Below are 275,000 nucleotides of genomic sequence, written 5' to 3' on the forward strand. Positions count from 1 at the left end.
CTCTGCCATGAGTCATAGGAGTTTCGAAGATGGATAAGGGTCATGAGGTGATGGCCAAGTCATAATGTTATAGACAAAAAAAATTGGCAATGAGAACTTTTCGATTTTTTTAGAATAGATAATCTATGGGGATCTACAGTTTGGCTGGTGTAGTATTTTACAACTATTTTTGGTCTCATTCGGAAGGTTTTTGAGTGGGTATAAGATTGTAAATAAAAAACATATAGAATTGAGTTTTTAATACATCCAAAATTTAAGCACAAATATAAACATGAATGTAATGAAAAACTAGCAGCAATTTTAACAATTTTGATTGATAAAGAATGAAACATATCTTGTAGAGTCTGTAATTCAAATTAGGTTAAATAAAATAAACTTGTACATATTTTTTTGGCTAGGACCAAGGATGCCAAGAGTCTTGTTCATAGAATCTGAAGAGGTGATGCAAAAAGTATTCATAAGATTGTTAATGGCTATTATCAGGAATGCTGCTAAGTAATTGGGGATGTGGATGCATATTTCGGATACCATATTAAAGAAGAATAAAATGTGTAATTTGGATAAGGCATATGGGAAAGTGTTATGGGTCATAGCTGTGATGTCAAAATCCATGACTTTTATAGCCGAATCCTAAGCGATTCCATGCGTCCATAAGATAAGAGGTTCCCATCCAGCAAGGAAAGTCAAACGAGGAGGTTCATGGTGGTTGATAAACTTCTTCACCAAAAGGTAAATGTGAGGTCCTCATGTGTATCTAAGGGCCAAAAGAAGTGTCCGGATCAAACACATATTAGACATTGTCGATATAAATTCCAAGCTCAAGTAAGAGAAGTTTCGTCTCAAGCTCATGGCATTTTGTGGAAAAGTCAACGTAATATGTTTAAAAAAAGTTTCAATGACATAAACTCGATACCTTTTAAAAGATTGCATATGAAGCTTTGAGTAAGTAAGAAACATAAATTTAACTTTTGAGCTGAGAGTTCGACATTGATGATACAAGGTCAAACTAGAATAAAACTTTCTTTAATTTGCATTATTGTCTAAAGTTTTAACAAGGTTTTCATTCACGGGCTCAATATAAACTTATAAAGCTTTTAGCTTTAAAAAAGAAGAAGAAGCTTAAAGACAAGGTTAATCAAAGCTTTGCCTAAGCTTTTATAAAAGCTTCCCAAGAAAAGAAGTGCATAAGGCTCACTATATATATACAATCCAAGGGTTAAAGCTTTTAAAAACTTGAAATTAACTCTCCATGGTTGAAATTCCACCCACAACAAGCAAGGCTCTCTCTCTCTCTCTCTCTCTCTCTCTCTCTCTCTCTCTCGTTTTGTTTTTGCTTTGGAAAAAGTTTTCTTTCTCTTCTTTAACTAAAGCTTTAAATTTAAGGCTTTTACTAAAGCTTTAAATCTAAAGGTTTCTCTTTATTGTTTCTTCTTTTTTATTTTTATTTTTATTTTTTTAAAAAAGCTCTAGAAAGCTTATAACAACCTTATTAAAAACAAGCTATCATTGCAAGAATTCCACCAGCAACCAGCGCTGCATACGAGAATTTTCTCTCTTTAATTTTTTTTTTCTAAAGTTTAAAGCTTATAACCAAGGTCTTTATTAAAAAAAACTACTCTATCCATGGCGTGCAAACTCTCTCTTTACGACAACGATTGGAGAAATCCACTTGAAAGCAACCACCAGCGCTTAAAAAGAAACATGAGACTTCTTTATGTGTGTGTGTGTGTGTGTGTGTGTATATATATATATATATATATATATATATATATATATATATATATATATATATATATAAGCATTAAGCTTAACATAAGCTTTCCAACAAGTCTATCCACGAATTCAACAACGTGCAGTGCGTAAGAGAGAAGAGAAGGAATTCACCATCGCTGTCGCCTTGACTTGAGGGAGAAGAGCTTGAATTGGAGAAAAACGAAGAGCAAATTTAAACCTTCACTTTCTCAAATCAATCAAAATATTAATAGATTAATGGTTCGTAGAAAAAGGGTGATTTTTTCAAGCTCTGATAGCACTGTCTCATGGGATCTTAAAATACTTGATGAAGAATAATAACCCAATAACACAAAAATATAACCATATAATTGAATACAAATCAACTAGATTGTGTATAAAATAAAATAGCAATAAGATAGAGAGTAGGAAGTGCCACACAAGAGACCAATACTGGGTGCAATCTCCCCCCTCAAGCATATAGCTCTCACTTCCATGACTTAAGTATTTAGAGAATTGTATTCAATAAAAATAGCCCAAGGAGCTAATAATAGTGGTGCGTACAATTTTAGGCTTGCTTTCCCACTTTTTGGGCTTTGCTTTACATATTAATAACCATATCAAGGTTTCTAAGGTTTGTACATATCAAAACCTTTGCCTAAATATAAATACTAATAGGTCTTTACACATAAAAGAACCTTGTGCACACTTGCACATAAAATAACCTAGCCACATAAAAGGCTATAAATGACATAAAATAACCTAGTCACATGAATAGCTATAAATGACATAAAATAATATAGTCACATGAAAGACTATAAATGACATAAGAAATTCTAATACATGATTAGCAAATGGAGATGGTACCCTTGTATAGTACGATACCTAAATCAATACCCTTACATATCTTAGTACCTTACTCATACACAATCCATGTTAGTTAAATAATTAATTGAACACATCAATTAATCCCAACGTTGTCATGAGAATATAGGCAACCATAATATCAAATTACACATACCAACAGGCATGGCACGCACGGGCGTCGCCGATATAAAATAAGAAATATAATTTCCAATAAACAAGAGTAATTCTCATAACATCTAGATCAAATGCAAATCTCTCAAGATCTATGCCATATGATCTACTATGAATATGATCAATATGCATAATCCTACTCGATGTCTCACCTCAATGAAATTTTCACTACTCTCATGCACTATCCCTGACTGTTCAAATACATGAACTCTATCATCCACACCACAAACGTTGCCATGAATGCTATGAATACTAGTAGTGGTCGTATCATCGATATCTCCATATATAGAAATCCTAGAAGAATAGCTTGACGCATCTAACACTAGGAACTTAGGTCTATGCTCACAGATGTCTCTGTCACTCGTATGCAAAGTACCACTAACATTAAGTGTGCTAATGGATACATTAATCCCAAGGGTGCTAATGTATATGAGTGATAGATATCTCTGTCACTCGTATGCGGAGTACCACTAACATCAAGTGTGCTAATGGATACACTAATCCCAAAGGTGCTAATCAGGATGCATCACTAATCAAATACACACTATCCTCTAGAATGTCACTACGATCAACTAGAGTGTCCACATGATCCATAGGAAAGATAATGTGCATAGAATTGTCGATGCTCAATGTGGTTGTTGCTATCTCTACCCTTGAGATCATGCCCACACGATTTGACTCACACGTCACTATCACATACATCATCATCATGTTTATATGTGACAGTAGCATCATGCGCACGTATATCACTATGATCATGTGCATGTGTGTGTTATCATACATCAATATCATCATGTTTGTGTACAATACATCATCATCATCATAAGTATCTGTGTTAGTGTAGTCTGCACTCTTCGGAACATAATCATGGTGGCTCAAGAGTGTGGGACACTCATGTAAGTAGCTGAAAGAAGACTCGTCCCATGCAAACAATGCCGAACTCTCCGTACAAGGTAGTCAAACAATGAAGCAACAAATTCACCGTTTGTGGACCATCTGGACCATGTGAATCTTGACCATCTGGCACAAACCTCCCTCTCATCAAACAAATGTTATTGGTGACTAGGTATCAAACCTGCAAGCTTGAACATCCAACCATGGCACGTGTAAGCCACCTCGTTATAGCGACCGTGTGAGGATGTAGAGGTCTAAGCCTTGATGTGCTGAAGGTATGTGTGAACATGACAAATGATATTTAATTCTCAACACCAAGTGGCAACTCATGATAACGAGCGTAGAGCCATGATAATAGTGCATGGGTGGAAGCCATATAATTAGAATCCGATAGGGAAATGAAGTGGCATCGATGACGAAGATGATGTGTAGTGTGTCAATCACATAAGATGTGTAGTAATAGTAAGAAATACCCATGGTCACACGTGAGCACCACCTGACACATTCAATCAACACCCAAAAAGCTCAAAATGTGAAGCACGTGTGAACAAACTCAACAAATCCCCAAATGTGCCCATGATACACTACGCATGTAACTAGCAATGCACAAAACTCACACCGTGTGTGAACAAACACAAATATTGGACCTATGGCACACCTCGCACGCGTGAAGAATTACCAAGGAAGCTCAAGGTGTGTGAATAAAACCCAAGACACGTACATTGAATATGAGCACCCCATACATAACGTGTGAACTGCCAAAATAATGTGAATCCACCCACAAGACAAAGCGTGTGAACAAGTTGACAACTCACAAATGCGCGTGAATAATTCCCTAAGCTACATGTGAACAACCCCCAATAGGTTAATAGGCTTGTGCGTGTGAAATGGCCAAAGATAGTGGCTGGGTATAGGTCATGTGAAATAGCCAAAGATAGTGACTCGGTATAGGCCATGTGAAAGGCCTAAGGGTTTCAAAAACCATTACAAACGGGAGAGTATTTCCTTTCTTCTCTTCACGCTAATGCAATCGAGCTAAGACTCCAAGCAACTCTCAAGCTGGCGACCGACCCCTAAGCTTGAGCCGTCAGAGAAAGCTGGGAAGCTACTTTGTTTTTTAATGTATGTTTTTCGTGAACGTCTGTCTGCCCTGTGTTTGCTGAGGTACTCCAGTTGCGCTTGCTAAAGTTTGCTGAGACGTTTTCTGAGGTTTGCTCTTGGTTACTCTCGAACGACATCAAGCCTGCAGCGTCAAGCCAGCTGTGCTATAGCTAGCCAACGATGTGTTACTTGCCGTGTTGCCTACGCAACGATGCGTTGCCTGCCATATGCCTGTTGCAACGATGCGTTGCCGGTCATGTTGCCTGCCGTATACGTTTCATCACCACTTCTCTCCTCATACGAGAGCAACCACCTAACTCTCGAATGGGCATCAAGCCACCTGTACTGCAGCATTGTAGGCTGTTCAAGTTTGTTGTATTTGTTTTTTTTGAATAAAGCCAAGCCAGACTCAGACCATAGAAGATGAGTTGCTGCAGTAGTGATCAGCTGGCCTGAGATGATGATGAGTTGCTGCAGCAGTCCTCGTTGATGCTCTGAGAAACCTTGTCGATTAACAGCTCTGTAGAGTCGCCTTTAAGTGCTGCTCTAAAGGCCCTGTGGAGTCGCCTTTAAGCGCTGCTCCTGAGCATGGTGCCAGCTAGTGGATCCGACCAGAGATTTATCCACTCGTAACTGCTCAGGACCTCCATAGATGAAAAATCAACGATCAAAGTGTTTAGGGTTTTTGGTTCTATAGGGTTAATGGTATGATTATGATCTATTTGCACCTTTATTCGATGGCTCCATAGAACCGGTTCCTAACTATTGCAGATACTTACACTTGAAGTTGGGCTGAGTATTGAGATGACGATTTCTGAGTCTTCATTGAAGTTGATGATACCTAGGGTATGTCTCTAGGGTTCAACCAAAAGAACCTTTTAACCAAGTATTCTCAGTGTACAGGGTTATAAGCCAAAGGAGTTTACTACTTAGATCAATCTGAACACTTTGAACATGTGGGGCATAGCAAAGTCCAATCTTTAATCAAAGCATCAAGATCTAAGCCAAAAGCTTTGATACCAATGAAATGAAAGGAGAAACGAGGAGGCTCATAGTAATTCAGATAGTCAAATTGTGTGAAGAGATAATCTATTTTACCTTCTAGAATGCCATTGTAAATTAAATGCTTTCTACACTTGCTTTATACTTATGTAAGCCCGAGTGTAACACAATTAGAACAACGATCTAATGGTTTATGTAACTAGGTACTTCATAAGTAATGTGTGTTGTAGCACCCTTAAAAAAAAGCATCTATTTATATACATCGGCTAAACATTCCACATGATTTGAGGAAACCAAAACAATGTATCCAAGTACAAGATAAGAAAACTTATACAACCAATAGAGCTTTAAAGCTAGAAGACTCCAAGAGTGTGAATGTCTTGAACCATTGATGGACTAGCCAAACATTTGATGTAGTCAAACTCCAAAAGTTAAAGGGATGCTATACTTGTTAGTGGTTCACCCTCCACAAGTGAAAACAAGTACAAACTAACATTGGTTTTGTGGGAACATGGGTGTCACCACCACTCCCCCACTTGTCATCGAGGTCATAACTTTTATAAATTCAAGATAAACACGGTCCTACTAGTTAATCATGGTTCCCCATCCTAGAGTAACATTAATTATGTTAAATTTTAGTACAAATAAGAAAAAAGTAAGATAGCACCAAGGGTAGCATATAGAAGATTGTTAAGGGGGCTTTCTTGCAGCAACAATGATGAGTGATCAAAGAAGAGTTTAGGACACTTCGCAATAGAGTTAAGCATGCCTAGAACTAGATGGTGGGCAAGCCAAAACCTACTTGGAGGTTGCCTTGGAAAAAGACGATTGGGATTAGGGTGCAAGTAGCTGATTACTCATGTTACCATAGCAAACACGTGTAGATGAGGAGTGGACATAGATTGTACAATGTAATGGCAATGTGTATTAACCAAGGTTCTTGCAAAGATAAAATGTATTATAGGCTAACAAATTTGCTAGCTTATTAGCTATCATTAGAAAATTCAAGGAGGCAACGAGGAAAATGTTTTCACATGCCTTGATGATGAGGATGGAGCTCTGGGTTGGTAGATCATTTATATGTGGCATAGGTCACAACAAAGGTCATGCACTAAGTTCTTAGCCTGATTGGTTGGAGCCATTTGCATGAGATTGGCAAGTGTAAAAAATATCTATGTGCTTGGAATATAATATATTTGGCACAATTATTTCTTAAATAATAAAACAAAAAAATTGACATTCTTCATAAAGTTGGACAAACTAGATATCAATAAAAGTAAAAAAGGGAACCATATTTGATAATATGGCACCAAAATGTTTTTTGTATTTCCATTAAAAATAATCAATGAGATTTTCAAGAATAAGAGTATTTTCCAAGGTTTCATATTAGTATGTAATGATTAATGCTTGAAAAAGTGAATGAAATGATGACCCTCACATCCTCTCTATTTAACGCAATAAAATGATGATCCCCATATCGCTTCTATTTGCATACATTCACCCATATGCCTAAATTTGCATGCATTCACCCATATCTTTTCTATTTCACATCCACAATTCTTTATAAAAAGCCTCAAAGGACTCATTCAACGAGTAGAGGGACAGAGAGAGGAGGAGGAGAGGGAGAGGGTAGGAGAAAACACTCAAGTTCTAAGGTTGTATTAATTAAATACCACGTCACTAACATTTAAATAATACACCTGAGTGAATATATAAATATATACACCTATGAAAAAATAATAATGGCTTTAAGAAAAAGAAAAATAGCATTCAACTCAAGAAACTACATGATTTCTTATTACATAACAAGTTCCAAAAAGAAAGTGACATTTTAAATTGGTTTTTTTTCTTTCAAGTGACATGTCAACCACCATCACTCTATTAGGAAAACTATGTGTGAAAAACTCAATATGCTACAAATTTTGAAGTTCATGATAGACATGCATATTTTTCATGGATAATCAAAACATATGGAATTTTCAAAGAGACCCGACACATCATTTCTTTATCCTTTCTCCAATAAGTGGAATCAAAATAGAAGTAAATTAGGTGGGTAGTACATGCACTCAATTGCATTCTAAAATAAAGTTGATTGCGAATGGAAAAAGCTTTACTACAATATGTGACACAGAATTTGTTTCTACATGAGAAAGAAAACAAAAACAATAAAGCCATAAAACACAATCCGCAAAAAAAAGGGCTTGATATATGGAATACTTACACTAGGAAAGGCATTCAACTATCAAAAAAGTCAAAATGATATTCCACAATATTTCAATTCATAGATGTAAAGAAATGTTTGGAGTAAAATTGTTTGGAGTAAATTCACAAAACTAATGATTTAGATAATCCTAGTGAATCATAATCTTTTTTTTCATGCCATTTGTAAAGAAAGATTTCTTGGAGGCTTTTGTCCACACATGGGGGGAGAGGAATTTATCAAATTTCAACCCAAAAAATCGACAAAAATTCTCTCCCTCCTTTGTGTAAACACAATCTGTTAAAGACGTGTCCTAACAACTCAACTATTTAGCTTTATATTTTATAAGCTCACAAAATATTGGTGCCTTCAAAGATATGTGCACAATGAATCAAAAAATCATTTAGATGTACACGAAGTAGGGGTGTAAAGGAGGTCAAAGCAATGCTTTGGAGAAATACGTCTTTGTGTTTTTAGGATAACGAATGGTCACATTATACACATGTAACATATCACATTTGAACACGACAGGATATTTTTTTCATTGAAGAAATTGCATGTCATATAAATGCAAGAGGGGATTAAACAAATAGTTGTTTAATGTAATTAGTTCATTTGAATTTACAAAGAGGAGGGGTTTAAATTCAAGATCTAAACACGTATACTTACAAAAGGGGAAGGACAAACAATCTAAACATGTTTACTTAAAAAAGGGAGGGATAAGCAATGTGTTAAAAAATAAAGGTTTTTCTTTTTTTTAAAAATATAAGTGTATTTTAAGTGCATGCATGCTCACACATTGTATATGGGTTTTTACAGAGTGACCTCTAAGGTAAGGTCCGAAGAAGTAGAGAGCGACTCTTTACCTAACCTACTCTTGTCGTATTTTACCAAAAATGAATATATACAATGCGTGTTCAGATGTGAAGTAGATATGGACACCTGAGTGATGTGCATTAATGCTACGACATCAGGTGAACTCTTGCCTTTGTTTACGAGCATTGTGGTTGTCACTTTGTCACCTTGTTCTTGGATCTCTCTCCACCAATCTGCTAGACCCTCGCTGAACATGAGCTTCATGTCATTGATAGCCTTTTGCTTGATTTGGGGGGGTCCTCAGGACTAAGTGCCACGGGGTCTTAAAGACCCTTGTCAGGTGACATCAATGGATGGCATTGATAAAAAATCGACGGCCTTAAAGACCCTTGTCAGGTGACATCAATGGATGGCATTGATCAATGCCATCCATTGATGTCACTTGACAAGGGTCTTTAAGACCCCCGTGGCACTTGGTCCTGAGGCTTTGCGCTCCCCCTCTTTGTATGGGTTTCACGTCTTTCTTGTTCCTGTTTGTACCAAGCTACAAGCTCTTATCTTTACGACCGTACCGCTCTAGTAACTCCTCTAGCTCTCACAAATGCCTCTCACCAATGCTTCCATTGTTGTGCAATTCATGCTGGGAAAGGAAATATTGCCTACCTAAGATCTAACTGCACGCAAGCTCTACTACATGCAAACCCTAACGCTAGCCCTATATAACCCAATGCTAGACTTGAGCTATCTTGGCCACTATGCAAGATTTGGCTGCAGAAAAACCCAAACACAAAGCTCTTACTGTACATGCTAAAACGCAAACCTAATTTGGTTGCAAATGCAGCTACAAACCCTAATTTGTTCCATGCACCTCCAGCAAAGTGCATCCCTGGATGACCTGATGCAAAAGGCACCTGGGTTGACCTCATGCTATGATACCAATGTAACATGCCTGCGGAAGTGTAATCTAATTAACTCTAAGCAAAATTGAGATTAAATTGTGCGAAAACACAACAGGGAAGACCATGTACACCTAAACTATGGCATATTGCCAAAAACATAAATATTTACAATGAGTTCCCCAATCTACACTAAAGATATGTCATGCATATCCATGTATATCTACCATGCAATGCAAGTCATGATGTCCTCCGGTTGTGCATTCATGACAAACGCTGCAAATCTGATGATCCTTGATGTCGGTTGCGTTACCCTTGATCACTACTTCTAGGATGCCCTACAATGACCCTCTGCTTGAGCTAAAGGGCTGGTCAACTGCTATGGTTGGTTGACTGGCCATCTGTGTCAATTTTCAGAACTGCGCATGACTAAATACAAAGTATCCCAAAGCTGTCCACATTGTGCCTAGCCATGGATGCATGGCTGCCCAAAATTCATATCCATAAGTCCAAATGCAGCCCTGAACCCGCCCATAGGCAGCTACAATGGAAGACTGTGTCCATATGCATCCAGCATAAAATATGCAAGTGACATCTAATGAGATTAGAACCACTGCTGCTTTATCTAAGCAAGGTTACAAGGTTAGAGATCGCGATTGATGATCTCTTTTTCTTGGGTCAAAAAATGAGTGTTGAAAAAAACAAAACTTTTCATGTTTGTTTGATTATTTGCGAGGATGTTATGAACACTTTATTGCATTTGTTTATTGTGTTACGTAAGGCAATATAAGTACAGAATGCAGTCCCATAATTTATGTCCTACCATTGAGCTGAAAATTTGACACCCTCATCATCTTCAGATGTGCCTTTGAACATGGCAGCCTTGCCACGCTGTTCCAGAAGCTTCAAAGCCCGAATCAGCACTGTCCTATCAATCCCAGCCAAGTCTACGAAGGTACCAAGCAATGAGCATCCTCTCTCTCTCTCTCTCTCTCTCTCTCTCTCTCTCTCTCTTTCCATGGCAGTATTGTATAAAGTTTTGGTCTCATAGACCCTTCAGGTCTTTCATAGACGTTAATATTGCTCTCTCTCTCTCTCTCTCTCTCTCTCTATATATATATATATATATATATATATGTGGCAGTATTGTATAACGTTTTTGTCTCATAGACCCTTTGGGTCTTTCATAGACGTTAATATTGCTCTCCCCCCCTCTAGCACTGTGGACTACCTGATGGTGTCTCGTATTCTTATGCAACACATCAAGCACTTCACCATCCCACCACCACCTATTGGGGCTGATCACACACACCTCACTTTCACCATCTCTTGCACATCCTTGCCACCCATCCCCGAACCCCCCATCTCCACTTTCACCTGCATTCATTTCCACCATGACCTCGACCTTGTCTGAGGACCACCTATCCTGCCGCCTCTTCAATCTTGATCTCACATTGCCCATCTCCACCCTACATCAAAGTTCTCTTCCATCATCCATGAATCAGCCTAGACCAGTTTCCCCCACACCACTTGCTCCACCACCCCGCCCCTCGTGGGCTCACAGTAGCCTCAAAATGGATTGTATGATTATGAGTGCAAGAACACGTGGTTTCACCTCCTCCAAAAGAAGGCATGTGGGTAGATCTCTGCACGAGAAATGCAAAGAGACTCCTGTAACTCGCTGGGAAGCGCGGGAGTGGGTGTGCATCGCTTTGACCATGAGCACAATTAAACATTTCGGCATTTAATCATATCCATTAAACAATCCACAAAGCTGAAAATAAAAGTTGCACAACTGACACCACATAAGAGGTCAGAATGGGCCAACAACACCCCCCCCCCCCCCCCCAATGGAGTATTTCATTATCCAAGGATAAATATAACATGTACAAGCTTTGAGGGCCTTACTCTCTCCATGGGAGATGCCGGATTATCCATATACAATATGGCTATCATCCAACATGTCCTTCATCCAATATGGCTATCCAACATGTCCTTCCATAGGCACACAAACATGTATAACAGCCCACATGGCTCTTCCATACACGCATAAACTTGTGTGACAGCCCATTTGGCTCTTCCACGAGCACATAAACCTATAAACTAGTCCATGTGGCTCATCCATGATCTCATAAGCCTATAAACCAACCCATGTGGCTCATTCATGAGCTCATAAACCTATATAACAGCCTGTATGTCGCATCCATGAGCGCCAAAACCTGTAAACCAACCCATGTGGCTAATCCATGAGTGCATAAACTAGTATAACAGCATGTATATCACATAAAACCAGAAATTTCAGCAAGCTTTAGGACTGTTTTGCTGAAAAACAGTCACCTGGGTCTGCCAGATGGTGTAGAGTAGTGAAAATCATCTTCCCCAAGCTAGATACGGCTATGGTGGACTTAGAAATGAAGAGAAATGCTGAAAAATCAGAGTTTTCAGCCTCCAAAAACCTGCTTGAAGCTCAAACTCGCCCAAGAGATAACTCTTTCATGTTCAAATAAGCAAGAAAATGCTACAATGCCATGTGTAGAGTTGAATTGACAAGTGTCAAGAAACTTATCTCACTTTTATCCTCTTATTTGCCACATGTCCCAAATCTTAAGGCCAAAAATTCCACAATCTTTAGCTCTAAAAATATCCCAGATGATAGCTAATTTCACATCGGCGCTTTGGCAATACTCGATCTCTGGAGGTAATGACACGAGCAGAAATTCCATCGGAGATTGCCAAAAATAGCAACTTTCCCAAAAATTTAGGAGATGATCTCTTTGTGTTCCACCACATGAGAAATACATGTAAGCACCATGTAGAAACCTGTTTCATTGCTCGATCTCCCTCAAATCCTTAAGAGTTCGCCATACATACTTTTCACTTGACACTTGAACTCCAAAACCCATTTCTGTGTCCAAGAAACCGTCTCGAGTGATGCTCTGAACACTTGGTTCTCTGTACTGGATAATCCCCCATTCCCAAAGCTTGTACATTCTTGATCTTTTGGGCTTCCAAAGCTCTTCCACACACATGAATTCTGGAGATGCCCAATATGGTGACAACTCCCATCGCCTTGCCCGTCAGAAAAAGCATGCATTCTTAGCCAAATGTGAAGTGGAGTTCTATGAACTTTTTTTAGAGAACAACTCAGAGACATGGAGCATTCTCAATGAAAGAAAAGTATCCACACCCATCAGAGACCCACTTATTGGGAGAATTATGTACAATATCTCTACGATGTGCCAAACCAGCCCACACGAGAGAGAAAGAGAGAGGGAAAAGTTAAGTAGCCTTGCTGCCTTGCCTTGGAAAGTAGGAGTCGAATTCTAAAGAGACTCGAGAGAGGAGCCCACTCGTGACTCAGAGCTGTCAAGTACGCACGCTGCACGGGCCTAGGAAGTATGCGGGCAGGCGACAATAGGGTACGTCTTTCAAGGATATCCACAGGCAGCTCGCAACAATAGGTACACTTTTTCTCTTTTTTTTTCTCTTGGCCAAACATAAAAAACGTTCCCCAAAGGGGGAACGGCAGCCAAACGTTCCATGAAACCGTTCCCCCACGTTCCCCTGGCCGTTCCCATGCCAAATCGTTCCCTCATGCACGTTCCACCCGGTTTAGGCATCTCAGCCTTGGGGGAACGCGTTCCATCGTTCCCAAGGGGTGGAAACGGCGTTCCCCTGCTACTATGCCATGAGGATCTTTGAACCGAACACTTCGCACATGGGCAAAGCGCCCTAGCCCCCATTCTTGTAGATCTCTTTAATAGGGCCTAGTGTGAAGGCTTCCTGCCCTCCCAGATCACTAACACCATTGTCACCATCCATAACGCAAGAGACCCCTACAATGGCCAAGATATATGGGGCAGTTTTGGACGTTGAGATCAGTTTCTGAGCAAAGAGACAAGGCTAGAGAGCCATTGAGAAGGAACAACTCTACTCTGGAATATATATTAACGATCCAAGCCATTATTGAGGAAGCGAGGGCATGGAAGTAAAAGGTATACTGCTGTTTCATGGATTTTGGAGACCTTCAATTTGGTCCCCCGCTCCCGACTCCTAGATCGCCTATAGGCACTTCAATTTGCTATCAGATATGATATGGGGAGTGATGGCTCTATACAAGGTCATGATTGGCAGGGTTTGGACACCAAGGTGGCTCTCAGGGACCATCAATAGCACGGTCGTGGCCAAACAGGGCTGCCCTCTCTCTCCACACTATTCGGGCTATACATCAATGAGATCTCATCATCCGATGACAGATCTTTTGGGCAAGCTCACACTGGCCCAGACAGTTGTGCCCATTCTGCTTTTTGCGGATGACATAATCCTGATCTTTGACACTATGGAGGGACTATAGAGACACTTGGATGCATTGCAGAAGTTTTGTGACGAGAGAGACCTCATGGTTAATCTTGGTAAAACCAAGATCATAGTCTAGATTAACCTACATTAAGGTTCCACAGGCTAGCTCACCACCCAGCCATAGATCCCGTAGACACAAGATCTCCTTAGTGCATAGGAGGTAAGACTCCATCATATAGATGCACGCCAATCAACCCTAATGTCCTATACCACCAAGACCTGCCCTAAGGGGCCATAGTACACCATCTACCTCAAGAACGGACAATCAGAAGTGGATTGTGACAAGATGCTAGGAGGTAAGGCTCCATCATATAGATGCACGCCAATCAACCCTAGTGTCCTATACCACCAAGACCTGCCCTAAGGGGCCATCAGTGGACCGTCTACCTCAAGAACAAACAATCAGGAGTGGATTGTGACAAGATGGTATGTCTCTAGACCAGGATTGCATCCATGGTCTAGAGACATACCATCTTGTCACATGACAATACAATATATCCACTAAGTAGGCTCACCTTACTCATAGAGTCACTTATAAGTTATAAACACCTATCAACCTATGGGATTATTAGCTTATGAGCCCTAGCCACAATAATCAACTTGCTTTACTTATCTTTTGGCCTCCCTGACCCGCAGATTAGCCAATCTAACTCTCAAGTTAGCCTCAAGTACATAACATATTACATCCTTGTAAATGAATCCGATAGCAATCCGACTTCCACGTTGGGTTGATATATGTCTTTTCTTTCCACAACCCAACAATTATATAGAAGCTTAAATCAAAGCTTCTATTTCTTGAAAATCCTATGTGAGATCGTTGCAACTCGTGTGGAGCTCAACCACAAGAAGTTTTTGAAGTAAAACCCTCAATATCCAATCTTTGCTTGAGCCAACACCCTTAGAAAATTGGATGAACTTGAACTCTCTAAGTCAGTCCTAGTTAAACTACCTATCCACATCAGGATTTGGTAAAATCTCAATATAGTATAACATGCTTCCCTATTCACAAAATCTCAGAACTAAAAAGTATTTCAATATGTAAGTATATATATATATATATATATACCTAGATGAATCCAGGAACATGCCCAAATTCACCTTTTAGGAACGTACATGTTATATACTCATAGTAGTCAACCCACAAGACTATTTAACTATCAACTCCATTATGCATAGTTTGGACTAGATACTACGACATCCCCCCTAACGTCATCACTGCCCAATAGTGGGTGTAGAACTCTGTATCAAGATATGCTCACACACACACACACACACATAAGAGCATATATTCACACAAAGCCCTTCGTGCTAAGTTTCTGTCAAACCTCCAGAGATGCAGGGCAGACTCAGCCATAATGAAGCCCAGCACTAAGGGAAGTAGCAAATAGAAAGAATTAGTACAGCAAATAAGTAGTTGATAGGGCAAATGCATCGCTAAAGATAGAAAGAATATGCACAATATCAATACGTAAGTATATACAAGATATGCCCAATAGTGGGTGTAGAACTCTGTATCAAGATATGCTCACACACACACACACATAAGAGCATATATTCACACAAAGCCCTTCGTGCTAAGTTTCTGTCAAACCTCCAGAGATGCAGGGCAGACTCAGCCATAATGAAGCCCAGCACTAAGGGAAGTAGCAAATAGAAAGAATTAGTACAGCAAATAAGTAGTTGATAGGGCAAATGCATCGCTAAAGATAGAAAGAATATGCACAATATCAATACGTAAGAATTAGTACAGCAAATAAGTAGTTGATAGGGCAAATGCATCGCTAAAGATAGAAAGAATATGCACAATATCAATACGTAAGTATATACAAACATCCTCATCCCGGGTAGAACTCCTCGAAGAACGCTCTTATCCGACTAAAATTGTGTCTAATGCAGAACACCTCAGATAGCATAACTAGCATGAGGTACAATCTCTTGTATTCCAACAAGAAAATCTAAGCTAAGCCAAGATATGTAACTTTCAATTCTTAATTCATATGGGTAGTTAGGGTTAGCACACCAGCAACTATTTAGGGTTTAAAAAAAACATGATGTTTTTTGCAATAGAGAGAGTGAGGGATGTATCAAAGTGAAAGAGTGAGATAGTGTGATTACATGACTCAAAGATCCTTTTTGATTAATCATGTTTTAAAGCTTCAAAGAGTACAATGCTTTTATGGGCTTTTAGAGCCTTATCTACCACATTGGGGCAATGACACATGGCAAATGCCCATGACATCATTGCTTATCACATACACGTTTCGGCTACAAGAGGTTGTTCACACGCACTTACTACCTTACTCACATAAGTGAGTATTTACACACACATACAAGGGCTTTCCACACACAAACACAAGCAGGTACACAAACAGGGGTACATGTATACGACGGATACACACACAAAGACTCCGAATACCCAACCATCCCCCCTTCAGAGCAATGGTGGTGAAACCCTTACGCAAGAAAAGATGCTACCACCTACCCCATCCATGCTGCCTCAAAAAAAGACTCACCATGAGTCACCTCCTATGCCATGGTCACAAAGTCTCTCTCATCAAGGTTTTTGAACCAAAATAGAGAGATTAGCACTAAAAAGAAGTAGCTTCCTCGAATACCCAACAATTCCAGGGAATATACCCATACAAAAACATAACCTAACGATTACTAGTAGCAACCTAGACCATAGGGATTTACCTCTCCCAATCAGATAGTCCATTGGAGACATATGCATACAACATCTCTACCAAAGTCTAATTCATCCTCATATTTGCCTGAGAGGCCGAGGATAACTAGTAGGAATTCTTACTCAGTCAACCATTGACTGCTTGAAGTATCTAGTAACTTCAAGTTCCTGTCAATCATGATGCCAAAAAGAAAGTAAAATCGTCCTCAAATAGCATTGTGGGCTCTATTGGACCTAGGTAAACCTAACATAACCCCACCAATCAACACTTTACAACATAGTCCATAGTCCTGGACATGCGCTTCATCAAAGGCTATACTTGGGAGTCACCTTTTCTTGACCCTACTTCACTATGCAGCCAATGGCCAATGCTTAGTTTGACGAGAGGGTAGGTGTCACACGCACAAATATGGACATACTTTACCCTCTATTTTGACTATGAATTAGGAGCCTTTTTTAGGCATTAACCAGCAATTTTATGGAAATTTGGGTATTTTGTTGTCCAAAGACCTCGTCGACAACAATCCGGTACAGGTAGGGGCAGATCCATGAGCCTCTAAATAGGCTAGAGTAGTTTATTGTGTATTCATCTGATGGGCCAGGTCATAAGCATAGGAGTTACCTTTTGGAGGCCATGTTGGCTAGAATCTATGTACATCTTGATATATATATGTATGTATGTATGTATGTGTGTGTGTACACACACACACACACACACACACACCCACACACACATACATATATATATCCTTTCAACATCTCTCTCTTCTCTCCATTCATCTTTGTGTTTTGCAAAGTTCTTAATGGATGCAATTCTTCCACATGTCACATTGGTATTATTAGAGCTTAGGTCATATCCTAGGGCAGTGCATTTTTTTGCAGGCTGAATTCGGGTTTTTGAAATTCGAGTTTGTGTTCTAGGGTTTGCAAGCCGAAATTAGGATTTCTGAATTTTGCATAAGTGTGCTTCAACCCTAGATTATGAGGAAAGTGAAAAAACCGAATCAGGGTTTTCGTTTTTAGGGTTTCAACCTATTTCTACATGCACAAGTCTTAGTCTAGGTCTAACCTAGATAGGAAAAGACTTCTGTCTCATACTCCCTCCACCAAAATCTCACCTCGATGGAGAGCAATGATGCTTAGAAAGAAGAGTTACGGTGTGTAGTATGAGACTATGCAAAGGCGTTGGAGACGGGAAGATGAAGAACGATACAAAAGAGAACAAGAATGCAAAAGGGCACTAGAACAAATCACGGCCCAATATAGGCGACAACTCATACGAGGACCATCGGCAACACGAGAAAGAAGCACGTCAAGTAAAGCTTCATGAAGAGGCATGTCAAGCCCAATTTTTGTACAAGCAAAGTTGGGCACAAATCAAGGAAATATGGGCACAGTTCATGGCAGAATTAACAAAAGCCAAGGACGAATCACCTAGGGTTGTAAAGCAACCCAAGACTGACAGCGTTGACCCAATAAAGGGAGAGCTTCCAAGACGGGAATTCTCGGGTGACAATCACAGACGAAGGTGTTTTAAGAAGTTCTTTTACCCGGGATGCACATGCTAGGGCCAGAACCAGAACCACAGATCAAGCGGGTGGATCTCCCCAAATCCCATTTGGAGGAGAATAAGGTCAACCCGATAGTCGAGAGGGGCATCCCTCCAAATCCTATTTGGAGGAGGATAAGGTCGGCCTGACAATTTTTGAGGAGGGCTTCCAAAAAAACTCTCTGAATCCCGTGAGAAGAGGATGAGACTACTGTCACCATTTGGTCCATCTCCATTTCTGGAGCCACTTCTATGGGACTCACTCCATAGAGCGGCCAGATTTGTGCCATGTTCACATGGGGCCAGGCCAGTGTCCCATGTGAAAGGGCCAGTTCTATGGTGTCACATGGACGGGAGCCAGATCAGTGCCACCCGTGTGCGACCAGTGCTGCGTCACATGGACGGGAACCAGTTGCGTGTCACCCGTGTGTGATTTGCTTCATGCTGTATGGACGGGAGTCTGTTGGTGCCACCCGTGTATGGCCAGGATGGTGTCTTACATATGGGACTGTCACTCCATAGAAAGACCAGGACATATTTATTTATATTTGTTGCACCAGTTTTGTGCCTGATAGAAATCTCTTGTACAAGTTTCATGAAAGGGAGATTTCGTCCACTATTTGTGCACATGCATTTATGCCTACATGCATAAATTTGTTTTTGCATGACTTGTTTGCGTGTGTCTGCCTGTTATGCCGTGCGAGTACACTGCACGAGGACGCCCCTAGTGTATCGTGGAATGCTGTTTGCTGACTTGGTGGTGTGGTGTGTGAACAGGAGGTAAGTATTTTCATTTTTCCCTTTTTAAGGGATAAGAATCCATAAACTAGAGTAAACCTTAATTTTTTATAAGCTAATGTGTTCACACACATTTAAAGTTGGGCTGGACATTTACTTTCTAGTGTGGGTGCCCATAAGTGTTAATTATGTATTAAGGTATTATAACCTTTGATAAGCCTTTTTGCATGGAACATTATTGGAAACTGCCCACGTGTGAAGTTGGTGGGTTCTCTCTCCATCGCCTGTGGTATGTGCTGCTGCTGTACCCAACTGCTACCCACGCTTGTACCAGCTGTTGTACCCGACTGTACCATGCCTGTACCTGGCTGTTGTACCCGCCTGAAGCTGCCCACGTGTACCTGCTGGCTGCCCTGGTGTACTTGCTGGCTGCCCTTGTGTACCTGCTGCAAGTACAGGTACCTGCATAGTACCTGGCTGGTTGTACCTGCACACGTGTGAAGTATCTAATGTGCTTGATTGTACCTGCTACAAATTGTACCGATTGTATCTGGATTGTACTCACCGTACCAGGTGCTCTCAGATTCTTTTTCTCATTTGAATAAATCTGAAATTTGCTAATTTAAATTCAAAAAATGCTTTAAGTTGTGTAGTGCAGGAGCATGGCATGTATATGCTGACCATGTTCAAGAAATTCTTCCTGGTGTGGCTAGTATATTTCCCTGTGTGGTGTTGTTAACCGCGCTCTCAGAGCTTCTAAGAGCTAGTGAAGGTTAGACTCACCAGGGAATTTGGGAGCAAAGCTCATTGGGGAGAACCAAGCCATGTTCCCTCCGCGGTGTACCCTTGGCCTGCGTTGGTACGGGCATGCCTGTTGGTGCACAGTCCCAGAAGACAAGTGAAAGGCAGGTGTCCACCCAGTGAAGGCGGAATGAGACTGTGATTTGGGGCTACTCCGACCAACACCACTTCATCGACTTGAACCAGTTCTATTTGGTTGTTTTCACTCCCTTGTGGAGAAATATGGCCTGTCAGGCCCGTGACACTTGTACAAATATAAATACTCCAAGAAATACAAAAAGTATTGGGGGGGGGGGGGGGAGGCGGGGCCGGCCCCAGTGCTGGTGTCATTTGTATTTTCAGTCTTTCCAGTATTTGTGTTGCTGATGTTGTTTCCATTGCTTAATAATGGTTAAATTAAGTGTTCTAAATATGTGTATATTGTCTTCCGATCTGTAGGCCTCCTGTAGGGAGCGGTCACACTACATTGGATTACGAAGATCCACATACCGAGCCAAAGAACTTGAAGACGTTATACCTTTACGAGGGAGACTGACCGTGTACCGATATACAGACCCTTATGTGCCGAGGAGCCGGGACGGCCATTAGATGAGCTCACTCAGATATTGATAGAGACGCTTCATGCTGCAGCATCATAGGCATATCCCCATAGTCAGCCTACACGGAGACGATCTGGGAACATGCCCCAGTACAGCTGGTATGATGAGGAGTGCAGAGAGCTGAGGATCAGATTACAAAGAGAGGTGCTCATGGGTGTTACCACTCACAGACAGTCACGGATTACCTTCCGGCGCCTAGTGCGACGGAAGAAGAGGGCTTATCTTGCTCATTTAGAGAGGGATTTGTATCAGTTATTTATGAGTCAGGACTCAGGCGAGGCATGGAGACTATTCCATGAGCATTCACCATCACCAGCCATTACCTCCACAGAGATTTGGGGTGAGTATGCAGCATCCATGTACACAGCACCACGACAGCCGCCCCTGCCAGACCCATCGGAGCCATGCCCAAGGACATGTGCTTTCTTTACTGCTGAGATGGTAAGGAAAGCTATTGACAGGATGAGGACTAGGAGAGCATATGATCATGATGGTTTGGTAGCAGAGCACTTTATTCATGCCAGAGATATGCTTGCAGAGCTTATTGCTATGATGTTTAATCGAGCCATGTGTGAGGGTTTTCCTGAGACTTGGAATATGTCCACGATTGTGCCTATCTTCAAGTCACGGGATCCCATGCTTCCTGGGAATTATCGTACCATCATGATTGGTCACACATTGGCTAGATTATATGCATCTATTCTTGAGCAGCTAGCCCCAGAGTATAGCCGCACCAGAGGTACACTGATTGATCGGGCTATAGAGCTGGGGCGGTCTAGGCGCCCCAAGATGAGAGGCCCATCTCGACAGCCGCGGAGACTACAACAGAGAATCAGGACCATACTAGCACGGCATGGGAGACGTCTAGTTAGAGTACTCACCATGGAGGACATTGAGGATATCCGCCATCGACCGATGAGAGACATCTTTGGATAGTGATGTATATGATGCTTACCTTTGTTGCTGGAGTTTTCCTTCCCAGATATTATCCATTAGGAGCTCCTAGTACCTTACTTTTTCTCATAGTTGTTGTTTCAGTTTCAGTTAGTTGTTTAGTTGTTTTAGCTTTTCTTACACAGACATTGTATCAGATGCACCAATTGTTGGAACCTTTTTGGTATCATAGGTCATTTTGGTCTTTTGAAAACGTTAATATATCACTTCATAATTTCATTTCATTTCTCTCTCTCTCTCTCTCTCTCTCTCTCTCTCTCTCTCTCTATTACTTACCTTCAGTCCTTTCTTTTCTTTTCCAGACAGTGTATCAGATGTCACATGGTTGTAACTTTGGTCTCATAGGTCTCTTTGGCCTTTTGAAGACGTTAATATAACATTTCATTTCATTTCTCTCTCTCTCTCTCTCTCTCTCTCTCTCTCTCTCTCTCTCTCTCTCTCTCTCCTATTTTGGATGATGACATTTGGGAGTTCTCCAGGGATGGTGACATCATTCTCTTGGGGGACTTCAATGCCAGGACCGCCCATAACCAGACAGTATTTTATGATACCTCAGAGGAGATCTTGAGGGAGCTTGTGTTAGGGATATGGGCCTATCTAGACTCTCACAGGATGAGGAACATACAGTGTATGGGCAGTATTTGCTAGACATGGGCACTGCACATGGATTGGCCATCCTGAATGGCCTACAGAGATTCCCGACATCGGGCGGTTTCACTAGCTTTCCACATTGGCATGGTGCTAGTACAGTGGACTATGTTATGGCTCAGCCCAGTCTCATTCCCTCTTTTCAGGATTTTACGGTAGGCACTAGGCCGGTTGGAATAGCAGTGGATCATGCTATCTTGTCCTTCACTCTCACATTTCAGTTCAGCACCGCTCCATTGGGACACGTCTCCACACACACTCGTTATACCTTTACGAGGGAGACTGACACCGTGTACACGGATGAGATATACAGACGCTTATGTGCCGAGGAGCCGGGACGGCCATTAGATGAGCTCACTCAGATATTGATAGAGACGCTTCATGCTGCAGCATGAGAGGCATATCACCATAGTTAGCCTACACGGAGACGATCTGGGAACATGCCCCAGAACAGTTGGTATGATTAGGAGTGCAGAGAGATGAGGATCAGATTACAGAGAGAGGTGCTCATGGGTGTTACCACTCACAGACAGTCACGGATTACCTTCCGGCACCTAGTGCGACGGAAGAAGAGGGCTTATCTTGCTCAGTTAGAGAGGAATTTGTACCAGTTATGAGGGCTTATCTTGCTCAGTTAGAGAGGGATTTGTACCAGTTATTTATGAGTCAGGACTCAGGCAAGGCATGGAGACTATTCCATGAGCATTCACCATCACCAGCCATTACCTCCACAGAGATTTGGGGTGAGTATGCAGCATCCCTGTACACAGCACCAAGACAGCCGCCCCTGCCAGACCCATCGGAGCCATGCCCAGAGACATGTGCTTTCTTTACTGCTGAGATGGTAAGGAAAGCTATTGACAGGATGAGGACTGGGAGAGCATATGATCATGATGGTTTGGTAGCAGAGCACTTTATTCATGCCAGAGATATGCTTGCAGAGCTTATTGCTATGATGTTTAACCGAGCCATGTGTGAGGGTTTTCCTAAGACTTGGAATATGTCCACGATTGTGCCTATCTTCAAGTCACGGGATCCCATGCTTCCTGGGAATTATCGTACCATCATGATTGGTCACACATTGGCTAGATTATATGCATCTATTCTTGAGCAAAAGTTGAGTAGATGGGCAGAGAGAGAGGGCATACGTGCATTAGCGCAGGCAGGGTTCAAGAGAGGTTTCTCCAATCTTGACCATATCTTGACACTCAGAGCTAGTATTGAGGAGGGCAGATTATATGGCAAGAGGATTTATTGTTGCTTTGTGGATTTTCGCAAAGCTTTTGACACAGTACCGAGAGCCAGATTGATGCGCAGACTACAGGAGATGGGAGTGCCCACAGAGCTGATTTGGGGAATCATGGCTTTATACAGGACAGTTGTGGGGCAGGTACATACTACTCAGGGTATATCTGAGATGGTTCACTCCACTATTGGGGTGAAACAGGGCTGCCCCCTTTCTCCCACCTTATTTGGGATGTATGTGGATGAGGTTTCGGACTATGTAGAGCGGGAGGGTGATAGAGGAGCACAGCTAGCAGGGACATGGATTCCGCTGTTATTATATTGTGCTGATCTCAGATTCTCCAGAGGGGATGCAGCGTCATTTGGATGCATTGCACACGTTTGCACAAGACAGTGGATTGTCTGTTAACCTTGGTAAAACCAAGGTGATGGTGTTTAACACCACAGCACAGTGGGTTAGAAGGTCAATACCCACCTTTACATATGGTCAGGAGACAATGGAGTATACAGATGCATATACTTACCTTGGTGTGGTTTTTAGTGGCCCACTATTTTCCTTGAGGAGAGCAGTGAGGAGACCAGATTGACCAGAGCTTATGCAGCATTGGGGAGACTAGAGAGGATGTGTTCGCAGGTTCAGTTTCTGGAACCTCGAACAAAGCTCTGGCTCTTTGACACTTTGGTCACTTCAGCCATGCTGTATGGAGTGGAGATATGGGGACCCTCAGTGGATCACCACAGCCGAGCTGGTAGCACTGATGGATGGAGATGTATGGAGAGGTCCTTGGTTTCTATGATTTCCCGGATGATTAGGGCCAAGGCCTCCGTACCACATGATATTATCCGTGCAGAGATGGCTCCCCCCCATTGGTAGTAGAGGCACTCACTCGATCAGTCTCCTTTATACATAGCACTTGGGCTCTCCCTAGAGACAGATATGCTCGCTTAGCCCTGGAGTCTTCACGATAGTTGGCATCACAGGGAGACGGATCATGTTGGTATGCACAGATGACAGCTTGGTTCCAGCTGCATGGCTTTAGTATGGACAGGCTACCTCCATTTCAGTACTCCCTGGATGCACCCTCCCTCTCTCTCACACGGGCAGAGATTACCAGACTTATCAGGCAGGACTTGACTCAGCTGGACACTAGGAGGACATGGATACAGCCGACACACGAGCTTGGTACGAAGATGGCTTTCTATAGAGATCATCTTCTCCAGCTCACGGAGGATGGGTTTGTGATTAGACCCAGCTACATGGATACTCATCTTTCTCATGGGGTACGGTGTGCTATTGGTCAGATGCGCACATCCTCACACCAGCTAGAGATTGAGACTGGTAGATTTAGAGGAGTACCAACTGAGGCCAGGATTTGTCAGCTGTGCCAGATGGAGCCAGAGACAAAGTTACATTACATACGTCACTGTCCAGTATATTATGAGATACGAGGCCGTTTTCACTGCCTGTTCAAAGAGGGCTTCGGACCACTTTCTAGAGTCATGAGATACTAGGATCAGAGATGCCTCGGATTGTACTTGCTGGAGCTGCGTAGACATAGAGAGGGTATCCTGAGAGGGAGGGGATCAGAGAGGGAGAGACACCTACAGAGGCAGATTACAGACTTCTTTCGACCAGAGATTGAGCAGTCAGGCCAGCTGGCATTGCAGCTAGCCGCAGAGTACAACTGCACCAGAGGTACACTGATTGATCGGGCTATAGAGCTGGGGCGGTCCAGGCGCCCCAAGATGAGAGGCCCATCTCAACACCGGTGGAGACTACAACAGAGGATCAGGACCATACTAGCACGGCATGGGAGACGTCCAGTCAGAGTACTCACCATGGAAGACATTGAGGATATCCGCCAATGACCGATGAGAGACATCTTTGGATAGTGATGTGTATGATGCTTACCTTTGTTGCTGGAGTTTTCCTCCCAGATGTTATCCATTAGGAGCTCCTAGTACCGTACTTTTCCTCATAGTTGTTTCAGTTTCAGTTAGTTGTTTAGTTGTTTTTAGCTTTCCTTACACAGACATTGTATCAGATCCACCAATTGTTGTAACCTTTTTGGTCTCGTAGGTCATTTTGGCCTTCTGAAGACGTTAATATATCATTTCATTTCATTCTCTCTCTCTCTCTCTCTCTCTCTCTCTCTCTCTCTCTCTCTCTCTCTCTATCTATCTATCTATCTATCTATCTATCTATATATATATATATATATATATATATATATATATATATATATATATATATATATATGTACTATGGATATCTTCCATCCACCATAGCTTACCTCAAATGGTATCAGAGCCACCTCCGTCATCCTTCTCACGCTCTACTTCTTAAACCTGTGTGTGCTACTCACCACTTTCCTCACAACTCTTGGTATCATCCTACATGTGCTCTGTTGTATAACTTACGCGCATGTTGCTGCTTCCATCGCTTACCCATATCTACGAGTCGCCAGCAGAGTTTTACTTGAGGCTTTTTTTTTTCTTCAAGAAAAAGATCATTCTATTAGTTACCAAGAAAAACAGTCATAATGGCTAAGTATGAACTCATCCCCAAATGGGAAGCGAGAGTCTAGAAGCATGAAAGGGGAGGATGCTCTTCTCCTCCGCCTAGCTCCAAGAGGAGAAGGCTATCTCATTCAGTGGGAGGGAGGGGGAAACAACCACACACGTGGTCTATAGTGCAAAGTGGGCTCGCCACTACTTATAGTAAGAAAGGGACTATGACGCCAGATCCTCAGGTTGGCCTCCCGGCGGTTCCACATGCAATCTAAGCAACCCTAAAGCTTCCCCCACTGAGCACAAAGGGTATAAATGATATCAAGCCAAATCCTCTGGATGGAGTTCAGTGGCGGGGTAACGGTGCCTTTGATGGCTTCGCTACATCGAGCTCTCCATATGTGCCACACAACAATACTACTACAAATCTGCCATCTCTGGCTAGAACCTGGAGTCCAGTGACCTGTAGGTGGAGTTGGAGCTGGAACTGGCACTACATAAGGTGAGAGACCCGAAGGGCTAGGCCCCAAACCTCCTCCTCATATGGCATGACGACCGCGGCCTCGATGGCCCATGCAACTGTGCCCCACGTAACAATGCGGGCGGGGGCCCGATCCATAGTGAAAGAGCATAGGATCCGTTGTGAAACGTACTAAGACTTCAAGCAATCCCAAAGACAATGACGCTAAGACTCGTCTACCCCTAATGGCCAACCAAGTGCCAACTACCAAGCTCCTATGTGCCAACTTCCACATGAAGAGAGTGATCTTCCGCGGCCAAAAGCTATCCCACAACCTCTTCCATAAATCTAAGAGTGTGGCGGGAGACCCTCAGACTGCCAGTGTCTTGCTGCTACTAAAGTGCCCTCAACTCCAGCATCCGAATCCTACGGCCTAGTCATGCAGTCACCAGTGTATGCAAAAAAGGGGGGTGCAAAGCGTCTCCCCACTGTCCTCTGGATCATGCCATGTCCCCTCTCCCGACTCCCACTAGAGACGCATGAGAGTCCGGCCCTCCCAAATCCATAAACGCCAGTCACTCTTTTGCCACCTTAACCGATGGAGGGTCTGTTAAGAATATGGATCTAAGGAGACTCAAACCAAGTGATCAAACACATGATTAAGGAGACTCAAACCAAGTGATCAAACACATGATTAAGGAGAATAATAAGGTGATTAAGAAAGTAAACAAGATGTTAACAAAATGGTATGCTCACAAAATGTCACATAATCTCATTGCAATAATCAAGTTCCATACATCCATATTTATAGTCTTGGGAAAGACTCCAATCCATGCATTCATTAATGCTCACACTACATGTGCAACCTTGTGCTTTCCATGTGTCACCTTTTGACCATTGACTTCACCTTTTACAAGTGGCCATACAAATCAACCTTAGATATTAGACCCTTAGTCTATTCCTTTTTCTAAGGTGCATGCTACTTCTCTTGTTCATGTGACTCACTCCCTACCTCTTTCTTGTAATCTGTGGCACCACACTTCTCAACACCCCCCCTTGGTGCCAAATCTTTGGACTACTTAAGGTGGTCGAATGCGAGGTTTACAACATGTCATCACCCCCCCCTCATTTCTAACTTGCCTAGGTAAATCAGAGGCTCTTTGGCTTAGTTACTCTCTAGCTCAGAGGTTTCTTTTAGAGATCGTCGGTTGTGAATTACAACAATCATAACCCCTCTTGGGTACTCAACTAACTACTCGCAGGTGGTCGGGTAGATTTTCACTCTCCCAGGGTGCTACGTTGGCTACTCTCTCGTAGTCGAGTGTTACAACATTTCAAAATGATTTTTGGCCTACTCATTTGGTGGCCTTTATAATGTTGGCTTAGGTAGTGAGGAATTTTTTGTGTGCTCATTTGGCCGCATTTCATCAAGGGTTACACTATTTTTCAATTCTTGGTCATGCTCATATTGGCGGCATTTACAAAGGTCACATATTTTTATGAAAACATTTTGTCGATAACGATAACTTTGTTGATGGTGACTCTTTGATGAAGTGCATGTCAATGATGTCCGTGCTAAAGAAGCCCATAATACTTTGCACACATTGATGGTCTTTTTATGCATATGAACACTCTCTAGTGCAAAGCTTTTTACACCATGCATTTTTTTTATTTTTTTATTTTTAAAAATTGTAAACTTATCTCTGAGAGAGATACATTCATCACCACACAGTTTGCACATTGCAAATCATGTCGCCCGTGCTGCTTCCTTTTCTCAATGCTTGCTCTCACCTGCTCACCAAGTTGCTTCTCCTTTGTCAACTGAGGTGCTTTGAGCTATTGAATGCGCTTACCTTTATGCCAACATCCACAGATTTCTCTTTGCAGATTTTGACCTTATGCTGATGACAGGGACAGCTCTCCTTTGCATGCTGCTGTGCATCGTGTGATTCTGTTTTTTTTCTTCTGCAAGTTCTCAGCTCCCCTATTGGTCACCTTACTGCGTTTTCTTTGGATAGTGTTTGGCAATTCGTAGCTTCTAAATACGTCTTCTTTCAACGCCCACCACGACCTCTTCTCTTTTGCAACTACGACCTGCTTTTTTTGGGCTTTGATGCCCTGTGCACTTCTCTAACAATTTGTCATGCTGCTTTGTGCCTTCTCTCCACCGCTGCTTATGTATTTTTGTTGTTGTGCTCACTCTGGAGCTGTTATTGCCGTGCTGCACTACTGAAAGCTCTTTTGGCTCTCTCTTTCTCTACTATGTGCTGTTGTACAATTGCACTGTTGTGAAGCTGAGAAGAGAAGATGTGCCCTGTTTCACGACTATGGGGATGTGAGCTTGTTGAGAGTTTCTACTCTCTCTAATACCCTACTATAGATCCTTCTACACACCAAGAGAAGCTTCATGAAGATGAGAGAATAAGGATTTTTCTAAAACCTAATTAACTAATCAAAGATAGAAGATGATATCTCCCTATCAATGAAAACCTAATTTCTTGCTAAGAGCCAAGGCTCTGATACTATGTTAAGAATATGGATCTAAGGAGGCTCAAAGCAAGTGATCAAAGACATGATTAAGGAGAATAATAAGGTGATTAAGAAAGTAAACAAGATATCAACAAAATGGTATGCTCACAAAATGTCACATAATCTCATTGCGATAATCAAGTTCCATACACCCATATTTATAGTCTTGGGAAGGAGTCCAATCCATGATTTTTGTGCACCCTAGTGCCAACCATGTGTTCACTAATCCTCACACTACATGTGCAACCTTGTGCTTGCCACGTGTCACCTTTTGACCATTCACTTCACCTTTTACAAGTGAGCATACAAATCAACCTTTGATATTAGACCCTTAGTCTATTCCTTTTTCTAATGTGCATGCTTCTTCTCTTGTTCATGTGACTCACTCCCTACCTCTTCCTTGTGCTCTATGGCACCACACTTCTCAACAGGGTCACTATGCCACTCGTGCATGAAAACCAATCACCCTCACCCTCTGCAAGGTGCATCCCCTGAAATCCTCCAAGGGGGTCTCTACTCTCTCCAATCTGGTATGAGGTTCAATAGAGAAGGTGAGTAAGGCGGAGCTCTCATCCTCACTATGAACTGCCAAGGGTATATCATATGCCTGGTGAACACTCCCAGCCACTGCAGGGGAGGAGGGTCCAGTATCCGGGCCAACCACTCTGGAGGGATGGAGGAGTCGATGTCTGCTTAAGGCTTTCATTATAAAGTTTTTAAAATACGAAGTTTCTTGTAACCTTAGTCCACGCAAGCATCGCCTGCGCAGAAACATGTGTCTCTCTCTTACTACTTTAGTGCCAGTCAACATTCCTAAGTTGGGGCTCTACATTGCATCTTCATCATTGCAACAGTTCTTCAAGACATCTAGCGCCTTCACTCCCATCTAGGTATGCTCATGACAGCAGGTCTCCCATGGCTGCCTAACCTTAAGCGAGCGCCACTTCAGCTCAATAATTCGCACAACCTTCACCTGCAAGCGGACTGAGGGACATTCCCCAATTTGTTGATTTTCTGAACTATTCGTTTTCTTTTTTTCCTTTTTGTAAAAGCTTCACTTTCTCATATTAAGGCTATGTTAGTCTCAGCCAGAAAAAAAGCTACAACTGTGTGCAAAACATCAACATGAGCATCGATCTGGAGTCCACTAGTAGCATTGTGAGGCCACTCATAGCAGAAGCTATTTGCTTACGCCCACTCTGTAATCTTCATGCAGCTATGAGCAGAATCATCACCACAAGCATCAACATCTTTGGAGAGGAAGAACGAGGCAGAGCATGGAAGAAGAGTGTGGGAGCATCACACGTGTCCACCTGTCATGTGCATGCATGAGTGATTTCTACACTTGATGGAAACACCATCATAAGAAAGCGGCATCTTCATCGACATTTCATTCAAGGGGAGTTTAAAACTCTCCATCTTCGTTTAACTTCGTATATGTGTTACTGTCAAGGGTTCTCTGCCCTTGGAGTCCCCCAAAATCTGAGTTTAATAAATCCCTATGTGTGGCTTTTTCTTTGTAACGCCTTACGTCATAAAAGGCTCCACTCCCATGCTAATCCCTGTTTAGATCCAGGGGGGATTTTTTTCTTTTTGTGTAGGCAATTCGTCAAACTCCTATAACCGCATTCGTGAGCTAACAATTTATCCGGATAAGCTGAACCTTTTGAAGCGAATGCGAAAGAAGCACCAATTAGGATCAGTGGGTGCATCGGTCTTCCTTTTTGAGGTATCCATGGTCTTTGAGTTGTTTATGAAGACCATGTTGGTTGTTCTCTCAACCTCTGAGCCAGGCTCACCATCAACTCACCCTAGGGGTGGCCGAGTGAGCCTCTAAGCCATGTTCCACCAGCCTCTAGGTATGTTGCAATGAACACACCATGTTCTTGCCTTTTGTGAAACCTATTGCACGGTTTGGAGTCTAAACCACTATAACAATGCTACATCCTTAGCAATTCTCCACCTTCGCTCCAAAGAGGGGTTTGTTGGGATTTGGAGCCTCATGTGTGTATGTACCCCTGTTTGTGTGTTTGTATGTAAGTGTGTGTGAACACACCTTTATGTCTGTGAACAACCTTTAGTAAGTGTCTGCGTGAACGCTCTCTATGAGTCATAGGGGTGAGTATATAAGTTGCCGCATGTCATCAATTTAGTATGGGTATGGTCAAAAGATAAGGATACTAGCCTACAAAAGCATGTACTTGTGAAGGGTATTATCAATCAATCAAGCTATCATTGAGTCCTACAATATCCCCATAGTCAGCCTACACGGAGACGATCTGGGAACATGGCCCAGAACAGCTGGTATGATGAGGAGTGCAGAGAGATGAGGATCAAATTACAGAGAGAGGTGCTCATGGGTGTTACCACTCAATGACAGTCACGGATTACCTTCCCGCGCCTAGTGCGACGGAAGAAGAGGGCTTATCTTGCTCAGTTGGAGAGGGATTTGTATCAGTTATTTATGAGTCATGACTCAGGCGAGGCATGGAGACTATTCCATGAGCATTCACCATCACCAGTCATTACCTCCACAGAGATTTGGGGTGAGTATGCAGCATCCTTGTACACAGCACCAGGACAGCCGCCCCTGCCAGACCCATCGGAGCCATGCCCAGAGACATGTGCTTTCTTTACTGCTGAGATGGTAAAGAAAGCTATTGACAGGATGAGGACTGGGAGAGCATATGATCATGATGGTTTGGTAGCAGAGCACTTTATTCATGCCAGAGATATGCTTGCAAAGCTTATTGCTATGATGTTTAACCGAGCCATGTGTGAGGGTTTTCCTGAGACTTGGAATATGTCCATGATTGTGCCTATCTTCAAGTCATGGGATCCCATGCTTCCTGGGAATTATCATACCATCATGATTGGTCACACATTGGCTAGATTATATGCATCTATTCTTGAGCAGGAGTTGAGTAGATGGGCAGAGACAGAGGGCATACGTGCATCATGGCAGGCAGGGTTCAGGAGAGGTTTCTGTCAGAATACGCAGCGGAGATGATGACCAAATCTAGGAACACGAGCAAAAGCAAAAACGCAGGCAGAAAAACAGCACAAGAGAGAGAGAGAGAGATGTAGGCGTGTAACTCTGCTCTATATACACAAGAAGATCCCGAGGAATGATACAAATGAGGTATGGGGGCTGAGGACCTATATATACCCCCCTAGAGGGCAGTCGGCCAGCATAAGGAAAAGCCCACGACTGATAAAAAGGTCCACAACTGCATAAATGCAGTCGGCCAGCAATCTGGTGCCCAAAACTGATCAAAACCAGTCGACCAGCAGCAAGAGTGCCCACGACTGATAAACACCCAGTCGGCCAGCACTGTACTACTCTTGGCACCCTCTGGCAGCCCTCCCAAGCCTCAGAAAAAATGGGAAAAATAGGAAAAAAATACGGAGAGTGGGAAAAAATGGGAAAACACCTCATAAAGGCGGGCACACCCACAACAAAGGCCCTGGTGTATAAATCTAGACAGGAGATGACTTCTAACACCCCCTCTCAGCTCCTGGCTGTGTGACCAACCACTGGGAGCTGGGGTGCCGCCTGAGCAAATCCTGAGAGAGCGACTTCGTGAAGAGGTCCACCGTACTGTCCTCCGTCGAACAGAACTCCAACAAGATGTCATCAGCAACAATCTGTTCACGAACAAAGTGCCTTTGGATGACCATGGGTTCCTCCAATGGAAGCCCAAACCTGCAATGTAACCTCCTCCTGCTCCGTAAAACTGCTCCTGGGCCATAAGTAGATCTCCTCGTGTCCGGATCTCCTCCCCAAACCGAGTCACTCCAACCATGGAGTCGGACTCCATCCAACAATCCCCCTCCTGTGTACAAGAGTCCATGATCCTTCGCATGCCGCAGAAACCACAGGAAACGCAATCCTGCCTCACAAAGAGACATCTGCAACCAAGAGCTCAACTGCCTCATCAGGAAGCTCCCGTCCAATCTGGTGTCCATCAACCAGATCAATGAACCATACAGCTTCTGAGTCATAGAGACATCACACTGCTCACAAGGATCAACACCTGTTACGGTGCACAAGCAAGTCCTGGAAACCTGATGAAACCTGTCAACCACCCCCTCTGAATCCGGAACCACAAAGCCTGGAGAAACCACCTCCTTCTGCAAGTAATCACCTGTCACCTGCCTGGCTTTCCGAAAGGTCCCCGTGGAAAGAACATCCTCAACTACTGGAAGTTCTATGTCCCGAACACTACGAGACATCAGAGCATAAGTGACTTGTTCAGCTTCCTCTGACTCATGAACACAAGAACTACCAACATCAGTACTGGAAAGTTCCTGCCAACTGCTGCCATCTACTGGTAAGCTATCCACCATCTGGTCTCGGAAAGCCTGTACCTGCAGCGTATCCACACTTAAGTAGCCATTACCAGACTGCCACTCATCACAATCCTGAGGACCTGGGAGAGAGAGTGCTGAAAGCCTGTAAACTCCATTCTCCACTCCACCTTCCCAAACCACTTGGCCTGTTGCTTTGTCTCGGAGACAACAAAATGCTCATCAAACTCCACCCGTACGCCAGTCTTGCAAACCTGATGCACTGACAACAGATGAAAACCAAGTGCCGGAACATACAACACCTGGGAGGAATGCTTCCCCCCTCTGCCATCGGGAACTATCTCCATCCTGCCCTCACTGTGAACTGGGATAGTGGACGTATCCCCAATAAGAATATGACCAGAAAGCCTGCAGAGATCCTGTAAACCGGAACGGGAAGGAGTCATGTGCCTGGAAGCACCACTATCGAGAATCCACTCCCGAGTATCCGTTGCGGAGAGTCCTCCAATCTCCTCCCTGCCTGAAGAAAATGAAACATCGGTGTCCATCACCTCCAGGTGCACAAAAGCCGGAGTCTTCATGATTGTTGAGGAGTCTTCACCCTTCTCGGTCTTCCGCTTGGGACACTGCCTCCAATAGTGGCCTTTCTCGCCACAACCATTACAGGTTCTCTCTGCCTTCAGTTTCTCGCGGTCAGCGTCGGACTTCTTCTCAGAAGACTTCTCCGATGAAGCCTTCCCTTTGCCCGAGTTACGGCCTTTCGACCGTTGGCCAGTTAAGGCCTCCGAACCTCCACCCTGAGGAGGGTTCGTGAATCGTTCCTCCTGGTCCAGGACCATGGGCACAAGCTCCTCCCACATGATGGTGCTGAGCCTGCCACTGGTAATCAACGACGAGTAGAATGCTGAGTACGAAGAGGGCAAATGTGACAGCAACGTGATGGCCATGTCCTCTGACGATATCTCCTTCCCAGCCTGAAGAACTTCCTGCTGAAGAGCCTGCAGCTTGTTAATATGCTCCCGCATCGTCGACGACTTTGCAGGGCTCATAACCCGCATCTGTACTTCCAAGGAAATCCTCTTCATGGGCGATACCCTGTTGTAAAGTGAGGCTAAATGCTGCCATATACCTCTGGCCAGCGTCATGTGATTACCTGTGGTGTGCAGTTGAGGAAAATAAACGAACGGACCCTAGCGTTGACACGATCCCACATCTGTGTCTGGTCCTCTCGGTCCTTTCGGATCGACGGTAACTCCCCTTCCTCTACTTCCGGCCGTGGAACACCAACAACAACGAAATCGGCGAGGTCGTAAGACTCCAGAACGGATTCCATCATCACCTTCCATATGCCGTAGTTGCTCCCGTCCAACTGACGGTCCACCGGGAACGTGGGGAGTGTCGGGATCTTCACATGTCTCTCGGCCATCTCAAACAGATCTGCCATAGCGGGGCTGTACTCTGAAAAGGGTGGCTGGGTGGGAACAAAGAAGAACTGATACCTTCAAGTGGCTGTCCAGCAAATCAGCCCGCCTTCCTCTTGCTTCTCCTCTTCCCGAACAGTCCAAAACAGTCCACCAATCAGCCACAAAACAGCCCCCTCTTGCTCACACAAATCCCAAGACCTATCTAGAGCCCAGGGCTCTGATACCATGTCAAAATACGCAACGGAGATGATGACCAAATCTAGGAACACAAGAGCAAAAGCAAAAACGCATGCAGAAAGCACGAGAGAGAGAGAGAGAGATGTAGGCGTGTAACTCTGCTCTATATACACAAGAAGATCCCGAGGAATGATACAAATGAGGTATGGGGGCTGAGGACCTATATATACCCCCCTAGAGGGCAGTCGGCCAGCATAAGGAAAAGCCCACGACTGATAAAAAGGTCCACGACTGCATAAATGCAGTCGGCCAACAATCTGGTGCCCAAAACTGATCAAAACCAGTCGACCAGCAGCAAGAGTGCCCACGACTGGTAAACACCCAGTCGGCCAGCACTGTACTGCTCTTGGCACCCTCTGGCAGCCCTCCCAAACCTCAGAAAAAATGGGAAAAATAGGGGAAAAATACGGAGAGTGGGGAAAAATGGGAAAACACCTCATAAGGGCGGGCACACCCACAACAAAGGCCCTGGTGTATAAATCTAGACAGGAGATGACTTCTAACAGTTTCTCCACTCTTGACCATATCTCGACGCTCAGAGCTATTATTGAGGAGGGCAGATCATATGGCAGGAGGATTTATTGTTGCTTTGTGGATTTCCGCAAAGCTTTTGACACAGTACCGAGAGCCAGACTGATGCGCAGACTACAGGAGATGGGAGTGCCCACAGACCTAATTTGGGGAATCATGGCTTTATATACAGGACAATTGTGGGGCAGGTACGTACTACTCAGGGTATATCTGAGATGGTTCACTCCACTATTGGGGTGAAACAGGGCTGTCCCCTTTCTCCCACCTTATTTGGGATGTATGTGGATGAGGTTTCAGACTATGTAGAGCGGGAGGGTGACAGAGGAGCACAGCTAGCAGTCAGGGACATGGATTCCGCTGTTATTGTATGCTGATGATATTGTGTTGATCTCAGATTCTCGAGAGGGGATGCAGCGTCATTTGGATGCATTGCACACGTTTGCACCACAGTGGATTGGCTGTTAACCTTTATAAAACCAAGGTGATGGTGTTTAACACCAGAGCACATTGGGTTAGGAGGTCAGCACCCACCTTTACATATGGTCAGGAGACAGTGGAGTATACAGATGCATATACTTACCTTGGTGTGGTTTTTAGTGGCCCACTATTTTCCATGAGGAGAGCAGCGGAGACCAGATTGACCAGAGCTTATGCAGCATTGGGGAGACTAGAGAGGATGTGTTCGCAGGTTCAGTTTTAGGAACCTCGAACAAAGCTCTGGCTCTTTGACACTTTGGTCACTTTAGCCATGCTGTATGGAGTGGAGATATGGGGACCCTCAGTGGATCACCATAGCCGAGCTAGTAGCACTGATGAATGGAGATGTATGGAGAGGCCAAGGCCTCCGTACCACATGATATTATCCGTGCAGAGATGGCTGCCTCCCCATTGGTAGTAGAGGTGCTCACTAGATCAGTCTCCTTTATACATAGCACTTGGGCTCTCCCTAGAGACAGATATACTCGTTTAGCCCTGGAGTCTTCACGACAGTTGGCATCACAGGGAGACGGATCATGTTGGTATGCACAGATGACAGCTTGGTTCCAACTGCATGGCTTTAGTATGGACAGGCTACCTCCATTTCAGTACTCCCTGGATGCACCCTCCCTCTCTCTCACACGGGCAGAGATTACCAGACTTATCAGGCAGGACTTGACTCAGCTGGACACTAGGAGAACATGGATACAGCCGACACACGAGCTTGGTACGAAGATGGCTTTCTATAGAGGTCATCTTCTCCAGCTCACAAAGGATGGGTTTCTGATTAGACCCAGCTACATGGATACTCATCTTTCTCATGGAGTATGGTGTGCTATTGGTCAGATGCGCACATCCTCACACCAGCTAGAGATTGAGACTGGCAGATTCAGAGGAGTACCAGCTGAGGCCAGGATTTGTCAGTTGTGCCAGATGGAGCCAGAGACAGAGTTACATTACATATGTCACTGTCCAGTATATTATGAGATACGAGGCCGTTTTCACTGCCTGTTCAAAGAGGGTTTCGGACCACTTTTCAGAGTCATGAGATACCAGGATCAGAGATGCCTCGGATTATACTTGCTGGAGCTGCGTAGACATAGAGAGGGTCTCTTGAGAGGGAGGGGATCAGAGAGGGAGAGACACCTACAGAGGCAGATTACAGACTTCTTTCGACCAGAGATTGAGCAGTCAGGCCAACAGGCATTGCAGCTAGCCCTAGAGTTTAGCCGCACCAGAGGTACACTGATTGATCAGACTATAGAGCTGGGGCGGTCTAGGCGTAACTATATATATACCTAGATGAATCCAGGGAACATACCCAAATTCACCTTTTAGGAACGTGCATGTTATATACTCATGGTAGTCAACCCACAAGACTATATAACTATCAACTCCATTATGCATAGTATAGACTAGATACTACGACATCCCCACCAACGTCATCAGTGCCCAATAGTGGGTGTAGAACTCTGTATCAAGATATGCTGTCACACACGCACTCCACACACACACACACAGACACAAGAGCATATATTCACACAAAGCCCTTCATACTGAGTTTCTATCAAACCTCCAAAGATGCAGGGTAGACTCAACCATAATGAAGCCTAGCACTAAGGGCAGTAGCAAATAGAAAGAATTAGTACAGCAAATAAGTAGTTGATAGGGTAAATACACCGCTAAAGATAGAAAGAATTAGCACAATATCAAGTGGTCGCAACTCGGACGAAAACTTCACAATGTGAAATCTGCATGTCCGCTAATACGACTGAATTATAAACTTAGATGAATTCAGGAACATGCCCAGATTCACCTTTTCAGAACGTGCATGTTATATACTCATGGTAGTCAACCCACAAGACTATATAACTATCAACTCCATTATGCATAGTATGGACTAGATACTACAACATCCCCACTAACGTCATCAGTGTCCAATAGTGGGTTTAGAACTCTGTATCAAGATATGCTCTCACATATGCACTCCACACACACATAAGAGCATATATTCACACAAAGTCCTTCGTACTAAGTTTCTGTCAAACGTCCCGAGATGCAGGGCAGACTTGGCCATAATGAAGCGTAGCACGCACTAAGGGAAGTAGCAAATAGAAAGAATTACTACAACAAATAAGTCCTCGTCATTCTATGCTCGTTGTAACTTGGTTGAACACAATGCTAATCAATACACTTAAATATACTAAGATTTAATGGACACATGCTCAATACAAGAAGTAATTTGCTGAATTCACAAGAGACACACAATGAGTCGAAACGACCGGCCCCTCCGTCAAATAAAGTATATTGATCTTTAGGAGAATCAAGTACATAGTGTCATGGGCATTTCTGACCAGATTTCCATACCGATGCATATGAATACAGTATTGCAAACAAGTAGTTGTCGGTGTAGACTTGCAACTCACACTACCCTCTCAAGTACCCATGTTCCCTACCATCTGCTCTCTATTGTTCCACCAACATATGGTAGCAACAATGTGTAAGAGAGCAAGTAGGACAAGAGAACACTACACAAGGTATGTGATCTTGTAATCCGGTTCCTCCCTCCTACTACTTGCATCCATATTTAAGCATAAAAGCTTACCAATTGCAAGTAGAGTCGATGACAGTGGAAGTCTTTGCGATGGAAGCGCTGGGAGTGTTGAAATCTTCGATTTGTCGCAATTCTTCGCGACAAAAGACTTCAAGAGGATGAAGGGAACCCTAGGAAAGTTTCCCCTATGGTTCAACTTGAGAAAGGAGGACTGAAATTAGGGTTTTCAGTAAAAAGACCAAAAATTACAGCAAGAAAGAGAGTTGTTTTGCTGAATTTCAGTCATTAGGAGTGTGTAGGAGAGTAATTAGCACTCGCAAACACTCTTGGAAGCTTGGGAAACACCTCAACAAGCTTGGATATGGAGTTGGGAAGGAGAAAGTGCAAAAAATACAGCCCAAATGCCCTCATGAAGGAGGCGCCTTCTTCTAGAGAGAGAGGGAAGAGTGAGGTGGTGAGTTGTCCACTCTAGGTGGCAGGTAGATGCTTTGTGAAGCAAGCCAGAAAGGACACATGGCTGGTTACTCCCTTTGTACAAAGGGGATAAGGCCTAGGTAGTGGACATTGGGTTTTGTTCACCTCGGGACATCAGTGTGCGTGAACACCGGGTTGGTCATAATTTATAAGTGAGTTTTGGTCGCCCAAAACTTCATAAAGTGTGTACACACTCACTTACAAATTAGTGCTAACTCCTAAGACTAGGTTTATGACCAATACTTACCACTTGTCACATGCCACATAACCATGTCAACAGACAGTTTCATACGCACGGTTCACAAGCGGGCATCCCCTTACCCAGAACTACACATTGGTCAAGCAAGCATGAAAATAGCATGTAATTTCAATTGCAAGCAAGCACATAAAGATGCTATGCAATGCAGCATTGGTATGGACAATCCCTGTTCATAAGACTATACCAAAATAGACGTGCTCCACGCAAGTACACGAGGTACCAAACCCAATGGAACACCAATCCACCAGGCATTTCTGGGCATGTACACAGAGACACAAGTCCCAACGGAAAGCCAATCCATAGTATCACAGGAGTGGCATCAATTGGGTTGCCAAATGGTGACACTGGTAGTCCTATCAAAATAGAACTAAAGAACCCCCCACTCAACCCCTCTTGTACAAACCGTTTCATTGTAATATGAAACTTGTTTGAACCTTTTTGAAATGTTTCATACCAGCTGTTTCTGAAACGCCTGGCAACTATGCTCTCTCTCTCTCTCTCTCTCTCTCTCACTGTGGATCAGCAAGATACCTCTAAGAACCCCATTAGAATTTTTTGGGCCCCACCAGGCGACCACAATGACCACCACCCCAGCTTGCCAGAACTAGAGAGAGAAAAGATGTCATAGCCGAACCCACAACTCTCTGCCACCACACACCGAGAGAGTCACTAGAGAGAAGGTGCAGTCTTTCAAGCCAGCCAGCCATACGCCATAGAGATGTACCATAGAAAGTGGACATTGTTGCACTATACACCATTCAGGAGGAGGATAAGTTCTGATGAGCTTTGATCCTCTTCATTATGTACACTAACTACGTGGGCTTCTTTGGTATATATTTCTTTTTTAGGTCTAACATCCAGTTATTCATGGATCATATGTACTCATTTTTATCTCATAGATCCTTTGGGTCTATCATAGATGTTTAATACTCTCTCTCTCTCTCTCTCTCTCTCTCTCTCTCTCTCTCTCGACACCGACGGAGACTACAACAGAGGATCAGGACCATACTAGCACGGCATGGGAGACGTCCAGTCAGAGTACTCACCATGGAGGACATTGAGGATATCCGCCATCGACCGATGAGAGACTTCTTTGGATAGTGATATGTATGATGCTTACCTTTGTTGCTGGAGTTTTCCTCCCAGATGTTATCCATTAGGAGCTCCTAGTACCGTACTTTTCCTCATAGTTATTTCAGTTTCAGTTAGTTGTTTTTAGCTTTTCTTACACAGACATTGTATCAGATCCACCAATTGTTGTAACCTTTTTGGTCTCATAGGTCATTTTGGCCTTTTGAAGACGTTAATATATCATTTCATTTCATTTCATTTCTCCAGGAGCGGCTAGCTCACTAACACTCACACCCGGAGATCATGCTCCAAGGTATTTTTGCCGCGCCATCGCCTATTTATCACATATTACACCCCCATTATGGTACTGGTTGGAGCTAGACAGATCTGCATTGCATTCTTGTATACCCTACGCATATAGGTTGCATACTGAGCCTCTAGTAGCAGTAGTGCTCCATCCATCACACCCCCCCACTAGCTCAGTACTTTCATAGTTTATTTCATGTTCATTTTGTCCTTTTTCTGGACATCCAGAAGACATTGACAGTTGTACATTGATTTGTCTCATAGGTGGAGTTCGGCCTCTAGGAGACGTTAATACAGTGGTGACACTGTATACAAACACATATGGGACTCTTGGAATGGTGTTTGAACTTTGTAAACCAAAGCTAAGCAGGCACCAGCAGCCATTGTAAGTTAATGTAGTGCTTTCAAGCTCATTTTCAGCAGGCTCAGCTTAGGGCTTTCAATAGTTGAGCTACCTCCTATCTAGTACACACTATCTGAGGCAACCAAACTGTAAATTACCTGTTGCACAAGTCTCGTCACCTGATCGAATTTCTTCAATTGTCATCACACCATCTTCCATCCCATGGTCACGAACCTGCAAATTTGTAATCAGAAAAGCAAGTGATGCTGATTGATTATGATAATCTACTGTTACCTTAGTTATTTTTATATTTATGAAACAAAGAAACACACGTAGCATTTATTTGATGCAACCCACAAAGAACACACTATGTGGCCTTTATGAAACCACCCCCCACCATCATGAATGGTTGTCTCCAACATATCCTGTAAGAACATGGAACAATGGCTTATTGAACTTTTATCCACAATATCTACCATTCATGCCATCAAAAGTACCTGCTTGTAGGAAAGGAATGGAGAACAACATTCCCTTTCTGTGAAACGCAACAAATACTCTATTACACCACCAAACAGCTGAAATATTTGTGGTTTCTTTGATACTATGCTGTGCATGTCTTTGAGATCTTTACAGACAAGTCCCCTATGGGTGGAAGCCCCATCCTTCTCCCGCACTCTACCTTGGTCATTTCCCTGGAAAGAAAGAAGTGGATGGTGCCTTTCCAGCTGCAAATGCGCTTTTGCAAGAAGAAAGCCAGACATATCTGGCCCTCACAGTTGAGGACTTTGTGTAGAGAACCAGTTACCAAACCCCTTTGAGAACATACAGAAATAGCACCCCAGTTAAACATTTCAAGATTTGAACACCAATGGCCAGAGCCAACTACTCCTTGAATGCTGCTTTCACTGTTATTTCTCACTTTGATCAACTGTGTGCATGCGTGCATGGCACATGCTAACGTTATCATGAAGAAGGCAGGAGTTTGAATCAACAAAAAAGAGCTACAATGATGCCTTCTTCATGATAACGCATGGCACATGCGTTCTTATGAAGAAGGCAGGAGTTTAAAGTCGACAAAAAAGAGCTACAATGATGTAATAAAATTTAGAATTTGAACACAAGTAATAAAAAAGAAGGAGAAAGGTTCCAAATACCCATTTTAGATATAAGGTTACATGGAGAAATAAAACAAGAAACTTTGGAGTTTTGGAATCAGAATCCAGAGAACCTCCTGCAGTGGATGGGACCTCCATCACCCAACATGATGAATTCTCAAGTCTACCACAACAATGCTTCACTTTCCACTAGATGGGACTTTTAACGAAGCAAAGACACAATTACTCCTAGAGCGGCTACCCCCCCTTCGGTTTTTCTCTCTAGCCAGAGATCATCCAAAAGCACCTCTCCAAGAGACAACCAGGAGCAGCAGCCACCTCAGGAGTCCAGTTGACCATCCACCATGGCACTAGAGGCCGAGACAGTGGCGGACCCTGCCAAGCCCATAGAGAAAGTCGACCAGCCTCAAGAGGGCTGTACCAACGGTTGACCAGCCCTCAGTTGTCCCAGAAGGAGTAAGCCTGCAAAATTTTGCATATCTAGAGTAGCTGGCCAGCAGATAGAGAACTCTCCTCAGGTTGACCAGCCCTTAGGCACACACAGGAAGAAACGACCAGTTTTCTGGCACACTTAGGATGAGTCGACCAATGGATTTGTGCATGCAAAACAAGTCAACCAGCTCTCTGGCATGATTAGGCAGAGTCGTCTAGTAGGTCCCCACGCCTAGAAGCAGTCGACCAGCACATAAGGGCTCCAGAACAGGTCGGCCAACTCAGCTCGTGTGCTTTTTTTAGGTCCAGAAGGGGGGCGCCTACAAGCAAACAGCCCATATAATGTCCAATGCCCGATACTTTGGCCACCGCGTGTCTTAAAATATTCTTGCCCAGTGTGTACAGCTTATAAACTTGTTCGATCACTTATAAGTGAGTGTGGACTTGCATCAATAATTATTAGCATGCGAAAACATAAAGCTCTAGAGTTTTCAAGAGCACTTACCACCTATAAAACACATGTAGACCATCTCTCAGACCAAAACAAGTGTGCTCAGATACATAACATTTGAGCAAATCAATGGCTGAATTTGTGATCTATCATCTCACTCTGACCATCTGTTGAGGATGACAAGGTGATGAAAAATTCAGCTTCGTACCCACGTTATCAAACAATGCCTGCCAAAACAAACTGGTTGATTGCGGGTCTCTATCCCCCACAGTAGAATTGGGCATGCCATGATGTTTGAAAATCTGAGCCAAGAATAATTTAGCCATGCGTTCTGGCTTAATTGTTTTCCTCACAGAAGTAAAGTGTGCCTGTTTACTAAAGCGATCAATGATACTGCAAATAGCATCATTACGATGTGCATATTTCGGTAAATCCATAATAAAATCCATGGCAATTCTTTCCCAGAGTTCATGTGGAATGGGTAATGGCTGAAGCAAACCAGGTGTTTTGTGCATGTCGAATTTGACTTTCTAACACACCAGACACTCGCGTACATAGATTTCAATATCTTTGCGTAAAGCTGGCCAAAAGAAATATCGTTCCAAAGCCTGTGTAGTAGCCAGAATACCACAATGACTTGCATACGGAGAAGCATGACACTCTTCCATAACTTTTTGAGACAAATCTTTGACCACACAAATGCCGATTTGCATCATTAGAAATCCATCTCTTACTCAATAGGATGGGACGGCGATACCCCCAATCAAATCAGCCCAAATAACTTGGAAATTTGTGTCCAAGTGATAAATATTTTGCATCCTGGACAAATCTTGATGATAGGCGGTAGTCACTGCATGCACTTGAGGCCTTCGTCACAAAGCTTCCGCTTCCAAATTCTTCCTGCCTCGTGTATGCAAAATCTGAAAATGAAACATGAACAAGAAGTTTACCCACCTTAAATGCTTCTCTGAGAGTTTGGACTGTGTGAGAAAGTGCCTTAGACTTTGATGATTTGTTTTAACCATAAATTCAACCCCCAAAAGATAATGTTTCCATGTCTGTAGGACATGAAGAACAGCTAGTAATTCTCTCATAATCCTGCAAATACAATTCTACATGTTGTGGGCGGCAGCTTTCAAAAGCCAATGCATGACCTTCCTGATTCAAAATAGCCACAAAACAATCTCCACATGCATCACATTCGCCCACAAAGGGTCTCTGCAAATCTGGAATGATAAGAACAGGCCATGAGACAATGGCTTCCTTCAACTTGTGGAAAGTTGTTCTCTTTGAATCAGTCCAACGGAACATAGCTTTCTTCTTTGTTAAGTCAAGTAACAAAGAAGCCAAGAAAGCAAAGTGTCAAATAAATTGATGATAGTAAGAACATAGGACAATGAAACTCCTGACTTGATGTACATTTTGAAGCTTTGGCCAGTCCTTAATAGCCTAGATCCTGGCAAGATATGTCCCAAATAATAAATCTCTAACAAGAAGAATTCACTCTTCTTTCCATCGATGAAAAGCTTGTGTTTCCTAAGCTCTTCAAACACAATGGCGAGGAGCTCCTTATGCTCTGTCTCATTCTTTGAAAAGAAAATAATATCATCAAAGAAAGTTCCCGTGAACTTGTCGTGAGGTCTAAAAATCCTATCCATCATTCTATTGAAAGTGGCGGGTGCATTTGTAAGACCGAATGGCACCACCAAATATTCATAGAGCCCGAAAGATGTTCTGTGAAAGCAGTTTTATGAACATCTTGAGACATCACTCTAACCTGATAATAACCACTCTTAAGGTCAATACGACTGAAACACGCAGCTCCCTCAAGGTTGTTAAGAATGTCATCGATTCTAAGAATCACAAACTTGTTTTTGATAGTTATCTTGTTGAGAGCTCTGTAATCTACACATCTTGTACGAACCATTCTTTTTCTGAACAAGTAATACTGGAGAATAGTAAGGTGAAGAACTCGGTGGAATCAACCCTTTCTTAAGAAGATCATTCACTTGAGTCATAATTTCTTCCTTAGGGCGGCACTTACTCTGTAAGAAGGCCGATTAGGAGGGAAGCTACCAAGGATTATGTCAATATGGTTATCCTCTCGCCTCTCTGGAGGTAACTGTCCAGGTGGGATGTCAGTGAAGCAATCAACATACTCATTGCCATAGTTACCAGGAGTTTCAAAAACGCCTAATTTAAAACGGGTTTCAGAAATGTTTTAGAAGTTTCATATTTTTTTGAAACGACAAAAAAAAGTTTCAAACAAAAATGCAAAAATGTATACATTTTTTTAAATATATATATACCTGGATGAATCCAAGAACATGCCCAAGTTTACCTTTTAGGAACGTGCATGTTATATACTCATGGTAGTCAACCACAAGACTATATAACTATCAACTCCATTATGCATAGTATGGACTAGATACTATGACATCCCCACTAACGTCATCAGTGCCCAATATAATGTACAACAGTACAAGAAATAAGTGTTTAGGCCTTAGCCTATTTCTGCAAGCAGAATACTTGGAAAACATGACTCATGAGAAAACACATTGGATTCATTATTCAATGTAAAAAGTGATTCAATGCTAGAAAACAAACCCATATTCATGTCTAGAATCCACATTCCATACATCATGCTGGGCAGCCAAGAGTCTGGTACTTCACTTAACACAAAGATTAAAAACATCTTAATAAAGATAAATCATGATGACTCCCAAAAGTCATGACAATCACACAATGTCCCACCAAATCCAAAAAAGAACATACATAAAAGACTCAAGCCTCGTGAGAGTTTAAGATCCACGATCTCCTCAACAAGAAGGCCTAGTTCCTTAGCCTTCTAAGCCTTAAGGATTTCATAAATGTGCCTTGGTTCAACCTTAAAAGGTCCCACCCCATGGCCCTTTGTATGTGTCAAGTGTGCCTTCGACCGTGTAATGTTGCCAAGATGCACCTTTGCACAAAAATTGCACCTCCATTTTCTTGAGCCTGAGCCTGAGTCTGAGCCTACATACTTGCTCTCCCATGTGACATTGCTCCCCAAGGGATCCTATGTGCGAGGCATCTTGCAAAGTTGCAAGAGAAATAGCATGTTGCCTACAGCCTGAGACCCTTCATAGGTTATAGGAAAAAATCCCTATTTTAGTTGTAGGAAAAAAAGCCTAATTTTACACCCTAATAACTATTGCCAACACGATACACCCATAGTATTTATGGGGCCATAGGTTATATATAGCTCCACAGTGCAACCTATAGAAGCATATGGCAAAAAAAAAGGACAAAAAGCTACAAGCAGCAAGCTACAACAACCTATATGGTGCACTATCCTTCGCTTGTAAAAGAAAAGTTGCCTTTGGCTTTAATAGTGGGGAGAAGGTGGAAAGTCCTTGAATTGAAATATGAAAGAACGATAAGGGACATGAATGAATGTGTTAGCATGTGAATCAGGATGTGAAGGAATGGTGCAGTGCTGGAGCAAGAGCTTAGCTTATATGCTGAGCGAGCAGATTTACGCTCATCAGGGCAGGCAGGCTTCAAGAGAGCTTTCTCTACCACTGACCATGTATTCACTTTGAGATGTATGATTGATCAGGCCAGAGTGAGGAAGAGAAAGCTCTATTGCTGCTTTGTGGATTTCCGCAAGGCATTTGACACAGTACCACGAGAGAGGCTATTTCAGCGCCTGCAGTCTCTTGACATACCAGCAGATATGACATGGGGCATCTATGCATTATATGAGCAGGTTTTTGGGCGAGTCAGATGTCCAGGAGGTATGTCCGAGATTATTGCTAGCACCATTGGTGTGAAGCAAGGATGCCCACTTTCCCCCACACTATTTGGGTTATACATTGATGAGGTGGCTGACTTCATTACACGGGGAGGTGGAGATGGAGTTGATTTAGCAGGTACCTCAGTACATATTATGCTCTATGCTGATGATATTGTATTAGTGTCTGAGTCTCCAAGTGGTCTACAGCAGCATCTACATGCACTCGATGATTTCTGCACACAGAGGGGTCTTACTGTGAACCTTGGGAAAACCAAGGTTATGGTCTTTCATACATCGAGACAGGGCAGGAGTCAGCTTACATTCACTCTCGCAGGACGCCAGGTGGAGGTGGTGACATCATATGTACTTGGATGGTTGTCAGCGATAAGTCTTACTACACTTGTGTTAGTGACACCTATTCCTACTAGATGTGTCTATTAAACGCAGATCCCGTGTATATATTGCATGTGTTGTGCATGGGCATGAGGTTAAAGGTGTGCCCCCGTAGAGGCTCCTACTAGTAAAAACTCCAATCCTTTCTTCGACTTTTTTGTTTTTGCTTTCTTCAACTCTCTTTTCATGTAGCTTGTGTATGTGTATTGACTTTGGGTTCATAAAGAATTAGAAAAGTAGTAGAATGTAAAAATACCTTGACTCAAGGTAGGCTTACCTTGGCACTTTCACTCATGACCCTGCAGTTTCACAATCGGCCAATACAGGGTACACTATACACAACAGCGAGAGTTGGAATAGATGCGCACAAATGCAAAAGAAGCGCCTCAAAACGTGTGCCACAAAATGGAAAATTGACGCAACGATAAGACAGTTTTTTTAAGGCTATATTTTTTTGATAAAAAAACGTGTTTCAATAAATGAAACGTTTCAATCCGTTTCGTACGGTCTGAAACACGTTTCAAAGCTACTATGATACTCACTTAGGAAGTTAATCTTGTCCTTGATCTATGGGAGTCACAGAATCATGTTCAACATTATCGCGTACAAAAACCAAGTAAGAACGAGCTAATTTCTGTATTGCTTTAGAAATGGAAATATGGCTTACAACGCGTATGGTACTCCTACTGGTATCTACATCTATGCAAATTTCCGTACCCCTATGAGTAAAATTCACTTTCTTCTCTTTATGCAAAATCTTGGGATCCAAACGGTAATGCCAAGGCATCCCAAGTATCACATCGCATCCAGTAAGTGGTGCTACCAAGAAGTCTTCATGATCCAAATAGCCCTGATGTCATGTGCACGGTGTGGTGCATAGTGTGTATCTACCATGTGCTACACGCACACAAGACTAGCTTTGAGGCTTGGGGAAGCTTGGAGCTAGGCAGGCTGATTGGCGAGCTGGGCTAGGGATAGACTAACGGGCGGGCACCCAAGTATGGATCGGCGGGCGCCGAAGTGTGGACACCCAGTGATCGGCCAAGAGGCTATAAAAGGGTGGCCAAGGTCAGTCAATAGTTCACAGAGTCTCGCGTGTCTTTGTGAGAGCTCTATGGTTAAGAGCCTGGATCTAGAGCACACATGCACCTGCTTTATACAGCCAAGGCCGGCAACAGTCTCGAGGCCCACGAGGGTAGCTTCGTGGCGGTATGGGACGTCACGAGGTAGAGATTGGTCGGCACGTCTAACTAGTTAGCTCAACTCGTGGCTTGGTGGAGACAGCCAAGACTTGTGGGCTTGCCCACGGCTGTCAAGGTTGGGAGGTGAGTCAATCCTGCACCCCCTACACATTGCTTGGTTTGTTTTGCAGGTTTCGAGTCTTGTACCAAGAGTGTTCTACAAGGTGATCCTTTGGGGTTTTGACAGTGGTATCAGAGCAAGCCTCGAGAACGAGTAAGTCGGTAGGTAGAGAAAAAGGGGTCAAAGAGAAGGTATGAGTTCGAGAAGATTGCTGTTTTTCTGTGCATACTACTGTTTTTTCAAATTCAGCATGTTTTTATTTTGCATCGTAAGAACCCGTGATGGGAATTATGGTCTTGTAAGGGTTGTTTTGCTTAGCTAGAAGAAGGGCTGTGTTTTTTGAACAAGAGAAAGAAAGAGAAAAGAAGTTTGTCGGCTGTAAATCTGTGAGAGAGAGAGAGAGAAATATCGCCGGCTGTTAGCTCTGGAGGCTAGTCGGCGCCTGTGTGGCTGTAGCGTTTTATGGCTGTGTGGTGATTGAGAGCTGTGTGGCGCCTGAGTGGCTGCGCAGCCCACATGAGTGAAGAAGCCAGCCGCAAGAGCCTTGCACCAATCACGCAGGCAGACAGACTAGTACACGTAGGCAGGCAGCCTGGCATACGCACGCAAATGGGCAAGTATGCGCACATAGGTGGCACTCCACTTGGTGCACGCAAGCGGGTGGTACACGCATGCATGCAGGCTGGTACACGCAGGCAAGTAGACAGGCGGCACTAAGGTTGCCGCAAGAAATCGCGAAAAGCACAGTCACCGGGTAGAGGGTTTTTTTAATATAAATTTAGATTTCGTTTTTTTTAAAACCTTAGAAAAAGAGTTTAAAAAACCCATGCCTTGCTTTATGGGTGTTTTTTTTAAAAGAATGTATATATATATATATAAAACAAAAAACAAAAGCAAAAGCTACATATGCTTTTGGGGAAGCCTATAAATTCCCCTCAAGAAGCCTTCTTGCCACACATCTCTCAAGCTCTCTAGCACTCTTCTTTGTCCAAGACCAACCTTTTCTCTCATCTTGCCCTCTTCAAGATGTCGACCCAAGAATAGGAGATGGAACCCATTCTCGAACGTGAAGACCTACCGGCTAACGGAAGCCACCGATGGCGATCTTTTCGACGATTTTGTTTCAAAATCTGATTTCCAAGAGTTTAAAGTTGCTTTCGAAGCTTCTTTCTCGGAACGTCGAGCACAAGTCGCCACACAGATGCAGGCTTTACAAAACTCCATCTCTATATTGACCACTACTCTATCTACTCTTTCAGGTATGGATACTTAGGCATCTGCTTTAGGCTCCAACATTACTCTGGAACAGTTTGGGGACGAGCAAAAGCAGCGTACCAAGGAGATTTTACTTGCCTACATAAGTGGCAAGTCCATTTCCAATTTCATCCATATGACAATGGCAAAAAGATTCAATTAGCAGCAAGTTTCCTCTCAGGCAAAGCTTTGCTTTGGTAGAAAGAACTCAAACCTAAACCTACAACTTGGACATAGTTTGAAGAAGTCTTCAAGAAAGAATTCCTCAAAAAGGAGGATAACTATGAAATCATTGCTCAGTTTGCCAGTTTGACCATGACCTCGCAGAACCTCACTTATGAGGTCTACCTCCAGAAATTTAGAGAATAGCAAATGAAAGCTATGAAGATGGAGTCTACAACTCTTTTGGATTTCTTCGTAGCCGCTTTACCCAACTCATATCGTTTACAGGTTAAAAACAACAAATGCAAAACTTTGGATGAGGCCGTTCATTCCGCTCGTATTTATGACGATACAATGGTCTCTTCCAAATCTAAACCCGTGACTGAGTAGGGGAACAAGCACAAAAGGAAGTTCTTTGCACCGATGGCTAGCATGACAGAAGGAAAGTCTTCGGACCAACCTTCAAAGAATTCTCCTTCGACACCACCAAAGAAAAACAATCTCCTCAATGCTTTGAAGCTCAAGAAGGAGGGACGTTCTTTCATCTGCGAAGAAAAACGACATATGCGTAACGAGTGCCCGAAGAAGAAGGGTGCAAAGACCAGCACAGGACCCAAGCCGAAGGCAGCCAACTAGTTGTCTTTAACAAGTACTTCAGTCACTATACTTTCTCGCCCTAGTTCATGTTCTGATTGTCTGTTCGTTCAACTCTAAAGTTTTTGGCTTGCATGATCTTCTCCGAGTTTATGGAGAGGTGAATGGCCATAGAATCCACATTCTTTTGGACCCTGGTAGCTCACACAACTTTGTTAATTACAAACTTGTGCAGAAATTGGGTCTTGACACAACACCTAGCGATCATACCTATGAGGTACGCCTACCTACGTGTCGACAAGTATGGGATCGAAAGGTGGAGATGCTACCGATCCGGATTCAGGACTACGAAGATACTCTGGAGTGCTATATTATGCATCTAAAGCATGTAGACTTGTTATTAGGGACTGAGTGGTTTAAGACTCTTTAAGTCCAGATAGATTAGTCTAGTCATGTTTTTTCTTTTGAACATAGGAACACCCAGTATTTAATCTTAGGTGATTGTATACATCCCTCTCAACCTCTTGTAAATACAGTTGATTTTGAAAATATAATGGATTCTTCTTTGTATAATGCTTTCCATTGTGTCTTGATTCCACTTTCTTCATTTCTCATACCTACTATGGATGTTAATGAATTAAGTGTGTTTGAAAGCAACGAATTAAAGAAGATACTTGATTTGTTTCAAGATGTATTTTCTAAGGAACTACCATGAGGCTTACCACCTGAAAGGACAATAGATCATTGTATTACCTGATCCCTGGTGCTCAACCTGTTAGTATTCCACCTTACAGGATGAGCCAAGCTGAGGAAGATGAGTTGGCCAACTCGAAGATTATTTGAGGATTGGCCAGATCCGTCCAAGTAAATCACCTTGGGGTGCACCTATGTTACTCAGGAGAAAGAAGGACAACACCTGGAGAATGTGTACAAATTACAAGAGATTGAACAAGCTAACAATCAAGAACCGTTATCCTCTCCCTAGATCAGATGACCTGATTGGCCGGTTAGCCGGAGCGAAGTATTTCACAAAGATAGACTTACGTACTGGCTATCACTAGATATGTATTCATGAAAGGCATGTCGAAAGAACCGCCTTTCGGACTAGGTATGGCCATTACGAGTTTCTCGTATTATCTTTTGGGTTAACCAATGCTCCAGCCACTTTCCAGCAAATGATGAACAATCTTTTTCGTGAACATTTGGAAAAAATTGTGATTGTGTTCCTGGATGATATTTTAATATATAGTCGTACTCTTGAGGATCCCTTTAGACACCTCACGATTGTCTTAACTGTCTTAAGATAGAATCGACAGTATGGTAAATTAAGTAAATGTGAGTTTTTTATGACAGAAATCATTTACTTGGGACACAAGATCACTAGAGACGGGTTAAGCATTGACTATGACCGAGTTTAGAAGGTTTTGGCCTAACCTATACCGCAGACAGTAAAACAACTTCGTTCTTTTCTCGGTTTTGTTGTTTTTCTTCGAAAATCTGTGCGAGAGTACTCTCAGCTCACACTACCGATGACCGACTTGTTGAAAGGTCGTGGACGTAAGTCGAATCAACCTATCACTTGGAATAACGACATGGATATAGCCTTCAAACTTTTGAAAGATAAAGTCAAGGCAGCACCTATCTTAGCATTACCTGATCCTAGTCGCCCTTATGTTCTTGACACTGATGCCAGTGACTATGTACTTAGGACTGCTCTATTCTAAGATGGTAGACCTGTTGCTTTCGAGAGTAAAAAGCTAGACGACACTCAATCTCGTTGGCCAACCCTTGAGAAGGAGCTTTATGTTGTCATTCACGCTCTCAAGGTTTGGAGACATTATTTATATGGCTCCAAGTTTGTGGTATTGACTGATCATCGGTCAATCAAGTATGTGTGTGATGCAGATGATTTGAGAAGAAGGAAAGGTCGATGGACTGAGTTAATGCAAGATTTTGATTTTGAGATTCGTTATCGAAAAGGGTCCATGAATAGTGTCGCAGATGCACTTAGTCGAATTAGCGAGGTGAATACTTTCTCGTTCACCAAGATTTCTACTAACTTATTTCAGTCATTGAGAGGCCTTTGCAAGATTGATAGTTATTTTGGTCCATATTGGCAAAAGATCCAAGACGAGAGCTCATTGATTGACCAAGACTCAATGACTGAGCAGCCTACCATTTAGGATGCAGGAGGTCAGTGGATGATTGGGAATGGTTTACTATTCTGTAATGACAAAATTTGTGTACCACAGATCCCGAACATTAGGTCCAAGATTCGTAAGGAGTGTCACGACACCCCTTCTGCTGGACACCCTGGGATACACAGGACATTAGCTTTAGTGAAACACACTTTTTACTGGCCAAAGATGAAAGGGTATGTAGAAGATTATGTTCTCAAGTGTCAAGTTTGTCAAGCAAATAAAGTTGAACGCTTTAGACATGTTGGGTTTTATGCTGTGTATGCACCCAGAGGAGTGCTAGTGATCATCAGTAGATTACTGGGGCACTTTTTACTTCAGTTAGTGGAGGTTTCTTCCCCAGTTTAGTTCAGTTTCACTTATATGCAGTTTATAAGTGTTTTGGTCCACCCGGCACATTTATGGCCGGACATGTGAACACTTATCTTTAGGGTCACTATCATGTGGCTATTGTACTTCAACTTTTTATCATTGAAGCATACTAAAGTCGTGTTCTCTCTTCTCTTGGTTTCCACGCCTGATTGTACCTTCTGTAAACCCTAACCCTAACACCCATTCCCTTCAATTGGTATCAGAGCGTTGAAGCTCAGCATTGCCCTGCCCGTACACTGCCAAGCTTTTGCTGCTGCTGCCCGTACAGCATCCGTACATCCAACCTGCGCCGCCTTCAGCTACACGTGCGCACTAGCTGCCCGTACATCCAGTCAAGCGCCGCCTTCAATTACTGTCAGGTAACCTCTGCGCCTGCTGCCCGTACCTGGTCGCCTTCAGTCGGGTACTACAACTACTCGTCGCCTACAACTACTGTACTGCGCCGCCTTCTACCCGTACACCTGTGCGCCTTCAGCTACACATTCACCTGTGCGCCTGCTGCCCGTACACTTGCTTCCGTACCTGGCGACTGTACCTGGCGACTGTACACACCTGGCGACTGTACAAACCTGCGCATTCTGTACCTGACGTGTACCTGCTCACCCAACACAAAACTGTACCTGCCCGTACAGTAAGCGCTACCTGCACAGTACTTCCACCTACATCAGTCCTGTGAAGTACAGTCATCTGTACTTGCACTTTGGTGATCAGTACCTGCAGAAATACCACAAGCTACACAGTCATTCAGTGGTAAGCATTAAAATTCAGTTTTTGGGCAATTTTATTTTCTCTGTGAAAAATATACAGGCACAACAGGCAGATTTTCTAGCAAAGAACAATACAGGTTTTTTGCACAGTTTGGATGCAGCAAATTTGGACATTTTTGGGGCATTTTGGCATTGTGTACGCCATTTGCTGCTCTACTCAGTCATTGGTGCATTGAGTTGCACATTCAGAGGATTGAGAGTGCAGGCAGATTTGGGTGAACTGTATTCAGTGGAGTACAGTTGTTATCAGGGTTTCTGCTATTGGGTTTTTTTGGTAAACAGGTACAACATTGTGCGTAAAGCATAATGGCAAATCAACAGCAAAGTGATGTATTCACATATTTGTCTAAGGAAGACAAATTGGATGGCACGAACTACTCCTTGTGGAGTTTTATGCTGAAAAATGTGCTTGTGGCAAAAGGTCTTTGGGATTTTGTTAGTGGTGATGAACCACGTCCAGGTCCATTGGCTCCAGAGACTCCTCCCCAGGGGGGTGCTCGTGGACGAGGACAACAGGTACAGGCTCCAGGACAGCCATTGCCTGTTCAGAGAACAAATGCTCAAAAGACATGGGATGCCAGGGATGCACAAGCTTTGTCACTCATTGCATTGTCAGTACAGAGGTCCATTATACTCATATTCGTTCAGCTGGCTCTTCACAGAATGCATGGGTGACTTTGGAGCAGATGTATGCTGCTCGTAATGAGGCTAGGATCTCATTTTTGAAAAGAGAGCTGGAAAATCAGAAAATGAATGAAGGAGATGATATGTCTAGCCACTTAAACAAGCTGCAGGATTTGAGAGAGCAACTCATCAATGTGGATGAGATTATTCCTGAGACACAGCTTGTGTCCACCATCTTGCACTCTTTGCCAAGATCTTACTTGGCTTTTCATACCTCTTTGAACCTCAGCATGAGGAATGCTGTTGAACCCCTCAAGTATCAGGAACTTGTTGCTCTCTTACTACAAGAGGAGCAAATGAGGAAGAATATGAATATGAACACAAATGCTGAACAAGCATTTACTACAGGTCAAAAGGGGAAAGGAAAATCTCAGCCAAAGAGTGCAAATCAAAATTCAGGTGATGGTGGTTCTTCACAGGATACCAAGAAAAGTGATGGACAGCCCAAGAAGAAGGGCAAATGTCATTACTGTAAGAAGCCAGGTCACTACATCACGGAATGTAGGAAGAGGATTGCCAAAGAGAAGGCAAAGGAAGCTGGGATGTCTGTTAATGATGCTTCTAAAGCTCCTCCAGAGACTGCTTCTTTTGTTGAGGACAGGGATTATTGTTTTTATACATGCAGCTATGATGCCTCTTGGTCTTCACAGGCACTCAGTTTGACAGAGCATGCATGTACTTGGTATTTTGATAGTGGTGCCTCAAAGCATATCACATCTCGCAGGGATTTGTTTAGTCATGTTGGCCCTGCCCCTGTTGGCAAAACTGTTCAGTGTGCCAACAATGCTTCATATCCAGTTCGTGGCATTGGGGAGATTCAGCTCACAGCCATTGATGGCTCCATTCTCCGCCTTACAGATGCCTTATATGTACCAGGGATGAAGAAGAATTTGTTGTCCATTTCTTCTTTAGCACATTGTGGAATGCAAGTCCACTTTGATGATGATAAATGCATGGTCAGAGACAAAGCTAATGCCTTGACCTTGATGCTTACTGGTACACTATGTCATGGACTTTATCAGTTGGATGCATTTCAGCCAGTGGATCAGTCTGCTTATAATGCATTCACTCTTACTCCAGCTATGGTTGATGCGGAGTTATGGCATGCTCGCATGGGGCATGTAAATTTTGGTAGTCTTATGCTTATGCAGCGACATAATATGTTTACAGATCTACCTCTCATGGAGAAGCCTCCAGATCACATTTGTGAAGGATGTATTTTGGAAAAAATGCACAGGTTTTCCTTCCCACGTGATCAGGCTCTAAGAGCAACTGCAAAGTTGCAACTTATACATAGTGATCTTTGTGGTCCCATGCAGACGAAGTCATTAGGTGGTTGCTTTTATTTTGCAACATTTATTGATGACTTCTCTCGTATATGCTGGGTGTATCCTTTGACACAGAAATCACAGGTATATGATGCATTTTTGGCCTTTGTAGCACTTGCTGAGACAGAGTCAGGATGCAAGGTGAAGACTCTCCGTTCTGACTGAGGGGGGAATATATGTCACATATGCTGAATTCCTTTCTTGGGAGTAGAGGTATAAAACATCAGTATACTACTCCTTACACTCCACAGCAGAATGGGGTTGCAGAAAGGAAGAATCGGTCACTCATGGAGATGGCCAGATGTATGCTAAAGGCAAAAAGGCTACCACATATCTTTTGGGTGGAAGCAGTAATGTGTGCTTGTCATATTTTGAATCGATGTCCCACAAAGGCATTGGTTTCTATTACTCCTTTTGAGGCTTGGCATGGCCACAAGCCTTCTGTATCGCATTTTCGTATCTTTGGGTGTCTTGCATATGCACACATACCCAAAGAGTTGAGGAGGAAGCTGGATGATAAAGCCACAAAATGCATTTTTGTTGGGTATAGCCGTGAGAGCAAGGGCTACAGGTTATATGACCCACTATCCAGGAAGATATTCATCAGTCGGGATGTGATTTTTGATGAAAAATCAGAAATATCCATGGCTGGTTATGAGGCAAATCAGGCTGAAAATGATGTGTTTGAAGGTCTACTACCCATGGAGTTTCATTCAACAGTTGGTGATCCAACTCATGAGGGTACAGGACAGCCAGCAAATGATGTAGGTGGTGCAGAAATTCAGCAGCCAAATGAGCCAGAAGCTGAACCAAATATGGGGCAGCAGGCACCACAGGTCAGACACATACCTAGATGGTATTTGAGGACATTACAGGACAGCCATTTAGAGGGTCCTCTTGCTGGTCGTACTCGTAGGGAAACAAGGACCAATGAGCATGCACACATCATGGAATTGAATCTGGTTATGGCAGCCAGTTTACAGGATGATGATGAGCCTGATTCATTTGTGGATGCACGAGATAATGTGCATTGGAACAAAGCCATGCAGGATGAGATTGATTCTATTAAAAAGAATCAAACATGGGATTTGGTTGATCTTCCCAAAGGCAAGAAAGCAATTGGTACTAAATGGGTCTATAAGTTGAAAAGACATGCAGATGGATCCATTGACAGGTACAAAGCCCGTCTAGTTGCAAAGGGCTATGCACAGAAGAAGGGCATTGATTATGAGGAGACATTTGCTCCTACATCCCGTATGTCGACACTTAGGTGTGTCATTGCATTGGCTGCACATCGTGGTTGGGTTGTTCACCAGTTGGACATAAAGACTGCATTTCTACATGGGGACCTCGAGGAGGAAGTTTATGTATTTCAGCCCATGGGTTTTGCAGAACATGGTCATGAGGGGAAAGTTTGCAGGCTGAAAAAGGCCTTGTATGGTTTGAAACAAGCTCCACGAGCTTGGTATGCAAAAATAGATGCTTTTCTACTCACTCAGGGATTTGTGAACAGTCCATCAGAGGCCACTCTGTATGTAAAGAAAGAAGAGACAGATCTGCTGGTCATCAGTCTTTATGTGGATGATCTCTTGCTCATGGGATCAAATGATGACAAAATTGCAGCTTTTAAGGAGATACTGCAACAGACATTTGACATGTCTGACTTGGGCCTTGTACATTACTATTTGGGCATAAAGTTTGTGCAGGATAACAGAGGCATTGGGTTGTTGCAATCACGCTATGTTGCTAAACTTCTGGAGAAGTTTAAATTTCAGGATTGCAAGCCTATTAGTACTCCTATGGAGCCTGGGATGAAACTGTCACTACAAGATGACAGTGTTTCCTTTGATGCCACTACATATGCTCAGGCTGTTGGGTGCCTCATTTACTTGTGTAATACAAGGCCAGACATTCAGTATGCAGTCTCTCAGTTGAGCAGATTCATGCACAGCCCACGGTTGTCACATTGGCAAGCTGTGAAGCGTGTATTCCGTTATTTGCAGGGTACCTTGTCTCTTGGATTGCTTTATCCTGAGGGGGGTGACATGCAGTTACACGCTTACAGTGATTCAGATTGGGCTGGTGATTTTGATACCAGACATTCGACTAGTGGAAATTGTTTCTTTCTTGGCTCTTCATGCATTTCTTGGCAGCAAGAAACAGACCACAGTGGCCACTTCGTCTTGTGAGGCAGAGTACACAGCAGCCTACACTACTACTGTTGAGTGTGTTTGGCTGCGTCGTCTTGTGACTGATATGGATATTTCAGTGGAGGAGCCTACACCTATCTATACTGATAGTCAGAGTGCCATTGCTGTGGCCAGGAATCCTGTGTTTCATGCTCGCACGAAACACATTGAGATTCACTATCATTTTGTTCGGGAGAGACTCCAGGCAAGAGATATCAGTCTGATCTACTGTCCTACAGATCAGAATGTGGCAGACATCTTCACCAAGGCATTACCACGTCCGAAATTTGAAGCATTCCGCAATGCTTTGAATTTGTTTCCTTTTGGTGGATGATGTACAGTGATCACATATCACTCCAGGGGGGTTTGTTGAATTTTATGCTGTGTATGCACCCAGAGGAGTGCTAGTGATCATCAGTAGATTACTGGGGCACTTTTTACTTCAGTTAGTGGAGGTTTTTTCCCCCAGTTTAGTTCAGTTTCACTTATATGCAGTTTATAAGTGTTTTGGTCCACCCGGCACATTTATGGCCGGACATGTGAACACTTATCTTTAGGGTCACTATCATGTGGCTATTGTACTTCAACTTTTTATCATTGAAGCATACTAAAGTCGTGTTCTCTCTTCTCTTGGTTTCCACGCCTGATTGTACCTTCTGTAAACCCTAACCCTAACACCCATTCCCTTCAAGACAGACTAGACTGTTGCATCCTTTGCAAATCCCAGGTAATAAATGGGAAAGTATTTTCATGGATTTTATTATTGGATTGCCAAGAACACGTCAAGGCCACGATCCTATTTGAGTTGTGGTGGATGGCTTGACAAAAATGGCTAGGTTTTTACCGACACGAAAGACCATTACAGCTATGCAATTAGCAAGGCAGTTTATCGAGCAATTGTTTAGACTGTACGGGTTACCACAGGACATAGTTAGTGATAGGGACTCTAAGTTTACAAGTGACTTTTGGAGACTTGTTTTTGAGAAGTTGGAAACAACTTTGAATTTGAGTTCCACAAATCATCCTCAATCTGATGGCCAAACTGAAAGAGTGAATCAAATTTTGGAAGATATGCTCCGAACATATGTCTCAAAAAGATAAGAGTTCATGGGAGGATTATCTTTCTATGTTAGAATTTGCATATAATAGTACTAAGCATATGAGTACAGGTTTTAGTCCTTTCGTGCTTATGTATGGTTTTCAACCTAGATCACCTGTTACAATGGGATTTTCAGGACTTCAGTATGATTCAACGAGTAATTTTTTGCAAGATATGCAAGAAATGTTACAAGTTGCAAAAGAATCTATTAGAAGTGCTCAAGACAGAGACAGATTTTACCCGGAGAGTTCTCTGAACGAACGATGGTGTATTTGCAAGTTCCGAAAGTTTTCGAGACTTTACAGACAAGTCAATCTACGAAATTATCCCTTAGATACTGTGGACCATTTCGTATTACACGACGGATTGGTTCAATCGCATATGAATTGGATTTGCCTTCTCATGTGAAAGTTCATCCCGTATTTCATGTCAGTAGACTTAAGTAAGTACTGGGTGTAACAGACTAATTAGTTACTCCTCAAGAAATCATAGATATCGAGGATATGACATTTATTCCACATGAACCGGAAAAGATCGTTGGATTTCGTGAAAGACAATTGCGTAATACACTTTTCACGGAATACAAGATCAAGTGGAAGGATTGTGTTGAGGAGGACACTACATGGGAGACATTGACTACCCTTCAGAGGGATTACCCTAGGTTTTTAGTGAGCTCAGGAGTGAGCTCTTAGAGGAAGGAGAGTATGTCATGTGCACAGTGTGGTGCACAGTGCGTATCTACCGTGTGCTACACGCACACAAGACTAGCTTCGAGGCTTGGGGAAGCTTGGAGCTAGGCAGGCTAGTTGGCAAGCTGGGCTAGGGATAGACTAACCGGCGGGCACCCAAGTATGGACGGACGAGCGTCCAAGTGTGGACGCCCGGTGATCGGCCAAGAGCCTATAAAAGGGTGGCCAAGGTTAGTCAATAGTTCATAGAGTCTCGCGTGTCTTTGTGAGAGCTCTATGGTCAGGAGCCTGAATCTAGAGTAGACGTGCACCTGCTTTATGCAGCCAAGGCCGGAAACAGTCTTGAGGCCCGCGAGGGTAGCTTCGTGGCGGTATGGGACGTCACGAGGTAGAGATTGGTCGGCACGTCCAACTAGTTAGCTCAGCTCGTAGCTCGGTGGGGACAGCCAAGACATGTGGGCTTGCCCACGGCTGTCAAGGTTGGGAGGTGAGTCAGGCCTGCACTCCCTTCGCGTTGCTTGTTTTGTTTTGCAGGTTTCAAGTCTTGAACCAGGAGCGTTCTACGAGGTGATCCCTTGGGGTTTTGACACCTGAATCTATACACAAAGCTTCCCTATGGTAGCTTCATGGCGGTATGGGACGTCACGAGGTAGAGATTGGTCGGCACGTCCAACTAGTTAGCTCAGCTCGTAGCTCGGTGGGGACAGCCAAGACATGTGGGCTTGCCCACGGCTGTCAAGGTTGGGAGGTGAGTCAGGCCTGCACTCCCTTCGCGTTGCTTGGTTTGTTTTGCACGTTTCAAGTCTTGTACCAGGAGCGTTCTACGAGGTGATCCCTTGGGGTTTTGACACATGAATCTGTACACAAAGCTTCCCTATGATGGGAGTGACTTTAACCTCTTTACCCTCCAAAACAGCATCTTCATGAAAATCCATACCTAACTCCTCGGGCTCTAACCCAAGAGTAGTAGCCATTTGAATAGATATGAAATTATCAGTAGAGACATTATCAAAACGAAACAAAGTAATTTTACACATAAAATCCTACTCTAAGGTTGATGTGCAGTATTCCCCTATACATCGAGTATGACATTTACACTTGGTTTTGCATCCTACACATTGGACTTTTTGACATTCTGAGGGCACTGAGACTTCATATCCTTACTGCCACATAAGAAACATTTCCCTCTTTCATACATTCATAAATATACTCTCTGGACAGCTTGTCATCATCCTTCTTGCCCCTGACTTCTTTTCAGAGCTTCCTTTTGCATCCTTGGACTCATTAGGCACAAATTTAGGTGGTTGTCCACCCTTTTTTGCTAGTTTCCAGCTCTAAATTTTCCTTTGTAAGAGCTGAATTATTGTCTTCTGATGCACCCTTGCCATGTAGTTCCTCTGAAATAGTGGTTGAATATATCAGCTCCTGTAAAGTACTGTGAGGATAGATTGCCAAGGCTCTTCTAGATGATTCGTTGCAACCCCGACTCGAATTTCCTTTTCTTCTCATCCTCACTAATAGTCATGAAGGGTGTGCACTGTGACCTTGAGAAGAATTCGCCAAAATTAAGGAACATAGAAAGAAGCGGATTCCCCTTCATCTTGTGTCAACCAATCCCAATCCTTCCGTACATCTTTTTCAAAGTGGGGAGGAAGAAACTCTTCATTAAAGGTACTCCAAGTACGAGCAACTATTCTGTCTAAGAGCTTTACCATCCACCAATCACATTGGATGCATTCCCACATTCTTTTTAAGATGCATTCCCACATGCCTGAGCATGGACTTCTTTGTGAAATCCTCTGTGCAGAAGGCTATTTCAAATTGCCTTATGAATGCAAGTGCCTCAATAGTGTCCAACTTTCCATTATAGCTCTCAAACGACTTGAATTCTTTGGCCTTCTTGCTATGCCGAGCATCCCGTTGCACTTGTTCATCATCTCCTTCGATAAATCTACAATGACGGCGATGCCCAAACCTGGGGCTGTTTTCCCGAGCATAACCCTCCACTTGAGATGGAACTCTTGGAGCTGGAACATATCTAGAGGGCAAAGATGTCACTGACAATGCATTTAGGTCTTCCTCATCTTCCATGTGGGCTGAAAACACTTCTTCATCTGATCGGGCTGTATGCCCTCTCATATCAACTGCCAGGGATGCATGCCCACTCACATCACTTGAAGTTGCATGCCCTCACATCACTCGTTCGGGCTGTTAGGGAAAGTCGATGTTAAAGGAGATTTGTATAAAGTGTGTGTTGTGTGGGGAAAACCCCTTGTAAAGATATCTATTGTGTAGGTTCCTTTGTGTGTGGGAACAACCCCTTGAGATATTATGTGAGCATGTGACATCTATTGAGGACACTTGGCATCATATTTGGCGTAGGGCATATGTGGCAGCAAATGCAATAGAATATGTAAAGGGGTTGTCTCCTATAAAACGAGTATCGTTTCATGTTTAATACAACACATTAAACAAGATGTAGCCTTTCGTGTATTCTCGCTCTATTAGATTAGGATTATTATTATCAAGTCATTTATGCTTCTTTTTATGGTCTATGCCCAAACCCTAACGTTAATAATTGGTATCAGAGCCTTCCTCTCTAATTCTAGTAACCCTCTTTTCTCCTTTCAGCACTACCCAGTTCGTGTCCTCGTCATCAGCAGCCCATCAGCTCAACCACGTTGCATCCGCTCAAATTCAACCATTGGAGGTCCAGATTTGCGCCGCCCGCTATTGGAGGTGGCCACATTGATGCGGACGGCACTTTGGCGAGTCTGCCTAACCTTGGAGCCCAACTTTGTGTACAAGTCTGACCTGTTAGCATATTCATCCCCATATGCTGCTCATGCATGGTGTCCCCTTTTGATCCCTTTTATGGCCCTTGGTTGTGGGCTGGCCACCTCTATTTTCCTGGTATTTTTCCCTATTTTCCTAGTATTTTTCCCAGGTTAGGTTCCTTTTCTCCAGTCGGCCAGCTCTCATTTGTCCAGTCGGCCAGAAGCTTTGCCCCAATCGGCCACCCTCATGACCTATATATAGGTGGGCTAGCCTCTTCACTTCATATAGTTTGGTCATCTTTTGTATCCCTCACTCATGAGACCTTTTATGTCTCTTGCTCGAGATTGCTTCATTGCAGTATATTCAGCATAGTTGCTTCATCTCTCTCTCTCTCTCTCTCTCTCTCTCTCTCTCTCTCTCAGATCAGCACACTCTAGCGCTTATCTTGCTTCCGCTCTGTGCACTCTTTCACGACCAACCCCGGCGTTGTCACCCAAGGCGAGAGTCCAACTTTTTGTTTAAGGCTGTACAAAATTTGTTCATGTCAAACGGCGCAGCCCATCGTCATCGGGAGAGGCAAAGGGTCCCGCATTCACACTGTCGCCCCGCTCGGCCCTCTTCACGGCCCAGTTCCATCCCCGCGTCAGCCCTGTTGCCTCCCGTTCGTCATTGCTTTTTTGTGCCGCCCTACAATGTTGTGTCCTCGCGGATCTAGCCTTGCTCCCGCCCGTTCGTTGGTGCTCTTGTGTCGGTCGATCCTGTGGCTTTGCCCACCTGCACCTTCCGTTTGTTGGTACTCTCCACATGCGCATGGTCATGCCCACAGTCCCCATCCTGTATTGTACCTGCCCGGCACACAGAGGGCCTGCAACATGTTCCCGCTCCCTACCTAAAAGCAGCAGTCTTGCCTCTCGTGTTTTGGATGTCTCTTGTCGATACACATTGCTTTGCTCCAGAGATCTTCCCGTAGTTGCTATGTGCACACTGTCAATCTTGCTGCTACTAGGGTTTCGCTCTCTCTTCTCTTCGCCCCACCTAAAGGCTCATGCTTGTGACCCCTCATCTCAATTCACCAAATTTCTTGTTCTCAGCTTACCAATCCATCTTCAGGCAATCCAGGTAGTCTTTGTGCTTTTCGGTGTATTTCTATAGTAGCCCTACGTGTCTAATCTCTTTGCTTGCAACCTTGAGGTTCCAATCAAGTCAATTTGGTTCTACAACAGTTCAGTTTGGCTTGGTGCATCTTGCTTGGCTCCATGGATGGTGAAGCTTACAAAGAAGCAATCTGTTGGTTTCTGTCTCTTGCCAACTTAGCATAGCAGTCTTGTCCACCTACTAGTTCTGTTGTAGTCTCATCAATCTCCCAACATTTTGAGATAATGGGAAGCAACCAGTCTTGATTTGATGGTCCAGTTCTTGTTTTGATCTAGATCTCGTACCTCTACCAGTTTGTTGGCTCTGGAATCTCGCCACTCTTGTACACTAGTCCCGAATACTCATCTGGAGAACTTGTCCTTTATCACTCCTAGCTATGTAAATGCTTTTGAGATTTGAGGTTGAGCTTCACAGGTTAAGATTTTGTTGGGTTTTAGGCTTATCTAGTATGCTTTTATACTTTGCAAGGGTCAAGTTTGTACACACATTTGCGATTATCACTCCATGTAATTTCCCTTTCTTTTGATGGAGTAAGTAAAGTCATCCACTTCCTTCTCTCCACCCTCATCACTCTTCTATGAAGATCTAGTTTTAGGAGGGCTCTGTTCATGGCCTCATTTTCATCGATGGCACATTCAAAGATCGATGCAAAAGGAAGATTCTGTTCGAGGCTGCTCTTGGAGATTGTTCATGCGACTTGACATCTAGTAGCTGCCATCACTTTGTTAGCCTATCTTTGTCTCATGCCTCCTTTTCATTGAGGGAGGGATTGTTAGGGAAAGTCAATGTTAAAGGAGATTTGTATAAGGTGTGTGTTGCGTGGGGACAACCCCTTGTAAAGATATCTATTGTGTAGGTTCCTTTGTGTGTGGGAGCAGCCCCTTGAGATATTATGTGACCATGTGACATCTATTGAGGACACTTGGCATCATGTTTGGCATAAGGCATATGTGGTAGCATATGCTTTAGAATATGTAAAGGGGTTGTCTCCTATAAAAGGACTATCATTTCATGTTTAATACAACACATTAAACAAGATGTAGCCTTTCATGTATTCTCACTCTATTAGATTAGGATTATTATTATCAAGTCATTTATGCTTCTTTTTATGGTTTATGCCCAAACCTTAATGTTAATACGGGTTGCATGCCCTCTCACATCACTTGTTTGGGCTGCATGCCCTCTCACCACATCGTTAGAAATCCCTTCACGGGGTTGCCGTGTGAAAACCCACTTGCCCGCATCATCGGAGACGACAACACCACGGCTTTTCAAATATGCAACAACCAACTCTCAAGGTTTCTCAACCCCCCATCTGTTGAACAATGGCATCAAAAGTGACTACATCTGCAAATAACCCTTTGTACATCCGAGTCCCTTTGTAAAGCACGGACGTCTTCAAGCTCCTTCATCAAAGCATCTATCTCTTGCTGATCTTCAGCCCTAGCAGCTAACTGTGAATTATTAGCTGCCAAAGCCCCAACACGATCTCTACCTCTATCCTTTTTTTTTTCCGAGAAAAGATCCTTTCATTAGTTATAAAAAAAACTTCCGCTGGGCTACTGCAAAAAAGTACAAAACCCCTCTCTTGCTCATAAGAAGGCAGAGCAGAGATCCAATCAAGGCAGCTAGGGAGACTCTCCCTAGATGCAAAAAAGTACAAATAACTAAGAGGCTATATCATACAATAGGAGGGGGGAAAATCCACACCAGGGGCCTGTAGTGCCAACCGGGGGTACCCGCGTGTAGAGTATAGAAAGGGCCGCTGCGCCAAGTGGTGTGGAAGGCCTGGCGCCGCAAGATCGCTCGATCCGAGTCGCCCCGGATGCGGTCATACTGTCCTCGCAGGGTGTGAATCAACTCCTGCCAGATAGCCCGAACAGTCTCTGCTGGTGGCTCTAGTCTCCCCTCAAAGGCCCTGAAACAACGGGCTCTCCAAGTGAACCAGATGGTGAGGCTGCTGAGGAGCTCCCATCGTAAATCCCTCTCCTGTGTCCAGCCGGCGGACGAGAAATCCGGTGAGGGAACAAGGCGAGGCTGGCCCCTAATGAATCTGATGGCCTGGCTGTCCTGCTCCGTCTCGTATCCCAGAGCAGGCCCTGACAAAGTCGACCAGGTAGCGGCTCCCCACGTATACATGCCCTCTAGAGAGAGGGGGCCAAAACGCGCAGCATCCTCAGCCAAATCTACTGCGCCTGTGGACAGTCCCAAAGTGTCTCTGTGTCTCCAATGGGTGGCCGCATCGACGCATGCCGATGGAAGGCCACTGTAGACAACCAACCACTGGAAAGTCGAGATCCTGCGTGCCTATCGACTAGCCCAGAGCCTAGTCCAAAAATCCTCCAGGAACTCCTGTGAGAGTCCCTGTAGCCGCCAATGCTCCGATGCAGCTGGAGAGACCCTCCTCCTCGTAGTCAAAATATGCCTCCCCAACCGAACAGTGTACTGGAAGAAGGTGATCTTTGTGGCCTCAAGGGACGCATAAGGATCGTGCCACTCGTACTCGCCAGGGTCCCACTGGAGCCAGGCCAAGGGGCGCGCAGCATATGCCCATATGCGCCAATCAGGGTCCACATCTGCAGGGTCTGGATCAATATGCCACTTCCGAGAAGCGGCGGCCACTACACGAATCCTCTGAAAGATGCACTCTGCAACCAAAGGCGACTCCGCCTCCACTCTCTGAAGTCTGCCCTCCTCCTGTATCTCATAGTAGAGGCATCTGCCATCCTCAGTGCAAGCTCTGACAGCAATCAGGATCTCCAACTGTGTAAAGGCACCCATCCACCGTGGGGCTGCTGGCTTGAAAGGCATGAACCACTCCTCAGTGAGTGCCTCCTGAATGTCATCCCTCATAATCAGCCCCCCTCTGAAGTGACTCAGCCTCTCCGCCTGGATCTCCTCCGGGAGACTGCAAAAGGCCTGCCAATCTCCAAAACTGCGTGCTGGGCCTGCCGCCAATGGTCCCCAGGCTAGACGAGGCCGAGAGCCCAGCATATGACCCTGCTCTGTGCGTACCGCGGGGCTCCAGATGAGCGGCTATCTCACCCGCTCCTCATCACAAGTAGGAGGTCTCTGAGAAAGCCCCGGTCTCAGAAGCTCCCAAGCTCGCAGGATGCTCAAGGCAAATCTGTCCTCCCATCCTCTACTGAGGCTTGTCCTCCTCATCTCTATGAAGATCCACCGTATCTCTGGTGCCCAAGTGCCCCCTGCTGCGGGAGCTCTAGCCTGCAGCCGCTGAAATAGAAGCTCCTTCCAAGGCTCAGCGCCTGGAAGCAGCCCCTGAACAATAAGCTTCCCCAGCAAGGCTCTACTCTGATCAACAAGATCTATAATGCCCAAGCCCCCCTGGGCCCGCGAAAGAGTAATAACTGCCCAAGCAACCTTAGCCCGGGCCGGCTGACCATCCCGCCCAGACCAAAGAAAGTTCCTGATCAGCCTCTGTACTTGGCTGATGCAAGAGCTCAAGAAGATCCAGCAAGACGTGATGTAGCACATAGTCACTAAAAGCACTGATTTGTCACCACCACCCTCCCAACCAAGGATAGCCGAGCTGTACTCCAATATAAAAGCTTCTTCCGAATGCTCAGCAGAAGAAGCGGAGCGATATGCTCCTCAGGTGACAAATCAAGTCCAATCTGGCAACCCAGATACCGCACTGCTGTGCCAGGAGGAATCCATCTAAAACCCGGGTCTGGGCTCCATGCCGGAGTGGGAGCGCAACTGATCCAAAAGGCCACTGTCTTGCGCCAATTGATCAATGCTCCCGAAGCCACACCAAAAACCTGTAGCGACTGCTCTGCCCTCTGTAGGTTGGCCTCCTGGCCATGCAAAAACAATCCCGTGTCATCAGCAAACTCAGAATCGAGCAAGTCCTCACCCCGGACTGGAAGCTGGAGTCCTCTCAAACCAACCTCCTCTGCTGTCAGATACATGCTCATAGCCTCTGCAAAGAAGAGAAAAAGGAACAGGGCGAGCGGGCATCCCTGGCGGACTGATCTGGTCAGCTCAAAACTCAGCCCCCGCCCTCCTGCCATCAACACCTGGCTACGAGCTGTGGAATATAGAGCCGCCACTCCTCGAATCCAGTCTGGCTCAAAACCCAAGTGAAGCATAGTGCCCTCTAGGAAACCCCAATCGACTCTATCATATGCCTTCTCAAAATCGAGAAGCATCACGACCAAGTCCTCACCAAGAAATCTAGCTCAGGCCGTCGCCTCCCAGAAGGTGAAAATGTTGTCAAGGATACTGTGCTCCTTGATGAATCCTATCTGGGTAGCATGAATCATCTCCCCAAGGAAGGGCTGGATCCTCAAACTCATCAAGGCCTTTGCTAAGACCTTGTAGACAGTATTGAGGATCGTAATAGGCCTCCAATGCCGAATATCATCTGACACTCCCTCCCCCTTGGGGATAAGAAAGATCAAGCCCTCTGAAAAGCTCTGCGGCATCACCCTAGTGTCCAAAACATACTGAAAGCCCCTGCGAAGGCCTGGCCCCAAAAGGTCCCAATAGCGCATAAAAGAGGCAGGCGTCAACCCGTCCTCCCCAGGGCAACTATGGCGCGGAAGGACCCTCAAAGCCTCAACAAGCTCATCCTCTGAAAGGGGCTCACCCAAAACTGTGCGCATACGGTCTGTGACCCTTCTCTCCACATGGGCCCACACAGTCTGTCTGCAAGCATAACGTGCCTTCGTGGCTGGCTCCGCTGAAAGCAGGTCTCTATAGAACTCAGTGGCAATGGCTCTAATCTCCCCGAGCTCAGTGGCTAAAGATCCGTCCTGCCTCCTGAGCTGGCGTACTCCTGCTCGAGCATGGCGGGGTCCGGTAATCTCAAAAAACTCCCCAGTCACTCTATCACCAAGCAGCGTCCACTAAGAGGCCTGGCGATGATAGTAGAACTCATGTCTCTGCTCCTCTGTCTCTCTAACCTCCTGACGTGCCTGGCTCAGCTGGGGCGCCACCCACTCACATGTAGGCAGCTGCTCCTGAAGACGCTGGAGCGAAGCAAGGCTACGTCTCAAGCGACGCTCCCGCTCTCGTGTCTGTCCCAGCCGTGTCAAGGCTGTAGCGTGCAAAAAAGAGCTGACCTCGATGAGTCCCTGGGCGCACTGGCCTGCTGCATCCAAGTCAGAGCTCTGGCTATCATGCCATATCCTCTCAATGTCCTCAGAAAGACTGGGATCTGTAAGTATCCTCTCTGGGATCCTCAACTGCAAGCTGGTCTCCCGTGTCCTCTCCTCAAGTGTCAAAATAACTAGCGCATGGTCTGAAAAAGAGGTGCCAGTGAGAATGCCAACGGAGCCACCACGCTCCCCGAACCTGTCGCCCACATAGAAGCAATCAATCCGTGATAGATTAGTCCCTCCCTGCCAGCGATCCGACCGAGAAAAACTAAGACTGTCCTGAGACCGGGAGAAAGCCTCATGCTGCCATGCATCAGTGATCTGCAGTGTCATACAAAATCGCTCCCAAGCTGCAAGCTCCGTGCCGTGCACTGTAACATGACTGCCTCCCACCCTATCGGACGGATCCTCAAGCATGCTGAAGTCTCCCCCGACACACCAATGTGCGGCCTCGGGCAATGCATCTGTAACAAGGGTCCAGAAATATGCTCTGGCACTAGCATGGTTGGGCGCATAGACATTGAGCACACCAAAGTGCTCATCGTGCATCCTCAGAATAACATACTGTGCTCTACCAGGCACAATGACTCCGTGATCCACAATGCCTGCCACCATACATCTGCAATGACCATACATACTCCTCCCTGCCCACCCAAAGGGCCAAAACCTGCAAAACCAAAATGTGTCCCATCTACCAGGCATCACCGAACCATATCTCCGAATCCTGCTCTCACTCAAATGGTGCTCCTGCATCATCAAAATATCAATACTGCCCCCAACCAGGCATCTCTGAAGCTCCTGCCTCAAGCAACCACGATAACGTACATAGTGTGCGCCGCCAAGGCCCTGTACATTCCATGAGATGATCCTCATGGATGACCTGCTGAGGTGGAGGCTGTCTCAGCCATACGGCGGCTATCACTTTCCATACGCATCTTATCAATTCTTATCACATCTCATACACCTCTTATCACATCCTATCACTTTCCATACGCACTTATCAATTCTTATCACATCTCATACACCTCTTATCACATCTTATCACATTTCATATCTTTTTTTTAAAAGAGAATTCTTATATTTGATATAAAATTTCTCTACACATTTATTTATACATAAATTCCATTTAAGGAGACTAACACTTTCGAAATTAAAATCAATCTTTTATGCATCTTCTTATGCATAATTTCAATTTGGTAGGGAATTACACTTTTAGAATAAAAGAATTTCTCTTATGCATCTAAGTTAAGCATAAAATCCATTTATGAGGAAAATCACACTTTTAGTATAAAAAGAATATCTTTTATGCATACCTATATGCATGAAATCCAATATGATAAAAGTAACACTTTTGATATAAAAATTTTTCCTTTACTTCTATGCATGAAAATTAAAAATGATAAAAGTAACACTTTTGATATAAAAAATTTTTCTTTATGCATACTTCTATGCATGAAAATTAAAAATGATAAAAGTAACACTTTTGATATAAAATTTTTCTTTTATGCATACTTTTATGCATGAAAATTAAAAATGATAAAAGTAACACTTTTGATATAAAAAAATTTTCTTTTATGCATACTTCTATGCATGAAAATTAAAAAATGATAAAAGTAACACTTTTGATATAAAAAATTTTCTTTTATGCATACTTCTATGCATGAAAATTAAAAATGATAAAAGTAACACTTTTGATATAAAAATTTTCTTTTATGCATACTTCTATGTATGAAAATTAAAAATGATAAAAGTAACACTTTTGATATAAAAATTTATCCTTTATGCATACTTCTATGCATGAAAATTAAAAATGATAAAAGTAACACTTTTGATATAAAAATTTTTCTTTATGCATACTTCTATGCATAAAAATTAAAAATGATAAAAGTAACACTTTTGATATAAAAAATTTTCCTTTATGCATACTTCTATGCATGAAAATTAAAAATGATAAAAGTAACACTTTTTATATAAAAATTTATCCATTATGCATACTTCTATGCATGAAAATAAAAATGGTAAAAATAACACTTTTTATATAAAAATTTATCCATTATGCATACTTCTATGCATGAAAATAAAAATGATAAAAATAACACTTTTGATATAAAAATTTATCCATTATGCATACTTCTATGCATGAAAATAAAAATGATAAAAATAACACTTTTTATATAAAAATTTATCCATTATGCATACTTCTATGCATGAAAATAAAATTTGGTAAAAATAACACTTTTGATATAAAAACTTATCCTTTATGCATGATATTAAAATTCAATTTCTCCATGATTATAATGAAATTCTTTCAATTAATCTAGGATGATAATTCCTAGAATATGGTAGGAAGTCCTCTTTTTATGCTTTGAATGAAATTATTTTATGCATAATTTTTATAAAAATTTTGCCATAGCTCCGCTGCTATGACTGATAAATCTCAATTTTTTCTAAGGGATAATACTTATCATTAAGGAAATAATTAAAATGATCTCTAATTGGATTATTAATCCATAATGGATTGAATCATCAATATACATAAACTAAAAGCATAGAAAATAGCCATTAATTTGGCCTCAAGTATAGCTTAATCTTGGGTTAAGGAAAAGCTTTATGAAAAACTTGATTTGGATTGAGAATGGGTCATGAGTATGACCATTTCTTGAGTGAGAGAGAGAAATTACATAAAAATCATTAGAATTTAAACATAAATGGAAATTAACTTCAATAGCATTTATTAAATTATGTAACTCTTCACTACTATTCACCAATTAACTTCAATAGCATTTAAAAAAACCATACCAATTAAGCTTCTCAAGCTTGAGAGGGGTTGAGAAGAGAGAAACATTGAGAAATTATAGAAAAGATCAATATTCACTAATTACCTTACAAATAGCTTGATTCTTTCTTCACGGTAGAGGCCCCCGACCAATCAATTGGTTAAGTATGTTGATGGAGCCACTAATGGGGATTGAAGAAAGAGGGAAGCTCCAAAAACTAGTGAATTATTAAATGAATTCACAGTTCTTGGCTTAGGTGGAGTAGAGTAACGATGCATAAACACTATCTATTTTTCAACAAGGGGGAGGCTTCTATTTATAGGAAAAATTGAGCTCCTAACCAAACAAACTGATTCTAGAATTTTCTAAATCAGTTTGGTCAATATTTGACCATTTTTAGGTCAGTTAAGCTAACTTTTTGGAACTAGACTTGAATGAGGAGAGAGGAGAGATGAAATATCTCAATTTTTATGAGTTTAAAACTCATTCAAGCATGTGAAATATGCACCTCCTTTAAAGAACTCCCCTTCTTTACATATGTGTCATAATGGAATCATTTTAATATTGCTCATAGTTTTTTTACTAATAAACCTTGTACATTTTCAACTCTTCATCTTATGTGAAATATGCACCTCCTTTAAAGAATTCCCCTTCCTTACATATGTGTCATAATGGAATCATTTTAATATTGCTCATAGTTTTTTACTAATAAACCTTGTACATTTTCAACTCTTCATCTTATGTGAAATATGCACCTCCTTTAAAGAATTCCCCTTCCTTACATATGTGTCATAATGGAATCATTTTAATATTGCTCATAGTTTTTTACTAATAAACCTTGTACATTTTCAACTCTTCATCTTATGTGAAATATGCACCTCCTTTAAAGAATTCCCCTTCCTTACATATGTGTCATAATGGAATCATTTTAATATTGCTCATAGTTTTTTACTAATAAACCTTGTACATTTTCAACTCTTCATCTTATGTGAGCATTTACTCATTTTTGGATACCCAAAATATCTCATATTTTTAATATTGCTCATAGTTTTTTTTACTAATAAACCTTGTACATTTTCAACTCTTCACCTTATGTGAGCATTTACTCATTTTTGGGTATCTTCTTTTTACAAATTTAGATTTATCTCTTCCCTACACATGGATTGATGCTATTGGCCCATAGGAACCTTAATTGGACCATAGTCTAAAGATTTCTGAAAATCTAGACCCTTAGACTAAGGTTCTTTATACCTATTTCCAATTAATTCCAATTGCACATTGGAAAATTCTTTTTGAATTTCTGTTTCACGGAAACTCATCTGAATTATAAGAGATATTTTTCTATCCAAAAATATTCAAAATCTGAATATTCTCTCTCTAGAATAATTTTCCTCTCTCTAGGCTAAAATAGTTAGCAACAGGGTCTTTATATTTCTGAAGAGGGTTGATTACAGGGGAAGATACTAGACATCAAAGAGGGGTTGGGGGAGGAATCTTACACAAAGCAATTGATCCAGCCACGTTGGATGATGCGCATGTTATGGCAGTGGAGGTGGTTTGTTTGGTAGAGGAGACTTTTCCACGAACCATTCTCACAAGTCAACTACATCTCATTGTGCATTTAGTGGACGAAATTGCTTTATGTGGCACTGTGCATGCACGTTGGATGTTCTTCCTAGAGCGCTTCATGAAGACCTTAAAAGACTTTGTGAGGCAAAGTGCAAGGCCCGAAGGAAGCATGGTCGAGGGTTGGTTGATAAAAGAGTCTCTTGTATATATTTCAGAATTTCTTGGTCAGGTGGACAGCTCTTTGCCACGACTATGGAGCAGTGAAGAGGACTTGAGGATGACCTCTATTGTGCCTCAAGAAAAAGGACAGAGTAAAGTAATTGACAGAACATTGATTGATGATCTCAATTTCACTTGCATCCTTAATAGTGATGTGATGAGCAGATGGGTTACAAGATATGAGGATGCAAAGACAAAAAGGCAAGCAGAAAGAGCTCTCTTTCGGAGGCAATATGGCTCTCGTAAGGCGGCGTACCCTAAGCATCTAGTAACACTTCCGAATGATATCCATGTTGATTGGTTGCATGAGGAAATGGAGAGAGCAGAGAGCGACGAGGGGCTACATATCACTGCAGAAGAATGGGAGTATGCACGAGGATGCATGTTAAAGGTACATAGAACTAATGTTTTGCATTAGTTGTAAGTGATTTGCTTTTAATATTTATTCACATTGCTTACACAAATATTGCTTCTATTTTGGTCCAGTGCACTATGTTCAATGCTATATGGTGTGAAGGCAAGCATTTTCGAGCACAAAGAATTGATGAAAAGAGGAATACACAAGATTGCGGTGTCATTAGTAGCTTTGAGGGAGCTAATGGAAAAATGGATGATTATTGTGGCACAATCCAAGACATGTTTAGGCTTGACTTTCGTCGCTTCTTTGTGTATGTTTTGGATGTCAAATGGCAAATGAACGTGGTGGAAAAAGGGCCTAATGCAATGATAAAACGCCATGCAAGTAGCTATGTAACTATTGACTCTACAAAGTTTTCGCAAACAAAGAAAGATAGGCTTGTATTACCACAACACTGTGAGCAGGTATGCATTTTTTTACTAATGTGTTTCATGTACATATATATCTAAGCTCACGTACCCGTTTAAATGGTGGTACGTCATCCCTATTGCACCACGTTCCAAAGTGATGTATAATACATTCACTGATATGGAGCATATGGAGGATGTAACAAGCCGCAATGAAGATGATGTCGAACATACCAATGAAGATGTGATCGATGATCAAGAAATAAGAGATGATCATGATAATGAGGATGAGCATGCCATTTCTCATGATCATGAGAATGACCCTACCATTGAGGATGATGGTGATGTTGATGAGGATGATCAGGACATCGATACCATTATCAATGGACAGAATATCGATCGTGGAATAAATTTAATCGTAGCCTTACAAATTGATCAAATGGATATTGATGTTGATCGTTTGGCAAAGATGGATCTTATTGAAGATGAGATCGAACCCTAACCAATCCATCACTGTATCGTTCTAAATTGATGACATTTCTATTGTATATGTTGTCTTTTAATTATCTCATGATTTATTTTTGAATATATTTCATTGTTGTAAATGCATGTAGTGGGATTGTGTAATGATATATACTATAATGTACTATGAGATGGTTTAAAGAAAATAGTTTTCAATTTTGTAAAGGAATTTACTTTTTTTAAATAAAGCGTGTATTGATGCGTGTATAATTGCGTGTATATACACGCGTTTATACACGCGCTGGTAGACGCGTTACTTAAAGTTCAATACACGCGAATTTAGATGCTAATATACACGCGCCCGATACTATTCAAATACATGCGCGACCATACACGCGCCGGTAACTTATCGCGTGTATGGAACGCATGTATGGCAGCAGTGTCTTGTAGTGAAGAGACCCTCTTTGGGTCCAAAAAATTCCTAATGTGCTCTTAATATTGAGGTTGTTAATGCTCAATGTTGAGGTTGGCGTGGACTACCCTCAAGCACTAAGCAGAGACAATCGCGTCAAGCCAGATCAAGCAAGGCCTTTTAAGCCAACAAGCAAGGCCTTTTTAAGTTGTCCATAGGCGCGAACGGTTTGCATGTTGATGGGATTTTACCCCCTATTCACGCTGTTTGTGGATTATCGCAAATGGAGCTTGTGGGCAACGGCTTAGCTAGTGGTGTTTTTAGCCGTCTCTACGGTGCAAATTGCCTGCATCTTCATGGGACTTTACCACCTACTTGCACCATTACGGATTGTTGTGCATGTCCTTTATTGCAAGTACCTTATGAAACCTCCTTAATTATCTTTGGTTTTGAGATGTTGTGTGTGCTTAGCACTTTAGCAATCCTTTATCGTCATACCTTATGCACCCACTTTTTGGTTTCAAGAGATGGTGTGTGCTTAGCACTTTGGCAAATCCTTTATTATGTCATACCTTATGTAACCACTTTTGAGACCTCCATATGCTCTGTGTGCTTCGTATATAAGTATATGGAATAATTTTTTTCTTGCTTTTTTTTGGGACATCCTTTTGTGTGCCTTTTTGAAACCACTGGCCATGTACATCCTTTCTTTATTTCTTCTTGTTTGAGGGTCTTCTGTTAATCTAGAAAGGATTTTGACTACTGTTGTTGCAGGGTTTCTCAAATATTTCACAGTTTTCAATCTATGGCAAAGACAAAGAAAACTGTAAGGAAAGTATATACTAAAGATCCAAAGATAGCACAGGTTGCTACTGCACCCAGTCCTAAGAATATCAAGAGCACCCAGTCTGGGAGCCTAAATAAACAAAGTGAAGATCAAGAGCATTAGAATATTTTGTAGCTTCACACATACGCAGTGACATTTTGTAACTCGCAAAATATATTGTACCATTTATTGTATATAAATCACAATTCGTTTATGAAAGATGTAGTTATCTACTAAATGTTTGTTCACAAATGGCAATGGTCAAGAAAAATGTCAATTGTCTATTCATTCATGGTTCAAATATTACAACAGTGATTGGAGGTAAACAACTCATACAAGATATAGAGCATTCAACTTTTCTTCCAATTGTAGTACCATTGACCTTAAATTTATAACTAGGGGTGTTGTTGTCAAGAAACTCCAAGATTTCCCTAACGTCTTTTAATGTCCACCGAGAGGTAACATTAACCTCCTTTCTTTCAGCATGTCGAATAACCTACAACTCAAACCTAAATGACATGCAATCTTGGAGCTATTAGATTGAGCACTAAACAATGACATGCTTTTTCCATCTATGTGATGGATAAACTAATCATTTAACCCCGTTCCTATAATGACATAAGTTTTTTCATCCTTGCTAACACACAATGCTTCTCCCTCCTTGGTGGTAGGCTTCTTCTCCTTCCCATGATTAGCAATGCTCCACAACCCCTTTCTCATTAATGTAAATCTGGTACTTGTTTGCCGTGTTTGAAATCTTGTCCCTTCAAATTTATCTATCTTGGTGGCCATTAGGGAAGGTCTTACCTCAGAGAGGTAGTGTCTAGTCACCCATAGTAAGAGATTGTCGAGAGATATTGTAAGACAAAGCCAAGGATTGAGGGCATGCATTGCACCTTATGTAGTCACCCTTATGGTCATACTCTCTAGATTTCCAAAACAGTCCTATAATGTTGTCCAAATGCTCTGCTGGGAAGTTTTTACTTAGCCATGATGCCTTTGTCCTCTGTAACTCTACATCTTTGAAGCAAGCTACAAAGACATGTAGAGGCACGAACCATGATAACCGTATCCTCCTTGAGATCCTTCCCGGAGTCCTGGTTTTTTGAATATCCTGGGATATTTTATGTTTGAAGCTCTGCACCGTTGCTTCATCTGGAATGTCCTTAATTAAGAGAATAAAGGCTTGGCACTGATAAATCCTCAATTTTCCCATACACACGTGGTTTTGGGGGAACAACGTACTGTGCGTAGTATACAAAAAGATTACCCTTACTAAAAAAAAGTTGCATTTTGGTTATCTGAAGTTAAAGCTTGTATTAAAAGAAAAAATATATTTGCAAAATTAAACTACAACTTACAATGTGCTTGCATAGGAATATGTTGAGTTGGAGGTAAGTACATATTCCTTGCCATTGGACCTGAGCAAACCAGCCTTCAGATGTAACCTTGAAAGCAGCAATGCGTCCCTTCCAATGGTATTTTGTAACCTTTCTTTTCGTTTTCTTCACCTTGTGAGATCCCTTGCATGAGGGCAACATAGTAACCCTGTTGTTTACAGTGAAACTCTTGGGTTCCCAAGTTCCATCATCCCTTTTGTTGCATACAACACAAAAGTTTATCGAACGAGAAGGACGTCTTGTAGATTCCATATAGAATAGAAGCAAGAGAATGAGACAATGGAACTTTAGTGGTTGAAAAAGAGATGAGAGAGAGCTAGAAGATGCAATGAAGCTCAGTGAGGTTGAAAAAAAAGTGATGAGAGAGACCTAGAAGACGAGAGCTTCTAGATATTGAGAAGAAGAATGAAAATGGTATGGGCACCAAAAGGAATATTGGAGGTAGTTTGTCCAAACTTCAAAAATTTCGGCATTAACTACATGCCATCTTTTTTCAAATCTTTTGACAGCTTTTGTCAGTATAACGGATCCTAATAGGGACCACCACAATCCGTCACAATTTGGTGATTTTGGCTAAATTAGAGGAAAAAAGCTCGAAATGGACTCTACTACCTTCAAAGTAGAGGAGACAAGAATACCATATTCTTGTGCACGTGGCACACTCTCTTTGGCTCTTTTCTTAATCACGAGACTAGGAAATGGCCCTTTTTTTGCCGTTTGTGATCCTAATGTGAACATCAACTTTGTTACTTCAAACCATATGTTTTATGTGTTATGCTCGAGCTATGTCATAGTACATTCAGACCAGGAATAGTTCGAATGGCTCATGGAATAAAAGATCAGGACCTACACGGCCTCTTCATGCACATGCACTTTACGTAGTTTAGTAATGTGCACTTAATGTCTTCTTATCACATTAGTCATAATCATACGGTGAAGCTCATTGGAGCTGGTTAGGCGGTCTTGAATCACTGAAGGTGACGAACGGAGCAACGGCACTTTGGTGATCCTATAGGGGAAGTAGCACTAGTTAGAGAGGTAAAACAATGGAGTCTAGTGGAGAATGGGGAGAATGAGTGGAAGAACATAAATGAGAAAGCATTAGGGCTTATTGCACTTACCTTAAATGATGAAATCATTCACCACATTGCAGGGATACAACAAGCTAAAGATGCATGGGATGAACTTAACAAATTATTTGGCACTCAAGAAAAAAATTCAAAGATAAATCTCCTAATGGAATTCTACAAACTTGACATGAGGGCTCCATGAGGGAAAGTGAACCTCTAACCACACACTTGAAAAAATACAAAAGCATCAAACAACAACTTGTAGCCATTGGGAATAAAGAAGAAGATGACGAGGCACTAGCAGTGCTTCTAAAGAGTGTGGACAAGAGAGAGTATGAGAACATTGTGGCAACCTTAAAGAATGTACCAGATTTGAAGCTGCATGAGATAGAAGGAGCTCTGCTAGAGCAAGAGAACAAGGTCAAAGAGAAGAAAGGATTAGAACCAACAACTGGAGAGGAGAAAGCATTCTACACCCGAGAGGCCTCACATGAGGACGAGGACGAAGAAGAGGCAGGGGAGGAGGAAGGACCTTCACTTGCCACAATTGTGGAAGGACCTTCACTTGCCACAATTGTGGGAAGCTAAGACACCTGGCTAGAGACTGCTACAACAAACCAAATGAAGAAGGATCGGCATCGACAAACTTCATGGAGACTCCTAAGGTAGAGGAGTTAGGACATCTTTTCAGAGAGAAAGAGAGAGAAACCGCACAACCCAATGTAATCTACCCCAATAGAGTAAAACCACTTTTGAGCCACCGATGATGTAGGCCATGTGGTAGATGTATGTGTGAACACTTTAGTCAAGGTCATGGGCACTTGTAGTAGCCTTAGACACATATAGAGACAATGTCCAAGGACTATGAGTTAGGGACTTGAGAAGCTGGTCGCTCGCAGGCTACCAAGTAATGTGATGAGCTATGGTGGATCAAACACTAGATGAGCATTGTGATGAGCTATGGTGGATCAAACACTAGAATCAACATCATTAACAAAGTGATTAGTAAATAATTAAGACGTAATTAGTGGGTAATTAACAAATAGATTAATGTAGGCATGGATAATCAAAAACCAGCAAATTCTCATTAGGGTAATGCCTCAATTTATACAGCTTACATCCAAGCATCAAATCCCACTGATTTCTCCATGATTCACTCCACCTCTTTTCCCTGATTCTCTCCACCTCTTCACTTTTCCTAGAATATCTCCACACTTTCTAGAATATCTCCACACTTCCTAAATCTTCTCATGCTACCCTTTATTCTCTCCCAGTAGATTGTTCTCACCTTTTCACAGATTCTTTCACATTTACTCATCCTCTTTTACAGCCTCTAACCAAGGGCTTGTTCCCGCACACACCCTATTCACTTGTATATTTCCACACCTCCCCTCAAGTGAATACTCTCTAGCACACCTGGACCCTATACCAAGTTTCCCTCTTACTTGATAGCCCGCGACCAGTGCCTCAAGTCCCTAAACTCCATAGTCCTTGACACTCTCTCTCTCTCTATGTGTCCAAGGCTACTATAAGTGCCCGCGACCTTGACTAAAGTGCTCACACATACATCTATCTACCACGTGGCCTACATCATCAGTGCCTCAGAGGTGGTTTTACTTTGTTGGGGCAGGTTACATTGGGTTGTGGGGTCTCTCTCTCTCTCTCAGAAAAGATGATCCAACTCCACTTCCTTTGGAGCCTCCATGAAGTTTGCCGATGTCGTTCCTTCTCCACTGGGTTTGCTATAGCAGTCTCTTGCCATGTGTCCTGGCTTTCCACATTTGTGGCAAGTGAAGGTCCTTCCTCCTACTCTGCCTCTTCATCGTCCTCGTCCTCGAGAGAATCCTCTCGGGTGAAGAATGCCTTTTCTTCTCCTGCTGTTGAGTCGAGCCATTTCTTCTCTTTGCCTCTGCTCTCTTGCTCTAGTAGAGCTGCTTCTATCTCGTGTAGCTTCAATTCAGGTACATTCTTTAGTGTTGCTACAATATTTTCATATTCTCCTTTGTCCACACTCTTCAGAAGTATAGCTAGTGCCTCATCATCTTCTACCTTTTTGCCAATAGCTGCTGCTAGCTGTTGCTTAATGCTTTTATATTTGTTCAAGTGTGTGATTAAAGGTTCACTTTCCTTCATGTCCAATTTGTAGAATTGCATTAACAGATTTATCTTCGAATTTTTAGCTTGTGTGTGCCAAATAATTTATTGAGTTCATCCCATGCATCTTTTGCCCATTGTATCCCTGTGATGTGATGAATGATTTCATCATTTAAACTGAGTGCAATAAGTCCCAATGCTTTTTCATTCCTGCTCTTCCACTCATTTTCCCCTGTCGTCTCTGGGCATTCAGTAAAAAGGTGAGAAGAATCCACTGAATGATGAGAGAATCAAGGAGGGTTGCATGAGTGAATATAGGGGTGTGGAAAGATTCTAGGAAAAGGTGTCCCCAGCAGATGTAGGGGAGGTGGCACAAATCGAGGAGAAATCAGTGGGGATAGATGCTTGGCATCTTGTGGATGTAAAATCTATAAATTGAGGCATTGGCCTAATGAGAAATTGCTGGTTTTTGAGTATCCATGCCTACATTAAGCTATTAGATTAATTGTGCTCTAATATCACCTTAATCACCTTCTAAGGAAAAGGTGTCCCCAGATGTAGGGGAGGTGGCACAAATCGAGGAGAAATCAGTGGGATTAGATGCTTGGCATCTTGTGGATGTAAAATCTATAAATTGAGGCATTGGCCTAATGAGAAATTGCTGGTTTTTGAGTATCCATGCCTACATTAAGCTATTAGATTAATTGTGCTCTAATATCACCTTAATCACCTTCTAATTACTTGTTAATCATGTTGATCCTTGCCTTTGATCCACCATAGCTCATCACATTGCTTCAAATTTATCTTAGCCAAAGTTTTGTAAAAAAGCCAAAACATGAAAGTCTAAAAGATAACCACAATGTGATTATCTACTTGATATGTGATGAGCTTTGAAAAAAACAACTAATCCTATGTTGACACGTGTTGTCTACTCATTTAATGAGGAGATCACCCCTTCCCACTAATCCTATGTTGACACATATTGCTTACTCTTTTCATAAGTCAATCTCCCCTTCCCACCACTACATAATTGTATATATGCTATTTTCATTGCCTTCCTTTAATCAATTTCTCATTTGCCTTCTTGACTCACCTACATAAAGAGCCTTCACCATTGCCACAGGCATCATCATCAACATCCATGCTTACACCTTTTTGTATGATTGTTGTCATGTGTATCAACAACATCCATGTCATCAAGTAGGGCATCTCGGTTGCGTCTTCTCTCATGGGTCTATGTTGCTTGCATAACGTCTTTCCATCTTGATATACTATGAAAACCTTTTAAGGATTCCTGGGTGGTAATCCATCTCAATATTCTCTCTATGACAAGGTCCATTATAATCATCAACAAGCAACATCTGGTCACAAACCCTAAAATCATGATTACAATTTTGCATTTTCATGCTAAGAGTTGGAAAATTTTTGTATTTCTACCTTCACCCTAAAATCATAAACACGGTTTTGCATTTTCACGCGCTAAGAGTTTGTTGGAAAAAAATTGGTATTTCTACCTTAACCTAAGTCACACTACCCCCACACCTTCAAAAAACTAAAAATTCACTTAATTTTTCTTTGTAAAAATCAAAAGCAATTCATGCCATTAAAAACCTTCTCTATTTGAAAATAAAAGCAATTTACCTTAAGAAAAATATCCTCTTGACACTATTTATGTGTTGGAATTAGGGTTGCAGGAAAGCACACTAAGCTTGGAGAAGAAGAAGCAAGAATGCACACAACACACTATGTATTAGATTGTGTCAATGTACAAAAGATAAGTTAGCCCTAGAATGATGGGCGTATATACAAGCCGGGGGAAAAAACCTCCTAAAGAGGAAAAAAGTGCCCCGACAGTCCTAAGTGTGTTCACACACATCACTGCCTATATATATGGCAACAAATCCCCCCTGAGAGTGATGGTGTGAACGAGAGCTGGCACTCATGTATAGGGGAGTGCCATGCCCGAAGTAGATCAATCCACAAAGGGGAGTAAGCCCAAAGCCTTGCGAAAAGCTTCGAACTTCTCACGAGGAAGCGCCTTTGTGAAAAGATCGGCGAGGTTGTCCTGTGTTGGCACATAGGCCAAGCTGATCTCTCCTGCTGAGAGTCTCTCCCTGACATAGTGATAATGCACCTCAATTTACTTTGTGCGAGCATGAAAAATTGGGTTTCTCGCAACTGTCAATGCGCTCTGATTGTCAGTGAAGATAGAGGTGGCAGACTCCTGTCCAACACCCAAGTCAGCCATAAGCCGTCTGAGCCACACACACTCAACCGTAGCTGTGAAAGTTGCCCTGTACTCAGCTTCACAACTAGAAGTGGCCACAGTAGGTTGCTTCTTGCTCAACCAAAGATATGCATGAGCTACCGAGCATGAAACTAAAACCACTTGTGGACACTCTTGTGTCATAGCAACTAGCCCAATCTGAGTCCGAAAAAGCATGTAAATCTGCCGGCGATCCCCCCTTGGGATAAAACAACCCAAGATATATGGTGCCACTCAAGTAGCGAAAGATGCGTTTAACTGCCTTCCAATGCTGAGACCCTGGGCTATGCATAAACTTGCTCACCTGTGAGACTGTAAACTGAATGTCCGGCCTCGTAATGCATACATAAATGAGGCAACCAACAGCTGTCTGATAGAGTGTGACATCAAAGTGATCTCCAGCATCATGAAGACTCAACTTCAAACCTGTCTCCATTGGAGTAGCAATAGGCTTGCAGTCTTCAAGGCCAAATCTCTGCAACAATGTCTCAATATACTTTGTCTGACACAAAGCAATACCTCCATCACACTGCTTAAATTGTATCCCCAAATAATGATGCAAATGCCCCAAATCTGACATCTCAAAAGAGGCATTCAAATCAGCCTTAAAATCAGCAATATGACTCTCATTTGGTCCTGTGAGCAGCATGTCATCGACATAGAGAGCAATGATTAGATGTACATCATCCACACGTTTAACATACAAAGTGCTTTTTGTTGGACTATTCTGAAAACCATGTGCAGTTAAATATGCATGTATCTTTTCATACCAAGCTCGTGGAACTTGCTTTAAACCATATAAAGCCTTTTTCAACGTGCACACTTTGTTTTCCTGCCCTCTTTGAACAAATCCACGAGGCTGCGTTACATACGCCTCCTCATGCAAATCTCCATTTAAGAACGCAGTCTTTATGTCCAAAATTGATGTACATTCCAACCATTATGAGCTGCCAATGCACAAATGCTACAAATGGTAGTCATACGACAAGTGGGAGCAAAGGTCTCATCAAAATCAATGCCCTTTTCTTGAGCATAACCCTTTGCAACAAGTCTAGCCTTATAGCGATCAACACTGCCATCTGGCTTTCGTTTCAACTTAAAAACCCACTTACATCCAATGGCCTTTTTACCAATAGGCAAATCACACAAAGACCATGTACCATTCTTCATTATAGCATCATATTCACTTTGCATTACAGCCAACCAATTTTTTGATTTTTGTGCCTCATCAAATGAAAGAGGTTCTTCCTCTTCACACATACTAGACACAACCAAAGCATAACAATCTGATGCATAAGAGGCATTTTGAAAACCTAAATGAGTACGACTAGAAATAGGTGCATCAATTTTACTATCATGCAAGGTTTGCACCAGCCATTTAGGCATACCTCTAGCCTGCTCATTTTCAGCCCTATCCTCATGAATTACATCCTGTAAATCTGCATCAGAAATAGGCTGATCTATGATGTCGTTTGAAATCTACATAGGCAGAATGTTTGCCTCATTTGAATTCCCACCTGTAAAGAGAGGCAACAACGTATCAAATACATCTCGTGAGCTCACACCTGTCTCTTTGGTACATGATAACAAAGGCTGCACCTTCCACAAAAACAACATCTCGACTAATCAGGATACGCTTTGACTGCGGATGATACAATCTGTAACCCTTGCTCTCAGCACTGTAACCAACAAAAATGCATTTGACAGCCTTATCATCCAACTTTCTGCGTTGTTGCATAGGCACTAAAGCATAGGCCAAGCAACCAAAGACACGTAAGTGACCAATAGAAGGCTTCCTGCCATGCCAAGCTTCGTATGGAGTAATAGACTATAAGGCCTTAGTGGGACACCTGTTGAGTACATATGCAGCACACATGACAGCCTCAAGCCAAAATGCATGTGGCAAAGCTTGGCTCTTGACCATACATCGTGCCATCTTCATAAGTGACCTGTTTTTTCTCTTAGCAACACCATTTTGCTGAGGGGTATACGGCACTGTACATTGGTGTTTTATCCCACGACTAGCCAGAAATGCGCCAAACTCTTTAGACATGTACTCCCCCCCCCCCCTCGATCAGAACGGAGGGTGCCATTACAATTGGATACATTTTCAACCATAAGCAAAAACTGTTTGAAGCAAAAAATACTTCGGACTTTGCCTTCAGTGGATATACCCATGCATGCCTTGAGTAATCATCAATGAAAGTCACGAAGTACAAGTGTTTACCAAATGACGGAGTTTGCATAGGCCCACATACATCACTATGTACAAGTTGCAATTTGCAATTGGCCCGCACAGAACCATCCTTTGGAAATGCAGAATGCTGCATTTTGCCCAAAATACAGCCTTCACAAACATGTTTCAATGGTGCCTCAAGAGGGAGCAATGAAGCAACCATATCAAATTTCTGTAAACACAGTAAAGAAGCTTTATTGGCGCATGTGACAGTATTCCCATTAGGGATAGCCTCAAGACAAGTAAACATTTCACGATGCGAGGTAATGTGCTTTGTAGCACCACTGTCAAAATACCATACATGAGAGTCAATAGAAACTGCCAAACATGCATCATACAGATGGATCATACTGGCAATACACGCTAAACGCCCATTCTGTATCCTACACAACATTTGCAGAATCTGCATTGGTAGAAGCTACGCAGGTAAGAGATTTTTGCCTCGTTACGACCTGCATACAAACCAGCTAGAATATCCCAAGCCTGTTTTGCTGTTTTAGTTGAACGAATATGTGGGGTGATGTTACGTTTGACAGAAAGTGCAATCAAGGCATGAGCCTGCGCATCTTTACCATCCCAACGAGCTTGTTCAGCAGTGGGTAAAACGGCAGCAATAGTAGAGCTGCTAGAACCTGCAACATCCTCAAGAGATCCTACATCCACAGAACCTGGACATACATCCATACCCTGCACAATGTTTCACACTCCTTTTGCAACCAAAACATGCTGCATCATGTATGCCCAAAGTGGATAGTTGTCGTCTCCATCCAATTTATCATAGCAGATAACATGCGAAATACATCATTGCTGTTATCAGCATGGCCACTGACTGAAATTGATGCAAAAGCTACCTGTAATGAAGCAAAGACTGAACAGAAAACAACTTGTGCTATGTAGCACGGTCCATAATAGAATACGTATGCCTGTTTTGCAGAAAACTGCACTGTCAAAATTTTTGCACAAAATGACGAAAACACCTTGAAATGCAGAAACGGAGCCCGAAACAACCTCAGATGCAATTTTTGAGAACACAAAGGCCTACGGGCTTATCTGCAGAGTATAGGGACGTGTAAGCGCTCGTGACAGCTCACCTCAATCGGAGAACGTGAGTCAGAGGGTGCTGGCGGTGTAGTCCTAGGAGTCGATGCCTGCTCTGATACCAATTGTTGGAATTAGGGTTGCAAGAAAGCACACAAAGCTTGGAGAAGAAGAAGCAAGAATGCACACAACACACTATGTATTAGATTGTGTCAATGTACAAAAGATAAGTTAGCCCTAGAATGATGGGCGTATATACAAGCCGGGGGAAAAAACCTCCTAAAGAGGGAAAAAGTGCCCCGGCGGTCCTAAGTGTGTTCACACACATCACTGCCTATATATATGGCAACATTATGTGCTCCAAATCAACTTTTATGTATAAAATTCAGGTGTGAATGTCTCAAGATATTCACACTGTGTGAAAAACCAATCTAGTTTTTCACGTCATTCATGAACGTTCAGAAAATACATGATTCACAATTTTAAGCCTCTTATTTTAAATTAGTAATCAAATTGAACATCATTCTGTCTCAAAATGCTAATCTCCATTGAGAAATTCATGCGTGAATATGTGACCTGAGTTATTCACGTCATTTTAAATATATGCATTGCATGTTCTAGTAACCTCCACCCATGATATTGGTTATCTATAGTACATGCATGGATAAAGACAAGGCCATCAAATATTTCACATGTTAATATCCTTGGGGTATTCATGCTGTGAAAAATGTATGGTCTTTCATGCCACTGCCCTCCAAAATAACTCCAAATTCCTACAAACCACTTCATTGCACACACTAACAATTACACATATGACTAACCAATAACTATTAACTACACAATTCACATTAAAACTATCCAGGAAGATGAAAGTTTGGGGTTTGGGGGACTACCTCTACAAGCCTTCCCCTACTAGTCGTGTCACAATTTGATGGCTAATTTTATAGGATGACTCCTAAAAGAGTGAAGAAGTAGTCTGATTTCGAGTATGCCATTAGTGAACCAGAATCCTTGGCATGGAAGACCAAGGTTCTCCCAAGCAAGAAGAAGTACCAAGGAAAGAAAGAAAAAGAGATCCAAGGTGCATAAGCTCACACATTTTCTGAGATGGCACTAGTCAAATTGTCCAAACAAAGGTACCGACATCCAAAGGGCAAAGTTGATTCCCCAATACCACTTGCTTGAATGCTTGTTATTCCTAGAGATCCCAGTAGTGAAGGCGAATCTACTATCAATTCAAATATGTGTGTGAATTTCATAAAGTCTTGTAGCAAGGACACATTCATAACAAGAGATATCCGACTAAACATTAATTATGAGAGAGAGCAAGCGAGAGAGAGAGAGAGAGAGAGAGAGAGAGAGAGAGAGAGAGAGAGACTTTTCACACCATTTTGAATGTAAAGTGTTATTCTCCCCAAAATTTAATGAATGCTTTTGAGAAATTTTGCTCCTAAAAAGCTACTATTTTTGCTACAACAAGGTCGCTGTGTGCAGTGAAAGTACTGTGTAATAAAAAAAGCTGGGGTAGACTTGAGAGTCTGCACAGGACTCCCTAGCCTACCCCAACTATTTTTTAAAACTAAAACACAATCACAATTTTGTGATACAATTATAAACATGAAAAACAAATAGATTGAGAAGAATTCAAGTGAGCTTAAAATGTATTATATTTCATGAATTGTCAGGACTTTGACCATATATACAAAAAATATATCAAAGAAGAGGTGACTAATTGGAATCCTGGGGGGTGCTGACATCTCCTGATCCGCAGTCTGCGCTGGGGTCTCCTCCTGGAGGGGAGCAAAGCTGTTCCTCACGGGAACCCAGTGATGCTGAGGCTGTGACTGCTGCTGCGTCGGTCTCTGGGCATGCTGCTGTGGTTGTCTCCCTCTACGGCGCCCCTGTCCAGGCTGCCAATCCAAGGTCTCTATGGGCTGAGTAGGTGTCCTGGAGGCTGCCTGCCGAGCCGTATCTGTGGGCGGGCCATCGGTGGTCTGCTATTGCGGTGAGGGTCGGGGTCTCCTTCGAGGGCAGGCCTTGGCCAGGTGGCCGACCTGCCTGCATATGAAACACTTGTTCGGGAGCCCCAAAAACTCCACTCTCTGATCGGTCCATCCCCCCCCTATCCTAGGTAACTGAATGACCTTCGGAAGGGAGGAGATGTCAGGAACTAAAACTCTGACCGAAGGCAGGCCAGCTGCTCTAGCCACCACTGAAGCTGCTGTGGGGCCAGTCTCAAGCACCGAGCCCACCAATGATCCTATCCTAAAATGGAGCGGAAGAAACTCGCAGCGGAGTCCAGGGAAGCAAACTGTGACATGGAATAGGCGCTCTCCCTGCTCGGCCGCTGCTGGGTCGAAACCATGCTGCAAAGGTCTGAAGAAGGCCCGAGCGCCCCTGATGTCAAGGGGACTCATGGCTAGGACATGGGCCACGCTCTGGGCTGTCTGAACTTGATCTGGTAGTGTCCGCGGCCCAATAACTGAACGTCCAGGATCTTGCCCACATCTGAAGAAGGCGGGCCTGGAGAAGATCCCGGATCTCCTCTCTGCTGGGGCGAGTGCCAACTATACGGCAGATGGTGGAGTGTGCCTGGAGGCGTTCCACCTCTGCGGCGAGGCTCGCTTCCTCTTCTGATGAAAGAGAAAGCGTGATGGGGGTATCCTCAGGGGCGGGCGAGGAGGCTGCGAAGAGTCCCTCTAAGGTGGGGCGGGAGGAGCCTCCATCAGAGTCTGAAGCTGAGTCGAGGGCGAAGCGAAAAAAACGTAGGGTCCTGCAAGAACCGAGCTGCACAGATAAGGCGGAGCGGGGAGGGAAAAAAAGAGGGGGGGGGGAGGAGGGCGGAAAACAGAGGGGGATGGGAGAAAAACAGCGGGGAAGGGGCGGAAGACAGATGGGGGCGAAAAAATGAACAGAGGGGGAGGGGCGGAAGGCAGAGGCGGAGAAGAGAGAGGGGCAGCGGAGAATGCAAGGGGGGGGGGGGGGGGGCAAGCGCGAAAAAGGGGGGTGGAGGGCGAGGGCAGGCAGGGCGCGCAGGAAGGGGCAGGAGCGGGGGGCGCGAAGGTGACGGGGCATGCGGGCAGGGGGCGACGGGCACGGGGGACGCGAGCAGCGAGGGGGGGGGGTGCGAGCAGGCGGGGAAGGCAGTCACGAGGGCGGGGAGGGGGGGTGCGAGCAGGCGACTCGAGCAAGGGTGGAGGCGATAGCTTCCGGCGAGCAGCGAGCGATCTTCTAGTTCCATCTCTACCTCTATCCTCTTCCCGCATGAGGCGAACACGAGTGAGAGAATCCTCTAGAGATTGATCTAAATGGCTGGCCATGATGTATTTACCAAGTTCTTCAAATAGAAAAAGAATTTCCATGCCCCAGAACCGCTCCTTACCAGCTTTCCAAAAATGATACCGAATAGACTGCAAGGGTGCGACAATGCCCCTACACAGACAGGAGGGCCACGAAGTCTTCCCACATGCTCAACTACTGCTTAAACCAAAGGTAACTAACTCCTTTTGGAGTGCGACAATAAAACGACGGCTACCTCAGAATGCCAACCTTCTTTTACGGATAATGACTCCTTACAGCCATATCCAGCATCATGTAAGGCATTAGCTATGTAGAAAACTTGGCTCTGATACCAATGTAACAGAAGGGCAATTGTAACACGGAAATCTTAGCTATCATGAACCCTGATTAAAAACACACAAACATGTCTAGAAAGAGAAATGAAAAATAGCTCTGCACAGTATAGTTAGATTACCAAAAAAGGAGTCTGCTTCAGATACAACCTTGCCGGTGCCCAACAGATTCTCCACTCGCATGCACCTGATTCTTCCAACTTTAAGCACATGTAAGACAGCCATGGACAGCCCACAACATTCCCAGGTCAGCCCGGGACAGCCCTGTATGGTTGTCTCCAACCGTACCAAGCCCACAGAGAAAGTCGACCAGCCTCAAGAGGACTGTACCAACAGTCGACCAGCCCTCAATTGTCCAAGAAGTTGGCCTGCAAAATTTTGCATATCTGGAGTAGTCGGCCAGCAGACAAAGAACTCTCCTCAGGTTGACCAGCCCTCAGGCACAAATAGGAAGAAACGACCAGCTTTATGGCACACTTAGGATGAGTCGACTAGTAGATTTGTGCATGCAAAACAAGTCGACCAGCTTTCTAGCATGATTAGGCAGAGTCGTCCAGTAGATCCCCATGCCTGGAAGTAGTCGACCAGCACATAAGGGCTCCAGAACAGGTTGGCCAGCTCCTCCAAACACTTGGAAAGCATGCGACCAGCCAAACTCAACCTCTTCCCCAATAATAGAGCTTCCTCGCCAAAAATATCAGCTCGTGTGCTTTTTTTAGGTCCAGAAGGGGGCGCCTACAAGAAAACAGCCCATATAACGTCCAGTGCCCGATAATTTGGCGACCGCATGTATTAAAATAGTCCTTCCTAATTTGTATAGCTTATAAACTTGTCCAGTCACTGCATCAATAATTATTAGCATGTGAAAACATAAAGCTGTGAATTGAGTTTTCAAGAGCACTTACCACCTGTAAAACACATGTAGACCATTTGTCAAACCAAAACAAGTGTGCAAACGCACGTCACACAGGGTGCCCAAGCATCCCCGGCCCCATGGACAACACAAGCAATAGTCTCAGGCATTGTCCACGCAAACAAAACAAGCCATCCAAACATAAAATCAAGGTCATGCACACACATGAGTGCAACTAAACTGGAAGAAACACCCATCTGCTCAGTTGTATCAATCAGGCAAAATGTTCATGGATCCAAAAGCTTTCCGAAATCTTCCCAAAACATAGATACATATGAGCACCGGGATAACTAGTCCTAGAAAAATACACGAGGTCATGCTCCATATGCCATACATGTATTGTCATGTCAAGCTCCATATGCGAAACATGTACAATAGAAAACAGAAGAAATGAAAGATTTTGTGACATGTGAAATTAGGTGAAACTGACCAAAAGTCACATCTGAGGACCGCTACACATAGTCACAAGAAAATTTTCATCTATTTCATCATTTCATCTTTACGGGTTTTTTAAGAAAATTGAGATGGAGAGGAGAAGAAAGTGAAGGAAAAGAGAAAGAAGAGAAGAATGCATTGTAAGCATGTACCTGCAAGCTGAGTGATGTGAGCTCGGAGTCGTGACCCCCCCCCCCCCCCGCCCCCGCGAGCTGCACCTGCCCACCATCGCTACCCCCACCTACCCACCTTCCTGTGCCCCCCTTGCTCACTGCTCCACTCTAGTGTGCAAGATTGATGGTAGCCGCAGAGCATGCGCACACCTCAGGGATCTTTTACAGGCTAGCCTCCTTGGAGTGCCTGTAAAGATTACCGATATTCATCCTTTGGGGCGTGGCTACTACTAGGTTCAGTTTGACTCACTAGCGGCGTCAAATAGAGTGATGCAGCTAAGCCCCATCGCACTACGTACGGCCACCTTTATCTTACCTTGAGAAACGAGGACGGACTCTTCGTCCAAGAGTAAGGAGCTAAGATCATCAAAATCCAACAGAGTGGTTGTGACCAGGCACCTAAAAGCTTGAGAAACCACATCATACTCAGGGGGAAGCTTAGTGAGGATAAGTGCAGCCAACTGAGCAGAGGACAACGCAGCACCCATTGCCAGTAACTGGTCATGGATAACCTTGGCCTTCATGAGGAACGACTCCATAGAACTACCTGCAAGAAATAACAAACCGTAGAGTTGCCCTTGCAAAGTAACTGCCCTCATCGACGAATCTCAAGCAAAGAGATCCTCCAATTTAGACCATACCTGATGAACACTGGTGAGAGTTTGCACGGCCAATGAGACCTCATGTGTGATGGTCCGCACAAGCATTGAATGCGCCTTCGAATCGCGATTCTCCGTGTCTTATAATTCCGCAAGGAATTCATCCTCTTGATCCTGAGTCCACCTCCTAGAGTTATGAGAACGCTCGGGCTTATTCTCACTGCCCTAAACAATATCCCACAAACCCTTGTGGATGAACCAAATGCAGCTTCTAATGGGCATAGTTGGGTCCATTCAACTTGTCATCCTTGTTCGTACAAGGGGGAGCCAAATCCATAGCAACAAAGTACACAAATCTTAGCTCTCCAAAACTCCTCTCAAGTGCTTTCCAACGAAGCGAGGCACCAAGACTAATCAGCCCCCTCTCAAACCTGAGAGAGAAAGAGGCTGGACAGCAGCAAAACAGTCCTAGAACCACTGGGAACCTCCTACCGGAAGGGCACGGACTCGTCGAGGAAGAAGAGGATGTAGAGCCACGTGTCTGGCAACACCTCATGAAAGAAACGCACCACACCAATAGATGCTGAAGCAAAAAATGCAGCCAAAAAATTTCACAACCTACCTCTGTAGAGCAAAACGTAGCCTTGACAGCAAGAAGATGGTGGCTGGACCAGAAAATGCAGCAAGGTAGTGAAACGCAGCCACTATAGGAGACTGATCTGCAGCCAGGAGAAGCTATGGAAGCAAAACGGTGGAAGAAAATGGCGAGCAGATTGCAGAAATGGAGCAGTCGAAACCTAAGCAAATGATACCATGTTTTAGAATGCACCGACGGAAGCATAACTTGAACAAGAGAGAGAGTAGAGAAAGCTTGTGGACAAGATCACCTTTTATAATAGCAAACAGCTTTACAATGGCAATAGCCAGCAAGAGATGTTGAACAATGTGCACAAGATTGGATGATGAAGTGAATAATGGGGAGGCTCCTTATATAGTGGCGACGTGAACCTGGCCAACTACCTCTGGAACAGGCCGACCTGCTCACGACTCATAACACAAGGAGAAAATACATAAAATACCCAAAATAGGGTTTGCCCAAATAACACTGAGTAGGTTACAGATGACCAAGGCTCATTATTAGTAATAATCCATGGTTACTGGCTATTTATGATGACTAGATGGTTATTTATGGCAGCAGTAGTCACACTATATAAGTGACTTATGGGTTACTGTGGTGGTCATAGACTAATATACTTGATAGTTGGTATGTGCCTCCGGGGGACCAGAGTAGTCTTACTCCTGCCATGGGCATGGTGGTTTCTTGCCGAGGGTCTCTTAGGATAGGCTCTGGTGGTATGGAATGCCATGGCTGAATGCCTTGTCCCGTGGGGAGAGGAACCTTAGCCCCTAACTTGAGGGAGATTCCGAATGGAATCTACCGTTGGGAGGTGAGCTTGCCTAAACCCTTTTATGTTGTTCTAGCCTTGTGTGTTTAGCCAATGTATCAGGTGATCCTTTGAGAGGGGTCTTACAGTTGGTATCAGAGCTTGCTTGATCACGAAGACGGGAAAACTACAAGGTTTGTGTGTCGTGGTCGCCCTATCCAGGTATCTCTTGGTCATCACCAAATTTGTGTTTTGATCTTGCAAAGAAGTGAACTATAGTATCAATGGAAGGAATTTTAGGGTTACCTTCTACTTCAGGTACATGAGCTAGCTACCTTAGGCGTTTTCTTAGCCTGTGGACAACTCCCCCTCATATGGCCCTTCTAACAACCTGTCATCTCAGAAAGTTCGGACTCTTCTGTGTCTGGCTAGCCATGGTCTCCTCATAAATCCTAGCATACTTGATAGCATTTTCGAGCCTTTTGCTATGATTGTTCCTCACCTGAAGTTTGTAATCTCATGCCAGCCCACGGATAAAGAACCCGCACAAAATCGTGGCATTCATGTGCCCGGCTCGAGACCCAAACTCTTTGGACTGCTGTAAGTACGTGTCAAAAGACATGTTCCGCATATCCAATTCTACAAACTTGGACACCACATCAAACTTATCATCCACATGGAGGAACTCATCTCAAAACCGAGTCTTGAAATTCGCCCAAGTAGTAGGTTTATCCCTCAACTCTCTCCAACAAGTAAGGGCTTTCCCCTTTAGGAGACCCCTCACCATCTGTGTCTTCCAGGCATCTTGGAAAGGGTGAAACTCGAAGTAAACATCCTAACTGTTGAGCTAAGAGTCTACAACCTCTTGTGTCCTCTCCTTCTCGCCCGCAAAAGCGTTCGGTGTGAACAAAGGAGCAACTCCAATCGTACCTGCAATAGTGGCTGAACCAACCACTGCCCTCTAGAGAAGTAACACCTGATCCTGTAACTACTGAATATCAGCCAGTAATTCACCTCGGAGTTTTGCCATTTGCTCCTCGAAGTAAATTTTCTTTAACCTCTCAACCTCTTCTTGCTCGAACTCCACTTGGTCTCCTTCAAGTTCAAGTTGAGGATGATCCGAGTGGTCGGACATGGTATAATCAAACTGAAGATGCTGCTGCAAGGAAAACTATCTGCTGATTCTGAATTTCAGAAAAAACCGGAGGAAATTTTACGTGATAAAAGATATGAAAACCATTGCCTACCTATGCTCCATGCATGAGAGATGGAAATCATGTTGTGAATTCACTCAACAGACCGTCTACAAGAACTCTCGTCATGCACCGAGCAGAAATGACCAAGGATGCCCCTTATTTTATGTTAGTATACACTCAATGCCTGCCTCTGAGCATGTATCTCACTTTGATGTATAATGCACATTTGTTAGGCCCCCGTTATGAGTGGCAACAGTGGGAACCCCGGCTTGGATGCCGATGGGTCATTATTATGACCATTGATGATGGTTAGGAGATGGTCAAGGGTACGAGGGCATCGCTCCGACTGGGGGGTCCAGGGCATCGCTCCGACTGGGGGGTCCAGGGGAGCTAGTAGCCCCCCTAGCGGGGGTTCGAGGGCAGGAGCCCCCAAGGCGACGGTACGAGAATATTCGCTAGAATATTCCCTCAGATACTAGGTCCATCATTAGTGGGCAGTGGTCGATGGGCCACGTTCTTATACGCGGACAGTGACCGTGTCTATGCAATGTAACCGCCCTCGTTGTATACGCGTCTACCACACCGCCTACAATACTATATATGGACATGGTTGCCATGAGCTAAGGCATCCATAGTCAAGGGACGGAAGGGACGTCTGCTTGGAACGCGGGGACGCCAAATCGGGACGGAACAGCGCGACGGGGACGGACGGACGTCCCCCACGACGCGTCACTCACAGGGGACGCCGCAGGAACGGGGACGGCTCTGTGGGGGGGACGGCAGAGAGCCGTTGCGCTCGCCGTTTTTGGCCGTTGCGCTTGCCGTTTCTAGCCGTTTATGGCTGTTGGCTTGGCCTTGGACCTTGGCCCTTGAGCCTTGAGCCTTTGAGGCTTGGCCTCTCTCTCTCTTGCCTATCTATATAAGAACAAGCCTCTACAAGGCTACAAGCACACACAACTCTCAAGGCTCAAGCTTTCAAGCTTCTTCTAGCTTCCAACTTCCAAGTTCCAAGCCTCTAGGCTCTCACACAAGGCCCGCGGGCCGCCGCCCTACTATCTAGATTCTAGACTCTCTCTCTCTCTCTCTCTCACCTCTCCCTCAACTTTCAAGCCTCTTGAGTCTTCCAACTTCCAAGCCTCTAGGCTCTAGCCTCTAGGCCTCTCTCTCTCTCTCTCTCTCTCTCTCTCTCTCTCTCCTCAAGGCTCAAGAGTGAAGCCATCTTCAACCATGGCATCCTCCTCACGTGCCGGGGCTTCTCGTAGAAGGACAACAAGGAGGAGGTTAACTACACCCCATCCGCTCATGGAGGCGGTTCTCGGCCATGGGTATGCAAGCTTTGCCCGTACCGGCGAACGGGTGGCGCCGACAAAGTGCGAGCCCACCTCTTGCATGAGAGTGGGCATGAGGTGAGGTTTTGCACGAATGTCACGCCCAAGAAGAGACGGGAACTTCTTGACAAGCTTAGTGTCTACGAAGCGGTCGAAGCGACAAGAAGGACACCACGAGCGGCCGTGGATCCCGCGACGATGGGGAGAGGAACTCAAGCCTCTACAATGGAGTCATGTGGTGGATCGGGACCATGCACACCATCACCTTCACCATCAAGTCGGAATGTTACTCCATCCACGACGTCGGCACCCTCCATCTCCACGGCCTCTCAACCATTACGTGGCCCACGGCGACAATCTACACTTGGGGAGAATTGGAACCCCAAGTTGAAGGAGGAGGTGGATATGGCGGTGGCCCGCTTCTTCTTCCACGACCACATTGCCTTTCAAGCGGCTAGGTAAGTGCAATCGATCATTGCCAATTCATCATTCATGTTTTCATCATCCTAGTCCCCTTCTCATTAGTAAATTACTTTCTTGAATAGGTCGGAATACTTCAAGGTCATGGTTAAGAAGATTGGGGAGTATGGCTCAACCTATACGCCCCCCTCATCCGAGAGCTTGCGCACTACATTGCTCGAGAAGGAGAAGCGCATTGTAGAGCAAGCGGCCGACAACACAAAGCGGCAATGGGAGAGGAACGGAGTCTCCCTCATTGTGGATGGATGGAGTGACACCCGCAAGAGGAGTATTCACGGCATGGTTGCATATTCCCGCGGAGAGATGTCCTTCAGTCTTCATCTCATGATGCATCCGGCACTGGGAAGAGCGCGGATGTGCTTGCGGCGGAGTGGGCTACCACCATGGAGATCGTTGGCCCCGAGCATGTAGTGGGATTTGTTGCGGATGGGGAGCCTTCCAATAGGGCGGCGGGAGCTATTCTCCAAGGTATGTATGGACATGTCACGGTGTCCTTTTGTATGGCTCATTGCCTAAACAACCTCCTCAAGGACATCGGGGCATTACCATGGATCAGCCCGCTCATTGAGGAGGCCAACACCATGGTCTCCTTTGTCCTCAACCACCAAAGACGTCGGCATGAGTTCAACAAGTGGTCCTGTCTCTCTCTCCTCAAATATTCCGACACCCGGTTTGCCTACAACTTTCTCATGTTGGGCCGGTTGAAGGATTGTAGCGGTGCTTTGAGGGAGCTCTAGCGACGAGTTTGTCGCCATGCAAGAGTCCCATACAAACACTGGCCGGGCGGATGACGCGAGCGTGTGAAGACCACAGATGCTATGGTGAGGCCCATAGTCCACCTATTGAGGATTGTAGACGCCATGCAACCATGCATAGGCAAGGTCTACGAGGCCATGGATCGCATAATAGAGAAGTTAAAAGACTTCGTGCTTGACGAAGACAAATACGAGGAGATCCATGCCTTGTGTCTAGGAAGGTGGAATTCCTACTACTCTCATTGCATGCGACAGCTTATGTGGTGGACCCAGAATTCCAAGGCAACAAGCAGGAGAGCGACCGGGAGGTGAGCGCTGGATGGAGGATCATCTTGGATCGTCTTGTGCCTGATGCATCGGTTAGGCGCAAGATCAGGGACCAGCTTTCGATGTCCAGGTCATTTCATGGCTCCTATGGCTGTCATGATGCACAGGTTGACCGCTCCAAAGTTGGTGTTGCTCTATGGTGGGAGGACTTTGGTTCAGATGGACCGGAGCTGCAGCAGCTTGCCATCCGCATACTTAGCCAGGCCGTCAGCTCCTCTTGCTTGGAGCAACTTTGGAGTACCTACAGCCACATTGCCTCTAGGAAGAGGAACCAACTCGGGGTAGAGCGTGCCAATGACCTTGTCTTCGTCAGCGCAAACTTGCGAATGCTCTGCAAGAGCGTGACCAAGAAGGCAGATTCCTTCACCAAGTGGGGATGAGTCAACAAGAGGATGAGGTGCAGGAGCAGCATGCCAGTGAGGATGAGACTGAGGATGAGCTTGATGCTTCTTTGGCACAAGCTACCTATGACCATGAGGCGAGCACTTCACGTGGATGATCATTCATGGATCATGATTCATGGGTCTTACTACTTAGCTCTAGCCTCCAGCCTCTAGCCTCTAGTCTTCAGCACTTTTTTGTCATTGACTCATTTGAGTCCGTCCATGTATTCTGCCTCCTTAAGGCCTAGCCCTGACTCCTGACTCTTGAGTCATGACTCATTTTGTATCTACTTAATTATTAATATGACTCAAAAGCTTACCATTTTAGTGTAAATTTGTGCTCATTTTGATGTACTTCCAAGTAGAATAAGTGTAGAGTAGAAAAATTTTAAAAAAAGTATTTTTTGAGTGCCATTCCCTCCCCCGTCCCCGTTCCCTACTTATGGCCGTCCCTGGTCCCGTCGCCGTCATCGTCCCCGTCCCCCATCACCGTCCCCCATCCCTTGTGACTATGAAGGCATCCAATGCGTGTGAGTATCCAACCCCTTCTACACCCCGTACATACTCCATCCAGAGTCTATCTAGATCGCCATCTAAGCTCTACTTGAGAGCGCACGGGTGGACAGCACCATCACTTGTACCTCTTTGGTATAATCAGAATTTTAAATTCTCTCCATTGTGTATCTATTACATTATCTATTGTGCTTTGTCTTGCTATCTCTTTCTGCTGTGCCATATTCTTATATTTTATAGGCTAAAAAAGCTTTATGCTTTTTTATGTTAAAAAAACAAGTCATCCCTCTTTTTAGATATACGCAAGGAAAAAATGCTGGGAAAAAAAACACGCGCACACACACACACAGCCCTCTGCTTTTTCATATCAAAAAACAGAAAGATGCTTTTCTTTAAAAAAGTGCCCCGATTTCTGCATACAACTGCACCTCATAGTTGCATTTCGTACTCGTACTCATATGTTTGGTACTTTCAATACGTACCGTACCGGTATCATACTTTCCATACCTCTACTTAAAAAAAGTTTAAAGTGACTAGTCACTGATAACTACTAGTGAATACATGGTATGTTGGTTGATGTTAAGGAGCTCCAGTGTCACAATTAGTAGCATGCCGAGGAGAGCGACATAGTACATAATGAGCAAGAGGAGATATACAGACAACTTCACAAAAAGTTCAAGGGCATTGATAGACGAGTCACTCCAGCTCTCACGACTACTTCCCTCACTTCTTCAGCTCAGCAAAGTCATCCTTTCACCTCTAAAGCCACCATGGTGTATACTCATCATGCACATTGTTGGTCATGACCAACAACCCCCCCTCAAGTGAATGGTGTGAACGGAGTCAGGATGTAGCAGACTACCCTAGTAGAGACTGCATACATGATGAAACATGTACTTGTTGCAAAGAATTTGTGGGTTTATGTATCAAGGGCTGATGTCAGGCCTATTGCTCCTGCACGAGCAGCAAGTACTTCAGGAACTATTGTTGCAGGTGATGATGTATCTTCAAGTGGTGCTACATCTTCTGCACCTTTGCCACCCACTCCAAAACAGCTTAGATGGGATGCCAAGGATGCTCAAGCACATGCTTTGATTGCCCTTTCATGCAAAAGGCAGATTATACCGCACATTCATTCATGCACTTCTTCTAAGGGTGCATGGGATGTACTTGCTTCTTTGTATCACGTTCGCAATGAGGCTCGTGTTGCCTATCTTCGCAAGAAGATTGAGTCTGAGCATATGGATGAGGGTGATTCAATGGACAAGTTCCTTACCCGCATCAAGGATTTGCGAGAGCAGCTCATCAACATTGATGAGGTCATTCCAAATGGTTCACTTGTATCTACAATGCTTCAGGGTTTGTCAGAATCCTATCAAGGTTTTGCTACTACTCTTCGTCTACTCATGAAGGGTAATCCAAACTTGTATACCTTTGATGAGTTGGTGACTCTCTTATTGTAGGAGCAGCAGTCTCGTTCTAATAGGACCACTATGCTTTCTGTTGATCAAGCATTTGGTGCCTTTGATCAAAACTAAGGTAAATCTGGGACAGCATCTAGTGGCAAACCTAAGGGCAAACCACATGCCCATTCAGATTCTACCTCGTCTAAAGAGGGTGACAACAAGAAAAAGAAGAGATGCAACTATTGCAAAAAACCTGGCCGTCTTATTGAGGAGGAAGCGCATTGAGAGTGCAAAGAAAAAGAAGCAACAAGGTTTGGCTGCTACTGTGGACACTAAAGAAGAGGCTAACTTTGCTCATGAGGAATATGCATTAGTTGTTACATGCAGTTTGCCTGCTTCTTGTATGTCTATCTCAGCTGGAGATTGGTACTTTCACAGTGGTGCTTCTAAGCACATCACTTCTTTCAGAGATCTATTTGCCAATTTGCAGGATTCACCTCCACGTGGCATAGTTATGTGTGCCAATGATACCTTTTACTCCATCAAAGGCATTGGCAATGTGGAGCTAACAGCATGTAATGGGGATAGTTTTACTCTTTGTGACACTTCATATGTACCAAGCATTAAGAAGAATCTCATTTTTGTTTCAGCCCTTGCATTATCTGGGTTTAAGGTTCAATTCTGTGACCATTGTTGCTCAGTGTATGACAACAGAGATTCAACTTCTCTTATGCTTTCTGGGACATTATGCAGTGGCTTGTATAACCTTGATATGTATGACAGGAGTACTTATTCTCATGATGCTATGCTTGCATCCACCTCTCATGTGTTGAGTGACACTGAGTTATGGCATGCTCGATTTGGTCACTTGAATTTCCCATCTCTTCTATGAGGGTAGTCGGTCCATTACAGCTCATTCATAGTGATCTTTGTGGTCCCATGAGGGCTCCATCTTTCGGAGGACACTTGTACTTCATCACGTTCATTGATGACTACACTCAATGAAGTCAGGTGTCTTTGTAGCTTTCAGAGACTTCCGTCCCATGGCTGAAAATGCTTGTGGACACAAGCTTGTCACATTGCGTATAGATCGAGGGGGGAAATATTTGTCAAAGGAGTTCACAACTTACATGCAGTTACATGGTATTTCTCATCAGTGTACTACCCCCCTATACTCCTCAGCAAAATGGAGTTGCAGAGAGACGTAATCGTACACTTAAGGAGATGGCACATTGCATGCTCAAGAGCAAGGATCTGCCTAGTAAATTTTGGCTTGAGGCGGTTATGTGTGCCAATTATGTGCTTAACCGTTGCCCCCTTAAAGCCTTGAAATCTATGACTGCGTATGAGGCATGGAATGGCAAGATTCCAATGGTGACTCATATGAGAGTCTTTGGGTGTTTGGCATATATGCATGTGCCCACACAACAAAGACATAAGCTTGATGCAAAGGCAATCAAATGCATTTTCATTGGTTATAGTACTGAGAGTAAGGGATATAGACTCTATGTGCCTAATATAGGCAAGATCATTGTGTCAAGAGATGTTATCTTTGATGAATATGCATCTCAACCACTTGTCTCATGTACCAGACAGCCATCTATTGAGCCGGAAGATGTGTTTGATACTTTGTTGCCTTTATTCAATTCAAATGTGGACAATGTAGAGCCAGTTTCAGCTCATTTACAGCCACCTATGCCTGCTGAAAACCAGCAGCTGAACTTGCCCCAAATTGATCCTAAAATGCCTCAGATTGATCAAGATACCTTGGGTGATGCATTGGCAGAGGAAGATGCAGATACTAGGAAGTCAAAAACTGTTCCTAGATGGCTGGTTGACACTTTGCGTGATAGCAAACACTCTACATTTATGCCAGGTCATACACGTGCTGCTTCTCGCCATGCATCTTCACATTATGTGGATACAGCTCTTCTTGCCACCGCTTGTAATGAGGAACCCATTTCTCATGTTGATGCATTGGAGGATGACAATTGGGTGGCAGCCATGCGTTTGGAGTTGAACTCCATTGACAAAAATGGTACTTGGAAGTTATGTGACTTACCTCCAAGCAAGCGTGCTATTGGCACAAAATGGGTTTTCAAGCTTAAGCGTAAGCCTGATGGTTCAGTTGATCGCCATAAGGCTCGCTTGGTCACCAGAGGGTATGCCCAGCATGAGGGCATTGACTATGAGGAGACCTTTGCTCCCACTTCACGTATGACTACCATACGTTTTGTTATTGCATTGGTTGCCCACAAAAAATGGCATGTACATCAATTGGATGTCAAAACTGCCTTTTTGAATGGCGATTTGCAGGAGGAAGTTTATGTGTCTCAGCCTCCTAGCTTTGTTCAAAAAGGTGCAGAAAGTAAAGTATGTTGTTTACATAAAGCACTGTCTGGTCTTAGACAGGCTCCTCATGCTTGGTACCACAAAATTCATGCATACTTGACTGCCAAAGGGTTTAAGAATAGTTCAGCTAAGAGTACACTTTATGTACGCCACATTGGGAACAATGTTCTCATCCTTATTCTTTATGTGGATGACATGCTCGTCACTGGCCCTGCAGAGAGTGATATTTCAGCTTTTAAAGCTGATTTGCAGCATGCATTTGATGTCACAGACATGGGGCATTTACATTACTATTAGGGCATACAATTTATACCTTTTGAGGGGGGTATCATGTTATCTCAGTGCAGATATGTTGAGTAGCTCCTTGAGCGTTTTCACATGACAGATTTTAAACCTGTTTCTACTCCTATGAAACCAGGTTTAAAACTGTCACTTGAGCATGCTAGTGAGCCTTTTGATGTTGCCACCTATCAACAGGCTGTGGGATGCCTTATCTATTTATGCTCTACTCGTTTGGACATACAGTATGCTGTTTCTCAGTTGAGTAGATTCATGCATTGTCCAAGCACTATGCATTGGCAAGCGTGTAAGCGTGTCTTTCGCTATCTTAAAGAAGGCACTGCAAACTTTGCCTTGTTTTAGGGCAGTTCTTCTACACTATGCTTGCTTGCATTTACAGACAGTGATTGGGCAGGTTGCTACGACACGCAAGTGTCAACCAGTGGTAACTGTTTTCTTCTTGGTGACTCATGCATCTCATGGCTCAGTACGAAGCAGCCTACAACGGCCACTTCTAGCTATGAAGTTGAATACAGGGAAACCTTTACAGCTACTATGGAATGTGTTTGGCTATGACGCCTTTTAGCCGATCTTGGTGTTGGACAACAGTCCCCTACCACCATTTACACTGACAATCAAAGTGCTTTGGCAGTTACATGAAACCCAGTATTTCATGCCCGCACAAAGCATATTGAGATTCACTATCATTATGTCAGGGAAAGGCTCCATGCAGGAGAGATTGACTTGGCTTATGTGTCTACACATGCCAATATAGCAGATGGGTTTACGAAGCCTCTTTCGGAGGAAAAGTTTGTGAAGCTTTTCGCAAAGCTTTAAGCTTACAGCCTCTACCAGGGTAGTCTGCTACACCCTGTCTCTATTCACACCATTCACTTGAGGGGGGTTTGTTGGTCATGACCACTCCCGGCTAGTTCAGGTGTGAACACAGCTTACTCGCGGCACTTTTTCCCTGTGACTCGACACAAGTTTTTTCCGCATGCGAACACACTTATATGTGTTGGGCACTTTGTCCAAGGCTACTTTATTTACTCACATTGTACTTTCATTATTATTGAGTACATCTTTTCCAGCACTCTCGAGCTTCACTTGTTTTCTCTCTCTTGCAACTGTGTGTGCGTGTCCGTGTGCAGGCTTCTTCCCCCATACCCAACACACATTCGAGAGGGAGAGCTGCCAAAGCGACCGGTAGAGGCGATCCAAAGCACCAGATACAGATTCTTCCAAAGGAGAGACTTGGACCCTCTACCATTGTTGAGGAGATACCGGATACTAATGTACCAGGTGATGTGGTGCTATATGATTTTGATGGGAATCTCCTCATAAATGGAAACTACTCATCATCCTCATCTTCAGGATTGGATGATGATGAGTGAATGGTGAGTCATGAGACTTGATTTATTAGCCAGTGGCCTTTGCGGTGACTGGTCGCTCTTACTAGTTAGTAGTTCGTATATCAGTATTTATTTCAATAGTGACTATTGACTAGTCACATATTCAGCTTGTAGCTACTAGCGGCTAGCCTTGTACTTTCATGATTTATGATTAAACATGTATGCTGTCGCATTATTTTGTATCGGCCATATGACTATCGGTGTTTGTGCAAGGATTTGGAATTCAACAGAACTTCATGTTGTATGCTCTATGCTCATTTGACATAGATGTTTGAATTTCAATTGTTTTTTACGCAATTTTGTGTACCAATGTCGCAAAGAGAGAAGCAGGCGCAGCATAGTGATTGTGTACTTTAGGTACGATGCAGTAGGGTACAGTGTGCATACGAGTACATAAAGTACGCATCAAGATAAGTACTTTAAGTATGTTTACTTTTTTAAAATAATGTATATATATATACATTACTCTCTTTACATTTCTGGCATGACCTTAGTGCATTTATGAGCCAATCTCAATCACTATATCTAATATCAATGTGCCCAATAATGCCAACTATGCATCCTTATAAAACCCCATTGATTGTCAATTGCGTTTCAATTCATTGCCACTTGTATACATATAACCATTGCTGATTTGATTCGATGTAGCAAGTCAATGTAGAGATTTTACTTTGTCGATTTCCTAGCCAAGCTTTCTCACCCCCTTACCAAAGTTTGGGATCCAATGGCAAGGGTTGAGGCCATGTCTTGATCACCATGTACATAATCTCCCTCCTTGTGCTACTTTTCCAAAAGCACTTAGGATAAGGAGAGTTTAAGCATGCTCCCCCTTGGCCTCTCAACCAATGCCAAGGGTACCCTCTCCACATGCTAGATACTAGTGCTTATTTGAATTGAGACTGCACAATGGAAATGCTAGAAATATAAAGAGAGTAATGTATATATATATACATTATTTTAAAAAAGTAAACATACTTAAAGTACTTATCTCGATGCATACTTTACGTACTCGTATGCACACTGTACCCTACTGCACCGTACCTAAAGTACACAATCACTATGCTGCGCCTGCTTCTCTCTTTGCTGACTGCCTTCGACCCTCTACCATTGTTGAGGAGATACCGGATACTGATGTACCAAGTGATGTGGTGCAGCGGGAGCCGCTATATGATTTTGATGGGAATCTCCTCATAAATGGAAACTACTCATCTTCAGGCTTGGATGATGATGAGTGAATGGTGAGTCATGAGACTTGATTTATTAGCCAGTGGCCTTTGTGGTGACTGGTCGCTCTTACTAGTTAGTAGTTCGTATATCAGTATTTATTTCAGTAGTAACTATTGAGACTAGTCACATATTCAGCTTGTAGCTACTAGCGGCTAGCCTTGTACTTTCATGATTTATGATTAAACATGTATGCTGTCGCATTATTTTGTATCGGCCATATGGCTATCGGCGTTTGTACAAGGATTTGGAATTCGACAGAACTTCATGTTGTATGCTCTATGCTCATTTGACATAGATGTTTGAATTTCAATTGTTTTTTACGCAATTTTGTGTACCAATGTTGCTAAATTATGAATGGTTTATATATATATATATATATATATAATTTTAAAAAAGTAAACGTAACTTAAAGTACTTATCTCGATGTGTACTTTACGTACTCGTATGCACACTGTCCCGTACTGCACCGTACCTAAAGTACACAATCACTATGCTGCGCCTGCTTCTCTCTTTGCTGACCGCCTTGCATGCAACCCTCTCCTCTCCACCTGCTGCCATCTGTGTACAACCTACTGTTATACGGCCTGGTCAACGTGTGCGCCCATGTACCTACCATGTTATCCGCCTAGGATTACCTCTTATGGATGCACAACATACGTAAACAGCCCCTCTACAACCCAGCAAAGCAATGATTACATCTGGCGTGGCTTTTGACAACCAAAGAGAGGTTTCTTCACCTAGGGATTTCCAGACAGTTTTCCCCTCTTACACATCTACTCATCCTTCTTTCGCTTCCCTCCCTCTCTCAAAATCCACATGCTCCTATCATGCCAACAAAACCAAGTAAAGTACCTTAGATCATAGTGCCTGCATGGTATGTAACTTGGTCTTCGGTCCCAATGATCTTATGCAAATGTATGGATCGATGTTGAGGAAGACTGTGCACATTCTCCAGTGCTACGTATCCCCATGTCACTCTACTGTGTGCTGTTGTGGTCATGGTAAAGCAGGGGCCACTAAAAGATAGAGAGAAAGAAAGTTATGTTAATGTCTTCAAAAGACCCAAAGGTTCTATGAGACCAAAATGATGAGAGAGAGAGAGAGAGAGAGAGAGAGTTGTATTAACGTCTTCGAAATGCCAAAATGACCTATGAGACCAAAAGGTTACATCATATCCATGAGGTACATCATCCTGGGTACAAAATAGTAATAAGGAAAGATAACAAAAATCTACAACTATAAAATTTGATCTAGATACATGAGCAAAGAACTCTCATATCACCCTAATACATCCCTCATGGGCCGCTGTGACATGGTGCTCAAGGTGGTAAAACTGACCCAGCGAGAGAAGGTCATGCGATGATGGGAGATGATGGCCCGGATCCCCTGTGGTAACATGGCCGTGGGCGAGAGAAAGAAAAGAAAAAAGAAAAAAGAAAGTTGTATTAACGTCTTCAAAAGGCCAAAATGACCTATGAGACCAAAAGGTTACATCATATCCATTCATATCCATGAGGTACATCATCCTAGGTACAAAATAATAATAAAGAAAGATAACAAAAATCTAGAACTATAAAATCTGATCTAGGTACATGAGCAGAGAGCTCTCATATCACCCTAATACATCCCTCATGGGCCACTGTGACATGGTGCTCAAGGTGGTAAAACTGAGCTAGCGCGAGAAGGTCCTACGATGATGGGAGATGATGACCCGGATCCTCCTGTGGTGGCGTGGCCGTGGGCGAGGGCCATGGGGTCTGGGGCGTCGAGCTCTGCATAACTCAGTGGCTTTGTCGAGTGTCACCCCTCTCGGCCGAGCTCCTGCACTAGCTTGTGGTCTGGGTATGATGGGAGGATCGGCCCTCGGAGTGCTGGTATGGAAGAAGTCAGTGAGAGCTCTCTGTCCTGGTCCTCGAGCAAGTACAGCTGATATGGATCTCACTAAGGACTCCCTGTGTCTATGGAGCTCTAGTAGAAAAAGTCCCAGCCATCTCTGATTTGAGAAGTCCGTGATCCTGGAAAGTGGTCTGAACCCAGCTCGGAAAAGGCAGTGTAACCTGTCAGAATGCACAGCAGAAATGAAGACAACTGCTGTAGAGAGCAATACACAGATGAAAGAGAGAGAGAGAAGCTGTGTAACTCTACTATATGCACCAATAAATCTCGGAAAATATACAAATGGGAGTGTGGGGGCAAGGGGTAAAATGGCCCCTGGCTGCTGGTCGGCCAGTCGAAAATCAACCGACAGCTGCCCTAGCTGCCCACAACCAGAACCTGACAATCGGCCAGTGATGAAAACCCAGTCGGCTAGCAATTAGGAATGTGTCAGGCAGCACCAGATCGGTCGGCCAGCAACTAGAGGCAACAGACAGCCCATACACACCTCCAAATAAATGGGAAAAATACGGAGAGTGAGGAAAAATGGGAAGACACTAAATACGGGCAGGCACACCCACAATAGAGGCCCTGACATAGTGTACAGATAGGAGATGACTACTTACGCCCCCTATCAGCTCTTGGATGTGGAACCAACCCCAGTGAGCAGGAGTGCCGCCGGAGCATAGCCTGAGGTAGAGACTTCGTGAAGAGGTCCGCCGCATTGTCCTCCATCGAACAATAAAGAAGCAAGATGTCACCAGCCAAGATCTTCTAACGAACAAAGTGATATTGTATCTCTATGTGCTTGGTCTGGGCATGGAAGACCGGGCTCCAAGCAATAGCAATACAGCTCTGGTTATCGCACTGGATGACCGTGGGCTCCTTCTGTGGAAACCCAATCTCACCAAGCAACCTCCGCAACCACACAACCTCGCAAGCAGCACCACAAGTAGCCCAGTACTCTGCCTCTGTAGACGACAAGGCTATAGTTGGCTACCTCTTGCTGCTCCATGAAACAACTCCTAAGCTGAGGGTAAAACTGTAGCCTGATGTAGATCTCCTCGTGTCTGGATCTCCTCCCCAATCTCAGTCACTCCAACCTTGGAGTCGAACTCGTTCCTTTGTTTCACCTCCAGTGCTGTAGAAGAGTTCAAGATCCTTTGTACCCTGCAGATACCGCAAGATCCGTAATCCTGTGTCCCAATGAGACTTCAGCGGCGTCTGCATAAACGAGCTCAACAGCCCCACAAGAAAGCTCAAGTCCAATCTGGTGTTCAGCAACCAGATCAAGGAACCAACCACCTTTCGGTACAGAGAGGCATCAACTCGCTCACAAGGAGCATTAACTGTAAGTTTCGTGTTCGGGTCCATCGGTACAGAGAGGCATCAACTCGCTCACAAGGAGCATTAACTCTAAGTTTCGTGTTCGGGTCCATCGGTGACGTGATAGGCTTGCAGTTCTCCATCCCAAAGGCCTCAAGCAACTCATAGACATACCGCTGTTGAGAGAGAAAGAACCCCCTCTAGGTCTGTCAAATCTCCAATCCCAAGAAGAAGTGGAGTAAGCCTAAATCGGTCATCTCAAACTCCTTTGACAAGGCAGCCTTCGTCACTGCAATGTGCTCCATATGACCGCCAGTGAGAATAAGGTCATCCACATAAAGGATGATCAACGTGACCATGCCGCGTTCCCGAAAGAGATATAGGTTAGGATCTGCAACCGATCTTTGAAATCCAATCCGTAGAAGGAAGGAATCAATCTTCTAATTCTAAGCCCTGGGAGCCTACTTAAGACCATACAAGGCCTTCCGCAACCTATAAACCATCCCCTTTGATCCTGTAACCTCAAAGCTTGGAGACTGCTCAACATACACCTCCTCCTTTAGGTCACCATTAAGGAACGCAGATTTCACATCCATCTGAAATACGGGCCACCGACAATTCTCGCTTTGTGTTTGTCCACCGACCCATCTAACGTATACTTTGTCTTAAAGACCCACTTGACACCAATGACAGACCGTTTTGACAACCTCGGAACCAACTCCCAAGTGTTATTCTTCTCTATGGCATCCAGTTCCACCTGCATGGCTTTTCTCCAAGTATCCTGTGCAAGGGCTTCCTTGACGGAAGTGGGCTCTTTGTCCCGCATGATACGAGACATCAAAGCATAGTTTACCTGTAAAAGCTCTGTTGAATGACTTTTGTCACGAACTCCATGCGATATTCGAGGTCCGTCCTCTGTGGTCCATTCGGAGGGAAGCGCCGTAACACCCAACTCCCGAAGGGTGTCTACCAACCACCTAGGTACTCGAACAGAATGCGGAGCCTCCTGCTGCTGCGAGGGCTCATCTCCAGCTGTGGGCTCAACCTCCGCAACTAACTGAGACTGCCCAGCTAGAACAATCGACTGGGAATCATCATCAGAATCATCTGGGTCTCCAAGAAGTGGCAGCTCATCAACAGTGGAAACTGAAACATGCTCATCAAAAACCACATCCCTGCTGACAACGACCTCGTTCCTTTTTGGATCATACAACCTGTATCCCTTGGAAAGAGAGTTATATCCCACAAAGACAAGCTTTTGGGACTTTGAGTCGAGCTTCCCCCTCTGCTTCTTTGGAATGTGAACATATGCATCACTCCCAAACACACGGAAATGCGAGACATCTGGTTTCCTACCAAAATACGTCTCAAAGAGAGTCATATTCGGTACTGAAGTCGTCGGAGAACAGTTAAGGATATGGACAGCCATAGCCACAACCTCTCCCCAAAGTAGACAAGGAAGATCACGATGCTCCAGCATCGTCCTCGCCATCTCCCTGTATTGGCCAGCTCCCGCTTGATGCCATGTTCCGGACAAAACCACACGAATGCATTGAAAGAAAACTCTCCTCCTTTGTCAGCCCTAAGAGTCTTTATCTGCAAGCCAGACTCTTTCTCCACCATCACATGCCACTCCTTGAACCAAGCAAAAGCTTGGTCCTTCTGTGAAAGAAAATACACCCAAGAGATTCTCCTACAATCATCAACAAGCAGCATGAAGTGCAAAGAACCTCCCAAGGATGGCGTCTGCATAGGTCCACACAAGCCACTGTGTACGAACTCCAAAGGTTTCAAAGCCCACCTGGAAGCCTGCTTCGAAAAAGATTCCCTGTGCTGCTTACCACGAATGCAAGAACTACAGCGTCCTTGCCTGCTACCACCATCTAGCAAGCCAACCACCATCTGGTCTCGAAAAGCTCGCTGCAGCGCATCCACATTCAAGTGGCCAAACCGAAAGTACCACAAATCACCAATCTGAGAACCTGTCAAAGAGGAGAGTGCTAAGAGTTTGTATATACCATTCTCCACTCCGCCTTCCAAACAACCTAGCCAGTCTCACGGTCCCGTAGAGCAACAGAATGCTCCTCAAACTCCACCTGGAAGCCAGTCTTGCACACCTTATGCACTGACAACGGATGAAAACCAAGTGCGGGGGACGTAAAGAACACGAGAGAAATGCTTCCCTTCTTTGCCATCGGGAATGATCTCCATCCGGCCCTCACTGTGAATCGGTATGGTGGAATTGTCGCCGATGAAAATGCAACCTGATTGCCGTTTCAGATCCTAAAAAAGTCACGGGAAGGGGTCATGCGCCTGGAAGCACCACTGTCAAGAATCCATTCTTGAGTATCCTTGGCGGTGAAGCCAACTGCCTCCTCGCTCGAAGAAGATGAAACATCGGTGTCCAACATCTCCAAGTACACAAAGGTTGGAGTATTTACAACTGAAGCTGAAGAATCGGCACTCTTCCCAGTCCGCTTGGGACACTTCCTCCAATAGTGGCCTTTCTCGCCACAATCATTACAGGTCCTCTCGGCCTTCAATTTCTCTCGGTCTGAATCGGGCTTCTTCTCAGAAGACTTCTCCGATGAAGACTTCCCTTTGCCCTTGTTGTTGTTGGTACGGTCGACCGTTGGCCAATCAAGGCCTCAGAACCTCCGCCCTGTGGAGGGTTCATGAATCGCTCTTCCTGGTCCAAGATAATAGACAAAAGCTCCTCCCATGTGATAGTGCTGAGCCTACCACTGGTGATCAAAGAGGAGTAAAATGCTGAGTATTGAGAGGACAAGTGTGACAACAACGTGATGGCCATATCCTCTGACGATATCTCTTTCCCGGCCTACAGAACCTCCTGCTGAAGGGCCTGCAGCTTGTTGATGTGCTCCCGCATCGTTGACGACTTTACAAGATTCATCACCCGCATCTAAACTTCCGAGGAGATCCTCTTCATGGGTGATACCCTGTTGTAGAGAGAAGCCAAATGCTGCCAAATCCCTCTCGCCAGCGTCATATGCTTTATGTGATTGATCACCTATGGTGTGCAATTGAGGAAGCTGAAAGAACGGACTCGAGCATTAACACGATCCCATAATTGTGCTTGTGCCTCCCGTTCCTTCCATATAGAAGGTAACTCCCCATCTTCCAACTCCGATCGTGGAACCCCAACAACAATGACATCAGCCAAGTCATAGGACTCCAAAACAGATTCCATCATTACCTTCCATATGCCGTAGCTGTTCCCATCCAACTGTCGGTCCACCGGAAACGTGGGGAGTGTTGGGATCTTCACGTGCTTCTCAGCCATCTCAAGGGTTTACAGAAGGGAGGGTGGGTGGGAAAAAAGAAGAAGCGGCTGCAAATAGAATGCAAGGTGGCTGTCCAACGGTGATGGCCACCTTCTACCCGATCTCCAAGTCCCGTACAGCCCAAACAGTCTCCAATCAGCACCTCAATCAGTAAACCCTCGATGTCCCACTGTCTCTGTAACTATTTGGTCCTCCTAGCTCTATTTCACATCATGAAATCCATGCCCGGACACCACACAGGTGGAAGAAGACATGGGGACAAAGTCCATTGTCAAAAAGCAAGAAAAAGCAAAAAGTCAAACAAGGTTGACCACGAGCCAAGGGCACCATTGGAAAGAGGAGACTAAGCCAAACCAAAAAGCTAAAAGCCGCTTTCTCAAAAAGCAACACTAAGGCCAAAAAGCAAGGCCCTGAAGTTGTAAAAGCACAAATCAAGAACTTTGGCTATTATTAATAATATTTAATAAAAAGACAAAAGCAAAACAAAAGCATTACTTTTTGGCAAAAAGCAAGGCTTCCCCAAGTATAAAAGAAACATGAGCCTCTCTTGAGCATCAAGTTGAAGAAGAACCTCTTCATCGCGTTGCCATCTTCGTTCAAGCATGAAGATTATCTGCTTCATCATCATCTATGAACCAAACTTGGAGTTTTTCATCGCTACCCCCGCTGATTTCAGAGCGCCTCCAGTAACTGCAGTGCCACGTCACCATTTTCCGTGCGACTGTACAGATCCATACAGCTGCTCGGACACAACATTCCAAAAACCCTAAAACTGCTCAAAAAACCCTTAAAACTACTTTTTGGATGTTTTATCACACAAAAACCATTAAAACAGGTTTTATATCAGTTTTCTTGCGAGAAAGAGCTTTTCCATGGTTCTCTTCATGGACAAGGCTATAGGAGTTGTGGAGATTACTCATGGGATGAGCGAGTGTTTCTTGGACTTGGACATGGAGAACTTGCGCATAGAGCTTGGACATAAACATGGAACTTGGAGATATAAGTTGGGCATGAAGCTTGGACATGAACATGGAACTTGGATTTGGATTTAGATTCATTGGATTTAGATTTGGATATTTGGATTTGGTACTAGCCCGGTGAAAGATACTTGTGGGTCATCCCCGTGGTGTGCTCGACATCAAAGATCTTGTACGTCGACATCGACTTGGATATCCTACATCGGCATATTTGTTTGTTTTGTATTCATTGATCCTGGACAACGTGCCCGTGGATTGTTCCTAAATAAATTCCTGAAAAGGGGGCGGGGCTTGTTCCCCGCTCAATGTGGTGTACTGTGCAAGATCCCCATTCCCTTTTTCTATCTCCCCTCTCTCTCTTTATATTTTTATCTCTTGGACACGTGGTTAAGTCTGTCACTGCACGCCCCGCTTGGCTTACAGTCTCCAAGCTTCAAGTCACTTGGGGCTCTGATACCATGTCAGAATGCACACCAGAAATGAAGACAACTGCTGCAGAGAGCAATACACAAATGAAAGAAAGAAAGTTGTATTAACGTCTACTAGAGGCCGAACTCAACCTATGAGACCAATCAATGTACAACTGTCAATGTCCTCTGGGTGTCCAGAAAAAAAAAAAAGGACAAAATGAACATGAAATAAACTATGAAAGTACTAAGCTAGTGGGAGGGGGGGGGGGTGATGGATGGAGCACTACTGCTAGAGGCTTATATACGTAGGGTATACAAGAATGCAATGCACATCTGTCTAGCTCCAACCAATACCACAGTGGGGGTGTGTAACTCTGCTATATACACCAATAAATCCTAGAAAATATACAAATGGGAGTGTGGGGGCGAGGGGCCATTTTATATGGCCCTTGGCTGCTGGTCGGCCAGCCCAAAATCAGCCGACAGCTGCCCTGGCTGCCCACGACCAGCAACCTGACAGTCGGCCAGTGAAAACCCAGTCGGCCAACACTTAGGAATGGGTCGGGCAGCAAGAAAACACAATCAAGGAGCAACTGGGGGCAGTCGATAGCCCATACACACCTCCAGATAAATGGGAAAAAATACGGAGAGTGAGGAAAAATGGAAGACACTAAATACAAGAGGCACACCCACAATAGAGGCCCTGACATAGTGTACAGACAAGAGATGACTGCTAACAGAACCTCCCCCGAATCTCGTAGTATACAAGGCATCGGCATATGTAATGATCCTCTATCTCGGGCTCTGTGTAACAAAGCTGGCATATCATGTCCTCTGGTGCGGCCGCCCTAGGCCCATATCTGGCAATCTCCACTCTCAGCTGGTGGGACGAGGTGCGGATCTAGCCACACACAAGTCAATGTAGATTATGTGATAATGAAATGACTGCCAAGTACAAAAGATAAGAACACCCAAAAAGTGGATAAGAGGGTGTTCACATGCACGAGGAAAAACCTCCTAATGAGGGAAAAAGTGCCTCGTCTCGTCCTAAGTGTATTCACTCGCATCACTACCATATATATAGCTACAAATCCCCCTTCCAAGTGATATACACGAATATGGTTGATCAATCCCCAAAGGCAAGAAGCCCAAAGCTTCAAACTTTTCATGAGGAAAAGCATTCATGAACAAATATGCCGTGTTGTCATATGTAGACCATAATCACAGGAAACCACCTTTTCACTCCCTAGAAACGTGTTTCTCCATTTCAGGACCTCATCCGTTTCCATGGCCGTTATCGTTTCCCAAGTGATATTGTCACAAGAAACGGCCATTTCCACCCCTAAAAACTCGTTTCCCCGTTTCCATTCCTCACCGTTTTCGTTTCCATTTCTCGTTTCTGGTGACTATGATGTAGACACATAGACCAAGCTGATCTCTCCTACTAAGAGTCTCTCCCTCACAGAATGATAGTGCACCTCAATGTGCTTAGTTTAGTGTGCTCTAACTGACAGTAAAACGATACAAGTGGAGAACGGCTATTCGGCACTCAACTCAGCCAGAAGGCGTCTGAACCAAGACACGCAATTGTTATATGTATACCTAGATGAATCCAAGAACATGCCCAAATTCACCTTATAAGAAAGTGCAATTTATAACCTCATAGTAGTCATCTGAATGGAGATAGAATTAGGGTTAGGGTTTCATGTGAGAGACAAACACACAGAGAGAAGAAGAGAGAGAGAGTTGTGGGGATAAGTCAACTCAAGCATTGAGTGTGTGACTCCCCTATCACACATGTATATTGCACTAGTACACATAGTGCACTTAGTACTTTTAATGTACTAAGTGTACTATGTACTATAACTTATGGGCTAGTGCACACTATAAAGGTGGGCATAATGCCTTTATCCCAACAACCTCCCACTTAAAGGCAAAGTGCCCTTAAATGAAGGAAAAGAAAAATCAGCATGTACATGATAATATACAAGGCCATATCAAGGCTGAAACTCGCCTCATCCAATGCCCATCAAGTGTCTGCAATGAGCAAATCGCTCCGGAGGCAAACTCTTTGTCAACAGATCAGCCGGGTTGTCATCCGTATGAATCTTAACAAGCTGAATTTGCTTGTTCTCTATCACCTCTCTGATGAAGTGATACTTCACATCCACATGCTTTGTCTTTGTATGAAAGACAGGGTTCTTTGCCAACTGGATGGCACTCTGACTGTCACAATGCAACAATGGAATATCCCCTGTATAGCCCAAATCAACCACTAACCGAGATAGCCATAATGCCTCCTTGCAAGCCTCTGTGGCTGCAATATACTCGGCCTCTGTAGTAGATAAGGCAGTGCACTTCTGCATCCTGGATATCCATGACACAGCACCTCCTGTGAATGTAAACACATAACCATGCACTAATGCATCCTGTTTGCCAAAGCATATGCACATATCTTGTGTGCCCTTCAGGTATCTCATGACACCTTTCACTGCTTCCCAATGCTTCTTGCCAGGGTTGGCCATGTATCTACTAACCACTCCCACTGCAAATGCAATGTCCGGCCTAGTAGCAACCATGGCATACATGAGACTGCCACAAGCTGAAGCATACGGAATCTTGGCCATATCAGCCCTGCCACTATCTGACTGTGGGCTGTCCATAGCACTGAGTTTCACATATGGAGGCAAAGGAGTACTAGTCTTCTTCCCCCCGTCCATATTGAACCTCTGCAAAACTTTGCCAATGTATTCCTTCTGAGACAAATACAACACATGCTGATTTCTGTCCCGAAGTATCCGCATACCCAAAATGTGATTTGCATCACCCAAATCCTTCATATCAAAGGTCTGATGCAGCCTCTTCTTCAAGGCATCCATCTCTTTACGAGATTTCCCGGCAATCAACATATCATCAACATACAAGATGAGGATCATTAGACTGCCATCCAAAGCTTTCTTGGTGTATAAGCAGTTATCTATGTCACTTCTCCTGAAATCCTGTGATTTCATGAATGTATCAAATTTATGATACCATTCCCTTGGTGCCTGTTTGAGTCCATAAAGACTCTTTTTCAGCTTGCATACAAGCTTCTCCTTTCCATTCACTGCATAACCCTCTGGCTGTTGCATATATATCTCCTCATGGAGATCACCGTGAAGAAAAGCAGTCTTCACATCCATCTGTATCAAGTCCAGATCATCATGAGCAACCAAAGCTAATACAGCTCTAAGTGTGGTCATTTTGACTACTGGAGAGAAGATCTCATCAAAGTCCACACCATATTCCTGCTTGAAGCCCTTAGCCACTAACCTGGCTTTGTATCTTGGCTTTGCATCTGGTGCAACTTTGAGCCTGTAAACCCACTTGCAAGGCAAAAAAACCTTCTTGCCTGTAGGCAAATGCACCAACTTCCATGTTCCATTTTTGTGCAGAGAATCCATCTCTGACTTCATGGCACGCTCCCAAAGAGCCTTGTCTACCCTCTGTAAAGCCTCCTTATAACATGAGGGCTCCCCACAGTCAGTGAGCATCAAGTAGTCAACCCCTGGAACAAACCTGTCAAGGATTCTGGAGGGTCTTGTGGACCTCCGTACCCAATGACCTGTTAGAAGTCATCTCCTGTCTATTTATATACACCAGGGCCTCTGTTGTGGATGAGCCCGCCCATATATCATTTTTCCACACTCCCCGTATTTTTTCCCTATTTTTTCCCATTTTTCCTAGTGGTGGGAGGGCTGCCAGATGATGCCAAGAGCACCCTATTGCTGGCCGACTGGATCTACATCAGTCATGGGCTTCAGGGCTACTGGCCGACTGCTTTTCTTCAGTCGTGGGCATCATGATTCTGGCCGACTGCATTTATGCAGTCGTGGGTCTTTTTTCCCAGTCGTGGGCACTATCTGCTGCTGGCCGACTGCCCTCTAGGAGTTGTATATATAGCCCCTCAGCCCCCACCACTTCCTAATTCAGTATTTCCGGGATCTTGTGTATAGAGAAGAGTTTACACACCTATCTCTCTGTGTTTCTTGTGCTGATTATTTTCTGCAGTCTACTTGCTCTTGTCTACCCAAGTTTGGTTATCATTTCCGTTGCATATTCTGACATGGTATCAGAGCCCTAGGCTCTAGGAGATCTTGGGTGTTTTTCTGAGCAAGAGGGGGAGCAACAGGTTGCTGATTGGTGGACTGTTTCGGGCTGAACAGGAAGAGAAGGTGCAAGAGGAAGGCGGGCAAAGGTGCTGGACAGCCACTTGCAGATTTTCAGATTTTTTTTCCCACCCACCCACCCTTTCAGGTTACTCTCCGCGATGGCAGATTTACTAGAGATGGCTGAGAAGCACGTGAAGATTCCGACTCTCCCCACGTTCCCAGTGGATCGTCAGTTGGACGGGTCCAATAATGGCATCTGGAAGGTCATGATGGAGTCAGTTCTGGAGTCATATGACCTTGCTGATTTTATTATCATAGGGGTGCCACGACCGGAAGCTGAGGAAGGGGAGTTATTATCGACGAGGAAGGACCGAGAGGCACAGGCACACATGTGGGATCGTGTCAACGCCAGGGTCCGGTCGTTTATTTTCCTCAATTGCACACCACAGGTGATCAACCATGTGAAGCACATGACGCTGGCGAGAGGCATATGGGAGCACTTGGCTTCTTTGTATAACAGGGTGTCACCCATGAAGCGGATATCCTTGGAAGTGCAGATGCGGGTTATGAACCCTGCAAAGTCTTCGACGATGCGGGAACACATTAAAAAGCTGCACGCCCTTCAGCAGGAAGTCCTTCAAGCTGATATCATCCGAAGATATGGCCATCACGTTACTTTCCCACTTGCCTGGTCAGTATTCTGCTTTCTATTCCTCGTTGATCACGAGTGGCAGGCTCAGCACCATTACTTGGGAGGAGCTTGTGCCAATGGTCTTGGACCAGGAGGAACGTTTCACGAACCCTCCTCACGGCGGAGGTTCGGAGGCCTTAACTGGCCAACGGTCGAAAGGCCGTAATACCAACAAGGGCAAAGGGAAGGCTTCACCGGAGAAGTCTTATGAGAAGAAGCCTGATCCAGAACGAGAGAAGCTGAAGGCCGAAAGATCTTGTAATGATTGTGGCGAGAAAGGCCACTACTGGAGGAAGTGCCCTAAGCGGACAGGGAAGAGTGCTGATTCCTCAGCCTCAGTTGCGAAGACTCCGGCATTTGTGCACTTAGAGATGGTGGACTCCGATGCTTCATCATCTTCGAGCGAGGAGGCAGTTGGCTTCACCGCGAAGGATACCCGGGAATGGATTCTCGACAGTGGTGCTTCCAGGCACATGACTCCATCCCGTGACTTCTTTCTAGATCTGAAACGGCAGTCAGGTCGTATCTTTATTGGCGATAACTCCACTATTCCGATACATAGTGAGGGCCAGATGGAGATTATTCCCGACGGCAAGGGGGGCAAGCATGCTTCCCGTGTTGTTTATGTCCCTGCTCTGGGTTTTCATCTTCTGTCAGTGCATGAGGTATGCAAGACTGGCTTTCGGGCGGAATTTGAGAAGCATTCAGTTGCTCTAAGGGACCGTGAGACAAGCAAAGTTGTTTGGGAAGGCGGTGTGGAGAATGGCATCTACAAGCTCTCTGCACTCTTCTCATTGACAGGCTCTCAGGTCGGAGATTTGTGGCACTTTCGTTTTGGCCACTTAAATGTGGATGCTTTGCGGCGCGCCTTCCGGGACCAGATGGTGGTTGGCTTGCCAGATGTTGGTAATAGGCAAGGACGCTGCAGTTCTTGCATACGTGGTAAGCAGCACAAGGAATCCTTTCCGAAGCAAGCTTCCAGGCGGGCTTCGAAACCATTGGAGTTGATTCACACTGACTTGTGTGGACCACAGCAGATACCATCCTTGGGAGGATCTCTCTACTTCATGCTGCTTGTTGATGATTGTACCAGATTCACGTGGGTCTACTTTCTTTCCCAGAAGGACCAGGCTTTTGCTCGGTTCAAGGATTGGCACGTGATGGTGGAGAAAGAGTCTGGATTTCAGGTCAAGACTCTCAGGGCTGACAAAGGAGGTGAATTCTCCTCGACTGTATTTTTCCGGTTTTGTGCAGATCATGGCATCAAGAGGGAATTGGCCAATACTGGATCGCCTTCGGAGAATGGAGTTGTTAAACGTAAGAACAGGACTGTGGTGGAGATGGCGAGGACCATGCTGGAGCATCGTGATCTTCCTCGTCCACTTTGGGGTGAGGCTGTGGCAACGGCTGTCCATACCATTAGCCGCTCTCCGACGACTTCTGTACCCCATATGACTCCATTTGAGGCATATTTTGGCAGGAAACCCGATGTCTCGCACTTCCGTGTCTTTGGGAGTGACGCGTATGTACATATTCCGAAGAAGCAGAGGGGGAAGCTTGACTCCAAGTCCCGCAAGCTGGTATTTGTGGGGTATAACTCTCTTTCCAAGGGATACAGGTTGTATGATCCAGAGAGGAACGAGATTGTTGTCAGCCGGGATGTGGTCTTTGACGAGCATGTTCCAGCATCCACTGTCGAGGAGCCGCCACTTCTTGGAGATCCAGAGGAGTCTGATGATGATTCCCAGTCTACCACTCCAGTTGATCCACCTCAGTCATCACAGGAGGTTGAGCCCGCAGCTGGAGTTGAGCCCCCGCGACCACAGGAGGCTCACGATCTGTTCAAGTACCTAGGTGGTTGTTAGACACCCTTCGGGAGTCGGGTGTCACGGAGCTACCCTCCGAGTGGACCACAGAGGACGGCCCTCGAAGATCACATCGAGTCCGAGATAAAAGCAACACGGCGGAGCTTCTTCAGGTGAACTATGCTCTGATGTCTCGTATCATGCGGGATAAAGAGCCCACTTCCGTAAAGGAAGCCCTTTCACAGGATACTTGGAGGGAAGCCATGCAGGTGGAACTTGATGCCATCGAGAAGAACAACACTTGGGAGTTGGTACCGAGGCCGTCGAAGCGGTCAGTCATTGGTGTCAAATGGGTCTTTAAGACCAAGTACGCGGCTGATGGGTCGGTGGACAAACACAAAGCCAGGCTCGTGGCTAAAGGTTATGCTCAGCGGCCAGGCATCGACTACGAGGATACCTTTGCACCGACAGCGAGGATGACCACGATTCGGACCGTTCTTGCCCTTGCTTCTTCTCAGAGGTGGCCCGTGTACCAGATGGATGTAAAATCTGCGTTCCTTAATGGTGACCTGCAGGAGGAGGTGTACGTTGAGCAACCTCCAGGCTTTATTGTTCCAGGATCGGAAGGGATGGTTTACAGGTTACGTAAGGCCTTGTATGGTCTTAAGCAAGCTCCGAGGGCTTGGAATCAGAAGATTGATTCCTTCTTTATTCGGACTGGATTTCAGAGATCGGTTGCAGATCCGAACATGTATCTCTTTCGGGAACGCGGCATGGTCACACTTATCATCCTTTATGTGGATGATCTCATTCTCACCGGCGGTCATGTGGAGCACATTGGAGTGACGAAGGCTGCCTTGTCAAAGGAGTTTGAGATGACCGATTTAGGCTTAGTCCACTTCTTCTTGGGATTGGAGATCTGGCAGACCCAGAGGGGGTTTTTCGTCTCTCAGCAGCGGTATGTTCATGAGTTGCTTGAGGCCTTTGGGATGGAGAACTGCAAGCCTATTACTTTGCCGATGGACCCGAACACAAAGTTAACCGTAACAGATCCTTGTGAGCCAGTTGATGCCTCGCAGTACCGGAAGTTGGTTGGTTCATTGATCTGGTTGCTGAACACCAAATTGGACTTGAGCTTCTCCGTGGGGCTGTTGAGCTCTTTTATGCAGACGCCATTGAAGACTCATTGGGACGCAGGATTGCGGATCTTGCGGTATCTGCAGAGTACGAAGGATCTCGGACTCTTTTACACAGGAGGGAATGGAGTCAAGCTCCAAGGTTGGAGTGACTCAGATTGGGGAGGAGATCCAGACACGAGGAGTTCTACTTCAGGATACACTTTTACCCTCGGCTCAGGAGGAGTTTCTTGGAGCAGCAAGAGGCAGCCAACTATTGCCCTTTCTTCGACAGAGGCAGAGTATCGGGCTGCTTGTGGTGTTGCTTGTGAGGTTGTATGGCTGCGGAGGGTGCTAGGCGAGATTGGGTTTCCACAGAGGGAGCCCACAGTCATCCAGTGCGATAACCAGAGTTGTATAGCTATTGCTCGGAACCCGGTTTTCCATGCCCGGACCAAGCATATAGAGATACAGTATCACTTTGTACGTGAGAAGATCTTGGCGGGTGACATCTTGCTACTTTATTGTTCGACGGAGGACAATGCAGCGGACCTCTTCACGAAGTCTCTACCTCAGGCTACGCTCAGGCGGCACTCCAGCTCCCTTGGGTTGGTTTCACAGCCAGGAGCTGAGAGGGGGTGTTAGAAGTCATCTCCTGTCTATTTGTATACACCAGGGCCTCTGTTGTGGGTGAGCCCGCCCGTATATCACTTTTCCACACTCCCCGTATTTTTTCCCTATTTTTTCCCATTTTTCCTAGTGGTGGGAGGGCTGCCAGATGATGCCAAGAGCACCCTATTGCTGGCCGACTGGATCTACATCAGTCGTGGGCTTCAGGGCTGCTGGCCGACTGCTTTTCTTCAGTCGTGGGCATCATGATTGTGGCCGACTACATTTATGCAGTCGTGGGTCTTTTTTCCCAGTCGTGGGCACTATCTGCTGCTGGCCGACTGTCCTCTAGGAGTTGTATATATAGCCCCTCAGCCCCCACCACTTCCTCATTCAGTATTTCCGGGATCTTGTGTATAGAGAAGAGTTTACACACCTATCTCTCTGTGTTTCTTGTGCTGATTATTTTCTGCACCCAAGTTTGGTTATCATTTCCGCTGCATACATGACCATCATTTGCAGGTTGCTGTCCAGCCTGCATATCACCTATTGGTGGCTCCTGTTCCATGCCATAAGGTTGAAATATCATGCCTGGTATCTCCTCTAACTGTGGGATATCCATAGGGATATCTTCTGCCATCTCTGGCTGTCCATTTGGACCATTTTCAGCACCATTTAAGGGCTGGTTTTGCTGCTATAATGGCTGATTTACAGCCCTTGGTTGTTGTCCATGATGTCCATCATCATCAAAGATGACTCTGCCAGGCTCTTGTTGCCTTGCAGGCTCCTTATACATGCATGTTTCATCAAAAATGACATCATTGCTGCGTATAATCTTTCTATTCACTGGATCCCAAAGTCTATACCCCATTTCACCTCTGTCACCATATCCTAGGAATATGCATTTGTGAGACTTAGGATCAAGTTTGGTGCGCATTTCCCTGCGTATGTGCACGTATGCAACGCAACCAAACACTCTCAAGTGCTTGTAGGACGGAGGCTTCGCTGTCCATACTTCCTCTGGCACTTTCCCACCAAGCCTCGCGTTCGGTGACCTATTTATAAGATGAACGGCTGTCATAACAGCTTCAGCCCAAAAACCATGAGGTAACGCAGCATGTGACAACATAGAACGGACCTTCTCCTGAATGGTCCTGTTCATCCTCTCTGCTGTCCCGTTTTGTGGAGGATCATAAGGAGTAGAGAGCTCCCTCTTGATGCCTTTAGCATCACAAAAGTCCTGAAACAGTTTGGACATATACTCTCCACCATTGTCGGAACGCAAAGCCTTCAGTGTTTTGCCAGTTTGATTCTCAACAAGAGCAACAAACTTCTCAAACACTGAGAATGTATCACTCTTCAAACGAAGAGGATAAACCCACACCTTGCGTGTGGCATCATCAATAAAAGACACAATATTTTGCCCCTCCCAAAGAAAGCTGAGACATCTCACATACATCTGTATGCACAAGCTCTAACTGAGCATCTTTCTGTCCAAGAGCTTTCTTGTGGGGGCACTGGAGTTGCCTGCCATATATACAATGCTCACAAAACTGAAAACTTGAAAACTTTAGAGAAGGCAAGTAACCCAAACGAGACAATTGCTCCATTCCTTTGACACTCATGTGTCCCAACCGGCTATGCCACATAGAGATTTCCGGCAGCTCGGTTGCATTTACATTAGCATGGTGACAAACACCTGCATGCATGAAGTAAAGAGTGTCCACCTTAGAGCCTCTGGCAACAACCAGTGAGCCCTTACTAATCTTCCACTTTCCACGACCAAATGTGGTAACATAATCAGCATCATCAAGCTATCCAGTAGAAAGCAGGTTCTTCTTGATCTCAGGCACATGCCTCACATCATGGAGCATAAGCTGTGAGCCATCTGAAAACACAAGCCTCACATCACCTCTGCCAAGAATCTTGCATGCATGGTTATCACCCAAATAAACTAGTTGAATGGAGATAGAATTAGGGTTAGGGCTTCATGTGAGAGACAAACACACAGAGAGAAGAAGAGAGAGAGAGTTGTGGGGATAAGTCAACTCAAGCATTGAGTGTGTGACTCCCCTATCACACATGTATATTGCACTAGTACACATAGTGCACTTAGTACTTTTAATGTACTAAGTGTACTATGTACTATAACTTATGGGCTAGTACACACTATAAGGGTGGGCATAATGCCTTTACCCCAACATCATCCACAAGACACTCAGCTGTTGTTGTAAAAGCTGCCCTATACTCAGCTTCACAGCTCAAAGTGGCCATTGTGGCTACTTCTTGTTGAGCCATGATATGCATGAATCACCTAGACGAAAGCAAAAACCACTAATGGACATCCTCGTGTCATAACCTCCAGCCCAATTGAAATCAGTAAAGGCATGCAGCTATGACTCATACCCCCCCCCCTCTTTCCGGGGATAGAACAATATGAAGAAACCAGATGAAGAAGGAACGGACTCTGCCTCTACAACGGTGTCCCAGACCAAGAAGGATGATGGTATTCTCCTATTAGTCGGTACTTCTCATGCACTGAAGCTTGTGGCTTCTCAAGCTAGGTCTTGGATTGTGGATAGTGGTGCTTCTGCTCACATGACACCTCATCGAGATTGGTTTGAGGACTTTATTGCCAAGACAAGCACTATCACCTTGGGTGATTCTTCTTCCATGCCAATTCATGGACGTGGCACCATTCCCATCTTCCGCTCCTATGATGACAAGAGGTACTTCTTTGATGTTTTTTACATTCTAGATTTAGCATTTAACCTTTTGTCAGTGAGTGCTCTTACAGCTCAAGGTGCGGAAGTGATCTTCACTTGTTAGTCGATTACTATTCATGATAAAACAACTGGTAACATCTTGGCTCAAGGAGTCCAAGATAGTGGCTTATACAAATTGACCGATTTGATCTCTCACGGTTCTTCTTCAGCTCTTTGGCATGCTCGATTTGGTCATTTGAGCTATCAACTTCTTCAGCGAGGTTCCAATGATGGGTTGGTCGAGGGTTTACCAACAATCAAGGCTCCAGCTTCCGTTTGTTCCTCTTGCTTACATAGAAAGCAACACTGAGCCGCCTTTCCAAAGGAGGCAACACAAAGATCTTCGACATCACTTGCTCTTGTTCATGCAGACTTGTGTGGTCCAATGTGTACCGCGTCTTTGAGTAAGGTGTTGTACATGCTTGTGATTGTGGATGACTTCTCCAAATTTACTTGGGTTTTCTTCTTAAAGACGAAGGATGAGGTCTTTCAGCACTTCCGTGATTGGAAGACTGAGGTGGAGAAATCGACCGGTTCTTCGGCCAAGGCTCTCAAAACTGACAAAGGGGGTGAGTTTACATTGCAGGAGTTTCAACAGTATTATTGCAAGGATCAGGGCATTCAAAGACAGCTAACAACAACATACTCTCCATCACAGAATGGAGTTGATGTCCCGTGCTATGCTTGAGCACTCCTCTTTACCGTGTCGTTTCTAGGTTGAGGCGGCTTCTACTGTTGTCTATATTCAGTACAAGTCTCCTATAGCTGCTCTTCCAAACAAAACTCCATATAAGGCTTTCCATGGTGAGAAGCCCTTTGTTGTTCATTTGCAAGTATTTGGCTGTTCGGCATATTCGAAGCATATATGTTTGAAGGACTACTCCCATTGGGCATAGATGATAGAGCAGATCAACCACTAGAAATGCCTAATGGGCAGGCCGCAGCATGTAGGTGCTGAAAATCAGCCCGTTGCAGATCATGACATAGAGGAATCGGTTCATGAAGAGCGGACAGCTTTGAAAGAAGCTAGAATAGTGCCTCGTTGGTTGCTCCACACTTTGCAGGAGAGTAAACTCTCAGCTCCTCTTCATAGGAGGACATGGGCTGGTTCTAGAAATGCTAGAGAACATGCAGCCTTGGCCTTCATGAGTAGTCTTTATGACACAAATGAACCACCCTTTTATGAGGAGGCTCAAGAGGATGAGCACTAGCAGGAAGCCATACAACAGGAATTCAATGCTATTTAGAAAAATGGCACATGGGATCTACTGGACTTGCCTCATGGCAAGAAGCCAATTAGTACGAAGTGGGTTTATAAAGTCAAGAGAAAGTGTGATGGTACTATTGACAGGTAAAAGCCCAAACTTGTTGCCAAAGGCTACGCCCAATATAAAGGCATAGATTATGATGAGACTTTTGCACCTACTTCACAGCTGTCCACTATCGAATGTGTTGTTGCTTTGGCTGCCCATCATAGATGGAAGATTGGACATTAAGATAGCCCTTCTCAATGGGGACTCGTAGGAAGAAATTTATGTAAGTCAACCCTGTCACATGCACTCTGCACTGTAGAGCATGGTGACAAGATGGCTCATCATCAGTGCATCATTGTACAGCAGTAGGACCCTTTAGGATATGATATTGTCGTATGTCGTGGCTCCATCGTAAGTCCAAGTATGGAATATGTCAGGCACGAGCTACGTAGGTCATTCCTCAGCCTTAGAGTGTCACTCTATCAGTTGACCCACTTGAAGAGAATCATTCATGCATGTAGAAGTCAGTAGAAGCTTTAGGGTTTGCATTAGAAAGCATTTTGTATTGCATAGCATTCATCCCATGTGCATGTAAACCCTTGCATAAAGCCTTAGAATATTATTCCACCATTTATCCATTATTATCATATAGTTGGTAGCATTTAATGCTAAGTCGACCAGCTTATTTAGCATTAAAAACATCATTATTATCTTATACAAGTCACGTAGCTTTTATTCAGCAGTCAGCCAGCTCTGTAGCAGCACCATATACTCCATATAAATAGCGAGCGTTTATTTCCATCAACAATTCAATATTCAGCAGTTGGATCATCATCACTTGAAGCCTACACACCTTTAGCCAGCATAAAACGCAGCAGCATCAGCCCAAGGAAGAAGCGCTTCAGTCTACTTGCGTTTCTCAGCCCTACAGCAGATTTCAGCAATCATACACTTCATCGTTTGCTCCATCCTCCCCCCAGGTGAAGGTAAACGTAGCATATTCATTCATTCCTCTTGCATATTCACAGCCTAGAACAGTCCCGATTCAGCTCATCTCTCAGCCACAATTTGCAGCCTTCCTACAGCCGCTTGGAAGAGTGCATTGGCATTGAGATTGGACATCATTGGTTCTACAACAGTGTACAGTTAACCCGACTCTTGGTCTTCCGAAGGTCTTGCATTTGGCTTATCTACAGTCCAAAGTCGGCCATTCTCTTCAAAGTAATAAAGCAAATACTCCTAGCAATAGGAGGGGACCCTTCAATGGGTAATTTGGAACCCAATAAGGTGTACAAGTCTCTATCTCTCTCTCTCATCTCTTAGAGTGTGAAGTGATAAAGTGGATTGCTAATGACTCATGAAACTCAAGATAAAGAAGGCGGTGTGAGACTTTGTGTGACACAATTCTACATCTACACATAATTCCGTTGCATGTTACAAACCCATTGGTTGTGTGCTGCTTGTCCATGAAGGTAAAGCGTGTAAGCTTCGAAAGGCTCTTTATGGGGTCTCAAACAAGCTCCTAGAGCTTGGTATGAGAAGGTACACTCTTATTTGGTCAGCCGGGGATTCCGAAACAGTCCAATCGAGAGCACCCTCTATGTTGAAAAGAGGATCATGGGATTTTACTTGTGCTCATACTTTATGTGGATGACATTCTGCTGACTAGGAACACTTGAGGATGCAATTTCAGCTTTCAAAGCTGAATTAAAGATTTCATTTGAGATGTCAAATCTGTGTCTCTTGCACTACTATTTGGGCATATTTTTGTGCCGACAGATGGCCACATCATGATGCTTCAATCCAAGTACATACAGAAGCTCTTGCATAAGTTTGGCTTTCAAGATTGTAAGCCTATTTCTTCCCCAATAGAGCCAGGGCTTAAATTAAGCATGTATGATACTGGAGAGCCTTATGACATACATGAGTATGTTCAGCCAAGCTATTGGTAGTCTCGTATATTTGTGCAACACAAGACCATATATTCAGTTTGGTGTTTCCCACGCCAACAAATTTACGCATAGTGCAGGTACTAAGAATTGGCAGACAGTTAAGCATATCTTTCGCTATCTTCAAGGCACCCTGGATCTTGGCTTGTTTTATCTCGAGGGTGGTAGCTTGCATTTATATGCTTATAGTGATTCAAACTGGGCTGGAGACTATGACACTCAGTGGGACCTATTTTTTTCTTGGCACCTCACGCATATCTTGGTTAAGTAAGAAGCAACCCACTGTTGCACGTCTACGTGTGAGGCTGATTACACGGCAACCTTCACTGTTACAGTAGATTGTGTATGTCTACACAAGCTTACAGACAGGATTACACTTTGACAAGGAATATTCAGCACCTTGGTTCTTGACAATTGCACAATGTAACGGAGATAAGAGTGTGTGTGTGTGTGTGTGTGTGTGTGTGTGAGAGAGAGAGAGAGAGAGAGAGAAGAGGAGAGGAGAAGAACAAAGACAAGTACACCCGATTGGGTCCCAAATAACCTCTGAAGGGCCCCCACCAAGGACTGGTGTATTTGCTTTATTGAATGATGAAAAAGATTGACTTCTTGGAGATCTTCCTTGGCTGGAAATCTGCAGCCTGAAGATGACCTCATTTCTTGACCAATACTTCAGCACTTTGTGAATAATGAGATGGTTTGACCCTTGCCAAGCATTTGCTTATATATAGTTCCCTACTTCTGGTCAGTTTGCTAAAAAGGCCGTCAGCCTGTGTTGTTTGTCCCACGACCTGAATTAATCACATTTAATGTGGCACCTTTTCATATGTGCCCCACAGGCTGCTGGACCGACTGGCCTGGCTGCTTTGAAGCTGGCCGACTGTGGCCTAAGCCCTTCCTTGGGGTGGCCGACCAGAACACTAGCCCCCTATGGGCTGCCGACTTGCTGCCCAGCCCACTATGGGGGGCTGGTTGCTTGGGCATGGGGGCCTCCTTGGCCCGTAGGGTGGCCGACAAGGGCTGCCCACCTTGTGGGCAAGGCCCTTAAGGCCTTATGGGGTGGTGGCCCATAGGGCTGCCCCTTTGCCTACATGCCCACATACTAACGTATGTCTGCAACAAGATTCATAAACCTAACATTGGTGTCCCAGGCAGAGCCTGGTACACCTCTACATCATTCCAGATGGTGAGACAGTACGGACTGGCACTACTCCATGTGCTGGACATGCACACTTGACCATGACCATGTATGGGACTTGTACACCTGACCCTGGATGCTTAGAGTAGAACCCTCATTGATTCATCCCAAACTAGAGTTCACAAGGGGCCAGTTGCCACTCAAGGTCTTGCACCCACTGTACAAATATGTCCACGTGGCATCCAAGTGCGGAATGCACATGACATCCCCTTCTGCTTAACTTGACGGAAGCTGCATAGCCTCCAAGTAGTCCGTCAATAATGCCGGATAATCCTGAAAAAATTTCTTGTCAAGCCACACCGCTTCATGTGTCCCTCGGTCTTGAAACTTCGTGAGAAACTGTCTTTTTCTAAGGTCAGTGCCGTGCTTGAACCAATGCAAGAGGATCTATTCTAGAACCATAACTTCAGCTTCGTCCACTATGTTCGTTCCTGTTCATCGTAGACAATGGACAGATGAGGTCTTATATAAGGCTTCAACCAACTGACATGGAACACATCATACATTGTCGGATTGGGAGGTATCTTTAGCTTCATACAAACCTCGTTAATTTTCTTTAGAATGGGAAAGGGTCTGGAGCTCGGAAATGATAACTTTGGGCATCACTTGTCCACCTATTTCAACCTTTGCTTCATAATCCTAAGATATATCCAATCTTCTTCCCAGAAGATCACATCCCTTCTGCCCTTGTTGGCCTTTCGAGTATAGGCCTCTTGTGCTTTAGCCAACCTGTCCTTCACAGATTCCAAAATCTCCTAGTAAGACTCCATCAATCTGTTAGCTTCAAGCACCGAGGACGACGTCCTGGTCAAAAAAAGACTGGAATAGTCTTCCAAAAGTTGCCTCATATGGAGTCCTTCCAATAGCTAAAGAAAAAGAGTCATTGAACACAGCTTGAACTAAAGGCAAAAACTGTTTCCACTTACCTTGCTAATTGCGGACATGACACTTGAGCATGTCAAATGCTTATTGATTATAAATCTCCATTTTGGCCGCCCGTCTATCCGTGAAATGCACTGGAGAAAGTCAACTTAATACCAAAGTTATCAAATAATGCTCTCTTGAAATGACTAGTAAACTTGGCATCACAATCTGACACAATGGTCCTAGGTATGCCACCTATGGGGTACCAACGCCTGATGAACAATCTAGCAACATCCTCGACAATAGCGTTTATCCTGCAAGGAATAAGCATAACAAACTTGCCAAAACGATCAACAATCGTTAAATAGTGCAAATTACGCTAACCCAGATTGGGAGGCAAATTTGTCACAAAATCCATAGATATATCTTGGAAAGGTCCTTCAGGAATAGGCAATGGTCTATCTTCTTCCTGCGAGGTGCTTTCACCTTTTGACAAATCAAACAATGATGCACATGTGTGAAGTTTGAATACATCTTGCCTCATTATTGGCCGATAAAACTGCTGCTCTCACTTCTCCAAAGTTGAGTTCATGCCCCTATGACCGCTTGTAATGACATCATGGGCATCATGGATAAGAGTTGCTTGGAATTGTTTCATACATTACGTGATGGCAGATTGGTAGCTCCTTTGCCTAGCAAGACACGTGCATGTTCTCATTATGGAACTTTATATGGATCATGCTCTCATAGCCAGCACACACAATGACGAGGAACTTGCTTTCTTTGAGGAAGCACAGGAAGATAATCAATGTAGAATGAGTATGACCCAATCCTGAAGAATGACACTTGGTGTTTGCCTCATGGCAAGAAAGCCTTTGGTACAAAGAGGCTCTACAAACTTAAGTGTAAGGCAGATCGTAGCATCGATCGCTACAAAGCAAGGCTTGCTTTGCAAAGGGTTATGCTCCACAGAAGGGCATAGACTATGATAAGACCTTTGTTCGCTACCATTAGGTGTATTATTACATTGGCAGCACAACCTCATGGTTTTGTTTAAAAGGGTCAGGAAGCCCAAGTATTCAGGTTAAAGAAGGCTTTGTATGGCCTCAAGCAGGCTCCTAGAGTATGGTACGAGAAGATACATTCATACTTGTTTGCACATGGGTTTTGTCAACAAAGAGTACCCGCTAAGGCAAGAAGACTAGCAAGGATTCATTGGTCATCGTTTTATACATTGATGACATGTTACTCACATGTCCCGATGATGAGAAGATTTCAGCCTTTAAGGTCGAATTACAAGCTTCTTTTGAGATGTTAGATTTGGGTATTACTATTTGGGCATTCAGTTTTTACAGCGTGATGATTGTTGGCAGGTTGGCGATTTCGAGCTTGTGATCTATGGCTAGAAGGTGCCTTGGATTATCCCATAAGTGGAAGCATGGGAAGTTAAAGAGCCATAGAGTGGCACCTTGTCATAATCATCTCCTCCGGCCGGTGTTTTGGGAGGCAGCTCACCGGGAGATGGGAGCCCGGTGGAGGGATGCTGCATTGCCCTTTGGGGATTTCGTGGCGCTCGATGGTGATGCGTCTCCTACGTGCGTTAGTCTTCCGCTGCGCATTCTGACATGGTATCAGAGCCCGGGCATGTGTGGTCCTGGGCGACCCCCTCGCACCTTGGTGGCTTGCGGAGCTCGAATCGAGGGAGGGTGTTGGAAGGTTGGCAATTTCGAGCTTGTGATCTATGGCTAGAAGGTGCCTTGGATTATCCCATAAGTGGAAGCATGGGAAGTTGAAGAGCCATATATAGGCTAGAGTGGCACTTTGTCATAATCATCTCCTCCGGCCAGTGTTTTGGGAGGCAGCTCACCGGGAGATGGGAGCCCGGTGGAGGGATGCTGCAGTGCCCTTTGGGGATTTCGTGGAGCTCGATGGTGATGCGTCTCCTACGTGCGTTAGTCTTCCGCTACGCATTCTGACAATGATGGGATTGTCATGATGTTGTCAAAGTATATACAAAGACTCCTTGAAAAGGTTTAATCTTGAGGATTGTAAGCCTGTGGCTACACTAGTTGAGACAAGTGCTAGGCTTAGCATTCTGGATTTCAATCCGACGTGATAAAAGCAGGCTGTTGGATGCTTGATCTACCTATGCGATACAAGGCCATATATTCAGTATGGGGTGTCTCAATTGAGTATATTTATGCATAGCCTAGGTACCAAGCATTGGCAAGCTGTCAAGCAGGTTTTCTGCTATTTGCAAGGCACTGAGTACCTTTGTAACATTGGGGCTGTTTATGACCCTTCTTGCCACAATAGTGACACTCTACGTGCTTGTTTTTAGAAGATTTGTCTTTGCCTTTGTCTTTGTCATTATCATTGTCCTTAGAACTCTCGTCAGAACCCCTTTTCCCTTTCTTCTGTCAACTCTTCCCTTTATCTCGAGCAGCCAAAGCTCCATCAGAACCACCATAGGTGCCAGTCCGTTCTCAAAGCGAGACTCAATTTGCATAATGGAGGAAAGCACTTCCTCCCAAGTAATTGAAACAACCCGAGGAGAAGAAACGAGACTGAAAATAAGCATCAGACCTCTCCGAAAGCTTGGGGAGAAGCCGACTAGCCATGTCTTGAGTAGAGATATTCTTGCCACATACAGCAAGCTCGTCTCGGAGATCTTTAATCTTCGTGATGAAAGCAGATAACGAAGGAAAGGTGGCCACCGAAAGATTCATCAGCTGCTTTTCCAAAGCCAAAATCCGTCTCGGAGACTTAATCTCATAAAGAACTGCAAGGGCCTTCCAAACTTCATGTGCCCCATCTGTTGTACGCACATGTGAGAGTACAGAATCCTGACAATTCAACATGAGAAAGAAGAAAACATGACGATCAATTGCCTCCCAAGCATCCACCTGTGCCTGAGTTCACACCAACTGTAGAGAGGGCGGGTGAGGAGGGAGGGGACATTGGCAGCTGTGACCGGAACTAGTCAACAGGTCATTAGGGACCCGACCTAGAAAAAACTAGAAAAAAGGGGAAAAATAGAGGTGGCCAACCCACAATCAAGGGCCATAAAAAGGGAACAAATATGGGCTAAATATGGGTAGCATACAGGAATGAAATGCTAACAATGGTTTGTGTGCACAAACTCTTGATTTGTGTTGTGAAGTTGCATATGCTCATTCTATTTGTGTTTTGAGTGAGAAACATTTGTCTAGAAAGATGGTTTCCCTTGAGCTAACTCCAGCCGTCTATTACAAATTTTACTCTAAACACAAAGGAAAAACAAACCAAGTTCAAAATATTGCCTACTTACAAATTGCAGAAGAGTCTCAGCCCAATCTTGAACTTTCCGCCAATGAAGTAAGCATTTTCTATGTCCTTTATCTAGCCATTCAGCTCGACCTTCATGCACAGAAAAACAAAATCAACATAATCAAAGTCAAGAAGTAAGGGCAAAAATGATAAGGATAGCTTCAAAGAAATCCAACCTTAAAAGCTTCTAAAAGCAGGCTGCCATGCAAGTTGAGGTGTAACCTCTCTTTTCACCCATATTGTAAATATGTTACCAATCAAGTGCTTTACTTACAATATACAAGGCCTCTGTGATGCAACTAAATGGAGGCTTTTTTGGTCATATGTAAATATTATGCATCCCCAAGTGGTTTGTTTGCAAGAACATAATCAACACAGTACAGACAAGGGGTCTTCTCTAAATATCTTATTTTAATATGCGGGAATCCAAGCTTTTTCTGGCACTCTTATGATGGTTAAGCATGAGTTGCAACCTATACTGGCTTATTTATAATGATCCAAATGGTCGTTGGCTTGGTGCAATGTATGATTGGAGGAGAGCTATATGAATTTGCAAGTGTTTATGCATCGCAAACTTCTGCACATAGAGCTACAATGTGGCGCTCCTTATGACATATTCATGGATTTCAAATGCTTTTATTACAAGGGATTTCAATAATACACCCAACTTTCATGATAATATCTCTCACCGCTCTCACATGACATGTTTTGAAAAGTAAGATTGGGCTCAGACAATGACTTCTTTAGAAGCATGTGATTTATGGAGATAGCTTATGCCACATCGAAAGGGTTATACTTTTCATCATAATGCTGTTATGCATTACTGTGCACGCTTAGACAGATGGTATCTTCTCAATGTTGCTCAGTATGATGCATACACATGTAAAATGTGGATTGATCACACTTCTCTAAGCATTCGCACGGATGGCTTCCCTATACTTTGGCATGGCTAACAATGATTGTTCACTAACTGACAAAAGGCTACTTATGATTAATAATAGTTACTTGTCACATGCTCATTCTCACCAACCTAGACATTTCCCAGAATGAAAGGGGTCTGGTGGACTCCAGGACATCTAAATATTTGGAAAGTACAAGCTTTGGGAATAGGGGATTGTACTCGAACACAAAGGATCACACTCCTGAAATTTAGGAGAGTTGCTATTTTTGGTCCGACTACGATGGAAAATCTGTTCACGTCATTACGTCTAGAATTGAGCAAATACCAAGAGTTGCCAAAGTACCTATGACAAATGGGATACTAGTTGGGATATTCTTAGAGAGAGTTTATGGAAGGACTCACCTCTTAGATTGGGACATGTGGCAATTGTGCGGCTCTCCACTTGTCATCATAGCCTTCTCTTTCCATTTTCACTCATGGGATTCCCAAATCTATAAATTGGAGCCCTCTCTCTTCATTTGGGGAGGCTCTCTTGATGCACACTAGCCTCTACCACCGTTACAGGAGGGGCAGCCAAAAAAAGAATGATAAGAACCAGAAGTAGGAGCATCAAGTGCTGATTTGGCTAGAGGGGACCAGGATGACCAGGCGGCTGCTGTCAGAATATGCAGCGGAAATGATATCCAAACTTGGGTAGACAAGAGCAAGTAGACTGCAGAAAATAATCAGCACAAGAAACACAGAGAGATGTGTGTAAACTCTTCTCTATACACAAGATCCCGGAAATACTGAATGAGAAAGTGGAGCAGGATGAGGGGCAATATATACAATCCCTCATGAGCAGTCGGCCAGCCTCAGATGGTGCCCACGACTGAGATAAATGTCCACGACTGCTGTAAATAGCAGTCGGCCAGCAACAGATGCCCCACGCCTGGACAGAACAAGTCGGCCAGCACTCCTACAGCCCACGACTGATACAGATGCAGTCGGCCAGCTTCAGAGTGCTCCTGGCATCAACTGGCAGCCCTCCAGCCACTAGGAAAAAATAGAAAAAATAGGGAAAAAAATACGGGGAGTGTGGAAAAATGATATACGGGCGGGCACACCCACAACAGAGGCCCTGGTGTATACAAATAGACAGGAGATGACTTCTAACACCCCCTCTCAGCTCCTGGCTGTGTAACCAACACCAGGGAGCTGGAGTGCCGCCTGAGCGTAGCCTGAGGTAGAGACTTCGTGAAGAGGTCCGCCGCATTGTCCTCCGTCGAACAATAAAGTAGCAAGATGTCACCCGCCAAGATCTTCTCACGAACAAAGTGATACTGTATCTCTATATGCTTGGTCCGGGCATGGAAAACCGGATTCAGAGCAATAGCTCTACAACTCTAGTTATCACACTGGATGACTTTGGGCTCCCTCTGTGGAAACCCCATCTCGCCTAGCAGCCTCCGCAGCCATACAACCTCACAAGCAGCACCACAAGCAGCCCGATACTCTGCCTCTGTCGAAGAAAGGGCAATAGTTGGCTGCTTCTTGCTGCTCCAAGAAACCGCTCCTGAGCCGAGGGTAAAAGTGTATCCTGAAGTAGACCTCCTCGTGTCTGGATCTCCTCCCCAATCTGAGTCACTCCAACCTTGGAGCTGGACTCCATTCCCTCCTGTGTAAAATGTCCCAGATCCTTCGTACTCTGCAGATACCGCAAGATCCGCAATCCTGCGTCGCAATGAGTCTTCAATGGCGTCTGCATAAAAGAGCTCAACAGCCCCACGGAGAAGCTCAAGTCCAATCTGGTGTTCAGCAACCAGATCAATGAACCAACCAACTTCCGGTACTGCGAGGCATCAACTGGCTCACAAGGATCTGTAACGGTTAACTTTGTGTTCGGGTCCATCGGCGAAGTAATAGGCTTGCAGTTCTCCATCCCAAAGGCCTCAAGCAACTCATGAACATACCGCTGCTGAGAGACGAAAAACCCCCTCTGGGTCTGCCAGATCTCCAATCCCAAGAAGAAGTGGAGTAAGCCTAAGTCGGTCATCTCAAACTCCTTTGACAAGGCAGCCTTCGTCACTCCAATGTGCTCCACATGACCGCCAGTGAGAATGAGATCATCCACATAAAGGATGATGAGTGTGACCATGCCGCGTTCCCGAAAGAGATACAGGTTCGGATTTGCAACCGATCTCTGAAATCCAGTCCGAATAAAGAAGGAATCAATCTTCTGATTCCAAGCCCTCGGAGCCTGCTTAAGACCATACAAGGCCTTACGTAGCCTGTAAACCATCCCTTCCGATCCTGGAACAATAAAGCCTAGAGGCTGCTCAACGTACACCTCCTCCTGCAGGTCACCATTAAGGAACGCTGATTTTACATCCATCTGGTACACGGGCCACCTCTGAGAAGAAGCAAGGGCTAGAACGGTCCGAATCGTGGTCATCCGCGCTGTCGGTGCAAAGGTATCCTCGTAGTCGATGCCTGGCCGCTGAGCATAACCCTTAGCCACGAGCCTGGCTTTGTGTTTGTCCACCGACCCATCAGCCGCGTACTTGGTCTTAAAGACCCATTTGACACCAATGACCGACCGCTTCGACGGCCTCGGTACCAACTCCCAAGTGTTGTTCTTCTCGATGGCGTCAAGTTCCACCTGCATGGCTCTCCTCCAAGTATCCTGTGAAAGGGCTTCCTTTACGGAAGTGGGCTCTTTATCCCGCATGATACGAGACATAAGAGCATAGTTCACCTGAAGAAGCTCCGCCGTGTTGCTTTTATCTCGAACTCGATGTGATCTTCGAGGGCCGTCCTCTGTGATCCACTCGGAGGGTAGCTCCGTGACACCTGACTCCCGAAGGGTGTCTAACAACCACCTAGGTACTCGATGGAGCCTCCTGTGATCGCGGGGGCTCAACTCCAGCTGCGGGCTCAACCTCCTGTGATGACTGAGGTGGATCAACTGGAGTGGTAGACTGGGAATCATCATCAGACTCTGGATCTCCAAGAAGTGGCGGCTCCTCGACAGTGGATGCTGGAACATGCTCGTCAAAGACCACATCCCGGCTGACAACAATCTCGTTCCTCTCTGGATCATACAACCTGTATCCCTTGGAAAGAGAGTTATACCCCACAAATACCAGCTTGCGGGACTTGGAGTCAAGCTTCCCCCTCTGCTTCTTCGGAATATGTACATACACGTCACTCCCAAAGACACGGAAGTGCGAGACATCGGGTTTCCTGCCAAAATATGCCTCAAATGGAGTCATATGGGGTACAGAAGTCGTCGGAGAGCGGTTAATGGTATGGACAGCTGTTGCCACAGCCTCACCCCAAAGTGGACGAGGAAGATCACGATGCTCCAGCATAGTCCTCGCCATCTCCACCACAGTCCTGCTCTTACGTTCAACAACTCCATTCTCCGAAGGCGATCCGGTATTGGCCAATTCCCTCTTGATGCCATGATCTGCACAAAACCGAAAGAATACAGTCGAGGAGAATTCCCCTCCTTTGTCAGCCCTGAGAGTCTTGACCTGAAATCCAGACTCTTTCTCCACCATCACGTGCCAATCCTTGAACCGAGCAAAAGCCTGGTCCTTCTGTGAAAGAAAGTAGACCCATGTGAATCTGGTACAATCATCAACAAGCAGCATGAAGTAGAGAGATCCTCCCAAGGATGGTATCTGCTGTGGTCCACACAAGTCAGTGTGAATCAACTCCAAAGGTTTCGAAGCCCGCCTGGAAGCCTGCTTCGGAAAGGATTCCCTGTGCTGCTTACCACGTATGCAAGAACTGCAGCGTCCTTGCGTACTACCAACATCTGGCAAGCCAACCACCATCTGGTCCCGGAAGGCGCGCCGCAAAGCATCCACATTTAAGTGGCCAAAACGAAAGTGCCACAAATCTCCGACCTAAGAGCCTGTCAGTGAGGAGAGTGCAGAGAGCTTGTAGATGCCGTTCTCCACACCGCCTTCCCAAACAACTTTGCCTGTCTCACGGTCCCTTAGAGCAACTGAATGCTCCTCAAATTCCACCCGAAAGCCAGTCTTGCATACCTCATGCACTGACAAAAGATGAAAGCCCAGAGCAGGGACATAAAGAACACGGGAAGCATGCTTGCCCCCCTTGCCGTCGGGAATGATCTCCATCCGGCCCTCACTATGAATCAGAATAGTGGAGTTATCGCCAATAAAGATACGACCTGACTTCCGTTTCAGATCCAGGAAGAAGTCACGGGATGGAGTCATGTGCCTGGAAGCACCACTGTCGAGAATCCATTCCCGAGTATCCTTTGCGGTGAAGCCAACTGCCTCCTCGCTCGAAGACGATGAATCATCGGAGTCCACCATCTCCAAGTGCACAAATGCCGGAGTCTTCGCAGCTGAGGCTGAGGAATCAGCACTCTTCCCTGTCCGCTTAGGACACTTCCTCCAGTAGTGGCCTTTCTTGCCACAATCATTACACGATCTTTCGGCCTTCAGCTTCTCTCGTTCTGGATCAGGCTTCTTCTCGGAAGACTTCTCCGGTGAAGCCTTCCCTTTGCCCTTGTTGGTATTACGGCCTTTCGACCGTTGGCCAGTTAAGGCCTCCGAACCTCCGCCGTGAGGAGGGTTCGTGAAACGTTCCTCCTGGTCCAGGACCATTGGCACAAGCTCCTCCCAAGTAATGGTGCTGAGCCTGCCACTAGTGATCAACGAGGAATAGAAAGCAGAATACTGACCAGGCAAGTGGGAAAGTAACGTGATGGCCATATCTTCAGATGATATCTCTTTCCCAGCTTGAAGGACTTCCTGCTGAAGGGCCTGCAGCTTGTTAATGTGTTCCCGCATCGTCGAAGACTTTGCAGGGTTCATAACCCGCATCTGCACTTCCAAGGATATCCGCTTCATGGGTGACACCCTGTTGTACAAAGAAGCCAAGTGCTCCCATATGCCTCTCGCCAGCGTCATGTGCTTCACATGGTTGATCACCTGTGGTGTGCAATTGAGGAATATAAACGACCGGACCCTGGCGTTGACACGGTCCCACATTTGTGCCTGTGCCTCTCGGTCCTTCCTCATCGATAATAACTCCCCTTCCTCAGCTTCCGGCCTTGGCACCCCTTTGATAATAAAATCAGCAAGATCATGACTCCAAAACTGACTCCATCATGACCTTCCAGATGCCGTAATTGGACCCGTCCAACTGCCGATCCACTGGGAACGTGGGGAGAGTCGGAATCTTCACGTGCTTCTCAGCCATCTCGAGTAAATCTGCCATCTCGGAGAGTAACCTGAAAGGGTGGGTGGGTGGAAAAAATCTGAAAATCAGAAAATATGCAAGTGGCTGTCCAGCCCCTCTGCCCGCCTTTCTCTTGCACCTTCACTTCCCGTTCAGCCCGAAACAGTCCACTGATCAGCAACCTGTTGCTCCCCCTCTTGCTCTGATACCATGTCAGAATATGCAGCGGAAATGATATCCAAACTTGGGTAGACAAGAGCAAGTAGACTGCAGAAAATAATCAGCACAAGAAACACAGAGAGATGTGTGTAAACTCTTCTCTATACACAAGATCCCGGAAATACTGAATGAGAAAGTGGAGGAGGATGAGGGGCAATATATACAATCCCTCATGAGCAGTCGGCCAGCCTCAGATGGTGCCCACGACTGAGATAAATGTCCACGACTGCTGTAAATAGCAGTCGGCCAGCAACAGATGCCCCACGCCTGGACAGAACAAGTCGGCCAGCACTCCTACAGCCCACGACTGATACAGATGCAGTCGGCCAGCTTCAGAGTGCTCCTGGCATCAACTGGCAGCCCTCCAGCCACTAGGAAAAAATGGGAAAAATAGGGAAAAAAAATACGGGGAGTGTGGAAAAATGATATACGGACGGGCACACCCACAACAGAGGCCCTGGTGTGTACAAATAGACAGGAGATGACTTCTAACAGCTGCAAGAGGGGACTGTCAGCTGCAAGAGAAGGCTGTCGGCTGGACCAGATTTGAGGCGACTGCAGAGCGCATCACATTTATGGGAATATACTGCCAGTCGGTTGGCCAACCAGCAGTCGGCCAGCTCTTCTATTTGTTCAAGAGCCTATAAATAGGCAAGGATGCTCATTGTGTTTTTCATTCAACTCCTTTGAGTTGGGTCTTAGACTAGGACAAATTTGGGTGTATACCACCTTTTCAGGAAGGCAGCCAAGGGCTGTAGATTGTAGGTACCTTTTTGTACCATCAGAAATATACTGAATTTCCAACATATCTCTCTCTCTCTCTACTCTCCCTTCTGTCTGCATTTTTGCATCAGCATGTTCTCAATGGTGTTTAGGGCTGAAAGAAGACTCCAAGAGCCTCCACATGTTACATTGGTATCAGAGCATCAAGCTCAGCAAAGCTAAACACTGATTCAGTCCCATATGATGGTGTACAGGTCCAAGGTACAAGAAAGTACACGGATACGAAGCCCAAGGCAAGGAACACAAGAATGGGAAGAGCTTCCAGGAGGTTTGTTGGTGGTGTTCCACAAAGCCAGAGGGGATGGCAGTCCTGTGAGCCGAATAGGTTCTCGGGCAACGGTCCCAAGGGAGGATTATCCTCCAAGGGACGATGTGAGAGTGCCAGACTCATTTCTCAGGAATGAAGACCAAGACAGTGTTCAGAGTCAAGGCAAGAATGGATTGGGGACAGGAGGGAACAAATGCATAGATTTTATTTAGAGTCAGAGTGGTTTTGGAGACCGGGCTAGGTTTTCAAAGAAAAGGGTTGCCAGAGATGGATGGATGACAGAGGGACTTCGGGAAAAGAATGGGATGATGATAGTCAACCAAGAACAAGTTGGAATCCCGTCATCAAGTTTAGCAGAGGGGGATGTCATGTGCATGAAAATGCCATGGACATTCTCTGGAGCTAGTCCAGAAGGGGAAGCCAAAAAAAGAATGATAAGAACCAGAAGTAGGAGCATCAAGTGCTGATTTCTAGAGGGGACCAGGATGACCACCCAGCTGCAAGAGGGGACTGTCGGCTGGCCGACCAGCAGTCGGCCAGCTCTTCTATTTGTTCAAGAGCCTATAAATAGGCAAGGATGCTCATTGTGTTTTTCATTCGACTCCTTTGAGTTGGGTCTTAGACTAGGACAGATTTTGGGTGTATACCACCTTTTCAAGAAGGCAGTCGAGGGCTGTAGATTGTAGGTACCTTTTTGTACCATCAAAAATATACTGAATTTCCAGCATATCTCTCTCTCTCTCTACGCTCCCTTCTATCTGCGTTTTTGCTTCAGCATGTTCTCAGTGGTGTTTAGGGCTGAAAGAAGACTCCCAAAGTTTCCGCGTGTTACAAAGTTACACTCATTTCGCTGATTTGGTATGTATAGTTGCACATCCCCTTGCGATGCATATGCAAGAGGATATAGATATTCTTGGTTCAGTTTTGTACAGCGAATGCAAGCTGTGTGCAGGACCATGGCAGATGGTATACGAGGGAGAATAGACGACATGTAGAACAAGCCAAAATTGGAGTGCAAGAGTACACTGAAATTAGCCAGCTTAGAGAGATGAATAATGATGAACAGTAGTCGTTAATAAAAGCTGAAAATTGCCTCCGCTATAATGATAATCGTAAGCTTTATAAATGGCAAACAGGGCAAGACACAAGCCACTACTTCATAAAGGCTGCTCGTCAAAATCTTTTTTTAAAGAAGGCTTGCATACTTCCAAACAAAAACCATGCATTGCAAGGGTGAAAAGACCAAATGGTACTTGGACATGCACTAAAGCTCAGCTTGTGAATGCTTGCCATGAATACTTTTTGGTCATGTATGCTGCTCCTCTACCTCTTTCGTGGGAGGCTCTTGATGCGCGAGAACTTTTGTTACAGCAAGTTATGCTTGTCATCACACAGCAAGAGACTAACAACATGGATGAACCCTTCACACATGGAGAATTGGATGATGCTACAAAAAGTCCAGGCAAATGAAAGTCTCCAAGCTAGAATGGCCTGATTGTGGAGTTCTTTCAAATGTTTTGGGATATCTTGAAAACACCGATCTTACTTATGGTAAATCATTGCTGGTGTTGGACAATTGCCATGCTCATGGCAAGAAGGTTTGTTGAAATTGCTGCCTAGAAAACAGCAGAGTGAAACTAATTCGGATTGGCGCCCCATCTCCTTAATGCCTGTCATATACAAATTGGTCACCAAGATGCTTGTTAATATTAAATAGAATAAAGGGTGCCGTAGATGCAGGTTTAAATCTAGCACAGAATGGATTTGTCCCTAGAAGACAAATCACTGACAATATAGCAAATGCCTACATAGGCATTGAATATGCCAAGTATACGCAGCAGGATGTTCTCATTATGCAACCAAGGCCTTTGAAACAGTGCATTGGGACTTTATAGCTTAGGTAATGGACAGAATGGGCTTTGGGCTTAGAATGAAAAATGTCATTTTCTGGCTTTACCAAGAGAGAACAACTAATTGCATTTTGGGTAGAAAACTGTCAGCCTCTTGGCATCTTGGGAAATCTGTTTGGCAGGGTTGTCCGCTTAGTGCACTATTATATGCCACCACAACTCACCCAATGCTCCTCTACATGGACAAATTGACACAAGATGAGCAACTTCATGGTCTTTCCATGGTAGATGGTACGCAAGTTTGTGGCGCAGGCATATGCTAATGACTCTTTCTTTTTTCCCAAGAATACGGCGGCTGATGTAAGGGCTCTCATGAAAGCACTCTCTCTATGGTTTGGCTACAAGATTGCATGTGAATTTTGAAAAATCAAGTTGCTCCCTTTGAAAAATTATGACTAGCATCAAATTTTGTGACCGGGTCAAATCTTACCACCTAATGAGATAGTCAGCCATCTAGGTTACCCCATTGATTGGGAGTTGTCCTTGAAGGATAAGACTCAATAGGTGATGGGCAAACTACATAGTAAAATTGAATATCCGAAATTATCTACGTGACCTTTACATGTGCGATTGCTGATACTACAATGTGCATTCAATTATAATGGCATACATGCAATTTTATCTTCCGCTACTACCTTGGTCACATAGACAAATTGACAATTTCATGTCTGAAGCAACGGAATGCCTATGGAAAATCAACACAGATAGAAAAGGACTACGTTTGTTGAGGCAAGAGCTAGTATGTTCGCCCAAAATGCATGGTGGGCTCAATGTCCTTAATATTCATTATCATATAATGGCAAGGAAGGCCACTCTTTCACCTAATTTTATATAGCAAGTGAAGCCATGGGCACGTATGCTGGGAGGTATGCGCACTATCATGTGTACAGATGCATATGGGCATTGGATTATCAATTTTGATAATATAGTCTTTGGGCGTTTCACTAGCCGTATTCCAAGCTCTCTATATGTGAGAGCTCTTATTCAAGATTGGCAAGCTATCGGATATCCTATGCCATCTACAATAGTCCAGTAGGCCTCCAAATCAAGGTAACTCAATGTTGGTGCAGAGTATTCATTGGAGCATTGTATTTGATCGATCGCTTGCTTTGTCTCATCCAAGAAAGGCCTACAATCTGTCCACACTGGGAATTCTTCACATATGTGACATCATGGATGAAATGGCTATGTTTTCACTTTTCCACAAGCCGTCGAGCAATGTAATTTGGGAATGCATCACATGCCAAATCTAGAGAGTCATTTCGGAAATGATGCAACCTTTTTAGCCAGTCCTAATGCTTGAGGAGGCAAGGAGACTTCGAGATTAACATTTTGATAGGCACCTTCCAAGATATGCTCATGTGCCTTTTTACCAACTGTCTACAGCCAAGGCTTACAAGTTGCTTTTACCCTCCCCATTGGATTGAGGACCATGCAAATGGCATATGTCGAAATCTCTTGCTTGGTAGAAAGCCGCATTGAAAAGAATTTGGAAGAGCTGATTGCCCCTCAAGCAACAACTGTTTCTATGAAGATATGTGGTTGGGGTATTCTCAGTGGGAGCTCTTTTGGCACGGAGGAATATTGCGACTGCATCTTGTAAGGCGGTGCTCCCATCCTCTCACCTTCTTTGGCATTGCATGATGACTTGTCCAGGTACCTCCAGGTTCGTTTGCCTGGGAGGCGTTTCGGACGAATGTTTTGGCTTTTGGATTGTCTTTCTCCTCTCCTACCAACCTATACAAACTTCCTTGACTGGACTAGATTAAGGGCATTGTGGACTATTTACCATGCTCGGAATCAGTTGCTCTTCTCTAGAGATTGGTTTTAGCTCTTTGCTTACTTCCAAAGAGCCCTTTTACAATCCCTCCGAGATTCTCATGAGCTCGGAGACCTTTCCTTTCGGCAACTAGAAGTGTTTTCCCACTGTTTCTAAACTGAGTAGTAGATGCCCCACTCTGGGACAACTATGAATGTACATTGAATCTTCTAATGAGACAATGGTTTCCCTAAAAAAGTGTGCGTGTGTGTGTGTACACATGACAGAGAAACTAGAATGGCATGGAAGACCACCCGGGGTTGGAAAAACTATGCGGCTAGAAAGCATACATTGGAGTAGGCTATTTCGTGCTCCGTTAGGCCGCCTTGAGCCACAGAAAGCTTCCTTCCTATCACAAAAGGGTGTACATTTCGTGGCGGACGTGGTTAATGATGAAGGTTATGTTATCTCCTTCCAAGCAACACGTCAGAGGTACTCGCGGGTTGCTCCACCACAAGCTACAAGGTTACATGAACTAACAGCTAAAAGGGTCTACATCAAATTGGTTGCTCCTCCTTGGATCCCGGATCATGCTAATGCACTTTGGACAATGCACAAAACAGATAGATGGTGTAGTGGTTGTTTGAGGGGAATATGGAAAAATGGTTTGCCACTAAAAGAAAGACTATTCCTTTGGAAATCATTGTGGGAGTTCTGCCTGTCAGTGTATTCTTAGAAAAGAGGCACATCATTGTGGCTGTCACCGTTGCATGCTACGCGATGAGACAGTGCCCCATTAGCTATGGTATTGTGATTTCTCTCGTGCCCTCTTGGATAAACTGCTAGGGCACCTTCGCATGCGATTCCCAGGAGCTCAATTTGGAAAGACATTCTGGCTTTTCGCTCAGATTCCGCAACGATATACCACCTTTTAGGTATTCTTCACATGGACCACTTTTTGGGCACTATGGACAATATGGCAAAATAGAATTCAGATGCATTATGGACACATTCCTCTTGATCAATACGCCTACTTTCGACGCTTGTTGAGACGGTCCCTACAAGCCTACCGAAACTGGCAACAAATAGGCGACCAGCAATACATGGCCTTCTTTGACTACTTCTAGGCAGTCACATCCATGGCCCCTACGAAGGGGCCTCAGTTCTATCATGATGTTTTGTTTGTGGGCTTTCACCTCGCAATGAGGTTTCCCAGTGGTAATATAAGAAATACTAAAAAAAAGTGTGTGTACACATGCATAGTCAAATCAAAATGAGCGTTTAGTATCTACCTTCTGCCACTAGCGCACCAAGGAAAAGTTCTCGTGCTTCATAAGTCAATTTCCCTGCTCACAAAGGCACCCCAAAAAAACACAACATTGATCTCAAGACCTTTCAAATAAAGAAGCCCTCAGTTCTACACTATTGTGTTACTTACTGTCAATGGAGTTGTTGACAAATAAAGGGATGTCGTCTTCAAGATGGATAATGAAGACTTTGTGGTGCTTGCAATATTTGAGAATTAGCTCCTTCCACAGCTGGATCTGCTTCTCTCTAGTGTCCTTGACGGGCTGCAGGCTGAAACACACAAAAGCAACACATGCTATGTCAGATGCGGAAGGAACTTATGAATGTGGTTTGTTGCAAAGAGTTTCAACATTCTTACGTGAAGTAGGGTGGGTAGTTGAAGAAATAAGGCCACTGGAACTCCTCCTCCATGACTCTCTACCACAATCAAGCCTTGCAACTGTTTTCTTGCACAAGTCAAGAAATAGGTTTAAAAACGTCTTTTGAGGATACCCTAATCTTTATCAGTTGGCTTCTCATCAAAAAGGAGATAAAATCAAGAAAAAGAGTGTATTTTCCGCCAACCTTTTTGTGGATTGAGAAAAGGGATGTTGTAGCAGATCCCGCGAACGCAGAGTCTGATAATTATCGAGAGCCAGTATCAAGTTTGTGAAAGCCCTGCTAGTAGTGGGTTTTTCGCACCGGCGATGCAGAATGTAAGAGACGAGGGGTCGTTCAGAGGATGGTCAGTCGCTATAAAGCGCTAGAGGCGCTAGACTATGGCAGAAATGCGCTTAGGGCCAAGCTGCCTATAACGGCAGCTGCGAGCAGCGTGAGGACGCAGCCCTGCAAACTGTGAAGGCGAGCGGACATAGGTTAGCGATAAACATATACCTCGCCAAATTTTGATGTCTCGATAATTAAGGTTGTGGAATTGTCCTTCTGCGGCGCTTATTCACTTTTATTGGTAGGCATTAAATAATTAATACCTACTAAATATTTAATTGCCGACACCTTACCCTTAAGCTCACCTAAGGTTGGCAACCTTAGGCCAAGCGGGTGAAGGCAAATGAAAGCAGGGGAAAGCAAACGAAGGTGGGAAGCCGAAGCTGAGAGAGATCGGCTATGGGGCGATGACACAGAGACAGCGAGCCAGTTAAAAAAAAATCACGTGCAGAAAAAAGGAAACAAATGGAGGTTGCCATTTTTTTCTCAATTACTAAATAAAAACATTAGGAAAATAGGAAAAAAGCTTGGTTTTTGGGACTCATGCGCTATTTTTGGCGCTCATTAATTAATTAATACAAGCCCACAAAACATTGTGGGTACATATTGGCTCTTGTATATAACTGTATGTTCAAAAAAAAAGTCTCTTTTTTGGCTTGCCTAGGGCAAAGGCCTTAGCATTGTGTATATTTATTTTGCCTTGTTGCCCACCTACTCTTGAAGGTATCTGAGCACCATCTTTAGCCTTGTTGTTCACCTGCTATTTTAGGTGTTAAATGCGCCTGTCACATTACTACTCTTGCAGGTATATGAGCACCATCTTTAGTATGTTTGGGTATTGTTGCTGTAGTTTTATGTCGTATGCTTTATGGTGCATGCAATGCCATCAAGTTGAATGATGTAGGTGTGGCGTACTTTGTGGTCGGCACGTTTTCTGAAGGGTATATGAGAGAGTGACAGAGAGAAAGAATGTGTGTACTGTGCTGCTAATTTCTTCACGCGCCACATGTGCAGGGTTTTGACGACTTCTTGCAGGTATCTGTGATCGGCGCGTTTCTGTAGGATTTATGAGAAGTCGTTTTCTTACTTTCACTATATTTACATGCAAAATAATTCCTCAATAATATTTTTATTTGTAGGGTTTATTGGCTGATTTGTCAAAGTGTGGTTAGGAGGCCAGTTACGATGCTCCTTATCAGTAGTTTGGTGTTCGCTTTACTTGTGTGGTGGTCATTTTCTGTGCTTGCAGTTCTATGTATGTCGGCGGTTGCTTATGAGATGAAGACAACAACTTGGAGCTATGTTATCTTTCACCTACCTTCTCTTTGTTCGGGCGTTGACTGCTCGCTTTCTCTCAAATGTCACCTAAGCTTTGTATTCACCTTTTTATAAAATTGTAGCCTATGTAATTTTGCTGCAAAAAGCTCCAAATTGATCTTATATTCACCAGTGCATTAGTAACTTTCATGCACTTTTATTACACTTTTTCATCAGCCAGGTTTATGTGATACCTTTTTTATTATAACCTCAATATATTACGAGCTTTTGTAAAGGACCTCATGAAAAGTGGAATAAAGTTTAGTTCTTAATCTCTTTTTGTTGTCACTACCTTGCTATTAAAACTTCTCACTTTGTATGACTATTTATAGAGTCTACAACTGTGACCTAAAGGGTAGCTTACTTGGGGTCAAATCTATATAAGTTGTGATGCCACAGCCATTTCAGATTAAGTTAAAGTATGTATGTGTTGCTAAGTCTGTTGCTAAGTCTATTGTAATTGTAATAGTTTTCAGAGCATGTTAACAACAAAGTGTGATGTAATAACATAGCAAAGTGAAATTGAGGCCATTGTTTTAGGGTGGGTTAGTTTTAGATTGAAACTTGTGGCTATTCTTGGGAAAATAGATTGAATCTTTTAGGTTAGGGAAGTGTAGCTTGTTGCCCGTAGCTTTGGTTAGTGCTATTGTTGCGTAATGTCAAGTGGAAATGATATAGAGAGCATGGATTTTGAGCAAGGTAATTCATATTTTTGTTTCTTTATGTTAGAAACACCTTTACTTTTTAACGTTAACTCTTATCTCGTTGATTGTCTCGCTACATCTGATAGAACTCAACAAGTTTGTTGATAACGATTGTGCCACCTCAACACTAAGTCCAGGATTGGTGCAAACATCTCCCCCTGTTGTTGGCCTTGTCTTCATCGCGTAGGCTGTGCAAGCGCACTCGAGTTCGAAGCTCTATTCCCATGGCTCTTTTTACACTGCGAAAAAAGAAGCCACAACAAGGTTACTTCTTGTATCCTACACTTCGGCTTTGATTTAAGATAATTAAACTCATTTATTCTTGCGTTTTAGATTCATGCAGCCTTTAAGTGTCAGAATTAAGTTAGGTCTAAAGTTTATTGTTAACTTTATGTTGATTTAGAGGCATGCCAACATTTAGTCTTATGTTTCTAACTTGATTTTGCTGTGAATCAGCCTCAACTTTTCCCCGTAGTTACTACCAACTTTGATGCACCTGCATCATCTGCTTTTCAAATTGTAAAAGTTGGTGCATCCTCATCTCCAACTCAAGGTTGTACCTAAGGTCAATAATTTACTATTTCTCCATCACAAGTGTCTCATGTTTTAAAAGTTGGCACATCTTCATCTCCACCTAAGGCTATACCTAAAGCCTGTAGTCCTACTTTGCCTAGTGATTTACCTCTACTTGAGGCAAATCCTAATCTTTCTCTAGTGCCATTTGCTCATGCTGCTAAACTTTATGTTAATTTAGAGGTATGCCAACATTTAGTCTTATGTTTCTAACTTGATTTTGTAGTGAATCGGGCTCAGCTTTTTCTTGTAGTTACTACCAACTTTGATGCACCTCCATCATCTGCTTTTCAAACTGTAGAAGTTGGTACATCCTCATCTCCACTTAAGGCTATACCTGGGTCCAATACTCTAAGTAACTTTACTATTTCTCCAGCACATGTGTCTCATGTTTTAAAAGTTGGCACATCTTCATCTCCACCTAAGGCTATACCTACCTGCTTTACCTACTGGTTTACCTCTACATGAGGCAAATCCTAATCTTTCTCTAGTGCCATTTTCTCATGCTAAAGCTTCTACACTTCTTATCTCTGATATCTCGGAAAGTAGCTCTCACTTTGTTTTTGAGGGCAAGGTTTTAAATTGCTACAACACTTACAAACAAAGTACTCAAGAAGCAAAGTATACTCGTTATTTTAAGCGTGACCTTGTAGACAAGGATAGTGTAGACACTATTACACTCATAATACCCGATCCATACATCTTGCACTACATAGATAAGCTTTGGGTAGATGACAACATCAGAATTGAAGGTGCATGTGTTAAGCATAAAAACAAGGCTGATGGCGGGACGCCCTTGTTTTCATTGCACTTAGATGCTACCACTGTAATTATCAAAGCCGAGCCTTTCACTGTACAGCTAACTTTTTGCCCTAAGACTAAGACCAGGCCTTTCTTAGATGAGGCTCAAGTATTGTATTCTAGTGGTACTAGACACTATCAAAGTACACTTGCATTTGTTGTTGTTCATGTCACCAATGCTAAAAAACAATCAAGCGGTGTTCTAGAAGAGCTTGTAGTTACTGATGGTCCAACATAGCGACCGAGCAATAGTGAGTTCTTTTTGACAGCTTTTTAAAGTTGATGTGTGCTTTGCTTGCCAACTTTCTATTGTGGCTGAACTTATAGCTTATTCTTTTTTAAATGTGGTTTCACATAGCCGAGTTTTGTTAACGATCGCAAAAAATACTACTTTGACATTGTTGTGCACTTTGAAAATGGCAACAGTGTGATGTTTGTGGCTTAGAATATTGGAGCTTTTATGGGCCGTGGAAATGTGTTGTCAATCTTGGACATTACAATACTCAACCCCGTACTCAGCCCAAAGTTAAAGGCAAGTTTAGAGAGTGTGTTCCAACGCCAAGTTGCTTCCCTTCGATACAATAAGCAGGTGGTTTGAGTAGTTCTTATCTCTTTAGCATATGTAGTTTAGAAACTCTATCTTTACATTTTTTATTCTTTAACGTGTAGTTTTGGGACTTCCTCCTTAAAACTTCTTTCTCTCGCAAATATATGGCACTCTAGAGTTTGTGAACATCAACAACGTCTTGCTTGCAAGCACTTGTGTGATTTGCAAATCAAGCAAAGTCAAACGTCTTAGGGATAGCGCTGGCCATTGCCTTGTGTGCAATACAAATATCGAGAGTATAAAGGTGCCAAGCTTGCAAGCGAAGGTGACTCAAAGTGACCGCTCAGTTTTGAAAGTAAGCTTAGTTGCTCAGTTTTGAAAGTAAGCTTAGTTGGTCAGATTGTAGACAAAGTCCTTTCTTTGCAAACTCCATTTAAGGTTATCTATCACCAAAATGTTATAGAAGCTCGTGACACTCTAGCATCTATAACTAGAGTTGGCACATTTACGATTGATCACTCTAGTGAAGTGGTTGACTACAAAGAGCTTACTCTTTAATTGTAATAAATACTTTCATTTATTTAATGGAGAGTCCAAGTTCTAATTTATTGCTCGATGTTGAGTATGCTGCCGGGTTTAAAATTAATCGTGTTTTCATCAGTCGTCTCGCTACCCTAATAATCAAGATGTCTTTTTGGTCTTACAATCACTCAGAAGATTTAAGTGTTACTACTCAAGGCTAGTGAATAAAATTGCATCTCTTTTTCTAGATAATTCAAAGTCGAACGACTCTACCATCATGTCCTTGTTGCTATCAATGTTAGGCTTACCTCAACCTAAACGTAATAGTTGAGATGAAGATAATCCATTTACTGATGTTTTATTGCATGGGATTAATACTACTCACAAGTAATAGATCTTAACGACTCTCAAATAAACATTGCACCAAGTGAAGGTAATCATCCTCCAAGCTTATTTAAAGCTGAGCATTGTGATGAGCTATCATTTCCTTCTATTTTCTACGGTGAGCCGCATAAATATCACGCTTTGGCCATTAAAACTACCAAATTATATCAAAATGGAAATTATTACACAAGGATAGGCGATTTGCTCAAAGCATTGAAAACCTATTTTTTAAGGCAGTAAAAATCATGACACAAAAGGTATTGTCTTCAATATGGATATGAATGTGCAAAGGAAAACTCCAAGAACATTCACTTTGTGCTAAAGATGTAACACACGACACTAACATTGAAAAAAAATTGCATTCAAGATTAGGCTACAAAGATTTTGATGCTTTAAGAACCTCGCTTGATTACAAAGAGAAATTTTAAAATTTTATTTGCAATGATATGGAATCTAGGATCTCCCACGTTTTTTGTTACTTTTTCCTCAACTAAAAAGTGATGGGAACCATTAATAAACTGCCTCATTGCTCTTAACTTGCATATAGATACCAATCAAACCATATCATCACTTTTACGAGGCTTGGTGTACTCATACTACCCAATCAAACAACAAGATATTACGTCCGCGATTCCAAGCCATGAAAAATTACTTAGGTCAAAGGCTTATATTTTGGGAGAATTGCTCGACTATTTTTTTGTTACCGAGATTCAAAAGCCGTGGAAGCCAACATGACCATGGTTTAGTTTGGATTAAGAACGCTCCTCAATTAAACAAGAATAGTGACAAAGAAATCACAGACTTCGTTGACAAGCACCCCATCGACTTTGAGCTATTACCACCTAACATTCAAGAAGCTCAAACTCATAAACATTGCAAACAATGCTTGCCCAAAAAAAAAAACAATGTCGCTTTGAGTTCCTAAGGTTTCTAATGCCTTGCACTATGATCCAATTTAACGCTAAACACTAAACAATTGGTATCAATGCCTAACATAGAATACTATGTAGGAATATGAACCCTTAATTCTCAACAAAGACTCGTCTTTGATGACATTATGATAAGGAAACGCTTGGCTCCTCAAGAAACACTTCACTTATTTTTAACAGGAGGTGCAAGAACAGGAAATACATATACCTTATTTCTTTTAGTTCAAGGTCTTATTAGAGTCTACAACCAATGCTCTAATTTCACCCATGAATCAACCTCTGGGGGCACCACTATACACTTAGCATTACATTTGCCTTTAATAACTACTTCACGTACTACGCTTGCTCCTGAGAAACTAGACACGCTCTCTAGATTGTACAAAAACTTGCAATGTGTCATCTTTGATGAGATTTCACTTATAGGTAGTAAATACTTTTTTTTATAGCTGACCAAGTTCATGACAAGCCATTTGGAGGTCTTGATGTAATCCTATGCGAAGACCTTTGCCAAGCTAGCCCAATTCATGATCATTGGATCTTCACAAAGAAAAATGAAATTTTAGAAACGCTAACACATTCTTACTTGCACACCTATCCTCGTTGTTATGAACTAAAAGAAATAATGCGACAAGACAATCAAAGATTCATAAGCATTCTTAATAACATTAGAATTGGCTCACAAACAATTGAGGATCTTCAATACTTGAATTCCATGTACTGTCGCTCGCTAATAGCACAACAAAAATTGCCTATCTCTATTACGCCAATAAAGATAAAGATAAGCATAATCAAGAAGTATATAACCACACTTTTGGTGCCCCATTTCAACTAGATGCTATAGACAAACATCATAAAAGCTGCAGTACAAACACCGCAATTCCCAATTACTCAAAACTAACATCAAGCTTGCACAAAACTATACATTTAAAACAAGATATGATTGTAGAGATATGTGTTATAAACCTAGATATAGTTGATGGCCTCGTTAATGGTGCATATGCTATATTTAAAGATGCAAATCTAAATCACCCACTCCAATCATTTGGCTGAATTTTCATAATCCAAAATAGGACAAAAAACACGATACAACATAATTAGACATAAATACACAAGATTACAAGAGAGTTTCAAATAGGCAAGAACATATTGAACATAATAACTAGAACACAATTTCCAATCGGCTGCTGTAAGAACAATCCATAGATCTCAAGGATTAACCATGCAAAGCTTGGTATTCAGCCCCAAAAACACAAAAACACATGGCCTCGTCTACACATCACTCTCGTATAAGAGATCCCCATAACTTTACTTATTAGAGCCATTAGAACAAAAACATATTAAAGTAGATAATGATGTGATCCAGGAAAATGAATGACTTCAATTGCAAGCTAAATGGCAAATAATAAATAGATGTTTCACAAATTGTGATTCAACATATATTATACTACAGTGTGTAAATACCGTATCATTACAAGCACACTTTAAAGATATAACTATGGATGGCCTCATATATACTTTGCCTACAAGAAACAAAACATAAAGAACACAAACAATACAACTTACCAAATATTTCTCAAATAAACTCTTTTGGCCCAAATGGCGTTTCCACTCACTCATACAAAAGTACATTACTCATCAAGCATCACACAATTTCATAATTTGCGTAATTAACATTTACAAACCACCATTGGCTCCACTATCAACATTAATAAATGCACTAGATAACACACTTAAATCAATTCATGCTAATAATCCAACATTACCAGTGGGTGACTTTAACATTGATGCAACATTACAAACGTCTACTTACCAAAAACTATTTTCTAAACAAGTGGGGATATTACTAACAAGTCAATCAAACAACTACAATATATGGATCTACACTTGACCATATTTGGATTAATACTCATATTGTCATATCTATAACTGCAACAAATTATTGCTATTGGTCTGACCTTTTGGTTACCTACATTCTAATTCCTACACAATAATAAGGCAGGCTATCATGATTCCTCACCTTGTTTTTTATGTGAGAGTGGGTACTGATTCCTGAAACGAATGCCCTTAGCGATGCCATATTGGTAGATTCGAACCTACTATCTCCACTTGGGGGGTACATAAGTGATATCGTTCATGTGTCCATGCTCATACTTTAGGCATGCATTCTTGCCATTGGACCCATGTGGGTGAAATTTTTTAGCATGCTAAAGGCATCGAGTATACCAATGACCTATGAGACGATACCTGAGAGCTTTCATACTCAAGCTTGTTGCCTACTCGCCTTAGGGAAATTATCCTTAAGTAGTGGGTAGATGTAATTTTTACTTTCAAATGATCATAAAAGTGTAATTTTGGTTGGCTAAAAAAGACTACCAATTTTGGTTAGGGTTTTCATAATACAAGGAGGCCTATTGACAAAGCAAGATGGGCACCCAAATATCATAATTATGTTTGGTGGAGAGCTGAAAATAGGAAGAAGCATGTTACTATAAGTGATTGAAGAATATCACAACAAGGAAAATACCATGTCAAAGCTTCAATACACAAATCAAGCACTATATCCCCCCTCAGTTGATAGCTCATGCTTCCCAACTAGGTTATTTAAATCATATTGCCAAAGTTAAGTCCATGGAGCCAATAATGATATAACCAAAATTGGACCCAATTTTATATAATAACATTAATGTTCTAGCATAATTGTTAATGCTTCTTTTCACACATGAAATAATACTCACAATATATCACAATAAATGCCTGACCAAACATCAATAAGCCAAAATGGGTGTATAGCCAAATTAAATATCTAAAATTGGTACATGAGCAAATGTAAACTCCATGTAACGCCTTAACCAGAGTCCTCATCATGTTGTCTCCATTCCTACCCTTGCTTTACTCTATCACCTAAACTCAAGATGCCAATTGTGAGGCTCCATTTCACTCTTAACAATATTGCATCAAATTTCTCGTAAAACAGATTCAATCTCTACCATGATGTACCACATGATGTGATCTTTGCCATGATGTGCCATGCTTTCTCACAACGGATTCAATCCCTACCATGATGAAATACATGAAAGGATTTAAATAAAATTTGTCAACATATGACATGTCTTATTCTTAAAGACTTAATTTCTTACTCACTTCAACCATTGTTAGCCTTGGAAGTCAGTGTGAATAGCCCTATGCACGGGCACTTTTTACCTTGTGCTGGTAGGGGTTTTTTCTCTGTGTGAACACACTCCACACTCTTATGTGTTAGCCACATCAGCCCTAGGGCTAAGGCAACTTGTACTCTTGTACTCCACTCATTTCAAATCATTATCATCGAGTACTTCCAGCTATCGCTTCTAATCTCCTTCTCGCTCTTTGACCTCCTGTACGATTGTGTATTGTGTCTGTGTATATGTGAGTGTGCAAAGCATCTTCTCCCTCATCAACATTGGTATTAGAGCCTTGGTTCATGGCCTTAGTTTCAGAGCAGTGTTCTGTGTCTTGGTTTCAGAGCCTACGTTTGCATTCGATTGTCGACACCTGCCATCGGAGTTCGCATTTGCTCTTGCCTCAACATCCTATTGTTGGCCTTGATGCCTTTTCCTCATTGATGTGGCCTCCTGATGTGCTTTTCAAAGCTGGTTTCATCGGTTAGATGTAGAGCCAATAAGCAGTGAAGCTAGGTGTACATTGCTGGCGTTATTCATCTTCACCGACGTATATCCGTTCATTTTTGCTGCCTTAAGCTTGGGTAAGCTCTTGCACTTTGCACTTTCCACAAATCTAGGGTTTCTTCCTCCTCTATACATTGGTCAGCTTTCCTTTATGTTGTACATTTTAGGCAACCTTGCACACTTGCACTACACTCAGCTTTCAGAAGCTTTCGACATCGGATTAAAGTATCTGCCAATTTCAGCTAGTTTTATTGTTGCTATCACTGTCTGAGTATCAGTATTCCTTTCGGCATTGTACTTCTAAGTCCGTTAATTCTACTCGGTCAGCCATTCAGTATTATTTTTGATATTGGACTTCTATGTATGACGATGCTACTTAGTCAGCCATTGAGCTGCGTCCGTCAACTTGGCCTAATTAGTAGATCAACCTTTGGCTTTCCTCGATCAGCATTTGCACATTAAGCATTCAGCTTCAGTTGTGCTCGATCAACCATTCAGCTGCATCTGGTGGTTTTGCTCGTGGAGCAATTGAACCTTTAGCTTTTAGCTTTCAGCATCATCAAACTTCCTCATCCATCAGCTCTGCACCAGTCGGCTTTGCCTGATTAGTTGTTCAGCATTTGGCTTTCCTTATTCAGTCGGATTTTGTTTTAGGCATTCCACATTAATGCATTCGACTTTAGATTCATGCTTATTGCATTCACCCATTTGGTTTCAACACTCAGCTATTCGGCTTGAGGCTTTCTACAACAATCAGCTTTCAGTGCTTGGCCTTCGGCTTTCAGCCCCATCAACATTTGATTTGCGGATTCTACGTTAGCAGTCAGCCTTCAGCGCTTGGCTCTCCACATTTAGCTTGTTGGCATTTGATTGTGGCTTCCACGTTAGCACCTTGGCTTTCCACATTCAACCCCATCAGTCTTCACCTGTCCGCATTCAGAAGTTGGCCGAGTTTACTTTCGGCACTTTTCTTTCACCATTTGGATTTCGGACTTTGCCTTTGCCGTTTAGCTTTTAGCTTTCGTCCGTTGATTCGGTCAGCTGAATATGTGTCCATCCATCATCGGATAGATTTGGTCCGTCAACTAGTTCAGCATTCATCCATCAGCCAGTTGGTTTAGCGTTCGTTCTGGTTCCGCGTCTATCACAACAGCAGTGAGCTAATTCTGACCTAACAATTTTTCCCTCAACTTTTGACCTGTGCATGGATGCCACGTCAGCTTTTGACTTGCTGATTCCACGTTAGCTTTTGTCATGCTGACTTACTGTTGAAGGCACGTTAGCTTCTAAGCTACTGACTTGCTAACTCTTTGTCAGTAGATTCCAACCTCATTCTGCATCCCGTCGATTCTGCCTACAAGCAGCTTTCTACTTATAGATTGTTAATTTGGTAAGTCTGCACATGCATTGAGTAGACATTTGAGGTACTTTGAACCACTTGAAGCTACTGCTTGTGTCATATATACTTGAGTTTTCCCATTTCTTTACTATGTAAAATATCCGGAAACACTAGTGATTTGTTTGGCATACTGTCCCATTGATGATAAGTTGGATGGCACCAACTTTCCCATGTGGACATACATGATGAGGCATGTATTGGTGGTAAAGAACTTGTGGGTTTATGTATCTGGTGCTAACCTAAGGCCTACTAGCATGTCAAGCAGATCCACTATCGAAACTAGCGACGAGTTTGATTCCAATGGAGTTATACCGCCTGCACATGTTCCTTCTATAGCAAAATAGCTTAAATGGGATGCTAAAGATGCGCATGAGCATGCTTTGATTGCTCTATTCTACAAACGGCAAGTCATACCTCATATCCATTCATGTACCTCTTTTTAAAAGTGCATGGGATATACTTGCCTCTCTGTATTAGATCCGCAATGAAGCTCGATTTGCCTATCTCTAGAAAAAGTTTGACTTCGAGCATCTGACTAAGGGTGAATCTATGGATGTATTTATGACTTGTGTCAAGGATATGAGAGAGCAGTTGATCAATATGGATGAGGTCATTCTCCTGACAGTTTTCTTATCTCTACAGTTCTCAATGGCTTACCTGAATGGTATTAGGGATTCGCTAGCACTCTCTGCCTTTTAACTAAGTGGAATGCAAATTTATATACCTTTGTGAGTGATGACAAGTTGGTAGCTCTCCTGTTACAAGAAGAGCAGTCACGTTCTAATCAGAACAATATGCTTGCTTTTGATCAGGCTTTTACTGTCTCCCATCATGGCAAAGGAAAATCTGGGGTAGCTTCCACTACTAAACCTAAGGGCAAAGCACAGGCCCATTCACATCCTCCTAAGTCCGAAGGGGAGAAATTTAAGAAGAAGAGATGCAACTATTGTCGAAAATCTAAGAAGAAGAGATGCAACTATTGTCGGAAACCTGGTCATGTACTTGAGGATTGCCGATGGAAAAAGAGTGAGCAGCAGAAGAAGAAGAAGCAAGGTCTTATTGCCACCACAATTGACAATGACAAAGTAGAGGAAGCTAGTTTCACACATGATGGCTATGCTTTAATAGTCACATGCAGTGATCTACCCACCTCTTGATGGCTATGCTTTAATAGTCACATGCAGTGATCTACCCACCTCTTGTTTGTTATTATCGGATGCTAATTGGTCGTGGTACTCTTAATCTAGATTGTTAGTTGGTGTTATGCCTGACATTGATCCTGGTGATGATCTGTCCTTAGCCGATTATGCTTTATAGCAATTGTGAGTAGAGTTGTCTCTATGACTGATGCATTTGAGGGAGGCGACATATGTTGTACATTGCTGATGGTGATGTTTGTGGAAGGGCACTTATGCATTTGACCTCTCAATTATGTTATGTCTTGGAGACATACCTCTATGCATTGATGTTTGATGACTCCTTACTGAGATGTATTACTTTCTTTCCCAACTCCTTGATTTGAGTTGCCTCACCTTTGGAGCTCATTGACATGAATGCTAATGGAGTCAGAATGTTACATTGTCTTCAACTTGGTTGCCTTCTCACTCTGCATAATTCAAGGTTCCTTTACACCAATCTGTGTGGTATTACACATCCCTTTTACATTGCCATGTTGAGAGGTTACTTTATACTCTCAGTGCCTTAGTGTGAATAAGGGCCAGTTGTATAAAAGGCAATTCTGATAATAAAATGACACAATCCCCCTTTGTGCTATGAGAGCTCGTCTTTGTCTATCTTTGTCTTTGTCTTTGTCTTTGTCTTTGTCGAGAGAGAGAGAGAGAGAGAGAGAGAGAGAGAGAGAGAGAGAGAGAGAGAGAGAGAGAGAGAGTAGTGCATGTTACTCTTTCATGCATGTGTGTGAGAGGTGAATTGCCTTTGGAGAGAGAGAGAGAGAGAGAGAGAGAGAGAGAGAGAGAGAGAGAGAGAGAGAGAGTAGTAGTGCATGTTCCTCTTTTATGCATGTGTGTGAGAGGTGAATTGCCTTGCATTGTGGTGCGAGAGAAACTCCGTGGGTGGTGACAGTGTGGAGGTGGAGATCGGAGGAGTGGAGCTTCCAAAGCGAGCTTGGGGAGCCTCAAGGGACATGAGCTCGAAGCATTGGTAAGTACCCAATGATTGTTGTGTCTATTGCTTCTCCCATTTGCGGTTGTGTGGAGTTCCCTCTTGGGAGGTGTGGTAGGCCATAACATTTTTGGCGTCGCTGCTAGGGAAACACCTTTGTTTCTTCCTTCCTCTTAGAGCTTGAGCTCCCACTATGCAAGATTCACCATTGCCTTTGCATTTGGAAGGTGCAATGTGAAGAAACTGTGTAGATAAGGTTTGAGTGAGAGATAAAAAATTATAGAAAATTGTGTGTTGGAAGGGTGGGTGAGCACTTAGAGGAAAGTTGCACTCAATTTTACATTCAATTTTATTGTTTTTCGTCACCAATTCCTATAGCATGGGCAAGCAGGAGGTGACATGTTTTGTTCTATTTTTCAAAGAATCATGAAAACTACAAAAATAAAGAGCTATCGGGTGTATTTATGATTTGCATTGCATTCCTCATCCTTGGCACAACCGTTTGGGATCATTTGGATAGGGAAATCACCCTAGAACCTTCATTCTGTTGACGTGGTTGTTAACACATGAAAGTGTAGGAAACGTTTCACAACATGAATCATTCCCTGTTACTTCATTGCGTAAAACACCTTCCACAATCAGCTCGGGGATCTTGGGATTACCTTACTAAAATTAGTTTGCCTTAACCTGACACATCTGACATAATGAAACTAAAAAAATCTTATCCAGCAAAGGGTTTCACGACATGAACCACACTCTGTTTCATGGCATGAACCATATTTTGTTTCATGATGTGAAGCATTTTGTTTCATGATGTGAAGCATTTGATACTTCACGATGTGAACCATTCCCTGCTACTTCATGGATTAATACTTCAAGAAATTACCCTTCATGCCTTAGAGCTTCATGTATTAGCAGTTCACCAGTTAAGATTTCATGGGCTGCTAGCTCACGAATTAAGGGTTGTCAGACGAGCAGTAAGAGAAGCACCCTAATTACACCATTGGAGTCTATCCGACTCAAAATTGAAGTAATTCTGAGCTAAAAATTGAAACGTGAAACATCAAATGCCACAGCATGAAAAACAGTTCACGCCATAAAAACATTATATTTCACGACATAAAATGCTACTTGCAACTTCACGATGTAAACCATTCTCTGCGGGTTCACGAACATCTACTAATTCACGGCTAGAAAAGATAGTTTGCAAAAAAACATGGAAACGGTTGGAGTTGTGATTTCACCTATCGAAATACATTCTCATGTGCTTGAGGTCTGGTAAACTCATTGGAGATGACCTTACCCCCGACAACAGTGCATCAAATCACCTAGGCTATTCCTACCAAAAAAGTGTTGGTTTAGGCTGCTCACAGCAGCAAGCACTCAATTGAGTGTTTCAGCTTGGAGAAATCTGACCACCATAGACACAAGTAGCAAGGAATCCATGGAAGAAGAGCTAAGATTCTCTGGCCTTAAAGAGGAAGAAAAACCCTCTTCTCCTACTACGAGATCCAACAAAATCTTTGATATGGCTAGGGGATTTTTTGGGCTCCAACACGGCACGGAAGATGAAGCGCAATCTGTGGGCACATGCCCATCAATCAGTGCAGGACACAGTCTAAGATAGGAATTACCAACCCAACCTTTTGGCTCTAGGCATACTAACACTGTAAGGATCAATGGGATGACCCTTAAGGGTTAGAAAGGATAAGGAAAGCGTCACCAAGACATGTCAAGTCTTCTTTCCCACATCGGAGGAAATAGAAACAAACTTGAAGAGGGTTGAGGCAGAGTGACAATTATGGCTATTGAGCTTAAGAAAACAAGAGCTCGATACTCAAAGAAACAGGGTGGAATAGCGGGAAATGGAGAAAGTGAATCCATTTCGACCACATGGCAATGAACCGAAAACATCTAGAAACACCACTAATAGCTTGTGGATGGGAATAATAGACGAAGTGGTACCAACTCTGGAACCCATCAATGAGGAACCAAGGGCTGACGATAGCCTTGAGACACAAGACGAGGAGGACAACCTACCTAGGGCACCTATAGGTGGCGAGGATCGTCTCTATATGCAAGAGAGGATATACAAGAAATGATCAATGATCCCATGTTCTTACAGAGCATAGAACTCTTGTGGGCCGAGGCTGCTAACAACAATGAGTCAGGAAATGAGGAATTACCCAGACCTAGCCATAGACCCGAACTAAATAGAAGAACCTATCTAGGAAGAGGACGTGGTCTAGGTAGGGGGAAGCTCCTCGGAGACCAATTGTAGATCCTAACGCAGACTTAAATGTAGTCACAAGGGCAAATCTGCTAAATATGGCCCAAAAATGGGTCGAGGAATGGTTGGGGAGATGGGAACCTGATCCAACATGTAGAAATCTTTGAGTCTACCTATGAAACATGTGGGTCAGTGAGTGACGTAACCATGATACATGCTTTTTCCCTGACCCTAGAAGGGAAGGCTCACCAATGGTATCGAACACTAAAACCTAAGAATAAAGTCGATTTCACGCAACTTAAAAATGTGTTCATACTGAGCTTTGCTCAAAGTGGTGACAGATGGAGTCCTATGGCTCAGCTCCACAATATCAAGCAAAAGGAAAATGAGTCCATGCAAGATTATGTTTCTCAGCTCAAGCACTTAAATTCAAGGTCCAAGTTGAGGAAAAGGCTAACTAACGATTAGTTATACTGCCTTGCTTCCGAAGAGGAGTATGAGATCATAAGATGCATGATTATCCAGCATTAATCCGACCAGCCACTCTAGATACTTACCGTAAGCTTGCAATTGAATATAAGGACAATATGCTTGAGTTGCCACAACCAGAAGATGCCAAGGTAGCATCAGTAGTGGTGGCAACATCGTGAGTCTCTGGTCATCAGGACACAGGAACCAAGAACAAGCAAGTTGGCAATATGACAGTGAAAGAACTTAGTAATGCCATCTTGGAGAAATTAAAAGTTAGGGATGGGAGAGAAGTATTAGGAAATGCTCATCTCTACCCTTGGAGAGAATTGATTTGGTGCTCAATTTGCAGATAGAATCATACGAGCACCGAATGCTCTCACTTAAGACCAAGGCAATTACTCTATTGTGCTCACTGTTAAGAGATTAGGAAACCATGACACTGCCATGTGTAGATATCTAAAGATCCAGCCCTTAGTACAACTACCAGCACCCAGAGTGCCGCTAGCCTTGCCAACACCACACCCATATAAAGCAATGTGGTTGCAGGGCAGCCAAATACCTACCTACCTAGAGGGATGTTTCGAATACATGACATGTCACCATTCCCACCACCTGTTCTACCCCCACAGCTACCACATGCCAAAATCAACTAAGTGAGGAGCCCTTAGATGAAGTAGAAATCATGTGTGAGGTAGAAGTCAATAATGCTACGAGGAGCCCACGGAGATCACACCAGAGTATTATGTCTTACAAAATAGCATGCTAGTACCAATGTTTCAAACTACGATACAATGGAAAGGAAAAGACATAAAGTCAACTATTCAAAGGGGACCCATACAATGTTTTCATTGTAATGGACCTCATCGAGTAGCGGAGTGTAATGCTAGTCAAGCTCAGCCCATTAGACCAACGTGATGCCTAAAATTTCATGTGTGAAGTGTGGTGTCGATCATTTGATCAAAGACTACACATATCATGCCAGTAGTTCCACCTCTACTTCTAACCATGCCACTATCAAGACTATAAGTGTGCAGCCTGGGAATATCACGTCACTTAATGTTCTTACACAAGCGCAAGCAAAACAAGTGGATAAAGGAAAAAACCTAGGAAGTGTTACAACCTCAAAGACTCGGAGAATAAGAAGAGTGAAAAAAGTGGGCAAGGGAGATACCATGGTCACAATCCAGGATGGATCCGAAGAAGATACCATTGACACTAGATCCATTGAAGATACCATTGACACTAGATCCATTGAAGATACCATTGATGCCAAATCTACCCAATCAAGGGAGGAAGGTGACCAAGTGCCGAAACAAGATGGGTAGACCCAAGAAAACTGCAGGGGAGAGACCAGCTACCCCTAAGGGAATTGGAGAATATCCAAATGCTAAAGAAGAAATAAGGAAGTTGGAAGAAGCTAAAGCCCTGGTTGAGGAATGTCAACACAATCACGAAGCCAAGTTAAGGGCTAACCAGGCTAGGGATACAGTGTATCCAAGAACTGTGTTGTTAAAGGAAAGGAGATTGGATGTGCCTACTCCAATCCCAGAAGAGTCTGAGAGGAAGGAACTCAAAGTGACCTCATGGCAAGAATGTTTGAGGAAGCGCATCAAGATTTGTCAATCCATTCATTCCCTAGAATTGAATACGTGACAAACACATGACAAACACGTGTAAGGAGCCCTCATTTTCTAGGGAACCTAGAGACATAGGTAGTCTCGCAGCCATACTATCCAACAACTATTAAAATGCTGCTAGGACCATTGCTACACAACACACTAGCATTGTGGGCAGATGTTAAGGACCGGGTAGAAGGAAGATTGAACCCAATGTCCACTACAGAGGGTAGCCAGTCAACTCTGGCAGAGAAAACCTTAATGCACTAGGAAGAAGAAACACCTAGATTCGTCAAAATACTTGTCAACCAATCGGGCTGGTATTATGAGAGTGATGATATGAATGCCACAATTCCAATCCACCACAAATGGGTACCAAGCACTGGCTATCCTGGATGGAGGCGCGGTTGTGAGCATCATTACCAAACGATGTTGGAAAAACTAGGGAAAACGAGAATTGGAAAGAGCAGATCTAATTGTCTCAAGATGGCAGATGGAACATTCTTAAGACCAATGGGGCTATTGAAAAACGTTATGCTTAAGGTCTTTTCGTTTCGCTACCATCCATATGTTTGTTGAAATGGAATTTCTGCGCCAGTTGGATTCATATGATATTATCTTGGGTAGACCCTTTATGAGGGAAGCTAAGTTTTTGCATGATTGGGCGTTAGATCAGGTGTATGTTCGAAAGGATTTGTAGATTCTGAAAATAGATCTACATACATGGAAGGCACACTCCATGGAAGGGCAATTGTTTGGAAATGATTCGGTCACCAAACCAGATCCTTATAAGTCTGCCAAGCAATCAGTTGAGGAGAAGTCATGGGAAGAGGAAGAGGCCGCTACGTATGCATCGCTTCCACCTCCGGATTATAGCAAAAATGGGATGCATGTGCTTGCCACTATAGATGTGTTGCCCCCTATAGGAACCCAGTACGTTGAATCTGGAAACATTCCTACCACCTCAGTGCGCATGGTAGATGTGCAACCAAGAGAAGAGGAAATAGAGGATGAAGCCTCCAGTACAGAAGGGTATGGCTCGCAAGGCCGCAACAACACCCAACGCCTTAGGAGATGGCAAAAACAAAAGAGATATATTGCTAGATAAAATACCCTTTTACGAAGTAAACCCACAAACGCCTAGTGGCTAAGATATCTCGAAGTCACTAAGGTGCACGACAAATGTTCACAAAGATAGATCTCAAATCTGGGTACTAGCTGATTAGAATCAAGGAATAGGACATCCCGAAAACAGCATTCAATACTCGCTATGGGCATTATGAGTTCACAGTCATGCCATTTGGATTGACTAATACCCCGTAGCGATGTTTAATCGTCTTATGCAGGATATTATTAGAGAATACTTGGATGATTTTGTTCTTGTCTTCTTTGATGATATCTTGGTATACTCAAAGAATGCTGTAGATCATGAAGATCATATGTGCAAGGTCCTGGAAATCCTATGGAAACACCACTCTTTGCAAAAAAGAGCAAGTGTTCTTTCTCTGTTGAACACGTGGAATACTTGGGATTCATAGTGTCAAAAGATGGGATTTATCCTAACCCCGCAAAGATCCAAGCAGTTGTAGATTGGCTAAAACCCAAGACGGTAAAGGAAGTCATAGGATTCCTAGGATTAACCGGATGGTATAGGATCTTTATACCTAGGTATGCTCAGATAGCATCCCCTTTAACTAACCTTCTCAAGAAGAGAACCCTTTTTCAGTGGACTGCAATGTGTCAGAGTGCCTTTGAGACAGCCTTAGTAACCAGCCCTGTCCTTAAATTGCTAGATTTTACCAAACCTTTTGAAGCAGTTACTGATGCCAGTGGGTTTGCCTTAGGCGGTGCTCTTATGCAGGAAGGTCATGGAGTGGCCTATGAATCCAGAAAGCTCAGAACACATGAGAGAAATTATGCCGTCCATGACTTGGAGTTACTCTCAGTAGTTTATGCTCTGAAGTTGTGGAGACATTATCTTTTGGGATGAGAGAGGTTCACCTTGATGTGACAGATCATCAAAGTCTGAAGTGGATCTTCACCCAAAGGGATCTCAACATGCATCAAAGGAGATGGATGCAGACCCTATAGGAATTCAATTTTGAGATTAAGTAGTATCGGCCAGGGAAAGAAAATGTGGTGGTGGTAGATGCGCTCAGTAGAAAAGCCTCCTTGCTTTCTTGCAATTTCAATGGTGTCAAATCCATTAATCAGTGAAGCAAGGGAGAGAATCATGCATGACAAATTCTGTGCCCCTATTACTACCCTTCTAATGTAGGAAAGCAAGACTCCTCAGGAAATGAGTTGAGTTCTTGGGTACAAATTGGATGAAGGATGCATGTATTATAATAATCGGCTATGCATTCCCAATGATGAGGGAATAAAGGAAAGAATTCATAGAGAAGTGCATTATAGCCTGATAGCTGGACATCCAGGGTTTAAAAAAACCTATATGTGTGAAGAAAAGCTTCTTTTGGCCAAGGCTCAAAAAGGATGTACTTGATCATGTGTGGCAATGCTTATTGTGTTAGAGAATCAAGGCAGAGAGAGTCAAGATGCCAGGGAAACTACAGCCTCTATACATTCCACAGATGAAGTGGGAATGTATCAGTATGGACTTTGTCACTGGATTACCTTCAGTGCAATCAGGTTACAACTCCATTTTTGTGGTAGTTGATAGACTAACCAAAGTTGCCCATCTGATTCCAGTAAAAGAAACATACACTGTAGTGGATGTTGCTAGAGTTTTCCTTAAAGAGATCTTCAGATTGCATGACTTACCCAGGAGGATAGTAAGTGACAGAGATCCCAAGTTCACATCAAAATTCTGGACTGCATTCTTTGAAGCAGTACGAACTTTCTTGGATCTTAGTGTACAGCCTATCACCCCGAAACAGATGGCTAGACTGAAAGAGTGAATCAGGTAATAAAAGATATCCTTCGTCCATGCTGCGGTGGCAGGGAACCCAAGGAGTGGTTAAGCCATTTGTATCTAGTTGAATTTCTTTACAATGCTTCTTATCATCGAAGCATTGGGGTGAGCCCTTTTAAAGCTCTATATGGACAAGATTGCCTTGGGGTGAGCCCTTTTAAAGCTCTATATGGACAAGATTGCCTTACACCATTGACTTAGTCCGACCCATTGATCAGAGTCGAGATATCCAGACAAATACTTGATGACATGGACCAGCAACAAATGCAATCAATCTGTAAAGATATTAAGGTAGCCCAAGATAAGCAAAAGTAGTATGTAGATAAAAAGAGATCAAAGAGAGAGTTTGAAGAATCAGATATGGTTTTCATTCGAGTACGACCAAAAAGAAGTTCTTTATCTTTAGGGAAGTACAAGAAGCTCTCTCCCAAATACAAGAAGCTCTCTCCCAGATACTGGGGTCTGTATGCTGTTATAAAGAAAGTAGGTGATCTAGCTTATAAACTTCTTCTACCTCCCCATCTCAAGGTACATAATGTATTCCATGTTAGTTTGCTTAAGAAATATGTACCCAGCCCGAGTCACGTGCTTGATGATGAACAATTGATTTCTCCGACTCAAGGGCTAGATGGTACTCCAACTTGAAGAAATCCTTGACGTTCGCCCGGGAGAAGGTTCTCAGGAGCAGAGTCCTCAGAGAATTTTTAGTCAAGTGGAAGTTCTTCCCTCTAGAAGACGCCACCTGGGAGAAAGAAGAAGAGTTGGTAAAAGATTACCCCCACTTTACGAGATGAGGACATCTCGCGTTTCCAAGTGGGAGAGGATGTAAGATTCCTCCCCAACCTGAATAATGAATAAGCTTTTACCTCAATCCCCTGTAATCATTCCCTATTTCAGAATGCAAGAAAATATTATTTTTTCTTGTTTTTACCTAGAGAGAAGAATAATTCTAGAGAGAGATAATTCAATATTGAGATATTTCTAGATAAAATTCTCCTAATATCTAAAATATATTTCCCTAAAACAGAAGTTCAAAATAAATTCTCCAAGGTGCATTAGGAATCAATTAAAAATGATATAAGGGACCTTAGCCTAAGGGTCTAGATTTTCATAAATTTTTGGATTATGGTCCAATTAAAGTTCCTATGGACCGATAGGATTAATCTAAGTGTTAGAATGAGATAAATCCAAAGAATAAAAGAAAATATCCAAAAATGAGTAAATGCTCACATAAGATGAAGAGTTGACTGAGTACAAGGTTTATTAGTTAAAAATTAAGAGATATTACTAAAAAAAAGAGATATTTTGGAGAAATGATGAATTTTTGACACCTTGATAAGGAAGGGGAGACCTTTGAGGTAGGTGCCTCCTTCACATGTGTGGGAAGGTTTTTAATTTTAAAAAAAATTGTGATATTTTTATCTCTCCTCTCTCCTGGATCAAACTGGATCAAACTGGATCAAAATGGGAGCTAAACTGGTCCAAATCTTGTCCAAATTCAGTCAAACTGAAGCTGGAAAATTCTAAAATCCAATTGGACTTAGTTAGTGGCCTTCCTCACCTATAAATAGATCCTCATTCTTTTGTATTCTCATCTGTGAGCTATACCATGCTAGTATTATATTAAAATAATCATATTTTCTATTATCCCTTAAAAATCCTCTACTTTTGGGGAGCTTGGAGCTTCTCTCTCTCTTCAATAACTCTTGGAGCCTTCTTCTCAACTTGCTAAACTAATTGATTGGTTGGGGGCTTCACTTCTAGATAAAGAAGCAAGCTAAACCTTGAGGTAAGAAGGAATTTTATGGTTTTTGTTAATATTCTCAAATGATTTCACTTCTTAACCCCTCTCAAGCTTGAGAAGTTTCTAATCAATTGTTTTAAATTCAAATCAAGCTTTCCTTAAGAATTTTAATGTGTAATCAAGAAAAAGTTAATCTTTATGCTTATTTAGAATGCTTTTTATGTATATCTCCCTCTCCCAAAAGAATAGTCATTCCTATGGCTAATTCTTTAGCAAATAAATGCTTCTCATTGATGAATTCTTATTTCAAAACCAAACTCTAAGCTTGCTAAGCTAGAGGATAAGAAAATAATATTTTTATGCTTTTATGATAACAAAATAATGGTAAATTCTTTTAGATTATTATAAGTAGTAAAAAACTACTTTAATTGATTCTAAATGTGAAAGAGATAATCCTATAATTTTGGGAAAAGAGGAATAATAAAAATAGCTCAATCTAGTAGATTAATCATAATTAAGTTTATGATCATGGCTAAATTTATGATTTAATTTCATAATTTAGATTTAAGTTTAAGAATAGATCTTCTATCATAATTGTATTGTAATGTCTTATTCTTTTTTAGAAAAATTAAAAATTATCAGTAATAGCAGCGAAGCTATGGTAAAATTTTTCGGGTTCGGTTTCGGAGAAACCGTCGGGCTAGTCTCTTGTCCGGATATCCGTGGTGGGGGCGAGGTCCCAAGTGTGGATCCTTGCCCCACGCGAGAGGCTGACGTTGCTTCCGTCGCCCCAGCGCCCTCAGAGAGGGCATCGCGGAGGGGGCGGGGGTCTCACAACGGCGGGAGATGGAGGTTTTGAGTTGATTGTAGATGAATTGGGACATTGGGATGTGTCATGACCAAAGGTTTTGCAATATATGCAGTACAAAAAAATAGGCACTTTGTACACACAATAGGGATTGGGATGGTGGTAGTGATTGCACTGGACACAAGGCATTTCACTCATCTCTTGGAAAGGCATTAAGGATGTTTGGCTTTGGAGGAGCTTTAGTGTTTATACTGAAAGAAGAAATATGGGTATAATTGATTTTGTAAATCCCATGAATCTTTTATTCAAAAAGAAAAATATTGAGTATATTTTATTTTGAGAAATTTGAGAAATCAGAAAAGGAATTTTGAATACTTTTGATCTTTGGAAAGTTGAAGTATACGTCTAGATTCTTGGAAGATAGAATCTTGGAGTACTTTCTAAACGGGAAAATGACTTCCCAAAAAAAGACTAGAAACATGCTTAGTTGAATGAATGTATGACTAATTTATTCCTAGTTTTCCTGAAAAAGGAAACTAGGAATCCCTGAGAGGATCAAGTATCCAAAAAGGAATTTGGAATCCCTGAGAGGATCAAGTATCCAAAAAGTGAACAAAAATTTAGATTTAATGGAAAAATAGATTTAAACATGGACTGTCCATCTATAAAATCCAATTCATCGATTAAAAGTCTTCATTAATGAAGCTTAAGGAATGAAAACACAGTACGTAAATGCTCTTCCTGAGTTTTTACTATAAATTTCTAATAAAATTCATTTTTCCTTTTTAAACCTTCAACAACACTTTGATACTTTAGATTTAATGGAATCGAGAAAAAGTTGCCTTTAACTAAGCCAAGCAATCGGCAAAAATTTAGAAAAGTTCTATTAGTATCGAAAGTAGAGTAACTGTACTTTTAACCTGAGTTACATGGATGTGATATGATGTAATGATGATATGAATGGATGTGATGTGATGTGATGTAATGAGGATCTGAATGGATGTGATTTGATGTGATGTAATGAGGATCTGAATGGATGTGATGTGATGTAATGAGGATATGAATGGATGTGATGTGATGTGATGTAATGAGGATCTGAATGGATGTGATGTGATGTGATGTAATTAGGATCTGAATGGATGTAAATGGATCTGAATGGATGTAAATGGATCTGAATGGATGTAAATGGATGTAATGAGGATCTGAATGGATCTGAATGGATGTAAATGGATCTGAATGGATGTAATGGATGTAATGAGGATCTGAATGGATCTAAATGGATGTAAATGGATCTGAATGGATCTGAATGGATGTAATGAGGATCTGAATGGATGTGATGTGATGTGATGTGATGAGGATCTGAATGGATGTAAATGGATGTGATGTGATATGATATAAGGATCTGAATGGATGTAAATGGATGGGATGTGATGTGATGTGATGTGATGAGGATATGAATGGATGTAAATGGATGTGATGTGATGTGATGTGATATGATGTGAATGGATGTGAATAGATGTGACATGATGTGAATGGATGTGTTATGATCTGAATGGATGTGAATAGATGTGACATGATGTGAATGGATGTGTTATGATCTGAATGGATGTGAATGGATGAGAATGGTGTGTTATGATCCGAATGGATGTGATATGATGTGAGTGGATGTGAATGGATGTGAATAGATGTGATGTGATGTGAATGGATGTGAATGGATGTGAATGAATGTGATTGGATGTGAATGGATGTGAATGAATGTGAATAGATGTGATATGATGAGAGTGGTTGTGAATGGATGTGAATAGATGTGATATGATGAGAGTGGTTGTGAATGGATGTGAATAGATGTGATGTGATGTGAATGGATCTGAATAAATGTGATGTGATATGAATGGATGTGAATAGATGTGATGTGATGTGAATGGATGTGAATGGATGTGATGTGAATGGATCTGAATGAATGTGAATAGATGTGATGTGATGTGAATGGATGATAATGGATGAGAATAGATGTGATGTGATGTGAATGGATGTGAATGGATGAGAATAGATGTGATGTGATGTGATGTGAATAGATGTGAATAGATGTAATATGATGTGAATGGCTGTGATATGATGTGAATGCATGATAATGGATGAGAATGGATGTAGGACGATGGTAATGGATATGAATGGATGTGGAATGTGCAATGTGAATTAAAGTAGAAGAATGTGGAATAATCAGAAATGACGAGGAATAATGGGAGTTGTTGGAAACTGTATTTGTATATAAAACCTATTTTTAAAAGACTGTTTTATGTCAAGAATACTCGGGAAGCATTTTGACTATCTTGTCGACTAAGGTCATGAGGACCTAAGTGAAAAGGTTGCAACAGCTGACGGAGAGTCAATGAAGAACGTCTCCTGTGGCAAGGTCGCGGCCGAGAGGTCTTAACCATCCTCGGTTTGATTAAAATGGTTAGCTTCCGGTACGGTGGATGAGGGACCAAATGGCCTATGAGTGAAGCATTAGGTGACCTACGAAAAGGAGCCTAGAGGGTGCTGACCATACAGTGCTCGAGCTCTGGGTCGTAAAAGATACCTATGCATGCATCGACGAGGAAGAAAATGAGTTGGAGTTGTTTTCTGAACACGGGCATGGCTTTGGTTGATTGGCCTTACTGGTCTTCAATGAATGAGTTCATGACCCTTTTACATGGATCTTGTTGATTGATCTAGCTAATCCTCAACAGAGAGTCCATCTGGATTTTATGTGATTATATTCCTAGGTACTATGGGCTAGGGGTCTATTAAAACGGCCCCTGAGTGAATAGGTAGTGAGCGTTCTAGTTGCCAATGATGCCATAGGTACACCAAGGAAGGAATGATTGGAAACTGGACTTCAAACTCAATATTTTGGAGGATTAGGACCCAAATACTATGGTTTCATCTTAATTCTTCTTTAAAGATAGGTGAATCTGTGAAAGGCAATTTCATATTGGGTGCGTAAGTGGTATGTCTGAATTGTATTTTGCATGAGATCTGGCTAGGGGGCTTGGGAACTCTTTCCCCTAGTACCCAAGACAAAACATAACCAAATTTTCATAATGGATCCTATCAATACAGTGGTTGGGTGGTTGGCTAACCCATGGGACTAGATGGGGTTAGGCTGGACTGATGGATTCCTAAAATAAAATTCAATTCTGTTTAAGTTACGATAGTTGAAGTAAATCACGGATAATCCTTGTTCTATGGAAAAGAATCAACGGTTGTGCCTCTTGATGGGGGAAAAAGCATTGGTCTCTCTATGATCTAAGTGCAAGTTCCACCCTTGATCCGGCCATGTGACCTGCGGGCTCGGTCGGAATGAAAAAGGGTAAATTAAGGCTCTTGAATACATTAGAATAAAATTCTTCTAGAGGAATCGCCTATGCTTTCTAGGCAAGGGAAGTTTTTTTCGAGTTCGTTTTGGGAGAACCCAGGGATTAGTCTCTTGTCCGGACATCCGTGTGGGTGAGGCCCCGACGAGTGGGAGTCTCTACCCTGTGCATGAAGTTGCTACTTGCGCTGCTAGCACCCCTGAATTTGATGCGTAAAGGGAGCAGGGATCTTTCACTTTTGGCATTGATAGCCTCTAAGAGCATGGGTATTCAAATTAGGAACTGCCTTGCATATGCCGCATAACGTAAAAAAATACCCTGCCCTCAATGTCCATAGCCTTGGTGCATATCAAAAAATATTTATAGCTTCATGTTTCTCTATCAGCATTATCTTTTCTACGTTGTGCTGTATGCTTCCATATCTTAAGTATGCTGACATAACCTTTAAAAAGGCCATCAATGTAATACATGGATCATCTGAATATTTTGAGTGGTGGTAAATGATCATCACATCTGGAGGTGTCCTTGAAATATAGTGGCTGAGGGCTGAGTCTCTGCCAAACAAACGTTTGTTTACCTCCTCCTCGACCAAGGAACCCATCTTCATCTGCTATCTCAAGCTGTAAACAAAGAAAAAAATTACTTTACAACAATAAAAATCTTTTATTAAAAAAAGGTTGTGTATTTATTCTTATAAATACCTTTTTGTTCTCAAGTCGCCTATCCTCCCACAAATCAATTGAAGCTTGTGGAGGCATCTCTTCTTCTGAGCATGGAATCCTTGGTTTCTCCCTTACCATATTAGATATTCCCATGCTCTCTTGAATAGCTGAAAATTCTTCTTCTAGGGGAAGAGTGTTTTCTTATTCTTCAAACTTTCTTATGCACATTTCTATAGCCTTAGTTGCACTGATGAAATTGTTGACTGTTGCTTCTGTATCAAGCACTAAAAATTCATCAGTGGCATCTGGATCTAAAAAATCTAATGTAACTTGACATCCATTTATAATTAAACCAATACAATAGTCCTCCCTTATATTCAACAGCTTCTGGATATCTATTAGCAGTACAAAACTCTTATTGTCCTTTGGTGGGAAGGATGGTAGTCATGGGAGAACTAAATCCTCTATAGAAACATCCTTTTCCTTTGGAAGGATTAAACTTGCTTAAAAATTTACAGTATCAAAATTCCTATTCATTATTTCTTCTTTCTCTATATCCACAACCATTTCTACATCATGCATTTCTTCTTGATTTTGAATGTCCCTTAGAAATGCTACAAGCTGGACACTAGAACTATTAAGACTGCTCTTTTCAGCATCCTTAATTCGTGATTTTATATGTAGATAGAAAAGGAAAGCCACATGATGCTGAAGAAACTTGCATTTCCTAGTATATGTAATATGCAATGCTCCATAGTGACTTTCACATGGTCAAGAATTATGTCATTTTTTTGCAATTTGGACTTTTCTTCTTGACAACATGCTAAGATAATCAAACCTCACACCTTCAACAAGAATTGCACTATCATCTGTCAATGCAAAGAAATCTTGCATTTCCTCTTCATAATACTCCTTGAAGTGATCAAGCAGCAGTGAACTCACTTTAAATCTTACATTGAAAGATTCCCTATAGCAATCAAATAAATTTTGTGCACCTGTAAGCTGTAGGAAGTCAAAAAGTCTCTCTGCTGGTTTTTCCTCTATCACAGGATCACCTTCATCACTTGAACCCATCTCTTTGCAGTAAATAACCCTGGAAGGGTGTAGTCAAATTATTTAAATGAATCATTTCCATAATTCTCATAAATTGAATGATTCTTAAAAAAAATGTGCATAACCTTCTTTATTTTTTTGTTAATTGGATAATGCTCAAAACTCCTCTTTTTGCATAAAATTTATTATGCATGTAAAAATAAATATAACAAAAATTTCTCTTCTCTTAATTTAAATAATTATGCATAAATTCTATAAAAGTATTTTCCATTAAAATGACAAAAATAATTCTTTTAGCATAAGAATATCTATGCCTAGAACATAATAGGAATTCCTCTTTTTGCTTTATTAAAATCATGTATAAAAATAAGATTTATATTTTTTTCTAGAAAATTTTACGATAGCTTCGCTTCAATTACTGAGAATATTCAATTTTCTATTTTAAAATGAATACTTGTAATGAAAATATGATAGGAACTCCTCTTTTAGACTAAAATTAAATTCTCTTGATTATTCTAAAATATCCATTCCTTATTTCTAAAAATGTTAGCATAACCCTCTTTCAATTTAGAATGAGTTAATATGATTTTTCTATATCATAAACAAGTTTAAAAGAATTAATCATCCTTTTTTCTAGACTAAAAATCATAAAAATAACTAATCTCTGTCTCTAGCTTGTCAAGCTTAGTGTTTGGATTAAGATAAAGAGATTATCATCAAGAATTATCCTTCTACCAAGGATCTAGCCATAAAGATGATTAATATTTTCAAGAGAGATTTTCTTAAAGATTGAAGATGATGGCAAACAAGTGCCCAAAGAAATCCCCAAAAAGGAGGGAATTCTCTTTGAGGAAGAGAAATAGTTGAAGCGAAAAAGAAGATGACTTTTTTAAAAGTATTTTCCTACTTGTATTGAGAATTTTTTTAATTACAATTTGCATCAGTTTGACTTTTTCTCCTTCTTAATCACCATCCTGCATAAAGATACACTTTATTTAACATAATGAGTGTTTATAATATATTAATGTTAATAACAGCAATGACTATTCATATGTTGTATAAACTAACCTAGTTTTTAATAATTTCATTGTATTGTTGCATTTGCCTTTTTGGTAGAATGTGTTGAAAAGCTCTCCTAGTGTATTTGTTTTTGTTTTTCTGCCATCATGTCGAGTTGTACGAAAATAGTTGATATATACAGCATAGTGTGATTTTTCCATGCCTTGAGTATTCCATATGTAGTAAGAGGCCCCTCGTAAAGTATGGGCCATGTGCAAATAAAATATGCTTCACATATAAAAAAACATATCAATAATCGTTTTATATCATATTAATTAGTCAATGTACGAATTACATGAAGCAAAAACTCTTACTACATAGAAGGTTATGTCCTTGTTCCCCCAGGCAACTACAATTGTTTCCACAAGCATCTTGATTGTTGTTTCAAACTGACTTGCGTAATCACCTTCAGTCATTTGCTTAAATAAGAGTTTTATAAAATTATCAAGCTTTATCCAGACCATCATACGAAGCTTTTTCATCCTTGGATCACTAGCTTGGTTAGTTGTGTGCTCGCATAGAGATTTCCAACATTCCCATACTAATGTAACTTGTTTGTTTTCATAGTTTGACAAGAATCTCCTAGCTTTGGCTCCTCCCATTGACACATCTGCCAGAACATCACCAGTGGTGGTACCTGATTTCTTATCATCCTTTTAAGTTGCACATGTCCACCATGAAAGCCCATGTTAGAGAGTAAAATCTCACATTGCTCTAAACATGCATCCGATAGCTCTAATGGCAAAATGGAATGAGCATAGTCAAGATGAAGCTTTAATAGCTTATCCAATATTCTAATTTCTATATGTAAAGTACAAATGTGAACTCTCTCTAGCTTTATAGGAAGTATGGGATCCCAATTGGGATCCTCAGGCACAATACATGGTTTACCCTTGAATTTAGTTATTTTTGTTGACTTTCCCTTGCTCCTGGTCTTTGATTTCCCTTTAGCCTTGGTCTGGTCTTTATCACCAGTTACTTGCTTTGTCTTATCTCTGGATGGAGGCTTTGTAATCCATTGTAGGGTTGTACCAATCCAGACTGTTCATTCCTACCATGCAATAGAGGCATGGGTTTGTACATCTAGGACCACCACACACCCCATACATGCACTTCAATACTTTCAAGTCGGCACTCATGTTCCACTCAACTATAAAGTTTCCTACCCCATCCACCACAAGCATCTCTCCTTTATTCTAAGCATCAATGACGCTTGGAATTTTTGTGTGCCAAAACAACCATTTGAGAGTATCATGACTCTCATCTGGCACTGCAGAGCTGCCCCAATGTACCCTATACTGATTCTTTTCCTTTTTTTATGTTTGAGAATTTTTGCCTCATCAACTTTGATAACAAGTATAAGATTACCCTCACAGTCCTCTATTATGCACTGATAGAACTTCACCATGGCTGATTGGACCCTTCTAACATCTGTAAATATGTTATTATACAAGTTGTACTTGAATATTGATTTCTTTTTTTTTTGTCTTCTCTACAGTCATTAAACTTTCAATGTGTTTGTATTCACCTATAAACCCTGGAATAGCCAAATTTTGTTGGTGTCATGCCATTGCTATGGTATGTGGTCGGGGTAAGCTAAACACATGAAGACGATGAGGCTTCATACCTTGGATGAGTAGCTTTGATATGGAACTGTATCCCTTTTTGCTTATTGAAACCTTGTCACATGCCTCCACCACCTCATCAAGCTTGACCAAATCACGAAAGTCATTGCAAACTTCCTTGACTACCTTCCTCCAAAGCCATGCACAGTGAAGAGCTTGAGCATTTCAATCATGTCAATTTTTTTCATAGAAGAATTGATCATAGGAATTCTATCGAGAGGATTATTCAACCAGAAACCTCCCACACTATTCATGTAGCTTCAAGCAAGCCTCATGCGTTCTTCTTAGCACCCCCATGTGTGGCTAGCCATGTAACACTTTTAAATTGTCTAGATCTCACTCTTAACCCAAAAGGAGTGCTTTTTAGTTGGATTTTTTGGAGTGCATGTTCCTCCAATTTTTGGTTAGTTTGTCTAAGCTTTGTTACCTCTACCTGAGATGACTGAAGTAGCCTTTCCAAATCATTTACACGTTAAGTTTGTGAGATCAATGTCTTCTAGTCCTTTAACAGTAGTCCTTTAACAGATTGCTTGTACACACCAAGCATAGTTTCAGCCATATTTATGTGTTGATAATGGAAAATAGTAGCTTGATTATTCAATCTTGAGCAATATCCAAATAAGCCTTCTCTACCATTCCGAATGAATCGAACAAGATCATGCAACGTGCTAAATGATGGAGGCTTACCAGTTGATGGGTCAAGCGGGTATAGACCTCCTTGAACCCACAAATCTACATGCTTCTTTCCTCTACATGTAGCCTTTGAGCTTAGGCCTTATCATGTAAAGATTTTTGAAGAATACTTCTCCATGTGAAATATTCTTTGTTAAGTACCAAGTTGATATGGTGTCTTTTCTTTAAGTGTGGATCAACCTTTGGAGTTGCCATAGCAATAAAAATGATCCAAAGAGAAAGCAAGAGATGGCGAGGAGAGAAAAAGATAGTAGAAAGAAAAGAGGGAAAAACTTGCATCATGCCCTATGGAAGAGAGAAGTATGTTATGTATTCAAATATTTGAAATTAGCTTATTTTAGAAAACGTGTACTAAAGTAGGTAAGAGGGCCGCCAAAAGAATAGGTGAATTAAATACTATAGATACGTGATGGATGGCATATTAAAGACACTCTCCTCTAAATATAGGTAAAAGAGATGCATTTAATATAGTTATTTGTCTCTACTATTTTAGCTAAATTGCTTTGATTAAGAAAGTTAATCCAATCCTTACACGGTCCTTTTTTTTCATTTTTAGCCCTAATGTGATGATGTGTAGGTGCCATACACGGTCGCTTCTTGTCAATAGTGAATGAAGCCGACCATGATTGGCTGAAAATCCTTGCTACACTTGACACCCATGCTCGCAAATGGCTAGACCCTTCATGAACCCTATAAAGCCATTCCCTTACTTAACACCCTAAGTGTATGTAGCTCCACAATCTAAAACAACCACCCTTAGGGTCTAGATAGATTTTCCCTTTGGCAAAAATATACAACAAAAACGTGCCTTGGTGTCTCCCACGACTAGCCACAATCGTTTGCCATGGGAAACCTAGGTCTCCCTAGGCAAACCATCTCTTAAAACTATCCATGCCAAAATTCAATTGCCTAGTGGACAAGGTATACAAAGCCTTAGGTCTTTTACACAAACTGTACATATTGTCTCTAACCCATTGGCTTGTAAGTTTTATGTGGTTCCCACAAGTGAGACAAAAGATGACAGTCATCCTTGAAGGAAGCTGGGTCCAGAATGCTACAAGTACAATCAACTCAACAGTAACATAGCTACCCTAAAGCTTTCCCAAGGCAAGGTAACAATAATCCTCTAGGACGGGGAGTGCATCGAATCTGATCCTCTGCCCCCACCAATTGCTTCCAGAAAGGGTACTCTCTCACCCCCAACAATAATTGGTAAGTCTTCCACTGCCCCCGAATCACCACCAAAACTAAACCCACCAAGAATATGGATTGGACTTCCCCCCTAGGAATGGTCTACAATAGTGGCAAGCCCACATATATCCCATGGTCCACACCAATCTCATATTCTTGGAGGTGTGGAAAAGTTTTCAAAAACCCACACTAACAAAAGAAAACACTTACATTCAAATATCACACGAAATACGTCTAATGAGTGTTGGGTGTTTCATTCCTAAAATTTCTATTAGAAATAACCAGTTGGAGTGCGGATTTCATGTAACTCCTTCGTAGAAGGAGGGGCACTCCAAGGCCGGATCATCATTGGAAAAGAGTGGATTGATGCCACTCCCTCCCTGCCAAATCAATTGGCACGAACAAACTGCCACCATGGAAATCAATGGCAAAAAGGCCACAGTCCTCTTGTGTCCCTAAGAGGAAAACATACACACACTTTCACCCCTAATTGCCCTTCCCCCTTCCCCCTCATGCCCCATCCTCATCACCAGCAGTCTCCCTTGTTCCCAAACCCCATGCCTCAACAAAGCCAATCAAAAGGCCCTTGTAGAGACACCATCCAACATTGACAATCAAGCTTCATCATCGACAATCCCCCTCAACTCCAAATCCTCAACCACCCACACTGCAAGCACCCCGGCCTCTTACCTTTATCATGACAATCAATGGTGGGTGCCCAAGAATATGATGGGCTACACAGAACTTTGGATCCCCAAATGGCCACCTTTGAAAGCCAAGTGCAAAAATGTTATTGCGCTTAGGGATTCTATGATGGGCTACACAGAACTTTGGATCCCCAAATGGCCACCTTTGAAAGCCAAGTGCAAAAATGTTATTGCGCTTAGGGATTCTATGATGGCTACACATAACTCTAGATCCCCAAATGGCCACCTCTGAAAACCAAGCGCAAGAAGCCATTAAAGCCAACCAAAACCAACCCTAAGTCAAAACCAAAACCAAGCGCAAGAAGCCATTAAAGCCAACCAAAACCAACCCTAAGTCAAAGCTTCAACATTGGGGCAGGTCCCTGGCTGCCTGTTACAAGCACAAGGCTAATATGAAGGCAACACACACCTCTGGCTACCCAAGAGTGCCGCCTATGTGCTCATCCACCATGTGAGATCCCACTGCCCCCTCTACGCATTGGGATTCCCGGATGGTAGCAGCGGAAGTAGCTTCCTTATGCTTTGGGGTAGGGTTTCTCACTCGGGGCCTCGCCCTCGAACGTCCGGGCACGAGACTAAGCTGGTGGTCATTCCGAAAACCGAAACCGGGAAAATTTCCCATGCTTGAAAAGCGGGGACGATTCCACCATTTTGAATTTCTTAACGATTTTTTTTTCTAACGAAGTCAAGATTGAACTAACCTTCATCTGAATAAAAAAAATAGAAGGGAAACTATAACAGACTTAACTTGAAGGAATTAACGCTTTTTTTCTAATTGAATTAGGCACAGCCGGTTGATCTATTCATTTGAGAAGTCTTCAGGTTATTATTTAACTATTCGAGTTCTAAGCGTAATCTTATTAATCAATTTTATTATTAAAACTCTACTGATTGCAGCCTAACCCCATCCGGCCCATGGGTTAGCCATCGCCCAACCACTGGAATAGTAAAACCAGACAAGTACTCACCCACCCATAATTGAAAGCCTTTCTTATCTTTTGCTTTAGAATACAGATACTCACATACTCCTCTTTAAACTTTAATTTATAAAACAATCCATTGACAAACAATTACTAGGTTGTACAGATGTCACAACTCAAAATTTCCATTAAATCCTTGTTTCTCACAAAATAGTATCACTCTGGACTCTCCGTTGAGGCCAGCAGGTCAACAACGAGATCCAGTAAATAACAGATTATAATAAGTTTCTCATCATCATACATATATATCTTCCACGACATACACATGGGTGTCCTCGGCACCGCGAGCCCGTGCATCGCCTAGTCAGAACCCTCCAGGATCCTCCTTAGGTGTCTAGCACTTCACTCAGGGACCGCTTCGTCGTCCCTCGTCCATCGTACCGGAAGCGCACCATTTTAACCATATCGAGGAGGCTAGTCAACAAGACCTGGGCAGGCTTTGCCACGTGAGCCGTCCTTTGAACACACCTCGCCAGCTGTTGCAACCGAACTTTCCTTAGAACACACATATACCAAATGCTCCCTCCAACATTTTGGCATAAGACAGTTCTTTAAGAAAAACAGGGTTTCTATGTAAGTTTTCAATTTTGATATTCTTTTGAATACAATGAGTGTATCTTAATTTCGTATCCCAAGACTTCTAGATCACAGGTCTGGATTTCCAAACAGAATTCCTCGAGTTCAGTAATCTTGATCCTCAGATCAAAATCAAAGGTCTCAACTTAGTTTCAGATTCGGTGGGTGATTTGAGTGTAGATTACTGAACTGGTCACATCATTATTTCTTGAAACTGACGAAGGAGTTACGTCTTGGTTATAGTCTGATTCAGGGTTTGAGTTTGGAAAGGTTCTCCCTCCTGAACTATCTTTCAAGGTAATATTTCAATTATTACTTTACTGAATTCAAAACTAAACACAAATTCCTATGAGGAATAAATTACTCATTTATCTAAAATTCCGACTTCGATAGTTTTTTTTTCGCGTTACCATCCTAGAGAATATAAAATGGTATAATTTTCCTTCACTGAGTATTTACTTATTCATTTTTCGAATATTCATGGGATTCAAACACAGGATTAAAGAATGAACTCTTATTTTGATGAAAAAATTCTTTTATGCATCATTTTATGCATAAAAATCAATATTGGTGAAAGCAACACTTTTGTAATAAAAAAAATCTTTTATGCATAGTGAAAGTAACACTTTTACAATAAAAAATTTTCTTTTATGCATCATTTTATGCATAAAAATCCATTTTGATGAAAGTAACACTTATATAATAAAAAATATATTCTTTTGTGCATCTATTTATGCATAAAATCCATTTTGATGAAAGTAACACTTTTATAATAAAAAAATATTCTTTTATGCATCTATTTATGCATAAAATCCATTTTGATGAAAGTAACACCTTTATAATAAAAAAAATATTCTTTTATGCATCTATTTATGCATAAAATCCATTTTGATGAAAGTAACACCTTTATAATTTAAAAAAAATTCTTTTATGCATCTATTTATGCATAAAATCCATTTTGATGAAAGTAACACTTTTATAATAAAAAAATTCTTTTATGCATCTATCTATGCATAAAAATCCATTTTGATGAAAGTAATACTTTTATAATAAAAAAATATTCTTTTATGCATCTATTTATGCATAAAATCCATTTTGATGAAAGTAACACTTTTATAAAATTAAAAAAAAATCTTTTATGCATCTATTATGCATAAAACCCATTTTGATGAAATTAACACTTTTGTAATAAAAAAATAATCAATATGCATCTTTCTATACATAGAATTTGAAAATCACTCTTTTATAATAAAAAATAATCAATATGCATCTTTCTATGCATAGAATTTAATTCTATTAAAAATCACTCTTTTATAATAAAAAAATAATCAATATGCATCTTTCTATGCATAGAATTTAATTCTATTAAAAATCACTCTTTTATAATAAAAAAATAATCAATATGCATCTTTCTATGCATAGAATTTAATTCTATTAAAAATCACTCTTTTATAATAAAAAATAATCAATATGCATCTTTCTATGCATAGAATTTAATTCTATTAAAAATAACTCTTTTATAATAAAAAAATAATAAATATGCATCTTTCTATGCATAGAATTTAATTTTATTAAAAATCACTCTTTTATAATAAAAAATAATCAATATGCATCTTTCTATGCATAGAATTTAATTCTATTAAAAATCACTCTTTTATAATAAAAATAATCAATATGCATCTTTCTATTCATGAATGAAAATGACACTTTTAAAATACACAAACGATGGGGATTACTCTTTTTGATTAATGATGAAATTTATTTTATAAATTTTTAGAAAATTTTGCCATAACCTCCTTTGTATGGCTAACCATTTTTCAAATTTTCTAACCTTAATCTACTTAGAAATTATCCCCAATTGGTTTAAAGCATTCTAAACTAATCAATTTTTGCTTTTAAGAGAGAAACAATATGAAAAGTTTAATTCCAACAATTAGATCACTTAACTAGGATAAAGAAGGGCTGATTTTAAGAATGAGAGGGGGAAAGCCTTTCCAAGAAGGCATAGCATCTGTTTAGCATTTTAAGATAACAAACAATTTAGAAAACCAGTAAAAGAATAAGAAAAAGTAAGATTTCTTACTTACATGAAATTCTGGGAGCTTTCCTTTGGCTTGATGGTTTGAGGGATCTACTCTTGTTTGCAACAAGAGTGGCCACCAATTCTTTAGAAGAGGGAATGGTCAAAAACTAGTGAATTATTAAGAAATTCACAGTTCTTGGCTCTTGGGAGGAGTAGAGTAATAGTGCATAAAACACTGTTAAGCTTCAACAAAGGGGGAGGCTTCTATTTAAAGGAAAAAGTGAGCTTCTAACCAAGCAAACTGATTCTAGAATTTTCCAGATCAGTTTGGTCAATTTTTAACCATTTTTAGGTCAGTTTAGCTTACTTTTTGGAACTAGACTTGAATTAGGAGAGAGGAGAGAGGAGAGATGAGAGATGAAATATCTCAATTTTTAATAATTTTAAACTCCACCACACATGAAATAGGCGCCTCCTTCATGAGGGGGAATCCCTTCTCTGAGTTGTCAAAAATTCATTTTTTAGTATTTCCTTTGGTCTTAGTCCACTCTTCATCTTATGTGAGTATTTACTCAAATTTTAGGGGTATTTTCTTTATTTCTTCTATTTATCTTCTCCACACATTTGGATGAATTTGATTGGCCCCTCAAAACCTTAATTTAAAATTTTTCAAAAATCTGGACCCCTAGGATAAGGCCTCTTGAACAGATTATACTTGATTTCTAATGCACCTTCTGAAAATCTTTTTGAACTTTTGTTTCGGGGGAACTTATTTTAATAAGAAGAGATATTTTTCCATCAAAAAATATTCAAAATCTGAATAACCTCTCTCTAGAATATTTTCTCTCTCTAGGCCAAAACAAGTAGAAACAAGATCTTTTATATTTTTGAAGAGGGATTTGATTACAGGGGAAGATGCTGGACATCTTGAGAGGCTAGGGAGGAATCTTACATTCTCTCCCACTTGAAAAATGCAAGATGTCCTCATCTCGCAAACTGGGGGTGATCCCGCAACAGTTCGGCTTCTTTCTCGTCTCGCAGGTGGCATCTTCAAAAGGATAGAACTTCCATTTGATCAATAATTCTCTTAGAATTCTGTTCCTGAGAACCTTTTCTCGAACATTAAGGATTTCTTTAGGTTGGAGTTCCATCTGCCCTTGGGTGTGTTGAAGAAGTTAAGATTTCATCATCAAGTACATGATTTAGGCCTGGTACATACTTTTTAAGAAGGCTGACATGAAATACATTATGTACTTTGAGATGAGGAGGCAAAAGAAGCTCGTAGGCTAAGTCACCTACTTTCTTTGTAATCAGATATGGCCCACAATATCTGGGGGATAACTTCTTATACTTCCCAAGAGATAGAGAACTTCTTTTGGGGCGTACTCGAATGAAGATCATATCTGCTTCTTCGAATTCTCTGTCTGTCCTCTTCTTATCTGTATACTGCTTTAGCTTTTATATCTTTGTGAATTGCTTGCATCTGCTGCTCCATGTCGTCAAGCATCTGTCTGGGGATATCTCGACCCTAATCAATGGGTTGGACCAAGTCAATGGAGTTAAGCAATCTTGTCCATACAGAGCTTTGAAAGGACTTATCCTAATACTTCTGTGATAAGGAGCATTGTAGGCGAATTCGACTAGGTGTAGATAGCTTAGCCACTTCTTGGGTTCCCTACCACAGCATGACCGAAGTATATCTTTGATTACTTGGTTCACCCTTTCAGTTTGACCATCGGTCTCAGGGTGGTAAGCTGTGCTGAGATCCCAGAAAGTTCCTACTGCTTCAAAAAATGCAGTCTAGAATCTTGACGTGAATTTGGGATCTCGATCACTTACTATTCTTTTGGGTAGGCCATGCAATCTGCAGATTTCCTTGAGGAACACTCTGGCCACATCCGCTCTACAGTGTAGGTTTCTTTTACTGGAATTAGATGGGCAACTTTGGTTAGTCTATCTACTGCCACGAAGATGGAGTTGTAACCTGATTGCACTGAAGGTAATCCAGTAATAAAATCCATACTAATGCATTCCCACTTCATCTGGGGGATGTCTAATGGATGTAATTTCCTAGGCATTTTTACTCTCTCGACCTTGACTTTCTATAAGGTTAGACATTGACGTACATGATTAAGCACATCCTTGTTTAGACCAGGCCAAAAGAAGCTTTTCTTCACAGACATGTAGGTTTTGATGAAACCTGGATGTCCTGCAATAAGGCTGTCATGGGCTTCATTCAGAATTTGACCCTTAGTTCCCTCATCATTGGGAATGCATAGCCTCCTGTGATTATAATACATAATTCCCTCATCATTGGGAATGCATAGCCTCCTGTGATTATAATACATAATTCCATCATCCACGCTTTACCCTTGAACTCGGTTCAACTCCTGTGGAGTTTTGCTTTCCTGCATAAGTAGGGTAGCAATAGGGCCAAAGAATCTATCCTGCATGATCTTCTCACTTGCTTCAATAATCAAAGGATTTGACACTACAGTAATTGCAAGCAAGGATGCTTTTCTGCTGAGGGCATCTGCTACCACCTTTTCTTTGCCTGGGTGGTACTTGATTTCAAAATCAAATTCCTGCAGGGTCTGCATCCACCTTCTTTGGCGCATGTTGAGATCCTTCTGAGTGAAGATCCACTTTAAGCTCTGATGATCTATCATCAAAGCAAATCTTTGACCTAGTAGGTAATGTCTCCACCACAACTTCAGGGCATATACTACTGAAAGCAGTTCTAGGTCGTGGATAGCATAATTCCTCTCATGCGTTCTGAGTTTTCGGGTTTCATAGGCCAATGCATGACCTTCCTGCGCATGAGTGCACCTCCCAGGGCAAAACCACTGGCATCAATTACTATCTCAAAGGGTAGAGAGAAATCTGACAGCTTCAGAATGGGATTGGATACCAAGGCGGTCTTCAGCTTATCAAAAGCACTCTGGTACCTGGCAGACCATTGAAACGGGATATTCTTCTTGAGAAGATTAGTCAGGGTGGAAGCTATGAGAGCATACTTTGGTATAAAAATTCTATACCAACCAGTCAATCCCAAGAATCCTCTGACTTCTTTCACTGTCTTTGGTTCAAGCCAATCTATGACTGCTTGGACTTTAGCGAAATCTAGAGAAATACCATCTTTGGATACCAAAAAGCCCAAGTATTCAACATGGTCGGCAGAGAAAGTGCATTTGCTCTTTTTTGCAAAGAGTTGGTGCTTCCTTAGAATCTCAAGAACTTTTCTAACATGAGCTTCATGGTCAGCTGCATTCTTTGAGTAAATCAGAATATCATCAAAGAAAACAAGAATGAAATCATCCAAGTATTCTCTGAGAATGTCCTGCATTAAGCGATTAAATGTAGCTAGGACATTTGTCAATCCAAACGGCATGACAGTGAATTCATAATGCCCATACCAAGTATTGATGGTGGCTATCTTCGGGATATCTTACTCATTAATCCTGATCTGATAATACCCTGATTTGAGATCTATCTTTGTGAAGATCTGGGCTCCACTTAGCCTATCCAGAAGCTCATCAATTCTGGGGATAGGATACTTATTCTTAACTGTCCAGAAGCTTATCAATTCTGGGGATAGGATACTTATTCTTAACTATCAGCAGCTGATTGAGACCTCTGTAGTCCACACAGTCTTAGCGTTTCATCTTTCTTTTTCTGAAAGAGAACTGGCGCACCCCAAGGTGAAACACTGGGTCTTACAAACCCTTGTTCTAACAGTTGTCTAAGCTGTTCCTTAAGTTCGATGGCTTTAGGAACTGGAATTTTGTACGTGCGCAAGGCTAGTGGCTGAGATCCGGGGGTCAATTCTATCACATGATCTACTTCCGGAATTGGAGGCATCTCTGTTAGCTCTGCTGGGAATAAATCATCATAATCACTTAACCATTCAAGTTCTTTAGCTTTTAACTTTGGGTCTACCGGATTCATTTTGACAAGATAAATGCGCTACTTCTTTCTAAGTCCTTTTAGTAACTTAGAAGCCTGCAGACTTGGGGAACTTGAAATTCCAGTTCCTTGAACATTGTTTTCATGAAGGTCACGCAAGGAAATGGTTCCATTATGAGAGAGTGAATGTTAGCTTGATTTTTGTGGAGCCAATCCATTCCAAGGATCCCGTTAAAAACTCCCAAAGGTATAACTCTGAACTGACAGTCATGTAAATTCCCATCTAAATTGAATTGAATACGATCTGTAAGGTGAGTGAAAAGAATCTTCCCACTTGCCAATTCAACTTGCATAGGTTTCCCTGATTTCTGATCTAAGACTAGCTTACGCAAGCATCCAGGGGAAATGAAAGAATGAGTACTGCCTGAATCAATCAAAAGCCTAAAAGGCTTACCCTGATACTCAGCTGGAGTATGAATGATGGAGAATTGACGGTTTGGTCCTTGGTTTTCAATTGCAGCATAAATATGTCCTCTTTCCTCTTCCACTACTTCTACAATTGTGACTGCTCTGGTTGCTCTGCAGTCTGAGGCAGAACTCTTTCTCTTTGGTTGCCCCAGTTCTGGGAAGGAGTTTTGAGGCTACTCTGGACAGAGGCAGATGGTTGAGCTGGAGTTCTCTTCGGATTTCCTTGATTTGGGCGAGATGGTCCTTGATTTGACTGATAGGAAGGGGTTGGTCTTTGCACTCTCAGTCCTTGACTTCCCTGTCTCCCCTTGACATGGCAGGAGTTGGGCAGTCAGCTGGTGACCAAAACCCTGACATCCAAAACACCGGTTCTCACTTCTGAGCTCATCCCTCTGAATCCTTGAAATAATTGGGGCTCTTGAGAAAGTGTTCTGGGGGAAGGGTCTTCCTTCACTTCTGAACCTTCCCGCATCGTGATTCTGAATTGGGCCTTGCTGCCTCTTTGGGGGAGGAAAGTTTGAAGTACTTCCCGGGGTTTGGAATCTTTTAAAGTTAGAGGGTGCAGGCTTTGGCGGGACCTTAACAACAAAGGCTTTGGCAAAGTCCTTTGCCATTCTTACTACTTCGGCCACCCATTGAGACAGGTTTGGCATTCTTTACTAAGGTGTCCAATGGCTCATTCATTCCTCGAATGAACCTGGCTCTTCATCCAACTAAGGGGAATATTTGAGGAGAAGGGCAAAAGCTTGATGGTACTCTTCAATTGTCCGGCTATCCTGCTTTAATTCCAAGAATTCATTCATTTTAGTTTCAAGGAAGCCCGGAGGAAAAAACCTCTTTCTGAGGTAAGCTTTAAGATCGGTCCAGGTCATCTGGGTATTCCGGTCAAGACGGTTAGTCTCGCAGTGATTCTTCCTCCAAGCGACCCTGGCCGTTTCCACAATCTTTAACCTGGCGAGAGCCATCTTGCTTCTCTCATTGTAGCAAGTTACATCAATGTATTCCTCCATTGCCTCAATCCACTTTTCCACTACTTCACCTAAATGTTCCCCTTCACCCTTGAAGGGACCAGATCGGAATTTGTGTAGGGCTTTTCGAACATGTGGTTAGAGGATTTGGTTGCCTTGCACATGTGCCTCATGATTCTGAAACGAGATTTTTGTCAACTTAACTTTGACAATAGATTTATGATTATTTAACTTTTGTGATTTATTCTTTAAACAGATAATTATTTCATCATACATCATGAAACAAGATTTACTCTGATAATTTTACTAACCATATTCACAATCATGAAAACAATTTAGAATTTTTTTACAAAACATCATTTATTATTAAAAGTTTTTGATATATACATAGAGCATCACGGCTCCCAAAATCACTGCCTCAATCGTATTTGCATAAAGAAGCAAAACTGCGAAGGAGACATACCATGGTACACACGATTCATTACAGAAAGAGGTGCTGTAATTCTATCTCTAGGGATAAAGCGGCTAAGAAGCCTAAAAACTCGACATGAAGTTCTGAAGTTCTTGGGTGAATGATCAAAGAGTTGCACATGCTGAACAAGCCCTAGCCTTATCAGAATTATGGTTGGCTAAGGAAATATTCTGCCTCAGCCTCTGACGCTGATTGGTACTAACATTAATACATCGTCCTCCACAGAACCACATATACCGACGTCGCTCAAGAGGATCAGGAAAGTAAAGACTCTCAAAATGATGCCCGAGTCTCACTCTGCTCACTCGGGTCATAGTAGAGTTGATGAGGTGCTCAAATGCAAAGGCTATCATATCCTGACTCTGGGAGAGTTCAGGAATGCCAGATAGATTCGGGGTATCCATCTATAAATTCCAATTCAATTTATGAGTTTTCAATTTTTGAAGTTCCTTTCAACATAATATTAACAAGCAAAAACATTATTTCCCAGATTTACTTTAAAATTTTTATGCAATTTTTGTTGCTATTACGTAAATTTACAACAGCGCTCTGATACTAAGCTCTGATACTAAATGTGAGATCCCACTGCTCCCTCTGCGCATCGGATTCCCGGATGGTAGCAGCGGAAGTAGCTTCTTCATGCGTTGGGACAGGGTTTCTCACTCTCGGGGCCTCGCCCTCGAATGTCCAGGCACGACACTAAGCTGGTGGTCATTTTGAAAACCGAAATCGAGAAAATTTCCCATGCCCGGAAAGCGGAGACAATTCCACCATTTTGAATTTCTTAACGATTTTTTTTTCTAACGAAGTCAAGACTAAACTAACCTTCATCTGAATAAACCAGATAGAAGGGAAACTATAACAGACTTAACTTGAAGGAATCAATGCTTTTTTCCTAATTGAATTAGGCACAACCGTTGATCTATTCATTTGAGAAGTTTTTAGGTTATTGTTTAACTATTCAAGTTTTAAGCATAATCTTATTAAATCAATTTTATTATTAAAACTCTACTGATTCCAGCCTAACCCCATCCGGCCCATGGGTTAGCCACCGCCCAACCACTGGAATAGTAGAACCAGACAAGTACTCACCCACCCATAATTGAAAGCCTTTCTTATCTTTTGCTTTAGAATACAGATACTCACACACTCCTCTTTAAACTTTAATTTATAAAACAATCCATTGACAAACAATTACTGGGTTGTACAGATATCACAACTCAAAATTTCCATTAAATCCTTGTTTCTCACAAAATAGTATCACTCTGGACTCTCCGTTGAGGCCAGCAGGTCAACAACGAGATCCAGTAAGTTAACAGATTACAATAAGTTTCTCGTCATCATACATATATATCTTCCACGACATACGCATGGGTGTCCTCGGTACCCAGAACCCTCCAGGATCCTCCTTAGGTGTCTAGCACTTCACTCAGGGACCGCTTCGTCGGCCCTCATCCATCGTACTGGAAGCGCACCATTTTAACCATATCGAGGAGGCTAGTCAACAAGACCTGGGCAGGATTTGCCACGTGAGCCGTCCTTTGAACACTCCCCGCCAACTGTTGCAACCGAACTTCCCTTAGAACACACATATACCAAATGCTCCCTCCAGCATTCTGGCATAAGACAGTCCTTTAAGAAAAACATGGTTTCTATGCAAGTTTTCAATTTTGATTTTCTTTTCAATACAATGAGTATATCTTGATTCCGTATCCCAAGACTTCTAGATCACAGGTCTGGATTCCCAAACAGAATTCCTTGAATTCAGTAATCTTGATCCTCAGATCAAAATCAAAGGTCCCAACTTAGTTTCAGATTCGGTGGGTGATTTGAGTGTAGATTACTGAACTGGTCACATCGTCATTTCTTCTAACTGACGAAGGAGTTACGTCTTGGTCATAGTCTAATTCAGGGTTTGAGTCTGGAAAGGTTGGTGGAGGTTGCTCAGCCCCTCGGGGTGGAGGGGCTGGTGATGAGATGAGGGTCATGTGGCAAGTCTTGCACGAGCAATGGTGGTGGTTTGGTGGAGGTGGAGGGTATATCCCAGAATGTGGTATGCATTCCTAAGTGAAGGGATAATAAAGACAGTGAGGGGGGTGTGGGTGATGGGGGTGGAGTGAGAAAATGAAGGGGGAGGGTGAAGAAGAGTGTGCATGAAAAAGAGGGAGGGTCAATGTGCCTCAGGGGGGTGGTGAGGGTGGGGGTTGGTTATGGGGAGGTGCGGATGATGAACTGAGTGGTGGAGGTGGAGGTGGGGGTGAAGAAGCTCTTGGGGGTGGAGGTGGGAGGCTGCCCTGCCCATCATTGCTACGATCGTTGTCATCTAGGGGAGGGTTAGCTTCAACAGCAGCCTAAGGGGGCCATGATTATGGAACAAATGGACAACAGGAGGGCAGCCTCACCTTCAATGTACTCCTAGGGAAAGGCTATGTGCATATCGTCAAACTGGAAAATGCGAGTGGCTACCATAACTTCAATCTACATGAAGCATCTGTGGTACATGATGAGCAATCCATATGTGGAGTATGGTGGTAGAGAATCGTGCAAAAGAGAAAGGTAAGCATCATTGTGACCACATGCCATCCAATGGTGCATAAGTACTCCAGTGCCCTTTGGTGGGAGATCTGAGATGGGTACAAGTAAGGGCAAACACCATTGGGGATAGCTAAATTGAGTAGGTCGATGGGTTTGGCGCTATAGGAGAAGGCTCCAACCTATCAGGATAGCTTGGAGAGGGTGCATGGGGGGAGCTCAAAAACATTATGTGGGTGCTGGAATGAAAGGAGGCCCTAGAAGAAAAAGTGTGGGATAATGCGGTAAGAGTGTCAATAGGGAGTTTGGTGAGGGTGTAGGTGTATTGTTGGCGGGAGAGTGGCTCTTCGCGATGTAGAGGTTACGTTGCAAAAGTTTGAGCCAGATGTTGTGGAATTGAAGATCGACCAGTTGGTATGGCGTTTGTTGCGAGGGAAAGGCTAAAATAGGGAGCTCAGTTGTGCTGTGTCCATTAAGGCGTCCACCTTCCACTCTAATGTGCTAGAAGAGGGAGCTGAGGGAGTGGATGGAGGCTGGGCTTCTCGGGCCTCAGGATCTTCAAGCTAGTCTTGCAATGTGTGGATGGTAGCCTCGATGAGTGCCCGATGCTTTGCGAAGTCTGACTGTGCGTAGGCAAGAGCATCCTCCGCAACCTATGCCTGAGTCTATGCATCCTGATGCAGGCCTTTGACGGTGAGCTCGTGATGTGCTCTTTTGGCCACTGCATGGGCTTGGGTGACTTACTATTGGAGCTCGGTGATGCACGCAATGGAAGTGCCCAACTACTCTATTTTGCAGATCAAACTTCTTCTGTAGCTCCATAAACTAGAGGTTCGTTTGGTATAAGTCCTTAGTAGACACAACGTGCTTCTGGGCCTTGGCTAATAGCATCTCATGCTGGGACATCTGGGCCACCTCTTGCTATCTTTGTAAATATAGTCAGTCATTTGGGTGATGAGCTCACCTGCCATATACGAGAAGCTAAGGGAAAAATTTGAAACATTATCGTGGGCCACGTGTATACTCTCGGCATAAGCCTGGCTAGAACTGAAACTGCCCGAGCGTGACCAACAAATAGTATTGACTGTATTTTGTGTATCACTAGGGGGGAAGAAGGGTTGGCCTGTGAATATGATGGCATTTCGTGAAGAATTTGGGAGGGGGTGTTTCGAAGAGGCTTATGTTAAAAAAATCATGTTTCTACTTTTCTTCCTCTTCCTACTACGTGGCCTTCTTTTCTTCCTCTTCCTACTACGTGGCCTTCTTGGTGGCTGCTACAAGCTCTTCTTGAGTTGGTCCTGGGCTAGGGGGGGGGTGGAGTGTGCTCAGGAACTGTTGGCTCATGGTGTGGCCTCTTTTCTGGTGGTGGATTAGGAGAAGTGGATGGAGAGGGTGATAAGGTCACTTCAGCATCTGGGCCACTCAACTAGATTGCACGCAACCGCAATTCCTCCCAATCGGCTGCATAGTAAAGGACCCTGGTCAATAATGTTACGACCGCCAAATTTCCTTGGGGATTTGAGCAAACAATGTGTAGTTCTCTGAAAAGGTAATCTGCCCAGTTGACCATTTGTTCTTGGTGGACCTAAGCCAAAGTAGACATACTGCAGGCGGCTGAATCGGTTTGTCCACCTGGTGTGGTAAGTAGAAACTTAAGGCCCATGTGGGCATAACCAGGTCATCCTGCGCTATATTCCCCCACTCAACTCCATCCTTATTGGGGCTCCCCCTGTACAAAGCTCTGGTGAGCTTTGATGCATTGTTGAGGCGGATGTATGGCTGATCCATAGGTGGTATAGTGACAAGGCATCCGTAAACGAGCTCAACACTGAGCTACACTTGGTGTATTTGGCCCTCGATATCTATTACTCTGACAGTGTGCTGATTGACTTCGTAGGTCTCTGTGAAGTATAGGGCATGGTGGAGGTCTAGCCCCCCAGGGCTCTCATAGAGGGCTTGATACATTTGATTCCCAACAAGGAGGGTGGTGATATATTAGAGATCTGGCACTGGTGGAGACCCATCACCCTTCTAGGGACGGCCTACAAGATTTTGGCCAAGGCCATCAGCAGGTGACTTTAGCCTTCCCTCTTCCAGACTTGATCCATGACACTCATACTGGTTTTGTTCAGGATCAGAGTATTCTGGACAACATCTTTACCTTTTGGGAGGCGACAGCTTCGGCTAGGAGTGGACAGCAAGACCTCATTGTGCTACTAGTAGACTTTGAGAAAGCTTATGACAGGGTGGATTGGAGCTTTCTGGAGGAGGGCACTATGAGCCGGATGGGATTTCCCACGGAGTGGATTCGTGGAGTCTTAGGACTTTATTCAGCATCTCTTAGCCATGTTCTGATTCAAGGAGCCAGAGGCAATAGATTCCCCCTTTCCCACTTGGTTTGACAAGGTTGTCCTCTAGCACCGTACCTCTATCTATTTGTCACCGAAGCCATGAGTAGTTTTCTCTCCGACCAGGAGAGCAAACTTCAGGGATTGCACCTTCCCCTCTACACACAGGAGGAGCTCCTGGACTCAGAGTTTGCAGACGACACAACATCCTACCTTGCTGGAGATGTTGGGAATCTCTAAAGATTCGCGGAGGCGATAGAGATTTTATGCCATTCCCCTCTACACACAGGAGGAGCTCCTAGACTCAGAGTTTGCAGACGACACAACATCCTACCTTGCTGGAGATGTTGGAATCTCTAGAGATTCGCAGAGGCGATAGAGATTTTATGCCATGCATGAGGAGACCAGATCAACTAGCACAAGTCATGTGGTTTTGGGGTAGGCTTAGCACCCACCCCGACTTGGCGACTAGTTGAAGCTCGCTCCGCTTCTTCTGAGTATTTGGAAGAAGCTTGTATACTAGAGCTCGATGAGGCTATCTCTAGCAGGCAGAGTGGTGGTGGTGAACCAAGTAGGTGAACCAAGTACTGCTTGCCACCATGTGGTACATCGCCTCATGTTAGGCCTTTTCTCGAGCTTGTATTGGCCAAGTACAGCACTTGATCCGAAACTTCTTGTCGGCCAAAAGTGATGGGAGGCCAGCCAAGGCCAAGGTGGCATGAAGAGTGGTCATTTAACCACATATAGCAAAGGGGGGCTTGGCCTCATTGATCCAGCTATACAGATTTGTGCCCTGCTGGCCAAATTGATTTTCAGAGGACTCCTACCCGGTGGTGAGCCATGGAAGGATTTCCTCTTGGCTCGGATTTTAGGCCACATTATTGGAAGATTTTTTTTGTGCGACTTTTTTTTAAAGGTCTTCTGTGGGGATTTTCTAAAGAGATTAACTCCTAAATTTTTTAAAGACGAAGAAGTAAGGGGCATTCCTTTTCTTCTCTTTGTTGTTCTATCTACATATGTTGTATGTTATCCTTGTTCCATTATGGTGGCAACTAACATTTTTTTGATTCGATGATGCTTAAGCTAGCCATACGTAGTCATTTGAATAAAGTTCCTAAGAAAACTAAATAAAGAGAAAAATAAATAATATTAAAGACATCATTCTATAAATAGAATACCAATAATAAAGATAAACCAGATAAACCATCATCTAATTTCTCAACCTTCACATCATTCATTTCATTGAAAAAATGATACTCTATAAATTTTATTACATTGGCAATATCTCTCTAGCCACATGTGTGGGCATCGGTCTAGAAAGGGACCTACTGAGCCAAAAGATTTAGTATCATAATCATCTCTATTGCTCACCTTCACATCATTCATTTCATTGAAAAAATGATGCTCTATAAATTTTATTGCATTGGGGGGATAACTCTCCAACCACAAATGTGGGCATCGATCTGGAAAGAGACCTACTAAGCCAAAAGATCTAGTATCATATAGTCATCTCAGTTAGTTAACTAAAAATATTACACAAGATCCTTTAATCCATTTGAAGCCGACACCATGGGGTTAACACTTAATGTAAGACTCCAATATGTCTACACAAATGCTCAAGGAGCTGAGATCTTTAGGGATCCACAACAACGGTATCTTGTTAAGATTGCATACATTTTCTCAGAACTTGATAGAGCACATCTAGTCAATGACCAGGGTAACATGTACATGGGTGGAGATGGTGTTCGCTACGAAGTCACCTACCATCCAGAAAATGTAGACAAATTAGGGGAGCTCTCTAAAACCGAGTTCTTTGACTTATCGAAGCTTTCCAATGCAAGGGAGTCTAGAGATGGCTGGCTCATTGAGCCGGACATGCCTGGACCCTCCAATGCCCAGTCCTCGAAGCCATCCATAGATGATTTACTTCTTGTAGATCTAAATTTGGAAAGGGATAGGAAAGGCAAGAGCAAAATGGATCAGGGGGCTGAGAACCAATGGGAGTTTGTACGACAAATTCCAGTGACAAAGGTCTTACAGGATGACCCACTTCAAGAGGTCTATAAGGACTCGTTAGAGGGATATTATGCCACAACTAAATTGCCAGAGCTGGATCTTCCTCTAGCTCATGTGGTGGTAGTTGAGAAGCTTGCAAGACACATGAACAGAATAATTGATAAATGGGCCAATGAATACCGAACCTTAGATTGGAAAGAGATTCGGGAACTCACGTGGAAAGGACAACCATTATTCATGGAAGTGTTCTCAACAAATACAGCCAAAACGGGGGAGACAGCCTTTCTTGGAGAAACTGTTGCTCCTCCCCTACGAGAGTTCGCTAGAGAGGGACCTTCAACATCCAAGTGGACCACTGCTAGTAGCCCAACTCTAGCACCAAGATATCGTCCTACACCAAATGTGCGACCACCGGTCACACCACAACATCTTTCTCACTATGACAATCGGAGGAGAGGGGAGCCAACTCGGCCTCTCATAAATGCACCTCCTGAAATGCGGGTGACAAGATCTTTGGAGGGGTTTGGTGAGGCTGGTAATAGGGGACCCACACCAATTTTGGAAACATGTGGACCATCTTTCCAAAGAGAGGAACAATTCCCACTGAGAGTGAGAGGCCGTAGGCCCTATGATGAGTATTCAAGACAAGTAAGGCCATCAACTCTTCAGAAACTGGTAAAGAAGTATGAAGGGTCGGGAGATCCATACGACCATGTAGCAGCATTTAGGCAAGTAGTTCGAGCTAAGCAAGTGGCTGATAAGCATACTCAAATTGAAGGATTTGGACTCACTCTTGAGGGAAAAGCCCTGGCTTGGTTTCAGGCATTAGAGGCTTCAGACAAATCTTCTTTACGAGTTTTGGAAGAGAGATTCATTGCTGCATTTTCCTTGATGGGAATTCAACATGACACGGTAGCACACATCTACTCTTTCAAGCAAGGCAAGAATGAGAGTGTTAGAGACTGTGTAAATAGAATGAAGCAGTACATTAATCGTTGCCCAGAGGATGAGAAGCCCGCCCAAAGTCGATTAATTTCTCTCTTCTTAAAAGGACTCAAAAATTCAACACTGCATACACATCTCTATGCGAAGAAGCATACAAATTTCAATGAGTGTTGCCATGATGCTATGGATTTCACCGATAACTTCAAATTCCAAGATGGTTCTGGCCCAGAGGTGAAACCTAGAGATCAGTGGGGTGATGACCAAAGTTCAGGGTCTAGCGCGCTAGTAAATCCAGACCAGATAGCTAACCTAGTACTACGGAGATTGGGACAGACCTATCGTCCACCCTTACAGCCACAACAACAGCAGCAAAGAATGAGGAGTGTACTTCCTACAGGTCCTCATCTTTGTGGAGCATGTGGCAGTAACCATAAAACAGAGGAATGTAATACCTTTTCTCCTCTAGTCACAAACCAACCCACAAAAAAGTGGTGCCAAGCCTGTGCTTGGAACTTTACCCATACCACACAGGAATGTACTCGCATTGCAAGAATGAGACAGGAACGTGAGCAGCCAAGGGGTGGAGTGGCTCCACAAATGTATCAACAGTATACTAATTTTGAACGTAAGCCACCGATGGCACAAGAGCAAGCACGACCTGTTCTTGGTGCTCAACCTCCTGCTCCAGGGACTGCTCCTGTGAGGGTTGTTGACTACGACAATTCAAATATGTGTAGAGAATTGGTAAACCCAGGCTATGTGGAGGAGGAATATGTATCATATTCATCCAAAGAAAATATCTTTGAAAGTCCCACATACCCAAGCCCAGCACTGGACACTCAACCAGGGGAACAAAACTCTTTAATGTTGCTAGGCGGCTACCAACCTAGGACTCCAGGCCCCTCAGGTCAATGGCAGCGAAGGAAAGTAGAGGCCAAACCAATGGGCCCCTGTTATATGAGTGCGGAGAACCCCATTGGGCTCGTGATTGTCCACATCGCTCAAGGCAAGCATCTCGATCCAATACAACAGTACAACAGTTTCCACCAATTGAAAGATATTGTCTAGGGTGTTGTGTAGAGCACTTCCCAAAAGATTGTCTGCTGAAACCACATGAGGAAGGCACCTCTCAACCAAAGGTCTCACTCAACCTTGTAGGCGCAGTTCCATCCCCACCTTCATCTGAGAATGAGGATGTCGTGCCACTTAGAGTCATGACTAGATCACAGACACGAAATGCCGAAATACAGACTGATGAGACACCTCGAACTAGGGATGCAAAGACAAATCTAGTGGACAAGACCCTACAGTCCAATAGAAAAAAGACCACTAGGAGGAAGAAGAACCGAAACAAGCGAACTAAAAGTGCATCCACTAGTTCTCAAGAAGCCTCTAAACAAAACATGAGGGATAAAACTTTTACATCCCAAGAAGTGCATGAGGAACATCAATCTCAACCTGGGCCTAGTGCTAAACAAGATGAGGCTAGTACGACTGAGGATAGTTCTGGGGGTTCTGTTTTTGTGGATAAAGTGAATGAGACTCTAGAGGCCATCATTGATGCTCATAGAAGTCGCATTGCAGCTTTATCTGAGCTACCCAAGAAGCTTCAAGAATACCCAAACCCTCGTGAGGAGAAGATCAATCTAGCTGTACATCAGCAACTCATTAGGGAAGCTCAGTCAATACTTGAGGGACCACCACCACCTATTCCTCGGGGCCCAACCTCTCTTAAGCCAACATTAGAAACCATACCAGAAGTGTCATCAAGTCGGGAAATGAAAAGTGAGCTCATTTCACAAGCTCATAGCGAAAGGTCTGCACCAATTGACACCCAATTGAAAGGAGGTAATCTGCCACCACCTAGCCTTGTCTTCCCATGCAATGATGAAGTTATTGATGCTAATGAGGACATGGCAAATGAGATGTGGGCCGCAGTTCATGAGAAAGTTAATGAGAACATGTCTTCTATTAGTTCGCCTCCATTCTCTGAGGTGGATTTTACCAGAGGCACGGAAAACAACTTTAGACGCCCAAGCATCCAGGAGGAAGTTCAAACAATTGTTTCTCCTAGAAGTAAGCATACAATGAAAACCTTACCATCATATCTGGGAGAATATGAGAACTGTTCTCAAACCTTGAGGATACCCTCCATGCATAAAAGGTTGACAAAGGAGAAGGATATGAGTATGGTGCAAGCTATTTTGTAAGCACCAGTGGCTTGTACCTTACCTTTGCTTGATTTGATAAAAATTCGACCTGAGTTGTGGAATGATATTGCCACATGTTTGTCAGAGCAGGTATTGCTACAAAAGGGTCACCATGAGTGTACTATACACCCCGAGATAAAGCATGTTATGCCAGTCCCTATCAACAAAGTAGGAAAATTTTGTGAGGACGATCAGGGAAATGCTACACTCCCATTAGAAGTGCGAAAAGTAGCTTCAACTGCAATACTTGATAGTGGTGCAGGAGTGGGCATTGTGACAAGGTCCATTTGGGAAAAATGGGGCAAACCAACTATTAGGAGTACCAGGATGCGCTTGCAGCTAGCAGATGGAAGCTTAGAACATCCCCTTGGGCTACTTGAGAACATATTGGTCACCACATGTGGGATTGAATATGAGCACACCTTTGCAGTAGTGGAGTCCCCCCCACATGCTTGCAAAGTTTGGTTCCCATCGGAGCATGTTTGGGTACGATGGTATGGGGAAGGCCCGGATTTTTGGTAAACATCCAAACTATGAAGTGATATTGGGTAGACCATTCATGCGACAATTTCAAATGATTCAAGATTGGGGATACAATTATTTGTACCTCTGACATGATTCTGTCATCACAAGGGTCAACCCAAGGAATCACTCATATCATGATGTAATAAGGTCTCCAATAGATGAGTTTGATTCTGCTTCATCTGAGGGCTCAAGAGTTACATTGTCAGACGGGCGAGAAGATCTATGGATGTGTGGAGCCTCATGTAGGGATTTCAACGCTGAGAGACTTAAGGGTAATCGAAGTGTATCAGACGAGGCATACATTCCACAACCCTTCCCTGAGCATTTAATTGATCCATTAGAATGGAGTCATGTCCTTGCAACATTATCGACATGTGCTTTATCGAAGCCAATTCAATTTTGTGACTCAGATGGATATGATATTATTCCTATACGAATGGTACAACCACGTGCCCTTCTAGATGATTTGTACTATAGGGATACATCCACAACAGCTATGCATGTCGAGGAAGTCTCAATGGAGGATTTGACACTCGAATCTGCTAATGATGCTGATAAGGAAGATGGCTGGGACTTTGATTTTAATAATGATGTGATAATCCCTGAGGATGAGTTAGGAAAGGCACGTCTACTCTTGAGAGGAAGGGAGGTTCAAGTAGAGATCCCTCGAAGCCGACCTAAATGTAAATATTGTAAGAGCCATAAGAGAATCAGTAGACAAAATGAGCGGGAACAACGTGAGAGACTACAAAAAGAAAAGGAGGAGTCTAAGAGTGAAAACTCTCGACCACCACCTCACTTCTCAGGAAAGAACGGATATCTATACTATGTCCAAGCACAAGATAGTATCAAAGACCAAGTAAAACGATCAGATGGATTCCAAGCAGGGGAAAAGCTAACAACTGTTAGCAAAAATTGTAAAAAAACGAAGAAACAAAAACCAAAACTCAAGTCTAAAACCGATTCAAAAAAGAGTGTGGGAAGTGCAAAGACAACGGTTGATCAAAAAAATCCGATGCAAGATAGCAAAGGAGAGCTCAAAACCGCATGGTCTTCAATGAGTGAAGACTCAAGTGGACAAGAACAAGGTCTCAATGTTCCTCCCAATTTCACACAGTACACTCTTCAAGATCGGAAGATTGTTCTTCAACAGCCCATGCGACAAAAACCAAGCATGCCAGGGATTTCATACGATGGTCCAGAAGATGCAAAAAAGATTGATATTGCTAAGCCAGGAGAAGAGCCTCGCTATGTGTGGATTGCCACAGACTTGTCCTTAGATGAGGAGAAGTTATTAATACAAACAATAAAGGAGTATCGCGATGTTTTTGCTTGGAGTTATAAAGACCTCAAAGGAGTTGATCCAAGCATATGTCAGCATACAATTCCATTGCGAGAGGATGCAAAACCCTCCAAGCAACGTCCTTATACTTACAATGAAAATTTTGCACGGAAGATAAAGGAAGAAATAGACAAGCTCTTAGAGGCAGAATTTATCTATGAGATTGAACACACTGAATGGGTCTCCCCTATTGTAGTGGTGCCCAAGAAAAATGGAAAACTTTGAGTATGTGTAAACCTCAAGAAGGTAAATGCAGCTACTGTGCGTGATCATTACCCACTTCCAATCACGGATCATGTTCTGGAACGAGTTGCAGGGAAAAAGGCATATAGTTTCTTGGATGGATTCTCCGGGTTCAATCAAGTGTCAATTGATCCAAAGGATCAACACAAGACAGCCTTTGCTACTGAAGATGGCATCTTTGCCTATCGTGTTATGCCATTTGGTCTAACAAATGCACCAGCAACCTTTCAGCGGTTAATGAGTCATGTATTCAAGGAGTACCTTAGGCAATTTCTTGAGATTTTCATGGATGATTTGTGTGTTCACTCACAAGAGCGTGATGATCATATAGAACACCTGAGACTTGTGTTTCAAAAGTGTCAACTTTATCGTATATGCTTGAATCCTGACAAGTGCAAATTCATGGTAAGACAAGGGAAAATTTTGGGCCATATTGTTTCTCGCAATGGGATTTCAACAGATATGGATAAAATTGATGTCATTGTCTCATTACCTCGGCCTATCAACCCTAAAGGGGTACAAACATTCATGGGACATTGTGGCTATTACTGTAGATTCATCTACATGTACGCTGTCCTAGCCAGACCATTATATGCTCTTCTTGTAAAGTTTAATTGGACTGATGAGTGTGAGGAATCCTTTGAAAAGTTGAAGCAAGCATTAGTGACTGCACCCATCTTACGGGCACCAGATTGGAACCAAATCTTTCATGTCCATATTGATGCTTCAAACTTTGCAATTGGATGTATTTTGGCTCAATCGGGAGAACATAATAAGGATTTCCCAATCTCATATGCTAGTCGACAGTTGAACAATGCTGAGAAGAATTACACCACAATAGAAAGAGAAGGATTGTCCATGATATATGCAGTGAAAAAGTTTCGCCATTACCTTTTGGCAAACAAATTCATATTTTTTGTGGACCATCAAGCATTGCTATATTTGGTGAATAAACCTTGTGCAACTGGAAGGATTGTGAGGTGGTTTATCATCCTTCTTGAGTTTGATTTTGAAGTTGCAGTTCGAAAAGGAACAACTCATCTAAGGGCAGATCATTTGTCTCGAATCACCTCTGGAGAAGCTCCTGTGGGTGTGGATGATGATATGTTAGATTAAACACTTTTCCTTGTAGAGACAGCTCCTAGATGGTCTGAATCCATTTTAGAAATTTTGACAAGTGGGCAGATACAACTAGCAGGTCCTACTGTGGACCTATGGCGACCATTCACGTTAATCTCAGGGAGATTATATCGTCAGGGTAATGATGGAGTGTTGAGGCTGATACCTAACCCCGACCAATATGAGGAGATCTTGGAATGGGCACATGCGGGTATCGATGGAATCCATGCATCAGCTACTACTTGTGTGCGACGTATCTCTCAGGATGGGCAATGGTGGCCTACCATGCATGCAGATGCTGAAACATTTGTTCGTAACTGTGCTTCATGTAAAATTCAGAAGCCAATTCATAATGTCACATTATTCCAAATTTCAACTACACCAAGTTGGAGTAAGTATATTGTGGACTATCTTCAGCATGGTCATATGGATCAAAAAATTCCTAAACATCAAAAGCATGCTATTAAAATTGAAGCGGCAAACTATATGCTGATAGAGGGCCAACTCTACAAGAGGGGCAAGGATGGCAACTTACGCATGTGTGTATGTGAAGCTGACTATCTGAAAATCTTAACTCATGCACATGCAAGTGTTGGGGGTGGACACTTTTTTGGCAATACCACAGCTAAGTTGATTAGGTGGTCTGGGCTTTGGTGGCCAACCTTACAAATGGATGCCGAAGAATATGTGAAACGTTGTGACGATTGTCAAAGGACCAAACCTCCCATCACAAAGGACAATATGCCATTGCGGCCTATGTTAAGCACACGTGCTTTTGCAAAATGGGGTATTGATTTTGTCGGTCCCATTAAACCTCCAGCTCGTCACACGCATGCAGAATATATTATAGTCGCAACTGACTATTTGACCAAATGGGTTGAGGCAAAGGCAACAGTCAAAGATGATGCCAGAACCACAGCCAAGTTCTTGTATGAGTACGTGTTTACACGCTATGGCTTACCTATTGAGATCGTTAGTGATCAAGGTGTACACTTTGTAAATGAAGTCATAGAATTTTTGCTTCAAGAATTTATGGTAATTCACAAGCGTTCTGCACCCTATCATCCCCAGACCAATGGACAAGCTGAGAGTACTAACAAGATTCTCTGCACAGCACTCACAAAGATTGTTGAGGGACATAGGACTGATTGGGAGCAAAAGTTGCACTCAGTTCTTTGGGCATATAGGACAGCCTATAAAACATATGTGGGCACAACCCCATTTGAACTTGCTTTTAGGTTAGATGCAATTCTTCCCATTGAATTTCTTGTACCTACTCTACGAGTAGCTAAACAATTGGATTGGACTAGTCATGAGCTTTCACAACGCATTGACGAATTGGAAAAGCTTGATGAGACCCGCTTATTGGCGGTAATGGGGATGTATGCTGAGAAGAGGAGACAAAAGCAATGGTATGATAGAAATATAACAACTGGCCGATTCAAAAAAGGAGACCTGGTGCTCTTGTACACACTTAAGAAGCATAACAGAAAACTCAAGAAACGTGGCCTAGGACCGTTTGTGATTAATGAGCTTACTCCAAGTGGTGCAGTGCGTTTAGAGACACTAGAAGGTGAGCAAATGCCTAACTTCATTAATGGAAGTCGTCTCAAGAAATACAATGAACCATTAACTGAAGCCATGCTTCAAAAGATGCATGCTGCACAAACACGGAAAGAAGCACTTGACCTACTTAAACGTCAGGCTCAAGAGGAGGCTAAAGCTAGAGTTGCAAAAGCCAAGGAGCGTCGCAAAGCTTCTATGTTGGCCATACAGTTGGCTACCGATGAACCTTATGTCGATCATAGAGGGAAAATGTGTCATTATGATGACCATTCAGGATCACCAGATGTCAATGCCCTTTTATGTGGCACATAAGTCCAAGGCAGTAGTAGAGGTTGTTCTCGGTAGATCGTGGTTAAGTGCTACCAATTGCTCATTAGATTGGAAGAATAGACAATACAAGTTGCAAATTGATTCTGATTGCATCTTGGGATCTGCTACTCCACGAGCTTTATCTTGTCAAAGGGGTAATGTTTCTACCTTACACAACCCACTCTCAATATCTGCTCTTGAAGCTCCAAAACAAATGATGTGGATAATTGATGAGTACTCAAGTGAGGGCCATGGCTGGCATGTTCCAACTACTCTAGTTGCTGCTCAAAGAAGGCCGGGCAAGAAGGAATTATCAATGTGGCTACCCAAAGATGCGTACAAACTTGTACCATCTAGTCCAGTTGCTAAGCCTCTTAAGAAGCACATCATTTCCAAGCCTAAACCTCGGATTGTTACTCGATGGGTCCCAAAACATGTTCTTAAAGCACAAGGCTATTATGAGGGTGCAACAGCAATTTGGCTTCCAAAATGCCATGCTTTGCTAGGGGTAAAAGAGTGTTTCAGAAAGATTCCAAAAGCCACCCTTGATTTTCCATATCAGTGGGTGCAAAAGAAATCAACACAAACTCTTCAAGATAGGATAGGTGGCTGTGATAGCACCTACAAATCTACTTGTGTGGATCTTCCTAAAACATGTATTGAAACACCGGTTGTCCCGATTTCTCCTTATTACCCAATACCACCATCAACTTGTGTACCTAAGACAAGTCCAAATGAGTCTCATTTGAGCATAGATTCTAGCATTTCAATGCCTAAATCCTCTTATCTTGCTCAAATTCCAAGACAATTGCTAAAATCCCCACCTAAGAAGGACATATCAAAAACTAAAGATAAGGCATTAACACTACAATTGAAGCTCTTTGGTAGATCAATGTTTGAATAGGGTAGTTCCTTATGCCTTTAGAAGATGTGTTCTTTTTGAGATAATCTTGTTTTTGATTGGAATTGTAATGATGGATATGAGTGTTCTAAATTTCATTGTTCTACGTCCAGATAACTCCTGATGGATATTTGGCGAGATACATGTCCACCATGCATTGACCCTGATAGTACTCGACCTGATCATCTCGCGGGGGTTATAGTGCTCCTCCGTTTCAAACACATTCTAGGTACTTCTATGCTCCCTTAGGTGAAAATTGCTGTGGGCATCACTTTGTCACGTTATTCTATCAACAGCGTCACCCATTTCCACATTGTCAAGAGTGTGCACGGCTCGTATTAGGAGAAGCTTCACATATTTGTTGGATATGCCGCTCTTACTTTAGACGATATGGCACGGGCTTAATGAAGCAAATTGTGGGAATTACACCCCAACGCCATAATCTTCTTAATGTGAGAATACCAGAGAGAGGACCAAATCAACGTAGATTACCTGAGGAGGTTCAAGCACAACAATGGAGGGATACAAGCTTAAATGACTTGTAACCACCGATCTTGCAAGCCCTCCTTCCCCAAGCCTCAACATGTCAATATTGGATCAATATGAGTACCTATATTGCGCAGTTCCAAAATCGAAACTGTCTGATTAACCTTCCCATAGAACCAATGCCATATTTTAGTGAGGAAGCACTCCTTCCTCTACCACCTTCTCCAGCGGCCGGTTTTTGTGAGGGGTTGTCCCTGCATCCTGAGGAAATTGATACCATCTTTCTAGCAGACGAGGACACGGATCCACCACCAGCGCAAGGGTAAGCTCAGTGACTCCATAATAAGATCGACAAGTCAGGGCACTTTTCTCCCATTGGGTTTTTCCCCTCGGCTATATTCGGTGATTGGCACCAATGGCAAATTTTATTCTTTTCTTTTCTTTTCTTGTTTGTTAATAAAAATTTTGCGGAGATCTCCGCTAAAAAAAGAGCATCAAACACGCCCCAATAGTCCACCTACCGTGCACACAAATTAGGAAGGGGGGAGACATGCTACGCCTACAAAGATCAAGGAGGAGCAATCTGCATAAAAACAGCAATTCATCAATGCAAACGAGCAACATCAACAGGGCACTACAAAAGGTGTATTCAAATCTTAATCTTTATTTCTTTATGTGCTCTTATCTTTCGAATATATGGTTTGCATGTTCACACAATGTTGGCTGGTTTAAGTTTTTGATTAATTGTTAAAATATGGTGAGTGAATTCTAGACTCTTAGAAGACTTAGTAAAAGATATTTCTATCTAAAGACAGTGTAGGATATATACCAATGGAGTATGCTAAGTTCTTATGCTTTCAAGGTATATTAGTTATCCCTAGTGGTAGCTACCTCTTAGGTATGAGCTAGGTGCTAGGAGTAATTTTTAAAAAAAAAAATTATATCCTAAAAATATATATATATACAAAGTGAATTGAGACATGACGTGTCTACAGCCATGTGGAATGCTTGGTAGGACCTGGGGTTGTCTTAGCACCTTGGGGCCGATGCCTTGGTTTCCATGGGGTGAACACTGATGTCTAAAAGCTTCAGAAAAAGACCTTTGAGGAATCTATCGCCTTGATAGATGTTGGTAGGACTCTGGGGTACACTATGGGCCCTCGAGACCGATGCCCTCATCTTCATGGGGTACTCCTTAGGTCATAAAAGAAAGAAAAAGGGTCTGTCACCCTTGAGATACTTAGCGGTCTTTAGATTCTCTTGGCGGAGGTCTCTTGGCCATTGCTTGGGTCTCTTTGGGATGGAACCTTAATCTTTATCACCTTCTACACACACATCAAAAAAAAAAAGGAGAGAGTTCCAATCACCTTTGCTCATATTTAGGAGTAGGTTTGCCACTTAGGAATAACTTAAATACTTGTAGGACATTGAGACTGAGGTCATAACCGGCGGTGTACAAAGCACACTTGCCTTTGCATAGCACTATCTACCACTTAAGTCTCACTTTGACTAGTCTTTACTCACCTATTTTAGTACTCATTAAAACTTTAATCAGCCTTGCACTTGTATGCTCACGTGTGAAATTATCATTGCTGGTTTTTCTTTTCTTTTCTTTTCTTTTCTTTTTTTCAATAAAAGACTTTACTTGTATCCATTGTTTTTTTGTTGCAGCTCTTGCTACTACCGCGCTCGAGGACGTGCGCAAAATAGGAAGGGGGGAGTGTTGCATGACAAATGAAGATCAATACAAGGATGCAACAAAAAAGACACTTAGGGCTCTTGAAAAGAGTTCCAAGTTGTAGATGAATGTGGGAGAGGGCTTGACAATAATCCCACATGGGAACTTTTGGGAGTTCTAGAGTTTTTGTATAAAAGGTGGCCCATTTGAGAGCTAGAGAGGACTCTTTGGTCATTTGGTTGAGAGGCTCATAGAGAGAGCTTGCTCCATAGCTCCTTCTCATGTGCTCTCCCAAGGCTCTCCATCTCCATTCATGCTTCAATCTTGTACTCTCTATTCTCTACATTTTCAATGATATGAGGTTATGGTCTACACACTTGCTAATCTAGATGTCTTAATGATGTTTTGATGCTAAAATCTGATTTGTAGAGTGCATGTGATGAAGCTTGTGCATGAAATGATGTGTAGTTGAGGCTTGTGTGATAGCTCTTTGCATGTTAGGTTCTTTGCATAAGTTGCATTTGTGTGCTTAAGTGTAGCCTAATCTTGATGCTTTGATTATGTAAGATTGATTGCTTGAGTGATGAAGAAGGATTGAGTAGGACTAGAAGTCATTAAGCTTAAGCCCTTCATAGGTTAAGTCTTTCACGGCTTAAGCCCTTCATGTGCTAACACTTCACGAACTTGTGAGAAGGGCTTAAGCCCTTCACAGGTTAAGCCTTTCATGTGCTAACACTTCATGAACTAACCTTTCACGTGCTAACCTTTCATGGGTTAACACCACCTCAAGAATTAATCTTTCATGCACCACTCCTTCATGCTTGACCATTTCACGGCCTATTACTTCACGGTTTAATCCACACACATCCCTTCTTCTTTTATTTCTCACCACACTAACACTCTTCCCATCATCCACCCATACAAATTACTAACCCAAAAAAAAAAGAGGACCACGAGCTCCTACGAGTCACAATGACTGATGTGTTTCACATGTTATAAATGGCCTCCTCTACCACATCCAAACCAAAGGTAGAGGGGAACCCTGCCATCACCCAAGCCGGTACCAAAGGATTCCCAATAGAAAAGCAGAAGAGAGCACCACGCGCAGCACACCAAGCTCACCTATCTTGGGCCATATGCATAGACAGTTGAGGGTTCAGTAATTCAAAAGGACATTCAGATAGCTTACAGTAAAATCATGTTTCAGTATCACAGCCCTGAATGTTTGAGAATATTAGAGGATGCAGATGTCAAGCATAAGCTAGAGAAAGTAGGTCTAGGCAAGATGGCAGAGATCCTCCCCCACACCATCAACACAACATTATGTGTGGAGTTCCTAAAAACATATAACAAAACCACTCCCTTGAAGCACTCACGAGGCAAGGGTATCCCAAATTGAAGGAACATTGCAACCCTCAACAAAAATTTCAGAAGAGTTGCAAGGCCAGGTGGTCTTAAAAGAGACCAAAGAACTCATTTAGGAACTAAAGGGGGGAAAAGAAATCAAAGAAGGGTAAAAAGATGTGTGGCGGCTTATAACAGCTTGAATCAAAAATGGAGCCGAATGGAAGAAAATACAGCTTATAACAGCTGGAATAAAAAATGTAGCCGAATGGAAGAAGAGGTGGCACATGATATTTCTTCTTTCCAACAGATTTTGGAAGAACAAGAGGCTAAAGATAAAGAAAATATTAGCTTATAACAGCTGGAATAAAAAATGTAGCCGAATGGAAGAAGAGGTGGCACATGACATTTCTTCTTTCCAACAGATTCTGGAAGAACAAGAGGCTAAAGATAAAGAAAATATTAGCATGATAGCATAAACAATCCCAGAGAGTCAACACAACATATGCCACCTTCCAGCCCTGCTCAAATGGTGTTCACTAACCTTTCACCACTACGCGACTCCATCGTCTCTGATCAACCCACCGCAGTAGAAGTTGGTGCAACACAAACTCCCACAGAACAAGTGCCACGAGAGGATGAGGGTGAAAGGAATGAAGAGGCAACATCAACACACCCAGAATCTTGAGACGCTCAAGAAGTTGAGAAGAGGAAGAGACCTGAAGAAACCATAAGTCCAAGCAAGAGAGGGCGATTGGAAGCTGAAAGACACAATTGAGAAAGGTTCATTCTTGCACAACCTTGACGCTCATTGCTTTCTCAAAGAAACCATGGAGGGCCTCGATACATTGCTAGTACACGGAATAGAAGGTCCGACCTCCACAAGTGCAGATCTTTGGACCCAAGAGCAAAGAGTATGGAGATCTCACTTGCTTACCACTCGCTACATGAAAGGAATGCTACACTCTGGAAACAGGTCGAGGAGTCAATGGGATGAAGTAAAAGCACTTAAGGAGTAGTAAGCAGCGCGATTGATGCCACTCCCAGGGAAGTCATCCAAAAAAGCTTAAAGGTAGCCGAGGAATAGGAGGCTAGATTACAGACTTTGGAAAGTAATAATAGTTTCAACAGCAAAACCATAGTCCGCACCACAAAAGAAAACGAAGAAAGGCAAGATTAGAGCAGGCCAAGGTCCCAACTGCAAAAGGAAGTGGCGTATACCAAGGAGAAGGAGGCCTAACATACAAGATAAGTAGAGGAATTACAAGCCACATTTCAAGCAAAAGAAGATGGGTACACATGACAAATAACAACACTAACTAAAGCAATTACTCAGGCAAAAAATAGAGTGGTAAGCCTACAAACAGAAAGAGAGCAGATGAACAAAGCCAATGCCAAGAAACTCAAGGCCCTAAATGAGGTAATCAATGCAAAGTCCAAAGAGATTGATTAAATACTTGTTAGTTATCAATAAGTACTTGAGCACGTACACTAGTACTGACTACAAGTCAAAGCTTGGCAGAGGAGCGGCAAAGACTACTTGAAGAAGCTATTGTTCAGGCCATAGCTTCTAGGAGTGTAGTGGAAGAAGTCGATAGAAGATATGCAGAACTAGCTACTGCTTGCGATGTGCGGGAGGCCGCAATCTTCACACTCCTCACCATCAAAGACTCAAGAATACAGGAACTGGAACACTACCACCAAGAAAGATCTCAGAGGATGAACTAGACTGATGAATTGTGAGTCCTCATCAAACGCGCCTCGGAGGAGATAGGTTCGTTTGCCCAGTGACTCCTTAGGACCCTCCTCAAACACTAAAATTGTTTTTATCTACACTATCCCTCTCTCTCCTTCAATACAAAATTAACCTAATAGAAGACCTCAGTCTAGGAGACCTTACACTAATTTGTCACATAGACAGAGATGCAGACCCAAAAAGCATAATGAGAATCCTTCGGGGGGATATAGTGCTTACTGACCTAGCCGATATCTTTTTCTTTCCCTTCCATCCCATAGTGCTAAACCTCCATCCCATAGTGCTAAACCTCCATAGTAGTTGGTGTCGTGTGCTCCAACAATCAGACATCCTAGGATGACAGTGTCGATAAACTCGACCTATTTATCCCAGATGATATCCCAATGACACCGGCCAACTACAAGGTGGTTGCACAAAGTTATCAATGGGTTATTAGCCACCATGGATGGATGGAGGTATATATTAACCCATCAGCATTTAAATCTATCCGAATCTACTTTATATCATCCTTTTGGTATTATAAAACTTTACTGAAATATCCATAAACATTTAGAGGCTATGCTCACTAATGTGATTTTTAATTTTGATAAAGAGTATATAGAATATCCTCATATAACCCCCGATGATATAAATGAGCTTCAGAAATGTATGAAAACTAACAAGCCCAACCTCCCACCCCCAAGCTTCGGAGAGGGTCAAGAAGAAACACAAGGACCCTCCTCCTCTTATACTTATCCAGTGTTCTCATCCATGGCTAGTAAATTATTAAACCATGTTTCCTAGTGTATCTCCAACTAACAAAGCTGAGGAGGCAGATTGCATCTTTTCTCGCTTCTCTTCTCTCCCAGCTGATTTTCCCACTAACATACTTGCCCCCGAGGAGTTGCTAGCACCAACATTATCTCCACCAAGACTACTTGATGAGGTATGCAGCCATCACCCTCACGATGATATCCATGCTTTTTTGATGATAATATTCTTCAGTCTTTGATAGCTTTAGAATATGAGGGCTTCATCCACGCAAGAAACTCACTATTAAAATCGAAACTCGTGTTTAAGGTGCTGATGCAAATCACACCCTTCGAGCCTACAAGAAGAATCCTACTGGATGCATACTCGACCATGGAGTCAAGGAGGCAGCCTTACGTTCCATACCCTCTCCGAACACCAATGCCAGATTTAGAGGAGCTGTTACCAATGGCTGGAGAAGGAACATTATGGGAAAATGTGGCTTGTCACACAAAGCTGGCTAATCCACAATTGGTTGGTTTGTTGGAAATCAGAATTGTCACATTTATGATCAGCTACTGTTTCCAAAGATGGCGGAAGCCACACCCAGTGCATAAAGGGGAGGCTACAAGGCTATCCACAAATGATACCAACCCCCGCCTGGCAGATTTTGGCATCCAACCGGAATGGTGAAAGGAGTACCTAACACTGCCCGAATATAATTATTAGTACCAGAGCTCCCGCTAGCACAAAGTGCAGATCCCTTATTCATGCTACTCAAAAGGTGCCTGACTCCACTACAATTCCAAGGCAAAGAACAAAGATTCTCATATGTGCTACAACTTCCCACACGTCTCGCCATCAGCATTCTAAGATATAACAAGTCAAAGACAGCAATTGCTCACATGGATAAGAGCATGGCGTAGAATCCCATATCAGGATATAGTAGCTACTGTGAGATTTCTGAAGTTGATCTCGTAGTCCTCGTCGATCAATCAAAAGAATGATATGATAGATTTGATGCGGATCAGCTTTGCTTTGACATGAATAGAGGGCCATCTGAAAGAGGCATGATGCTTTACTATTATCACCTAAGGTGTCTTCCAGCATACATGCATGTCACTTCAAAGACATGGTTGACACCAGGTTCTTCCCACTCAGCATCTCGAAGGACCCTTAAAAGCTTCAGTCCGACTGCGTAACTCCTATAGACACAAGTTCAGTGACCATGTCTTTCGACCTAGGTAAAGGTTCTGAGGATAAAACCTACCTACATCAAGTAGGGGGGATGTTAATCCCATTTTGGATTAACAATGATGCTCCTCCGATTGAGGACATTAATAAGTGTCATGTAAAGGCACTATAAAAGTTGTATTGAGATACTAGCCACCCAAAGCCTTAATTAGTAAGTTTTGGGTGCCCAAGTGTGAATAAGGGCCAGTTATATAAAAGACAATTCTCATATATAATGAAATGACACAATCCCCCTTTGTGCTATGAGAGCTCTTGTCTTTGTGTAGAGAGAGAGAGATAGAGAGAGAGTGTGTGTACTCTAGTGTATGTTCCTCTTTCATGCATGTGTGTGAGAGAGTGAGAGGTAGATTACCTTGCATTGTGGTGCGAGCGACTCTGCACGGTGACAACATGGAGATAGAGATAGGAGGAGTGGAGCTTCTAAAGTGAGCTTGGGGAGCCTCAAGGGATGTAAGCTCAAAGCATTGGTAAGTACCCAACAATTGTTGTATCTATTGCATCTCCCGTTTGCGGTTGTGTGGAGTTCCCTCTTGGGAGGTGCGGTAGGCCATAACAAACATCCACCAACCCGCCCATGACTGTATGGAGGGGAGGCCATCCATTTTGGCGCTATGACAGGCTACTAAAGAAGGCCTTGGAGAGGCTGTAGCATATCGTGCTATAGAAGCAATGAAGAATGGGCTTAGGGGAGATAAAGCCTCTCTCTCTCTCTCTCTCTCTCTCTCGACCACCTTGGTTGCAGCACAAGCATAGGGGGGAGCACCCAACTGAATCTCCCCCTTTCTCTCTCTTTCTTGGCTTGAGGGGAAACCCCAACCACCCAAAGGGTAGCCGGAGATCACCCCTTGGTGGCTGCCCTTTTAGTTGACAAGGCAATCAATGCCAAAGCTTGAGCATCATGTGAATCCCCATCTTCTTGGCTTGTGGGGAAACCCCAACCACCCAAAGGGTAGCGGGAGATCACCCCTTGGCTGCCCTTTTAGTTTTGACAAGGCAATCAATGCCAAAGCTTGAGCATCATGTGAATCCCATCTTCTTTGGTCCAGTGATATTTTGAGGAACTTGATATTGGGTCTATTGGCCCTAACTCCTTTGAGGAGTGGCAGGAGTAATTGTGCCAAGGCAGGGATCGGCACCATTGACATGACCCAATAAGCCCTTTGTAATAAAAGAGCATTTTTTGCCATAAAACTCCACAAGGAGTAAGTTGACCATCTAATTTATCCTCTTTGGAAAGAGTTTTTGGCCATACTTGACTGCTTAAGAATTTGGTAAGAAAAGATGCAAAGAGAAAGCTTGATTAGAAAGTGTGAAATTGTCAATCGAACTATGAAATCAGATGATTGGATCTAATGATTGAAAAAGCAAAATCGCTGATTGAGTTGTGAATCAAATGGTTGGAGAAGTTAGATTGTAGAGTAGAAAAGGTGAAATTAGATAATTGCAAAAATGGACAATTAGAGAAGTACAATAAGATAATCAAAAAACACCGATTGGATGATTGGAAACACCGATTAGACAATTGAAAAACATTGATTAAATGATTGGAAAACAAGAATTGCATGATCAAAAAGTACAATCAAGCCATTAAGATTGACCAAACAATTTGAGGGGTAGACGATTGCACTATTTGCGCGATTGCTCAATCGAGGGTTGGGTGATTACTGAGTCGGGTGATTCCACAAACTTATCTACCACATGGTGATCTATGATTGTAGCCTCCAATCATATAATCTTCATCTTCGATTGATCCAGTCAGACATTGATGAAAATAAGCAACATCAATTAATTGACAAAAATGTTGATGCTATAATTAATGGAACTACACCTAACTCACTATACACAATTGCACCCGATTATGCTACCACTTGTAACATAAATTGACTATAATTCTTGATTGTGCTTGATTGGACCGTAGTCTTATTACAAAACTAATGTAGCCAACTGCACCACCCACCTGTTTGAGCTATTTACAACACAACCACAACTATGAAAGCTTCAACTAGTTGAAACCCACACTATTTTGCAATAGAATGGAAACTATGAAAAGTTAAGTTGAGAAAACTTAAACAATGTGAAGCTTGGAAGAGAAACCTAAGTAATGGAGAGCTTAGCTCTGATATATTGTTAGCTTTGATGAAAAAAAAAGCTGTAAACACTCACTCACTCAATGTCCATAGATCAAAGAGAACATAGGAGAGAGAGAGAGAGAGAGAGAGAGAGAGAGAGAGAGAGAGAGAGAGAGAGAGAGAGAGAGAGAGAGAGAGAGAGAGAGAGAGAGAGAGAGTGCTCTTGGATGGCCATGGAAAAAAACTCAGTGGGACAAAAGTGCCCATGACATTTGCATGACCTCATAGTGTAGTACTACCAAATACCTAACATGAATGTTATCCCAAAGCTTCCTTTCTAGAGATTATATAGGAGCATATGTGAAAAACATCAGACCACCTTACAAGATTTTAGGTGGCGGAGAGAAGCCCTTGATTGTTTACAAGAGGATTTATAAGTTTTTTTGATCAAGTTTTTTGGAAAAGATAGTTTTTTTAATCAAGTTTTTGGACGATAGTTATTGGATACATATGCTCAGAGGGTTACACTCATGGATAAAGATATGCACTCTCTAAGGAGAGTGAGATATAGATGTAATAAATCAATTAAGCTTGGCCTATGCATAGATTAAAAAAACTTTGAAATACTAAATATCCCTCCAAGCAGGAAACCACGTGATGGCACAATAAAGATTGAAGAAGTAACCCATGATATAATTACGAGGAAGGCAACTGATTTTAAATTGAAAGAGTCTCAGAAACTTGTAGAAAAGAGAGATTAAGAAACATAACAAAGAGTTATCACAATGGATGTACACAAAGAATAATTACTCTTGAGTACGCATCATTTCTATCTATGGAGAGGGAATTTTGATTGCCACCACCAGAGCTGAAGACGTGGTAATTCTAAGAGATGGGAGAAGGGAGATCAATGATGCAATCATTCTTCTCTCTTTAAGGAATACACTAGGCCCCTTCATGATAGAATAGTATTCAAAATGAATTCTTTATGAAACTAACTTTATTTTTCTATTGAAGACTCGCTAAATGACATCCAAGGACAAGTTTTGATAGTGGATCCTACATTCTTATCTTACATCAGAGATTCAAATAGAACAAAAGATGAATTGAGACATTGGTTCAATTTCATCCCCTTTGATATTGTCGAAAGACTTTCTGTTTTCTTATCTCATGAAAGGTGTTTCCTCTCTCTATTTCTCTATGAGAAAGTATTTACTAATGAAAATGTCCCTTATTCAGTATCTTTTATTTCAAGAGCCACTGGAGCTTAATAGCAATTAATATATAATGAAAAGCATATTTCATGAACTCGATTCTTGGTCTTCATGGGGATACAAAACTATAAGTATTTGTTTCAAGGTACCTCAGCATGCAATAATGGAAACCCCAAAGTAGGTGCACCCCCTTCTATTGCACCATGGACATGTTGATATCTCTCTTCTCATTTTTAATTTACAATATGGTTAGAATATTAGAGAATACAACTTTAGTAGAAGATTTATATGGATTAAGGTGTCCTATTTGGGGCTACGGGATGACTATTTGTCGGCCCTAGATTGTCCATGGACAATGAACTAGTTGTTCTGGAGAAAAGGGTATCGGATTGGGATTCAGAAAGGGTTTCAGCAATATCTGCCAAATTGCCTATCGATTGGGTCCCACTTTCCTGCGTAGGTACTCTAGAAGGTGCCCTAGGCTCTATGGCAGAATCTATAAGACGTCCCGACCGCAAGTGCATAAGGTCAAAATTTTTTGGTTTTTTATGTGTTTTTGTTTTGTTTTTGTTTTTGTTTTTTTTTGTTTTTTTAATATATATATATATATATATATATATATATATATATATATTTTAACCTACCTAATCACTAAATGCAACTAAAATGAGTATGTGTGGCGTAACTATCTATCCTATTTTTATATTTTTAATTTTTTTAATTTTTTTAATTTTTCATATTTTTTTGTATTTTTAAATAAATAATAATAATAAAAAATATAAAAAAAACAACAAAAAAATATTTTTAAAAAAAAAAAAGAGAAAAAGAGATAGAAAAAAAAGAAAGAAAAAAGAAGAAAAAAGAAAAAGAAAAAAAAAGAAAAAAATAATTAAATTTATTAAAAAAAAAGAAAAAAATAACAATTTTTATTTTTGTATTTGAATCCATTGTTCAAATTTCTGTAAAGTCTTGCATAATTAAAGTAGCTTTTTATTTGTATTTTTTTAGAATTTTGTAATTGCGTGCATAATTAGTAGATTTATATTTTTTGTAATTGGCACGAAATTTATTAGTTGTATATATATATATATATATATATATATATACATGCAGAGAGGGCGACCGGTTGAAAGGAGACCAAGGCGGTTTTTAAATATATATATATATATATATATATATAATTTTTTACGTCTACATCGTGTGCTGAACTGGGGGGCACCTGCAGTGGACGTAGCCTGTATAGACGACAGCTGCAGTGGGCGTAGCCTGCAGACGACAGCTGGAGGTGTTGCAACGAAGGCGCCGCTGGAAGAAGCGTGTGGAGGCGGCAGAAGCCGGCCAAGTTTAAAAAAAATATATTAACAAGAAAATATATTTTAAAAAAAAAACAGCAGCAGCCGGCCATCGAACAGAAGCAACAACGGCGACGACTGGCTGTGTGACGTTGAGCTGTGGAAGTCGTCACTGAGGCGTCGGCAGCTGAGTGTAGGCCGACTGAAGGCAATGTGGTCGAGCGAAGAGCTGGGCGGCCAGCGTTGCTGTAGGCGGTCGACTGAAAGCAAGGTGGCCGAGCAAAGGTGGAAGGCGTCGGCATCGGCGTCGGCAGGTAGGCGCAAGCAGCCGGCAAAGGGCTGTAGGTCGTCGACCAGAAGGTGTCAAGATGAAGCGTTGCAGGTGAAAGCGAAGGCGTCTGCAGCATGGTGTGAAGGCGTAGGCTGTAAATAGCTGTAGAGCAGAGACGGCTGGCAGAAGCGAGCATTGAAGTCGCGAGGCGGCCAGTGTTGCAGAAGCGTGTGGATGCAGCGGTGAGAAATCCGGAGAGGCGGCGGATAAGGTAGGTGCATTTTTAATTTTTTAATTTTTTAATTTTTTTATTTTTCATGTTTTTTTGTATTTTTAAATAAAAAAATAATAAAAAATATTAAAAAAACAACAAATTTTTTTTTAAAAAAAAAAAGAGAAAAAGAGATAGAAAAAAAAGAAAGAAAAAAAGAAAGAAAAAAGAAAAAGAAAAAAAAAGAAAAAAACAATTAAATTTATTTTTAAAAAAAGAAAAAAATTAACAATTTTTATTTTTGTATTTGAATCCATTGTTCAAATTTCTGTAAAGTCTTGCATAATTAAAGTAGCTTTTTATTTGTATTTTTTTAGAATTTTGTAATTGCGTGCATAATTAGTAGATTTATATTCTTTGTAATTGGCACAAAATTTATTAGTTAAAAAAAAAACCAAACAAACAAACAAACAAACCTTAAAAAAAAAACAACAAAAGGAGAAGAAAACAAAAGAAATAGAAATTAAAAAAAAATAAAAATAAAAATCTATAAATTAAGTGTTTTTTAGGAGTCTACTTTTTTGCATATTTTGTAATTCTTCATTTTTTTAATTTTTTGCATAATTAGTGTAACTTGCATTATTTTTTAATTTTTGTAACTTTGTGCATAATTAGTATTTTTTTAGTGTGATTCATAATTTTTGTGTAAATTTTTTTTAAAAAAAGTAAAAACATAAAATCATAAAATCATTTAAAAAAATCATTTAAAAAAAATAATAATAAAAAAATAGGATAGATAGTTATGCCACACATACTCATTTTAGTTGCATTTAGTGATTAGGTAGGTTAAAAAATATATATATATATATATAAAACAAAAAAAACAAAAACAAAAACAAAACAAAAACACATAAAAAACCAAAAAAATTTGACCTTATGCACTTGCGGTCGGGACGTCTTATAGATTCTGCCATAGGGCCTAGGGCACCTTCTAGAGTACCTACGCAGGAAAGTGGGACCCAATCGGTAGGCAATTTGGCAGATATTGCTGAAACCCTTTCTGAATCCCAATCCGATACCCTTTCCTCCAGAACAACTAGTTCATTGTCCATGGACAATCTAGGGCCGACAAATAGTCATCCCGTAGCCCCAAATAGGACACCCACAAGATCCTTTAATCCATTTGAAGCCGACACCATGGGGTTAACACTTAATGTAAGACTCCAGTATGTCTACACAAATGCTCAAGGAGCTGAGATCTTTAGGGATCCACAACAACGGTATCTTGTTAAGATCGTAGACATTTTCTCAGAACTTGATAGAGCACCTCTAGTCAATGACCAGGGTAACATGTACATGGGTGGAGATGGTGTTCGCTACTACGAAGTCACCTACCATCCAGAAAATGTAGACAAATTAGGGGAGCTCTAAAACCAAGTTCTTTGACTTGTCGAAGCTTTCCAACGCAAGGGAGTCTAGAGATGACTGGCTCATTGAGCCGGACATGCCTGGACCCTCCAATGCCCAGTCCTCGAAGCCATCCATAGATGATTTACTTCTTGTAGATCTAAATTTGGAAAGGGATAGGAAAGGCAAGAGAAAAATGGATCAGGGGGCTGAGAACCAATGGGAGTTTGTACGACAAATTCCAGTGACAAAGGTCTTACAGGATGACCCACTTCAAAAGGTCTATAAGGACTCGTTAGAGGGATATTATGCCACAACTAAATTGCCAGAGCTAGATCTTCCTCTAGCTCATGTGGTGGTAGTTGAGAAGCTTGCAGGACACATGAATAGAATAATTGATAAATGGGCCAATGAATACCGAACCTTAGATTGGAAAGAGATTCGGGAACTCACGTGGAAAGGACAACCATTATTCATGGAAGTGTTCTCAACAAATACAGCCAAAACGGGGGAGACAGCCTTTCTTGGAGAAACTGTTGCTCCTCCCCTACGAGAGTTCATTAGAGAGGGACCTTCAACATCCAAGTGGACCACTGCTAGTAGCCCAACTCTAGCACCAAGATATCGTCCTACACCAAATGTGCGACCACCGGTCACACCATAACAACATCTTTCTCACTATGACAATCGGAGGAGAGGGGAGCCAACTCGGCCTCCCATAAATGCACCTCCTGAAATGCGGGTGACAAGATCTTTGGAGGGGTTTGGTGAGGCTGGTAATAGGGGACCCACACCAATTTTGAAAACATGTGGACCATCTTTTCAAAGAGAGGAACAATTCCCACTGAGAGTGAGAGGCCGTAGGCCCTATGATGAGTATTCAAGACAAGTAAGGCCATCAACTCTTCAGAAACTGGTAAAGAAGTATGAAGGGTCGGGAGATCCATACGACCATGTAGCAGCATTTAGGTAAGCAGTTCGAGCTGAGCAAGTGGCTGATAAGCATACTCAAATTGAAGGATTTGGACTCACTCTTGAGGGAAAAGCCCTGGCTTGGTTTCAGGCATTAGAGGCTTCAGACAAATCTTCTTTACGAGTTTTGGAAGAGAGATTCATTGCTGCATTTTCCTTGATGGGAATTCAACATGACACGGTAGCACACATCTACTCTTTCAAGCAAGGCGAGAATGAGAGTGTTAGAGACTGTGTAAATAGAATGAAGCAGTACATTAATCGTTGCCCAGAGGATGAGAAGCCCGCCCAAAGTCGATTAATTTCTCTCTTCTTAAAAGGACTCAAAAATTCAACACTGCATACACATCTCTATGCGAAGAAGCATACAAATTTCAATGAGTGTTGCCATGATGCTATGGATTTCACCGATAACTTCAAATTCCAAGATGGTTCTGGCCCAGAGGTGAAACCTAGAGATCAGTGGGGTGATGACCAAAGTTCAGGGTCTAGCGCGCTAGTAAATCCAGACCAGATAGCTAACCTAGTACTACGGAGATTGGGACAGACCTATCGTCCACCCTTGCAGTCACAACAACAGCAGCAAAGAATGAGGAGTGTACTTCCTACAGGTCCTCATCTTTGTGGAGCATGCGGCGGTAACCATAAAACAGAGAAATGTAATACCTTTTCTCCTCTAGTCACAAACCAACCCACAAAAAAGTGGTGCCAAGCCTGTGCTTGGAACTTTACCCATACCACACAGGAATGTACTCGCATTGCAAGAATGAGATAGGAACGTGAGCAGCCAAGGGGTGGAGTGGCTCCACAAATGTATCAACAGTATACTAATTTTGAACGTAAGCCACCGATGGCACAAGAGCAAGCACGACCTGTTCTTGGTGCTCAACCTCCTGCTCCAGGGACTGCTCCTGTGAGGGTTGTTGACTACGACAATTCAAATATGTGTAGAGAATTGGTAAACCCAGGCTATGTGGAGGAGGAATATGTATCATATTCATCCAAAGAAAATATCTTTGAAAGTCCCACATACCCAAGCCCAGCACTGGACACTCAACTAGGGGAACAAAACTCTTTAATGTTGCTAGGCGGCTACCAACCTAGGACTCCAGGCCCCTCAGGTCAATGGCAGCGAAGGAAAGTAGAGGCCAAACCAATGGGCCCCTGAGTGCGGAGAACCCCATTGGGCTCGTGATTGTCCACATCGCTTAAGGCAAGCATCTCGATCCAATACAATAGTACAACAGTTTCCACCAATTGAAAGATATTGTCTAGGGTGTTGTGTAGAACACTTCCCAAAAGATTATCTGCTGAAACCACATGAGGAAGGCACCTCTCAACCAAAGGTCTCACTCAACCTTGTAGGCGCAGTTCCATCACCACCTTCATCTGAGAATGAGGATGTCGTGCCACTTAGAGTCATGACTAGATCACAGACACGAAATGCCGAAATACAGACTGATGAGACACCTCGAACTAGGGATGCAAAGACAAATCTAGTGGACAAGACCCTACAGTCCAATAGAAAAAAGACCACTAGGAGGAAGAAGAACCGAAACAAGCGAACTAAAAGTGCATCCACTAGTTCTCAAGAAGCCTCTAAACAAAACATGAGGGATAAAACTTTTACATCCCAAGAAGTGCATGAGGAACATCAATCTCAACCTGGGCCTAGTGCTAAACAAGATGAGGCTAGTACGACTGAGGATAGTTCTGGGGGTTCTGTTTTTGTGGATAAAGTGAATGAGACTCTAGAGGCCATCATTGATGCTCATAGAAGTCGCATTGCAGCTTTATCTGAGCTACCCAAGAAGCTTCAAGAATACCCAAACCCTCGTGAGGAGAAGATCAATCTAGCTGTACATCAGCAACTCATTAGGGAAGCTCAGTCAATACTTGAGGGACCACCACCACCTATTCCTCGGGGCCCAACCTCTCTTAAGCCAACATTAGAAACCATACCAGAAGTGTCATCAAGTCGGGAAATGAAAAGTGAGCTCATTTCACAAGCTCATAGCGAAAGGTCTGCACCAATTGACACCCAATTGAAAGGAGGTAATCTGCCATCCACCACCTAGCCTTGTCTTCCCATGCAATGATGAAGTTATTGATGCTAATGAGGACATGGCAAATGAGATGTGGGCCGCAGTTCATGAGAAAGTTAATGAGAACATGTCTTCTATTAGTTCGCCTCCATTCTCTGAGGTGGATTTTACCAGAGGCACGGAAAACAACTTTAGACGCCCAAGCATCCAGGAGGAAGTTCAAACAATTGTTTCTCCTAGAAGTAAGCATACAATGAAAACCTTACCATCATATCTGGGAGAATATGATAACTGTTCTCAAACCTTGAGGATACCCTCCATGCATAAAAGGTTGACAAAGGAGAAGGATATGAGTATGGTGCAAGCTATTTTGTCAGCACCAGTGGCTTGTACCTTACCTTTGCTTGATTTGATAAAAATTCAACCTGAGTTGTGGAATGATATTGCCACATGTTTGTCAGAGTAGGTATTGCTACAAAAGGGTCACCATGAGTGTACTATACACCCCGAGACAAAGCATGTTATGCCAGTCCCTATCAACAAAGTAGGAAAATTTTGTGAGGACGATCAGGGAAATGCTACACTCCCATTAGAAGTGCGAAAAGTAGCTTCAACTGCAATACTTGATAGTGGTGCAGGAGTGGGCATTGTGACAAGGTTCATTTGGGAAAAATGGGGCAAACCAGCTATTAGGAGTACCAGGATGCGCTTGCAGCTAGCAGATGGAAGCTTAGAACATCCCCTTGGGCTACTTGAGAACATATTGGTCACCACATGTGGGATTGAATATGAGCACACCTTTGCAGTAGTGGAGTCCCCCCCACATGCTTGCAAAGTTTGGTTCCCATCGGAGCATGTTTGGGTACGATGGTATGGGGAAGGCCCGGATTTTTGGTAAACATCCAAACTATGAAGTGATATTGGGTAGACCATTCATGCGACAATTTCAAATGATTCAAGATTGGGGATACAATTATTTGTACCTCCGACATGATTCTGTCATCACAAGGGTCAACCTAAGGAATCACTCATATCATGATGTAACAAGGTCTCTAATAGATGAGTTTGATTCTGCTTCATCTGAGGGCTCAAGAGTTACATTGTCAGATGGGCGAGAAGATCTATGGATGTGTGGAGCCTCATGTAGGGATTTCAACGCTGAGAGACTTAAGGGTAATCGAAGTGTATCAGACGAGGCATACATTCCACAACCCTTCCCTGAGCATTTAATTGATCCATTAGAATGGAGTCATGTCCTTGCAACATTATCGACATGTGCTTTACCGAAGCCAATTCAATTTTGTGACTCAGATGGATATGATATTATTCCTATACGAATGGTACAACCACGTGCCCTTCTAGATGATTTGTACTATAGGGATACATCCACAACAGCTATGCATGTCGAGGAAGTCTCAATGGAGGATTTGACACTCGAATCTGCTAATGATGCTGATAAGGAAGATGGCTGGGACTCTGATTTTAATAATGATGTGATAATCCCTGAGGATGAGTTAGGAAAGGCACGTCTACTCTTGAGAGGAAGGGAGGTTCAAGTAGAGATCCCTCGAAGCCGACCTAAATGTAAATGTTGTAAGAGCCATAAGAGAATCAGTAGACAAAATGAGCGGGAACAACGTGAGAGACTACAAAAAGAAAAGGAGGAGTCTAAGAGTGAAAACTCTCGACCACCACCTCACTTCTCAGGAAAGAACGGATATCTATACTATGTCCAAGCACAAGATAGTATCAAAGACCAAGTAAAACGATCAGATGGATTCCAAGCAGGGGAAAAGCTAACAACTGTTAGCAAAAATTGTAAAAAAACGAAGAAACAAAAACCAAAACTCAAGTCTAAAACCGATTCAAAAAAGAGTGTGGGAAGTGCAAAGACAACGGTTGATCAAAAAAATCCGATGCAAGATAGCAAAGGAGAGCTCAAAACCGCATGGTCTTCAATGAGTGAAGACTCAAGTGGACAAGAACAAGGTCTCAATGTTCCTCCCAATTTCACACAGTACACTCTTCAAGATCGGAAGATTGTTCTTCAACAGCCCATGCGACAAAAACCAAGCATGCCAGGGATTTCATACGATGGTCCAGAAGATGCAAAAAAGATTGATATTGCTAAGCCAGGAGAAGAGCCTCGCTATGTGTGGATTGCCACAGACTTGTCCTTAGATGAGGAGAAGTTATTAATACAAACAATAAAGGAGTATCGCGATGTTTTTGCTTGGAGTTATAAAGACCTCAAAGGAGTTGATCCAAGCATATGTCAGCATACAATTCCATTGCGAGAGGATGCAAAACCCTCCAAGCAACGTCCTTATACTTACAATGAAAATTTTGCACGGAAGATAAAGAAAGAAATAGACAAGCTCTTAGAGGCAGAATTTATCTATGAGATTGAACACACTGAATGGGTCTCCCCTATTGTAGTGGTGCCCAAGAAAAATGGAAAACTTTGAGTATGTGTAAACCTCAAGAAGGTAAATGCAGCTACTGTGCGTGATCATTACCTACTTCCAATCACGGATCATGCTCTGGAACGAGTTGCAGGGAAAAAGGCATATAGTTTCTTGGATGGATTCTCCGGGTTCAATCAAGTGTCAATTGATCCAAAGGATCAACACAAGACAGCCTTTGCTACTGAAGATGGCATCTTTGCCTATCGTGTTATGCCATTTGGTCTAACAAATGCACCAGCAACCTTTCAGCGGTTAATGAGTCATGTATTCAAGGAGTACCTTAGGCAATTTCTTGAGATTTTCATGGATGATTTGTGTGTTCACTCACAAGAGCGTGATGATCATATAGAACACCTGAGACTTGTGTTTCAAAAGTGTCAACTTTATCGTATATGCTTGAATCCTGACAAGTGCAAATTCATGGTAAGACAAGGGAAAATTTTGGGCCATATTGTTTCTCGCAATGGGATTTCAATAGATATGGATAAAATTGATGTCATTGTCTCATTACCTCGGCCTATCAACCCTAAAGGGGTACAAACATTCATGGGACATTGTGGCTATTACTGTAGATTCATCTACATGTACGCTGTCCTAGCCAGACCATTATATGCTCTTCTTGTAAAGTTTAATTGGACTGATGAGTGTGAGGAATCCTTTGAAAAGTTGAAGCAAGCATTAGTGACTGCACCCATCTTACGGGCACCAGATTGGAACCAAATCTTTCATGTCCATATTGATGCTTCAAACTTTGCAATTGGATGTATTTTGGCTCAATCGGGAGAACATAATAAGGATTTCCCAATCTCATATGCTAGTCGACAGTTGAACAATGCTGAGAAGAATTACACCACAACAGAAAGAGAAGGATTGTCCATGATATATGCAGTGAAAAAGTTTCGCCATTACCTTTTGGCAAACAAATTCATATTTTTTGTGGACCATCAAGCATTGCTATATTTGGTGAATAAACCTTGTGCAACTGGAAGGATTGTGAGGTGGTTTATCATCCTTCTTGAGTTTGATTTTGAAGTTGCAGTTCGAAAAGGAACAACTCATCTAAGGGCAGATCATTTGTCTCGAATCACCTCTGGAGAAGCTCCTGTGGGTGTGGATGATGATATGTTAGATTAAACACTTTTCCTTGTAGAGACAGCTCCTAGATGGTCTGAATCCATTTTAGAAATTTTGACAAGTGGGCAGATACAACTAGCAGGTCCTACTGTGGACCTATGGCGACCATTCACGTTAATCTCAGGGAGATTATATCGTCAGGGTAATGATGGAGTGTTGAGGCTGATACCTAACCCCGACCAATATGAGGAGATCTTGGAATGGGCACATGCGGGTATCGATGGAATCCATGCATCAGCTACTACTTGTGTGCGACGTATCTCTCAGGATGGGCAATGGTGGCCTACCATGCATGCAAATGTTGAAACATTTGTTCGTAACTGTGCTTCATGTAAAATTCAGAAGCCAATTCATAATGTCACATTATTCCAAATTTCAACTACACCAAGTTGGAGTAAGTATATTGTGGACTATCTTCAGCATGGTCATACGGATCAAAAAATTCCTAAACATCAAAAGCATGCTATTAAAATTGAAGCGGCAAACTATATGCTGATAGAGGGCCAACTCTACAAGAGGGGCAAGGATGGCAACTTACGCATGTGTGTATGTAAAGCTGACTATCTGAAAATCTTAACTCATGCACATGCAAGTGTTGGGGGTGGACACTTTTTTGGCAATACCACAGCTAAGTTGATTAGGTGGTCTGGGCTTTGGTGGCCAACCTTACAAATGGATGCCGAAGAATATGTGAAACGTTGTGACGATTGTCAAAGGACCAAACCTCCCATCACAAAGGACAATATGCCATTGCGGCCTATGTTAAGCACACGTGCTTTTGCAAAATGGGGTATTGATTTTGTCGGTCCCATTAAACCTCCAGCTCGTCACACGCATGCAGAATATATTATAGTCGCAACTGACTATTTGACCAAATGGGTTGAGGCAAAGGCAACAGTCAAAGATGATGCCAGAACCACAGCCAAGTTCTTGTATGAGTACGTGTTTACACGCTATGGCTTACCTATTGAGATCGTTAGTGATCAAGGTGTACACTTTGTAAATGAAGTCATAGAATTTTTGCTTCAAGAATTTATGGTAATTCACAAGCGTTCTGCACCCTATCATCCCCAGACCAATGGACAAGCTGAGAGTACTAACAAGATTCTCTGCACAGCACTCACAAAGATTGTTGAGGGACATAGGACTGATTGGGAGCAAAAGTTGCACTCAGTTCTTTGGGCATATAGGACAGCCTATAAAACATATGTGGGCACAACCTCATTTGAACTTGCTTTTGGGTTAGATGCAATTCTTCCCATTGAATTTCTTGTACCTACTCTACGAGTAGCTAAACAATTGGATTGGACTAGTCATGAGCTTTCACAACGCATTGACGAATTGGAAAAGCTTGATGAGACCCGCTTATTGGCGGTAATGGGGATGTATGCTGAGAAGAGGAGACAAAAGCAATGGTATGATAGAAATATAACAACTGGCCGATTCAAAAAAGGAGACCTGGTGCTCTTGTACACACTTAAGAAGCATAACAGAAAACTCAAGAAACGTGGCCTAGGACCGTTTGTGATTAATGAGCTTACTCCAAGTGGTGCAGTGCGTTTAGAGACACTAGAAGGTGAGCAAATGCCTAACTTCATTAATGGAAGTCGTCTCAAGAAATACAATGAACCATTAACTAAAGCCATGCTTCAACAGATGCATGCTGCACAAACACGGAAAGAAGCACTTGACCTACTTAAACGTCAGGCTCAAGAGGAGGCTAAAGCTAGAGTTGCAAAAGCCAAGGAGCGTCGCAAAGCTTCTATGTTGGCCATACAGTTGGCTACCGATGAACCTTATGTCGATCATAGAGGAAAAATGTGTCATTATGATGACCATTCAGGATCACCAGATGTCAATGCCCTTTTATGTGGCACATAAGTCCAAGGCAGTAGTAGAGGTTGTTCTCAGTAGATCGTGGTTAAGTGCTACCAATTGCTCATTAGATTGGAAGAATAGACAATACAAGTTGCAAATTGATTCTGATTGCATCTTGGGATCTGCTACTCCACGAGCTTTATCTTGTCAAAGGGGTAATGTTTCTACCTTACACAACCCACTCTCAAAATCTGCTCTTGAAGCTCCAAAACAAATGATGTGGATAATTGATGAGTACTCAAGTGAGGGCCATGGCTGGCATGTTCCAACTACTCTAGTTGCTGCTCAAAGAAGGCCGGGCAAGAAGGAATTATCAATGTGGCTACCCAAAGATGCGTACAAACTTGTACCATCTAGTCCAGTTGCTAAGCCTCTTAAGAAGCACATCATTTCCAAGCCTAAACCTCGGATTGTTACTCGATGGGTCCCAAAACATGTTCTTAAAGCACAAGGCTATTATGAGGGTGCAACAGCAATTTGGCTTCCAAAATGCCATGCTTTGCTAGGGGTAAAAGAGTGTTTCAGAAAGATTCCAAAAGCCACCCTTGATTTTCCATATCAGTGGGTGCAAAAGAAATCAACACAAACTCTTCAAGATAGGATAGGTGGCTGTGATAGCACCTACAAATCTACTTGTGTGGATCTTCCTAAAACATGTATTGAAACACCGGTTGTCCCGATTTCTCCTTATTACCCAATACCACCATCAACTTGTGTACCTAAGACAAGTCCAAATGAGTCTCATTTGAGCATAGATTCTAGCATTTCAATGCCTAAATCCTCTTATCTTGCTCAAATTCCAAGACAATTGCTAAAATCCCCACCTAAGAAGGACATACCAAAAACTAAAGATAAGGCATTAACACTACAATTGAAGCTCTTTGGTAGATCAATGTTTGAATAGGGTAGTTCCTTATGCCTTTAGAAGATGTGTTCTTTTTGAGATAATCTTGTTTTTGATTGGAATTGTAATGATGGATATGAGTGTTCTAAATTTCATTGTTCTACGTCCAGATAACTCCTGATGGATATTTGGCGAGATACATGTCCACCATGCATTGACCCTGATAGTACTCGACCTGATCATCTCGCGGGGGTTATAGTGCTCCTCCGTTTCAAACACATTCTAGGTACTTCTATGCTCCCTTAGGTGAAAATTGCTGTGGGCATCACTTTGTCACGTTATTCTATCAACAGCGTCACCCATTTCCACATTGTCAAGAGTGTGCACGGCTCGTATTAGGAGAAGCTTCACATATTTGTTGGATATGCCGCTCTTACTTTAGACGATATGGCACGGGCTTAATGAAGCAAATTGTGGGAATTACACCCCAACGCCATAATCTTCTTAATGTGAGAATACCAGAGAGAGGACCAAATCAACGTAGATTACCTGAGGAGGTTCAAGCACAACAATGGAGGGATACAAGCTTAAATGACTTGCAACCACCGATCTTGCAAGCCCTCCTTCCCCAAGCCTCAACATGTCAATATTGGATCAATATGAGTACCTATATTGCGCAGTTCCAAAATCGAAACTGTCTGATTAACCTTCCCATAGAACCAATGCCATATTTTAGTGAGGAAGCACTCCTTCCTCTACCACCTTCTCCAGCGGCCGGTTTTTGTGAGGGGTTGTCCCTGCATCCTGAGGAAATTGATACCATCTTTCTAGCAGACGAGGACACGGATCCACCACCAGCGCAAGGGTAAGCTCAGTGACTCCATAATAAGATCGACAAGTCAGGGCACTTTTCTCCCATTGGGTTTTTCCCCTCGGCTATATTCGGTGATTGGCACCAATGGTAAATTTTATTCTTTTCTTTTCTTTTCTTGTTTGTTAATAAAAATTTTGTAGAGATCTCCGCTAAAAAAAGAGCATCAAACACGCCCCAATAGTCCACCTACCGTGCACACAAATTAGGAAGGGGGGAGACATGCTACGCCTACAAAGATCAAGGAGGAGCAATCTGCATAAAAACAGCAATTCATCAATGCAAACGAGCAACATCAACAGGGCACTACAAAAGGTGTATTCAAATCTTAATCTTTATTTCTTTATGTGCTCTTATCTTTCGAATATATGGTTTGCATGTTCACACAATGTTGGCTGGTTTAAGTTTTTGATTAATTGTTAAAATATGGTGAGTGAATTCTAGACTCTTAGAAGACTTAGTAAAAGATATTTCTATCTAAAGACAGTGTAGGATATATACCAATGGAGTATGCTAAGTTCTTATGCTTTCAAGGTATATTAGTTATCCCTAGTGGTAGCTACCTCTTAGGTATGAGCTAGGTGCTAGGAGTAATTTTTTTAAAAAAAAATTATACCCTAAAAAATATATATATACAAAGTGAATTGAGACATGACGTGTCTACAGCCATGTGGAATGCTTGGTAGGACCTGGGGTTGTCTTAGCACCTTGGGGCCGATGCCTTGGTTTCCATGGGGTGAACACTGATGTCTAAAAGCTTCAGAAAAAGACCTTTGAGGAATCTATCGCCTTGATAGATGTTGGTAGGACTCTGGGGTACACTATGGGCCCTCGAGACCGATGCCCTCATCTTCATGGGGTACTCCTTAGGTCATAAAAGAAAGAAAAAGGGTCTGTCGCCCTTGAGATACTTAGCGGTCTTTAGATTCTCTTGGCGGAGGTCTCTTGGCCATTGCTTGGGTCTCTTTGGGATGGAACCTTAATCTTTATCACCTTCTACACACACATCAAAAAAAAAAAAGGAGAGAGTTCCAATCACCTTTGCTCATATTTAGGAGTAGGTTTGCCACTTAGGAATAACTTAAATACTTGTAGGACATTGAGACTGAGGTCATAACCGGCGGTGTACAAAGCACACTTGCCTTTGCATAGCACTATCTACCACTTAAGTCTCACTTTGACTAGTCTTTACTCACCTATTTTAGTACTCATTAAAACTTTAATCAGCCTTGCACTTGTATGCTCACGTGTGAAATTATCATTGCTGGTTTTTCTTTTCTTTTCTTTTCTTTTCTTTTTTTCAATAAAAGACTTTACTTGTATCCATTGTTTTTTTGTTGCAGCTCTTGCTACTACCGCGCTCGAGGACGTGCGCAAAATAGGAAGGGGGGAGTGTTGCATGACAAATGAAGATCAATACAAGGATGCAACAAAAAAGACACTTAGGGCTCTTGAAAAGAGTTCCAAGTTGTAGATGAATGTGGGAGAGGGCTTGACAATAATCCCACATGGGAACTTTTGGGAGTTCTAGAGTTTTTGTATAAAAGGTGGCCCATTTGAGAGCTAGAGAGGACTCTTTGGTCATTTGGTTGAGAGGCTCATAGAGAGAGCTTGCTCCATAGCTCCTTCTCATGTGCTCTCCCAAGGCTCTCCATCTCCATTCATGCTTCAATCTTGTACTCTCTATTCTCTACATTTTCAATGATATGAGGTTATGGTCTACACACTTGCTAATCTAGATGTCTTAATGATGTTTTGATGCTAAAATCTGATTTGTAGAGTGCATGTGATGAAGCTTGTGCATGAAATGATGTGTAGTTGAGGCTTGTGTGATAGCTCTTTGCATGTTAGGTTCTTTGCATAAGTTGCATTTGTGTGCTTAAGTGTAGCCTAATCTTGATGCTTTGATTATGTAAGATTGATTGCTTGAGTGATGAAGAAGGATTGAGTAGGACTAGAAGTCATTAGTGTGTGGTTAACTCATCTTCTCCCATTCGGGATAGCCTCTGCGCTAACCGGGTTGCATTCACGGATTGACAAAGTGTGTGGGTTGGAGTGTAGCCTCCGCTATGCTATGATGTCCCAAACAATGGCGCCGCTGCCGGGGACATCATAGCATAGCGGAGTTTACAATTAAGCCCTTCTTAATCCTAGAATGTTTGAATCAAAATCTGATGCTATGCCTTGATGGAAAGGCCACCCTCTTCTCTTCTTTACAATTAAGCCCTTCTTAATCCTAGAAAATTTAATTAAAAGATTGATTAAAATCTTTTCATAGTTTACTTTCTTGATTTTTAGAAAATGGAGTAGATTAGAGATATTAGAATTCAAATTGGATTAATTCAAGTCATAAATTGAATGTAAAAATTAAGAAATGGTCAGCCATACAAAGGAGGTTATGGCAAAGTTTTCTTAAATTTTGTAGAACTAAAGTTTATCATTAGGTTATTCTAAAAGAGTAATCCCCTCCGTTTGTGCATCCTAAAAAAGATTTATTTTTATATCAAATTTGATTTTATGCATAGAAAGATGCATAAAGAAATTTATTTTTATTTCAAAAGTGTTATTCTCATCAAATTTGATTTTATGCATAGAAAGATGCATAAAGAAATTTATTTTTATTTCAAAAGTGTTATTCCCATCAAATTTGATTTTATGCATAGAAAGATGCATAAAGAAATTTATTTTTATTTCAGAAGTGTTATTCTTATTAAATTAGATTTTATGCATAGAAAGATGCATAAAAGATTTTTTTTAAAAAATTTTAAAAAGGTTATTCTCATTAAAATTGAATTTATGCATAGAAAGATGCATAAAATATTTATTTTTATTTCAAAAGTGTTATTCCCATTAAAATTAAATTTATTCATAGAAGGATGCATAAAAGATTTATTTTTATTTCAAAAGTGTTATTCTCATTAAAATTGAATTTATGCATAGAAGGATGCATAAAGGATTTAATTTTATTTCAAAAGTGTTATTTTCCTTAAATTGAATTATGCATAAATAGATGCGTAAAGAATCTTTAAATCAAAAATTAGAATCCTCTTAAATTCTATGTTTAAATAATGTGAATAGAAGTGATGAGAATATGAGGCGAATAGATGTGATGAGATAAGATGTGAATCAGATAGATGATTGGATGGATGGATGTGATGTAAATTAGATAGATGTGAATGAATGGATGGATGGGTGTGATGTGAATAGAGGTGATGAGATGAGAGGTAAATAGATGTGAATGAATGGATGGATGGGTGTGAATAGAGGTGATGAGATGAGAGGTAAATAGATGTGATGAGATGTGATGTGAATTAGATAGATGTGAATGAATGGATGGATGGGTGTGAATAGAGGTGATGAGATGAGAGGTAAATAGATGTGATGAGATGTGATGTGAATTAGATAGATATGAATGAATGGATGGATGGGTGTGATGTGAATAGAGGTGATGAGATGAGAGGTAAATAGATGTGATGAGATGTGATGTGAATTAGATAGATGTGAATGAATGGATGGATGGGTGTGATGTGAATAGAGGTGATGAGATAGGAGGTGAATAAATGTGATGAGATGTGATGTGAATCAGATAAATGTGAATGAATAGATGAGATGTGATGTTATGTGAATTAGAATGTAAATGAATGATATGGGATGTGAGTGAATGTGTGATGATAATGGATGTGAATGTGTATGTGAAGAATGGATGTGAATGAGTATGTAAAAGAATGGATAAGGATGTGTATGAGAAGAATGGATGTGAATGTGTATGTGAAGAATGGATGTGAATGAGTATGTGAAAGAATGGATGTGGATGTATGTGAAAGAACATATATAGATGTGTATGTGAAAGAATGTGATGTAATGTGACATGAATATATGTGGATGTGAAGTGGTAGATACGAATGTATGGATAAATATGAGTAGTCGTGCATGTGAACAATTGGATGGATGTGGATGATTGAGATGAGATGTGGATGATTGTATGGATAGATATGAGTAGTCGTGCATGTGAACGATTGGATGGATGTGGATGATTGAGATGAGATGTGTATGAATGAGATATGATGTGGATAGAAGTGATGTGATATAATGGTGATGAGAATGAATGTGATGGATATGAATGAATGTGATGTGAATGTGATGTGAATGTGATGTGAATGAGGATAGACGTGAATGAGGTAAAATGAATGGATGAGTTATGGGTGAATATGATGTGGTCTGAATGGATGAGATGTGAATGAATGTGATGTGATGAGATGTAAATATAGGTAGATGCAAGTGGATGAGATCTGATGAGGATAAATTGAGGAAAGATGTGAATGAATGTGATGTGGATATAGGTAGATGCGAGTGGATGAGATGATCTGATGAGGATAAATTGAGGAAAGATGTGATGAGATAAAAATGATGTGATTAGATGAGAATAGGAATACTTATGAAATGGTTGTGGAATTAAATAATGTGGATTGATGTGGAACAATGCGGAAAGACGAGAGTTCGTTATAGAAATTGTATTTATGACCTATTTTTAAATGACTGTTTTATGTCAAGAATGCTGGGGAAGCATTTTGACCGTCGGAGAGTCAATGGAGGACGTCTCGCGTAGCAAGGTCGACCGAGGTCTTGACCAGCCTCGGTTTGATTAAAATGGTGAGCTTCCGGTACGGTGGATGAGGGACCAAGGAAGCAGCCTATGAGTGAAGCGCTAGGTCACATGCGAAGGATCCTAGAGGGTGCTGATGACCATACGGTGCTCGGGCTCTGGGTCACCGACAATACCCACGCGTGTGTCGGGGAAGATATTGGAACAAGGAGTAAGAGTTGTTTTCTGAATTCGGGCATGGATCTAGTTGATTGATCTTGCTGGTCCTCAACGAATGAGTCCATGGCCCTTTTATATGGATCCGTTGTGGTTGATCTTGTTGATCTTTAACGGAGATTCCATTTTGATATGTGAATATATTGCCGGTTACTTTGAGCTAGGAACTATGGAAAAGGCCCCTGAGTGGACAGGTGGTGAGCTAGGAACTATGGAAAAGGCCCCTGAGTGGACAGGTGGTGAGCGTTCTAGTAGTTGCCAATGATGCCATAGGTACACCGATGTGAAGGAATGATTAGAAATAAGGATTCAACCAGAGATTTTGAGGATTATGTCCAGTGACACAATGGTTTCATTCAATGATTGTTTTTAAAGATAGATAATGCTAAGAAAAAGGTAATTTCATATTGGGTGTGTAAATGGTGTGACTGGTTTTAAGTTTGTATGATTATCTGGCTAGAGGGCCAGATAATCTGGCTAGAGGGCCTGGGAACTCTTTTCCCTGGTACCCGGGACAAAACCTAACCAAATTCTTAATTGGATCCCATCACTACAGTGGTTGGGTGGTTGGCTAACCCACGGGACTGGTGGATGGGGTAGGGTGGACTGATGGATCCCTAAATTGAGACTTCTTTATGTTATAGTACGATAGTTGAAGTAAATCCCGGATAAAAATTGTTCTATGGAAAAGAATCAACGGCTGTGCCTCTCAATGAGGAAAAAAGCGTTGGTCTCTATGATCCAAGTGCAATCTTTCCCTTGATCTGACTATGGGACTTACGGGTTCGGTCAGATCAGTTCAGTTAGTTTTAGGCTTTTGACTACGTTAGAGAATAGTTATCCTGGAGGAATCGCTCGTGCTTTCCGAGCAAGGGAAGTTTTTCCGGGTTCTCTTTTGGAAGAACCGATGGATTAGTCTCTTGTCCGAATATCCGTGGGCGAGGCCTCGAGTGTGGGACCCTGGCTCATACAAGAAGTGCTACTTCCGCTTCTAGCACCCCTGAATTTGTTACATGGTGGGGACATGGATCTCATAGCTGGTATCAGAGCAATTTGGCTAAAGTGGATCAACCGAGAAGCCAAAAATATCAAAAATTTATGAAGAAGTAGTAAAAGGATGTAATTGTGTGGCGAAATTCATACAAATTATTATTTTGACTGAAAATTCCTAAATTGATAATTGGGTCTTCAGATGGAAGTACTGTAATTATATGGAATCCGAGCCGACCTATCTAAAGAACCCCGGAATAAGAGATGAATCAAAAATCGGATTTGAATCATAAATAAAGGGACTTAACAAGATTTTTCATATTGATAGGAACATGGATCAAGGTCGTCGTGGTAGAAATGATAACCCCCAACTCAATGAGGAAGAGCTCGACTTGGGTGTTTGTAAAACTCTTCATAGTTCACAGCCTGAACCTTTCAAGGGGGAAGGGAAAAAACTTAGGTGAGGCTATGGAGAAGTGGATCGAAGCAATGGAAGAGTACTTTGATGTCATTGGGTACAATGAGAAGAGCAAAATGGCTCTTACAAGACTGAAGATAGTAAAAACAACTAGAGTGGCATGGAGAAACCACTGCGAGACAAACCGTCTGGATCAGAATACCCAGACATGGAATGATCTCAAAATTTACCTAAGGACGAGGTTTTATCCTCCCGGCTGGAAACAAAGATGAACGAATTCTTAGAGTTAACCCAAGGGAGCAGAACTATTGAAGTATATTACCAAGCGTTTACTCTCCTCCTCAAATACTCGCCACTCCTGAATGAAGAACAACTGATGGGGCCAGGTTCATTCGGGGACTGAACGAACCTTTGAATATTTTGGTGAAGAACGCCAAGCCAGTTTCCATGGCCGGATGGCAAAGGATTTCTCCAAAGCCTTTGATGTCAAGGTCCCACCAAAGCCAACACCATCACCTTTCAAAAGGTTTTTAGTTCCAGAAGCTGATTCCAACCTTCCACCGCCTAAGAGATATCAGGGTCAAGCCCAGGATATGGGAAGTTCCAGAATGGAAGAAATGTCCTTTTCCCGAAACTCAATCCCCTGGAATTCAACTTCAGAAGTTCCACCCTTGAATAAGGGAGTGAAATGCTATAACTATTAAGGATTTGGACATCGTAGTATGGATTGCCGAACTCCTTTTGGATCAAGGTTTTAAGGGCAGGGAAATCAGGGATCAAGATTCCAGACTCTAGCTCCTTTCTTCCAGAGTAATCAGGTTTCTATGCACCAAAATCAGGGAAATCCAAGAGGTAGACCCTCTAACCAGCCCGCAGTTTCAATCATCCAAAGTGATGCAAGACCTCTACCTTAGAATAGGGGAAGTCAAAGAGAGTTGTTCCCAAATCGGCCATCCACTTCCAAGGCAGTAACACTAGAAGTGATTGAAGAAGAAGAAGAAGATGAAAGAGATCATACTCCACCTACGAGATGAGGACATCTCGCATTTTTTACGTGGGGTAGGATGTAAGATTCCTCCCCCAGCCCCTCAAGATGTCTAGTTTCTCCCTCTGTAATCAATCCCCTTTTCAGAATAATAACAGATCTTGTTTCTGTTTGTTTTGGCCTAGAGAGAGAAAATATTCTAGAGAGAGATAGTTCAGTTTCTAGATATAATTGGATGGAAAAATATCCCTTCTTGTTAAAATGATTTTCCCTGAAACAGAAATTCAAAAAGAACTTTCCAGTGTGCAATTGGAATAAATTAAAATTAGGTAAAAAGGACCTTAGCCTGGGGGTCCAGATTGAAAATGTTGGATTAAGGTTCCTATGGACCAATAAGATTAATCCAAATGTAGGGAGGAGATAAATTGAAGAATAAAAGAAAATCCCCCAAAAATGAGGAAATACTCACATACGACGAAGAGTTGACTAACGACAAGGTTTATTAGTTAAAAAAGAAAAGATATTTAGAAGAAATGATGCATTTTTAACACCTGAGTGTGGGAAATTTCCCTCATGAAGGAGGCACCTATTTCAGATGTGTGGATGAGTTTTAAACTCACAAATAATGAAATATTTTCATCTCTCCTCTGTTAATGGAGATCTAGGTTGGTATCCGAACATTAGCATAAACAAACTGTAACCGATAGCCGCATGCTTAGTATTGTTTTAGGCTCTCCTGTTTCAACTAGATCCAAAAAGTGAGCTAAACTGACCCAAAAATGGTCAAAAATTGACCAAATTGATCTGGAAAATTCTAGAATCAGTTTGCTTGGTTAGAGGCTCATTTTTTCCTATAAATAGAAGCCTCCCCCTTTGTAAAAGATTAATAGTGTTTATGCACTATTACTCTACTCCTCCCCAGAGTCAAATACATTGAATTCACTTGATAATTCAATTGTTTTTGACTAAATCCTCTCCAAAAGAACTGGTGGCCACTCTTGTTGCAAACAAGAGTAGAACCCTCAATCCCTCAAGCCAAAGGAAAGCTTACAAGTTCCATGTAAGCTTAATTCTTACTTATTGTGAATTTTAAATCTATGGGTTTCTTAAATTTTATGCTTTGAAAATGTTTGAATCAAAATTTGATGCTATGCCTTGATGGAAAGGCCACCCTCTTCTCTTCTTTACAATTCAGCCCGTCTTAATCCTAGAAAGTTTAATTAAAAGATTGATTAAACTCTTTTCATTGTTTACTTTCTTGATTTTTAGAAAATGGAGTAGATTAGAGATATAAGAATTCAAATTGGATTAATTCAAGTCATAAATTGAATGTAAAAATTGAGAAATGGTCAACCATACAAAGGAGGTTATGGCAAAGTTTTCTTAAATTTTGTAGAACTAAAGTTTATCATTAGGTTATTCTAAAAGAGTAATCCCGTCTATTTGTGCATTCTAAAAGAGTAATCCCATCTATTTGTGCATTCTAAAAGATTTATTTTTATATCAAATTTGATTGTATGAAAAAAATGCATAAAGAAATTTATTTTTATTTGAAAAGTTTTATTCTCATCAAATTTGATTTTATGCATAGAAAGATGCATAAAGAAATTTATTTTTATTTCAAAAGTGTTATTCCCATCAAATTTGAATTTATGCATAGAAAGATGCATAAAGAAATTTATTTTTATTTCAAAAGTGTTAATCCCATCAAATTTAAATTTATGCATAGAAAGATGCATAAAGAAATTTATTTTTATTTCAAAAGTGTTATTTCCATCAAATTTGATTTTATGCATAGAAAGATGAATAAAGAAATTTATTTTTATTTCAAAAGTGTTATTTCCATCAAATTTGATTTTATGCATAGAAAGATGCATAAAGAAATTTATTTTTATTTCAAAAGTGTTATTCTCATCAAATTTGAATTTATGCATAGAAAGATGCAGAAAAGATTTATTTTTATTTCAAAAGTGTTATTCCCATTAAAATTGAATTTATGCATAGAAGGATGCATAAAAGATTTATTTTTATTTCAAAAGTGTTATTCTCATTAAAATTGAATTTATGCATAGAAGGATGCATAAAGGATTTAATTTTATTTCAAAAGTGTTATTTTCCTTAAATTGAATTATGCATAAATAGATGCATAAAGAATCTTTATATCAAAAATTAGAATCCTCTTAAATTCTATGTTTAAATAATGTGAATAGAAGTGATGAGAATATGAGGCGAATAGATGAGATGAGATAAGATGTGAATCAGATAGATGATTGGATGGATGGATGTGATGTAAATTAGATAGATGTGAATAAATGGATGGGTGGATGTGATGTGAATAGAGGTGATGAGATGAGAGATAAATAGATGTGATGAGATGTGATGTGAATTAGATAGATGTGAATGAATGGATGGATGGGTGTGATGTGAATAGAGGTGATGAGATGAGAGGTAAATAGATGTGATGAGATGTGATGTGAATTAGATAGATGTGAATGAATGGATGGATGGGTGTGATGTGAATAGAGGTGATGAGATGTGAGGTGAATAAATGTGATGAGATGTGATGTGAATCAGATAAATGTGAATGAATGGATGAGATGTGATGTGATGTGAATCAGAATGTAAACGAATGATACGGGATGTGAGTGAATGTATGTGATGATAATGCATGTGAATGTGTATATGAAGAATGTGTATGAGAAGAATGGATGTGAATGTGTATGTGAAGAATGGATGTGAATGAGTATGTGAAAGAATAGATGTGGATGTATGTGAAAGAACGGATATAGATGTGTATGTGAAAGAATGTGATGTAATGTGACATGAATATATGTGGATGTGAAGTGGTAGATATGAATGTATGGATAGATATGAGTAGTCGTGCATGTGAACAATTGGATGGATGTGGATGATTGAGATGAGATGTGTATGAATGAGATATGATGTGGATAGAAGTGATGTGATATAATGGTGAATAGAATGAATGTGATGGGTATGAATGAATGTGATGTGAATCGGGATAGATGTGAATGAATGAGATGTGAGGTAAAATGAATGGATGAGTTGTGGGTGAATATGATGTGGTCTGAATGGATGAGATGTGAATGAATGTGATGTGATGAGATGTGTAGATGTGAGTGGATGAGATCTGATGAGGATAAATTGAGGAAAGATGTGGATATGGGTAGATGCGAGTGGATGAGATGTGATGAGGATAAATTGAGGAAAGATGTGATGAGATGAAAATGATGTGATTGGATGAGAATAGGAATACTGATGAAATGGTTGTGGAATTAAATAATGTGGATTGATGTGGAACAATGCGAAAAGACGAGAGTTCATTATAGAAATTGTATTTATGACCTGTTTTTAAATGACTGTTTTATGTCAAGAATGCTGGGGAAGCATTTTGACCGTCTTGTGAACAAGGTCGTGGAGACCTAATCTGATGAAGTTGCAACTAATGTGACGGAGAGTCAATGGAGGACATCTTGCCAAGGTCTTGACTAGCCTCGGTTCGATTAAAATGGTGAGCTTCCAGTACGGTGGATGAGGGACCAAGGAAGCGGCCTATGAGTGAAGCCCTAGGTCACCTGCGAAGGATCCTAGAGGGTGCTGACCATACAGTGCTCGGGCTCTAGGTCACCGACGATACCCACATGTGTGCCGGGGAAGATATTGGAACAAGGAGTAAGAGTTGTTTTTTGAATTTGGGCATGGATCTGGTTGATTGATCTTGCTGGTTCTCAACGAATGAGTCCATGGCCCTTTTATATGGATCCGTTGGTTGATCTTGCTGATCTTCAACAGAGATTCCATTTTGATATGTGAATATATTGCCGGTTTACTATGAGCTAGGGACTATGGAAAAGGTCCTTGAGTGGACAGGTGTGGTGAGCCTTCTAGTTGCCAATGATGCCATAGGTACACCAATGAAGGAATGATTAGAAATAAGGATTCGACCAGAGATTTTGAGGATTATGTCTAGTGACACAATGGTTTCATTAAATGATTGTTTTTAAAGATAGATAATGCTGCTGAGAAAAAGGCAATTTCATATTGGGTGTGTAAGTGGTAAGTTTGCATGAATATCCGGCTAGGGGGCTTGGGAACTCTTTTCCCTGGTACCCATAACAAAACCTAACCAAATTCTTAATTGGATCCCATCACTACAGTGGTTGGGCGGTTGGCTAACCCATGGGACTGATGGATCCCTAAATTGAGACTTATTTCTGTTATAGTACGATAGTTGAAGTAAATCCCAGATAAAAATTATTCTATGGAAAAGAATCAACGGCTGTGCCTCAATGAGGAAAAAGAATCAACGGCTGTGCCTCTCAATGAGAAAAAAAGCGTTGGTCTCTATGATCTAAGTGCAATCTTTCCCTTGATCTGACTATGGGACTTACGGGTTCGGTTAGATCAGTTCAGTTAGTTTAGGCTTTTGACTATGTTAGAGAAAAGTTATCCTGGAGGAATCGCCTGTGCTTTCTGGGCAAGGGAAGTTTTTTCGGGTTTGTTTTTGGAAGAACTGATGGATAAGTCTCTTGTCCGGATATCCGTGGCGAGGCCCTGAGTGTGGGACCCTGGCCCACGCAAGAAGTGCTACTTGTGCTGCTAGCACCCGTGAATTCGTTGCGTGGTGGGGACAAGAATCTTACAACTGGTATCATAGCAATTTGGCTAAAGTGGATCAACCGAGAAGCCAAAAATGTCAAAAATTTATGAAGAAGCAATAAAAGGATGTAATTGTGTGATAAAATTCATACAAATTGTTATTTTGACTGAAAATTCCTAAATTGATAATTGGGTCTTCAGATGGAGGTACTGCAATTATATGCAATCCCTGACTTGCTTGAGGCCTAGACATGATGGTATTTACCTTATAGTTCCAAGGACCGTGACTACCCGTATATACCACGGGTATAAGTGCAGCTCTTTACTGGCAGTATATACGAGTAAATCTAAGATCTTGAAATTATAAGCCAAAATGCTATCCAGATGATGGATTCGAATGTGGTTGATATGATTTTAAAATTCTGGATGAGAATTGATGAGTTGAATTGGATTCTGATTGAAAAATGATGATTCCTGAATTTTTGGTTGAAAAGCGATAAACTGAGCAAAACCACAATGAGGATGAATGGGACGAGTCCCTGTGTTGATGTTCGTAACTGGAATGACGATAATGACTTCAGCAAATCACTATGAGATTAGTGGATTGTGCTGACAGATTACTACTATTAACTCTTGACCCAGTGGATCAAGTTAAGGGATGACAAATTAAAAATCTATAAAATTGAAATCTCCCATGAAGTACTATTCAGATGGAAATTTCGGTCTATAAGCCATTATTGTGTTAAAGATATGAATGATATGTTCTGAATGAATTGTTATCTGATAATGCGAGTATCTTTATCTCACCAATCTGTTGGGAGCCCCGACCTATCTAAAGAACCCCAGAATCAGATGAATCAAAAATCGGATTTGAATCATAAATAAAGGGACTTAACAAGATTTTTCGTATTGATAGGAACATGTATTGAGGTCGTCGTGGTAGAAATGATAACCCCCAAGTTGATGAGGAAGAGCTCGACTTGGATGTTCGTAAAACTCTTCATAGTTCACAGCCTCGACCTTTCAAGGGTGAAGGGGAAAACTTGGATGAGGCTGAAGTGGATCGAAGCAATGGAAGAGTACTTTGATGTCACCGGGTACAATGAGAAGAGCAAAATGGCTCTTGCAAGGCTGAAGATAGTAGAAACAGCCAGAGTGGCATGGAGAAACCACTGCGAGACAAACCGTCTGGATCAGAATACCCAAACATGGAATGATCTCAAAATTTACCTAAGGACGAGGTTCTGTCTTCTCGGCTTTTTGGAAACAAAGATGAACGAATTCTTAGAGTTAACCCAGGGGAGCAGAACTATTGAAGTATATCACCAAGCATTCGCTCTCCTTCTCAAGTACTCGCCATCGCTGAATGAAGAACCAGGCTGAACGAATCTTTGAATATTTTGGTGAAGAACGCCAAGCTAGTTTCCATGGCCGAAGCTGTGCGGATGGCGAAGGATTTCTCCAAGGCCTTTGATGTCAGGGTCCCACCAAAGCTAGCACCATCACCTTTCAAAAGGTTTTTAGTTCCAAAAGGTGATTCCAACCTTCCACCGCCTAAGAGATATCAAGGTCAAGCCCAGGATATGGGAAGTTCCAGAATGGAAGAAATGTCCTTTTCTTGAAACTCAATCCCCTGGAATTTAACTTCAGAAGTTCCACCCTTGAACAAGGGAGTGAAATGCTGTAACTGTCAAGGATTTGGACATTGCAGTATGGATTGCCCAAATCCTTTTGGATCAAGGTTTTCAGGGCAGGGAAATAACGAATCAAGATTTCAGACTCCAGCTCCTTCCTTCTAGAGTAATCAAGTTTCTATGCGCCAAAATCAAGGAACTCCCAGAGGTAGACCCTCTAACCAACCGGCAGTTTCAATCCAAAGTAATGCAAGATCTCTGCCTCAGAATAGGGAAAGTCAAAGAGAGTTGTTCCCAAATCGACCGTTCACTTCCAAGGTAATAACGCTGGAAGTGATTGAAGAAGAATAGGGAAAGTCAAAGAGAGTTGTTCCCAAATCGACCGTTCACTTCCAAGGTAATAACGCTGGAAGTGATTCAAAAAGAAGAAGAAGATGAAAGAGATCATACTCCACCTACGAGATGAGAACATCTCGCGTTTTTTAAGTGAGGTAGGATGTAAGATTCCTCCGCCAATCCCTCAAGATGTCCAGTTTCTCCCCCTGTAATCAATCCCCTTTTCAGAATAATAACAGATCTTGTTTTTATCTGTTTTGGCCTAGAGAGAGAAAATATTCTAGAGAGAGATAATTCAGTTTCTAGATATAATTGGATGGAAAAATATCCCTTCTTATTAAAATGATTTCCCCTGAAACAAAAATTCAAAAAAAACTTTCCAGTGTGCAATTGTAAATAAATTAAAAATAGGTAAAAAGGACCTTAGCCTGGGGGTCCAGATTTTCTAAAAATTTTGGATTAAGGTTCCTATGGACCAATAAGATTAATCCAAATGTAGGGAGGAGATAAATTAAAGAATAAAATAAAATCTCCCAAAAATGAGTAAACACTCACATAAGATGAAGAGTTGACTAAGGACAACGTTTATTAGTTAAAAAAGAAGAGAAATTTAGAAGAAATGATGTATTTTTGACACCTCAGTGTGAAGAATTCCCCTCATGAAGGAGGCGCCTATTTCACATGTGTGGATGAGTTTTAAACTCACAAATAATGAGATATTTTCATCTCTCCTCTCTCCTGTTTCAACTAGATCCAGAAAGTGAGTTGAGCTAAACTGACCAAAAATGGTCAAAAATTGACCAAACTGATCTGAAAAATTCTAGAACCAGTGTGCTTGGTTAGAGGCTCATTTTTTCCTAAAAATAGAAGCCTCCTCCTTTGTAAAAGGTTAATAGTGTTTATGCACTGTTACTCTACTCCTCCCCAGAGTCAAATACATTTTGACAATTCAATTGTTTTTGACTAAATCCTCTCCAAAAGAACTGGTGGCCACTCTTGTTGCAAACAAGAGTAGAACCCTCAATTCCTCAAGCCAAAGGAAAGCTTACAAGTTCCATGTAAGCCTAATTCTTACTTATTGTGAATTTTAAATCTATGGTTTTCTTAAATTTTATGCTTTGAAAATGTTTGAATCAAAATCTGATGCTATGCCTTGATGGAAAGGCCACCCTCTTCTCTTCTTTACAATTCAGCCCTTCTTAATCCTAGAAAGTTTAATTAAAAGATTAATTAAACTCTTTTCATTGTTTACTTTCTTGATTTTTGAAAAATGGAGTAGATTAGAGATATTAGAATTCAAATTGGATTAATTCAAGTCATAAATTGAATGTAAAATTTGAGAAATGGTCAACCATACAAAGGAGGTTATGGCAAAGTTTTCTTAAATTTTTTAGAACTAAAGTTTATCATTAGGTTATTCTAAAAGCGTAATCCGCTCCGTTTGTGCATTCTAAAAGATTTATTTTTATATCAAATTTGATTTTATGCATAGAAAGATGCATAAAGAAATTTATTTTTATTTCAAAAGTGTTATTCTCATCAAATTTGATTCTATGCATAGAAAGATGCATAAAGAAATTTATTTTTATTTCAAAAGTGTTATTCCCATCAAATTTGATTTTATGCATAGAAAGATGCATAAAGAAATTTATTTTTATTTCAAAAGTGTTATTCCCATCAAATTTGATTTTATGCATAGCAAGATGCATAAAGAAATTTATTTTTATTTCAAAAGTGTTATTCTCATCAAATTTGAATTTATGCATAGAAAGATGCATAAAAAAATTTATTTTTATTTTAAAAGTGTTGTTCCCGTCAAATTTGATTTTATGCATAGAAAGAAGCATAAATAAATTTGTTTTCATTTCAAAAGTGTTATTTCCATCAAATTTGAATTTATGCATAGAAAGATGCATAAAGAAATTTATTTTTATTTCAAAAGTGTTATTCAAATCAAATTTGATTTTATGCATAGAAAGATACATAAAGAAATTTATTTTTATTTCAAAAGTGTTATTCCCATAAAATTTGATTTTATGCATAAAAAGATGCGTAAAGAAATTTATTTTTATTTCAAAAGTGTTATTCCCATCAAATTTGAATTTATGCATAGAAAGATGCATAAAGAAATTTATTTTTATTTCAAAAGTGTTATTCCCATCAAATTTGAATTTATGCATAGAAAGATGCATAAAGAAATTTATTTTTATTTCAAAAGTGTTATTCCCATCAAATTTGATTTTATGCATAGAAAGATGCATAAAGAAATTTATTTTTATTTCAAAAGTGTTATTCTCATCAAATTTGATTTTATGCATAGAAAGATGCATAAAAGATTTATTTTTATTTCAAAAGTGTTATTCTCATGAAATATGAATTTATGCATAGAAAGATGCAGAAAAGAATTATTTTTATTTCAAAAGTGTTATTCCCATTAAAATTAAATTTATGCATAGAAGGATGCATAAAAGATTTATTTTTATTTCAAAAGTGTTTTTCTCATTAAAATTAAATTTATGCATAGAAGGATGCATAAAGGATTTAATTTTATTTCAAAAGTGTTATTTTTCTTAAATTGAATTATGCATAAATAGATGCGTAAAGAATCTTTATATCAAAAATTAGAATCCTCTTAAATTCTATGTTTAAATAATGAAGTGATGAGAATATGAGGCGAATAGATGTGATGAGATAAGATGTGAATCAGATAGATGATTGGATGGATGGATGTGATGTAAATTAGATAGATGTGAATGAATGAATGGATGGGTGTGATGTGAATAGAGGTGATGAGATGAGAGGTAAATAGATGTGATGAGATGTGATGTGATGTGAATAGAGGTGATGAGATGCGAGGTGAATAAATGTGATGAGATGTGATGTGAATCAGATAAATGTGAATGAATGGATGAGATGTGATGTCATGTGAATCAGAATGTAAATGAATGATATGGGATGTGAGTGAATGTATGTGATGATAATGGATGTGAATGTGTATGTGAAGAATGGATGTGAATGAGTATGTGAAAGAATGGATAAGGATGTGTATGAGAAGAATGGATGTGAATGTGTATGTGAAGAATGGATGTGAATGAGTATGTGAAAGAATGGATGTGGATGTATGTGAAAGAACGGATATAGATGTGCATGTGAAAGAATGTGATGTAATGTGACATGAATATATGTGGATGTGAAGTGGTAGATATGAATGTATGGATAGATTTGAGTAGTCGTGCATGTGAACGATTGGATGGATGTGGATGATTGAGATGAGATGTGTATAAATGAGATATGATGTGGATAGAAGTGATGCGATATAATGGTGATGAGAATGAATGTGATGGATATGAATAAATGTGATGTGAATCGGGATAGATGTGAATGAATGAGATGTGAGGTAAAATGAATGGATGAGTTGTGGGTGAATATGATGTGGTCTGAATGGATGAGATGTGAATGAATGTGATGTGGATATGGGTAGATGCGAGTGGATGAGATCTGATGAGGATAAATTGAGGAAAGATGTGATGAGATGAAAATGATGTGATTGGATGAGAATAGGAATAGTTATGAAATGGTTGTGGAATTAAATAATGTGGAACAATGCAGAAAGACGAGAGTTTGTTATAGAAATTGTATTTATGATCTGTTTTTAAATGACTATTTTATGTCAAGAATGCTGGGGAAGCATTTTGAGCATCTTGTGAATGAGGTCGTGGGGAGACCTAATCTGATAAAGTTGCAACTGCTGAGACGGAGAGTCAATGGAGGACGTCTCGCGTAGCAAGGTCGGCCAAGGTCTTGACCAGCCTCAGTTCGATTAAAATGGTGAGGTTCCGGTACGGTGGATGATCTAATTTATGCATAAAATCATTTATGATGAAAATCACACTTTTAATATAAAAAAATATCTTTCATGCATATGTTTATGTATACAATCATTTATGATGAAAATCACTCTTTTAATATAAAAGAATTTCTTTTATGCATCTAATTTATGCATAAAATCATTTATGAATAAAAATCATACTTTAATATAAAAGAATTTCTTTTATGCATAAAATCATTTATGATGAAAATCACATTTTTAACATCAAAAAATATATTTTATGCATATGTTTATGCATACAATCATTTATGATGAAAATCACTCTTTTTGAATAAAAAATAAAATTCTTTATGCATCTTTCTATGCATAAAATAAAAATTAATGAAAATAACACTTTTTGGATTAATTTAAATTCTTTATGTATCTATCCATGCATAAATCCAATTTAGTAGGAATTACACTTTTAGAATAAAAAAGTAAAACTTATTTTTACACAATTTTAGAAAATTTTGCCATAACCTCCTTTGTATGGCTGACCATTTTTCAATTTTTAACTTTTCATTTTTAACTTTTAGGATAAAGAATGGTTGGATTTACTAAAGAAAGAGGGGAATGCCTTTTTTTCAATGAGGCATAACATCATTTTCATTTTAGAGAAGACAAAAATCATAAAAATCATTAAAATTAAGCATAAATGAGAATTTATGCATTTCCTTACTACCATTAATCAATTAACTTCAATAGCATTAAAAAGCCATTCCAATTAAGCTTCTCAAGCTTGAGAGGGGTTGAGAAGAGAGAAACATTGAGAAATTATGGAAAAAGATCAAAATTCACACTTTACCTTACAAATTGCTTGATTCTTTGATCACGGTAGAGGCCCCCAACCAAGCAATTGGTTTGGTGTGTTGATGGAGCCACCAATGGAGATTGAAGAAGGAGGGAAGCTCCAATTTCTTCAATTTGGAGAGAATTTTAGAGAGAATAGTAAAAATTATCATGATTTCAGCATAATTCTGGCATAGTATAATTCTCTTATTTTTTTACAAAGGACTCAGGTTTTATTTATAGGAGAGGGAGGCTCTAACCAAGACCAACTGATTTCTAGAATTTTCCAAATTCAGTTTGGTTGAATTTGGACTAGATTTGGACCTAGTTTGGTTCCTTTTTGATTCGGTTTGATCCAAGAGAGAGGAGAGATAAAAATATCACATTATTTTTGAGTTTAAAACTCATTCAAGCATGTGAAGTAGGCGCATCCTTGAAGGGACTCCCTTTCGTTACACATGTGTCAAAATGTAATCATTATACCCAAAAACCTCATTTTTTTTAGTAATACACAGTTTTTTACTAATAACCCTTGTACATAGTCAACTCTTTATCTTATGTGGGCATTTACTCATTTTTGGTTATTTTCTATTACAAATTGGATTTATCTTCTCCCCACACATGGATTGATCTTATTGGCCCATAGGAACCTTAATTTAAAATTTTAAAAAAAATCTTGACCCTTAGGATAAGGCCTCTTGAACAGATTATACTTGATTTCTAATGCACCTTTTGGAAATCTTTTTGAACTTCTGTTTCAGGGGAACTTATATTAATAAGATGAGAAATTTTTCTATCCAAAAATATTCAAAATCTGAATAACCTCTTTCTAAAATATTTTCTCTCTCTAGGCCAAAACAGGCAAAAACAAGATCTTTTATATTTCTGAAGAGGAGATTGATTACAAGGGAAGATACTGGACATCCTGAGAGGCTGGGGAGGAATCTTACATTCTATCCCACTTAAAAAACGCGAGATGTCCTCATCTCGCAAAACTAGAGGAGAATTCTTTTTCTTAAGATCCAACTAATTCTGGGTTCCTTATATTTTGGTGAACCCAAACAGAATCCTGGGATAAAGATCCCTTATATAAAACTCATTATTAAATAACAAGTCACTCAGATCATAACATTCAATTCCTTATCACAATAATGGTCCATTAGACCGAAATTTCTATCTGAGTCCTTCATGGAAATTTTTCATTTATGCAGATTTTTAATTTGTCCTCCTTCAACTTGATCCACTGGGTCAAGTGTTAACAGCAGCAATCTGCCAGCACAATCCACTAATCTCATAGTGATTTACTGGAGTTATTAACATCATTCTAACTACGAATATTATCACAGGGACTCGTTCCATTCATCCTCATTGAGGTTTTGCTTAGTTATTCAGAAATCTTCATTTTTCAATCAGAATCCAAATCAACTCAAAATCATATCAACCACATTCGAATTCATCAAGACCTCGGCCGACCTTGCTACGCGAGACGTCCTCCATTGACTCTCCGTCTCAGCAGTTACAACTTTATCAGTTAGGTCTCCACGACCTTAATCACAAGACGATCAAAATGCTTCCCTAGCATTCTTGACACAAAACAGTCATTTACAAACAGTTTACAATTACAATTTCTATAATGAACTCTCATCTTTCCACATTATCCCTCATCAATCCACATTCCATTCATATGTGTACTCATTCTTATCCAATCACATCATTTTCCATCTCATCACATCAGATTCATTCACATCACATATCATTTATTCACATCCCAATTCACATGCCATCACATCTCATCCATTCACTCATATCGACGTCACATCATTTCACATACACATTCGCATTCATTATTCCACATACACATCCACATTCGTACTTCCACATCCATACATCCACATCCACATCCATACATCCATTTCCACATTCACATCCACATCCATACATCCATTTCCACATCCACATCCACATCCATACATCCATTTTCACATCCACATCCACATCCACACATCCACATCCACACATCCACATCCATACATCCACATTCACATCTACATCCATACATCCATTTTCACATCCACATTCATACATCCACATCCACATCCACATCCACATCCATACATCCACATTTACATTCATACATCCACATCCACATTCACATTCACACATCCATATCCACATCTACATTCATACATCTGCACATCCACATTTACATTCATACATCCACACTTCCATTTCCACATCCACACATCCACATCCACACATCCACACATCCACATTCACATTCATACATCCACATCCACATTCACATTCATACATCCATTTCCACATCCGCATTCATGCATCCACATCCACATCCACATCCACATCCACATCCACATCCACATCCACATCCACATCCATACATCCACATCTACACGTCCACATCCATACATCCACATTCACATCTACATCCATACATCCACATTCACATCTACATCCATACATCCATTTCCACATCCATTTTCATACATCCACATCCACATCCACATTCCACATTCCACATCCACATCCACATCCACATCCACATCCATACATCCACATTCACATTCATACATCCACATCCACATTCATACATCCACACTTTCATTTCTACATCCACACATCCACATTCACATTCATACATCGACATCCACACATCCACATCCATACATCCACATTCATACATCCACATCCACACATCCACATCCATACATCCACATCCATACATCCACATTCATACATCCACATTCATACTTATCACATACATATACATCTTTCCTTTCCCATACATCCTTCACATACATACATCTACATCCATTCTTTCACATACATATATCTACATCCATTCTTTCACATACATACATCTCCATCCATTCTTCGTTCTTTTTCATCTATCTGATTCATTTCACATCCTCATATCTATTTATAGAATACAAGAGAATTCTTATTTTTGATATAAGATTTCTTTACGCATCTATTTATGCATAAATTCCATTTTAAAGAGAATAACACTTTTGAATAAAAATCAATCTTTTATGCATCTTCCTATTCTTTTTAAATAAGAATGACACTTTTGAATTAAAATTCAATCTTTTATGCATCTTCTCATGCATAAAATCAAAATTGATGAGAATAACACTTTTGGGTTAAAATAAATTCTTTATGCATCTTTCCATGCATAAATCCAATTTAGTAGGAATTACGCTTTTAGAATAAAAGAATTTCTCTTATGCATCTAATTTATGCATAAAATCATTTATAATGAAAATCACACTTTTAATATAAAAAATATCTTTTATGCATATGTTTAGGCATACAATCATTTATGATGAAAATCACTCTTTTAATATAAAAGAATTTCTTTTATGCATCTAATTTATGCATAAAATCATTTATGATAAAAATCACACTTTGAATAAAAAAATATATCTTTTATGCATATGTTTATGCATACAATCATTTATGATGAAAATCACTCTTTTAATATAAAAGAATTTCTTTTATGCATCTAATTTATGCATAAAATCATTTATGATAAAAATCACACTTTTAATATAAAAATATATTTTATGCAGATGTTTATGCATACAAATCATTTATGATGAAAATCACTCTTTCAATATAAAAGAATTTCTTTTATGCATTTAATTTATGCATAAAATCATTTATGATGAAAATCACACTTTTAATATAAAAAAATATCTTTTATGCATATGTTTATGCTTACAAATCATTTATGATGAAAATCACTCTTTTAATATAAAAGAATTTCTTTTATGCATCTAATTTATGCATAAAATCATTTATGATAAAAATCACACTTTTAATATAAAAAAATATTCTTTATGCATATTATCATTTATGATGAAAATCACTCTTTTAATATAAAAGAATTTCTTTTATGCATCTAATTTATGCATAAAATCATTTATGATGAAAATCACACTTTTAATATAAAAAATACCTTTTATGCATATGTTTATGCATACAATCATTTATGATAAAAATCACTCTTTTAATATAAAAGAATTTCTTTTTTGCATCTAATTTATGCATAAAATAATTTATGAAAAAAAATCACACTTTTAATATAAAAGAATTTCTTTTATGCATCTAATTTAGGCATAAAATTATTTTTGATGAAAATCACACTTTTAATATAAAAAAATATCTTTTATGCATACAAATCATTTATGATGAAAATCACTCTTTTAATTTAGAAATTAAAAGAGTGATTTTCCTCATAAATGATTTGTATGCATAAACATATGCATAAAAGATATTTTTTTATATTAAAAGTGTGATTTTCATCAAAAATGATTTTATGCATAAATTAGATGCATAAAAGAAATTCTTTTATATTAAAAGAGTGATTTTCATCATAAATGATTTGTATGCATAAACATATGCATAAAAGATAATTTTTATATTAAAAGTGTGATTTTTATCATAAATAATTTTATGCATAAAAGAAATTCTTTTATCTTAAAAGAGTGATTTTCATTATAAATGATTTGTATGCATAAACATATGCATAAAAAATATTTTTTTATATTAAAAGTGTGATTTTCATCATAAATGATTTTATGCATAAAAGAAATTCTTTTATATTAAAAGAGTGATTTTCATCATAAATGATTGTATGCATAAACATATGCATAAAAGATATTTTTTATATTAAAAGTGTGATTTTCATCATAAATGATTTTATGCATAAATTAGATGCATAAAAGAAATTCTTTTATATTAAAAGAGTGATTTTCATCATAAATGATTGTATGCATAAACATATGCATAAAAGATATTTTTTATATTAAAAGTGTGATTTTTATCACATAAATGATTTTATGCATAAATTAGATGCATAAGAGAAATTCTTTTATTCTAAAAGTGTAATTCCTACTAAATTGGATTTATGCACGGAAAGATGCATAAAGAATTTATTTTAACCCAAAAGTGTTATTCTCATCAATTTTGATTTTATGCATAGAAAGATGCATAAAGAAATCTATTTTTAGTTCAAAAGAGTTATTTTCATCAATTTTGATTTTATGCACGAGAAGATGCATAAAAGATTGAATTTTAATTCAAAAGTGTCATTCTCATTTAAAATGAATTTATGCATAGGAAGATGCATAAAAGATTGATTTTTATTCGAAAGTGTTATTCTCCTTAAAATGGAATTTATGCATAAATAGATGCGTAAAGAAATCTTATATCAAAAATAAGAATTCTCTTGTATTCTATAAATAAATATGAGGATGTGAAATGAATCAGATAGATGAAAAAGAACGAAGAATGGATGGAGATGTATGTATGTGAAAGAATGGATGTAGATATATGTATGTGAAAGAATGGATGTAGATGTATGTATGTGAAGGATGTATGGGAAAGGAAAGATGTATATGTATGCGATAAGTATGAATGTGAATGTATGGATGTGGATGTGAATGTGAATGTGAATGTGTGGATATATGGATGTGGATGTGTGGATGCGGATGTATGAATGTGAATGTGGATGTGTGGATGTGGAAATGTGTGGATGTATGAATGTGGATGTGGATGTATGAATGTGAATGTGGATGTATGAATGTGGATGTGAAAATGGATGTATGGATGTAGATGTGAATGTGGATGTATGGATGTAGATGTGAATGTGGATGTATGGATGTGGATGTGTGGATGTGGATGTATGGATGTGGATGTGGATGTGGATGCATGAATGCGGATGTGAAAATGGATGTATGAATGTGAATGTGGATGTGGATGTATGAATGTGAATGTGGATGTGTGGATGTGAAAATGGAAGTGTGGATGTATGAATGTAGATGTGGATGTATGAATGTAAATGTGGATGTGCGGATGTATGAATGTAGATGTGGATGTATGGATGTGGATGTGGAAATGGATGTATGGATGTAGATGTGAATGTGGATGCATGGATGTGGATGTGTGGATGTGGATGTGGAAATGGATGTATGGATGTGGATGTGAATGTGAAAATGGATGTATGGATGTGGATGTGGATGTGGATGTGGATGTGGAAGTGGTTGTATGCATGTGGAAGTGGATGTACGGATGTGGAAGTACAAATGTGGATGTGTATGTGGAATAATGAATGCGAATGTGTATGTGAAATGATGTGACGTCGATATGAGTGAATGGATGAGATGTGATGGCATGTGAATTGGGATGTGAATAAATGATATGTGATGTGAATGAATCTGATGTGATGAGATGGAAAATGATATGATTGGATAAGAATGAGTACACATATGAATGGAATGTGGAATAAGTAATGTGGATTGATGAGGGATAATGTGGAAAGATGAGAGTTCATTATAGAAACTGTTTGTAAATGACTGTTTTATGTCAAGAATTCTGGGGAAGCATTTTGACCGTCTTGTATGATTAAGGTCGTGGGGAGACCTAACTGATAAAGTTACAATTGATGCGGAGAGTCAATGGAGGACGTCTCGCGTAGCAAGGTCGGCCGAGGTCTTGACCAACCTCGGTTCGATTTAAATGGTGAGCTTCCGGTACGGTGGATGAGGGACCAAGGAAGCGGCCTATGAGTGAAGCGCTAGGTGACCTACGAAGGATCCTAGAGGGTGCTGACCATACGGTGCTCGGGCTCTGGGTCGCCAAAGATACCCACACGTGCGTCGTGGAAGATATTGGAATAAGGAGTAAGAGTTGTTTTCTGAAACCGGGCATGGATCTGGTTGATTGACCTTGCTGGTCCTCAACGGATGAGTCCATGGCTCTTTTATATGGATCTGTTGGTTGATCTTGCTGATCTTCCACGGAGATTCCATTTTGTTATGTGAATATATTGCCGGTTACTATGAGCTAGGAACTATCGAAAAGGCCCCTGAGTGAACAGGTGGTGAGCGTTCTGGTTGCCAATGATGCCATAAGTACACTGATGAATGAATGATTGGAAATATGGATTCAACCAGAGATTTTGAGGATTGTGATCAATGAAATAATGGTTTCATTTGAGGATTGTGATCAATGAAATAATGGTTTCATTAAAGGATTGTTTTAAAGTTAGCTGATGCTGAGAAAAAGGCAATTTCATATTGGGTGTGTAAGTGGTGTGACTAGTTTTATGTTTGTATGAACTTTTGGCTAGGGGGCCTGGGAACTCTTTTCCCTGGTACCCGGGACAAAACCTAACCAAATTCTAAATTGGATCCCATCACTACAGTGGTTGGGCGGTTGGCTAACCCATGGGACTGGATGGGGTTAGGCTGGATTGATGGATCCATAAAATGAGACTCAATTTCTAAATTGGATCCCATCACTACGTCAAGGTCATCACTAACCAAGCTGATCTGACCGAACTTGTAAGTCACATGGTCAAATCAAGAAAAAGAATTGCACTTGGATCATAGAAACCAACACTTTTTTCCTCATCGAGAGGCACAACCGTTGATTCATTTCCATAGAACAAGGACTGTTGGGGATTTACTTCATCTATCGTACCATAACAGAATTGAGAATTGAGACTCATTTTAGGGATCCATCAGTCTAGCCTGTCCCATGGGTTAGCCAACCGCCCAACCACTATAGTGATGGGATCCATTTAGGAATTTGGTTAGGTTTTGTCCCGGGTACTAGGGAAAAGAGTTCCCAAGCCCCCTAGCCGGCGCTTCATGCAAACTTCAAGATAGTCACACCACTTACACACCCAATATGAGGTTGGGCGGTTGGCTAACCCATGGGACTGGATGGGGTTAGGCTGAACTATAAGCTAGGAACTATGGAAAAGGCCCCTGAGTGGACAGGTGGTGAACGTTCTAGTTGCCAATGATGCCATAGGTACATCGATGAAGGAATGATTAGAAATAAGGATTCAACCAGAGATTTTGAGGATTATGTCCAATGACACAATGGTTTCATTAAATGATTGTTTTTAAAGATAAATGATGCTGAGAAAAAGGCAATTTCATATTGGGTGTGTAAGTGGTGTGACTAGTTTTAAGTTTGCATGAATATCCGGCTAGGGGGCCTAGGAACTCTTTTCCCTGGTACCCAAGACAAAACCTAACCAAATTCTTAATTGGATCCCATCACTACAGTGGTTGGGCGGTTGGCTAACCCACGGGACTGGATGGGGTTAGGCTCGACTGATGGATCCCTAAATTGAGACTTCTTTATGTTATAGTACAATAGTTGAAGTAAATCCCGAATAAAAATTGTTCTATGGAAAAGAATCAACGGTTGTGCCTCTCAATGAGGAAAAGAGTGTTGGTCTCTATGATCCAAGTGCAATCTTTCCCTTGATCTGACTATGGGACTTACGGGTTTGGTCAGATTAGTTCAGTTAGTTTAGGCTTTTGACTACGTTAGAGAAAAGTTATCCTTGAGGAATTGCCCGTGCTTTCCGGACAAGGGAAGTTTTTTCGGGTTCGTTTTTGGAAGAACCGATGGATTAGTCTCTTGTCCACATATCCTTGGGCGAGGCCCCGAGTGTAGGACCTTGGCCTGCGCAAGAAGTGCTACTTCCGCTGCTAGCACCCCTGAATTCATTGCATGGTGGGGACAGGGATCTCACAGCTGGTATCAGAGCAATTTGGCTAAAGTGGATCAACCGAGAAGCCAAAAATGTCAAAAATTTATGAAGAAGCAGAAAAGGATGTAATGGTGTGAAAAAATTCATACAAATTGTTATTCAGACTGAAAATTCCTAAATTGATAATTGGGTCTTCAGATGGAAGTACTGCAATTATATGGAATCCCTGACTTGATTGAGGCCTAGACATGATGGTATTTACCTTATAGTTCCAAGGATCGTGACTACCCGTATATACCGAGGGTATAACTGCAGCTCTTTACGACAGTATATACGAGTAAATCTAAGATCTTGAAATTATAAGCTAAAATGCTATCCAGATGATGAATTCGAATGTGGTTGATATGATTTTAAAATTCTGGTTGAGAACTGATGAGTTGAATTGGATTCTGATTAAAAAATGATGGTTGAAAAGCGATAAACTGAGCAAAACCACAATGAGGATGAATGGGACGAGTCCCTGTGTTGATGTTCGTAACTGGAATGACGATAATGACTTCAACAAATCACTATGAGATTAGTGGATTGTGCTGACAGATTACTACTGTTAACTCTTGACCCAGTGGATCAAGTTAAGGGATGACAAATTAAAAATCTATAAAATTTAAATCCCCCATGGAGTACTGTTCAGATGGAAATTTCGGTCTAATAGACCATTATTGTGTTAAAGATATGAATGATATGTTCTGAATGAATTGTTATCTGATAATGCGAGTATCTTTATCCCACGATTCTGTGGGGAGCCGACCTATCTAAAGAACCCCAGAATCAGATGAATCAAAAATCGGATTTGAATCATAAATAAAGGGACTTAACAAGATTTTTCATATTGATAGGAACATGGATCGAGGTTGTCGTGGTAGAAATAATAACCCCCAAGTTGATGAGGAAGAGCTCGACTTGGATGTTCGTAAAACTCTTCATAGTTCGCAGCCTGGACCTTTCAAGGGTGAAGGGGAAAACTTGGGTGAGGCTGTGGAGAAGTGGATCAAAGTAATGGAAGAGTACTTTGATGTCACTCGGTACAATGAGAAGATCAAAATGGCTCTTGCAAGGCTGAAGATAGTAGAAACAGCCAGAGTGGCATGGAGAAACCACTCCGAGACAAACCGTCAGGATCGAAATACCTAGACATGGAATGATCTGAAAATTTACCTAAGGACGAGATTGTGTCCTCCCGGCTTTTTGGAAACAAAGATGAACGAATTCTTAGAGTTAACCCAGGGGAGCAGAACTATTGAAGTATATCACCAAGCGTTCGCTCTCCTCCTCAAATACTCGCCCACTACTGAATGAAGAACAACTGATGGCTAGGTTCATTCGGGGACTGAACGAACCTTTGAATATTTTGGTGAAGAACGCCAAGCCAGTTTCCATGGCCGAAGCAGTGCGGAGGATGGCGAATGATTTCTCCAAGGCCTTTGATGTCAAGGTTCCACACCAAAGCCAGCACCATCACCTTTCAAAAGGTTTTTAGTTCCAAAAGGTGATTCCAACCTTCCACCACCTAAGAGATATCAGGGTCAAGCCCAGGATATGGGAAGTTCCAGAATGGAAGAAATGTCCTTTTCTCGAAACTCAATCCCCTGGAATTCAACTTTAGAAGTTCCACCCTTGAACAAGGGAGTGAAATGCTATAACTATCAAGGATGTGGACATCGCAGTATGGATTGCCCAACTCCTTTTGGATCAAGGTTTTTAGGGTAGGGAAATCAGGGATCAAGATTCCAGACTCCAGCTCCTTCCTTCAAGAGTAATCAGGTTTCTATCTGCCAAAATCAGGGAAATCCCAGAGGTAGACCCTCTAACCAACCCGCAGTTTCAATCCAAAGTAATGCAAGACCTCTGCCTCAGAATAGGGGAAGTTAAAGAGAGTTGTTCCCAAATCGGATGTCCACTTCCAAGGCAGTAACGCTGGAAGTGATTGAAGAAGAAGAAGAAGATGAAAGAGATCATACTCCACTTTTGCGAGATGAGGACATCTCACATTTTTTAAGTGAGGTAGGATGTAAGATTCCTCCCCGAGCCCCTCAAGATGTCTAGTTTCTCCCCATGTGATCAATCCCCTTTTCAGAATAATAACAGATCTTGTTTCTATCTCTTTTGGCCTAGAGAGAGAAAATATTCTAGAGAGAGATAATTCAGTTTCTACATATAATTGGATGGAAAAATATCCCTTCTTATTAAAATGATTTTCCCTGAATAAGAAATTCAAAAAGAACTTTCCAGTGTGCAATTGGAATAAATTGAAAATAGGTAAAAAGGACCTTAGCTTGGGGGTCCAAATTTGTTGAAAATTTTGGATTAAGGTTCCTATGGACCAATAAGATTAATCCAAATGTAGGGAGGAGATAAATTAAAAAATAAAAGAAAATCCCCCAAAAATGAGTAAATAATCACATAAGATGATGAAGAGTTGACTAAGGACAAGGTTTATTAGTTAAAAAAGAAGAGATATGTAGAAGAAATGATGCATTTTTGACACGTCAGTGTGGGGAATTTTTCTCATGAAGGAGGCGCCTATTTCACATGTGTGGATGAGTTTTAAACTCACAAATAATGAGATATTTTCATCTCTCCTCTCTCCTATTTTAACTACATCCAAAAAGTGAGCTAAACTGACCCAAAAATGGTCAAAAATTGACCAAACTGATCTGGAAAATTCTAGAACCAGTTTGCTTGGTTAGAGGCTCATTTTTTCCTATAAATAGAAGCTTCCCCCTTTGTAAAAGATTAATAGTGTTTATGCACTGTTACTCTACTCCTCCCTAGAGTCAAATACATTGAATTCACTTGATAATTCAATTGTTTTTGACTAAATCCTCTCCAAAAGAGCTGGTGGCCACTCTTGTTGCAAACAAGAGTAGAACCCTCAATCCCTCAAGCCAAAGGAGAGCTTACAAGTTCCATGTAAGCTTAATTCTTACTTATTGTGAATTTTAAATCTATGGTTTTCTTAAATTTTATGCTTTGAAAAGGTTTGAATCAAAATCTGATGCTATGCCTTGATGGAAAGGCCACCCTCTTCTCTTCTTTACAATTCAGCCCTTCTTAATCCTAGAAAGTTTAATTAAAAGATTTATTGAACTCTTTTCATTGTTTACTTTCTTGATTTTTGGAAAATGGAGTAGATTAGAGATATTAGAATTCCAATTGGATTAATTCAAGTCATAAATTGAATGTAAAAATTGAGAGATGGTCAGCCATACAAAGGAGGTTATGGCAAAATTTTCTTAAAATGTAAAAATTGAGAAATGGTCAGGTATACAAAGGAGGTTATTGTAAAATCTTTTTAAGTTTATCATTAGGTTATTCTAAAAGAGTAATCCCCTCCGTTTGTGCATTCTAAACGATTTATTTTTATATCAAATTTGATTTTATGCATAGAAAGATGCATAAAGAAATTTATTTTTATTTCAAAAGTGTTATTCCCATGAAATTTGAATTTATGCATAGAAAGATGTATAAAGAAATTTATTTTTATTTCAAAAGTGTTATTCCCATCAAATTTTATTTTATGCATAAAAAGATGCATAAAGATTTTTATTATTATTTCAAAAGTGTTATTCCCATCAAATTTGATTTTATGCATAGAAAGATGCATAAGGTTTTTTTTTTAAATTTCAAAAGTGTTATTCCCATCAAATTTGATTTTATGCATAGAAAGATGCATTAATATTTTTTTTAAATTTCAAAAGTGTTATCCCCATCAAAATGTAAAAATTGAGAAATGGTCAGCCATACAAAGGAGGTTATGGCAAAATCTTCTTAAAGTTTATCATTAGGTTATTCTAAAAGACTAATCCCCTCCGTTTGTGCATTCTAAACGATTTATTTTTATATCAAATTTGATTTTATGCATAGAAAGATGCATAAAGAAATTTATTTTTATTTCAAAAGTGTTATTCCCATGAAATTTGAATTTATGCATAGAAAGATGCATAAAGAAATTTATTTTTATTTCAAAAGTTTTATTCCCATCAAATTTGAATTTATGCATAGAAAGATGCATAAAGAAATTTATTTTTATTTCAAAAGTGTTATTCCCATCAAATTTGATTTTATGCATAGAAAGATGCATAAAGATTTTTATTATTATTTCAAAAGTGTTATTCCCATCAAATTTGATTTTATGCATAGAAAGATACATAAGGATTTTTTTTAAATTTCAAAAGTGTTATTCCCATCAAATTTGATTTTATGCATAGAAAGATGCATTAATATTTTTTTTAAATTTCAAAAGTGTTATCCCCATCAAATTTGAATTTATGCATAGAAAGATGCATAAAGAAATTTATTTTTATTTCAAAAGTGTTATTCCCATCAAATTTGAATTTATGCATAGAAAGATGCATAAAAAAATTTATTTTTATTTCAAAAGTGTTATTCCTATTAAATTTGATTTTATGCATAGAAAGATGCATAAAAGATTTTTTTTTAAAAATTTCAAAAAGGTTATTCTCATTAAAATTGAATTTATGCATAGAAAGATGCATAAAAGATTTATTTTTATTTCAAAAGTGTTATTCTCATTAAATATGAATTTATGCATAGAAAGATGCATAAAAGAATTATTTTTATTTCAAAAGTGTTATTCCCATTAAAATTGAATTTATGCATAGAAGGATGCATAAAAGATTTATTTTTATTTCAAAAGTGTTATTCTCATTAAAATTGAATTTATGCATAGAAGGATGCATAAAGGATTTAATTTTATGTCAAAAGTGTTATTTTTCTTAAATTAAATTATGCATAAATAGATGCGTAAAGAATCTTTATATCAAAAATTAGAATCCTCTTAAATTCTATGTTTAAATAATGTGAATAGAAGTGATGAGAATATGAGGCGAATAGATGTGAGATGAGATAAGATGTGAATCAGATAGATGATTGGGTGGATGGATGTGATATAAATTAGATAGATGTGAATGAATGGATGGATGGGGGTGATGTGAATAGAGGTGATGAGATGAGAGGTAAATAGATGTGATGAGATGTGATGTGAATTAGATAGATGTGAATGACTGGATGGATGGGTGTGATGTGAATAGAGGTGATGAGATGAGAGGTAAATAGATGTGATGTGAATTAGATAGATGTGAATGAATGGATGGATGGGTGTGATGTTAATAGAGGTGATGAGATGTGAGGTGAATAAATGTGATGAGATGTGATGTGAATCAGATAAATATGAATGAATGGATGAGATGTGATGTCATGTGAATCAGAATGTAAATGAATGATATGGGATGTGATGTGAATTAGATAGATGTGAATGAATGGATGGATGGGTGTGATGTTAATAGAGGTGATGAGATGTGAGGTGAATAAATGTGATGAGATGTGATGTGAATCAGATAAATATGAATGAATGGATGAGATGTGATGTCATGTGAATTAGAATGTAAATGAATGATATGGGATGTGAGTGAATGTATGTGATGATAATGGAAGTGAATGTGTATGTGAAGAATGGATGTAAATGAGTATGTGAAAGAATGGATAAGGATGTGTATGAGAAGAATGGATGTGAATGTTCATGAGAAGAATGGATGTGAATGTGTATGTGAAGAATGGATGTGAATGAGTATGTGAAAGAATGTATGTGGATGTATGTGAAAGAACGGATATAGATGTGTATGTGAAAGAATGTGATGTAATGTGACATGAATATATGTGGATGAGAAGTGGTAGATATGAATGTATGGATAGATTTGAGTAGTCGTGCATGTGAACCATTGGATGGATGTGGATGATTGAGATGAGGTGTATGAATGAGATATGATGTGGATAGAAGTGATGTGATATAATGGTGATGAGAATGAATGTGATAGATATGAATAAATGATGGGATGTGAATCGGGATAGATGTGAATGAATGAGATGTGAGGTAAAATGAATGGATGAGTTGTGGGTGAATATGATGTGGTCTGAATGGATGAGATGTGAATGAATGTGATGTGATGAGATGTGGATATGGGTAGATGCAAGTGGATGAGATGTGGATATGGGTAGATGCGAGTGGATGAGATGTGAATGAATGTGATGTGATGAATTGTGGATATGGGTAGATGCGAGTGGATGAGATCTGATGAGGATAAATTGAGGAAAATGATGTGATGAGATGAAAATGATGTGATTGGATGAGAATAGGAATACTTATGAAATGGTTGTGGAATTAAATAATGTGGATTGATGTGGAACAATGCGGAAAGACGAGAGTTCGTTATAGAAATTGTATTTATGACCTCTTTTTAAATGACTGTTTTATGTCAAGAATGCTGGGGAAGCATTTTGATCATCTTATGAATGAGGTCGTGGAGACCTAATTTGATAAAGTTACAACTGACAGAGAGTCAATGGAGGATGTCTCGCCAAGGTTCGGCCGCGGTCTTGACCAGCCTCGGTTCGATTAAAATGGTGAGCTTCCGGTACAGTGGATGAGGGACCAAGGAAGCGGCCTATGAGTGAAGCCCTAGGTCACCTGCGAAGGATCCTAGAGGGTGCTGACCATATGGTGCTCGGGCTCTGGGTCACCGATGATACCCACCCGTGCGCCGGGGAAGATATTAGAACAAGGAGTAAGAGTTGTTTTCTGAATTTGGGCATGGATCTGGTTGATTGATCTTGCTGGTCCTCAACGAATGAGTCCATGGCCCTTTTATATGGATCCGTTGGTTGATCTTGCTGATCTTCAACAGAGATTCCATTTTGATATGTGAATATATTGCCGGTTACTATAAGCTAGGGACTATGGAAAAGGCCCCTGAGTGGACAGGTGTGGTGAGCGTTCTAGTTGCCAATGATGCCATAGGTACACCGATGAAGGAATGATTAGAAATAAGGATTCAACTAGAGATTTTGAGGATTATGTCTAGTGACACAATGGTTTCATTAAATGATTGTTTTTAAAGATAGATGATGCTGAGAAAAAGGCAATTTCATATTGGGTGTGTAAGTGGTGTGACTAGTTTTAAGTTTGCATGAATATCTGGCTAGGGGGCTTGGGAACTCTTTTCCCTGGTACCTGGGACAAAACCTAACCAAATTCTTAATTGGATCCCATCACTACAGTGGTTGGGCGGTTGGCTATCCCACGGGACTGAATGGGGTTAGAGGCTGGAGTGATGGATCCCTAAATTGAGACTTATTTCTGCTATAGTACGATAGTTGAAGTAAATCTCGGATAAAATTTGTTCTATGGAAAAGAATCAACGGCTGTGCCTCTCAATGAGGAAAAAAGCGTTGGTCTCCTATGATCTAAGTGCAATCTTTTCCTTGATCTGACTATGGGACTTACGGGTTTGGTCAGATCAGTTCAGTTAGTTTAGGCTTTTAATGACTACATTAGAGAAAAGTTATCCTGGAGGAATCGCCCTGCTTTTTGGGCAAGGGAAGTTTTTCGGGTTCGTTTTTGGAAGAACCGATGGATTAGTCTCTTATCCGAATATCCGTGGGCGAGGCCCCGAGTGTGGGACCCTGGCGGCCCACGTAAGAAGTGCTACTTCTGCTGCTAGCACCCCTGAATTCGTTGTGTGGTGGGGACAGGGATCTCACACCCTCCGGATGCCCCCTCTGAGGGCGCTAGTGGTGACTCCGAAACCAAACCCGGAAAAACTTCCCTTGCCCGAAAGGCGCGGGCAATTCCACCAAGAAAATCATCTAACAAGAGAATTGATCTAACGAGTCAAAGGCTTAACTATCCAAACTGATCCGACCAAACCCAAAAGTCACATGGTTAGATCAAAGAAGAGACTTGCACTTGGTCCATAAAATCACCGCTTTTTTCCTTCTTTAACGAGGCACAACCGTTGATTCCCTCCCACAGAACAAGGGTCTTCCTAGGACTTAATCTAACTAACGTAACTAATCGTAACTTATTTGTATTGCAAGAATCCCCCAATCCAACCTAACTGGTCCATTGGTTATAGCCAACTGCCCAACCATTGTATTGGTGAGATTCTTTTGTAAAAATTTTGGTTATGTTTTGCCCGAGTACCGAAAGAGTTCCAAGGCCCCCTAGCCGGCGCTTCAAGCAAAATTTAAGGTAGGCGTACCACGTACACACCAGTATGAAATTGCCATTATAATAGATTCGGCTGTCTTTAAAACAATCTTTCAATGAAAATCATAGTATTACTTATCATAATCCTCCAAAATATTGAGTCCATTGTTTTACAAAATATATCATCCGGACTCTCCGTTGAAGACTAGCTGGTCAACTAACGAGATCCAATATCAAAATTCAGTTCACAAAAGTCATTCTTTTCAGTTCATCCGAATCTTCCTCGACGTACGCATGGGTGTCCTAGCAACCGCGAGCCCGTGCATCACCTAGTCAGAACCCTCTAGGATCCTACTTAGGTGTCCTACCACTTTACTCAAGGACCGCTTTGTCGGTCCTTGCCCATCGTATCGGAAGCGCACCATTTTAACCATACCGAGGCTGGTCAAGACCTCGCCAAGTTTTACCCGTGAGCGACGTCCCTCGACGACTCCCCGCTAGCTATTGTTGCAACAATGAGTCTCTCCTTAGTTAATCACATACATGCTTCCTCCAGCATTTTGGCGTAAAACAGTCCTTTAAAAGAAAACAGAGGTTCTATGCAAGTAGAATTCCCGGTTTGAGATTGGTTCCACAAAACCCTTTTTCTTTAATCCATATTTTCATAAAATGAGAATCATTGATCTCTCATCAGGGTAATCTACCCATCATTTGACTGAATTTCCAACTAGATTCTTGGTGATTTTAGTCAAGGGAAAACTATGCTAATTCAATGGTAGTCTATTCTTTGTATTAAGAACTGGAATTGGTCACGAGGTTTTTGCTTGATGGGCAAGTAGTCTACTGGCCATTCCTCTCACAGTCGTGGTCTAACCAAAATTATTCGGTTTACTTCTAACTTTGATTACAAGGATTTTCTTTCAGATAAACATCTCTACTAAACTTCTAACCGTAAGGACAATTCCAACTTTATGAATTTCATTCCTTCCTAACCATAATAGATTAATAAATGGTTTTATATGATAAATCTAATTTTGGGTAAATATCAATTTGGTGATTTATCCACATAAAATATCTAAAGATATTCTTTCTACTAATTTAATTTATCAACCCTAATTCTCTAGGTGAAATTATGATGAAAATTCCTCTTTTTGTTACCAAAATTTAATTCAAATCTTTCTCTACTTAAATACCATAAAAATTCTTCTTTTAATCAAATACAAATATCCATTTTTTTGAGTATGCTTATTTTTTTTTGAGTATGCTTATTTTTTTTCGTTTAATGATTGAATTCCAAATGTCATGGGAATTCCTCTTTTATCATTTAAAAATTTCTCATGCATAAAATAAATTTATCTAAAATCGCTCTTTAAATTAAATAAAAATATCCATTATTTCAAATATACCAAAATTTTCTCTTTTACCATTTAATTACATGGATCTCCATTATCATGGGAATTCCTCTTTTTGCATAAAAATAAAATTACCAAAAATTTCTCTTTTCTAAGCCCCCAACCAATCAATTGGAGGCTCCAAGAGTTTTTGAAGAGAGAGAAGCTCCAAGCTCCCCAAAAGTAGAGGATTTTTAAGAGATAATAGAAAATATGATTATTTTAATGTAATACTGGCATGGTATAGCTCATAGATGAGAATAAAAAATAATGAGGATCTATTTATAGGTGAGGGAGGCCACTAACTGAGTCCAACTAGGCTCTAGGATTTTCCAGCTTTAGTTTGACTGAATTTGGATAAGATTTGGACCAGTTTAGCTCCCATTTTGATCCAGTTTGATCCAGGAGAGAGGAGAGATAAAAATATCACAATTTTTTTGAATTAAAAACATTCCCACACATGTGAAGGAGGCACCTACCTCAAAGGTCTCCCCTTCTTTACCAAGGTGTCAAAAATTCATCATTTCTCCAAAATATCTTATTTTTTAGTAATATCTTATAATTTTTAACTAATAAACCTTGTAATCAGTCAACTCTTCATCTTATGTGAGCATTTACTCATTTTTGGATATTTCTTATATTCTTTGGATTTATCTCATCCCAACACTTGGATTAATCCTATTGGCCCATAGGAACCTTAATTAGACCATAATCCAGAAATTTCTGAAAATCTAGACCCTTAGGCTATATCATTTTTAATTGATTCCTAATGCACCTTGGAGAATTTATTTTGAACTTCTGTTTCAGGGAAATATATTTTAGATATTAGAAAAATTTTTATATCTAAAAATATCTCAATATTGAATTATCTCTCTCTAGAATTTTTCTTCTCTCTAGGCAAAAACAAGAAAAAATAATATTTTCTTGCATTCTGAAATAGGGAATGATTACAAGGGATTAAGGTAAATTCTTATTCATTACTCAGGCTGAGGAGGAATCTTACACCCGTGCACCAAATAGAAACAGTCCAAAGGGTAGAAACTACTCAGGACGTAGCTAAAGCAAACACTTCAGTGTTTCTATTATCGTGGATTGCACAAGGTGGTTGATTGCACAGTTTGGAATACTTCCATGTCCACAATCACTGACACCTTAACCCCTATGTGAACGATGTAGCATCAATCACATATTCCAAGATTTCCCAAGGTGAGTTGCTTCACTGCAACCTGTCTCACAAAATAAAACTCTTAACATCTTAAGTGTACAAAACGGGCAATTGTCCATGATACCCTTGAATGTGCTTACATGCTTACAAGCCAAGGCACAAGATACAGTAAAAAAGAATGCGAAAGGAAACACTTTGAAATGGGTAGAGAAACATGCTTTAAAGTAGAAACCAAAAGAGAAAGCAAAACCTTCCAGACCTAAGAAAAACAAGGGGTAACAAACTATCGACACCAAGGTTGAATTAAAAGATAGGGAAAAGGAGCCTATTGAGGACATAAACCCAAAACGAGCTAAAAGCTACACATGATGCAGAAGCATCCACCTCACAGGTTACCACTCAAACCACAAAACCCATGGGTAAGATAGAAAACAAAGAAGCAAAAAAGAAAGTTCGCATCCCGAGATGATCCAAAGAAAGTCAGAAGATGAAACAAGTTCTAGTACATCGCTAAGTGAGGATTGAATAAGCTCAGATTTGTCACTCAGTGCACCAAATAGACCAATCAAGAAACTAGAACCCGCCCAACCACCCCAAATTGAAAATCATGATCACATGACATATGTGGAATGCAAAAAACAAGCTCAGGAGAGCATGCTTAGCATGATTGAGTGTCATACAGGATCACTGGTTGTGATTGAGTGTCATACAGGATCACCGGTTCTGATTGAGTGTCATACAGGATCACCGGTTGTGATTGAGTGTCATACACAGGATCACCGGTTGTGATTGAACATCATAATGCCAATCCTAAAAAAGCAACCAAAATACAAAACCCGGAGGAGTACTGCTTCCCCTTTCAAGAGGAAGACGTACTCTCTCTATAGAGAAGAGTCATTAGAGATATATTGCACGAATTATGCGATTGAAAAATCACGTGAGGAATTCAATACTACCCTTAAAAAATTAAAGCAGTCTCTATAATCAAAGTCCATCTCTTTAGACTCGGTGCCTTGAAGGCAAGGAAGTGCAATGGTTTCAATCCTTGGACCCTCAACATAAAAGCACTTTCAAAGCAGTGAGAGATGCCTTCATTCTTGACTTTGCACAACCCTATGGGCCCAAATGGAGCCCCATCTTCCAACTGTTCCAATTGGAACAAAAACCAGAGGAAACCTTACACGACTACATCGCACACATCAAGTACCTTGATTCATGTTGCAAAAAGAGGAAAAATTTGTGTGACAAGCACTTAATGGATCATTTCCTCTTGGGCTTGCACTATCCAAGACTACACGACCACATGTTGGTTAAGGACCCCTCCACCTTTAATCAAGCCTGCAAAATGGCCGATCTTTCTGGATGATAACATGCGAGAAAGCTATTCCACACAATTGGCCACTACGCTAATGACAATCCAAAGCTCATTTGTAACATTACCTTCCTCTCCTCTCGAGCCCCAACCCTTACTGTGGTGGCACCACCCACAACTAACTACTCACACATAGCGCCACCACAACCTTCTCCAGTGCCCATGTTTCCACTCCAACCGTTGCTGTCTCTCCTCCAAGTAAACCCCATTGATCATGGAAAGATTCCAACAACCAGGTCCATTGCTAAACCCCTTAAGCCCATGCACTCTGACACCCCTGAGGCACCCATCATCTCCCTTTGCATATGCCTTTCATGGCCTCTAAACCAATTATGCACACTATATATAGGTGCACCTGCCAGGGAAACCATCTCTTCTATGTTTCCTCTGCCAAGGACCCTAGAGTGGTTGAATGCCCTCAAAAGAAACACCTACCCATGACACCACAATGTCACGACTGTGGAATTGACTATTACTTCAAGGATTTCCCTTTGCAATCAGTTTCTCACTCCACAATCAAAGGCATGCCATCCCTCAACGTGTTGAGTGTTCGACATGGGAAAAGATCGATTTTTCCATTGAATGTCGTCACACGGTTGTTGCAAGCCAAGCTAAAGAAGGCCACATACCAAAAGAAACAACGCTCTAAGAACATTAGCTACTATGGACAAGATCAAGTTAGCATCCACATTGGCTCAAAGACCACATCCTCCTCCTATGGGAGTGATGATTGTGTCAAAATGCCACTCCCCCATGTAGTCCCCAAAAACATACCAAACTACAAAAACGGTTGGCCGCATATCCCAATGCCATCCTCGAGAAGCAACATCTTCAGGAGGCCCAAGCACTAGTAGAGCACTACTAGGCTCAACTAGACCCACCACCCATTTTTGTGACCATTGACCCAGTGCCTAAGTGTGCGCCGTCCCCCATTGAACTTGAACTTCCGCACTAGGTAAGGCAAGAGCCCCTACTTACGCTCAAGGCTGAGGAAGATCTATTCGCCACCATGACTTTGACAAATGAAGATCTTGACCCACATGTGCCTCCTAATACTCCAGTACCTATTCCACAAGCGGCCAAGCCCAAATCCCATGTTCACATCAAACCACTCGATGCAAACAGCAACACAGAGTTCGACAAAGACTTATGAGGTGCCCACACCAAATTTGCTGAGGTATTTTGCCCTCCTATGTCAACAAATTCTCGACCTCCACCCTCATTACATTAGGACCACATTAAACTTCCATATATTATTGCTAGTCCACCTTATGATCAAGGCCCTGCACCTCAGGAAGCTCTGTTGAAATATACAAGTGAATAGGGTGTGTGCGGGAACAAGCCCTTGGTTAGAGGCTGTAAAAGAGAATGTGTAAATGTGAAAGAGCCTGTGAAAAGGTGAGAAGAATCTATTGGGAGAGAATAAAGGGTAGCATGAGAAGATTTAGGAAGTGTGGAGATATTCTGGGAAAAGTGAAGAGGTGGAGAGAATCAGGGAAAAGAGGTGTTGTGAATCAAGGAGAAATCAGTGGGATTAGATGCTTGGATGTAAACTCTATAAATTGGATGCTTGGATGTAAACTCTATAAATTGAGGCATTGCCCTAATGAGAATTTGCTAGTTATTGATTATCCATGCCTACATTAAGTTATTTATTAATTATTCACTAATTATGTCTTAATTATTTACTAATCACTTTGTTAATGATGTTGATTCTAGTATTTGATCCACCGTAGCTCATCACATTGCTCTAATTTCAACATGGTATCAGAGCCATGCCTAGAATTCATCATTTTGTGAGCTCATTATCTTGCTAATTATTTTACTAATTAGGATTAGTAGAAAATTATTCAACTCACCTCTGTACCCCCAGCCAGTGGAGGAGTTCATTCTCCTTGCACACTTAAAATTAGGCCAAGCCCTTTTAGGTACTTAAACTAGACTCAAGGGGCTATAAGCATCTCAAAGCAATTGAAGAATCTCAGCGTAAATCGGCGGCAGCATGTTTTGCAGGCATCGTTTTTCAGAAGGGGATTTGAGATTTCTTCCAGCTCAGTTATAATGGCTCTAATTCCTCTTAGCCCAAGGTGTTTTCGAGCATGCTCTACAAGCTGGTGAAGACATAATTCAATTTGATCAAGTCTACATTGAGATCCAAGCTCTTCATCAAATCTGCAGGTGACTTTGGTAAAATAGAGATTAAGCTTTCAATATTTGGTCAAATCTTGTGTTTCTTGGCTTAATCCTCTACTAGAATCATTGCTATTGATGGCTTTGAAAGCATTTGAGCTCATTTGAAGTCTAAGGCACTAGATCTAGACTTCCCGCATACTCTGTTTTTTGCACACAAAACAGTGGATTAATTTGCTAACCAGTGATTAATCAGTGCTAATCACTGTATTTTGGTACAATTGAGGGTTCAAATTAACCATTAGGTATTTGATATAGATCCCTATAACTTCAGATTACAATTTAGAGTTGGTTTGATACTCCAACCATTCCGTACAAATTGGTTACCCTTGATTTAATGTAATTTCTGGAAAAATTGTGCTGATAAAATTGTGATAATCATCATTTTGCATTTAACCCTTGGTTAATGCTTGTAAATCTCACTCAAAATCAAGATTATTCACAGCCAGAGTTGCATTTGTGAATGTGCATAAGAATGAATGCTATACGCATTATGTATTGGGCACATTACATCAGTGTAAATATGGGATCAGACACTACCCTCGTCCAGAATAAGGCAAGAGGTAAGACCTCCCGCATAAATTTGGGTTTGCATTGCATAATGACACAAGATAAACATCAAAAGCCCAAAGGAACTGTCAGCAAAACATTTAATTATGTTGCTCACATGGAGCAAAAAGACCTGACAAACAAGCTCATGGCCCCAGCCATGAAAGAAGAAGAATATCTCTTTCCAAGAAGAAGATCCACACCAAGAGGATCTAGAGGAAGCATTGAAGGCCTTGTCCTTAGTCAACTCTTCATCTTATGTGAGCATTTACTCATTTTTGGGTAATTTCTTTTACAAATTGGATTTATCTCCTCCCCACACATGGATTGATCTTATTGGCCCATAGGAACCTTAATTTAAAATTTCGAAAAAATCTTCACCCCTAGGATAATGCCTCTTGAACCGATTATACTTAATTTCTAATGCACCTTCTGAAAATCTTTTTGAACTTCTGTTTCAGGGAAACTTATTTTAATAATATGAGGAATTTTTCTATCTAAAAATATTCAAAATCTGAATATTCTCTCTCCAGAATATTCTCTCTCTCTCTCTATGTCAAAACAGGCAGAGACAAGATCTTTTATATTTTTGAAGAGGGGATTGATTACAGGGGGAAGATGCTGGACATCTTGAGAGGCTAGGGAGGAATCTTATAAGGAATCACTGGCACTTTATTTCCTACACTCAAGGTGATTCACAATGTCAAGCGTATCAATAATGATGGTGTGCAGCGAGCTATAGGACAGTTTTATCACATTGAGGACACACTAACATTAGACACAAGGATCGAACAGAAAGAAAATCAAGATAACAAGTACAGAATTTCACTATGATGTTTACAATAACATCTTTGTTCATATTGAGAGACTACAACAAGCAATGATGAAGGTCTATGGTCTTTCACCAGAAGGTGAGAACTTGCAATTGCTACTATTCATGTTTTCAGTGAGGCTCCAAAGAGTGAGGAGCCATGTGAAAATCTCTGAAAGAGAGAGAGAGAGAGACCCCACAACCCAATGTAACCTGCCCCAACAAAGTAAAACCACCTCTGAGTCACCGATGATGTAGGCCACGTGGTAAATGTATGTGCGAGCACTTTAGTCAAGGTCACAGGAAACTATAGTAAGCCTTGGACACATAGAGAGAGAGAGAGTGTGTGTCAAGGACTACGAGTTTAGGGACTTGAGGTACTGGTCGCGGGCTATCAAGTAAGAGAGAAACTTGGTATACGGTCCAGGTGTGCTACGTTAACGTGAGGGGCGGTCTGCTAGACACTGGTCGCGGACTATCAAGTAAGGAGGGAAACTTGGTATAGGGTCCAGGTGTGCTAGAGAGTATTCACTTGAGGGGAGGTGTTGAAATATACAAGTGAATAGGGTGTGTGCGGGAACAAGCCCTTGGTTAGAGGCTGTAAAAGAGAATGTGTAAATGTGAAAGCACCTGTGAAAAGGTCAGAAGAATTTATTGGGAGAGAATAAAGGGTAGCATGAGAAGATTTAGGAAGTGTGGAGATATTCTGGGAAAAGTGAAGAGGTGGAGAGAATCAGGGAAAAGAGATGGACTGAATCAAGGAGAAATCAGTGAGATTAGATGCTTGGATGTAAACTCTATAAATTGAGGCATTGCCCTAATGAGAATTTGCTGGTTATTGATTATCCATGCCTACATTAAGCTATTTGTTAATTATTCACTAATCACATCTTAATATGCTAATCACTTTGTTAATGATGTTGATTCTAGTATTTGATCCACCGTAGCTCATCACATTGCTCTAATTTCAACAAGCTCCTCCTCATCAACTGACCTTGCTGACCTTTCAGTATTCCTTTCCTCCCAAATCCAAATGCCCATTGTAACCTTGTTAAAAGGTAGTCCAAATTTATGGAATCACTTTAGGGATTGGATGGAACAAAAACTTTAGGATTCTCTGGAGGAGGGAGCTAGCTCAGATTCCTCGGATGAATCTAAGCCCCATCATCCTGAACTACTCCATCACTATAACCCACAACCCAAAGGTGCACCAACAATTCGAATAAATGCATTGGGCCACTACTTTGAAGGTGATGACACAAACGCAGCCCTGGCCATTTCCTATAACTGACATGTGGTCAAAGGCATCCCAGATGGAGATGATAACGTAAAAATCTATAAATTTTGATGCCGCCTACCTACTATAGTAGCTTTGAGAGTTTAAGACTTTGAAGAGCCTAAAGATATTGATTTGAATAAGCATAACTTTCATGTGTTGGAATAATGGCACGTATATTGAATTTCGATGACTCCGGTATGTCGATATCGCACCGTTATTCTACTAGGACAATTTTAGCTGGACAACAGTAATTGGCTCCTGTAAAGGAGCTCGGGTAAAGAAGGATAGCTAGTGTAGGTGAAGACCAAAAGGATCTGGGGTAAAGAAGGACAACTGGTGTAGGTGAAGGACAGCTGATGTCTTTCCACGTATAGTGAAAAAAAATTATAATAATCCTTGCCTATTTATACAACCCATTGATTATGCCATGTGGCATACGGACAATGGAAAACATATGACAACAAGTGTATCCACATGTGCGAGTGTAAATGCACATGTGCAGTAGCCACACACATGCCACTCACACGTGCGACCGCACGTCAACATGTGGGTTCCCACGTGTGGGCGATTTCACACATATGAGTCACACGTGTGAATATGTGGCATGGCAACATGGCATCTGTATCATTGCCACGTGGCCTCACGTGGCTATAAATATCTTGTTAATTAAAAAAAATCCACCTCCGAGCTACTCGAGCTGCCCCAAGTCTTTCCCTTACCACTCATTTGTCCCTTGAGCTACCCTTTGCCCTTGATCTACCCTATGCCACTGAGCTGCCCTTAGCCCGCTCTAAGATACCCCACCATATAAGATTTCCAAAGTAGAAGTAGAATATTGCCCCACCATAGAAGATTTCCCCAGCTGCCCACCTTAGAAAGACAACGTGATAGCATCAATCTCATCATACTGGATTGCGCATTTCACGTTATCTTTCCAAATTACAAATTTTGGTAGAAGTTTGAAATTTTTTGCCCACATGGGTTGTGTATGTGAGTTTTGTGGGTGAAATTGTTGGGACACTCCCCTTCCTAGAGCTTGTGCTAAGCTCGAAATGTTGTGTTGTGGTTCAAGGGGAGGCGGTGCAAGGGTGGGGTGTGGGAATAGATCCGTGGATAGAGAAGAAGGTACGTGAGTGTGCTCGGGGTGTCTATCCACGTCGGGGTGCATGTATGGAGGGGCCCCACTAGATGAGGGCTCTTTATAAATTGCTCCACCCTCATAGCCAAATGTGTGTAGCGTGGTGACCACATGTGAATGTGCAATGGTGACCACATGTGAATGTGTGTAGCGTGGTGACCACATGTGAATGTGCAATGGTGGCCGGGGTGCCGTCGAATGGAATGGAGGCAGTGGGGGCATATAACCATGACCGAAAGGTGTCCATGGTGTGCAGGAAATCTTAGAAAAGCTTCAACGATGTGTGCTCGGGCTCGAAATAAGAGTTTTGGCTCTCTTTTGCCTCATGTGTGAATGCACGCTTAAGGTAAAAAATGATATTTTGAGGCATTTATGCCCTAACGAGAATTTGCTGATTATTGATTATCCATCTCTGCCCTATGCAATGTTGCAAAACCTATTTGTAGTATGTATATATTGACCAAATATAATCATTTATATTTCCACGCATGTGAATATACAAATCATGTATATTTCAATACATACAAACCATTTAGACCATATAGACAATGCATTGAGTGCAACAACCATAAAATAGATCACATGGATCCCTTTAACCTAGCAAGCCATGCCAAGATAATACGGAGCATGTAAAGATCTTTTGTAACCCACTTCAACTATGTATAGAGGACATATGAACCATACAAACCACACTGGATGATACCGAGTATGTAAAGATCTTAAGTTTTTGCTCTGACCATGTATGGGGCATATGGATTTTATAGACCACACCAAGAGGACACCAAGCATGTAAAGATATTAATCAAATCATCTTAACCATGTGTTGACCACAGATGTAAAGCACAACATTTTGACCATGTGGAGAGACCACATGGAATATGGAGAGACCACATGGAATATGCAAAGAACACAATGAGAAGACCAAGCATACAGAGATTACATGAGCCCATTCTAACCATATACATACTACATGGACTGTACAAGCATGCATGGAGATGACCAACCATATGGAAATCGCATACATTCTAATCATACACTTGCTATATGGACCATGTAAACCACACAAGGATAATGTTGACCACATAAAGATAATGTACAACCCATTGCCACATTATACTAGAAAGACCATAGGGACCAAACATGGGCTATACAAAACACACACACTGTGAGCATATATAAAGATCACATAGAGCCCATTCTAACCATGTACAAGATATATAAACCATACAAACCATACCAAGATAATAGTGAGCATGTAAAAACCTTGGGAACCCCATTTTAACCATGTACAGAGACCACATGGACCATGCAGTAGAGCACATCATGAGAAGACTAAGTATATAGACACCCATTCTGACCATATGCACATCGCATGGACTATATAGAGCATATCAAGAGAATACCAAACATGTAAAGATCTATACATCCCATTACACATATGTATGGACCATCCAAGGCCATGATCTATGGATGACACAACCCATCCCATACCTATACATACCATGTACATGTCGTATCCACCACTATACAAGCCACACCAAGGCAACAACAAGCATGTACAGATCTTGGAAACTTGTTTCGAATATATATGAATCACATAGAGCCCATTCCTTTAATGTTACAAAGGGACACGTGGATGGTATAGACCATACAAAGATGACATCAAGCATGTAAAGATCTTAGATATCCCATTCTGACCACACGGACCATGCAGAGCACACCTTTAGAAGACCAAGCATATAGAGCTCACATAGGGCCCATTCCAAGCATATGTGGGATCACATGGACTGCAAAGCACACAAAGATATATAGAGCTCACATAGAGCCCATTCTAACCATATGCGGACCACATGTACTATATAGAGCACATCAAGACAACACTGATTATGTAAAGATCTTGGGTAGTCCCTTCTAACCATATACATACCACATGGACTGCCCCATGCAGGGCACACTGCGAGACAGCCCATTCTGACCATGTATGGGACATATAGACCATATAGACCACAACGAGACAACATCAAGTATGTAAAGACCTTTGCAACCTGTGCAGAGAGACCACATGGACCATGCAACAAAGGACACCATGGGAAGAAGCATATAGAAACCCATTTTGACCATATGTTGATCACATGGACTATACAGGGCACACCACATGGACCATGCAACAAAGGACATCATGGGAAGAGGCATATAGAAACCCATTTTGACCATATGTAGATCACATGGACTATATAAAGCACACCACAAGAAGACCAAATGTACACATATGGAGGCCATCATGTGGATTATACATGTATATCCATGTCACACATGATAGCATGTATGTCTATGCCATGTTACATACTGTCATAGACTCGTTACATGTTGA

General features: G+C 41.7%; 1 protein-coding gene across 2 annotated transcripts; it reads right to left on the reverse strand.

Moving 5' to 3' along the window:
- Positions 1 to 10,259: 10,259 nt before the first annotated feature.
- On the reverse strand, positions 10,260 to 145,384 carry VPS25 (E2F/DP family winged-helix DNA-binding domain-containing protein). Of its 2 annotated transcripts, none has more exons than XM_086802345.1 (7): positions 145,053 to 145,384; positions 144,847 to 144,934; positions 144,619 to 144,758; positions 144,473 to 144,526; positions 132,137 to 132,225; positions 40,900 to 40,975; positions 10,260 to 10,625 (listed from the first exon to the last, which is right to left on the reverse strand). In XM_086802345.1, exons 2-7 carry the CDS (start codon positions 144,897 to 144,899, stop codon positions 10,498 to 10,500), a joined length of 540 nt encoding a protein of 179 aa, XP_086658471.1. In that variant the 5' UTR covers positions 144,900 to 144,934; positions 145,053 to 145,384; the 3' UTR covers positions 10,260 to 10,497. The 2 variants fall into 2 exon arrangements, with proteins under 2 accessions (XP_086658471.1, XP_086658470.1); XM_086802344.1 differs by having other exon boundaries at positions 144,847 to 144,927; positions 145,053 to 145,380.
- Positions 145,385 to 275,000: the final 129,616 nt, after the last annotated feature.

This window comes from Cibotium barometz, chromosome 9, assembly GCF_041138505.1.
Source record: "Cibotium barometz isolate CiBa-2024 chromosome 9, ASM4113850v1, whole genome shotgun sequence".
Classification (NCBI taxonomy): Eukaryota; Viridiplantae; Streptophyta; class Polypodiopsida; order Cyatheales; family Cibotiaceae; genus Cibotium; species Cibotium barometz.

Excerpts from the sequence above, each read along its gene's own strand:
- VPS25 (XM_086802345.1), bottom strand. The coding sequence starts at position 144,899 with ATGGAGGAGGAGTTCCAGTGGCCTTATTTCTTCAACTACCCACCCTAC. Across the intron at positions 144,759-144,846 it reads AACTACCCACCCTACTTCAC|CCTGCAGCCCGTCAAGGACA; the intron begins GTAAGAATGTTG and ends TGTGTGTTTCAG. Across the intron at positions 10,626-40,899 it reads TGACGAGACTTGTGCAACAG|ACTTGGCTGGGATTGATAGG; the intron begins GTAATTTACAGT and ends GTACCTTCGTAG.